This window comes from Adiantum capillus-veneris, chromosome 6 (assembly GCF_014529385.1).
Source record: "Adiantum capillus-veneris isolate H3 chromosome 6, ASM1452938v2, whole genome shotgun sequence".
NCBI classification, from domain to species: domain Eukaryota; kingdom Viridiplantae; phylum Streptophyta; class Polypodiopsida; order Polypodiales; family Pteridaceae; genus Adiantum; species Adiantum capillus-veneris.
In genome coordinates this window covers 142242622-142530979 of record NC_140936.1, presented here as the reverse complement: position 1 = coordinate 142530979, position 288358 = coordinate 142242622, and the positions used below count along the sequence as shown (strand labels likewise).

The 288358-nt window shown below is 43.1% G+C and overlaps 1 protein-coding gene, 1 long non-coding RNA gene and 1 pseudogene across 2 annotated transcripts; all 3 read left to right on the top strand.

Moving 5' to 3' along the window:
- Nucleotides 1-9238: 9238 nt before the first annotated feature.
- Nucleotides 9239-10611, top strand: LOC147456397 (uncharacterized). Its single transcript, XR_015188512.1, has 3 exons — nt 9239-9479; nt 9589-9700; nt 10285-10611. It is a non-coding gene; the product is annotated as an uncharacterized LOC147456397 (long non-coding RNA).
- Nucleotides 10612-80231: 69620 nt separating this feature from the next.
- On the top strand, nt 80232-189818 carry LOC147456396 (MICOS complex subunit MIC10-like). Its single transcript, XM_086514889.1, has 3 exons — nt 80232-80389; nt 189231-189409; nt 189488-189818. The coding sequence occupies exons 1-3, from the start codon at nt 80269-80271 to the stop codon at nt 189491-189493; spliced, it is 306 nt and encodes a 101-aa protein (XP_086371015.1). The 5' UTR covers nt 80232-80268; the 3' UTR covers nt 189494-189818.
- A 17488-nt stretch (nt 189819-207306) lies between these two features.
- LOC147456395 (RNA-binding protein Y14 pseudogene) lies at nt 207307-207765 on the top strand (annotated as a pseudogene).
- The last annotated feature ends 80593 nt before the right edge of the window (nt 207766-288358 follow it).

The following is a 288358-nucleotide window of genomic DNA, read 5'->3' as shown; positions in this document are numbered from 1 at the left end:
ATGTAACCATGGACATGTGTACAGCTTTTGACACTTTTGTTTGTAATTTTATTAGTATGGTCCTACGATCTTTGGAAAGTGATGAATTAGTGGGAATCCACACCAAACTTTGTAAGGGTTGTTAAGACGTCAATTGACACGAGGAAGACGCGTGTGCACATGTGTGTGTGTGTGTGTGTGTGTGTGTGTGTGTGTGTGTGTGTGTGTGTGTGTGTGTGTGTGTGTGTGTGTGTGTGTGTGTGTGTGTGTGTGTGTGTGTGTTGGGGGGGGGGGGGGGGGGGGGGGGGGGGGGGGGGAGGGGGGTCGACTTGTAGGCCTGCCCGTGTTTGTATACATGAGGGGTCACGAGGGCTTGCAGAGTTTCAAGCGAAGAAGGGATACAGTGGCCAGGCTCCTGCGTGAAACACCCAGGATGAACATGTTTATTTTTTCAACGAAATCTTTGATCAATGGACAACAAGTTCTTGATGGTGGGATGGTCGGGATGCATTCACTTTCTTGGTCCCATGAGAGTTCAATTCCCACTCGTTGGGAGTGCAACTTTTTTTTTTTTTGTGGTAAATTGCATGTGAGACGATGCCACCAGGAAGAATCTGGAAAGATTCGAGCTAATAAGATTACAAAGATATTAGAGGATCTCATTAGTCCTTGAAAGAGGGTGTACTTTTATTGGGGGTTTTACACTATACAATTTCTCATCATACACCCTAAACTATGACCTAAAACAATCTCATGAGGCATGAGATTTTGTGAAAGGTATCTAGGTAAGTCTTGTTGGGGCAACGGATGACCATGGGGATGGGGGGGCGTGTGGTCCCTTTCCCTCCACTTTCAAATGATGCAATGCCTCCAAAGTGGAAGCTCATGAGTCCACGTTACTTACATAAAAGAATTCTAAAATCTTTTGCAAATTTATCCTGTTTTTTGTTTTGATTCTTTTGCTCTTGTAGTTTGCAATCTTTGACTTTTAAGCTAAAACTCAAGTACCAAGTGGAATCCACAAATTGTGGGTGGAACTTGAAGCCTCAATCTCTAGTTCGAGCCTTGCCGGAAGAGTGTACAAGAGAAGTGCTACGAAAGTTTTTAGATCAAAACATTCATTTTAATCCTTGTCATTTCTTTGAAAAAAAAATTGTGAGAGAGGAACCACATACCTAACTAGGTGCTATTGGGGTAGTTAACCTTGGAGCAGATGGGGAGTCAATGGCCCCTTGATCTCCAATGCAAATAGCTAGTATATGGTTTCTCCCAAAAAGCTCCTATTGTTGAGCACTATATGGAAAAATGTGATAAAAAGTACCCTCTTTCCTACAACAGTTCGCTATCTCTTGTCAATTTGTACATGAAACTTGTTTTTGGGATTTGGGTTGTTTGCTCCTGTAATGAGTGTTCTAGCTAGCTCCAATTTCAACATTTCTGTTTGACTACAACTCAAGTTTTAGCATTTATGCTTGTAGAATAATTATTCCATGGGATCTAAAAATAAAGAAAAATCCCATACTCTTTCGTTGTCAAACATAAAATAGCAATGATTTCTCTATCACATAGTAATACATTCCAAACTTTGAAAGAAGTGGCATGGAACATGGCAAACATGGCAATCCCCACACTTAACCATCTAAGTCCCTCCAAGTTTCTTCAAATTCTACTTCTACATCTAGAACAAGGCAAAGCTACCTTCACTTTACAAGTCAAACATAAACCTTTTTCATTTCTTTGGATACGCTTGATCCCCATCTAAACATCAAGATTTTCCAAGTTCTCTACGTAATCTTAATTCCCAACACAATGCAACTTACGTGAATTAGTAGAACTGGACACCCAACTAGTGATTATGATGCAACCTAGAAAAGTTGACACCAAAGATTGAAAATAATGTAACCTTGCACTTGAAAATTCTCTTCTAGAACTTGATAGCAATGGTTGACAACACCACAACATAGCAAAATGCAACCACCACTCAAAAACTTAGTTCACAAATATTCGTCCCAAAATTATGCATTTTTCCAAAATTCCTAAATATGTGTTCTCTCTACTATTGTCAGCCATTCTAAGTTTTAGGTGTAAATTTTTACTTGTACTTTGGCACTTCAAGCCCTAGTTGCTACTCCTCTTTACTTTCAAAGATAAGCACCCAAGCTCCTATACCCGCGGCTCCAATATCATTAATTGCAAGGAATAGAAGAGAGGGTTCCTATCATTGACATGCGAATTCATTGTTGGATGGAGCAATTAATCCATCTGCAAGAAGATGATCAATTTCCTCATGACATAACTTAGTGTCTTCCAGAGACATACCAGGATGTGTAGCTTTAAGCCCTGTTGGCTTAGGGTCACTAGGCAAAGAGATCCAATATTCTTCTCTGTCCCAAAAGGCCAATGGGTTGTCACTTGTTTGTTGTGCCAGCTGAGAGGCAATCTGCTCAAGTTGGTTAGAGTATTTGATCCTTTCATCAGCAAGCCATTGCAAAAACTGTGCATCTTTGTGAGGATTTGGTAGCATAGGAGCTACTTCCCCCAGTAAAAAATATATGCGTGGTTTAGTGAGGACAATATAGGGAACATCCAGAGAAAAGTGAATAGAAACATCAGGTTGAATAGTAAATGAAGTAAGCTGGGAAATTAGATCAGCACCAATGGTGAGGTATGTATTAGGATGAGGATGTAAATACAAATACATTTGTATTTTAGCAGTTCCTAATGCCATCTTACAAAGAACTATTCTATTGATGTGCCCCTTTGAATTATCAGCATATGAAACAGTGATTCCATAAGACAGACTTTGGACAAGATGTGTTGGAACCAAGGCTTGGTTAATATAGGAAATAACAGATCCAGAATCTCAAAGAGCATCCAATTGAAAGGACTATTCTTGGGGGAATTTAATCCATACCTCAGAATAGTATGCTCTGTTGTAGGCAGGATTGAACTGAAGGATATGACATCCATTGATAGTTCATTCGGGAATCCAATTGGTTGTGGGTTCATTACCAATTTGTGCCAATGCAGCAAGTTCAGAAAAATTTTGGGTCATTCCGTAGATTAGATCTATCTTGGCTTCGGTAGCTGCAAGTTGGGATTGTACAGAAAACAACTGAAGATGGAGTTGTTCACATTTAGTGCTTACCTGTCGGATGGCTTCCAAGATAGCTTTGTCATTCTTACTACAGATTTGTATGTACTCATCTCCTTCACTGATCGGATGTAAAGCAGATGTAGATGCTTCTGGATTGATTGTCGAAGTAGGAATTTGACTGCGAGGATAACTTCGACCTTTGTAGTTATGCATGACTTCTTGCCTTTGATTTCTTGTGGTAGGTCTAAGTCCTGGATGCATAAATTCTTTCCATTCTTCTTGTTGAGCAATGGTATTCGCTTGCTCAACCATATTTCTAAACAGGGGCAGCGGAGTATACTTTTGTTTCTCCTTGCAAGATAGATTAAGCTTTAAAGGACGTTGCTCTTGTTGCCAGGATGTTGTTTCATCAAAAGAGTAATGACTAGAGCTTGATGTAGATGATTGAACATACCTTTTTTTCTGTGGGAATGAAAAAGGTTTTTTCACCATATTGGTTAACCTTGGCTCACTATCGTCAGAGAACTCTAGCATTTCAATATCATGTGATGAAGTCAATGTTGAATCATCTTCAGATTGCTCTTTATCTGACTCATACTCTGCATATTCAGCAATTGGAATGTCGTTATGCTGTAGAGTATTGTAGTAAATTAGTTCATACTCATATTGTCTTTCAACACTGCATTTCCAAATTTTCTTTTCCTTTGAGGACATTCTGGAGCGATATGTCCCTGCTTGTTGCAAATGTAGCACTTGACTTGCTTTCTTTCTTCTTTGCTTAGCTTGCGTTTGCGGCGTGCTACCTTGAATCTTTTCCCATATTTGTTTGGTCTGGGCTTAACCGTGCAGTTGCGTTTACTTTTATCTCTTGCAGCCAAAGGAGTCTTAACCTTTGTTTCCTTATCGCAGAAGTGTGAACTGACTTGCTTGATATCCTTCTTCATCCTGATTCTGGCAAATTAGTGACTTCATCAATGAAAGCGTTTATCTGAGCTATGGAAATATTTTCGTCCAAATGTAACCCAGCTGCTTTTATTCTTTCCTTTACTAAATTTGCAAATGATTCTGGAACAGAATTCAGATCATACTGCTTGTATTTTGATTTGAAGTATCCGCCAGGGAACTGATACATCAGATGAGCCATATGCTGCAGATATTTTTTATCTGAGTTAAGTCGCATAGCTTGCTTCTGAAGAAGGCTTCTTTGTTCCTTTCTTGAATCTTGTTGGTTGATCCAAGGAACTGCATGACTAAAGCTACAAAGAACAATGAAATAACATTGTCAAAGTTTTCATGACCATCAGGACCTCCTTGCATAATGTAGGCTTTGATATCTGCACTTAAATTATCCCACCATGCTCTGAGCATGCCTTGGAATCCTGCTATGATCATAGATACTGATTGTCTTTGTGTCAAGTCTTTGTAGTGAATTCCGTAGTGTGAAAAATTGTAGATGAATTCAAAGACTTTCCATACCTGATCCTGATTTAATCCATCAATGTCAAGAATGGTCATATCTCCAATCTTAGAAACTCCTTTCAAAGTCATAGAAGAAGATGAGGAAGGGGTTTCAATCTTGGCATCCTCTGTCTGCATTTTGACTGGATTCAAAATTCGAATTTCATCTTCAGAGATGATGTCTGAAGAATTATCAGAAGATTCTTTTGGAGTTGGGAATATGTGAGGAATGACTATATCTAGTTCATGCAATTCCTCCTCTTCATATTCTACGCAATTGTCATCCTGAAAAACTATCCATTGCTTGTCTTTAGGTAGAATAGTTCTGACTACTTCACCCATAGCCTGCCTTTGCTGCCATGGTTGTATTTCAGCATTTCTTCCCCAACGGTGATATGGATTAAATCCATCTTCAATGTCTTCTGTCATAAAAGGTGACATATCTGGAGGGAAGCTAGAGACAGAAGTAATCATAGGTTCTTTTAACACTGTGGAAACCATGCGAGGAAAATCTTTATGTTGCGAGCCACTACCAAAATTAATGGCTTGTTGCAAAGTTGTCTGCTGCATATCACTTGTTGGTGCTTTGCCTTTGTCGAAAGGAGATGTAGATACCCCCCGGGGAAAAAAGATGGGGGAAGTGATAAGAGAAATCGAGTACCTGATATTGCACAAGTGCGATCTCTTCCACAGCATTGGTATGCCAATTAGAAGTGGACTCTAAAGGTTGCAGTTGAGTATTCGGAGACGGGACAATATAAGGAAGACTATGAGTAAGATCCTTGTCTTCAACTGCTACCTTTGTAAGGAGATCAATACCATTAGCGACAAATTCAAAGGCCATGATGTGATTACAGAGTTTGCATCGAAACAAACCTTCATAATCTTTATAGGTTTCTGGATGAATACATGCTAATGCTGGAGGAGAATGGAGCCGATGAGAAGTTGAAGAAGAGGCTTGACTGGTTGGATATTCAGAGGATCCAAAGGACCTCTGGTATACCGGTTTCTGAATGAAAAAAGCTCTCTTTTTTAGATTTGGGTCTTCCTAAGAGTTTGTATTGTGCAGTAGATCCAAGCTATTGAATGTTTAAAGCGATTGGCTGTTGTACTTCATTGAGCAGAGTTTTAGAGATATCCAATTTCCATTCTGCACGAAATTCAACTTCCTGCCAATTGACCATTTCAGGCAGACTGCCCAAAGTTGTTTCATCCACCTTTGTAACAATATTCTGACCACGGATTTGGGAATCATTATCTCGTATATACCCAGAGTATGTATATATATATATGTGTGTGTGTGTGTGTGTGTGTGTGTGTGTGTGTGTGTGTGTGTGTGTGTGTGTGTGTGTAGGTATATATATGTGTGTGTGTGTATATATATATATATATATATACACACATACACATATAATTACACACATACACATATATATACACACATACACATATAATTTATATATATATATATATATATATATATATATATATATATATATATATATATATATATATATATATATATATATATATATATATATATATAGAGAGAGAGAGAGAGAGAGGGTGAAATTTGTTAATTGCTCATGTAGGTTAACATGGGTCATGATGAATATGCTTATTTATTTGAAAGTTAAAGATCGATGCACTTGTCAAAAAAATTGTGCATGGTGTTGGTGGCATCATTGGGTATATTCGTATGCAGATGGGTCATACAAAAATTGTGGATGCTTAAGCATTTCACTTTGTAAAGTGCCGCAAATCTTCAATGAGATAGAAATGATAAGAGCTCTACAAGGACTATATATGGTTGATATTTATTATGTCAATGTTTGTGGTTGTGATATCCCTTTCGATAGATATATCACAATTATGAATCTTTTATTTTAGATGAAGAGTTTGAAGTTTTAAAATTAATTGTATGAATGAGATATATTGAAGTGATCCTCAACCATCCAACTCTAGAGTAGAAAATGAGTTATTGTAAACATAAACATTGAGCTGATTGTAAAGATTGACCTAATGGAGCTCTTTATACTTTTTAGCATTTCAACTTTATTATAATTTTTAATCTTGTATGACTATGAGTAATTGAAGTGTAGTATTGTGCATATATTTTACTTTTTTAAGTATTTAAGTGAAATTTTTGCAAGTGGCCATGCTCATCATATCTCTCTCTCTCTCTCTCTCTCTCTCTCTCTCTCTCTCACCCCCCATTTTAAGCTTTGAATACTAATGTTGTCCTCTTTTCTAGCAACCAAAAAAATGGCTCACTCTTATCATTGATGCCTTTAAAGAAAGTTTGTTACCTGCTGAGTGGGGATGGCAATGGGCATGGGAAGTGATTGAACAAACTTGCATTATATGGGGGTTACATGTAGATGAAGAGTTGGATTTACATCAGGTTGCTCGATCCTTATTTCTTTCCCAATCTTAGGGTCATGCTCTTAAAGCAAGACCTTGGGCTAATTCATCATCACAACATTTACTTGAGTTGGGGTAAAAAATAAATCTAAGAGAAGTGTGTCGAGCTCCAACTGAATACCTTGATCCGATTGAAATAGCATGACTAAGAATGTTATGTAAATTCCATAGTCTTTATGGCAATAATGTAACTTTTGAAATTTTTAGACTGTAGAACAAAGTCTTTTTTTGTTTAAAATTTCTCTCCTTAGTGATGCACTTTTGTGTAATCTCTCTCTCTCTCTCTCTCTCTCTCTCTCTCTCTCTCTCTCTCTCTAAATTAGTCTCTATCTATAACTGAAAGCAAAGGGGGAAAGGAGAAGAAAAAGAAGCAAAGAAGGTTAATGTAGCAAGAGTAATCTCTCTCTCTCTCTCTCTCTCCGAAGACGGAGTGGAACAAACCGGCATTTGAGCATAGGTAAACATTTATTAGTAGGTTAATGGTGATTGTGACCATCGCATGTGTGTCTTGGGGACATGTATAAAGAATAGACACATACACACATACCGGCGGTAAGAGCGAGTGAGACTCACCGGTAGGCATGTCGTACGAGCTAGTGCCTTTGATGGAAACCTTTTTTTTTTGTAGCCTTCCCTATGGAAGGCCAATTTTCATGCTTGGGTTTCTTTTGCAACCTAGTATTTTTTGGGAACTTCGCATGCAATTTTGGAGGGCCAAGAAGGCCAAAGGAGCCTTTTATTTTCATGCTAATGACAATCCTGTAGTAACACCACTTTTTCTTCGCTTTCCCACTTCGCATCGTCCCCAAATCTAAGCAATCAAGGCTACTTCCCAGTAGCCTCTGTGTGGGAAGAGTTCGATGCAAGTTACTTGAGTCCATGGTTTCAAAAAAAATCAAATTCACTGGCCGCACATGCTCCACCCCTTAGGTGCATGTCCCCACATCGTGCTCTTGGCTTGCGATGACTAGCTCCTCTTGATTCTCTATGTGGTCGTTTGTACGATTTCAACTCCTCCATGGCTCCCTACCATTTCGCTTTTTCTTCTCTTTTCCAGAGGTAGCTTGCAAAATACCCTCTAATGAACCACCATATTAGACAAAATCTTTTGTAGATTCCAAAAATTAGAACATTCCCGCTCTTGCCCATCTCATTCCGAGAGCTGCCTCCTCCTTCAACGGCTGCCCTGTATTGACATGCATCATCACCCCCCTCCCCTCCCTGCGCGACTCGTCTCCATCAATCCCCCCTCTGTCGACTAGCCCCCCCATACAACTTATTGCTTTCTTGCATGCCGCATGTCACGCAAGATAGCAACACATTGAAATCAAGTGCAAGGTCACTTGTAGGAAGATTGTGCAACAGAGTAGGAGAAAAATCACAAGAAAGTGAGAGAGTGATCCGCAGGGCAGCATGGCAAGAAAGAAAGATCTTTTCGGCATATAAACCTCACTATACATGCCCGAAAGAGAGAGAATGATCCGCAAGGTAGCATGTGAGAAAGAGAGATCTTTTCGGCATATGAACCTCACTATACATCCCCACCCTTTTGTTGTCTCCTCCATCGTCCCCTTGGCCCTCTCCAGTACTAGATGATAGCCTGCCACAGTCACAACTAGCTTTCCCCCTTCCCCTGTTCTTGGTGGCTTCCACCTCTGTTGCCTCTGTATGGCCTTCCCACAGCTTTGAGAACTTCCCTTCGGTTCTGCCCCCTCGGCTCCAACACCAAAGCCCCCGCTGTCTACTTTGCACCTGTCAGCAATGCCTTATGTTAAAAACAAAAATGATGCTTGTCTTACTTTAGCATACGGGGCAACATCGCCGTGGCCCCCGCAACTGCCCCAAAATAACAATGTTTGTCCTTGAAAAGAAAACCCTAGCACATGCGGTTGGCATGGCCCTACTGCACGCACCTCGCCCTACTCAATGTTGGCCCTTGCCGTCGGACATACGCTGGCAATCTTTGCACATGGCTACTTGGGTTCCCACCATGTGGCTAGAAGCATTCCTTTTCTTTTGCTTTGCTATCCCTTTCAGAGGGGGCACCTTCTTCGATATGCACGCATGGAAAGAGCAAGATAAGCATAAATTATTTTTCTCTTAATCTTTATATTGTGCTTGAAAGAAAGGGATCTGGTGAGATTCCCCTTCAAAAAAAAAAAAGGGCGGGATTCCCTTCCTCCCTTGCCTAGTTTCAAGTGATTCAAAGACGTCTCCCTTTTGGCACCCATATAGTGAGCGTGCGCGCGTGTCGCATGTGGAGTGTGAGAGCAAGGCAAAGCGACACGCTGATGTTGAGAAGCTGACCAATACGCAAGGTGATTTCAAAATTTGTCATAGTCAGGAAGAGCAGGCAGCAGCCACACGTGAAGAAGAAGAAGAAGAAGAAGCAAAAGATCAAGAAGAACATAAGGAGAAGAAGACGCAGTGAGAATGGAGCGGGAGAAGCTGCACAGAGGCCTTTATGGCAACGGCGGGGGCGGCTATCCGCCCCAACAGCCGTACGGCTATCCTCCACCAGGTTTCTACCTGCCATGGCCTCATCATCTTCTCATGCGACAATTAATTCTTGTACTATGCTTGTTGTGATGCTGTTGCTGCTTGCGTCTTCTCTTGGATGTGTTTTTTAGGTTATCCGGGGAGCGCTTATCAGCAGCATGGAGCCCCGCCCGTGATGCCCCCTCCTCAGTATTATCCCCCTCAAGCCCCTCCCAAGAGGAGTCCTGGCTGCCTCGAATGCTGGTTCTCTCTCTCTCTCTCTCTCTCTCTCTACGCACATGGCACACCCGTGCACACACACACACACACTACATATAGATGCAACAATTCTTGTATGCATGCACGCAATCTGTGAAGTTTTTCGAAGCTCTGTGTGTGTGTGTGTGTGTGTGTGTGTGTGTGTGTGTGTGTGTGTGTGTGTGTGTGTGTGTGTGTTGCGGGGGGGGGGGGGGGGGGGGGGGGCCTCCTGTGCATGCATGTGTGTGTATTTTGTATGGAGTGAGAGAAGAGGAGGAGGAGAAGAAGAGAAGTTTTGACTTTTAGGAACAATCCTCATTCCCAAGAGGCCTAAAAGCATATCTATCCTTCAAGTATTGAACTCTAAGACCTGTTATGTAAATGGGAAATGGGAATTAATAGAGACGATCCATGTGTGTAAAGCTCGTGCATGTGTGCGCCGCGCATCGTATTATTCTGTGCACCTACTGTTGTTTACAATTTCAGCATTGTTTTTGTTTCGATAGCTAGTTCTGATTTACAATTTCAGCAATGTTTTCGTTTTGATAGCTTTCGTTGAGTAGAGTTGTTGTTGTTGATGTATTGAGCAGCTTGGCCACATTGTGCTGTTGTTGCCTCTTGGACGAATGCTGTTGCGATCCAACCATTTTCATCGGCTAGCTAGCTGTAAAGGACCTCTCTGTTGTGCAAATATTGACCATGATATCTCTGATGTACAATTCTTTCTTTTGTAGCATGCATCTCACGAAGGCTCATGAATAATCTAGACTCTTCATTTTTAAGACATGTTCATGTTCAACTTGTCATTAGAATAGCCGAGGCCGATATTGGACTTCATATCTGCTTTTGTGCTTAGAAAGTGAGGAAGTCCTAAGCATTTTGTTGCTAAATTTTGTGAGCTGACCCATTAATTAAGACCTGAGTCACCTCAATTGCCATGGAGCTTTCAACAACATTGGGTAGCTTTCTTTTGTTGTGAAATCGTCAGAATTGAATAAATTAAAAGGAAAAGGAAACCTTGGAGGCTCAGAGGTAGAGACTCGGAGAGGGGGGATCAGGCACAGATACATTTCTGAATAGAGTACATCATGTCAAAGCATACAGGGTGACTAGTATAGTTGAAAATCGGAATTTCAAAGCCCATTTTGATTGTGGGAATGGTTGGGCATTTTGGCTCCTAGCGGCTCTTTGACAAATAAATCCCTTGAAATTCTCTTAAGATCCCCTATGGCACCATACTAGGCGTCCGAACGTTGACATTTAAGTCTCCATTAAATCAACAACAGTTAGGGACTTGGATGGTGGCTTTGAGACGCTATGGTGCATTACACTTGTGGGGCTAGGCCTCTCATATATCTAATTACTATAGGTATAAGGGGATGGGATCTAGGCTCCCTTTCAAAAGTGGGCGCCGACAATAATCTCATGCCTGTCGGCGAGCAATGCCTTAATCTCATTGCCCCATTAGTACCATCATTCAAACCACATTGCTACTAGAATATGCATTCATTTTGCTAGAGGTCATATGGATGGATTACACGAGAGTGTAATTTATCAAAGAGGAGCAGCATCTCTCAAAGCAACCATATCTAGCGGTGCTGCTTGCTCATTAAACAAGGCGCATCCATCCTGAAATTTGAACAACCCCTTTTCTGCCACCTCATCTTGTTGCTGCAGGTGGCCACCTGCCAAAGGATGATGCAGTGTTAGTGCTCTTCTCGGGTCTACGTAGCTTGTGCGGTAGCTCATGTAGTCCATCGGTTGCATGGCTTGCTCATTCACTTGCAATGGCCACTTTGTCGCAATGCTTTTAGGTCCTTTTACTTGTTTTTCAACAAAAAGAGTTGGGACATACAGTTATGAGATCTTGTCCCTCTCACCACGTTCTTAAGTTGATATATATACAGTTCGATTGTAATGTCAAGTGAAATATTAGAGCTAGCTGAATGTGGGCTTGAGAGAGCACAGAGCCGCCGCCGAGTAAGTCTCTGCATTGCTTGAAATACACTTCTATAACTCGAATAACCTAACGTGCAAAATTTTGATGTAGAGTGGCTATATTGAAGCCCTTGTTGTAAAAGCTAGATCTCTCAAGCAATCACCTAGAAGCAATGCTCTGAAGAGAATCACTTTCTGGCTTTTTATTTTTAGGCAAATCCCCCAATGTTCCCAACCAAATTATAATCGAGAATTTTCATTTTTAGCTTGGAAATTTAAGGTAGTTTATGTATTTGTCGACTTTTCCAAAACTGTACACTCCCACTATATGTACATGTTTTCTATGTGAGCATAAGTATGAAGAGATTCAGCATTGAACATGATCAAGTGAAGAGTTATAGAGAAACCATCAAACAAGTCTCTTGGCTATACATGTTAATTTATGCTACATCTATACTATATATTAAGGAGACTGGTTTTCCAGTGCCACGTGTCGCAATTTGCTTTATCCGGCTACAGTGAGGACAATGCGCACGCACGGGGGGAGAGAGAGAGAGAGAGAGAGAGAGAGAGAGAGAGAGAAAGAGAGAGAGGCGGCCGAAGGTCGCCGGCCACACTAGTCTGTTATAATTGATGCTCATCCTTTTGTGGCTTTAAAGTGATGCATGCACATAATCAAAAATGTGTTATTTTCAGTTTAGTTACTAAGAGTAGATGTTACTGCCTTACATTTTGCTATCTTCACTTTATCTAGTGTTGATTCTATGCTTAGCATGAAAGATTAAGGCTTTCAACATCATTTTATAGGGGTTTTTACATTTTCCTTATGCCATCAGACTTTCAAACGCAATAAGTGTGCAAGAAAATTAGCACATTGCCATGTCTACTTGATAGATTACGTGTGTATCTACTCGACAATGTATGCGATTGTGTACACTTATTCCATTCTTATTTACTTCATCGAGTGGTAATGTGTAAGAACATTCATTTCAATGGCTAGGGAAGTTTAAAATTATCATTTGTCAAACTTGGCTTGTGTGCTTTTGTGTACCATGCCATATCTTAGTTCCTTGAGTTCATGAATCAAATCTCAATTGTGTTATCACTTGAGCTTAGGAAGCATGAGACTATACCCTTGAAATGCACGGCTTGTGAAATGCTATACCCCACAATATTTGCCCTTGAAATGCACGGCTTGTGATGACTATACCCCACAATATTTCATAAACTTTATAGCGAAATGCATTGAAGCAAGTGCCTAATATCAATGAGAGCATACTCAAGCACCATTGTCTATACGTGACATGGGTAACTTGTCAAGGGATCAACGGTTGGGGCGGGATCTTTCAATGGGATCGGATCTGGGGCGTTGAATCGCCGAACCGAAAAGAGAGGTAGGACTTTTGAATTTTTGCAGATGCAATACTCTCAAGAACTCTCGCTCGGGGAGATGGTTAGGGTATTTGCATGGGAAAGGGTAGGGCGGAGAATTGACCCCTTCACCGTCAAGGTTGGGTGTAAGGGGGTTTGCATATCTCAGTCCTCCATTTACTGTCGATTCTATGCCGGGCTATCATTTTTCACCAACTCAGCACTCCGAACATGTCTTGCCGTCGACAACATTGTGCCACATTAGCACATGGAATCTGTGTTGTGCTGCAGACGACTTGCAATCGGACTCGGTTCGCTTTCCTGTTGTAGTGCTATAGTGCAGACTCGGGTTGTTGCCCACTGCAATGCTACAGTGCCCATTGTACCGCTTCCCTACTAATGTGCTGCAGCGCTCCTCGACCCACTGTAACGATGTTGGCCCCCTCCAACCCCCCACCATGGCTCCTAGCGATCTTGCAGGTTTCCATGTGGTCGTAAGTGACATGGATAGTTTGAGGGATTGATTGCACAGAACAGATCCGCATTCATGATTGAGAACCAAAAGGGCAGCTAATTACTGGGTTTTGAACCTCGGTTACAAGCGACAATGGGGGTTGACCATTGCCGATAAGTGACATGGGCAACTCATCAAGGGATTGATAGTAAAAGGGCAAAATCTATAGATGAAATCTAGGATGTCGAATCGCCGCAATGGGGGGGGTAGGACTTTCAAATATTTGTAGACACAATATTCTGAAGAAATCATGCTAGGGGAGATGGTTAGAATATTTACGATGGAAAGGGCAAGGCAGAGGGTAAAGCCCCCTCGACCACATTAAGTGACACGGACAGCCCGAAGGATTCATAGCAAAGAACAGATTCACATGGCGTCCGTGATTGAGAACCAAAGGGGTAGCTACATGTTGCATGACAGGGGTTGACCCTCGCCTATAAGTGGCAGGAAAAGCTTTAAATGGGATGAGATCTGAGATGTTGAATCGTTGCAAGCGGGTCATGACTTTTTAATGTCTGCAGGCACAATACCCTCTAAAACTCACGCTAGGGGAGACACTTAGGGTGCTTGCCTTGGACAGGGTAGGGTGGAGGGTCGACCCCCCTCAACCACAAATGACATGGGCAGTTTCAGGAATCGATAGCAAAGAACAAGTCACACTTAGGGTGTTTGCCTTGGAAAGGGCAGGGTGGAGGGTCGACCCCCCTCGACCATAGGTGACATGGGCATCTTGAGGAATCAACAACAAAGAACAAGTCTACATGGCATCCATGATTGAGAACCAAACGACTAGCTACTTGTTGCACAACGAGGGTTGACACTCACCTATAAGTGGCATGGGCAATTGGTCAAGTGATCATGTTAGACGCAAGATTTGCGCTAGGGGAGATGGTTAGGGTATTTGCCTTCGAAAGGGCAAGGCAAAGGGTTGGCCCCTATCGTGTAGTGGGGGGCTACCCTTTTCGTTCTCAATCACAGAAGATGTACCCCGAATAGTTGCAATACTCTCAGAAACTCGCGCTAGGGGAGAGGGTTAGGGTATTTGCCTTGGAAAGGGCAAGTTGGAGGGTTGTCCACTGTCGTGTAGTGGGGAGCTACCCTTATCACGAATGTCACATGGATTTGTTCTTTGCCATCGATCCCTCGAGTTGCTCAAGTTAATTATAGTTTGAGAGGTGATGGATGAAAAATCATACTTCAAAGTTCACCTTGTCTTAAAGGTAGAGACACTAGATATATACGTATATAAAGCAAAGGAAAAGAAACTACAAGATTTTTGACAATTGTTTCTAGATGTAGCATGTAACAAAGGATTCAAAGAGAGAAAAGAATCTCGAGGAGGTGTCGATGCAGATGTTGAGAGAGCTTCAACATGCCTCATTCTCTCCTTAGTGTTCTCTACGGTAGTGAGCAAGCAATGATGGTTGTTAGCGTGAGGAGGTGTGGAGTTGTTGGTACACTCAAACGTATGATGTTTTCCCAGTTTTCCTCACAGCAAGCTCAAAATGGTGAAAATTGGTTTCTAAACACCGACTCACAGATTGGTTTAACACATTTGTTGGGGCCATTATTCAGGATCTAGAATCTAGGCTATTAATATATGAGAAGTCACTCCAGTTGTTGATCTGTTACAAGCTTTGACACTCCACGCCAGAAATCAATAGCAACACACGAACAAAATCTGCAAATATCTGAACTCGGGGGGGGAGAGAGAGAGAGAGAGAGAGAGAGAGAGAGAGAGAGAGAGAGAGAGAGAGAGAGGGAGGGAGAGAGAGAGAGTTAGTTAGAGTTAGAGTTAACATGGAACGACAAAGTTTTGTCCAAATGTCTGACGTCCCTTCTGATATTTCTTTATTATTGCTTCACAAAAATACAACCCTCCAAGGGTCAAGATCTCTCCAAGATGTCAAAGTCGACAATGCGAAAGCGTAGAGACCAAGGGGGAGAGAGAGAGAGAGAGAGAGAGAGAGAGAGAGAGAGAGAGAGGGTCACCTGAACCAATCGACCTTGGCAATGAATAACTAATATAATGTACAATGGGGGCAAGGGGTCACATATATACCCACCTCAGTAAATTACGCTAACCAAACTTTGACAAATAAGTAAAATAAATACCTAAAAGCAAAATAATTAATGGGATCACTTTGGGAAGTTCACTTGAGATGTAAAAGCTCTTAACATCCTCTTTGCAGCTCATAGTGGACATAAATAGTGAGACCAAGTTGATGAAGAAGCTATTATGCACCCCAACAGTTGTACACTCCACTGGATACACCTCGGATTTGTTACCCTCAACTTTGTACCTTGGAAGAATGCCATCTTGAGCATCGATGGCCTAGAAAATTGAATTGTAGACCACACTACGTTCCATTTGTGAAGTATGAATGTCCAAAATACTTCATGATAATGAACTTTGAAGCACATCTTGTCCATAATGTGGCCAACAACAATGGATTGGCACGCACACCATAGTGGTTTAGATATGTCTATTTGATTCCGTGCCAGATGCATGTGCCTTGAACTCCGACCCACAGGTTCAAACACTAATAACGGGTACCCCAATACAAGGGTCCAAATTAATTATAAGGAGTGTTGTTTGCCCCTCTCTGCCACTCACAAGCCTCTCTCTAACTGAAGCTACTAGCGACAACTGCCATTTGATTAGAAATCTAGTGTCGTGGCCATTGTGGTCGCCACCACGTGTGCCATGCCAATCTCCTTTGTTAAATCTTTATTATTATTATCTCTGTCCAGCCTGCCTTTGTCTTTGTCTTCATGTAAGTTCCTGCTTTTGTCTTTGGCTTCAAACTCCCGAGCCAAACCAAGTGTCGTGTCACATTTATAACATATGTTGTCAGACCTCGTGGATATCAAGGCAGCTAACTGAGTACTAGTATCATCGTCCTTGTCAAGCTTTCCTTTTCCTTTTTCCTCTACCGAACTCGTTCATTTGCTTTTGGCTTCACAATCTTGAGCCAAACAATTTGCGGGTTTCCTTGAGAATTGTGTCGGTGCATAGGCTGCTAGCTGGATGGTGGTTGATCTGTTGTCCATAGCCAATAGTTGCGGGTTCCCTTGAGAATTGCATTGATGCATAGGCTGCTAGCTGGATGGTGGTTGATCTGTTGTCCATAGCCAATAGTTGCGGGTTTCCTTGAGAATTGTTTCGATGCATAGCTGTTAGCTGTTGGATGGTGGTTGATCTGTTGTCCATAGCCAATAGTTGGTTTTGGTCGATGTCACTGGCACTCGAGCAAGGGTGGGCCATGATGCTCGTACAAGATCTGGAAATCTGGCTTCCTACTACTTGTACTCCACTGGGTGGCCACACAATCCAAGGCCAAAATAAGGAGATTCCAAAGATTGGCCTCCAAAGGCCGCTCCTTCCAAGCCACACAAGGGGAAAACTCCTCCAATGCTTTGTCTTGGGCTAGGCATCCTCTAGCCATGCCGAAGCACGAGATTCTTGAGGTCCTTTACTTGATTGGGCACCAATGTCCTCTACTTCAAAGCTGCTCTTCAAAAGTCTCCCAAGCCAACTCAATAAACCCACTTTTGATGCCCTTTCTTGGTCTCCAAATGACCAAGGTAAAGCTGCCCACAACGTTTCAAAACACGGGCAACAACCAAGACAACACAAAGAGGGGAAGTGGAGGGGGGCATTTCAAAACGTCGTTGGCAAGGGAGCTAGTGAAGTCATAAAGTATCAAAATGCTGCTTGCAAAAGGAGGTCGTGGTTGCTTCCACTTTATGAGTGTGCCCAGTGGCCTTTTAAAATGCTAACGCTAGGGCTTATTGTTGCTCTGTCTTCTTCCGTCGTTGACGTCTCATAACGCCATAAATTGAGAAAAGACTTGTGTTTTAAAGACCGAAGTGGGAGAGAGATAACCGCCAATGGAATGCAAGGTATGGCACCGTCGACAAAGGTGAGAGGGGATCTCCTTGGTTTCTCAATGAGTCGCCTTGGTCCACCAAGGCTCTGATACCATGTCAATGTCGACGATGCGGAAGTGTGGAGACCAAGTGGAGAGAGCACGAGAGAGAGAGAGAGAGAGAGAGAGAGAGAGAGAGAGAGAGAGAGAGAGAGAGAGAGAGAGAGAGAGAGAGACTTCTGGACCAATCAACTCTGGCAATGAATCATTGATACAATGTACAATAGGGGCAAGGAGTCACATATATACCCACCTCACAAAATTGCCCTACCCAGACTTTGACAAATAAGTAAAATAAATACCTAAAAGAGAAAATAAATAATGGGATCACTTTGGCCAGTTCACTTAGATGCCAAAACTCTAACACAAGACTCTATGTCTACCTCTCCAAGACTCTACGTCCAGATGCTCTCCAAAGACTGACCCAGGGGTCCTTGTAAAGGTAGAAGGGATACCCAAAAGTAGAGCCCCAAAGCCACTTTCTCTAAAAGCTCTTATCTCCATCGTCCACAAGCATTTGGACCAAAAAGCATTTGTGATCATCCTTGCCTTGCAACCGGTGTAAAATGCAAAAATGCGTATAGCAATGCCATGTGGCAGCCATCGCAATTTACTGAAATCTAACACAGCTTTAGCTCTCTTAACTTTTTGGGTTTTTAGGTCCCTCAATCGATGCTCCATAAGTTCTTTAAGTTGGTGGGGTAGGTTTTTAAAATCCTAATCCCCTTTTTAGGCCCCTCAGCCACAACTTTTGCAGTTCTTATGGGTTAGAGTTTCTAACTCTAATACCTTGTGCTCATGGGTTGGGCACGCCACATTACCAACTTGTGACATATCCCCCCCGAAAGAATTGTGATCTCCCTCGATTATTCTTGCAAAAAAACCAAAGGGCAGAAGGGTTGAAGCATGGTAGGGTGATACAAATACTTGTGTCCAAGGACACCAACTATTGAGCTATCCTGTCATATAGCTAGATTATAGGAGTGCCAAAAATTAAAGTACATTGGCATGTAATTGAAGCAAGAAAATGGACCCATAGAGCGTGCACGACTCTCTCTCTCTCTCTCTCTCTCTCTCTCTCTCTCTCTCTCTCTCTCTCTCTCTTTCTCTCTCTCTTGTTCCACACAGGAGAGGTAGCTTCCCTCTAAGCTCAATGATAGTCATAGAATCAGCTTCATCGACACACCTCAACTAGCTTATGTGTGTGTGTGTGTGTGTGTGTGTGTGTGTGTGTGTGTGTGCGCGCGCGCGCGCGCGTGCGTGCGTGCACATGTGTCTAAAATTATATACATGCTATCGGTTTTGTTATCTACAACCTTCAAGTGTAATTTTACTACTCACGATCCTTTTGGGAAGTCCTCAACCTAACGCATTTGTGCACAAGGGGCCGTACCCAACACACGGATATCCGACCGATAATAAGTCTAACTTCATGGATATTCAATATATCTATGATTATCATATTGGTTCACAACCACTATAATACTTATGGGTTATGGATGCCTACTAAGGTTCATGGATACTTGCTATGTATGGTAAGCCATAAACCTCCCGTGGAGGGTCTCATTGCGAGATGGCATAAAGTGGATATTTTGAAAATTTGTTCCATTACAAACAAGATGCTGCCCGATTTCTGTCAAGCGGTCGGTACTATTTTTTTACTTCACCTTCTGCGATCTTTCTCTCTCTATTTCAAGCTAGTTATCGAACAATAAATTATATCATCTAACCTCAATTGGTAGGTAATTTTTAATGATTGTTGTATCCATGCACAACCACTATGATACTTGTGGATTAGTTAATACCGGGTTTGTGATGGTTATTGATTCTCATTTAGGTTTTTTTGTGGTATAAGCCACTTTACAAGAAAAGTGTTACCCAAATTGTAAGGAACATATGGTTGGTTCATTTGTAAATGATATCTACCACTATATAGATAGACTGAAGACTTCTAGTGATTCTTGTTTTCAAATATTTAAAGAAAATTCGTGTATGTTTATTGAGATTGACATACATCAATATTACATACAGGCTACAACAAGTTTGAATACTTTGTAGGTTACATACAATTCCTTTAAACAAATTATTACATTTTGGAAGATATTTTTTCTTTCTGAAATTCAAATGCAACATTGACAAAGTTTCAGCAATATGGTTATAGGAGCTAGTACAATGTGACATACTGCTAGTTTTGGATACATAAAATACTTGGTACCTTTTGTTAGATAACGCCGCAAATCTCCGTAGAGGGTTTAAGTGAGAGATGGAAAAAACTAATTTTTTGAAAAATCAATCATATTAGAAATAAGATGTTGCTCGATTTTTTGATTTGTTTATATTGGAATTTAACCCAAGCATGGTCTTACACTCAAAGTTAATCTTCTTTTTAAAAATCAATTAATTGTCAATCCTCAGGGTAAGCTGTAAGCTAGATCTAGAGGTTCTAACCGAATGTTTTTGTATGGATGCAAGTAACAACTAGATCCTTCTCCTTGTAGGTATAGTGAAGGCTTATCCCAATGGATGGACGCATATAGATGCAACAACAAAATGCTAATTTATAGTGGTCAAAGGTCCGAGATGCCTATATTGATGATCAAATGTAGAGGGTTGTATTTGATTAAACTAGAGCAATGTTTTGTACATGAAATGTTTATTCACTTTAATGAGGTCTTGTTTAAGGTATTATTATTTAATGTATTATTTGATGCAATTGTCTAAGTATGGTTCAATTATGAGGGGATTTTCATATGTAAATACGCGCACACACACACACACACACACACACACTTGGTCATGGCATTTGACCGTGATAGCTACTTTTAGCTACACTCACACTACAACAAAAAAACGTGTTATCGACGCAGATATCGCTATCCGCGTCGCTGTGAAACCAATCGCTATTAGCGACGCGTATAGCGATGCAGATAGCGACGCGCATAGCGACGCACATAACAACGACCATAGCAGGAAAAAAAATTCTTGGGCAAAGGACAGGTAGCCTGGCCTGTGCCCAGTTAAAAGATGGACATAGCCATAGCCAAACTTTCTTCCCTTTGTCCAAGAAAGCGAGCAGCACCAAAATATCAACCATGCTCTCGCACGCAAAAATTTCGGCAGAGGGCGAGATAGTCTGGCAAGGGTAAGCCTCTAGTCATTCGACTTCGCCTAAAATCCTGTCACTCTAGATTGCGTCTCTCTTTCTCTTCTTCGTACCTTTCAAGCCATTTTTGCATCGGCGCTGAATTTAGTATACAGAACTTCATGATCTTTTCACGCATGGCCAGGTTCATTTTCATCGGCACCCCTTGCCCTTGCGGCTCCTCTCCCACCAGTCTTGCATCCTCCTCATCGCTCCATAGTCGAGGAATTTCTGGGTCAGAAACGGATAGAAATTCAGCCGTCAATACAAGAGACTCTTGCACCAGCCATCCTTCTGCCATGCTCCCCTCTGGACGCGCTTTTTGGCGAACAAAACCCTTAAGTGTTTTCATGAACCGCTCTAGAAAGAACATCCAACGGCTGTGGACTGTACCTGCCACTGCAACCTCATCTACTACATGGACAAGCAAGTGCATTTGGATAGTTAGGCAGCTCGTGGGTAGATACTTCTCAATCATGCAAACTGCCTCAATGGAGTTAGCCCTTGCGACTGCAATAGATTCCTCCCGTATCTCCTTGGAAGAGATCCACTGCACTAGCTCTGAAATCTTGTATATGCAGGTCCGCACTTCCTCCGTTAAACACCCCTTGATCGCAATTGGAAGAATGAATTGCAAGAACTTATGCCAGTCGTGTGATTTCAACCCTGACAGTTGATCGTCACGGATGAATGTTGTCTTGAGACATCGCATATATCCTGTTGGCGTCCTGAACTCTGAAATCACCCTTTTCACTTGTCGCTCTTCGTTTTTTAGCAATACCCATGGCGCTCTTGGAAGTTTTGTTTGACCAGCTGCATTGGTGAAAGGCCACAGCTCTGGCATCTTTCCAACCGACTGCAAATCATCTCGTGAAGCTCTATTGTCTTTCATTCCCATGATTGTCTTCCAGAGGAGCTCTCCCACATTCTTGAATATATGCATTGGATCCAGCAAATGGTTAATTAGTAGATCACCCCAGTACGGCAACATATGGAGAATGGACAAACGTTTCATTCCTGGAACAGGTTGCCCCTCATGTTGCTCCCATCGACGACGCCACTCTTGTACATGCATAGGACGACATTCGACGCGACCAAGCTGGCCTTCGTGCAACTGATAGCCATCTGGAAGATAACGGTGGTGGCCTTGATAAATTGTCTTTTGAAGAGAGGTAGAATAGCGCACATCCAAAGACTGCCCGCAAATTGGACATGCATTGTATCCCGAAGTTGTTAGTCCTGCATATATCAAAGGATGAATCAGGCCAAGGCAAAGGGCTTGCGAATAGCGAGAATTTTGTAAATCAATAACCATTACCAAAAGCTTCTCCGTATCCTGGCCAATCATGCATCTCTCTCTCTCTCTCTCTCTCTCTCTCTCTCTCTCTCTCTCTCTCTCTCTCTCTCTCTTTGATTACCTACACACACACACACACATTTCTCTCTCTCTCTCTTTCCTACACACACACACATTTCTCTCTCTCTCTCTCTCTCTCTCTCTCTCTCTCTCTCTCTCTCTCTCTTTCCTACACACACACACCGCTCTCTCTCTCTCTCTATTTCCTACACACACCTCTCTCTCTCTCTCTTTCCTACACACACACACACCGCTCTCTCTCTCTCTCTCTCTCTTTCCTACACACACACACACACCGTTCTCTCTCTCTCTCTCTCTCTCTCTCTCTCTCTCTCTCTCTCTCTCTCTCTCTGTGTGTGTGTTTCCTACACACACACACACACACGATGTAGAGGTAGAGAGAGAGAGAGAGAGAGAGAGAGCAAGAGAGAGGGGTTGGGGAGGGTGGAGATGGACATAATACCTGCGCAGCAGGTTTCGGCCAAGACCCGAGCAGGCGAAAATGGCCCCTACGCGCGGGTTTCTCTTTTTTCCCCCAATTTTTTTGGCGTCGATATACGCGTCGCTATACGCGTGGTAAATAAAGCCTTTCCACGCGTATATCGACGCACATTGCAACGCGTATAGCGACGCCCGCTAATGTCGTCAATATACGCGTGGAAAGGCATAGCCGTCGATATAGGCGCGTCGATATCTTCATTTAATGTTGTAGTGTCACAACTATGCTTAATGTACCAGTGTTCCTACTTCAACTATTGATGCAACTAATGCTTCACCCAACTTAACACACACATATACACTTCTGGCAGTTGACTAACGCTTTTGCAGCATGATTACTTCAAATTATGAGTGGATTATTTTGAGCATGAGGGTGTCCACCTTGAGATTGAAATTACCTCATAGGGTAATTGTGATTAGATCCTTGATATTGGCTTACACTGCTATCTTGGTAAGAATGGTTTAGTGTGAACCACTAAAAAGCTAAGCTCAATGGGAGCAATCTCTAAAGGATTTAACCCATAAAGGATAAATGAAAGGTCTCCTTCCCATTATGTTTCCTCCCAGCATAAATCGGTTGCACTCTCCAATGCGGGGTTGATGCACTCAACATCTGTCGCCATAGGTCCCTTCCCCCTTTCACTGAAGGGGATTCATCATGAACGCTTCTGTTTCTGATGACTTGGATTGATGGTGGGCGGCTTGGCACGGCATTTGGCCCATTCTTTTCTTAACATGATAACTCCTCTTCTTTCCCTCCTGTAGAGAAGGGCCTGTACACTATTCTGATGGGATTTCTCGCCGTGGTGAGCATGCCATGTGTGGCCATACCTATCAAGTTTAAGTGTTCCGACAGTAGGTGACGTGCTTTGTGCTGCTTCATACCAATTCACTACCCCTATATAAAGGTGAGGGGCTCTTCTCCCCTCACTTAGACTTGTGTTCTTTCTGTCTTCTGCCTTTTTGCAAACAGAGAAGGTAATTATGGTTTAGTATTTGGGCATTGGGTTTGGCTGTGTTGTCCCTTGCAAAATTAAAACAACTAGATGTGGCCGACTTTCTCTATCATCAGATACCATCTAAGGTGAGGGTTAAATCTAACCTTTGGTTAGGCTTATGCATACATGATCTACAAGGTCACTGTCATGCATTGTTTAAAGATATTGGTCTCTAAGCATGGTTTATGCTTGATAGGCTTTGGAAGGGTACCTGCCTCGTATTAGTAACTTGTTGTGCAATTTTGGTTCCACAAAGCTGATTGAAAAAACTGTTATAAAAGCTGATGTGTTGGGCAATTTTCATAGTTCACTCCAAGCATATTATTTGACTCATTTGACTTTTTATTTGGACATGTGGTTTGCACATCAGACCACTAATAATGGCTGTGTTTATTACTAAACTGCATGGTAGTGTTGTATTAACATTTCATATTGATGGCATTCAATTATTTGCAGTACTTGGGGGGTTGTGGTTTTTCCAGAAACTGTCTGATATAATCTCTTTACTGTTATGTTGGAAATGTTGGAAACCAGTCTAAAAGGGAGGGGAGCTATGCTCACCTGATCTCTAATGTTTAGCATGATTAACATATTGGTTAACTATGGATTTACAGCTTGTTAGGCCCTCTAAGGTGTTGACCTTCACCTTTGTCTTTCCTCAGTTTGATATGAAGGGACTTGTGATCTAAGACTGCTTGAGAGGTTATCAGTTTCATATCCAACATCGAGGGAATCTAGTTTGCATGGTGCGAGGAGTAGCACATATCAAGTCAAGAGACTGTCCGAGCATACTATAAGATGGTATTATAAATCTTGTGATGTTGTTCTAGGGGCCAGTGTCCCACATGTTCATAAATCCCACTTCTCACAAAGGCTTATCCTTTTTTTTCCTGATCTAGTAAGCATGCTAGAAGATTTTGTTATATCCTTCCTCTTAATTTATATTGGTTTCTTAATTTATATCTTCACTCACTATAGTTTGGCCAAAAAAAAAAAACTTAAAACACAAACCTAATTTAACTAAATTCTACAATGTAAACCAAAACATTAACTTAACTTATTAGGACTCTAAAACGCTAAGCTCTAAACTTAAATTAGCCATAGGTGGTAAAGTTTCAAAATGTTAAACCCTAAAACCTATATTGAACCTTACTTTAATTAAACTAGCCCTACTCAACCAAAGTAAACTGTGAAACCTAAATCCTATCATAATTTAGTTTTGCATTTTAAATTATAATAGGATTAGGTTTAACAGTTTGCTTCATTTGAAGTAGAGTTAGTTTAACAATGTTTTTTTGGCGAAACTCACATAGTCCTAGAGCCAAAGAGGAAGACTCTTGAGTGTCACCCAAACAAAGCCAAAATTCATGAACTTTTCATTCGGATAGGCGTCCATGGCATCATGTAGCCAAAATAGGAAGTCCCCCCAAATACCTCCTCGGATCACCAAATCATGTACATTGTTCTTGGAAAGACACTTTGCCACATCCTTTGCCAACCACTGTGAAATGGCAAATTGCATTCCTATTATTTGTCGTCTTTGCTACCCAATCCCATAAGCCCTAGCGGACATTTATTGGCCCAAAACGTATATGACCACCAAATGTGCTCAACAGGTCTCTAAGCTTTGAAGCGCTAGCTGATGATTGAAGTGGGCATGCACTATGTATCCGTCATTAGCCTTGTGGTGACTGGAGATGATTTCATCTCGTGCAAAATTTCCAATGTCCGGGTAGGAACTCCAAAAGAAGACAATTTCAAGATCTTCTTAGGACTGTAGGAATTTCCATAGGCTTCATTCGCTCTTTCCTTACCCTCTGTTGCCCCAGCAAGAAGCTCATGGTGACTACAGTGCCCCTGCTATGAGGGTCAGGCTCCTCCCCTCAAAGGGGCACCTTCACCACCGACATTCATCTAGTGAGAATCCTCCCCTAATCAAGGGGCTGCCTGGAATCAGTGCTAGAAAAAAACCTAGGTTTAGTGTAATCCCACCTGCAAATTTTGAAATTTACCTCTAAATTTTATTTTTGAAGGTGAGAAAACCTACAAAATTTTGAAAAAATTAGTGTAATTTGGTGTAAAAACCTTCAAATTTTGTCAATTTACCTCTGTTGTTTCACATACGTGGGTTTGCCAAGTTTTTGGTTGGGGGGGGGGGGGGGGGGGGGGGGGGGGGGGGGGGGGGGGGGGGAACTTCGAGCATTGCCTGGAATACACTAAAATATAAAGTCAATGAAGAGCGTGATTATTAAGCCAGCCAGCAGCATGATTACTAGGCTCACAAGATGAGTGCGATGATTATGCTCACAAAATGAGTGTGATCACTAATTGGCAAGCAAGTAGCATGCTAAACATTTATACTAGGCGCTCATCTGATAATGTCTTCGCTTCAAGTAGTGACTACTCCAAGCACCCCACTTGCACTCTAGGCTTTGAGTGCACCCCACCCAGTTGGTCTGCAAACAACCATAGGCAACCCATCCCAGTAACCCGCTTCCAAAAGCACCCCAACTCAGGATCCCGCTTACAAATCACGAAGCCTGCCTCAGCTACTCCATCACTCAACAAGTAGACAAAACTTTTTCCATTACTATCCCTCCTAAACCTCCAACCTAGAGTTAGTTTAACTTTTTTTTTTTTTGCAAAACATACACACTGTAAATGATTAAATTGAATCCAAAAAATAATACAGCCATAGTCCTCCTGAAACCGAGCTAGAGCATCACAAACCAAAAAATTAGTTCACCGCTAACAGGGGAGCCACCCCAATACACCCATCATCAAGTTCAAGGCTTTTACGGGGAGCCTTTACCCAGTACAATAAAACAAAACCATTCCGAGAAATGCATGCATCGCAATAGGACAGGGCCCTAGTACCCATCACCTATGTGAGCACCGAGCTGCCACCACGAGATCACCCTTGTCATGACCGGGTCATCCCATGCCCCAAGCCACCCACATAATAATGTCTCACTACATCACCAGACAAGACAAATAAGAAGCAACCAATAGGCAAGGGAGAAGGATTGGTATCACTCACCACAAGAAATCTTGAACACCATAGAGTTGTTGGAAATAGGGTTGTAGGGAAACACACACAGCTTGGAGAAGACAAAGGAAGCTCAAGGCACACAACATAGAGTAGTATTCCTTAGTGTTAAATGAAAAGATAAGATAGCCCTAGAGTGATGGGCGTCTATACAATGCAGGGGGAAAAACCTCCTAGTGAGGGAAAAAATGCCCCGACGGTCCTAAGTGTGTTCACACACATCACTACCACATGTATATGGTAACAAATCCCCTTGCGAGTGATGCGGTGAACATGAGCTGTATAAAGTATAAGGAAGTTCCATGCCTTCAGGATATGATCAATCCACAAAGGGGAGTAAGCCAAAAGCTTTGCGAAAAGCTTCGAACTTCTCACGAGACAATGCCCTTTTGAAAAGATATGTGAGGTTGTTCTCTATTGGAAGCCAAGCTGATCTTGCCTGCTAAGAGTCTCTCCATCACATAGTGGTAATTCACCTCAATGTGCTATGTGCAAGCATGAAAAATTGGGTTCCCCACAACTGCCAATGCGCCCTGACTGTCAATATAGATGATGTTGGTAGTGTCATGTCCAACACCCAAACGAGCCATAAGGTGTCTGAGCCATACACACTCTACCATAGCTATGAAGACATCCCTCTAGTCAGCCTCACAACTAGAAGTGGCCATAGTAGTTTGCTTCTTTCTCAACCATGATATGCATGAGCTACCGAGCATGAAATAAAAAACACTCATGGACACTTGCGTGTCAAAACAACCAACCCAATCTGAGTCCGAAAAAGCGTGTAAGTCTCGCGGCAATGATCCCCCCTTGGGATAAAACAACCCAAGATGTAAAGTGCCACTCAAGTAGCAAAAGATCTATTTGACAACCTGCCAATGCTTAGACCCTGGGCTATGCATAAATCTGCTGACGTATGAGAGTGCAAACTGAATATCCATAAATAAGGCATCCAATAGCAGTTTGGTAAAGAGTGACATTGGCAGGATCACCAGCATCATCAAGACTCAATTTCAAACCTGTTTCCATAGGAGTGCCAATAGGTTTACAAACTTACATAGCAATGTCTCTATGTAACTTGCCTAACACAAGGCAATACCACCATCACACTACTTAAAGTGTATGCCCAAGTAATGATGCAACATCCCCAAATCTTTCATCTTGAAAGTAGCATTCAAATCAACCTTAAATTCAGCAATATGTGTCTCATTTGGACCAGTGATCAGAAAATCATCCACATATAGAACAACGATGAGAAGAACATCACCCTCACACTTTACATACAAAGTACTTTCTATTGGACTATTACGAAAGCCTTGTTTGACCAAATGATTGTCAGCTTTCTCATGCCAAGGACGAGGAGATTGCTTCAACCCATACAAAGCTTTCTTACATTTGCACACTTTATCCTCTTTTCTTTTCTTGACAAAACTGTGAGGCTACACTACATAAACTTCTTCAAAGATGTCACCATTTAAGAAAGTAGTAATAACGATCTCTAATTGATGTACATCCCAACCAAAATAAGATGTCAATGCACATAGAAAATGCACAGTAGTCATATGACAAGTGGGAGAAAAAGTCTCTTCATAACCTATGCCTTTTTGCTGTGCATAGCCTTTTGCAACAAGTCAAGCCCTATAGCGATCAATCTCACTATTTGGCTTATGCTTCAACTTGTAAACCCACTTTGTACGAATGGCATTTTTGCCAGGAGGCAAATCACATAAAGTCCATGTGTCATTTTCTATAAATGCATCATAATCTGATTGCATGGCAACCATCCAATATTTTGAATTTTGTGCTTCATCAAAAGATAGAGATTCCTCAGCATCACATAAACTGGAAACAGCCAAAGCATAGCAATCTAACACATAAGATGCATGGCGAGAACCTGAACGAGTATGACTAGACAAAGGTGCATCCCATTTACTGTCACACAAAGTATGCACTTGTCACCAATATGGTTGCTTCATCTCCAAATAAGCACATAATTATGTTCATCACTTGCCATAGGACATATCAGTAATACCTTTACAGTCCCAGCCAATAATCTAAGGGTTAGCATACCTACCTGGCTTGTAATATGACTAGGAATGATTTAACCTCTATTTGTTACCTTTTATAACTTTTTTTGCACTAAAGATGTCATATGGCTACAGCCGGTTAATACTTCCTTTTGGAACTTTTGTATTACTCATGGTATTTGGAGGCACTATAGGCATAAAAATGCTTGGAATGACCAAACTAATCGTGTAATGGATGAATGGAATAAAATGCCCCTGATTGTGGTTTATGAAAAACAACATAGTATCTCTATTTGGTAATAAGAGGAAACTGGTTGTTGTAACTTCTACTAGGCCACATTTTTCATAGCTATAAACTTATCCTATCAGAAAGTCAACACTATCCACTCATGTAATTTTCACTAATACTATTAGAGCACTCTCATTGCATAAGATTGGTGAACCATTTTTTTGGTAAAGTAGCCGAATATTTTTTTGGAGCTTCATGAACAGTCAATATTATCTTTTAAATTTTACCAAGAAAAGATTAATTTGTTGATTTCCTCAGGACTTGGAAGTGATTTTTTTCTGACTAAAGATATGTTCAAACAATAAAAGTGATTATACTTTGACCTTGGATTCTAGCAAGTACTTTTAAAATCTGAAAAGATTTACAAAACAAGTTTCATGGGGGGTAAAACACTTGGATTAGAAGGGGTGATGGCCTTCTGATCAGAATTTAATCTTAATATGTATAATTTTTATTTTTTCAAGGGAGGTTACTACCTATTTCTACACACTATTATAGTGATTCTACTTGAAATAGAAGGGGTGATAGCCTTCTAATCTCAACTCTAAAAAAGAAAAAGAAAAACAAACAATAAAACACAAACACATTTTACATTTGTTAAGCGGGGGTAATGGCCTCTTGATTACACTATGAAAATCTCTCAACTTAGTAAGAAAGGATACTTATTGAAATTCACTCTTCATGGATGGTAGGTGTAAGTTAAAAAGGTTTTAAGTAGGACATGGATAACAACTGATAGGTTTGTTGGCACCTATAATATGTATTCAAAGATAACAAATCTGTTTTCTTGTTTATATGGATGCAAGTGAGGACTCGATCTTTACTTAGGTTCTTTTTGGCTTAGTTGTTGTCGGACATTGATATACCTGACCTTTTCACTCTAGAATCAGTTTAATGTGTAAAAATGAATCAAATAGTTTGTCGTTTTTGTACTACTCCTTGTCCCTTATCTAAAACCAGTTGTCTTTTGAACTGCTATGTTATTTTGTGTATAAGTATAAGTTTAAAAACAACAACACACATGTCCTAAACACAAGGTTCTTCGAGATTTCTTGAAGACCAGGATGCGCTATGGGGCTTTGGTGGACCCACTATCTATAATTCCTGATTAGGTTGACTGGTGTTAGGTGATCCACCTTAGGCTATAGTTCTGGATTCTTTCTCGTGACTATAATGGTCTTTTGACTTTTTCAGTTTTAGGTTTGCAGGTTAATCTATCTTTACTTACCTTGGTTTTGAATCATGTTTCAGGTACACATTAAGCACAAGATGACTGCTCACATGAGAGTCATCCATGACTCACTAAAACACGCAAGGATAATGGAACAAACTACACAATACTTAAAAGGTCACCCCCCTAAAAAATCCCAACTCCCTAGAACTAGATCTTATCTTGCTAGAAAAGCAAAAGAAAAGTGATCTCTTATCCAAAATAAACACTTTCTAATCTTTCAAAATTTTGTTATAGGCATTATCCCTCTCCCAAGGTCTTGAGTTGGCTTCAAAACCTCTCTCTATGGCTAGCTCCCTTGTCCTTTGATGTATACGCAACTTGAATGCATCACAACTTATCTATGATTTTGTCCTAGCAACAGACAAAAAAGTCATATATCCTACATATGATTTCCTTCAATGATTGGGTTAAAATTTTGGCTACTCTAGAAAAAGATACTACTGATGGGGTAGCTATGATTTCTCAATATATCTCCCAACTACCTATATTGGACCTACAACACAATCAAGATCTTGCTCAATTTTCTTCCTCTAGTGCTGAACTTGCTAATTTCCTTGAGAAATTATGTGGCCTGAATCCTGCTTTCATTAGTACGCCTATTGTCCCACAAACTGGTGGCCTCTTTTATAGAGATAGTGCTACTCCGGAAGCTGTTAAAGAATTCCAAAATAATTTGTGCACCCTCAGTGACTCTACCCTTTTAGAGATGGTTCCAGAAGTCTCTAAAGTTTTCTCTTTTCTACCGGTCAGGCAAATTGAAATAGAATCTTTTGGAGTGGACCATCAGCCGTGGATTCTTCCCAACAAGGCTTTTTTAGCAACCATATTCAATGAAACTTGGGTCTATCTTGCCAACCTACCTACATCTATAGTTGAAGATTGTGGACTCAAAATAATAAAAGCCGGATAATTTTTTGACAAAGGGGAGTTCATTAAGGCACCTTTTAACCTCCATATCATTGATCAGGCTAAATGTGTTTCTAATACGGGCCTATACATCCGCACTAAAGGAAATATGGAGTTTTCCAGCAGCAATCTTGACTTCTAAACCAATCTGGTATGTCTTTTGACCTTACTTGAAATGTGCCTGCAAAGTCCTCGATCCAAAGGCTTCTTGTGATTCTAGCATTATGTGGTTTGATCATGTTGTTTGGTACATTCTGGATCAATTGGAACAACTTTTTCCTGAAAAAATTGTATACTTCCATCTATCTCTTATTTGCTCATGGCTTGGTGGGCAAGCTAAATCCCTTGTAGTGGCTCAGATTTCTTTCAATGCCTTTCAAATCTTGATGCTTGGCATTCTCAAAGAACTTAAATCTGATGAACTTGGCACGTAACTCACCACCTATGCCAACTATAAAGGTGTCAAAATTGCTATTGGATCACTCAAACCCTACATTAAGGATGATGACTCTCCATATCTCAAGAGTTCTAACTCACTAGCCACCCCCAATAGTTATTTTACATCCTTCTTAACCCCTAGCACTTCTACTAGCTTTAATAGAGGAAAGTCTTGTAGTTTCAAGTCTAGAGGTAGAGGAAGGAACACCCCTATTCGACACCTCCTTGACATGTAACTCATTTTGATATGCAAGGAGTTCTTGGCCCTTGCTTGAGAAAGAGTATTTTTAGAAAATCTTTAGTGGTAAATTGTATCTATGTACACTTTCTATACCACAATGAACTCCTCAATTGGTTTTCACCCAAATATATCTTTTGTGAATGTTTTGATAGATTTTTTGGTAGCCATAACCTTTCAAAAAAAAGTATGATCACTCTCACTCACTCATAATAGGTGAGATCACCTTGGCATGCCCTTTGTTTCAATCTGACCCTTGCCCTCTCTAAACCTCTTCTCTCACAATATCACCATGAAGATGCTCTTTTGTTGGATGGCAGAAAATCGTTACATTATTCACTCTCATCCCACATATGAACTCCTCGTATCCTCTCCACTCAACTCACACATGGATCATACAAGAATAGAGGTGAACGTACACATTCTCACAAATAATCCCTAGGGATTTTCTTGCATTATAGATGGAGTTCCCATCATATATCACACATGCAATTTCAAGGTGATCCTAGCTTGTTCTATTGTTTTCTATTTATAACAGTACTACATAAAGGATTGACCTTCTCTCTCTCTCTCTCTCTCTCTCTCTCTCTCTCTCTCTCTCTCTCTCTCTCTCTCTCTCTCTCTCTCTCTCTCTCTCTCTCTCTCTCTCTCTCTCTCTCTCTCTCTCTCTCTCTCTCTCTCTCTCTCTCTCTCACACACACACACACACACACACACACACACACACACAGTAGGCTTGAAGTTTTTTCCACTTATGTAGGTACACACAAGAGATGTTTTATGGTCTTAATATCAGGATTTTGAGAAGATGTTTACTATACATGTCATCGAATTTGGAATAGATAGATTTGGATTTGGTATACTTATGGAAAATGTACCTAGTGCCGATGATCTTCATGATGAAGGGCAATACGGAGCACTTCTTAGGTAGGTGCATCTGTACCTACTTAGAAACTTTTGTGTCTTTACAAATACATGTGGCAAGTTAATCTAGCATGATAAAATATAATGATCATTGTGATATGATTGTAATTGATTATAATCCCTAGATGATAAAGTTACGATATGGCATGCATGAATAGTTACGATCTTGTAAGCCATAAACCTCTTGTGGAGGGTCTCATTGCAGAAGGCATAGACTAGAACTTTTAGAAATTTGCACAAATTACAAGAAGATTCTATTATATTTTGATCGGGGAGTTAGTATTAACTTTTTACCTTACCTACTAAAATCTTGCTCTCTCTAATTCAAGCTGCTAATCAAATGGTGAATCCTATCAAGAAAGCATAAAGTTAGCCTTGGTTGGTAGATACTTTTTGGATGATTTCTTGATTTTGACTTGGTAGCTAGTATTAACTTTTTATCTTACCTACCAAAATCTTGCTCTCTATGATTCAAGTTGGTAAGCAAATGGTGATTCCTATTAAGAAATTATATATTTAGCCTTCATTGGTAGATACTTTCTTGAGGTTTGCTATATGCATGCACAAATTTGACAATAGTGGCTAAGGACAAGGAAAAAGTAGATTATTTTCCTTTGTGTTGATTGATAGAATAAATGTTGTTATGCTTTAATGGCATTGCTAAAACTCAATAGAGTATACATGGTTGTGATAACTCTTGCTTTCAAACATCAAAAAGGAAAACTGGGTATGCATATTGTCTATTGCAGGTTCAAGCATATATACACGGAGGGGGAAGTTCATGAGATTGGTAAGTTGTAAACTTCTTATGGAGTGTCTCATTGTTGAGAGATAGCATAAGCTAGATTATATGAAAAATGGTTCAAAGTACAAATGAGATGTTGCCTTATTTTCATAAGGCAGCTCACATTGGTCTTTTACCATAAAATAGAGAATAAATAATAAACATTATATTTAGTAGGAAAAACAAACTTCTCTTCTTGGGGAAATTCTAGATATACACGATTGTATAAACATATTTTATCTACTTATAGTTCAACTTTTATTGCTTAAAGTTCAAATAATTGTCAATCCTTAAGATAAGTTGTAAACTAGGACTACATGTTTGACATGAATGAAAACTGGGTCCAGTGTCGATACCTACAATACTCACAACTGGGTCCAATGTCGACACCTACAGAATGCACAAGCATAGCCAGCTCTAACTAATTGTTTTTGTATGGATGCAGGAAACATCTAGATCACTTCTCCTTGTAGGACTAATGGAGGCTTATCCCAAGGGATGGACATATATAGAAGCTTCTATTTTGTAATGGTCATTGATCAAAGTTTGAATCTACGTATCTATATTGGCTAGTAGATGCATATGTTGTATCTGACAAAGGTCAAAGTGGTGAAGCAAGAGGAGATTCCCAAGCTTAAGACAAAAGAAGAGATTGAGCCGAGTGACACTAGCTCTATGGATGCTGACATGAGTTGGGAGACACACTCGTCTCAATCCAAGTATGGTGAGTATGATCTCTTGCATGTGAGTGGAGAGGCAGTGAATGCGTGCGAGGAGCAGGATGAAGTGCAAGCCAAGATGCCTAATGAAGATCAAATGGAGCAATCCAAGCCTACAAGTGATGATATGCAGGTAAAGGTGATATGTGGTGCCATGCTAATGGCCATGTTGGTGAAGATAACTGTGGAATGTGCTTTCGTGGTGTAACAGGCGCAGAGTCTTGCCGAAAGGGATGGAGCAACCTTGCCTATGGAAACAGAGCATGATGCAACGATAGAAGAGGCGCTTGAAGAGCAAGTGATTGAAGCCGACAAGTAGGTGGTGCTAATTAACCTTGAAGGGCCAATAGACGAGGAAGAACTCGATGATGCTGGAATTGAGTGCATGGCAGGTGAGAAGGGTAGTATGGAGCCAAAGGTAGAGGATTTGCCCTATTTGGTGTTCTTGGTGATGTTGTGTTTGAAGTGGGCAGTTTTCCAATCAGTGATGGTGGCAATTTGGGTGTGTGGGCAATTATGTGCCTTGGTGTGGCACTATGTAAGGGTGTTACCGTTGGATGGAAGAGACCAGTGCAAGGTGTTTGACACAGGTGGATGATGACAGGTAATGCAAGGGGCTGGGCAACCCGCATGAACAAAGGTGACGGGTAGCAGGTGCCAGGTTTTGTACATATGCTAGTGGTTTTGTGGTGTACAAAGTGTTTGTTTGGTATGGCAGTTTTTTAGTTCAATAAACATGTGTGTGGTTGAACATAGATGTTTACCTAGGGGGTGGACAATGATGGTGCATCCAAACTTAATATGTGCAAGGAAGTGTTCTATGCTAAGCAAATGGTGCTAACAAGAGCATGGCAAAGTGCAGAAGCCAATGTGGAAGACATGGGCAAGCAGGTGCTAGGGAAAGTGTATGCCTAATGCATCTTTTTAAGTCAAAAGGCTCAAAATCATTCCAGTTGGGATGATAGGTAAATGTGCTCGAAGTGTTAAGTCAGTGCTCTAGAATGTAGAGTTCCATATGTTGTCCAGACGGCTCATCAATCAGAGCCCCAATGTGGAAGATGTTGCAATTTGAAGTTAGAAGGTTTTGCAGATTCTCGACGGACAGGGTAGCTGGGGACATGTGGCAAGGGAAGATATGAGTAGATAGGGTTGAAGTGCTCGTGTTTTGTACCGTGCATGTCTTTTTGGATTGGGGATCAGAGCTTTGGATTGCAAGTTATGGCCACGAAAAGATTTCTCGAGGGTCAGTTATGTGCCCGCCTGACTGCATTGGTAATCGGGCCATTTGGCATCATTTTGGGCTTGACCATGTTCAAGAAGATAGAGCATACCATGTGGAGTTAGCAAGAAGTCACGACTTGTCGATCGGATTCCCGGTTGCCAAGTTACGGACTGGTAAAGTTGGCAGTGAGGAGGTTACAAATGGGTTTTTTCTTTTTTTTAAGCCTTGAATGGCAGTCACAGTGGAGTCGGAATGCGACAAGGACTAGACAGGTCTGAGTCGGCACAATGAAGTTGCAGCTAGGCCTTGCAACTTGGAAATCAAGCTTGTGAGCAAGAATTGGGGGCAACTGCAGTTGGGGTAAAAAATGAAGTTTTTTTTGGAAATTTTAGAGAAATTTGGGTTGGTTTTTTTGGAGGCCAAGGGGGTGGAGCACCGTAGGCCTGCCACCTGGTGACAAGAGATCCCACATGCAAGACGATTGGGCAGAAGGAGAGGCTATATGGGCCGGGGAAAACGGCCCTCTTGAAGCATAAGGATAAAGAGGGGGAGCTCCTCTCCTGGTGCGTGGCTATGGTGCTGGTGTTTGCAGCTATGCACGGTGGCATAATCGGGAGGTTCTAGTAGCACTGGGTGCATCTGGCGACTCTGAGCGGCGGCTCAATGTGCATAATTGACCGACCGACGCCTCGCGTGCACAGTGATGTTGGGAATTCTAGTGGGGAGGGCTCCCGCGGCCGCCCAAGCTCCCTTTTTCTTGGAGGTAAAATCAAATCTCCCCCCCCCCCCCAACTAGCGAGCTCGCTAGTGCTCGGGGCAAGGGATGAGTCATATGCAGTTGAGAGAGAGAGAGAGAGAGAGAGAGAGAGAGAGAGAGAGAGAGAGAGAGAGAGAGAGAGAGAGAGAGAGAGAGAGAGAGAGAGAGAGAGAGAGAGAGCGAGAGAGAGAGAGAGAGAGAGAGAGAGAGAGACCAAAGGGGATCCAAATTGGGCGGTCAACGCCAGCCACAAGTGGGGAATCCAAGAGCGGACCGTATGGAAAGAAAGAGGAAGTCCAAGATGGCAAAGCCACGCTGACCAAAGTGGACAAACGGAGATAATGTCCGAATAATCAATGGGAAGGCAAGTTCAAGGGTGAAAAGAGGAGGAAAATTGAAGTAAAAAATCAAAATAAAAAATTTTTAGGGGCACCGCGACATCACTAGTGCAACCCCTTCAAAGAGAACAAGAGACAGCAGATGAAAGAAGAGTAGCCGCCTCCCAAAGTTACCAAATTGAGATGCAAGGTGGACCAATGAGAGGCTGGATTTCAAAATTGAAGAGGACACCCCTATAAAAGTCAAAATTGTATCATTTTTCATGCTTTTTGCCACAGAGGCCTTTTGCCCAGGCCCTTGAGCCAGTGAGCCTGCAGAGAGCCAAGAGAGTGAGAGTGTGTGTGTTCTTGGGTGGGCTTTTTTGTGTAGAGGTGTGTGCCTCCAAAGCCCAGAGTGTGTTTTTTCTTGCTCAGCGACCATGTGGGTGCATCGTTTGTTGTTGTCAAGCTGTATATTTTTGTTTTTGAGCAGTGGTGAAGCTTCCATTTTGTTTCTCTCACGTCGTTTCCCCTAGTCCCCCCTTCTCTATTTCTTTTGCTTGTGTGTGCGGTGCCGGTGCAGATGTGTGTGCCCCCCAGGCCCCCTTCTTGGTGTGCAGAATGGAAGTGAGAGTGAGGTTACGTGGGTGACAACAGTGTGTGGCTTGAAACGTGCAGTGAAATGTGTGGGTAGCTATGGTGTGCACGTTTGTGCCTCAGTGTGAGTGCAGGCGGTGGCTTGCCAGTGTGTGTTGAGAGTTTTGAAGGTGAACTCTAGTGGATTGGGGTGTTTTGTATGCCCTGGGCTATAGAGAGACAGTCTTTTTGTGTGCCGGGTGTATTCCCCCATTCCCCCTCTCCAACGTTTTTTTTGAAAATTTAATATGTTTCTGTAAGTCTAAGATTCTCACTGTTCAATTTTCAGCTGAAACCTTTGATGTGGTACATAGATCGGGATCCATGTTCCACCTCCTTTTGACATGAAACTTGGTCAAGTTGTGGTCCCTCATATTTAGAAGGTATTCCCAAAATATTTCTAGATTTGGAACACAAAAAGTTGAAAATCCCCAAATTCTAGTCAATTGGACTAGCTTTTACATTATTTCTTGGCAATTTTTATGTTTTATGATTTTGGTTTCAATTTGACTTCAAAGGTTATGCTTATGAAAATCAACCATAAGGAGAAGCCATGCATTGTGTACACCAATGAGACACTTGAAGTTGTTGAGAGCTTTAAGTACCTTTGAGGTTTCGGCCAATCACAAGTGGCATGAATGTGCTATGCATCGTTTGTGAAGGGGATCGGGGAGCACCACAGACGGAGAGTGAGAGAGAGAGAAGGAGACACACAACACAGAGATATGGGTGGGGAGACTCAATCAGTGAGCAGTCCCCTATACACTTATGCTATGTATAAGGTATACAAGTCAGTGGGCGCCCAGACTCTGGGCGGTCGGGCAAGGCACAGGCGCCTATACCCCAACAATTGAAGGGGATCGGGGAGCACCACAGACGGAGAGTGAGAGAGAGAGAAGGAGACACACGGCACACAGATATGGGTGGGGAGACTCAATCAATGAGCAGCTTCCTATACGTTTATGCTATGTATAAGGTATACAAGTCAGTGGGCGCCCAGACTCTGGGCGGCCAGGCAAGGCACAGGCGCCTATACCCCAACAACCTCCCACTTAAAGGCGACTGTGCCTTTAAGCAAGGGAACCTAGTCTAAAGACTACAAAAGGTGAGAGAAAATCGTTCTCAACCGATGCCCACTGGCTGGCTGTGATCGTGTGCATCCGGCTGTCCTGCTCTCGTGTAAGTCCATACACCACCAGACGTACCGCACACGTACTGCAAGTATGTACGCAATACCTGCATATCTCCCTCGTGCACTATGCCATCATCACTCAACAAACGACTGAACACCCCAACTGCAAATGCTCCCACTGTAGCTGCGATATCCAGTCTCAAGATTAGCATCTCATACATGAGACCATCGAATGCTCATCCAATGCTAGCGGGCCCTGCTAGCTCTACGGAGCATGCATCAACATATATATCCCTGGCAATAGGCATCTCTGACTGACAAGGTGTGTCAGCCACATGCATCTCCTGACTGTCCGCAAAAGACGCATCAACCTGTCGTGCAACCTCAGAGCAAACCAGCAGCTCTAGGTGTCTACTAGAAGACATATCCTGCACAACTATATCCCCATGCTCACTGTCGAGCATACAAAGGAATGGCTGCATAATCGCTGGCATCTCAGCCTCCTCTACAATCATCCACTGTAAACATGACCATTCAATCTGTTGTGACTCACTAGAGCTCTCATGCTTTAACTCCGTATCCATAGACTCTTGCACAACGTCCTCCTGTCGTGACTCACTAGAGCAAGACCGCTCTACCTGTCTATCCTACATAGAAGTATCTCGCACAACTGACTCTCTGCTTTGCTCAGTCACTAGCAAAGCATGCATGTCTGACTCTGTCACCTCTCTGTGTGACTGCTCAAGTCGTGCCCCAACTGTGTGCACAACAAGCTCACTACTCTGCACTCCATGCAAAGCACCCTGCAACCCATGAGCAAAAGAGACTGTCCGGGTCTTTCGCTCTCTGCATGGCTGTAACAAGATTGAGACTCGACCATCTCGCACCAGTACTACGTGCAATGGGTACCATGTGCCAACTCTAGCGCCTCTCGCAATCACTAGCGAACCCAAATGCAACGCAAAAGATCCCTCAAGCAGCGATACCCGACATCCACTATCCCTGAGCTGACTAACGGAGATCAAACTCATCGTCAAATCTGGCACATGACGCACATCTCTGAACACGTACAATGCATAGCTTGGTAATTACAGTCTCACATCTCCTAAACCAGCAATCGCATGCAGTGACCCATCTGCCAATCACACACTACCATGCACTCTGCTAGAATAGCTACTGAACCAGTCACGATACGGAGTGACATGAAAAATAGCGTCCCTGTCTAGCACCCACTGCAAAAGAAGTGCACTATCCTCAGACGTCAAAAAATCAGGAGTAATACAGGAAGCAAATGTGACCTCACTGTCACTAGGGTACTCAAACACTGTATCTGATCCTGCAACTGTCAAGTCAACGGAGCCTATAGCATCTACTGCATCCTTGAGACTAGCCTGTCTCTTGTGCTATCCCATACGACGAAAGCATCACCGTCTAATATGCCCTGTGTGACCACAATGCCAACATCTCAAGTGTCGACACGAACGAGAACGTCGTCTCTCATGAGTCATTATCCTAGACTCGAAAGTTTCACACATATTGACTACTATAAGTGAATGTCAAAAATAACCAAGAGTTGTAACTCTACTCTAGGTATGGTAGCAATGAAATGCACTCAACTAATCCAAAAGAAGCAACCTGCAACGAGAAAATGCTCTCGAAAAAAAGAGCTCACCTGCACCTACAATGCTCATGCAAATCCACACATAAAATCTCTCACAGTAGTGTAACCACACTGTGTTCCACAAATGGCAATGATGCAAATCCCAAATGCCAAGTGTACGAGGCTCCTATAGAGTAAACCAAGCTCCTGTATGGCAATAAAATTTGGCTGCAAATCAGTCCCAAAACAGCCCCAAAATTCAGCTCTTAAACAGCTGCATAAACAAGTCACAAGCGTGCCCCAGATCAGCCTACAACTGAGCCATACATGGACACCTGCAAAGAGGAAACAATGGCTGAAAATTCAGCGCCCAAATAAGTCCTCAAACCTACCTGTAAACTTGTAAACCTGTAGCTGAAACCTGCTGAAAAACCTCAAGCCATTAGTGCTCAAATCCGGCTACCTAGCTCGTAGCCACACAAGCATACATCACAATATTCACTCTTGTGAGTGTGCCAAGATAACTGTACGCCTGTCAAACCGTGAGCTAATCACCAAGCCCACACTATGCAGTATCGATGCATACACACGCACAAATCTCCCACCTGCAGAGAACACCGCATGCAAACTTTGAGTGTAACCAACACTCTCAAAGCCAAAACTGAGTGCCAATCGCAATCACAACCTGGATTGCATCAACTTATGCGCATAAAACTCCTGGGAAAATTTCACCAGAGTTTCGACGCACAATGGCTATCAACACAAAATAAGTCCTGCAAGCTCAATACAATGAGCAATCAATGCGCATCAAACTACACTCAACATACATGCATAAGCTCTGCAAACCTGTGTCCAACAAATTCTCACAAAGAGTACCACAGGTGACCATACATATCATCCACAACCAACCTTGATTTCTGGAGTCTACTTGATATGCTTGACCCTGTGGTATACTCAATTGTGCAAAATTTCTCAATTCTGGAGCAGATGTAAATAATCGCGATTATTTACTTCTGGGATTTTTTTTTTACTTTTTGTCAAAATGTTGATACAAATTGGTTAAGCAACTCAACTTAAGCTCCCTAGCCAAGTTTCACCAAGTTTGGATAATCCTTGCTCAATTTGTCAACAATTTTGAGTTTGCAAACTACTTTACAAATCTGGGCACAATTTTCACTTTATAGATCCAAATCTTACCAAATTTGATATGAGTGCTCAATATAACATGATAAAACTTGTGGTATGCTTGGTTGATCAAAAAAGTTGAAAAATAGGACAAAAGTAAATAATCGTAATTATTTACTTCTGGTAAATTTTTGCATCTTTTTGGTCAAGTAACCAATATACACATGTTTAACACTTCAATCTAAGCCCCTGAGCTAAGTTTCACTAAGTTTAAGCAAGATTTACCAAGCAACACTTAAGTTCTTGACAATCAGTACATATTTTAGTTTTTGTCAATTTTTTGGTCTATTTTGTGATCCAAACTCTATGAGCCTTCACAAAAGATGTTTGCAATCCTGCATAGAGTCTCCGGTATCAACCTTGATCCATTTTGAGCTGAAAGTAAATAATCACGATTATTTACTTTTGACCTAAAATAAACATTTTTCTCCAACTTTTTCAGTGGATAGTCTTTTTATGATCTATTTTAAGCCTCTGAGTCAAGTCAAAACTCAATTTGGCCTAAAATATCAAGAAAATATAAATAATCTGAGTTTTTGCGAACTCTTGAAAATTTATCTCAAATGCCTCCTTAAGCTTACCCACTGGTTCATACAACTTTTAAAACATAATCTCCAGCCGGATTCAGTGGTTGACAGTATTTTGGTGTTGTTTCAAGCAATAGACCTGAAATTCTGCAACTTCACATAAACAACTCATAATTGATTCTTCTGGAGAGAGCAATGTTCTGAGATCCACCTCGAATTCTACTTACCCTACTCCGAGGTTCTACTGCAATGGGGTTGTGGAAAGTGTCCACAAACACTCGTTTTCTTGTTTTTTATGGTTTTCTCAACCTTGATCTTAAGACTTGTCTCGTCTCTCAATCATTCTCAAAATCCTAATATAATCCTACAATCCTAAAAGGTACTTATCAACTACAATCTACTCCCAAGCTACCTCTACACAGCAAAAGACGACACTCTTAAGCTATGCAGTTTTTAAGAGAAAGTTTAACTCTAGGTGAACCTAGAGAAAGTTAATAGACAACTACACAAGATGCTCTTGTTTTCCCTAGTTTAGGTCTATTCGTCCCCAGTAGCGGCACCAAATATGGGATGGGTTTCTAACCTCACTCCTATGTTATTGCAGACATAGCAAGAACCACGAACATAATTGTCAATCCATGGAACGAAGCTGACTCGACTAGTGCATAGAGGCTACAAGAGGGTGTGAATATCTTGGAAAATAATAGACAACTTGTATCTAACACAAGCTACACTCAAATGACCAACGTCAACAAAAACTAATCGCTAATCGATAAACAAATCATAATCGTTACAGCATCAAACAACATCCGAATGTTACAAAACTTCTAGGACATGTATATAAGACCTAAGCACACATGCTTATGGTTTCAAATCTCACTTTAGGTCAAGTGCAAAAATCACGATTATTAACAGCAGTGAGTTTTTGACCTAGTCGTTTTTGACCCCGAATGCAACTAAATGCTTAGCATTGATGCCCCAATACCTTGTCTACGCTTAATTTGTGATTTCCTAGCTTAAATTCCTACTTATGATGAAATTAGGCCGTGGGTCGACGACGCCAAAAGCTACAGAATAACATGAAATGTTTACATTAATGCGTGGAGCTCTTACCTGCGGTTGCAATGCAACAGACGGCATTGCAATGTGACAATTGGGAAGGGAGTAGGAAGCGCGAGAAGGAGAGAAGTAAGCACCGTTAGCTGACAATGTGTTTCTATTATCCAAAACTTAATAAAATCTTTACAAAGTTGGCTTTTATACCTTAGCCAAGGTCTAAAATGTATAATGTCCAGTGCCCAAGACCTTTGAGGCTCCACAACTTATTGTATCTGCAACCTAGGTACACTAGCTGACCTATTCTTTACATCTTTGAACTCTTATTGAGCCCGTAACATGTTACAATTATCACACTGGCTAAATAAATCAAGAAATTACAATACATGGCCATTTTGGAAAAATGTGAAAAGTGTGTAACTCCAATCTTCACTGCTTCTTCATATTCATCTTTGATGTGCATTCATAAGGCTTCGATATTTAGCAGCTCCTGTTAGCATACGTCAGCTCAGTTAACAGTGAAGAAGAAGGAGAAGACGGTGACCTCTTTCTTGCCCTTTTCTTCATTTGTTTCCCCTGTTCCCTTTTGAAGTGACGAGTAGAAGGACTGTGGGTTCAACATTTCCTCTTGGAAGGAGATGGCGATCATCTAGACCGCCAACTTGTTGGAGCCACATCTTTATAGGTACTAATAGTTTTATTACTCTCTTGCTCTTTGGATTCCTCCTCTCATATGGGGGAGAGTCTTCTTTTGGGGGTCTCTTCAAAAGGACTCCTAAGCTCTCTCTCCTCTTGGAGAGGAAAAGAAATCCCATAAGCGCGAAGTTGTTGAGTAACTTTGGCTTGCAAAGCAGGGTTGTCCATAGCTTGTTGCAACCTAGTAGCAAGATAATTGACAAACATGGGGGCATCATCATTAACACCTTCATGTGCAAAATCAAAGTTATCAATGTTCATTCTATTCTCTTGGTTATTATCAGCCATGTCAACAAAATTTGTGTCCTTACTTAGTGTATGCTTTGGCTATTCAAAACCTTAGTTGCCACTCTTTTTAGCCTTTGAAAATCGGCACTTAAGTATCTACAACCACGGCTCGAAGTGGTTAACTATAGAGAGTAGTGGAGTGGGTCTTTATTATGGCTCAATAATGGTAAAGCCATAGGCAAGTCTAAAAAGACCCCATTATTAAGTCCAAAGCTCCCGAGGTGTGAGCCATATCCCAATTAGTGTGCTCAATAAAACCGATAATAGATCCCAATCTCACTTACCCTAATATAATTAACAAAATCAACCAATTATAGGCTACTTAAAGACCTCTCTTCTTAAGCAATAAAAGAGAAACCAAATGCTCTGATACCAATGAAATGGAAATGGCCTATGAACTTTGAGAGTAACAGAAATTAGAGATAGCACTTTTGTGGAATTATTTTGTAAGCATAGAGTGTGAACTTTAATGGTAGCAGCATAAACATAGCATTTAGTTAACTTGGCATGAACTATATTTTTGCAAGAGAGAGATTTTAGAGAATATGACAACAATTGAGGACCGGATTTATGTGGAGCGGGTCCCCCCTCAAATAGGCATTTGTATTATAATTTCTCCCATCAAGAGAGACTTGGTACAATACAATCTTTGTGTTCCTTGTGACCTAGGTGATGCAATGAAGATGGAAAGCTTCATGCATCATGAGCATAACATAAACTTTGTGAAAAGCATTAACTATCCCAAGCCTCAGTCCCAATGCCTCAAACACCTTTGAAGGTGGAGAGAGATAGCGGGGAATGAGGGTAGGAAAGAGGAAGAAGAAACATTTCACAGGAGAAAGAATTAGTTCCTCACTTACCATCACTTTTCTTGATAGCATACATAATAGCATAGTAATGAAGATGGAGAAGATGGCTATGGCCAACTTACAAGAATTGCATAATCCTGTTTTTTGGCCAAAATGAGCACTTTTATGATTTTTTTAGTGGATTTCTTGATATCCAAATGCAGTTTTGATTGTGTAAGTGGCATGCATAACATAAATCTAACCTTCCTTGAGTTTTGGGGGACCTAATATGCTATATAGCATAGTATATGATGATGGTTGAGTTTTTTGATTGCTGAAGAATATGAGACATTTTATTGTATCAAGTATAGCTTTCTCAATATTGCTAGTTTCTTAGACCAATTGTGCGTATTTTGTAGGTAGTAAACATATCTAATCATAAAATACAAATTTGGCTAGATATTGAGTAGTTTTCTATGGGATTCTAGAGGTCATAATGTTAAACCCAGTTTTGTCATGTTTGATGTATTTAGCACTTCATCATTGTCCCCAAGGTTCCACTTAGTAAGAGATCCATTATTATTTTGACATGCTTTATTTATCCTTTTGAATCCAAAGACCCAAAGGGAACTAAGAAAACATGTATATAGTATCAATATTGAGCATCACTATAGAAACTTTGATGATAGATACGTAGAATGGCAAAAATGCAACTTTTTTGTACCTATTGTTTTTGCCCAAAAAAATACTGAGGCAAAAGCAACCATATGTTTTGATCACCAACCCATTGAAATTAACAGGGCATTTTATCTCATGTCCTACAAAAATCCCCACTCTTATTTATATGCAATCAACCGTAAGAAATGGTTGTTTTGGACAACATGCAATGGTCCATCAACTTTGGAGGCTTGTTGTGACCAAGAGATGAGAAATTTTACAAGTTTCTCATTTTTTCCATATGTAGAAGTCCTTGAACTATAAGCTAATAAAACGGTTTTTCAAAATGAGTGGATCTACTATGGTTTTGGAATTTTTTTTTCAAAACCTTAAAAGGACACTTTTATGTCTTTTAAGGTTACCAGACTAGTGTTAAGCACTTTTCATGCTCTATGAAGCGCACCACATTTGGCATACATGTCGACCAAAGCACTGCGAAGTATGATGTTTTCTTTTAGCAATCCCTGACTAAAAATATCATCGTAAATTATTTAAAGGGTCATTGACCTAGGGATTTGCTGGATCGGGGGTGTTGCCTACGTCTTCTTCTTTTTGTTAGGCTCATCTACACGGTTAGTGCGTCGGGGATTGAATGACCTACATGGCTAACGTGTCGGGGATTTTGCCTTGGCTTTGCCTAAACACCCGGTGTTGGGCATTGAAGAGGCGTGGCGTCTAAACTGGTATGGTTGGTGTTGATACCCCACCATCTACTGGTACTTGGGATCCTTTCAGAGCTCGGGTTCATGGAGGGAGGCAAAGCGGCCTCAGCCTATCTCTCACTTAGGTAGGTTGGAGGTGTTCTGGCTCGCTCTCAGCGAAGTGAAATTCTCTCTGTCCGTAGTAGAGCGGAAGCATTGAAGCATGGCTCTTGGTTGGATTTGCATTCCATAGCCAAGAGTGTTGGTGTAGGCTCTCAAGTTCTCTATTAGCTTGGAGAAGGAGGTGGAGCTCATGCACTTTGCATTTCACACAATGAGAGTGTGTGTGAGTGTGTGTGGGAGAGTATCCCCCTAAAGCATGCCCCCTACTTGCTTTGGTCGACCCCCTCTTCTAGCACGAGCTTGAAGCTCATTGGACCTCTGCAAACCTAACCAATCACATGCATGATGCATATCAAGCAAGCATGCTAGCCTTGGGACAAGTGTCCCCCTTTCCCCTTTGAGAGAGAGGACTTGATAAATGCAAAAACAATTAGTTAAATCTACTTAATTATCATTGGATCCCTTGGGAGGCCAACCAATAGGCTTTGGACACTCCTTGGGATTAACCTAGCTAGGGGCTTGACATGTGTCCTACTTGCCTCTTGAGCAAGGGGTGCCCTTTGGGAGAGAGAGTGGTCAAGCAACCACCCCCCCTACTTGCATGGCTCGCCCCCTCCTTGTAGGGATATGCATTAACTTTCATGACTCCTCAAGCCCTTCAACCTTGGGCCCAGTTCTCACCACAAGCTCGGCCCTTAAGCCCGTCAAGCTTGGGCCGGGTTCCCACCTCAAGTACAACCCTAGCATCTCAAGCATGACAAGCATCTCAATCATCAAGCACTTCAGGCATCTCAGTCATCAGGCACGATAAGCACCTCAAGATTGGGCCGGGTTCCCACCTCAAGCACATCCCTAGCTTACATAAGGTCAAAGGACTTTTAACACTAACCTTTGGAGGTCTTCAATGAAGCTAGCCCTAAGGTCTTTTGAGCTCCATTGGTTAGCCTTGCTCTTTGACACACCATCTCTCATTTGGACCCCTTTACCATTGGCCTTGTGTTGAGATAGATCTATAATCACATGTTTATATTCTAACCCTTCTTCCCATTTATTCTCCACATTAAATGATCAATTTAATGTGAGAAAATCATTTGGGTTGGTTAGGTATTAGATTTAATGACATTCAGAGTTTGATTCATCGTGTTGAAAAATGATTAGGCCATCTTGGGCTACTTTGATCTTGTGATAACTCTTAGATGGTTATACACATCATGGTTTGTTATAAATTCATGTTATTGGAGAAAGTTGATGATCTTTTACTTGCAAACAAAGGAGCGAATGAAAGAAGGAGACTTTGTTTTAACTTTGTCTTAGGAAACTAAAAAATCTGAGTCTTCTTCATTGGATAAAACTTGGGCCCTGAAAATGTGGTAAAGTGGTTTACACAACAGTCTGATTTGAAGGGTCAAAAGGCTAGGTGGGCTGAGATTCTTCAGCAGTATAATGCAAAGCTCCGATATCATAAAGGTTGATACAATGTGGTAGCTGATGCTCTTAGTCGAATGTCGAGATCAACTCTATTCTCTTCATGGAACTTAGAAGTGACTTTGTGGAATCTTTGAAGGGTACATATGAGCATGATGATGCATACTCCAAGGTGTGGACCCATGTCAAAAAGAGGGATGCTTCTCACTCCATTGCTAATAGTGTGTCCATTTCCTGCACAGTCGGTTCTCCTCTTTCGAGTGATGAGCTGCATAGATGGAATTTTGTTTTTTGTAGATGATGGGTACCTTCTCCACAGGGGGCAAGTTTGTGTATCGAGACGAACGCATGCATTTGCCGCTAAATTCTTTATGAATGTCATGACAGTCTCCCTATGCAGGGCACCCAGTCATAAAGAAAACTTATGCACTCATACAACGATAATTTTATGGGTTAGGTTTACATGGGTCTATTCAAAACTATGTCTTGTATTGCCAAAAATGTCAAGTTAAGCAGAGCACTTGAAGGCAGGAGGTCTCTTACACCCTTTGGTGATTCCCAATGGTAAATATGAGAGTATCTTGATGGATTTCATAGTGGGACTACCAACCATCATACACATACATGACGCGGTATGGGTGATTGTAGATCGGTTGACTAAACTAAGTAAGTTTATTCTAACCAGTTTACTATTAAAACTCCATAGCTAGCCAAGCTCTTTGTGGAAAATTTTATATGGATTGCCCACCAACATTGTGAGAGATTGTGATCCCAAGTTTAACAATCACTTTTAGAGGGTGGTTGTCTTTAAACGCCTTGGAACACAACTCAATATCAGTATTGTAGAACATCCAAAAACCGATGGGCAGATTGAATGAGTTAACCAAGTTCTAGAGGATATGCTACGAGCATACATTACCAAGAAGTAGTCCAATTGACAAGATTACCTCCCTGTTTTGGAGGTTGCTTATAATAGTGCTAAGCATGTCACAACACGCTTTAGTCCTTTCATGCTTATGTACATTTTTCAACCTAAATCACCACTTACGATGGTGTAAGACCTAGGGGACGCACACGTAGGATCCTCCTCCCTACCGCCCTTTATATAGGCCTAGCTAGCTCTTGCCCTAAGTGGATCCCTAGTCCACACTGGTCTAATCCAGACCCTTGGTCTAGGTCCCTGACCCCCTAGGTTGGGCCTTGCCCCGTAGGACCCTTGTCCTGACATTACTCCCCCCTTAAGAAGAGTTTTCGTCCTCAAAAACAAAAGTGGAGAACTTCTTCTTAAGAACACTAATGTTTTCCCAAGTGGCATCCTTCATGGATCTAGCTGTTTGGTTGCCCGAAACACGGTTCCGCGGGAGGTTCAATGAAACCAAGAGTAATATCTTGATTTTCCACATTGTTGTCCATTTGCAACCATCTAGTGTATAGACTCCATTTAGAACGCACATGAGCATGCTAAACGAGTTATCACGACAAAGATGTACCTGAAGAGTACCGCTTTTCACTTTCTCTGAAAGTAACTTGCTAACCTAACTCATCATCCAAGGGTAAGTCCTTGACTTGTTCTCAAATTTCATTAGTAAACAACCCCACCCTAACGAGTGTCAAGGTTGAGAACCTGACTTATACATGAAGAGACTACCGAGTCGCAACATGCATTAACTGATAGTAAGTAAACTCCAAGAAGAGAAATAAATGCTTACTAATTGGATCGCTTGGTGCTAACGTATGCACTTTGCTTATCCTTCAACACAAGATTACTCTTTGTAATCTACTTATCTCCTTGGATAACTGACAGTACTGAGGTGTGTTTTCCTCACGGTTTACAGACAATCATCCCAGATGACTGGTAAACGGGGAATCACAGTAGTGTATAACATTGGTGAGGAATCAACAATGTCCAAAATAACCATTGTGGTTAACTTGAAAAAATCCACAAACGCCCAAACCGAGCCATGACCTCTATTGGTGATTAGTAGACCCAAAAGTAATCTCCTAGAGATATTGCACTTAGAGTGCAAAATGCTTCATAAGCAACAACTTAAGGAATATGCATGCCGTTCCAAATCAGCCTTTGCTAAACACTAGGGCCCATAACACCTAGTGTGCATGTATTTAGCAAAAAAAAACCCGAACCTGTATATCCATAATGATCCTTGCCAATACTTATGGAAAATGTGATGCGCCTAGCACGCATTAAAAGGAATGTAAATAGTTCTGAAAAGAAACTAAATAATTTTAGTTGCAATATTTTGCAAGTCTTGCTGAAACGTCTGAAGCACAATAGAAGGTTAAACATTGATCACTTCTAGGTACAGACAATGAAACTTTTTTCATTAACAACTTATAGCCTTGCTATATGTATAAACAACCATCTGTAATGTTGTTTAGCAATACTTGTAGCTGAACAAGTCATTGTAAGTATCCGACAATTTTTGGCCACTAAAATTGCTCCTGATACGTCGTGTTGAAAATGGTCTAGAAAATAGATTTGACCGGCACTTAGGGACTTTGTCCTGACACATATTTGAAATAGGGGGCGTCAGTGTCAGTCCCAGAGACTCATATTCGCCACATGTGGAATATGTCTCAACTAAGGATGTCTAAAAAAGAACATCCTACAAGTACAAGATGTACTTGTGTGTGGAGGTAGCTCTAAACACTTTACGACAAGAGTGAGAGGGACCCTCATTCATTGCTCCACACTGGCTAAACCGAACTCCTTGAGTCCCTAGACCATGTTGTATCCCATGTGACAACATGTGCCAAATCCAATCCTACAAGTGGATTCATAACGACATAATGTACTTTGGACACTACGGCCCAAAATACTTGTTCTGACCTGCCCTTGGCATGGCCCTGAATATTCAAGCGTATTTAAACGACTTGAAAAAAAACAAGCAATGTATACTAAAAACTGGAATAACACCAAAGCAAAAGATGCGTACCTGAAGATTGAACTGAATGTTCACTTACCCGTATTCAAATACAGAGGAACATGTCGTCCACGTGTGAAAAAACAAGCAACATTGCACTAGAACCCCTGGGTGTTGCCTTCGCAATCCAAACCCGTTGGGTAGAAGCTACGTAGTCAAACGCCTTGGTAAGACCCTTTGTAGAACTGAGCAACTAGCAGGTAACGAGAACCAACCTAGTTAACCGTGTATAGAATGATGAGAAGAGACTTAAAAGTTGAATGATCCTCAATGCGTATGGGGTGATTTAGTAAGCACTCGTTGGGTCGTACCCCAAAACTGTGATGCCATAGACACTCGTAGTGCTATAGAGAGAGCAAGAAATCCACACAAGTGAGATGCCTAGCTCGTATCAACAGCCATGTTGTCTCAAGTATTTGCTGCCTCTAGACTCCATGGTATAGCTAAGCTGATGTAAGTGCAAGAGTATCAAAAACGCAACTTAAGCGTCGCGCGAGAAACATATAGTGCAAAAATGACACCCTAATCCTCCGAAATGCCAAGACTCTTGCTCGTCCATTAACGTCAAGATGGTCGATGTGTACTCCACTGGGCAAATCTGTTCGATCCTAAGAACAATCACCCAAGGAATGGCAATAGTTGGGTCTTACCCAAGATCTGACAATGGCTCTTAGCCAGTGTTAACCCTCACAGCTCATGGCCACCCCATCACCTACGATGGACGTGTATTATGTATTTGGTAGAGTCAGGTACCGGGCTTGTCAGACCAATAGGAAAAGGGTAAGAGTGATCGCCGATGAGAGGCGCACTCTAACTGGGACATTCAAGGGATTAGTTGGCTAAGCATGGGCGCCCAAGTATGAATGGGGTGAGCTCATATAAAAGCCAACTAAACCAAAAATTCATTCATTCTCTCATTTGTGCAATAGAAGAGTGCTCTTGCTCCATCTCCATCTCCATCTTCTTCTTCTTCACCTCCTTGTGTGTGTGTGTATGTGAGAGAGAGAGAGAGAGAGAGGGAGAGTGTGTGTGCGATCGAGCATTACGAAGGCACGACGGCAACGAAGCGGCTGAGCGCGGCACGACTGCAGCTTCTTCTTCATCGCGGCGAGGAATCCACCACGAAGGCGAGCGTAGAGCGGTGAGTGACACACCCTTTGCTCTCTTGAGCTTGCTAGTTTAGGCTTGTTGTGTGCTTAGAGCCATTTGTGGCTCGCACACGGTGTATCGGAAAGTCCCTTGCTTCGACAGTGCGGCAAGGAGCGCACGTTTTTGGCGCCGTTGTCGGGGAAATGCCCTACACTAAGCTCGGTTAAGCACTTTACGCTTTCTTGTGATGCAATTTCAATTGAAGGATTTGTGAAGAAGGAAGGTGTGTGGTTGTGTGGAGAAGATTTTTGTTACACGGTACTGTCTTTTTTGTTTTTTGTAAAGAGGGAGTTACAATTTTTTTGCAATGTACTGTTAGAATTAAGGTATTAGCTATGGAATGTTAGTTCTGTAAGGTTCAATGTTAGTTCTGTAAGGTTAGTTTTGTAGATCTGTTAGCTACTATAGTACTGTGTAAACAGTGTTAGAGTGTGTGTGACAGTATCTCTATTAGCTGTAAGTAGATAAGTTAGGTGTAGGTTAAGTGTGTGTGTGCGCGCGTGCACGGCACGGCCGCGGTGACTTTTTTTTTTTTAATCTTTTTATAAAAAATAAAATAAAAAGAAGGATCGGGCTGGGGATCATTCCCCAAGCCCAAGCTCAAACCCAGACCTCAGTCCTCAGTTTTAAAATATAGTTTATACACCTTTTTATATTTAAAAACTATTTTTAGGATTTCGAGGACTATAAAGACTATTTTTAGGATTTCGAGGGCTTTACGTAGCCGAATAGGGAGCTGTAAAGCACGGCATGTTCCTTTAGCCAAAACGCTCGTCTTGAGCTATTACACGCCATATTTTGTGGCTTGGTTACAAAAAATAACCAAGAATAACGAAAAACTTGGGTTATAAACACCTTTTAAAAAAAAAAACTAAGTGAGCGGCCTTCACGGGCACTCACCAACGCGCTTAGAGTGTGGAGGTCACATGTACCTACGCTCTGGACGAGTGTTAGAGCATGAGCATATTGGTAGTGCCTCCATTTACGCGGACACCCATTATTCCTCCACCCTAGGTTCTGGACATTCGGCCGGGACTCAAGGTAGCGCGAACCAAGATCCTCATATCGCGTCTAGTGATTCTTCCTCTAACTACGAAGTCATGGAGGGGTATCCTACACCAAACCCTGATAGTTCAAGTCAAGACATGCATGCCATGGGCCCACGGCCCGGGTCCAGCGTGTTTAGCCGCTTAAAAGAGACCCTTAGTAGAGCTTCTCGCTCCCAACATGCGGTTAATGAAATAAATGAAGGAAGTGGGGAAGTAAATTCGTCATTCATGCCTAAAATAGACCCTATGCTTCTTGAGAGTGTGCATGTGAATGTTCCATCCACTGCACCTCCTGATCCTTTAGGACTATCTCCCTCTGAGGTTTTACTACCCGATGGTAGGAGTCTTGCCGAAGTACAAGAGATCGAATGCTATATGCAAGCAACAAGGGAGAGGGAAATTGAGAACCTACGAAGGCTAGAACAAAGTCGAGCCCTGAAAGCAAAGGCTCCTATGACAACAATCATGCCGGCCGAGCAACCGAGTGCTCCCAAGGTAGCAGTCACGGAGGGGCAAGCGATGGGGAGCAATAATGCTTCCACCTTGAGGGAAACCTCCAGCACGCGAGGCCTAGATGGGATATTCCTAAACAAAAATTGGGAGTATGACCTACAAGCGGAAGCTTTAACTGATCGGTACACAGGACACACCTATCATGTGGGTTGGTTAGATGTTCTACAATCCACATCGGGTGCTACTAGCATAGATGAGCAACAACAGAAAGTCTGTGATGTCCTCCATAGGATTGTCGAGTTAGAAAGACAGAACATAGGGATCAACATGCCTTCAACATGCCTAATGAGATTCTTGGATACGGGAAAGGCCAACCAACCAACCCTATCACAAATGGAGACTCCCTCAGTGAGCCCCATTGATCCTCCATATGTTGTTTCGCCAGGAGCCTCAGTACAATCTGAGCCCACAAGTGGCAGCTTTACCTTCCCAGATCTAGCTCTTCTTTCTCTTAATGACACTACGATTACCATGCATATCCCAGTGGTGAGCGTGACAAGAAGTACACCATGGAGTTCATTTGTTAATACTGCGCCGATGCCTAGTAGCACAGTGCCCCCAACTATACCTACATGTATGTATCAATCATGTGCACCTGTCGTACCTCAGCCTCATGTAGCTCCTACACCTCCGATTATTCCAAGAGCTTACAATCCACAATGGCATTATCCAAGATCTTATACAAGTGGAGCCATGCCATTTAATAATAACATGCCATATCAGGCACCCCCTATGCCTAGGGCCACGCCTGTAAACTTTGGACCACCATCTGGTACACCACCATACGAAATATGGGACCCAAGAGCCGCGCGTATGCCAAGGCCAAGGCCAACTCCCATCTCACATGTGGTTCCAGGAGCACATACACCCATTATACCTGCTCAAATAGGAGATTTGGCAGCATTTGCTCAAACTATCGGTCGCTCTATTGCGGAAAACATGCGTAGTGCACCTGATAGAGAGCCTAGGAGCAAGGCAGTTCAAGTAGCTAAGCTCACACAGAAATTCAATGGAGACGGAGATGCTAGAAAGCATATGGAAGTCTTTGAACATGTGTGCAATTATTTGGAAGAGCACAATGAGCTACATAAGTGTAAGGCTTTGAATTTTACCCTAAGCGGAAAGGCTGGAGATTGGTATAGAACCTTAAGAGTAGAAGAGAAAATGATCTACTCTACTCTTAGGAGACTGTTCTTAAAAGAATACATACGAGAGGGAGTACTTTGGGGTGTAGCCTCTCAGCTCCAGAAAGCCCAACGAGAAGAAGGTGAATCCGTGAGAGACTTCATTAGTCGCTTAAAGAATTTGAATTCTCGATGCAATCCAAACGAGCGATTCAACAACAACCAATTGCTCGATAGATTCATTAGGGGACTACGACATGAAAGTATCTATAATGGCCTAGTCATTAGAGGTATCACTACTTGGGAAGCAGTCACCATGAATGCAATCCAATTGGAGGATAATTTACTGATTGCAGGAGAAAGAATGTCTGCCGAGCCGAAGTCTAGTAGCTCGCAAGCGTCAGGGCATGAGCCAATGAAGATAAAGCCAATCGTGAAAGAGAAAACGATATCTGAGATGACTTTGGCAGATCTCACCAAGGCCATCCAAGAAAGCCTTAGGGATAATCGTGCTCCACAAAACACTCATATGTATCCAAGAAGGGAGCAACAATGGTGCTCAATTTGCTTGGGCCCACATACTGCGAGTGAATGCCCTACTTTCAGAGTAAAGTTTAACGGGACTTGTAACGCGTGTGGTAGGTATGGCCATCAAGCGAAGGATTGCCTAATGCTTAAACGCATCATGGAAAATAGACCGCCTATAGCTTGGGCAGACTCACCTCGAGTTCCTGCATTGATGCCTACCCCACCCATGGAGCAACAGTTGCCATTACAGCACATGGTCCCTAGAACCCAAAATGTGGTCCAAACCACACCGTTGCCACCTCCAGTGCTAGGACCGCAACCCCCTCATCCAAGAGTTACACCTATGAACCAAATAGGTTGCGAGTCATCTAGTACTTATGTAGATTGCGAAGAGGACATAGACTCTAGTATCACCTATGGAGTCGACATGCTTGAGGAGTGTCCCATGTACTATATGGAAGACAATTGGGGACAAATCAAACCGGTATATCAAGCTACTGCACTAGCAGCAAGAGGCCAAAACATTAATAGTTTTGCCCGGAGACCACCTCTTCAGTGCTACGAATGTGGTGGACCACATCGAGTAGCTGAGTGCCCCATTAGAATGCAAAAGAATGCCGCACTAATGCAAACAAGTCAAGGGAGTGCATTGGCAATGCCAATACTCACTTGTAATCGTTGTGGCATAGATCATTTGATCACACAGTGTCCTAACAATCCAAACGCACCGAAAATCACACCACTGAACATAATAGAGATTGTTGATGGGACACCACCAACTATAAACATAGCACCAGTGAATGCACTCACACGGTCGATGCTCCAAAAGAAAAATTACATCCTCGAAGAGAGAGATGCTGCGTCCATTGGCCGAGCGAGAAAGAAGAAAACACGAAGAAAGAAATCCCTTAATGCTTCTAGCTCAAAACCTAGTTCAAAGACTAACATAGGGACAGGAGAGGATCCCGTGTATATGAATGACCCTGAGGATGACTCAGATTCGATAGAGACCACGGAGACCAAAACTGTTACTACAAAGGAAAAAGCCAGTGAGGAGGATCACGAGAGGGAATTACGACGAACACCAAAAGAGTATTCAAAGTTAAACCACCCAGTTGCGAACCCCCAAGATAAGCCACGAGAGACAAAAAATGAAGATTGCAAGAGAAAGATTGGAACCTATCCAAACCCAACAGTGGAAATTGAACGAGTCCAACAACTGAGGGGTTTGGTAGAAGAAACTCAACGAACATTAGAACCGGAACCCAAACATATCCAGATGTCGGACACAGTGTTTCCCACACAAGTTCAACCTCACAAGAACTACAGGCCGTTAGCTATACCCAGTATCATTCGGGAAGAGAGTGAGGGTAGGACATCTGAAAGTGGACACACACCTTTCCTACCAGAGAGAATGTTTGGTGAGGGAATGCCCGACCCCCTTGAGGAAGTGGAGATTCCATCTTCACCATTCTCTTGTCAGGGTCCTACGTCCCACAAGATGCCATTAAATGTTGTCAAATTGATGGATTTCATGTCTTCAGAAGTTAGAACCACCATCATGTCCAAACTATATAAAGACCCCGAGCTAGTCTCAGATCTTTGAGCCTTCCTCAATGGAGAATTACAGGCCGGATTACCACAGTTTGCACATATGAACAAACCAGACTCGATAATGAATGATGAGGAACATTTAGCACCACCATCTGACCTAGCGGGACATGAATCTGTAATAGAGTACCCGTTAACAAGTTGGGGCAATACTTTGAAGGTGATGAATCTAATGCTACTCTACCAATCACTACTAAAGGATTAACTGTAAAGGGGGTCCTTGACGGTGGTGCGGGAGTCAGCATGGTGACAAAGAGTTGTTGGGAGTCTATGGGGTGACCTCACCTTGAAGCCACAAGCGTAGTGGTAAAAATGGCTAATGGATCTATTGTTACGCCTATTGGAATGCTAAAGGATCTCAGGATCAAGGTCTTGGGACACAAGGTAAGGGAGACTTTCATTGTTATGGATTTTTCCAAGCATCCTATGTCATTTGAGATGATCTTAGGGCGTCCATTCATGAGGGAAGCAAAAGTGACTGATCCAAAAACCACGTCTACTTACAGTTCCAAGACTCTGTCATTCAAGTTGATCTTTTAAGTGGTCGAACGCATCCTCTAGGAAATAAATTCATCATTGATAATCGATCAGACACAACAATTCACTCAGCTCCATTAAAGTATTGTTACACGTGTAACGACGACACGGATATTGGGGAGAACTCTCCTTATATGGATATCCTACCCGGAATGGCTGAGTCAGACAATGTCGATTGGGTACACCTAGCGGCAACTATAGATACATGGGGAGCTAGAGGAACAACCTTGGTAACACCAGATGGGGAAGAGATACCACACATTGCACCAGTAAACATGTTAGGTGTAGCGCATGTAACATCCAATGATAAGAAAGAGGCACACCTATCTGAGAGTGAAACCGGTGATTCCTCAAAGGCTTCAGGACAATACACATCAGAAACGGAATCTCAGGGAGAAATGGATTCAGAACCTGAGGAGACATCGAGTGAACCAAGTATAGAAACTGAACACTCAAGGCCTAGTACGACCATCTATGGTAATTTATATGAGAGTGAAGAAGATACAAGCGAAGACCTATCAGGCGAGTCGAGTTCAAACATTTACCAAAATCAAAACCTTAACAAGAAACAAAGGTCATATAAGAGACGACGATAGCGAGCAAATGTGAGAGCTAGGATAAACAAGGAAAGATCTACTGCAGAATGGCTTAGCTATCTAGGGGCATGTGATGCACATCGAAAGCTAGTAGACAATTGGGGTGAACATCTCCAGAGTGTCATGTGGTGCAGCCCGCGACCCATTGACCTCGCTCAATTGGAGGTTACAGAGCCGAAATTGAGTCGAACTATAAGAAGACGTCAAAACCGAGAGTTAGCTCAACAACAAAAGGAGGCAGAACTAAAAGAAAGGTCTCTGTCAGGACAAGAGCCTGCTGACTTACATACAGCTCCTGAACATTTTAAATCTTATACCTCGGGAGAGCGAAAGGTTGTGTATGCCAAAGCCCAACGAATACCTACCAATGGAAGCAGTGGAGTCTATGATGGTCCAGCGGTAGTTAAAGAGATAGAATTAGCAGAACCAGGTGAGAAGTCTAAACCAGTCTTTATTGCTCAAAACCTTACCAAAACTGAAGAGGCTGTACTTAAGGAGCTCCTCAAGGAATACAAGGATATCTTTGCTTGGACATATCATGACATGAAGGGCGTTCCACCTTCTGTGGTGCAACATACAATTCCCATGATCAACACTGCTAAACCCGTCTAGCAACGACCCTATCCAATGAATCCTAAGTACGCCAAAATTGTACAAGAGGAGATTGAAAAACTTATCCAATGTGGATTCCTATACCATATTGAGCACTCAGAATGGGTTTCTCCAATAGTCATGGTGCCAAAAAATAATGGGAAACTAAGAGTGTGCGTGGACCTCAAGAAAGTTAATGCAACCACTAGGAGAGATCATTATCCCTTGCCATATTCAGAACATGTGCTTGAAAGAGTTGCGGGCAAGGAAGCTTATAGCTTTTTAGATGGGTACTCTGGTTACAATCAAATCACAATTGCATTAGAGGACCAAGCTAAAACTGCTTTTATCACAGAGTTTGGAGTGTTTGCATTTCGTGTTATGGCTTTGGCTTAACAAATGCCCCTGCTACATTCCAACGATCAATAAACACTGCGTTTAAAGAATTTCTAAGGGAGTTTTGTGAAGCTTTCCTAGACGACCTTTGTGTTTATTCTTCTTGGGAGAAGCATTTGTTATATCTACGAAAAATATTTGAAAGGTGCAGATTTTATCGCATCTCATTGAACCCTTTCAAATGCCAATTTTGGGTTCAGCATGGAGTCATTCTAGGGCATATAGTGTCCAAGAACGGGATATCCACAGATGAGAGTAAGATTAAATCCATTGCCGATTTTCCACCACCTACGAACTATAAATAAGTTCAAAGATTTATGGGCCATGTTGGTTATTATCGAAGGTTTATTTTAAACTTTGCCGAGATAGCGCGTCCATTGTACAAGCTTCTTATCGAGTTTCATTGGACGGAAGAATGTCATCGATTTTATGAGTTATTAAAGAAGGCCCTAACAAGTGCTCCAATCCTGCGAACACCTGATTGGAATGTACCTTTTCATGTGCATATTGATGCATCAAATTTTGCTATTGGGTGTGTTCTAACTCAACCAGGAGAACATAAATTGGACTACCCTATTAGCTTTGCAAGTCGCCAATTAAATGATGCCGAGATGAACTACACTACTACTGAGCGCGAAGGTCTAGCTATGATTTATGCAGTAAAGAAATTTCGCTATTACCTTCTTGCTACCAAGTTTGTGTTTTATGTTGATCATCAAGCATTGCTATATTTGGTAAACAAGCCGTGTTTCACAGGTCGAATTACACGATGGTTGTTAATTCTTCTTGAGTTTGACTTCACCGTTGTTGTGAGGCCTGGGAGAAAACATGTCATGGCGGATCATTTATCTCGTATCCCTAATGGCGAAGCTCCTACGGGGGTTGATGATGAATTGCCTGATACTCCTTTGTTCATTGTTGAGACAATGCCTGAATGGAGTGAACAAATTGTTAACTTCTTAGTTAATGGTTTTCCACCCAAAGAGCTGCGAAAAGATATAGCTCGAAAATTAATCAAGGAATGCGAACCCTATTGCTTACTGGCTGGAACTCTCTATAAGAGAGGAAAAGATGATGTTCTTAGACGTTGTGCCCGCGAGGATGAGTATTTATATATTCTACAAGAGGCACACATGGGCGTAGCTGGTGGTCACTTTTCAGGAAAGTTGACTGCCCGAAAGATCTTATAGTCAGGCTATTGGTGGCCCACTCTGTTTAAGGATGCATCTCTTTTTACAAAGGGATGTGATGAATGCCAACGCTTCAACAAGCCACAAAGAAGGGATAGGATGCCTCTACATCCCATCAAGGTAACCCAACCATTTGAAAAGTGGGGCTTAGACTTTGTAGGACCGATTAGTCCGGCTGCACGTAACACGCAATCACGATATATCATTGTGGCTACCGACTATGTAACCAAATGGGCTGAAGCAAAAGCAACACGAAAGGCGGATGCAAAAACAACAGCTAAGTTCCTCTTTGAGAACATTATCACACGTTTTGGATCCCCCTTTGAACTTGTGAGTGACAATGGAACTCATTTTATAAATGAAGTAATAAAAGAACTCACATCAAACTTCATGATATCTCACCACAAGTCTACACCCTATTATCCCCAAGCAAATGGCCAAGCTAAGAGTACCAACAAAACTCTCATCTCCATTTTGACAAAGACAGTTGAGGCTAATCGCACTGATTGGGACCTAAAGCTTACATCAACTTTATGGGCTTATCGTACTGCGTATAAAGTTGCTATTAATTGCAGACCGTTTAAGATGGTGTATGGCCAAGAAGCAGTTATGCCATGGGAGTTTGTCATTCCTAGTCTTCGAGTAGCTTCTCAAGAAGGTTGGGATGGTAACCCCTTAGTGGAGCGATTATATATCCTGGAAAGGCTAGATGAAGAAAGGCAATTGGCTGTGCGAAATGCTCTAGTGGAGAAGGATAGGAGAAAGAAGTGGTTTGATAGCCATTTAAAGGATAAAGACATCAAGGTTGGTGATAAATTTCTTATGTACGGGGTACGTAATGAAAAGAAGAAATTGAAATACGCTGGTAAGGGACCATATCGAGTGTGTGAAATTACCCCGCAAGGTACCATTCGTGTGGAGACTCTAGATGGAGTTGAAACCATTGGATTCCTTAATGGGAGTAAATTCAAAAGATATTATGATCCTCTAAGCCAGGAAGAGTTCCAAGCTATCCATCAAAAGAAGGCTGCCAAGGAACAAGTAGAGCTTAGAAAAATCCAAGCAAGAGTTGAGGCTCGAGAATGACAACAACGTCTTAGAAGCCAACGAGAGGCTAATCTGGGAATCACGCAAGCATTTTTCGAGGACACAGATGACAACTCATTAGAATCTGAGCCACGGCTACGATACCCAATTGAGCTAAATAGCCCCTATGGGAAAGTACTATACAATGTCTTATTAGATACGGGAGCTAAACACAATTTGTTATCCTATGGAGTTTGGTGTCAATTAGGGCAACCAACCCTATCCCCGAGTACGATGCAAGTCAAGGGCATTAATAAAAAGAAAACTGCTATTCTTGGAGTCCTTCAGACCTCTATTGTCTATGACAATGGAAGCATAGTGCAGAGGTTTCTAGTCATGCCCGCGGGAGCTATGGAAGGCAACGTAAACCTGGGACGCACGTGGATGTTGGCAACCAAATGCACTATTGATTGGGATACAGGTAGTGTCACGACGTGACCACCGACTCTTACCCCTATCATTCAAGCAAATTCACCTACGTTGCAAACTCTAGCAAAGTTCAAGGATAGCCAACATTCATAAGCCAAGATGGTTAACTCGTCTTTGCCAGCTACCCATGAACCTAGCACTTCAACACTTGTAGTTGCAGCAAGCAGTAATATTGCAAGTACTCAACCTGCACGACCTAAGAGTACATATCAATGGGTCCCCAAGGCCTTACTTCCAACTACCTCAACCCTCCCATCCATTTCAAGAAAAAATTTCCCTGGAGAACCAAGAGCGCGCTCTAGGAGAGTCAAGACCAAATCACAATGGATTCCAAAACGACTATTAGAAGCCCAAGGCTACTATGATGGAAATGAGAAAATTTGGGTACCTAAACGTAAAATGTGTCCTTCCCTATCGACAACAAACCCATATGAGTCAAACAGTGTAACGCTAAAGCCAATGGCAGACCATGGGAAGGGAAAGATCACAGAATGCTACAGAGCTAGTTTGGGCTCCAAGGCAAAACCAATTTATTCCACCTAGCTCAGGAAGGGGGGAGTTCCATGAAGCTTCTAGCTCCTCATGTAATACATCAATAGAGGTAAAAGCTTCTACACAGCCTCCATCTATAGTAGTGGACCTCCATGAAGCTACAAAAGAATCCACACCTCCCAGTGTTCAAGAATCACCTGATGAACCACTTCAAGTTCGATCCTGGGAGAGTACCTTACCACCCTTGCAACTTGACAAGGCACCTAGGGTAATAGAAAACTACTGGCAAAAATCCTCACCTATTACCAACTGGAACAATTGGTTTCAAAGGGTGACGAGCTCATTTCAAACGGTATGATCTACCCAAGGAAGGGGGGAGTGTTTGCTGACAATCATCACTCACTCACATTCCTCTCAACCTTTCCCCCTGACCCCTTAATCTCCAATCTTAGGGAATGTATATATAAAGCCTTATACTCACAAAAACAAGATAAAAAAGTAAAAGAGCAAGAGACATAACACAAAATCATAAAAACAAATTATACACAAGAACACGACCCTTGTAATATTTGCACTCTAACCATCATCTATTTGCGTGTACAGATATGGCTAGTACGCTAGAGTCATCCACTCCTGCCTTGGGTGAGAGGTACCCTCGTTACTTTTCACAAATATTTCACATGGTCATTCCAGTGCTTGCATGTGAATGGGATTTGATAGGTACGCTAGCATGTGAGAGGAATTTTGAGGAGTTAGAATGGCTGGTACGTCTCTTGACCACGTCTGATCCATACTTAGTAGAGAGAGTTTCTCCCATTGCACAAGCCTACCCTTTTGACCAAGATGACTATAGGCGTCTAGTGACCTTCTTAGTAAACATGGGCACCTATGATGAAGAAGAAAATTTACAAGACTACACGGATGGCACATATGGTCTCATGGATGATGACTTTGTTTATCTCGACGACGAGGATAGGGGTTTATCCTTAGGGTTTCCCCCCAACCTCTACAATATCCTATTCCCTTGACTCTCTAGGGGAGTGCAAATAATTAGGTTAGGGTTCCTTATGTTTTTTGTTGTGTTCAATAAGTGTTGGTACCTTTTCCCACTAATGTGCCTCCTGGAGGTATTCCTTTTGTTTCCTAGTGTGTATAGGAGCGTGTTGCTATTGATAGGATTTGGACCTTCATGGAATCTTTATCTCGACTCACTCTTCAAATCAAGCGCGACCATCGACACAAACAGGTGTTTCTTGTCCATTAGCATTGCCCCTTATCTTTTTTGCATCTATGATTGTCTGCTTTAATTGTGATTGGTAGCCTAATATTCACCGCGTTTGCTTAGTATCAAACATTTAATTCAATGTAATTTTTTGTCATAATCACTTGTCTAGGTTTAAAACTCAAGTAGTCCGACTAAGCTAGTTTGACCAAGTTAGGTGTTAGAGATCTTCTCTTAATACCATGGGGAATGCCTTCCTAATAATTAATGGTTACTTAGGTTCTTAATCCGATTTAGGCAGCATTGTGTGAAATGTACTAGGGCTTTCTAGTGGGCTTGACCCTATTGACTTTTAGCTTAAGTATTATAAAGAGAGTTTACTAGTGTGATGAGCTTGGGGAGGTGTATCAGTGTTATATGACCCCCCAAAGTTACAAAATTAAAATGATGAAAATGAACAAACAAAAAATCAAAGTGCCACATTGTAAAATCTTAAGCTAGAAGAGAAATCTCAGCTTGATTGGGTACTTCACTCACATGTATCGCCTATGGTACTAGAGCCCTAGAGGTTCCCAATATGGGCGCTTTTTCTTGAAAAGCAAAAAACCCAAGGCATACAAAATAAGCACACACATCAAAATTGAATCACTAAGAAAAGAATTTGGGGGGTCAAAGAAAAAGTAATCAGTCAGGCGATGATTTCATGAGAAATTCCTTTTATGGTAGCTTAACTACAAGGTCTTCTCTTTATAGCCTCTAGTCAGCCCTCGAACATGAATACTTGGCTCTCGCGATTAAACAACTTAATTGACCACAGAAAATTAAGAAGCTTACCCATGGTATTAATATTCGATCTTTAGTGCCTTTCGACCGTCAAATTAGCGACCCCAGACTTGTTTAATTTTTTACCTTTACATCTATTTATGCAGTTGATTACATTGCAATTTAATGTTCATTACTGACAAATTGTTTGAAATTCTTTTACCAATCAATTTGTCTACCTAAAACTGCATATGCTTTTTAATCACTTCTGAGAATGCAATTACTTTGCCAATGTTGTTTGATTTTGCAGTGACTGAAGAAGGCTAAGGACATTCATCTCAAGTAACCCCAATCCTGTATCATTTTGAGTTGACGCAGAATGGTCGTCCCAAAATAATATCAAAGTTGTTCGTTTTTCCGAAATCCACCACAGCAAAGGTGTGCTCATAGTTAATTCGACACGAAGTTACAATTATTTGGTCCAGGATCCCCAACGGCCTCTCTACATACCCATCTGCGAGTTGCAATTTCATCCTAGTTTTCCTGAGAGCTGGACGGCCCCACTTCTCCCAGATTTGCTTTGTAGCAATCGCCACTCCAACTTCACTGTCTAGGATAGCTATTGTTGTTATATCCTGATACTCAACAGGTAATGTTGTGTTACCCTCCTCTCCTCCGCAGTAATCTCCGAGCTTGTTTATGGCACTGGTCGGGCTTTGGGTTGACTTCCCCGTTTGTTTTCTTCTCCCGGAGGGTTTGTCGGAAGAGGAATCTTTATTCCCTTGTGCTCCATATGTTTTGCCATGTCTTCCCACAAATGTGGTTTGACTCTCAAGAGTTCAGACAGCGTGATGGTGCATGTATAGGTGTCGACAGCATCTCTTGAAGACTTTTTGAGTCAACCATACGTGGGATAGTTCTTATCTGGGATGGAACTAACCTTATCTCCGATTGTGCCTCATGTTCACCTATAAATGAAGGCAGGGTTTTCAAGGTTTGGGCTTTGCTTTCTACCAAAATTTCCGTTCCCGCATCCCCATACAACGATTGTATAACGGCTGAAAAAAATCCGTTATCCATGTTAATTTCAGTAATTGGAGCAGATTGTAACGTCGCGCTTCCATTCTTTCTGTTTCTAATGGTTTCCCATAAGTGTTGTGCCCATTGTTCTTCCACCTCTGGAATTGGCATCATCGTCATTGATTTAGCGTCATCAGTCGTGTTTGGCACAACTCGATGATCCAGTGGCAATACTGTTTCTGGCTTGGGTTCGTTTAATCGTTTTGGTTCATCGATTTTTAGTTTTCTCGCTCTTTGTGAATCAATACTTCTTGTTCTCGGGTTCTAGTTATTTCAGGTTCCATCAACGCCTGGGCTGTCTCAATGAGGTGTTTACACATTTCCAAACGCTTCGTTTCCACTTCTGGTTGAGGATAAGTCAACCATCTTTGATCTAAGGTTTGGTTTGTTTTTAGCCTTGCTTCGTATGCTTGTAATAGAGCATCTAACGGCTCTAGCAATTTGTCAACCAAGACTGATCCTCCTGAGGACGCTTTCCTCGGTTCGTTGATGACCTCAGTTGTCTTACTCTCTCTCTCTTGTTTGAGTTGTTCCCTCGTTTCATGCAACTCATTTTGCATGGCAATTTGCGTTTTCAACCTTCTCGCTTTTATCCTGTCTCGTTTTGCCTTCTAGGATTTTCGCTGGGTTCTAACGGATAAACTCTCATTTTCTATTGGTACGGGCAACTCGACCTTTTCCTCCAAAGTTTCGTTTTTTCCTAAGTCCTTAGTTTGGGCTCTGGTTATCGCGTTGATTCGGATCATGGGATCGGTTTCTGATCCGCTACTAGCGCTTGGTATCACCCCCACAATATTCATAGTCGCTTTTCCCTTGTTGTCCGGATTCTTCGGACAATCTGGTAATATGTGATCCACGCCACATTCGTCGCAAAACCCAAAAATTTTCACTCTTTCGTCCTTGAAAGACAGTTACGCTCCCAATGATCCGTACTTCCACAGCTATAGCACTATCCAATTATTGGTTGATTTTGAGGAGGTGGTCCCATAGGTTGTCCTGCTCTATTAGGATATCCTCTTGGTTTGTAATTCTGGTTCGCAATGAACATTAACGTTCTCTCGTCTACCAAATATTGATCTCTCGAAGGTTGTGCTATATACGTTGGTGGTGCCATACCCTCACTATTTCTCCACGGTTGATATGCTTCGCCTGCGTATATTCGTGATTCGGGTTCAGTTGCATAAGGCTCATTTGGTTCCTCGTAATAAGACACTTGAAGTGTACTATTCGTTCCTGGTGATGCTTCACAAGGTTGAGCGTATCTAATCATGGCCCTATTTTCCTGTGGTAATGGAGGTTGTTGACCCAACACAGGTTGAGGTCTGTCTGCTCCCGCTACCAAATTCATATTTGGTCCAACTTGATACCTTGGAGGAGGTGGTTGGGATGGTCCTGCTGGAGGTCCATACGGTCTTTCCCTCACAAAATTTTTGTTATAAAAACACTCTTCAGTGCTATGATTAGTCCATTTCTTCTCTATGCCACACCATTTCAGTACTCGTCCACTCGTAACTGGAGCTTTAGGTTGTTGTGTGCACCATGGCGTCCGATGATCCCCCCCACATGCGTCACACTTCCTCGTCTGAGACTGTCTCATCATCGGATTTGATCTCACATGTTGTTGCATTCTCTTTGTTACTTCCTCTATCAATTGATCAGTTGTCGGCATCAAGGACGCCTGAGCATCTTTCTTGGTAGAGCGTTCGCTCTTAATCGATGAAGAGCCACTGGCTATTGAATTAGTGTCCTCGGACACTTCCCCATATGCTTTGCAGTTGTCGACAAGGTATAATGCTTCCCTCGTAACCTGCTGAAATGTGCTACATGCCTTCAAGTGAAGGTCCTTTTTCAAGGTTTCATTCCTAAGTCCTTCAACGAAGAGCACAGACAGTCTCTCGTCCTGCGGTAATTCTCTTCTCGGGCATCTCTCAATGTATTGCTTGAATCTCAAGGTCGCTTCCTTCACTTTTTCATTCTCCCTTTGTTTAAAAGCATATATCTGTGATACAGTATTATGCTTTATACCCCGTTTTGAGAATTCTTCTGCGAACTCGCGTAATACATGTTCAATATTCGAAAAAATTTCAGGGTTTAAAGGTTGAAACCATGTTAAGGCCGTCCCTTCCAAGGTCAACGCGAATCCCTCGTATTGAGTATGGAAATCAGTGACTTGTTTCGCTCTTAAGACTTGCTTGAAAAGCGATACATGGGCATATGGATCCCCTAAGCCGCTATACTTCTTTGGCATGCACTTCGCTACTTGGGACGGTCTGATCCGCCTATGGTCTGCGGTCACTCTCATTGCTTCCATGTCCCGACTTAATCGTTCTCGTACATCAGGGAGGTCGCACCCGCCCCAAATCTACTACTAGGAGGCAAATGTGATGGGATGGCTGCGAATGTCGGACCTACAGCCGTATGTGTAGAGATAGGAACCGTACTACCTCGATTCGTAGCCATCGATTCTCTGGAATGTAACGCTCCCATGGGGCTTGGCATCGAATAATGAGGTCGACTGAAAGAATCAGCTACATGAGTCCTCCCTCCACCTGTGGTTAACGGTTCTGGCACAAGAGTTGTAGGTGCTGTTCTAAAAGGGCTTGGAGTGACATAGTAATGGTGAAGTGGTCCCCCAAAGTACGTATAACCCTCAAAAAAAAAAATTGTCGATTGCTGCATATCGTCTTCCATACTTGTCATATGCGGCAATTTTCATTTCCGCTCCCTCGGTGTAGGTGAAGACATAAAGTTTTTTTCGCTCAGTCATCTCCCCAACGTAGGGTTCCTCACATCTATAATAGAGATCTTGCTCTCCATTATTATACTTGTATAGCCCCAGGTAGACATTATCCGTGTTGATTCGCATCGTTTCGTTTTCTCGCCTTAATTTCACATTCGGTAAGCTCATTGTTGGAGCCCTTTCCTCATGTTCCTCGTCTATTTTGGCTTTTGTGCCCATCAATCCCCACTTGTCTACAATGTTAGGATTTAGGACTACTAAATACATGATACCCTCGTCATCTAGGTACGTGTCTCCGCTATAGCTTACAGGCACCAAGTCCCTGAACTCGCTTGGTCTATCTTCTATTTTCACACAGTAGCGGTCCATACCGTCTTTGTATATCTTGGCACCTTGCTTGTTGTCATATTGATACTTGATTAACAATAGCTTTAGCGTGGCCGAGGGGTCTGATGGTCCTGCGGCCATGTTTTCTCTCTCGTTTAGTTTTATTTGCCCCAAGTGTTCTGCGAAACTCTCTGAAGATCTCTCTGAAGAAGTATCGGAAATGACTTCTTCAAGGATCGGTTCCAATTGGCGTACTATCCCTTGGTTTGCACTCTCCTCCGTTGACGCTACGCTGGGTCCAAATCAAATGAAACTTCACCAGCTTGTTCACTAAGCTATTTTAAGACTACCTGCCAGACACTTTTGTATTTGGACTCAAAAAAGTCAAGTTTTTATCATTTCTTGGTTGGAAGTGCCTGTTTCTCCCATATTTATCAGTTTGATTGGATTTTGATGTTTGATTTGAGATTTGAAGGATACCAGGGGTTGCTCTGTGTACAGGCTATTCCTCTGTATGGTTCCTTCCCAGTTTGGATGTGTTTTGGTCAACTGAAAGTCAATTTCTAATCCAGTTTAGCAATTTTTGACTTGGATCTGTATTCAGGTGGTTTGATAGGCATCTTGAGGTTTCTGGTTCTAGGTCCTTTAGACTTTTATGTTTGTAGACACCTGGGGATTCCACAGATGAAATCTGGTCAAAATCTAGTACTGAGGTACACTGATCGCGATCGTACTTCTGAGTCCAAATCAAACCAAATTTGGCATGCTTGTAGACACTGATGTTTTAAGGCTATCCCCAAAGTCTTTTTGCAATTGGATCACCAAAAGTCAAGATTTTGCAGTTTTTGAGTCTATCAGGCTAGTTTTACCCAAGTGGCCTGGTTCCCTTGATTTTTGATGTTTTTTGGGTGTGGTTGCTTTAGACAAACTTGTTTAGGATCTTATCAGAAAGGCACATGTCAAATCTTGTTTACTTCTAAGACTGAGGTACACCGATCACGATCGTAGTACCAGAGCCAAATCTGATGAAATTTTGTCTGCTCCCTCTGACAAGTGTGTCCTAGTGTTTTGTGCTACCACTCTGTTATTTGAATCAATGTTAGCCCTGTTTGGTCAAATTTTCAGAATTTCAGAGTCTTATGGCTTTTTTGGCCAAGGTTATGGTTTTCTGGTTTTTCGACTCTAACTTTTGCCCCAAATCTGATTGGAATGTGAATTGCTTATCCTACTCCTACGTACAGAACTGAAAAAACATAAGAATTTGAATCAAACACAACAAACACGACGGATTTCGGGTGAGATTTCAGTACTCAATCGAATTAGAGAAATTGAAGAGCAAAAATGCTTAAACACGTTCACTCACAGCTCCCTAAATCTCCTAAGAGAGCATCTGGCCGATCCACTGGCTCTAGATTCCCCTAGGCCCTAAACTCTTGTCTAGCAGCCTAACTGAGGTGTAAAATGGATTTGTGGATTGATCTTTTTTTTTTTTTAAAGGAGTCTAACTGCGCACTCGGTCACTCATCACCAAAGGTGCATTCCCCAGCAGCGGCGCCAATGTTTGCGGATCGCCGCGACGGACGTCCACAGCATAGCTCTCAAGCATCAACATATTTATCAATACAGGGGAAGCGACTCGGATGAGGCATGGAAACTCACTAGGTTGTCACGCCTAATGAAGTGAACTCGATGAGATGCATCTACTAATTCTACAAGTAAATCAAACGCGTCATTGCCAAGTAATCTGACTATGTCCTTCTACTCAGCTCTATAGTCGTCATGCCCATTTACCATGCAAATCTATTCGGAATCGCACGAAACTTGAAGGGAAGCTTCAGGGGACTATTAGGATCATATCCTATCACTGTCACAGCATTCTAGAGAGGTACCAGGATCACGATCGTTCGTTCCAAAGTCAACAAAAACAGCAAACAGTTGATCCTAATGGGTCGTTTTAGGGTCCCTAAAGCCCCTCCTAGGGTCGAAACGACATAAAATACGCATACAAACACTCAAAACAGCGATTTAAAGCCTCAAACACATAGTCGAAAACCTTCACCGAATCTTGAGTGATTATACTTGAAGGAAAGAGCAAAAGGAGAGGAACACAATGCAATAATCAAAACTGAATTTGGATTACCGTAGCCGCAATGGCGAAGATTACAAGTTTGAACAAGAAGGAGCTCTCATTCGTACGCTGTTTTCTCCGTTTCTTCTTCAAAAGATCATCCAAAACTTACAAAAAATGACCTTTATAGATTAGGTCTTGCAAAAAATGGCTTGTTTGGCCATAAGCTCCTAATCTTAAAACTGGCTCTCTAATATACAATTGCTCCCAAAAGAATAATTATACATCCTTGACAATTTTCCGGCTTAGAGATGCTTCTCTACAAAAGAATTTTACAATGGTTTCTCAGGAAATTATGGTCCTTCTGGCCATGGCCGCCTGTTGCTTCTTCCGCCAAACACTTCCCAAAGAAGTACACATCGACGTTAATGGACAAGCAAGAGCCTGGTCATTACGGATGTTTAGGATGTCATTTTTGCACTACATGTTTTCAGTGCGACACTCAAGTTGAGTTTTTGATAATCTTCAACTCACAGGAGCTGATCTCTACAAGAAAGTATAGATGCAGCAATCAGTTGCGATAGCATGGCTGTCCATAAGATCTTGACAGTTCCCTTGTGTGGGTCTCCTGCTCTCTCTATAGCACTACGGAGTGTCTATGAACATACTATTTTGGGGTAAAACCCGGCGGGTAATTGATACATCACCCCATAGGCATTAAGGATCACAGTTTGATATGCATTGAGGATCACATTTGATCTCTCCTAGTTATACTTTCAAGGAAAGAATTTCGCAATCTACCACACGTGGTAGCAGATGGAGGCACTTTTCAAGATTGATTCCAATCATTCTGTACACGGTTGACTATGTTGGTTATCGTTATCTGCTACTTGAGCAGTTTCTACAAAGAGTCTTACCAAGGGGTTTGCCAACGTAGATTATGATCCAAGGGCTTGGATTGCAAAGGCAACACCCACGGTTCCCAGTGCAATGCTGTTTGTTTTTTAGGTAGGGGACGTGCTCCTCTCCATTTGAGTACAGGTAAGTGTACATTACGTTCAAATCTCCAGGTACGCATCTATTGATTTGGTGTTATTCCATTTTTAATATGCTTTGCTTGGTTTTTCAAGACGTCTAAGTACGCTTGAATGTTACAGGGCCATGCCAAGGGAATGTCAGCACAAAGTATTTTGGGCTAAGTGTCCAATCTATCTTTTTGTCTTATGCTGTTACGAACCTACTTGTAGGGTTCAATTTGGCACATGTTGTCACCTGGGATACAACATGGTCTAGGAACTCAAGGAGTTTGGTTTAGCCAGTGTGGAGCAAGCTAATGAGGGTCCCTCTCACTCTTGTCGTAGAGTGTTTTGTAGTTCCTCCACACACAAGTACATCTTGTACTTGATGGATGTCGCTTTTTCGGCCATCCTTCTTTGAGACATATTCCACATGTGGTGAATATGAGTCTCTGGGACTGACACTGGCGCCTAATTCTTAATGATGTGTCGTGACGAAGTCCCTACGTGCTGGTTGCATCCGTTTATTAGACCATTTGGAGCACACCGTATCGCGAACAATTTCAGTGGCCAGAAATTGTCGGGTACTCAGTACAGATTTGTTGCGATGACAACTGCTGTGAAACCACCGTAACGGAGGGTCGTTTCTACATATAGCCAAGTATGCTAAGTTACTGAGAATGTCTCATGGTTGGTACCTAGGTGTGACTGATCTTTCACATTCTATTATGGTCCGACTCTTGTTGAAAGGCTTTTACTTACGTACCGTGGAAAGTCTCGTCATGGAATTGCGGTTTGGATAAATTTGTGTTAAATGCATGCACACTAGGTGTTATGGGCCCTATTGTTTAATACTGATTTATTTGGAGTGGCATGCCAATTCATGGACTTTTATTCTCTCTGCACCTTTTTGCACTGCATGTGCAATCTCTCCTACAGATTTATTATGAGTTTACACCCTGCCATACAAGGCACTGGCTTAGGATGGGTGTCTATGGTTGGATGGTCTAAACTCTAGGAGCTTACTCCAATCCACCCGCTTTCAACCTAGTTGGTTGTCTTCACTCCATATAAAATATATGGCTGGATACTCAATGATTGAGTCCTAGTTTATCAACAGTCAGGGAAGACTGTCTGTAAGTGGTTGGGGAACAACACCTCACTCTTACTGTTGCTATTCATCTCGGGTTGGATGGGCAACTTACCAATATTTCTTTTGCTAAAGGATTTTCTAAGAGCATACGTTAGCACAACGCATTTCTGAATAGATGATTTTCTCCCTATTCTAGAGTTTGCTTAAGCACGGTTTTCAACTTTGAACACCTGTTGTGGTGGGGTTGGAGATTGTTTCAATAGTTTCATACATCAAGGACTTACCAGGTGTGCTGACAAAGTATGTTGGCAAGTAACCTTCATTAGGGATGAACATGTAGTTCTTTGTGTTCCAAACTATTCAGAATTCTAACAAGAGGACACTCCCTATCTATGAACTTTTCAAGATACTCACACGAGTAGGCAATCTGACTCACAACTGCATGGAAAGTTACGCCAATGTTTCCTTGCATTTTTCCAGTACGTTCAGAAGATCTGAAAATTGGTTATGCCTTTGGACAATTCTCAGTTATGGTTACTCCTTTACAGTACTCAAGTGAGTTATAAATGGAGTTACCATTTAGACCCAAGTGGTTGCAAAAGGACAACAATGTTGAAAATCAAGATGTTGCTCTTGGTTTCATTGAACCTCCTCACTGCACCAATTATCGGTCATACAGCCAATTGGTTCACGTATGGGATGTCAATAAAGAAAACATCAGTATCCTTAAGAATATATTACTACTTGTGTTTTCGAGGACGAAAACTCTTCCTTAAGGGGGGAGTAATGTCAGGACAAGGGTCCTACGGGGCAAGGCCCAACCTAGGGGGTCAGGGACCTAGGCCAAGGGCATGGACTGGACCAGTGTGGATTGGGGATCCGCTTAGGGCAAGAGCTAGGAGCTAGGCCTATATAAAGGGCGGTAGGGAGGAGGATCCTACGTCTCAATTCCCCCCTTAAGGAAGAGTTTTCATCCTTGAAAACACAAGTAGTAATATCTTCTTAAGGATACTGATGTTTTCTTTATTGACGTCTCATACGTGAGCCATTTGTCTGTATGGCCGATAATTGGTGCAGTGAGGAGGTTCAATGAAACCAAGAGCAACATCTTGATTTTCAACATTGTTGTCCTTTTGCAACCACTTGGGTCTAAATGGTAACTCTATTTAAAACTCACTTGAGTACTGTAAAGGAGTAACCACAACTAAGAGTTGTCCAAAGGCATTGTCCAAAGGCATAACCAGTTTTTAGATCTTTTGAAGGTACTGGAATAATGCAAGGAAACCTTGGCATAACTATCCATGTAGTTGTGAGCCAGATTTCCTACTCGCGTGAGTATCTTGAAAAGTTCATAGATAGGGAGTGTCCTCTTGTTAGAATTCTGAATAGTTTGGAACACAAAGAACTACATGTTCATCCCTAATGAAGGTTACTTGCCAACATACTTTGTCAGCACACCTGGTAAGTCCTTGACGTATGAAACTATTGAAACAATCTCCAACCCCACCACAATAGGTGTTCAAAGTTGAAAACCGTACTTAAGCAAATTCTAGAATAGGTTGAAAATCATCTATTCAGAAATGCGTTGTGCTAATGTATGCTCTTAGCAGATCCTTTAGCAAAAGAAATATTTGTAAGTTGCCCATCCAACACGAGATGAATAGCAGCAGTAAGAGTGAGGTGTTGTTCCCCAACCACTTACAGATAGTCTTCCCTGACTTTCGATAAACTAGGACTCAATCATTGAGTATCCAGCCATATATTTTATATGGAGTGAAGACAACCAACTAGGTTGAAAGCAGGTAGACTGGAGTAAGCTCCTAGAGTTTAGACCATCCAACCCATAGACACCCATCCTGAGCCAGTGCCTTGTATGGTAGGGTGTAAACTCATAATAAATCTATAGGAGAGATTGCACATGCAGTGCAAAAAGGTGCAGAGAGAATAAAAGTCCATGAATTGGCATGCCGCTCCAAATAAATCAGTATTAAACACTAGGGCCCATAACACCTAGTGTGCATGCATTTAACACAAATTTATCCAAACCGCAATTCCATGACGAGACTTTCCACGGTACGTAAGTGAAACCTTTCAACAAGAGTCGGACCATAACAGAATGTGAAAAATTGGTCACACCTAGGTACCAATCATGAGACATTCTCAGTAACTTAGCATACTTGGCTGTATGTAGAAACGACCCTCCGTTAAGGTCGTTTCACATCACTTGTCATCTCAACAAATCTGTACTGAGTACCCGACAATTTCTGGCCACTGAAATTGTTCCTGATGTGGTGTGCTCCAAATGGTCTAATAAACGGATGCGACCAGAACGTAGGGACTGCGTCACGACACATAATTAAGAATTAGGCGCCAGTGTCAGTCCCAGAGACTCATATTCACCACATGTGGAATATGTCTCAAAGAAGGATGGCCGAAAAAGCGACATCCACCAAGTACAAGATGTACTTGTGTGTGGAGGAACTACAAAACACTCTGCGACAAGAGTGAGAGGGACCCTCATTATCTCGCTCCACACTGGCTAAATTGAACTCCTTGAGTTCCTAGACCATGTTGTATCCCAGGTGACAACATGTGCCAAATTGAACCCTACAAGTAGGTTCGTAACAGCATAAGACAGAAAGATAGATTGGACACTTGGCCCAAAATACTTTGTGCCGACAGGCCCTTGGCATGGCTCTGTAATATTCAAGCGTACTTAGACGTCTTGAAAAACCAAGCAAAGCATACTAAAAATGGAATAACACCAAATCAATCGATGCGTACCTCGAGATTTGAACGTAATGTACACTTACCTGTATTCAAATGGAGAGGAGCACGTCCCCTACCTGAAAAAACAAACAGCATTGCACTGGGAACCCTGGGTGTTGCCTTTGCAATCCAAGCCCTTGGATTAGAATCTACGTAGTCAAACCCCTTGGTAAGACTCTTTGTAGAACCTGGGTAGATCTGGTTGATCTTGAAAAGAATTATCCGAAGAATGCCAATAGTTAGGTCTTACCCTTGTCCTAACAATGGCTCTTAGCCGGTGTGGCTCATAGCCATTATGCAAATTAGTGTTGAACGGACGAACCGATGAAGACTAATTTGAGTAGCATCTTAGCCACGTGTTAGTTGAGAGTTAGAGCACCTTGGCTCAGGCTGACTTACGGGCAAAACATGTATCAAAAGATGCTGAAAAAGTTTTCATTTTTCTTGAGAGAAATAAGAAAAAGAAAGTGAAGAAGAGCATGCTGGGCCGAGGAACTTTCCTTAAATTTCTAGAGTGTGTGCCCAGAATGTGTGCTCTTAGGCATCTTATGCCTGATTTGCAGCTTATCCTATAAGCATGCCACAATTTGACTGTATGATGCTCGCATCGCGAGAGGTAACACAAGTCACATCTTGACCATCTACCGTGTATGGGTTGTGACTGTATGGGGATGACTTGAATAGGGCACCTTGCCAGTGAATCCAGTAGAAATTTTAGGTTCTTTTTAGTGGTGTGTGCCTTGATAGCAACCATAAATAAATTTATGGGAACAATTCATAACTAATATTGTCCTTGACAGAGTGATTGTGTGAGAGCGTACTTTATACCACCTGGGTAGCATGCCTTGCATACAAAAATGGAAGCCCGTGGCTACCATGACAATCGTAAAAGTCAACACCATAAGTGCCTTGCCCCGTCTAGACTGGTAGGGATTCGATGAGATGATATCCTGATTAATGTAGGTGCCCCAAACTTGGTTGCCAACTGCTCTTAACACCGAGTTAATCGGAGTACGAATTAGAAGCCTTGTTTCATGTGAAATGGGCCAAGCATTTGGCTTTGCACAACAAACAATACTGTCTAAAGTAAATGCAAAACGTAAAATTGTAGGACACGTGTATCATATACAACCTAATTCAATGATCTTGCATGCATCTCATAATGTTTTCGACGGATCGTATAAGCCGAGATGATGTGATTGGTCGTACCAAAAATGACTATAGCAGAAAAGCAATTGGGGCATAACAGTACCCAATTCCAAAAGCTTACAATACGCTAAAAATCCATATGCAAGTATGAGAAAATTGCTAAGCATAACATGTTGAAAAGCCATATAACTAGTGTGCCGTGCACCAAAACTAGAGTTTATGTCAAATCACGAACTCATGCATCATGCTTAAGTTGTCGGACATGTGGACACTGCTTTTTTTTATGCATTCCTAAGCAATAAAAGCATAATTTTTGACGCTTTTCCTATTGAAAGTCTGATTGTGAGCGTCGCTTCCTGACCACGTTGGTCACGATCAAATCTGTATCGACAACCAATTTCTCTTGTACCTGCTGGACCTCTTTGGTCATAACTGTTGGGCAGACAACCCGTTGGGTTGCTGGCAAGTGAGAAGCTGATTCTGGTAACATATTGTAAATTAATCGTGTGAGGTTGTCCACTTGCGTAGCCAATATTTGGACCCGTACATCGAGCTTGCGAAATCATGTCTCAAAAGTTTGCCAGTCCTGTCGAGTGACGAATTCCCTGGCATCCGGCAAATTACTATCATCCTCCAGAATATCAAACACGCTCTAAGGAGGAGGTGTAGAAACTCGCGGAGAGAAAGATAGACTGCCTGGGTATGCATTGTCCATCCCGGTTTCCACGTGGGTACCCTTCGTGAGAGTATCCGGCCACACGACATCCACAAGTGAAGCAGACCCCAAGGATTCGAAGTCAAACATGTGTTGATCATCAATTTCCGCACTCATGGCGAATCCGTGTTGTGCGAATAAAAGAGAAAACGGTACCTTGGAGTGCAAAAAAAACTCGTCGCTGTACAAACACAGAGGCCGGTGATGAGCCGTACTAACTTCGCCTGCGGTCGTAAAGAAGGTGAATTTCAAGCCACGGGAGAAGTCGTGAAGAGTTGAAATCGCCGAGGAATTTCAAATTGCCGATGACATTGAAGGTGTCGAGAAAGTCGAGCTTCCCAATAAACTCCTTGGCATCGAATGCAGTCCCGCAAATTGCAAGTCACCGTATGTGGACTTGATGAAGGATCTTGCAAATGTCGGTTGCCAAAGTTTGGTCCACAATTTCTGGTCTTCAGGACCTGCGGAACTCCAAAAAATAGTAGAAGAACAATCCTCCAAATGCACCATAGACGACTCTGCAATTTTGGAAACTCTGCCGAAAATCGAGGGTCTCGACGAAAATCTCGGACCCTTGTCGACGAGGTTACCACCGTTTGCTCACCGTCAAGGAGAGTGGAGGGTTACCACGGGTGGGCACGAGCCCTAAGGAGAGGGGACCTTCCTGTTTTTTTTTTTAATGGTTGCCCTAAGGCCAAGGGCCTTTGGGCGCCTTAGTTTGAAATCCCACCTCAAAGCAGACGGCGATGGCGTTGCAGGCAGCCGAGCGCAAGAAACTCACACCATGCTCGGAAAGTTGCTCCACGGCGTGAGCGCATGTGACGAACTTTGCTGCTCATGGCCTCGCGGATCCATCAAGCCCACCCCCGCGGCGTTTCACATTGGTCAGAAACTCGGCTTCCCTCGCCTCAAGAGGCTCTGCACACGTCTCCTTGACTTCGTCCCCGCCTTGCCAAGGGAGCAGCTCCACGGCCTTGCATGCACATGCCACATGCAAAAAAGACCACGCCCTCCCCTAAACTTAGCTCTGATACCGATGTAAGACCTAGGGTAACTGAACATAGGATCCTCCTCCCTACCGCCCTTTATATAGGCCTAGCTCCTAGCTCTTGCCCTAAGCGGATCCCCAGTCCAGGCCCTTGGCCTAGGTCGTTGACCCCCTAGGTTGGGCCTTGCCCCGTAGGACCCTTGTCCTGACATTACTCCCTCCTTAATCAGGACAAGGGTCCTACGGGGCAAGGACCAACTTAGGGGGTCAGGGACCTAGGCCAAGGGCCTGGACTGGACCAGTGTGGACTCGGGATCCGCTTAGGGCAAGAGCTAGGAGCTAGGCCTATATAAGGGGCGGTAGGGAGGAGGATCCCAGGTCTTAGTTTTCTAGGTCTTACATTGGTATTAGAGCTCAGGGAGGGAGCAACCATGGAGGAGGGGGTGAAGGATGGCCTTATCTTCCGTTCTCTCTCTCTCTCTCTCTCTCTCTCTCTCTCTCTCTCTCTCTCTCTCTCTCTCTCTCTCTCTCTCTCTCGGTCGTTCATGGCTATATTTAGCAGGCCAAGGGTCTATATAGGGCATGGCTGGGTGGAGATTAGCATGTTTAGTCCCTAGTCATAACCGTGGATTCCAACAGGCAATGAAACCCCTTGGTCGATGCACATAAATCTATGCAAGCCGTGCTTGCCATAAATGTTGTACAAGCGGAAAAAGAACATTGCATCTGTGCATGTGGAACCGCAAATTTGCCAAGCTCATTAAGTATTTCTGTCGAATGCCCTGCTTTTCATTTGCATGCATTATTGGCACCTCGACAATTGTAATTCTTTGGAATTGGAGCAAAGGGCCGTGAATGACATGCAAGGTACCGCAGCAGAGATCTGCAAAAGAAAGTGGTCATCGAGGATGTGCTCGCGGACTGTTGTGAGGCACCTGCATCAAATGAGGGGGGGGGGGGGGGGGGGGGGGGGGGGTGCCCGGGGTGGGTACGCTCCCTTAACTGCTTTTTTTTGCGTTGGGATAAATGGCCCTCCCCGTGGGCGGTCGCTTGTGAACAAAAAAAAATAAGGGATTAAAAAAAAATAAAAAAATGAGCAACAGCGATGGCGGGTGACGCCGACGACGACCAGGGAGATGTCCCAGCTACTGCGTGCCGACTCTGGCCTGGCTGGTGTGACGAAAACTCCTCTAGGGCCTGGGGCGCATCCGACAAGCCCCATCTTGGCGATTTTCAGGCACGTCGACCTGCATCCGTTTTGCATGCTAGCGGCCGATCGCGCGGCTGCTTGTCGCATCCTATCGGCCTCAAGCAAGCCCGCGGCTTGAAGGGATCGGGATTGGGAAAAACATGCATCCCATGCAAGGCATGCAAAACGGCCTGATCCGTCGTGGCTGTAGGCCCTTCCAAACTCGCCATGCTTCACGAGAGAGAGAGAGAGAGAGAGAGAGAGAGAGAGAGAGAGAGAGAGAGAGAGAGAGAGAGAGAGAGAGAGAGAGAGAGAGAGAGAGAGAGAGATCCATGGCAAGAAGTGCTTGCCCTGCCTCCTTCTTCTTCCTCCCCCTTCCCCCTAAGCTCTGATACCAATGTAAGACCTAGGGGACTCAGACGTAGGATCGTCCTCCCTACCGCCGTTTATATAGGCCTAGCTCCTAGCTCTTGCCCTAAGCGGATCCCTAGTCCACACTGGTCCAATCTAGACCCTTGGCCTAGGTCCCTGACCCCCTAGGTTGGGCCTTGCCCCGTAGGACCCTTGTCCTGATAGATGGGGTTGGCTACTGAGAATATTCAACAAGTTAAGGACTTTATCCAAGATCATATGGATATGCTGAAAATTGCTTGTCAAAATACTCGACAACCACAAAATCGAAACAAGAAGTATGCTGATGAAAAACATTGGCAAGTCAACTTCATGGAAGGCGAAGAGGTATTCTTTTTTTGTTCCAAAGCATTCGGAAAGTCTGAAAACTGGCCCAACACCTAAGTTATCTCCTAGATATTATGGGTTGTTTAAAATACTTAAGGGAGTTGGTGATATGGCCTACAAACTTTCTTTACCTGCGTACTCTTGTATTCATTCGGTTTTTCACGTAAGTTGTTTACGGAACGCTTACATACGAATGACAATGTAATCAATCATTAGATTTTGGTCGATTTTATTATACCGCCAACCCAATCGCATGAACCCGAGAAAGCGCATTCTCGACTACCATAATTTACGAACTCGTTCATCATGTGCATCATGAAGCATTTGTTAAGTGGAAAGCTTGACTTGAAGAAGGCGCCACTTGAGAAAACATAAGTGTTCTTACAAAGAAATGCCCCACTTTTGTTTTCGAGGATGAAAACACTTCTCCAAGAGGGGAGTAACTTGTAAAGCTAAGGGTAGCCGAGCTGACGAGGGTCCTGGTGGGAATTGAGCACATGGGCTCGACTACCCTATAAAGGGGGTCAAGGCAGGTTGGGTGGAGAGTGGAGTTCTCAAAGACTCTTGGACTTATATTTCATTTGTGGTGGAATGAAATGAGACACCATCTATACTATATATTAAGGAGACTGGTTTTCCAGTGCCACGTGTCAAAGTTTGCTGCATCCGGTGAGTTCCGGTTTATATGGGTGAGAGAGAGAGGGGGAGAGAGAGAGGCGCCGAAGACGGCCGGCCGTACTAGTTGTATGTAAAGTTCTCGAAGATCTCTCTCTGTCTCTCTTTGTCTCCCCCATGACGTTGAAACCACTTTAAAGAAACGTTGCAAGTGTGCGCGCGCACACACACACACACACACACACACAGAGAGAGAGAGGTCTGGAGTTCAAGACGTTTAAAATTCTCTCCTCGTCTGCATCTTCGGGGAGTTGAACCCTCCTCACCAACGTTTTAAACTCTTTGAAGCTTGGGGTCGCTTGTCTTTGTAAATTCTCTTTTGCAACAAAGAGAGAGAGAGAGATGGCGGGCAACGAGCCCAAGCTGGACCTGGACGCCAAGTGGGATGCCTGCTATGATCTTACGCTGCGACGCTTCTTCTACTCCTCCCTTGCTGGAGCAGCCTCAGCCCTACTCCTCTTCAGTAAGTGCATCTCAGAGTGGTTCCCCCACCCAACACACACACAAACAAAAAAAGCAACCCCCCCCCCCCCCCCCCCCCCCCCCAAAAAAAAAATAAAAATAAAAATTCCACCCAACATGTGTGTGTTCATGCTAAGCATAATTTCTGCTTTCAAGCTAAGCTTGGAAGCAAAAGCTAGAATTGTGTTTCTGGTAAGGGACTATCTTAGTCATGACTATCTGTCCTTCCTTTCATGATTGAAAATAACATGCAGAGGTCGGTCTTTTACTTTTGAGTTGCCCATTTGTGGATAGCCATTTGTGTGAATTGGGTGAATTCAAGCCTGAAATATAGCCTGAAAAACATACTTTAATCATCTTGATTGGCAAACAACTTGAAATATAAGCAATGAGGTTTTCACACCTAACCTAAGTTTGCAAACTGGATCTTGGATTTATATATTTTTGCATGTATGCTGGCATTGATGTTTAGAAAAGTCCGGTTTTTCTTGTTTTTTTTTGTGGTCTTTGTAGTTTTCCATGTGTCACTCTGCACCCATTCAAGATTGTGTGGTCCCCACCATAAGTCATTGCAAGAGCCTTGCTTTAATTGCTCCAAAGTTGTTATTTTGGTTTGGATGCCATTGTTGGTTTTGATGTTCTCATAAGGCACAATAAAGTCTCTTAGCGTGCTGGTTACTTGCACAAAATTAAGATACACATGAATGAGGCGCAAGACGGGAGAAGTTTGATCCCCCCGCTTCAAGAAATATTGTCATACATCAGAGAACCCTGCTGATTATTTTTGCATGGCATTGACGGTTTAGAGAAGTCTGGTTTTTCTTATTTTCTTTGTGGCCTTTGTGGTTTACTATGTTTCACTCTGCACTCATTTAGGATTGTGTCTCCCTACCATAAGTCATTGCAAGAGCCTTCCCTTAATTGCTATCATTGCAAGAGCCTTCCCTTAATTGCTCCAAAGTTGTTATCATCGGTTTGGATGCTATTGTTAGTTTTGATATTCTCAGAAGGCACATTAAAGTCTCTTATCGCATCCATGTGCTTCAAGGAATGATCGGAATTTAGAAATACTGTCCTATGTCAGAGAACCCTGTTAATATCTTCACCAAACCTTACCACAGGCGACATTATCCCTTCATGCCAGCTCCTTTCGATTGGTTTCCCATCCAGGACCTGAGATGGGGTGTTAGAGTTACCATCTTTTGTCTGGTGGTGGCTCCACTATCTCCAAAAAGCAATCTAGGGAGTGAGGGCTGTTTTCTGGCTTTGCCTGGCCGTATTTGAGGCAGATGTATCTTCTCAGCTGTTTGGCCGTTGAGGCAAGGGCAATGTAGGAGATTGTCACACACAGCAAAAGGTAACCGCCTGATGTGGGTTGCTGCCAGCAAAAGTTTGATTGATTACGGAGAAATTAAGCTGAGCTGCGAAGAAGGGTTGCTGTGGCGTTTGGAGGTTGCCCTAGCAATCGACAAGGCTAAGCTACGATCATTAAGACGTATCAAATAAGATTAATGTGATTGAGAGCGTTTATGCTAATGAAAGTCAAATAAAATAAAGTGAGCTTGAGATAGGTCGGCATAGAGTCAATGGTGGATTTTGAGTAAATATTGAATGAAATAGGCTTGATTACAGCTTGAATGATGTTTAATCAAAGCAACATGAGTAGAAATGGCTCTGATACCAAATGATGGGATGAACTAGCTCTCAGGGATGCTAATTACATCATAAGGGATTAGCATTTTGTAACGCATAGCGTAACCCTTGTGTGTGTACCACTAAAGGGATGATTAGTGGATAGTGAGAACTGAAAGAGAGAGGCGACTCGCGACACAGAGTGGCGGAATTCCACCCCAGAGAGTATTGGCCTCAAACCTTGGCGCCCCTTTCGGTATTTCTTTATATTGCATCAACACAGTACAAGCCGGTACTCCAGACTTTGCACCTTCTCCAAGAAGCATGCGAGAGAATGAGCCCTAATTTCATATTTAAAGACCCTTGGCCTGAAAAGCAGTTACAGTGAAAAGCCTTCAAAACTCAAAAGCTTCTGGTCCAAAAAGCAAAGCCAAAAGCTGTCAGCGTAATTTATGATTTCCGTACAGCTTGCCACGTCATCATCCAGCGCAAAACGTGGAAATCTGTACAGCATGCCACGTCATCATGCGAGCACAATTTTCGAAAATCCGCCACGTTGTCAGAAGCTACGCAATTTTCAGAAATCTGTTGCTGCTTCTGCTTCTTTTAGGGTTTAGGCCCTTCAGCCGGTAGCTCTGTTCTTCAGTAGGTCAACACGTCAACAATTTGTTACATATTCCACTAACTAAGGGGTATTTCCCACGTGGACATGCACACCTCTTTCCAACATCATATACTCAAACAAACATGGAAATCTGAAAGAGTAAACAATCTATGTTGCAATCATGCATAGAAGTTTGTATGCTGAATACTGTTAGCCATAATATTTGGCCAGAGTATCTATGATTAGTCTAAAAAAGCAACCATAATCTGTGTGGATCTCTTATGGGGAGTGGAGTTGTTCCCCTTATGCAGCAAGCAACGCAGTAGACTCAACGGTACTTGGTAGAGAAGCTCCTCACGCTTTAAGACTCCAAGACAAGATCTCTTTCACTAAGAATATATACCAAGTTGTTCTCCTCCAATTCAACCCCTCATCTCCTCTCAGTAGAAGTCTTAGAAGATCTCTCTTTGGAATCTTTTCGTAAAGTTCTTGCCAACGTCAACTTTTCAAGAGATTGGAATGATTGGAATCTTCTCTTAGTAGAAGTCTAAAAAATCTCTCTTTGGAATCTTTTCGTAAAGTTCTTGCCACCTTCTACTTGCCAATCCTTGTAACCATATCTTATGAGGCACCGAATTTGTTTTTAGATGTCTCTCTGGATTCGTCCAGTTGATCCCAGGGATAGGTGAGGTTGTGGGAGATAGGTGAGGTTGTTTTCTCATGTCGGGTTGTGTTTAGCTATCACAAACTGCATGACCACTCGGGCTAGGACCAGCTGATGACATGGCAGAATTGTATGGACGATCGGAAATTGCGTTGGCATGTTGACGTTGCATCAATACGGATGTCTGCGTTTTGCATTGTGCCATGTGGCAAGCTGTACGGATTTTCGCGATTCACGATGACTGCTTTTGGGCCAAGGAGCTTTTGAGTTTGCAGCTTTTCATGTACTCGCTTTTGATTTTGAAGGCCATGGGTCTATAAATATGAACCCAGGGCCACTCCCAACTCAGTTTGCTGACGAGCACCTCAGCAGAAAGGACCCTTGTACTCTGTAACTTTGCTTAAGCATTAATATAAAAATAAATACCGAAAGGGGCGTTAGATTTTGGGGCCAATACCTCTGGGCACGGCACGAAGCTACGTTGAGTGGTGTCGACTCTATTTTGAAAGTCTGATAAAGTTGTGAAGTATTTTAAGTGATTCTCTCGTGTGTTGTGTCAGATTAACGACTTGTGGTGCCCAAGTCCGTTATAGTGGTATCAGAGCTTCATGCGTGTGCTTTTCTCAAAGCATACCGGTCCTACCAAAGAGCATACAGAGCAAGTTGGCGCTTCCAAAGTGTACATGGAAGTTTATTAAAGAATCGCGTGGCCCGACCCCAGACTTATTAGCCACTCCCACCCTTACTCCATCGCGCATCGGGCGCCCTCCCGTCTTCATCACTCTGTCTTATAGGGCATAAGCCATAAAGAACCCCAGGTTACACATGGATTCAAGTGATGAATCCCGCAAGCATCAGAGAACCCATCCGACAACTCCGAATCGGGTGAAAGCACGAGAAAATTCAAATGGACAACAACCACCTTCGGACGATTCAGAGAGAGAGTACGGGCCACCGTGGCCTACGGAGTATAAACGAATGGAGATGCAACGTCAACAGTAGGTTGATGCTTTGTCACGTGACACATCCAACCCTTTGTGTCCGTGGACAAGCTACACCATAACAGGGTTTCCGTCAAGTCCAGTTGGTTTAGATTAGAAGTGATCTGGCACTTTTGTGAGTCTATCGTAGACCGTGCATGCCCAGTCACTCAGTGTAGATGCATATCCTCTGGTTGCACACCGCATAAGCATAAGCATTTCCATCAGATTCCATCAAAGTCAGTTTGGGGATTTTTCAAGTGACTTTATTCTATTTTTAACATTTTTCACTTATTTATTAAGTGACTTTTGTTGGGAACTCAGCAGGGCAAATTGGGTAAGTTAATATATAAGCAAACCCAAGTTAGCACAATTGGGCAGATGAGCAAGGAGCACAACAGGCTTTCCAAGCAACAGGTGTTCCCTCCCTTTCTCAGCAAGATCCTCCCCAAGCCATCCTTGGTGAGACCTCCACCATCAGCCTCAGCGTTTTAGCATCGCCATCCTCTCTCCTGCCCTTGGCGTTTCTCACCCAACAGCCCATCGCCATCAAGCTCCCCCTTCCTGGCGTTTGTCCCCCCTACAGGCAGCCAATCATTGGCGTTTTTGGATTGCCAACCCATTGCAAGATTCAGCGTTTTACCTCAGTAATTCAGCATTGAAAAACGCAGCTTTGATAGTGTTTTACAGCAGGTAAATCAGCCCTTAGAAACGCAGCTTTGCCTTGAAATCTCCAACGTTTTCAGCCTACGACAGCAACAGGAAAAACGCAGCCAGAGCATTGCTTTAACAGCGTTTTGTATCATCCCTAATCCCCTCGCCAAAACCAGGGATTTTCAGCCCTATGAAGCAGCCCCAAGATCACCCAGATCCTCAGCATTTCCCCCTTGTGGACAACAGATAGAAGAGAACCAAATTCAGCCCTAAAGTCATCTTCGTCGTCATCGACATAGTCCCCGTTTGCATCAGTCCATGCATCATCATTGTACACCTTTGTGCAATCAAAAGTAGACCACTCTCGCCGACGAGAGTGGGGCCTTCGGAGGAGGGTTTTACAACCTCTCGGGTGTCGTATCTCTTTTCTCTCCTTCTCTCAGTCTCATACACTTGCACGCACAATATCCACTCACTTTGTTTGTGATCATAGCACTCTCCATAAGACGGAAGGCTCTCTCCTTCCCCAGGAACTAAAAGGAACCTTGAGCAAATATAGATCACTAATCTTGAGAAAATACAACATTCATTCCGCTGCACCTTACATTGATATCAGAGCTTTGGAAGTGTTCTGTACTACTCAAGGGAAGAACCACAAAGAACCACAAGAATTTTTTTTGCTTGTTGCGGTCGCACGAACCCAAGTTCGTTTGGGCATGTCGATTCCTAATCGTGTTTTGTTGAAGAGTGACAGGAATCCCAAGAAAGAAGGGCTTGTCCAGCCTCCCCTTGTGTCTCTTTTCTCTCATTGAGAGCGGACCGTGCACTTAGCGGCCGGCCAATCGACGTGAGGTGGGAATAAGCAACCTTGGTGTGAGCGCAAGGCGGCCAAGGGGTGCGCCCGCGGAACTCGGGTGAAGAGAAGATCCTTCTCCAACGCGATTTGCAAGCAAAAGAAAACCTCAAGAACCTCAAGAACCTCAAGAACCAAGTTCCTCGTGAACTTAAGAACCAAAGATCCTAGTGCATGGTCGTCACCCGAAGCGGAATGGATACTTCGCATTCAGGTGATGAGCATGAGAGAGGCGACGAAGGATTCTCCCCACCAGGAGATTTTTCCAACCCTTCTCCTTCGCCATCTACGCCACGAGTTGTCCTAACTCCTATGGAGATGATGGTCAAGTCGATGTTGGACATGATGGCACAACAACAAGAAACAAATCGAGTTGCATTGGCACAACTCGCAAGCAAAGCAGAACAACAAGAAGCTAGGGACCATGAGGGCGACGACAGAATTGCAAGAATTGCCGTAGAACAAGCAGCTAAGTACCGTGAACAAGAAGCCAAGGACTGCGAGCGCGATGAAAGAAACGCCAGACTTGCCGCACAACAGGAAGACAAGCGCCTTGCTTTAGAACGTGAACGCGACGCAAGAAAAGAAAGAAAAGAACTAAGAAAGGAGGAAGCGGCAGCACGAAGCGTGGCCTTGGAGGCCGAGCGTGAAGCTCAAAGGGAGCTACGCACTCAAGAATTTATTTCCCAAGTGCTAGCCTCGAAGACCGAACCACCCAAAGATCATGGGAGTTCCTCAAGTGGTGCAAGCCACGATGCGGATTCCAACAATCCAGTCACCGAAAAGTTGACCTTCAGTAAGTATGATGGTAAGATAGATACTACGGTTATTCATTCTTGGTTGCATCAATTTAATGTTTATTTTGCGACAACTAAGATAGCAAAGTTTTGACGGCAGCTATGTATCTTGCCGGTGATGCCATCAATTGGTACCACGCATGGCAAGAGGCACAGCTAGCCGCGCACCTAGAGAAAGCTGACGAATTCACGCCTCTTTTAGTTGGGCTGATTTCCAAGACAAGCTAAAGGCGCGGTTTATGCCACCTCAGTACCTTGCACGATTAAAGGAGGATTGCCTCGCTCTCAAGCAAAATGGTATGCCAGTTATGTCTTTCTCTAATCGTATTTTGCAGCTCCGCACTCAATTACGCAAATCTGATTCGGAGCGCAAGGAGGCATTTCTTTACGGATTGGACGAGTATATCAAGTATGATGTCGAGGTACTAGATCCAATCGATCTCAACAAAGCGGTGGTGATTGCTCTCGCACACGAGATGAAGCACGACAAAGGAAAGCCTACGGAAAACAAGACTTCTCAAGGAACCCCACAGAATTCTCAGAACACACAGAATGGTAAGAATGGTAATTCTTCTAGTCCTTCTTCCTCTAATTCCTCGAAAAAGAACTCTAACAATGAATCTAAGGGTAAAGCTAAAGCACCTTCCAAACCTAAGCTAACCCCTGATGAAAAAGCTTCACAAGGAATTATAGGAGGATCCATTACGGCTGAGGAACAAGTGGTTTATGCTAAAGAAGGTAGATGTTTTCAATGTCAAGTCAAGGGTCACATTAAGAAGGCCTGTCCTAAGACAGCCCCACCTAAAGAACCAAAGGCACCCACAACTACCACAAGCACTGTCACAACACCACTTGCATCTTCTCCTGACTCTGACACACACATTGATGAATCTCTCTTGAAGTGTTATGGTCATGTAAAGGGGCAACGTTTTATCATATTGTTTGATCCAGGCAGTATGCATGATGTGATTAGTTCCCTTCTCGTTGAGAGAGCCCGCCTAGAGGTTAGTCAGAAAGCTCCTCTCAAGGTTTCTGGCTTCGCTCCTGGTATGGACTCTCTCATCACGAAGGAGTGCCTTGATGTGATGTTTACTGTTCAACAAGCTTCTTTTTGTAGGAAATTTCTTGTATCTCCTCTCTCAGGATGTGATATGATTTTGGGCATTAAATGGTTTCGTGAACTTGACGCTCACATTAAATTTGGTGCTAACACGATCACTTTACATTCCGACACTGGTTCCCCCCTCATCATTCGTGTTGAGGAGGGCTTGCATTCTTTGCGTCTCATCTCGCATGTACAGGTAAAGCGTGAATTACGACGAGGAGCACAAGCGGCATTCATTTATGCTGCTCCAGTTTCCTAGAGCATTCATGCTCCAGGTAAGTATTCTGAGTTGTTTACAAAGTTTAAACATCTCTTTTTGCAGGATGATCTTCCATCTCGCCTCCCACCCGAGTGGCCGGAGGACCATCGCATCGAGCTTATGGAGGGAGCGCAGCCTGTCAATAAGGCTCCTTACTGTTTGAACAAGTCACAGGAAGAAGAGTTGAGCGACAACTCACGGAGTTGGTGGCTAGAGGATTCATACGTCCTAGTGTAAGTCCTTTTGCTGCCCCTATTTTGTTTGTTCGCAAGAAGGATGGTTCGTCTCGTTTGTGTGTTGATTACAGGGCATTAAACAAGATGACCGTCAAGAACAAGTTTCCGATGCCTCGCATTGAGTATATCCTCGATAAGCTCAATGGGGCAAAGGTTTTCAGCAAGGTCGATCTCAAAAGTGGATACCATCATGTACGGGTATTCAAAGGCGACATTTTCAAGACCGCCTTTCGCACCGAGCGAGGGCAATGGGAGTATATATTGTTATGACTTTTGGATTGACAGGAGCCGTGGGTACGTTCAATCGTTTCATGGTAGGTCGTTTCGGCGATATGGTAGGTGTATGTATGTTCATCTTTTTAGATGACATTCTCATTTTTTCTGCATCGTGGGAGCAACATGAAAGAGATGTTGAAAGGGTACTAACTCGTTTGGATGAGTGTCAGTTGTACATTGCAGCTAAGAAGTCTGAATTTTTTCTTACTGAAGTCACTTATCTGGGTTATATCATTTTTGCAGAAGGCGTCAAGCTAGACCCCGCGAAGGTGGAACAGATTCGTTATTGGGATTTGCCCAAAACTGCATATGATGTGCGTTCTTTCCTTGGTTTATGTCAAGCATATAGTTCGCACATAGAGAATTTTGCACGCATTGTTGCACCTATGACTGATGTCTTGAAAGGGGTAAAGACTCGCCGTCAGCGCGTAGACTTGTCCGAGGCAACCATTGAGACCTTCGTAGCTCTCAAGGTTGCGGTGACAGAAGCACCGTGTCTTATCCTTGCCTCTTGGGATGATCCCTTTGAGGTATGGACGGATTCGAGCAATGTCGCCATAGGTGTTGTGCTCCAGCAGCATGGTCGCAGTAGCTTTCCTTAGCCAGAAGCTCAATAGTGCGGAAAAGAATTATTGAGTTTATGATAAAGAACTTTTGTCTGTCATTCACTCTCTTAAGCATTGGAAGCATTTTCTGTATGGTAGAGAGTTTACAGTGCGCACAGATCATGAAGCCCTCAAGTGGCTCCAGTCTATGCCTAGTGCACATTGGAGTGATCGCCAAGCGCGGTGGTCACAATTTTTTGAGCAATTTGGAAGTTTGATTGAGTATGTGCCTGGAAAAGCTAACCCTGTTGCAGATGCGTTGAGTTGCAAAGGATAGATTTTGGCTCTTGAGTCAAGAACCACATTTTCTATACAGGGTGAGTCTTTTGACAGCATGAAGAATCAGTATGCAGATTCGGAGTTTGGTAAGTATTGGTTGCCAGCTCTTGCTTCCCAAGGACCCAACAACTATCTCATTCGTGATGGATTGTTATTTTTTCGTTAGCGTCTATGTGTGTTGCCCTCTCTTAGGCCAACCATATTGCATGATGAACATGATTCTCTCACGGGTGGGCACGGGGGAATGAACACCACATTGGAAAAGATTGAACGATTTTTTTATTGGCCTAAAATGCGGAAAGATGTGTTTCGTTATGTCACACAGTGCACTATATATCAAAAAGTGAAAGCTCCTCGGGGTAAGCAGCAAGGCCTCTTGCTTCCGCTGCCTATTCCCAAGGGACCTTTTCAAGATATCTCTATGGATTTTGTGACTAACTTACCACCAAGTCTGCATTCAAGGAACACGCAATGTTTAACAATTGTTGATCGTTTCAGCAAATTTTGCATGTTGATTCCTTGTAAAGCCACAGTTACTGCACAAGATGTGACATGATTGTTCATTAAGCATTGGTACCCCCTCTGTGGTTTGCCAAAGTCCATTGTTTCAGATAGGGATGTTAAGTTCACGTCCAACTTTTGGCGTGCACTCTTTGAAAATTTTGGCACAAAGTTGAATTTTTCATCCGCTTTTCGTCCACAGTGAGATGGTCAAACCGAAATTTATAATGAGTTGGCTTTTGTTGTGTTAAAATCTTATGTTCATGATCAGTAGTCTCAATGGGAGCTCTATCTCCCATTGGTTCAGGCTATTCTAAATGATTCCTTTTCTTCTGCTATTGGTCGAACTCCGTATGAGGCAGCTTTTGGCCATCCGTTCCAGTCACTTTTGACTAGATCGGTCAGTCAAATGCCTGATGCCAATGCTGAGAGTCAGTCATTGGATGAGATTTCTGAGAGTGTGAAGCTTCGGCTAAGCAAGGCTCAAGAATCTTATTCTCGACAGGCTAACAAGCATCGTCAGGGGGTCTCGATCAAGGAAGGAGATTGGGTATATCTACGAATCATGAAACGTCTTAAGCAAGTTGGAAAGAAATGTCCTAAGTTGTCTTTTCGTATGTATGGTCCATTTCCAGTCATCAAAAAGATTAATGAGGTTTCAATGAAATTGCAGTTGCCTAACTCATGGTCAATGCACAACGTTTTCCATGTTTCTTGGTTGAAAGTGATCAGCAGTCTCAATGGGAGCTCTATCTCCCATTGGTTCAGGCTATTCTAAATGATTCCTTTTGTAACAGACTTGGACATTCCAAGTCAAGAATCAACCGCGACAGCACCAAATAACCACTTCAAAACAATTCAGAGATCACAATAGATTTGCACTGGCCCGGCGGAGTTCCGTGCCTAGAGATATTGGCCCCAAAGACTGGCGTCCCTTTCGGTATTTCTTTTTATATTAATCAATCATCAAAGTACAAGAGAGCGGTTAGGGTTTCACTCTCAGACTCTGCGTCCAGATGCCCTGAGAAGTGAGGCCCTCACCACTAATTTAAAGGTTACAAGGGATGCCCAAAAGCAGAGCCCCAAAAGCTTCAAATCAAAAGCAATTGCTCTCTCTCTCTCTCACAGAGAGTCAAAACATGAAAGCAAAAGCATTCTCTCTCTCTTTCTCATTTAAGTAGAGAAAAAGCGAAATTTGCGTCGCTCATCATTTTCCATTTTTTTTTTTTAATAATAATAATCCGCCTCCGCGATTTTCGGAAATTAGGGTTTCTGGCAAAAATTAGGGTTTGCAGGAATTTTAGGGTTTCTGGCAGAAATTAGGGTTTTTGCTGTCCGCCACGTCATCACTTTGTGACATACCGCCCTCTTGAAAGCATTGTAATCGACCGCGATTAGGCCTGCAAAACCGACAAAAGCCATAAACCGTCTTAGCAGACACTGACTATTAGTACCTACGTACTAGGAACACACATCTAGCACATGTACAAAATCGACAGTCACATCACACGACATCACAGGACATCACCAGACATCACAGGACATCACATGATATTCAACATTCATTCGGATCTTAGACCATGATTTATCGGCAATGTAGCTAGCAATCACATCTAGGTCCAATCGGGACCTCATTGATGTCTGATTGACTAACCCCTATTGCAACCATGTCTATTCGAGATCAATCAGACCAAAATGCTTCAGTCATTTCGTCTATCAGTTCCTGCACTCACAAGAAGTCAAGAACAAATCAGTATCATAATCAGGAATTCCATTCCATAAAGTCATCCAGCAGAATACTGTCAGCTCTCAGTATCCATGAAGCTCAAAGAGACATCAGTGACTTTAGTATCAAAATCGAGGCATCTGTTGACAAGGGAGCGGAGTGACTCCCCTCTTGTGCATCCCACTGCACCAGATCTCCGGCCAAGGTGAATTCTGGGTTCCGTTTGGAGTAGACTATGCTAAACCAAAACATCGAGGTAAAGTTTCACAATCCGAGGAGTATCTGCTAGGTCCTCCTCCTCCATCCACTTCGCATCAAATGCAGGAAAGTTCTTGAACTTAACCAAGAACCGCCTTCGGACTTTACCTTTCTTCGTATCATTATGTGCCAAAATCTGTTCAGGAACAAGGATCTCCTCGTTTTCTTCCACTTTGGGTTGCTCATCAGGCTCCCCATCATCAGGCACATCACCCTTAACAGGTTTCAAGAGACTCACATGAAATGCATTGTGAATCCTCCAAGTATCTGGCAGTTTCAGTCAGAAGGAGACTTCATTTATCTTTTCAGTAATCTGGAAAGGTCCGTAGTATCACATACTAAGCTTTGGAAAAAGCCTCTCCTTTCCCTTTTTCTTTCTTAGACGTGCCTTCTCAAAAGTAAGAGCACCCAATCATCCTCCTTCAGTTTCCAGTCACGACGATGGCGATCCGCTGCCTTTTTCTGTCGTTCTTGAGACTCCTGCAAAGTCTCGCGAACCTTGGCAAAAGCCGTATCCAAATCTCGCGAATATTCATTCGCTTCAAATTTCTAATCTTTCGTGCTCAGGAAGGATGGAACCTTCGCAGCACTTTCAACAATCTCACATGGCGTCTTCCCCGTCGAAGAGTGTATTGTGTTATTGTAGGCAAATTCCACCAGAGGTAAGTTCTTTTCCCATTGAGTCTTCTGATGCAAGATACAAGACTTCAATAAATCTAAAATCACTGAATTGGCAATCTCAGATTGCCTGCCAGTCTGCAAGTGGAACGATGACGAGAACTGCAACCGCGTGCCAATGTTCTCCCAAATTGCCTTCCAAAACAAACTCATAAATCTGGGGACTCTGTCGGAGACAATCGTCTTAAGCGTGCCATGTAATCGGAAAATCATCGTGATCATTCTGTATTCTCGGGAGATAAAAAAAAATGAAATCCATTTCAATATTTTCCTAGGGGCGGGTGGGTATGGGTAAAGGCTGTAACAATCCCTGTGCCTTATGCCTGTCAAACTTGACCTTCTGGCATACCAAGCAACTGCGCACAAACTCTTCCACATCCTTCTTCAGTCTCCGCCAAAAGAAATCTCTCTACCCCTTTCATGGTGGTAGCAATGCCGCGGTGACCCGTAAAAGGTGGACAGTGGCAATCAGTCATAACCTTTTCCCTCAACGGCTGTGTAACGCACAACATAGTCTTTTTCATCAAGTAGCCTTCCCGAAGGGAGTATCCAGCTATTGTCTCCCCATCCCGTATCCGTGTGAAAATATCTGCAAAATCAATACCTGTGGCATACTGATCGACCATATCCTCGAAGCTCCTATGATGTATCGCGGAAACAGCGAGAACCAACGGTTTCCGAGACAAAGCATCTGCCGCCACATTCTTCTGTCCTTGCACATGGACAATCTGGAAGTGGAACTGTGACAAATGTTCACCCACCGCATCTGCTTTTCTGAAAGCTGCTTCTGTGACAAGAAGTAGCGCAAACTCTGATGGTCTGTAAAGACAGTAAAATCCGCTCCGAGTAGGTAATGCTGCCACTGAGTAAGAGCGTGGATAACCGCCAAAAGCTCTTTCCCATAGATCTGTGTTGTCATCTCCGGCCTAGAGAACAAACAGCTCTCGTAAGCTATGACATGGCCTTCTTGCATCAAGACCGTACCCAGACTACGACCACAAGCATCACAAAATACTTCAAATGACTTCTGCAAGTCCGGCAAAGTCAAATCTGATCTTGTAGTGAATTTCTCTTTCAATGTCTGAAAGGCAGTCACCTCTGTGTGTCCCCACGAAAAAGGTACTCCTTTCTGTGTCAAGGTATGCAAAGGGGAAGCAACCTCTGCAAACTTTCGTATGAACCGCCTGTAGTACGAACACAGTCCCAAGAAGCTTCTAACTTCATGGACATTCCTCAAATCGGGCCAATCACGGATAGTCTCTATCTTGGCCGGGTTCATTTGCACTCCTGCTGTTGACACAATGTGTCCCAAAAAATGTATCTCTGGTAGGAAAAATTCACTTTTCTTAGCATTAATCACTAATGTGTGATCTCGTAATGCCTGAAAGACTTGAAGCAGATGATCTCTGTGTTCTGCCTCATTCTTGGAGAAAACAATGATGTCGAAGAAAGTGCCAACAAATAGCCTGTACTCTCGAAAAATCCTATCCATCATCCGGTTAAATGTCGCAGGAGCATTGGTTAAGCCAAAAGGCATCACCAAAAACTCAAATAACCCAAAAGTCGTCCGAAAAGCTATCTTGTAGACATCTCCTGGCGCTATCTTGATCTGATGATATACACTCTTCAAGTCAATCTTGCTAAAGCACGAGGATCCCTGTAACCTGTCGAGTATATCATTGATCCTAGGAATCGGAAATCTGTTCTTGATGGTGATTTCGTTGAGAGTGCTATAATCGATGTACATTCTCCAAGATCCGTCTTTCTTCAAAACCAACAACACTGGAGAGCAATACGGTGAAGTACTAGGCTGGACAAGACCCTTTTCCAAGAGGTCTTTCACCGAGTTCATAATCTTTTCATTCTGTACTCGGCTCACACGATAAGGTGGCCGATTCGGTGGCGTGCTTCCAGATATCAGATCAATGGTATGATCTTCAGGCCCTCTCAAAAGCAATCGGCATGAGCGTGGAGAAAAAAATCTTGGCGTTCTTTTCTTCAGGTCAAAACATATTCAACCTTTATCCATCGTTCAGTTCTCCCAAAAGAATGAGTAAGAAAACTGAAGTTCATCAAGTACAATCTCTAAGCCCTTCATTTATCAAAGTTGCTTTCTCGGCCCGGTAGTCAACCACGGCGTAGTTCTTGTGGTACCAAGGGATCCCGAGTAGAACGTCACTCGTGTGTCTTGAACACCCCTGTCATTGCAAACGAAGTTTTCCAATGCTCGGTGTAATGGCAACATCCCATCCGGGTGCCAGTTGAACTACCTCCGCCTGTGGCGTCAGTCTGTCGGGCGTAATTCCAAATCGAGGCGCCAATTCCAAGTGAAAAGAAGTTGGCCTTTGCTCCTTCAAAAGAGCTTCCTGATCCTTCACTTTGTCCCAAAAGCGGCAAAGTTTGTACTTTCATTCATTAGATTCGGTACAGGTCCCACGCCATGTGGTACCAGTTCTGCTTTTCTATCTTCCTTTTCTGCCACATTCCTCAGCTGCTTTCTAACTCTCAGACCTGTCGTCATCTTTATCATTCTGTTCTTTCTGTGCCGTATCAGGGCACTTCGCGGAAATATGTTCATGTTCCCCGCATCCAAAGCACTTCCCCTCTCTGATGAAGCGAGCTCTCTCCTCAGGAGTAAGCTTGGGTTGTGCATCCTTTTTCTCTGGGTTGCTCTTTTTCTTTCTACGTTCATTCCCAGAAGTCTGTTCGGCTTGTTGTGTCATGGCCTTATCTGTGGGGTAGGTCAAACTGCCAGAGTGAATGGCAAAGCCCCGCTTCGCATGACTCATCAACTCCTGAATAGAAGCTGACTTCTATTCCAAGCAGTGATCTCGGATCTCTGTAGGTAGACCCAAGGTAAACCGCTCAATCTGTTCTCTGAACGAGATCTTCTTGAATGAAGAGGCGGGTAGAAAAGAGCTCCAGAATCTTTCACAATAAGAATTCACTGCATCACTCTTGGTCATCCGGAGATGGTTCCAAGCAGCTCGTATATCTCGCTCAAACTCTTGAGTCAACCAAGAAGAAATAAAAAGCCTCTTGAATTTCAGCCATGTAACTGGCACAGTCTTGCTTAATAGAAGCGTGGACCACCAAGTACGAGCATTCCCCTTAAAGTAAGAGGCAGCTCTCCGAATCTTGGAGTGCTCTGAATAGTGTCCTCCCGCGAAAGCGATGTCAAACTGCTGTATAAAAGACAAAGCCTTCGAAGCATCTGAGTATCCTGACAAGTATCAAACTTGATCGAGTGGCCACCTTCCTTAAACTCTCGGACTTTCTTGCTTTTATCTTCGAGAAAGTCATACTGGTTGGCTTTGTAAAAATTCTTCTTGTTCGCATAAAACTTTCCGTCATCGGAATCTGAGCTGTCTGTAGACGAGTCCTCAGTAGAACTGTCAGTCTCTGGGCGAGATGTAGCCTTCTTCTTGACCTTTCCGAAGCTTTGTTTCTTGCTTCGCTTTTTACCTTTTCTGTCTTCTTCGCTCGAATCCGAGGAGCTAGAAGAACTGTCAGAAGAAGAAGAAGAAGAACTGGGTAGGTCTTCAAACTTGACGCGCTTCTTCAATTTCTTTGCCTTGTCAAATGTCGACTGACGACCCAAATATCCCGAGAAGTCAGTGCCTTTCTTTTGCTTTTTGCCGTGCTTTTTGGCTTTCTTTTGCGTGTCAAAAAGCTGAGCAATCCGTGCATCAACCACGTTCTCCAGTTCCTTCTCCGTATATTTCTTGGAGGCAGAAGGTTTCTTGAGAGCGGGTTTCGGGAGTGGTGTTGTGGCTCTCTGCCACTCCATCTGTACCTCTTCCAAAGAGGTCTGGTTCATATATTTTGCCATCTTCGGATCCTTGGCAAAATTGAGCATCATCTTTGTTGCATCGCCCATCAACTGGCTACGCTCTATCTCTCGCCGCTCCGCCTAAGTAGGCCAAGGCGGGCCATACTCTCTGCCTGAATCTTCGTTGTGATCCCAGCCCGCATCTCCAGATGCAGAGGGAGTCGACTGATCATTGCCTGAAGCCATAGGTGCCGCGGAAAAAAAATTCGGGGATCGGATTTCCTGTAGAAGAGAAATCGGTCGTGCTCTGATACCACTGTAACAGACTTGGACACTCCCAAGTCAAGAATCAACCGCGACAGCACCAAATAACCACTTCAAAACAATTCACAGATCACAATAGATTTGCACTGGCCCGGCGGAGTTCCGTGCCTAGAGATATTGGCCCCAAAGACTGGCGCCCTTTTCGGTATTTCTTTTTATATTAATCAATCATCAAAGTACAAGAGAGCGGTTAGGGTTTCACTCTCAGACTCTGCGTCCAGATGCCCTGAGAAGTGAGGCCCTCACCACTAATTTAAAGGTTACAAGGGATGCCCAAAAGCAGAGCCCCAAAAGCTTCAAATCAAAAGCAATTGCTCTCTCTCTCTCTCACAGAGAGTCAAAACATGAAAGCAAAAGCATTCTCTCTCTCTTTCTCATTGAAGTAGAGAAAAAGAGAAATTTACGTCGCTCATCATTTTCCATTAAAAAAAAAATAAAAAAATAAAAAAAATCCGCCTCCGCGATTTCCGAAAATTAGGGTTTGCAGGAATTTTAGGGTTTTTGGCAGAAATTAGGGTTTCTGCTGTCCGCCACGTCATCACTTTGTGACACCTTTTCTTCTGCTATTGGTCGAACTCCGTATGAGGCAGCTTTTGGCCATCCGTTCCAGTCACTTTTGACTATATCGGTCAGTCAAATGCCTGATGCCAATGCTGAGAGTCAGTCATTGGATTAGATTTCTGAGAGTGTGAAGCTTCGGCTAAGCAAGGCTCAAGAATCTTATTCTCGACAGGCTAACAAGCATCGTCAGGGGGTCTCGATCAAGGAAGGAGATTGGGTATATCTACGAATCATGAAACGTCTTAAGCAAGTTGGAAAGAAATGTCCTAAGTTGTCTTTTCGTATGTATGGTCCATTTCCAGTCATCAAAAAGATTAATGAGGTTTCAATGAAATTGCAGTTGCCTAACTCATGGTCAATGCACAACGTTTTCCATGTTTCTTGGTTGAAAGTGTTTCAGGGAACACCTCCAAAGGACGTTTCGGAAGAAGAACCGGAGATCATCGATGAAGCAGAAGTCATGGAGCCGGAGCAAGTCTTGTTGCATCGGTTTCGCCATGGTTGGAAGAAACAAATACGACAATATTTTTTGAAGTTCAAAGATCGAGGAACCCATGAAGCGGTGTGGGTCGACGAAGAGTTCTTCAAGGATTATCCAGAGTTGTTGGCAGACTACAAGGAAGCCATGCAGCTCGGTACCAGTACCTCACTTTAAAAAGGAGGGGATGTCACGGGACACATCCAACCCTATGTGTCCGTGGACAAGCTACACCATAACAGGGTTGTCGTCAAGTCCAGTTGGTTTAGATTAGAAGTGATCTGGCACTTTTGTGAGTCTATCGTAGACCGTGCATGCCCAGTCACTCAGTGTAGATGCACATCCTCTGGTTGCACACCGCATAAGCATAAGCATTTCCATCAGATTCCATCAGAGTCAGTTTGGGGATTTTTCAAGTGACTTTATTCTATTTTTAACATTTTTCACTTATTTATTAAGTGACTTTTGTTGGGAACTCAGTAGGGCAAATTGGATAAGTTAATATATAAGCAAACCCAAGTTAGCACAATTGGGCAGATGAGCAAGGAGCACAACAGGCTTTCCAAGCAACATGTGTTCCCTCCCTTTCTCAGCAAGATCCTCCCCAAGCCATCCTTGGTGAGACCTCCACCATCAGCCTCAGCGTTTTAGCATCGCCATCCTCTCTCCCGCCCTTGGCGTTTCTCACCCAACAGCCCATTGCCATCAAGCTCCCCCTTCCTGGCGTTTGTCCCCCCTACAGACAGCCAATCATTGGCGTTTTTGGATCGCCAACCCAGTGCAAGATTCAGCGTTTTACCTCAGTAATTCAGCATTGAAAAACGCAGCTTTGACAGTGTTTTACAGCAGGTAAATCAGCCCCTAAAAACGCAGCTTTGCCTTGAAATCTCCAGCGTTTTCAGCCTACGAAAGCAGCAGGAAAAACACAGCCAGAGCATTGCTTTAACAGCGTTTTGTATCAGCCCTAATCCCCTCGCCAAAACCAGGGATTTCCAGCCCTATGAAGCAGCCCCAAGATCACCCAAATCCTCAGCATTTCCCCCTTGTGGACAACAGATAGAAGAGAACCAAATTCAGCCCTAAAGTCATCTTCCTTGTCATCGACATAGTCCCCGTTTGCATCAGTCCATGCATCATCATTGTACACCTTTGTGCAATCAAAAGTAGACCACTCTCGCCGAAGAGAGTGGGGCCTTCGGAGGAGGGTTTTACAACCTCTCGGGTGTCGTATCTCTTTTCTCTCCTTCTCTCAGTCTCATACACTTGCACGCACAATATCCACTCACTTTGTTTGTGATCATAGCACTCTCCATAAGACGGAAGGCTCTCTCCTTCCCTAAGAACTAAAAGGAACCTTGAGCAAATATAGATCACTAATCTTGAGAAAATACAACATTCATTCCGCTGCACCTTACATGCTTGTGCTAAGCAGATACTCCAATATTTGAAGGAAGATACTTTGGATCTTTATTGTGAGAGATTTTGGGATGTTTTTCTACCTGCCTCTTCTTTTAAAAAGATCTCCTTTAAGCAGCAAATTGAGCGATTCTATTGTGGAATCCCCAAAGAGGTACGAGATCAATGCTTATTACAGAAGTCCGAGTCCATACAACAATTGATGGGACATGTTAAGCAAGGGTTTGCTATGCATTGGGTAATTTGACTTATCCAACTGATCAACCTTTGACACCAAGGACCGAACAAGATTCGACTGAGGATGATAGAAGAAGAAGAAGGAAAGATGCACGACCCAGAATGATAGAAGAACAGAAAGCTGAGCACCTGAAAGCGGGGAAGTGCTTTGATTGTGGCCTTCTCAAAGTCGAGAAGGAGTATCGCCAAATTCTCTCCTCGGAGACGCGCAAGGGCCGACGCCTCCCAAAAAGTGAAGATGTTGTGAAGGATACTACGCTTCTTAACAAAACCTGTTTGAGTCCCATGTATAATGCTCTCTAGAAGTGGTTGGATCCTCAAATTCAGAGTCTTTGCAAGAATTTTTTAGGATGAGTTGAGGATGGTAATGGGTCGTCATTGTCGAATCTCATCCAAGGAACCACCCTCCTTGGGGATTACGTAGATCAAACCCTCACTTATGCTGTCGGGCATCACGCCAGTGTGCAAAACGTACTAAATGCGCTGCAAAGATCTGAACCAAGCAAGTCCTAGTACTCCAAGAAAAACAGGGGGTCAAACCATCCTCCCCTGGACAACTACCACGGGGGAGTGCTCTGAGGGCCTTACGGAGCTTCTCTAGCTGGAGAAGAAGGTCAAGTCTTTGTCGCATCTCCTCGGTAACAAGGCAAGGCATCTGTGACCAAACCTGCTTAAACCGGCCCGTAGGGCTGTGGACTTATGCTTTCACCTGATAACTTTACTTTAACTCTACGACACAAAGGAACTGGAATTCAACATTTCAGCTAGAGCGCTACCAAGCGGACAATGACACCCTGTTGGCCCCAGAGATTGGCGCCCCTTTCGGTATTTCTTTATTCCTTTAGAGGGTAAAGTTACAAAACTAGAGTCTGGGGATCTTCACCTGTATCCAACTAGATTACACATGTTCTGGCAAAATTTCGGCACCATAATGACCCCAAAACTCGCCGCGAACAAATCCCCCTACTGGAACCTACTTCCAAGGACTCAAACCCTCTGTTTTCAGCCCAAAAACAGCAATTACAGCTCACTGTATTTACTGGTTTTTACCCCTGTTTTCAGCCCTAAACAGTCCCGGAACTGTCCTCTAAGAGTGGGGCACTGTTCCCAATGCTTCTGGCATCCATATGGCTGCAAAACAGTCCAAAAACAGTGCATAACCAGCACTAAAAATGCACCTCTAAGGTGAGGTTATCACCCTCACCGGTGCATGCTTTTGCAGTAGCAGTTAGCTACTCCTCTTCATGCTCAAAGAGGCTCTTGCCTCGGCACAAAAGCATAAGACCACACAACTGTACACAGGTCAAATGAAGAGCCTTCTTGTGGGGCATCACGTTACTGCACGTAGGGGAGAGAGAGAGAGAGAGCAATGTAGAGTGTGCAGGACATCACTTCTTGCGCTACATTGCACATGAGAGGGAAAGCTTGCACACAATAGCTCTTAACCTGTGAAGACAGGTTCTTAATGAAGCATCCCCCCAGCATAAATCGAGCGCCCCCTCTTCTATGCTTGACTTGTAATGCACCTGTGAACAACTAGATGCAAAAAGGGAAGAGTTCCATGGCTGTCAAAACCTGCGCATCGCTGAAAACGCAGCAAAACAACCTTGTAAACACGCATCTGATGCCTTCCAATGCTGAAAATGAGCTCCTTGGTCCTAGGTAAAATCATGGGAAGCTCTTAAATGCTGAGAAATGTTTGAAAATCAGAGTTATCAGTCTCCAAAACTGCACCAAAAAGTCAGTTACGAGTTCTGTTCTCCCAGACTTGCTAAATTGGCCAAAAAGTGCCACTTGGCAGTCATGCATGCAATTTTCCCGCATTGGGCTTCCCGCTTAAAAGTCTCTCAACTGGTGCATCAGTTGACTTTGCAGCAGAGTAGTAAAATGTTCCCCTTGTCATTCTGAAGCTAATGACGCGAACACATTTCGTGGCCCAAAATAGCAGTTTTCTAAATTTTAGGAAATGCTTCCATTGGACTCTCACTGATCATCTGACCATCCTTCACCACTGGGACCACGTCCAAAAATGCAATGTAGCCCAGTTCTCAGGTGATTTTCTTTGGGTGACCCCCCCTTGGCATTGTGTCTCGATTGAGTTAATTTCTTAGTATCCACCAACTTATTAAGTGCGGCGGGGGGACCTAAATGACTTTGAATTGAGCCTAGACACCCTTTTACTACCGGAATTCCAGTGCCGACCAACTTCCCATCTGTGGGTGAAACTATTGTTTCACACTGGCCATACAATGTCCGACCGTTTGCAACTTCAAAAAGAGGGTCCCAAAAATCAAACAAAAATCATCGGAAAGAAACCAATAACTCGAGTTAGCAATGGCTTTCGTCCTCGTGACATACTGCCCTCTTAAACTCGCAAACGTCCTAGATTGCGTGCCATATATACATCCCATAGATGATTTAGTGTGGTAAGCACCCTTTTATCATCGCACGTATCCGCAAGAAAGACTGTCAAAACATGTGTACAAAGGACTTAATGAGACCTTCATACTTTTGTCAAACAATGTACACTGCTATTGCACTGAATCCATGACTACATTTGATGTGCTAGTTCTACTATTACCCCTCCTTTGCAGACGTTGGGTTGGGGCATACGTAGGCTGTAACCCAAAGGCCTCAAGGTAAAGCTGCAATACATTTCGTGACTCTGACAGTTCATGCTCTTCCATCCACTTTGCATCCATAGGTGGATAGTTCTTGAACTTCACCAAATAGCATCTTGCAACCTGTCCCTTAACTTTTTACCTGTGCAAGAGGCTCTTCCCTCTGCAAACGAGCATAATTCCACAACACTGTAGCATACTTACTACCCACGACCAAGTAAGCTCAAATTTCAAGATAATTTACCAATGCGTCAAAGAATCGAAGCAATCGCCTCAGAGAATCGGCGAGCAACGTGCCACCTGGCAGACCCACATCACTCCCGCAAGAGATCTAGTGGCCAGTCTACCACCGTGAGACCTCTCCCTATCTCATCTTGGTTCATACTTGCAAACCCTAAAAACACAGCAAAAAATCAGCTCTAATTTGACTACTTTTTGGCATGGCGAACGCTGAAAAGGTTATGTAGGAACATGTAGAATGTCCTGTCTGTCCTGTGAAGAGGAACCCTCTTCCCTGGTGTCATCTGTCTTGTCAGCCATAGTGTAATTCCAAGTTCCTATACTCTGTGTCTTCACCAAACCAACCGAGGCTCACTTCTTGAGGAAAAAGTGATTCTGTCCCAGCAACAGAACCATGAAACCAGCCCGTAGGGCGGTGGACTTAGGCTTTCACCTGATAAATTTAACTCTATGACACAAAGGACTTCCCGCTTAAAAATCTCTCAATTGGTGCATCGGTTGACTTTGCAGCAGAGTAATAATATTCTCCCCTTGTCATTCTGAAGCTAATGACGCGAACACATTTTGTGACCTAAAATAGCAGTTCCCTAAATTTTAGGAATTGCTTCCATTGGACTCTCACTGGTCATCTGACCATCCTTCACCACTGGGACCACTCCAAAAATGCAATGTCGCCCAGTTCTCGGGTGATTTTCTCTGGGTGACCCGCCCTTGGCACTGTGCCTCGATTGAGTTAATTTCCTAGTATCCACCAACTTATTAAGTGTGGCAAGGGGACCTAAATGACTTTGAACTAAGCCTAGACACCCTTTTACTACTGGAATTCCAATGCCGACCAACTTCTCATCTGTGGGTGAAACTATTGTTTCACACTGCAATACAATGTGCGACCATTTGCAACTTCAAAAAGAGTGTCCCAAAAATTAAACAAAAATCATCGAAAAGAAACCAATAACTCAAGTTAGCAATTGCCACGTCCTTGTGACACCTGCTCCTTGCATGCATCCTGGCGCTCTGACCGAGTCTCAACTGACAACAGATCGCGGTAGAAGTCAGTAGCAACTGCATGCATATCCTCAGGCTCTGAAGCAACCGATCCGTCAGGTCTCCTTAACTCACTAACATTGGTGTGTGCATGGTGTGGCCCCACTGTCTCAAAAAACTCCTGAGTAACTCGGTCACCCAACCTGGGTCCACTGAGATGTCTGCGGATGGAAGGTGGACTCGTGGCGCCGCTCCTCAATGCTAGTCTACTCCTGCTTGGCCTGCTGCATCTGCTTCTTCACCCATGGACTGTCTGGATGTTGCTCCTGCATCCTTTGTAAGGAAGCAATGCCCCGTCGAAGACGTTTTTCATTCTCCCTCATTGTAGCCTTACGAGTTGCAAACTCCTAAAGGAAGAATTGACTAAGCTCTACCAGTCCAGAGGCCACTCTACCAGCAGGGGAGTCTTGCGTGTCGAGACTCTTGGTCCAAAGTGCCTCCACTCGCTCTCTAAGCGCTGGATCCAACAAGATCTGCTCGGGGATGCAAAGCATCGCACCCCCCCTCCTTTGTCTATCTGTCATTGTGAGAATCACTGGCGCATGGTTTGAAAAAGTAGTTCATAAGGATGCAAACGGTCCCTCCATGTCACGAATGTGGTCACTAGCGTAGAAGCGATATATCCTATATAGATTCATTCCTCCTACCCTGTGATGAGAGCGAGAGAAAGACAAGCTGTCTGGGGGTCTCACAACATCAGAAACCCTCATAGTGATACATAGCCACTCCCAAGCTGCTAGCTCAGCCCCGTGCACCGTAGCATGGCCACCTTCGATCCTGTTAGAGGGGTCCTCCAACGTGTTGAAGTCCCCCCAACACACTACTGCTCTGCATGCGGCAAAGACTCAACAACATGAGACCAAAACTCTGCTTGTGCACTTGCCACATTGGGCGCATATATGTTTAGGAAACCCATGAGGCAACCCTGGATGCCTCTAGGTCCAAATGCAGTTGACCAAAACGTCTCATAGCGACCACGTAAAATGTGACCACATTGTCTAATGCGGCTGTTACACAGATGATGCTCCTGTTGCATAAGAATATCAATCTCACCACCCACAAGGCATCGCTGAAGCTCCCGACGCTGCCGACCACTCTGACGCTGAAACTGGGGCCCTTCTAATCCTTGCACATTCAATGAGACGATCCTCATGGAGTCCTGTTTGGATGGGGAGTAATCCGCATCCGAGCGACCTCTAGACAAACGCGTCTGAAGTGACTGCCCCACCCAGGCCCAGGCCGACTGTGCAACCTGTAGGACTACATCCTCTGTCCAAGAATCCTCATGTACAAATACATAGCAAGGGGGGCTCTGAGTGTCAGCAAACAAATGCACCACAATGTGCCTGCAACCTACTGCATCCAGCGGCGTCACACTGAACTTGGCCAAAGGCCAAAGCGTCTGCACCATATCTGTCACCCCTAGGTCCCCTGTGTGGTGCGAGAACTCAGTGGCGTGGACGTGGAGCCAGTCAAGAACTGTGTGCAGGGTCCACTCTGTAGGATCCCTGCCGCACAACGAAAAGGAGAAACCTACCGCTATGTCCAGAGCCTCAGTGCCTCGAGCTGCTAGAAAAAGGACGTGGACTCAGAAGCAAGCCTCCTCCAAGTCGGGAGAAGGATCTCCTAGGAATCATGTGAAGCTGTAGTCGAAGAAGTCCCATCGTCTACGAATGTCGAAACTGGTCAAACCTCGAGGGACTGTTGCAAACGGAGAAGTTTGAACCAGAAGAGGCAGCCTTAGATGGGGCTGTCCCTCACGGGCCATATGACTCGTAGCGAAAGCACCACCGAGAGAGCACCTCGCGGCAGATGTGTGCCCAATCTCCTTCTCTTGAGGGGGTGTGGGATGGGGCGGGAGATGAGGCCGAGGGCCTTAGTGGAGAGAGAGGAGGAGCGGGGGGTGGGGATGAGGATGGAGGAGGGGGAGGCGAAATGGAGGCGTCTGAGAGAGGAGGGGGGGGAGACGGAGGAGGCTGTGGGGGCGGCTGAGCTGAAGTGGAGGGAGCCTCCTCAGAGGAGTCCTGCCGAAGGGGCCAAAACGGTTCCCTACCAAAACCCAATGTTGCTGAGCTGCAAGAGGTCGGCCACCAGGGGGAGCAGTGTAGTGAGCCTGTCCTTGTTGGTGGCGGCCAGGCACCCGATGCCAATCATTAGCTGGCTGATCGCCTGCCTCTGTTGAAGTACTAGCCTGTGTGTCCTGGGTATTTGATTGCTGGGCCTGCTCAACCTTGGGAGGTTGTGCATGCGCTGTGGGTTGAGATCTCCTGCGGAGACATGCCTTCGTTAAGTGGCCCATCCGTTTGCAAATGAAACACTGGTTCGGGAGACCCGAATACTCCACGCTCTGTCTGATCCAACCTCCACTCACTCGAGGCAACAATATCACCTTCGGGAGGGAGTGCGCCGCCAACAAGAACCCGCACAATGGACAAACCTGCGGCCTTGGCCACAATGAAAGCTGCAGTGCACGGTGACTCTAGAATAATCTCGAGCATGGAACCAATTCTTGGAAGTAGACCGAAATAGGCAAGTCGGCCTCCTCCTCAAGCAGATCTGTAGTAGGGTCGAAATCATGATGCCATCGTCTGAAGTAAGCTCGAGCTACTCGGATGCTGAGCAGGCTCATCGTTATCACCTTGGCCGTCATCTCTGGAGACTCGAACTCTATTTGGTAATACCCTCTCCCGAGAATCTGGACATCGGTGATCTTGCTCACATCGGCAAGAAGTCGGCCTGAAGTAAATTCTGAACCTCGCCTGATTGGGTCGAGTACTAATGATCTTGTAGATAATCGAGGTTGCTTGCAAGCGTTCCACCTCGGCTATCAAGCTCGCTTGCTCTTCTAGCAAAAGAGAAAGTCGAAGGGTCGGCTCCGCGGTGTTTGTCACTAAAGAATGGAGCCAACCTTCAGATCTCGGCCGAGGGGCCTAAACCCTAAGAAGCAGAAGCAGTAGAAGAAGAAGTGGAAAACTGATGACGTGACACGTGTTGTACTGAATTCTGGATTTTACGTTGGCCTTCTGACGTGGCAGAACTGTACGGATTTCCGCGTTGTGTTGATTGTTGACGTGGCAATTCTACGGATTCTCGTAAATCATGCTGGCAATTTTTGTAGCTTTTTGGACCAATTGCTGCTGAGTTTAAAGCTTTTTATGTAAACTGCTTTTAATGGCCAAGGGTCTTTAAATATGAGGCTAGGGCACATTCTCTGTGCCACAAACTACTCACGTGTCAAAGCCTTGAAGAAGGGAGCCAACTTGTAGATGTCGGCCGAGGGGTCTAAACCCTAAGAAGAACAAGTAACAGAAGAAGAAGTCCTACCAACGTATGGGGACCCTGTCCGGGCCCCGGGTGACATAAAGGATTTAAATAAAGCTGGACTCTCAAGACTTGCGTAAACTGAGGACGTGGCTAATTTTCGAAAATTACGCTGACATGATGATGTGGCAGGCTGTACGGATTTTCGTAAATTGCGATGGTAGCTTTTTGGCTTTGCTTTTGGACCAGATGCTTTTGAGTTTGAAGGCTTTTTACTTTAAACTGCTTTTGGGGCCTAGGGCCTTTAAATATGAGGTTAAGGCTCATTCTCTGGCATGCTTCCTGGAGAAGGTGTAGAGTCTAGAGTATCGGCTTGTACTGAGTTGATGCAATATAAAGAAATACCGAAAGGGGCGCCAAGGTTTGGGGCCAATACTCTCTGGGGTGGAATGCCGCCACTTTGTGTCGCGTGTCGTCTCTCTCTCTCTCTCAGTTCAATTGTTAATGAAGTGCTAAAAGTTTGTTCAGTGTGTTCTTTTATGTTGGCACGTGGTGGCCGTCTTGTGACAGTTGTATCAGAGCATCAGGCGTGTGCTTTTCTGAAAGCATACCAGTCCTACAAAAGAGCAGACAGAGCTATTGGAATTTTATCTGAGGTATCTTCGCCCTCCAACCCGGACTTATTAGCCACTCCCACCCTTACTTCATTGCTCATCGGACGCGCTCCCGTCTTCATCGCTCATGTCTTACAGGGCATAAGCCATAAAAATCACTTGCAAGAGAAGGATCCAAGATTTGTTTTGAGGAGTTGTTTTTCTGAGAGACAGTACCATGCAGACGTCTATAGCTACCAAGCCGCACACTTCCAAGGACTTGGCAAGCTTTTAAGAATTTCTTTTTTGCCCGAAGTTATATGGTTTCTGACATCTTCCTTCGCAATGCAACTTCTGGCAGAGAGGGGTATCCTGAAATGCTTGCCATGGAAACCCTAGCAGATTATAACTTGAAATTTCTCGACATCTCTCAATAGATGTCTCTTCATGAGCAGATGACCTTGGAGGTCCAGTGCGATTGCTATCTTGGGACTACCATCGCTGCCAACGAAACACTGTTTTTCCAAGAGCTGATGGACCATGCTGTGCTCGGCTACGACCTTATGAAATGAACCTAACTCTAATTTTGGTGCAGGTTTAAGGATGGAGAGTCTGTCGACTTTTCGAGCTTGACTGATGTCGAGATTGCTTTTTAAGTTTGAGTTCTGTTTGATCTTGTTTGGAATCTTGTTTGAAATGGATGGTATCTGTTTGAACCTGTTTTGGTGCCGATTTGAAATGTTTGACTCTGGTTTTAATACTGGTTTCAATGATTGGTGATTTTACTCTCGGGTGGAGTAGTGAGATTATGTTTGAGAATGCTTGTTCATACTCATGGCCCGGACCCTTGTGGTTATTTGAGGGGGGAGTATTGAATGATTGAAAAGTGTTGTTTTAACTCATGTCCCAGACCTGTGTGGTTATTTACGGGGGGAGTATTAAGAAGTTTGAGTAGTGGTTACTCTCAACACCTCCAAACGACGCAGGCCGCACTCATATGTGAGCATTTGTGTTGCATCGTGATGTGCCAATTACTGAATATTCCTAATTGGATGAGATTGCCTGTGTATGTAATTTTAGTGCATCAAGACACCCGTGGAAGATCAGTACGGTCTGGGTGTGATGGCTAATTTTACTACGCCGGAATGTCAAGAGTTTCGATTTGGACGAAAGGAGAAGCTAACTCCTTGATCAAAAGAGCCGAAAGGAGAAGCTAACTCCTTAACAAGAAGAGCAAACTGATTGTCCCTCGGAATGACCCTCAGAAATTTTGAGCTAACTTGAGTTGTTTTGCAGATATGTTGTAATTGCGGACGATTACTCTCTTTCAAGAAGGGGAGATGTCACAAATTGCTGATGTGTCAAAGCCCTGAAGAAGGGAGCCAACTTGCAGATGTCGGCCGAGGGGCCTAAACCCTAAGAAGAACAAGTAACAGAAGAAGTCCTACCAACGTATGGGGACCCCGTCTGATGGGGCCCCGGGTGACATAAAGGATTTAAATAAAGCTGGACTCTCAAGACTTGCGCAAACTGATGACGTGGCAGATTTTCGAAAATTACGTTGGCATGATGACGTGGCAGGTTGTACGGAATTCCGTAAATTGCACTGGCAGCTTTTTGGCTTTGCTTTTGGACCAGATGCTTTTGAGTTTGAAGGCTTTTCACTGTAAACTGCTTTTGGGGCCTAGGGCCTTTAAATATGAGGTTAGGGCTCATTCTCTGGCATGCTTCCTGGAGAAGGTGTAGAGTCTGGAGTACCGGCTTGTATTGAGTTGATGCAATATAAAGAAATACCGAAAGGGGCGCCAAGGTTTGGGGCCAATACTCTCTGGGGTGCAATTCCGCCACTCCGTGTCGCGTGTCTCTCTCTCTCTCTCTCAGTTCAATTGTTAATGAAGTGCTAAAAGTCTGTTTAGTCTGTTCTTTTATGTTGGCACGTGGTGCCCACATTGTGACACTCTGGCACTCTTCTGGGAGAAGGTGCAGAGCGTGGAGTACCGACTTGTATTGTGTTGATGCAATATAAAGAAATACTGAAGGGGCGCCAAGGTTTGGGGCCAATACTCTCCGGGGTGGAATTCTATCACTCCGTGTCGCTTGCTCTCTCTCTCTCTCTCTCTCTCTCTCTCTCTCTCTCTTTCACTTCAGTTATTGAAGTGCTAAAAGTCCGTTCAGTCTGTTCTTTTCTATTGGCACATGGTGCGCGTTTTGTGACAGTGGTATCAGAGCATCAGGCGTGTGCTTTTCTGAAAGCATACCGGTCTTAGAAAAGAGTAGACAAAGCAAACCAAAGACTATTGGAATTTTATTTGAAGTATCTTCGGGTCTCGACCAAGACTTATTAGCCACTCCCACCCTTACTTCATCGCGCATCGTGCGTGCTCCCGTCTTCACCGCTCGGTCTTACAGGGCATAAGCCATAAAGATCACTTGCAAGAGAAGGATCCAAGATTTTTTTTCAAGCTGTTGTTTTTCTCAGAGGCAGTGCGATGTAGTGGTGGAAGTCTATAGCTACCAAGCCGCACACTCCAAGGACTTGGCAAGCGTTCAAGAAAATTTTTGCCCAAAGTTATATGGGTTCTGACATCTTCCTTCGAAGTGCAACTTCTGGCAGAGTGGGGTATCTTGAAATGCTTGCCATGGAAACCCTAGTAGATTATAACTTGAAATTTCTTGACATCTCTCAGTAGGTGTCTCTTTTCGAGCTAAAAACCTTGGAAGTTCAGTGTGATTGCCAGGTCTTGGGACTACCATCACCGCCACAGGAACATTGCTTGTCGAGGCTTGTTTTGACTATTCAAGAGTTTGTGGATCATGCTGCAGGCGGCTATGATCTTATGGAAGGAACTTAACCCTACTTTTTGGTATAGAATTCAGGATGGAAAGTCAGTCGACTTTTCGAGCTCGACTGATGTCGAGATTGCTTTTTAAGTTTGAAATCTATTTGAGAACTTGTTTGGTGATTCTATTTGGAATTTGTTTGAAATAGATGGTGTAACAAACTTGGACACTCCAAGTCGAGAATCTACCGCGACACCACAATAAATCACTTCAAAATAGTTCACAGTTCACAATTGATTCGACACTGGCCCGCCGACGGAGTTCCGTGCCTAGAGATGTTGGCCTCAAAGACTGGCGCCACTTTCGGTATTTCTTTTTGTATTAATTTGTTGCAAAAGTACAAGTGAGTGGGAGGCTCTCACTCTCAGACTCTGTGTCCAGATGCTCTGAGAAGTGGGAAGCTTGCCCACGTATTTAAAGAGTTCACAAGGGATGCCAAAAGCAGAGCCCAAAAGCTTCAAAATCAAAAGCTCTACAAAAAAAAAGAAGCAAAAGAGCTTCTCTCTCTCTCATTTGCGTAGAATTAAAGCAAAAGCTGGCCCTGCGTTCCTGCTGCCGCAAAATCCGCCGCAAAATGCGGGCGTCCGTACAGCGTGCTATGTGTCAGCCCGTAGAAGGCGCCACATTTTCCGGGTCAAGCCTGCCACATCATTGCTGCATTCCGAGAGTTCCATCGGGGAGGGTGTGCGTGTAAGTATACTGGTTGCCACGTCACCAATTTGTGACATACCCCCCTCTTGAAAGCATTGTAATCGCCCTCGATTACGCCTGCAAAACAGAAGCCATATATTGTCTTAGTAGACATTGAGTATTAGTACCGACGCATTAGGAACACACATCTAGCGCATGTACCAATCGACAGTCACATCACAGGACATCACTTGACATCACATGACAAATCACATTCAACATTTATTCGGATCTCAGACCATGATTTATCGGCAACGCAATTAGCAATCACATCTAGATCTAGTCAAGACCTCATAGATGCCCGATTGACTAATTCCTATTGCAACCATGTCTATCGAGATCATTCAGACCAAAATGTTGCAGTCATTTCGTCTATTAGTTCCTGCACTCAAACAAGTCAAGAACATATCAGTTTCATATTATCGGAATTCCATTTCATAAAGTCGTAGAGCAGAATACTGTTAGCTCTCAGTATCCCTGAAGCTCAAAGAGACATTAGTGACTCTAGTATCAAAAATCGAGGCATCTATTGACAAAGGAGCGGAGTAACTCCCCTCTTGTGCATACCCACTGCACCAGATATCCGACCAAGATATCCGACCAAGCTGAATTCGGGTTGATTTGGAATAGACTATGCTAAACCAAAAGCTTCAAGGTAAAGTTTCACAATCTGAGGAGTATCTGCTAGGTCCTCCTCCTTCGTCCACTTCGCATCCAATGCATGATAGTTCTTGAATTTAACCAAGAACCGCCTTCTCACTTTACCTTTAATCTTTCTGTTCTTATGTGCCAATATTTGTTCTAGAACAAGGATCTCCTCGTTTTCTTCCACTTGGGGTTGCTCATTAGGCTCCCCATCTTCAGGCACATCACCTTTAAAAGGCTTCTGGAGACTCACATGAAAAGCATTGTGAATCCTTCAAGTTTTGGGCAGTTTCAATCGGAAGGAGACATCATTTATCTTTTTGGAGTTCTGGAAAGGTCCGTAGTATCGCATACTAAGCTTTGAAAAAAGCCTCTCCTTTCCCTTTTTCTTTCTCACGCGTGCCCTCTCAAAACGTAAGAGCACCTTTACTTCAATTTCAAATCGCGACGATGGCAATCTGCAGTCTTTTTCTATCTTTCTTGAGATTTCTGCAAAGCCTCGTGGACCTTGGCAAAAGCCGTGTCCAAGTCTCGCGTGTACTCATCGGCTTCAAAAATCTTATCTTTCATGCTTAGGAAGGGTGGAACCTTCGGAGCATGTAACAAACTGCTGACGTGTCAAAGGCTAAAGCATGGAGCCAACTTACAGATGCAAGCCGAGGGGCCTAAACCCTAAGAAGAACAAGTAACAGAAGAAGTCCTACCAACTTATGGGGACCCTGTTCGATGGGGCCCCAAGTGACATAAGGAAGAAAATAAAGCAGGATCTAGACATACGCCAAAAATTGATGACGTGGTAGATTTCCAAAAATTGCGCTGGCATGATGACGTGGCAGGCTGTACTGATTTTTGTAAATTACGTTGGTAGCTTTTGGCATTGCTTTTTGGACCAGAAGCTTTTGAGTTTTAAAGGCTTTTTACTATAACTGCTTTTTAGGCCAAGGGTCTTTAAATATGAGGCTAGGGCTCATTCTTTGGCATGCTTCCAGGAGAAGGTGCAGAGTCTGGAGTACCGGCTTGTACTGTGTTGATGCAATATAAAGAAATACGAAAGGGGCGCCAAGGTTTGGGGCCAATACTCTATGGGGTGGAATTCCGCCACTCCGTGTCACGTGTCGTCTCTCTCTTTGAGTTCAGTTGTTATTGAAGTGCTACAAGTCTGTTCTTTTCTATTGGCACGTGGTGCCCGCCTTGTGGAAGTGGTATCAGAGCATCATGTGTGTGCTTTTCTGAAAGCATACCGGTCCTACAAAAGAGCAGACAGATTTTATTCGAGGTATCTTCGTCCTCCAACCCGGACTTATTAGCCACTCCCACCCTTACTTCATTGCGCATCGGGCGCGCTCCCGTCTTCATCGCTCATGTCTTACAGGGCATAAGCCATAAAGATCACTTGTAAGAGAAGGATCCAAGATTTGTTTCGAGCTGCTGTTTTTCTCAGAGGTAGTGCCATGCAGACGTTGATGGCTACCAAGCAGCATACTCCAAGTACTTGACAAGCTTTCAAGAAAAAAAATTTGCCCGAAGTTATATGGTTTCTAACATCTTCCATCGGAGTGCAACTTCTGGCAGAGTGGGGTATCCTGAAATGCTTGCCATGGAAACCCTAGCAGATTATAACTTGAAGTTTCTTGACATCTCCCCGTAGATGTCTCTTCACGATCAGATGACCTTGGAGGTCCAGTGTGATTGCTATCTTGGGACTACTATCGCCGCCAAAGAAACATTGTTTGTCCAGGAGCTGATGGACCATGCTGTGCTCGGCTACGACCTTATGGAATAAACCTAACCCTAATTTTTGGTGCAAGTTTCAGGATGGAAAGTGAGTCGACTTTTCGAGCTCGATTGATGTCGAGATTGCTTGAGTTCTGTTTGAATTTGTTTGGTGATCCTGTTTGGAATTCGTTTGAAATGGATGATATCTGTTTTGAACCTGTTTTGGTGCCAATTTGAATTGTTTGACTCTGGTTTGATACTGGTTTCAATGATTGGTGATTTTACTCTCGGGTGGAGAAGTGAGAAATATTGTTTTGGTTTGAACCTCGGAACGACGTAGGCCGATGCGTGGGGAGCGTTTCGTTGTATGTTTGAAAACCTCCGAACGACGCAGGCCGATGCCTGGGGAGCGTTTGGTTGTATGCTTGTAAAATAATTGTTGTTGTGACTCCCGGCCCGTACCTGGATGGTTATGCGGGAGGAGTATTAAGAATTCTGAGCAGTGGTTACTCTCAGCACCTCCAAACAACGCAGACTGCGGTCTGGGGGCGTTTGGTTGTAAAAGGCCTCTATATCTCCCGACCCGAACCTTTTTAGGTTATGCGGGAGGAGTGATGAGGGAGTCGTTGAATATCTCCCGGCCCGGACCTTGTTAGGTTATGCGGGAGGAGTGTTCATCGGCCGCTTTATGTTTCTATGTCTTGTCACATGCATATGTGAGCATTTGTGTTGCATTGTGATGTGCCAACCACTAAATATTCCTAATTAGATGAGATTGCCTGGGTATGTAATTTTTTAGTGCATCAAGACACCCGTGGAAGATCAGTATGGTCTGGGTGTGATGGCTAATTTTACTACGCCGGAATATCAAGAGTTCTGATGTGGACGAAAGGAGAAGCTAACTCCTTGATAAAAAGAGCAGAAAGGAGAAGTTGACTCCTTGATCAAAACAACCGAAAGGAGAAGCTAACTCCTTGATCAAAAGAGCAGAAAGGAGAAGCTAACTCCTTAATAAAAAGAGCAAACTGATTGTCCCTCGGAAATTTTTGAGCTAACTTGAGTTGTTTTGCAGATATGATGTAATCGCGGACGATTACTCTCTTTCAAGAAGGGGAGATGTAACAAACTGCTGATGTGTCAAAGCTTAAAGAATGGAGCCAACTTATAGATGCAGGCCGAGGGCCCTAAACCCTAAGAAGAATAAGTTACAAAAGAAGCCCTACCAACTTATGGGGACCCGTTCGATGGGGCCCCAAGTGACATAAAGGAAGAAAATAAAGCAGGATCCCGACACACGCCAAAAACTGATGACGTGGCAGATTTTCAAAAATTGCGCTGGCATGATGATGTGACAGGTTGTACGGATTTCTGCGTTTTGTGCTGGCTGATGACGTGGCAGGCTGTACGGATTTCCATAAATTACGCTGGCAGCTTTTGGCATTGCTTTTTGGACCAGAAGCTTTTGAGTTTTAAAGGCTTTTTACTGTAACTGCTTTTGAGGCCAAGGGCCTTTAAATATGAGGCTAGGGCTCATTCTCTGGCATGCTTCCAAGGGAAGGTGCAGAGTCTGGAGTACTGGCTTGTACTGTGTTGATGCAATATAAAGATATACCGAAAGGGGCGCCAAGGTTTGGGGCCAATACTCTTTGGGGTGGAATTCCGCCACTCCGTGTCTCGTGTCGTCTCTCTTTCAGTTCAGTTGTTATTGAAGTGCTAAAAGTCTGTTCTTTTTTATTGGCACGTAGTGCCCACCTTGTGACAGAGCACCTTCAATAATCTCAAATGGCGCCTTCCCTGTTGAAGAGTGTACCGTGTTGTTGTAGGCAAATTCCACCAAAGGTAAGTACTTTTCCCATTGAGTCTTCTGATCCGAGATGTAAGACTTCAATAAATCTAGTACCACTGAGTTGGCAATCTCAGATTGCCCGTCAGTCTGCGGGTGGAAAGATGACGAGAACTGCATCCGCGTGCCAATGTTCTCCCAAATAGCCTTCCAAAACAAACTCGTGAATCTGGGGTCCCTATCGGAGATGATCTTTTCGGCCATGCCATGTAATCTGAAGATCTGGGCCACAAACAGTCTCGCTAAGTGATCTGGCTTGACTGTCTTCTTCATTGGAATGAAATGAGCTTGCTTGCTAAATCTGTCAATAATAGTTCAAATACCATCGTGACCACTCTGTGTTCTCTGGAGATAAAAAATGAAACTCATTGCAATACTTTCCCAGGGGCGGATGGGTATGGGCAAAGGCTGTAACAATCCCTGTGCTTTATGCCTGTCAAACTTGACCTTCTGGCATACCAAGCAACTGCGCACAAACTCGTCCACATCCTTCTTGAGTTTCAGCCAAAAGAAGTATTTCTCTACCCCTTTCAAGGTGGTAGCAATGCCACGGTGACCCGTAAAAGGCGGACATTGGCATTCGGTCATAACCTTTTCCCTCAACGGCTGTGTAATGGACAACATGGTTTTCCTCATCAAGTAGCCATCTCGAATGGAATATCCCGCTACTGTCTCCCCATCCCGTATCCGTGTGAAAATGTCTGCAAAATTTGTATCCATGGCATACTGATCGACCATATACTTGAAGCTCCTATGATGTATCGCGTAAATAGCCAGAACCAATGGCTTTCGAGACATGCACATGGACAATCTGGAAGTGAAACTGTGACAAGATGTTCGCCCACCGCATCTGCTTTTTTGAAGTTGCTTCTGTGGCGAGAAGTAGCGTAAACTCTGATGGTCTGTAAAGATAGTAAAATCTGCTCTGAGTAGGTAATGCCGCCACTGAGTAAGAGCATGGATAACCGCCAAAAGCTCTTTCTGTGCTGTCAATTTTGGCCTTGACAACAATCGGCTCTCGTAAGCAATGACATGGCCTTCTTGCATTAAGACCGCACCCGGATACGACCACAAGCATCACAATATACTTCAAATGACTTCTGCAAGTCCGGCAAAGTCAAAACTGGTCCTGTAGTCAATTTCTCTTTCAATGAACGGCAGTCATCTCTGTAGGTCCCCACGAGAAAGGGACTCCTTTTTGTGTCAAGATATGCGAGAAGCAACCTCTGCAAACTTTCTAATAAACCGCCTGTAGTACGAACATAATCCCAAGAAGCTTCTAACTTCATGGACATTTTTCAAATCGGGCCAATCACAGATAGTCTCTATCTTGGCTGGGTCCATCTGCACTCCCACTGCTGCGACAATGTGTCCCAAAAAGTGTATCTCTGGTAAGAAAAATTCACTTTTCTTCGCATTAATCACCAACTTGTGATCTCGTAATGCCTGAAAGACCTGAAGCAGATGTTCTCTATGTTCTGCCGCATCTTTGGAGAAAACTATGATGTCGTCAAAGAAAGTGTCAACAAATAGTCTGTACTCTCGAAAAATCCTGTCCATCATCCGGTTAAATGTCGCACGAGATTGGTTAGGCTAAAAGGCACACCAAAAACTCAAATAACCCAAAGGTCGTCCGAAAGGCTGTCTTGTAGACATCTCCCGGCGCGATTCGGATTTGATGATCCACTTTTCAAGTCGATCCTGTCAAAGCACAAGGATCTATGAAGTCGGTCAAGTATATTATCGATTCTAGGAATCAGAAATCTGTTCTTGATGGTGATTTTGTTGAGAGCTCTATAATCGATGCACATTCTCCAAGATCCGTCTTTCTCCAAAACCAACAACATTGGAGAGCAGTATGGTGAAGTACTAGGCTGGACAAGACCCTTTTCCAAGACGTCTTTCTGTAACAAACTGCTGACGTGTCGACCTACTGAAGAACGGAGCTACCGGCCGAGGGGCCTAAACCCTAAGAAGAACAAGTAACAGAAGAAGTGTCACAAAGTGATGATGTGGTTGCCCGAAAGCAGAAACCCTAACCCTAATTTTTGCCAAAAACCCTAACTGTTGAAACCCTAACCCTAATTTTGGAAACCCTAAACCTAAAACCTGCAAACCCTAATTCTAGAAACCCTAAGAAGAACAAGTAACAGAAGAAGAAGTCCTACCAACTTATGGGGACCCCGTCCGATGGGGCTTCAAGTGACATAAAGGCTTCAAAAATAAAGCAGAGCACGCTCAAAAGACTTTGCACATCAAAATATGATGATGTGGCACATGTACGGACGTTCCGGAATTCGCGGCGGATTTTTAGGGAAATACCGAAATTTTAGGAAAGTGATTTTTTAGGGTCAGCTTTTCATATTTGATGCTTTTAGGCTTTGGGCCTTTAAATATGAGCCTTGGGGGCCTTCTCTAGCACTTTTTAGCGCGCAGATTGCAGAGCAGGTGCTACCCGGCTGTTGTACTTTGCGAATCAGCAGTAATATAAAGAAATACTGAAAGGGGCGCCAAGGTTTGGGGCCAATACTCTCTGGGGTGGAATTCCGCCACTCTGTGTCGCGTGTCGTCTCTCTCTCTCTCTCTCTCTCTCTCTCTCTCAGTTCCGTTGTTATTGAAGTGCTAAAAGTTTGTTCAGTTTGTTCTTTTCTATTGGCACGTGGTGCTCACCTTATGACACTTTCACTTCGTTCATAATTTCTTCGTTCTGGGCTCGGCTCACACGGTAAGGTGGCCGGTTCGGTGGTGTGCTTCCAGGTATTAAATCAATGGTGTGATCTTCAAGACGAGCAGGTGGTAACTCGCCAAGCAGGCCCTCTGCAAAGCAATCGGCATGAGTGTGGAGAAAATCTTTGCGTTCTTTATTAAGTTCAAACACATTTGTCCTATTCTCATCATTCATCTCTCTCAAAAAGATCGAGTAAACAAACAAATCGGATTTCATTAATTTTGAAATGGCCGAAGCCGATACAATAGGGACAAACTCGCCCTTAATTTTTACATCCAGAGCAATGGTTCTGCCCTTATCTATGGTCAAAGTTGCTTTCCTCGCCTGATAGTCTACCATGGCGTTGTTCTTGTGGTACCAGTGAATTCCCAAGAGAACATCACAACCTTCCAAAGGCATTATGTAGAAGTCCTCATGCCCCAAATACCCCTGACAATGCAATCGAAGTTTGCCAATGACAGTTGTAATGGCTACGTCCTTGCCGGGTGCCGCTAGAACTGCCTCTGCTACTGGTCCCATCCGATCGGGTGTGATCTCGAGCCGTGCGGCCAATTCAGATGAAATGAAGTTGGCCTTGGCTCCTCCATCAAAGAAGATCAGGGCTTCTTGGTCTTTCACTTTGCCCCAAGCTCGACAAAGTTCTGTACTCTCGTCCATCGTGCTGGGATCAGTACCTACGCAATCTGGAACCAGTCCTGTTTTCATCTTGCCTTTTCTTCCATGTTTCTCGGCTGCTCTCGAACTCTCGGTCCTTTCTTTGTCCTTGTCGTTCTGTTCTTTCTGTGCCTTTTTAGGGCACTTCGCGGAGATATGCCCAGTTTCCCCGCATCCAAAGCACTTCCCCTCCTTGATGTAGAGAGCTCTCTCTCGAGGAGTGAGTTTGGGTCGTGCATCCTTTTCTTTCTTTTTTGGATTGCTCTTCCTCTTTCTACTTCCATTTGTCAAAGTTTGTTCGGCCCTTTGCATCATGATTTCATGTATGGGGTAGGTCAAACTGCCTGAGTGAATGGCAAGACCCTGTTTCGCATGGCTCATCAACTCTTGAATGGAAGCTGACTTTTATTCTAAGCAGTGATCTCGGATCTCTGTAGGAAGACCCAAGGTAAACCGCTCAATCTGTTCTTTGAACGAGTTCTTCTTAAATGATCCAGAATCTCTCTCAATAAGCATCCACTGTATCCTTCTTGGTCATCCGAAGATGGCTCCAAGCAGTTTGTATGTCGCGTTCATACTCTCGAGTCAGCCATGAAGAAATAAAAAGCCTTTTGAATTTCAGCCATTTAACTGGCGCTGTCTTGTTTAATAGAAGCGTGGATCACCAAGTTCGAGCATTCCCCTTGAAGTAAGAGGCAGCTCTCCGAATTTTGGAGTGCTTTGAATGACGCCCTCCAGAGAAAGCTATGTCAAACTGCTGTATAAAAGACAAAGCCTTCGAAGCATCTCTATAACCAAAAAAAGTGTCAACTTTTATTGACTGTCCACCTTCCTTAAACTCTCGGACTTTCTTGCTTTTATCTTCCAGAAAGTCATACTGATTGCCTTTATAAAAATTCTTCTTCTTTGCGTAAAAGCTGCTATCGCCTGAAGACGAGTCCTCTGTAGAACTGTCAACCACGAGGTGAGATTTAGGCTTCTTTGCCTTTTTCTTGCCCTTTCTGAAGCTCTTTTGCTTTATTTTTTGCCTTTTTAGTCTTCTTTGCTCGAGTTAGAGGAGCTAGATGATCAGAAGAAGAAGAAGAAGAAGAAGAGTTGGGTACTCCTTCAAATTGAACACGTTTCTTCTGCTTTCTTGCTGATTCAAATGTAGACGCTCCATCTCTTCGATCTCCGCCTGAGTAGGCTGAGGCGGGCTATACTCGCGTGAATCTTCGTTATGATCTCTTCCCGCATCTCCGGATGCAAAGGAAGTCGACTGATCTTTGTCTGAAGCCATAAGTGCCGCATAAAAAGGATCGGGATTTCCCGTAGAAGAGAAATCGGCTGTGCTCTGATACCACTGTAACAGACTTGGACACCAATTCGAGAATCTACTGCGACACCACAATAAATCACTTCAAAACAGTTCACAGTTCACAATTGATTCGACACTGGCACGGCGGAGTTTTGTGTCTAGAGATGTTGGCCCCAAGGACTGGCGCCCCTTTCGGTATTTCTTTTTGTGTTAATCTGTTGCAAAAGTACAAGTGAGTGGGAGGCTCTCACTCTCAGACTCTGTGTCCAAATGCTCTGAGAAGTGGGAAGCCTGACTACGTATTTAAAGAGTTCATAAGGGATGCCAAAACCAGAGCCCAAAAGCTTCAAAATCAAAAGCTTTTAAAAAAGATAAAGCAAAAGAGCTTCTCTCTCTCTCATTTGCGTAGAATTAAAGCAAAAGCTGTCCCTGCGTTTCTGCCGCCGCAAAATCCGCCGCAAAACGCGGGCGTCCGTACAGCGTGCCACGTGTCAGCCCGCAGAAGGCGCTGCAATTTCCGGGTCAGGCCTGCCACGTCACTGCTAGATTTCCGAGAGTTCCATCGGGGAGGGTGTGTGTGTAAGTGTACCGACTGCCACGTCACCAATTTGTGACAAATGGTCTTTGTTTTGAACCTATCTTGGTGCCGATTTGAAATGTTCGACTCTGGTTTTAATACTGGTTTCAATGATTGGTGATTTTACTCGTGGGTGTAGTAGTGAGAAATGATGTATTGGTATTGTTTGACTCTCGGAACGACGCAGACGGGATTTCTGTGGAGCGTTTGATTGTATGCTTGAAAAATATTGTTGTTACTCCCAACCCGGACCTGGATGGTTATGCGGGAGGAGTATTAAGAAGTCTGTGCAGTGGTTACTCTCAACACCTCCACACGATGCAAGCTGCAGTCTGGGGGGCGTTTGGTTGCGAAAGGCCTCTATATCTCCTGACCCGGACTTTTTTAGGTTATGCGGGAGGAGTGATGAGGGAGTCGTTGAATATCTCTCGGCCCGGACCTGGACAGGTTATGCGGGAGGAGTGTTCATCTGCGACTTTATGTTTATTATGTCTTGTAAGTTGTAACATGCATATGTGAGCATTTGTGCTGCATTGTGATGTGCCAACCATTGAATATTCCTAATTGGATGAGATTGCTTGGGTATGTAATTCTAGTGTATCAAGACACCCGTGGAAGATCAGTGCGGTCTGGGTGTGATGGCTAATTTTTCTACGCCGGAATATCAAGAGTTTCGATCTGGACGAGAGGACAAGCCAACTCCTCAACAAAAGAGCCGAAAGAAGCCAATTCCTTAACAAAAAGTGCAAACTGATTGTTCCTCAGATTGTCTCTCGGAAATGTTTGAGCTAACTTGAGTTGTTTTGCAGATATGTTGTAATCGCGGACGATTACTTTCTTTCAAGAAGTGGGGATGTCACAAATTGCTGACGCGTCAAGTCACTAAAGAATGGAGCCAACCTTCAGATCCCACTCGAGGGGCCTACACCCTAAGAACCAGAAGCAGTAACAAAAAAGAAGTGGAAAACTGATGATGTGGCACCTGCTGTATGGAATTCCGGATTTTACGTTGACCGATGACATATCACTTGTACGGAATTTCGGATTTTACGTTGGCTTGCTGACGTGGCAGAACTGTACGGATTTCCGTGTTTTGCGATGATTGCTGACGTGGCAGTTGTACAGATTTCCATTAATCACGTTTGTCATGTGACACATCCAACCCTATGTGTCCGTGGACAAGCTACAGCATGACCAGGGTTCAATGACCAGGGTTCAATTCAGTCAAGTTAGTCTAGAATAGGGAAGTGTTTTGGCACTTTTGTGAGTTTGTTCGCAGACCGTGCATGACCAGACACTTAGATTAGATGCATATCCTCTGGTTGCACACAACATGACCATCAGATCCCAGTCAGATCCCATCAGTAGCATTTTTACAGTGCATAGACCTATTTTTCCTATTTTTAACATTTTTCACTTATTATTTTTAAGTGACTTTTGTTGGAAAGTAGGTAGGGAAATTTTGTTAAGTTAGTATATAAGCAAACCTAGCACTAGCACTTTCTAGCAGAAGAGGCAGCAGGAGCACCTTGCTCAACAGGCAACTTCTCAGCAGAACCCCACAGAGGCCTAGCGTTTTGCAAGAGACTGCAACACCTAGCGTTTTGGACCAGATCAGCCAGCGTTTTTGGATCTTGCAGATTCCTGGCGATAGCAAGAAGCAGAAGCCCTTGCGTTAGCAGATTCACCCTAGCAAGACCATTTTTAGCCTAGCGTTTTTGCCTCAACCTGAAGCCATCAGCGTTTTTGCAAACCTTCGCGACAGAACCTCCATTAAACTCAGCGTTTTCAGTTTTCAGCAATCGGTTCCCGCAGAAGAACCCCCGAACCTCGCAGATCTCACTTTCCTGCAACAGATCCTCGCCGCACGGTCAGATCCAGCGTAGTTTGCAGATTCAGCCCGGGAAACGCAGATTTAAGCATCTGCGTTTTCAGCACGTCGTCGTTGCATCGTCATCATCGCCGTCGTCACCGACATAGAGTCAAAATTCAGCAGATAAACATTTGCAGATTTCAACCCTCAGCATTTTCAGATTTTAACCCGTCTCGTTGTCGTCCTCATCGTCGTTGACGTCGTCGGCAAGTCCAAGCATTGTAGAGATTTGTGCAATCAATAGTAGACCGCTCTCGCCATAGAGAGTGGGGCCTTTGGAGGAGGGTTTGACAACATTCTGGTGTCGTATTCTTCTCTCTTTATCTCTCAGTCTCATGCACTTTTACACAGTGTCCATTCACTTTGTTGGTGTCCGTTGCACTCTCTCACTAAAGGAACAGAAGGCTCTCCCTTCCGTAAGTAAAAGGAACCCTTGAGCACAGTTCGAAGCACTCATCTTGAGCAAAGTTCAACATTCGATTCCGCTGCACCTTACATTGGTATCAAAGCTTTGGCAGTGTTCTGTATCACTCAAGGAAAGAACCACAATAACCACAAGAACCACATAATTTTTTTTGCTTGTTGAGGTCGCACGAACCCAAGTTCACCTGGGCATGTCGATTCCAAATCGTGTTTTTGAAGAGTGATAGGAAACCCAAGAAAGAAGGGCTTGTCCAGCCTCCCCTTGTGCCTCTTTTTACTCATTGAGAGCGGACCGTGCACTTAGCGGCCGGCCAATCGACATGAGGTGGGAAAAAGAAACCTTGGTGTGAGTGCAAGGCCGCCAAGGGGTGCGCCTGCGGAAAAGAGCAGAACTCGGGTGAAGAGAAGATCCTTCTCTAACACAGATTGCAAGCGAAAGAACTTGAAGACCCGCAAGAACCTCAAGAACTCAAGATCCTCAAGAACCTCAAGAACCTCAAGAACCAAGACCCTCACGAACCCAAGAACCAAGACCCACAAGAACCCAAGTTCCTCGTGAACTTAAGAACCCAAGACTTCAATGGATGGTCATCACTCGAAGCGGAATGGATACTTCGCTAGGAGGTGGTGAGCATGGGAGTGGCGAAGAAGAGTTTGCCCCACCAGGAGGTTTTTCCGACCCTTCCCCATCTACACCAAAGATTGCACCAGATCCTATGGCAGCTTTCAAAAAGATGATGATGGACATGAAGTTAGAACGGGAAGCAAGAAAAGCAGAAAGAATGGTAGAAATTGATCGTAAGTACCAAGACAGAATGGCAGCCATAGCGCGTGAGCGCGACGAAAGAGAAGCAAAATTTGATCGCGAGAACAAAGCAAGAAAAGCAATGAATGACCGACACATGGAAGAGATGTCGCGACTCTTTTCTCAAGTGCAGGCACAGATGCAAGAGATTTGGGAAAAGGAGACTCTCTCCGTCTCTTCTTCTCCCAAGCATGACACATAGGATTTGCATGATGATAAGCATGATGAATTGCATGATAATGATAAGCATGATGAGTTGCATGGTCAAGATGTGATTTCTCACAAGCATGATAATTTGCATGAAGATGATGTGATTGTTCACAAGGATGATGTGTTAGTTGATACTTTTTCTAGTGAAGCTAACCTCATTGCAGATTCGATCGATCACAAAGAATCGATCTTGGCTTTCGAGTCGAGGTCCACAGAACCCCCACAGGAAGGTTCGATCAAACACGAAGAACCGATTTTGGCTCTCGAGCCTAGGTCCAAAGAACCCTTACAGGAAGTACTATGTGTTCGAATGAATTGTCAGCACGCATTGTACAAGTGTTTCATTCGTGATCGTTTCCTGTATTTTAGTCAGCCTCTTTATGTGATCTCTTTTCCTAAGCATGAGATATTGTACGTTGAGCACGTTTTCACTCATGAATGAGCACGATTGCGGATTGTTCATGAAAAGCTGAAAAGTATGCATTCAAGGAAGTCACATTTTATGTCTCTTCCTTGGCATGACACAGTTGTAGAAAGAGCACATGAAAGTATGAGCACCAAGCATGGGTATTTCCGTTGTGAATTGCCACAGTTGATTGCTTTAGATCATAAGAGAACGATTCGATCTCACTGTTTGCGTGTGTGTGGTGAACGGTTTGGCACTCTGTCTCTTTGTTCATCTACATTGCATGCACAGTCTTTGAGGAAGATACGATTTTTTCCAGTCCTTTACATGGATTAGGTATGTTCATGTTTTTGTGTTGGAAGTGGTTTTAGGAATTTTCAGCCATGGAGATTCTTGAAGAAGAACACAGCACTCTAGACGAAGTTGAAGCATTGAAGGAGCCACAAAAGACTTTGTGTCGCTTTCGGCGCAGCCCAAAGAAACAAGCTTTGCAGACCTTTATGAAGTTCAAGTATCGTACGACGCACACCTCAGAGTGGGCCGGCGAAGAGTCCTTTCGAGGATTCCGGATGTTGTTGGTGATCTCCCTCGACGCCATACAGTTCGGTACCAGTACCTCACTTTGAAAAGGAGGGGATGTCACGTGACACATCCAACCCTATGTGTCAGTGGACAAGCTACAATATGACCAGGGTTCAGTTCAGTCAAGTCAGTCTAGAATAGGAAGTGTTCTGGCACTTTTGTGAGTCTGTTCGCAAACCGTGCATGACCAGACACTTAGATTAGATGCATATCCTCTGGTTGCACACAACATGACCATCATATTCCAGCCATATCCTATCAGTAGCATTTTTACAGTGCATAGACCTATTTCTTCCTGTTTTTGATATTTTTCACTTATTTTAAGTGACTTTTGTTGGAAAGTAGGTAGGGCAATTTTGCTAAGTTTGTATATAAGCAAACCTAGCGCTAGCACTTTCTGCCAGAAGAGGCAGCAGGAGCACCTTGCTCAACAGGCAACTTCTCAGCAGAACCCCACAGAGTGTTTTGGACCAGATCAGGTAGCGTTTTTGGATCTTGCAGATTCCTGGCGATAGCAAGAAGCAGAAGCCTTAGCATTAGTAGATTCACCGCAGTAGGACCATTTTCAGCCTATCGTTTTTGCCTCAACCTGAAGCCATCAGCGTTTTTGCAAACCTTCGCGAGAGAACCTCCATTAAACTCAGTGTTTTCAGTTTTCAGCAATCAGTACCCGCAGAAGATGTCATAGAGTGATGACGTGGCTACGGACAACAAAAACCCTAAAATTCCTGCAAACCCTAATTTCTGCCAGAAACCCTAATTTTCGGAAATCGCGGAGGTGAAATTATTATTATTATTATTTTTTTGGTGAAAATTTTGAGCGACGCAAATCTCTGCTTTTTGCTATGATTTGGGAGAAAGAGAGAAAAAGAGAACCTTCTTTTTACTGGCTCTCATTGAGAGAGCGAGAATCTGCTTTTGCTTTCAAGCTTTTGGGGCTCTGCTTTTGGGCACTCCTTGTAACCTTTAAATAAGTGGTGAGGGTCTCACTTCTCAGAGCATCTGGACGCAGAGTCTAAGAGTGAAACCCTAACCGCTCTCTTGTACTTTGATGATTGATGAATACAAAAAGAAATACCGAAAGGGGCGCCAGTCTTTGGGGCCAATATCTCTAGGCACGGAACTCCGCCGGGCAAGTGCAAAATCTATTGTGATCTGTGAATTGTTTGAAGTGGTTATTTGGTGCTGTCGTGATTGATTCTTGACTTGGAGCACGGCCAATTTCTCTTTTATGGGAAATTTGATCCCCAATTTTTTTTCCGCGGCACCTATGGCTTCATGCAAGGATCAGTCGACTCTCTCTGCATCTGGAGATGCGGGCTGGGATCACAACTGAGCATTGGCAAACTTCATTTGCAATGACAGGGGTGTTCAGGGCACGCGAGTGACGTTCTACTCAGGATCCCTTGGTACCACAAGAACTACGCCGTGGTTGACTTCCGGGCCGAGAAAGCGACTTTGATAAATGAAGGGCTTAGAGATTGTACTTGATGAACTTCAATTTCTTACTCATTCTTTTGTGAGAGAACTGAACGATGGATAAAGATTGAATGTGTTTTGACCTGATCAAAAGAACGCCAAGTATTTTCTCCACACTCATGCCGATTGCTTTTCAGAGGGCCTGAAGATCAAACCATTGATCTGATACCTGGAAGCACGCCACCGAACCGGCCACCTTACCGTGTGAGCCGAGTACAGAATGAAAAGATTATGAACCCGGTGAAAGACCTCTTGGAAAAGGGTCTTGTTCAGCATAGTACTTCACCATAATGCTGTCCACTGTTGTTGGATTTGAAGATAGACGGATCTTGGAGAATGTGCATCGATTATAGAACTCTCAACAAAATCACCATCGAGAACAGATTTCCGATTCCTAGGATCAATGATATACTTGACAGGTTACAGGGATCCTCGTGCTTTAGCAGGATTGACTTGAAGAGTGGATATCATCAGATTCGAATCGCGCTGGGAGACGTCTACAAGACAGCCTTTCGGACGACTTTTGGGTTATTTGAGTTTTTGGTGATGCCTTTTGGCCTAACCAATGCTCCTGCGACATTTAACCGAATGATGGACAGGATTTTTTTTCGAGAGTACAGGCTATTTGTTGGCACTTTCTTTGATGATATCATTGTTTTCTCCAAGAATGAAGCAGACCACAAAGATCATATGCTTTAGAGATACATTTTTTTGGGGACACTGTCTCGACAACAGGAGTGCAAATGGATCCGGCCAAGATAGACACTATCTGTGATTGGCCCGATTTGAAGAATGTCCATGAAGTTGAAAGCTTCTTGGGACTGTGTTCGTACTACAGACAGTTCATTCGAAAGTTTGCAGAGGTTGCTTCCCCTTTGCATATCTTGATACAGAAAGGAGTCCCTTTCTTGTGGGGATCCACAGAGGTGACTGCCTTTCAGACATTGAAAGAGAAATTGACTACAGGACCAGATTTGACTTTGTCGGACTTGCAGAAGTCATTTGAAGTATTTTGTGATGCTTATGGTCGTAGTCTGGGTGCGGTCTTGATGCAAGAAGGCCATGTCATTGCTTACGAGAGCCGATTGTTCTCTAGGCCGGAGATGACAGCACAGATTTATGAGAAAGAACTTTTGGTGGTTATCCATGCTCTTACTCAGTGGCGGCATTACCTACTCGGAGCGGATTTTACTGTCTTTACAGACTATCAGAGTTTGCGCTACTTGTCACAGAAGCAGTTTTCGGAAAAGCAGATTCGGTGGGCGAACATCTTGTCATAGTTTCACTTCCAGATTGTCCATATGCAGGGACAGAAGAATGTGGTGGCATATGCTTTGTCTCGGAAGCCGTTGGTTCTGGCTATTTCCGCGATACATCATAGGAGCTTCGAGGATATGATCGATCGGTATGCCACAGATACAGATTTTGCAGATATTCTTCACACGGATACGGGATGGGGAGACAGTATCCCTTCGGGAAGGCTACTTGATGAGAAAGACTATGTTGTGCGTTACACAGCCGTTGAGGGAAAAGGTTATAAGTGAATGCCACTGTCCACCTTTTATGGGTCACCGCGACATTGCTACCACCATGAAGGGGGTAGAGAGAGACTTCTTTTGGCCAAGACTCAAAAAGGATGTGGAAGAGTTGTGTGCAGTATGCCAGAAGGTCACGTTTGACAGGCATAAGGCACAAGGATTGTTACAGCCTTTACCCATATCCACCCGCACCTGGGAAAATATTGAAATGGATTTCATTTTTGATCTCCCGAGAACAAAGAATGATCACGATGATTTTCCGATTACATGGCACGCCTGAGACGATTGTCTCCGACAGAGACCCCAGATTTATGAGTTTGTTTTGGAAGGCAATTTGGGAGAATATTGGCACGCGGTTGCAGTTCTCGTCATCGTTCCACTTGCAGACTGGCAGGCAATCTGAGATTGCGAATTCAGTGATTTTAGATTTATTGAAGTTTTGTATCTCGGATCAAAAGATCAATGGGAAAAGAACTTACCTTTGGTGGAATTTGCCTACAATAACACGATACACTCTTCGACGGGAAAGACGCCATGTGAGATTGTTGAAAGTGTTGCGAAGGTTCCATCCTTCCTGAGCACGAAAGATTAGATATTTGAAGCGGATGAATATTCGCGAGATTTGGATACGGCTTTTGCCAAGGTTTGCGAGACTTTGCAGGAGTCTCAAGAACGACAGAAAAAGGCAGCGGATCGCCATCGTCGCGACTTGAAATTGAAGGAGGATGATTGGGTGCTCTGACGTTTTGAGAAGGCACGCCTACGAAACAAAAAGGGAAAGGAGAGGCTTTTTCCAAAGCTTAGTATGCGATACTACGGACCTTTCCAGATCACTGAAAAGATAAATGATGTCTCCTTCCGATTGAAACTGCCAGATACTTGGAGGATTCATAATGCATTGCATGTGAGTCTCTTGAAACCTGTGAAGGGTGATGTACCTGATGATGGGGAGCCTTATGAGCAACCTGAAGTGGAAGAAAACGAGGAGATCCTTGTTCTTGAACAGATTTTGGCACATAACAATACGAAGAAAGGTAAAGTCCGAAGGCGGTTCTTGGTTAAGTTCAAGAACTTTCCTGCATTTGATGCGAAGTGTATGGAGGAGGAGGACCTAGCAGATACTCCTCGGATTGAAACTTTACCTCGATGCTTTGGTTGAGCACAGTCTACTCCAAACGGAACCCAGAATTCAGCTTGGCCGGAGATCTGGTGCAGTGGGATGCACAAGAGGGGAGTCACTCCACTCCTTTGTCAACAAATGCCTTGATTTTGATACTAAAGTCATTGATGTCTCTTTGAGCTTCAGGGATATTGAGAGCTGACAGTATTCTGCTGGATGACTTTATGAAATGGAATTCCTGATAATGATACTGATTTGTTTCTTCACTTCTTTTGAGTGCAAGAACTGATAGCCGAAATGATTGCAGCATTTTGGTGTGATTGATCTCGAATAGACATGGTTGCAATAGGGGTTAGTCAATCGGACATCGATGAGGTCCCGATTGGACCTAGATGTGATTGCTAGCTACATTGCCGATAAATCATGGTCTAAGATCCGAATGAATGTTGAATGTCATGTGATGTTTTGTGATGTCTGGTGATGTCCTGTGATGTCGTGTGATGTGATCGTCGGTTTTGTACATGTGCTAGATGTGTGTTCCTAGTACGTAGGTACTAACAGTCAGTGTCTGCTAAGACGGTTTATCGCTTTTGTCGGTTTTGCAGGCGTAATCGCGGTTGATTACAATGCTTTCAAGAGGGGGGTATGTCACAAAGTGATGATGTGGCTATGGATAGCAGAAATTCTAATTTCTGCCAGAAACCCTAAAATTCCTGCAAACCCTAATTTTTGCCAAAAACCCTAATTTTTGGAAATCGCGGAGGTGATTTTTTTTTTTTGTTTTGGGTGGAAATTTTGAGCGATGCAAATCTCTGCTTTTTGCTATGATTTGGGAGAAAGAGAGAGAAAAAGAGAACTTGCTTTTTACTGGCTCTCATTGAGAGAGAGAGAATTTGCTTTTGCTTTGAAGCTTTTGGGGCTCTGCTTTTGGGCATCCCTTGTAACCTTTAAATAAGTGGTGAGGGTCTCACTTCTCAAAGCATCTGGACGCAGAGTCTAAGAGTGAAACCCTAACCGCTCTCTTGTACTTTGCTGATTGATTAATACAAAAAGAAATACCGAAAGGGGCGCCAGTCTTTGGGGCCAATATCTCTAGGCACGGAACTTCGCCGGGCCAGTGCAAAATCTATTGTGATCTGTGAATTGTTTGAAGTGGTTATTTGGTGCTGTCGTGATTGATTCTTGACTTGGAGTGTCCAAGTCTGTTACAGAAGAATCCCCGAACCTCGCAGATCTCGCCTTCCCGCAGCAGATCCTCGCCGCACGGTCAGATCCAGCATAGTTTGTAGATTCACCCCGGGAAACGCAGATTTCAGCATCTGCGTTTTCAACACGTTATCGTTGCATCGCCATCATCGCCGTCGTCACGGACATAGTCAGAATTCAGCAGATTTCAGCCCTTAGCATTTTCAGATTTCAGCCCGTCTCGTCGTTGTCCTCATCGTCGTCGACATCGTCGGTAAGTCCAAGCATTGTAGAGATTTGTGCAATCAATAGTAGACCGCTCTCGCCATAGAGAGTGGGGCCTTCGGAGGAGGGTTTGACAACATTCTGGTGTCGTATTTTTCTCTCTCTATCTCTCAGTCTCATGCACTTTCACGCACAGTGTCCATTCACTTTGTTAGTGTCCATTCACTTTGTTGGTGTCCATTGCACTCTCTCACTAAAGGAACGGAAGGAACCCTTCCGTAAGTAAAAGGAACCCTTGAGCACAGTTCGGAGCACTTATCTTGAGCAAAGTTCAACATTCACTTCCGTTGCACCTAACAACGTTGGCAATCTTTCTAGCTTTTTGGACCAATTGCTTTTGAGTTTAAAGCTTTTCATGTAAATTGCCAAGGGCCTTTAAATATGAGGCTAGGGCTCATTCTCTGGCACTCTTCTGGGAGAAGGTGCAAAGCGTGGAGTACCGGCTGTTTGGGGCCAATACTCTCTAGGGTGGAATTCCGCCACTGTGTCGCGTGTGCTCTCTCTCTCTCTCTCTCTCTCTCTCTCTCTCTCTCTCTCTCTCTCTCTCTTTCAGTTCAATTATTATTGAAGTGCTAAAAGTCTGTTCAATTTGTTCTTTTCTATTGGCACGTGGTGCTCGTCTTGTGCCAGGCAGCAGCACGCTCAGTTCAGCAAGGATAGAGTTTTCCTAGCGTTTTTGCCTTGAGCCAGTCAATGTTTCAGTTCTCAGCCCTTGGACAACAGCGTTTTTGCCTTGGACAGTCAGCGTTTTCCGCTCTCAGTCCCTGGACAGTAGCGCTCTCAGCCTTGGACAGCAGCACCTCCGATCAGATATTGCACTGGCAGATCCTCGTCGGGGTTTTTCCATAGCAACAGGTTTATTAGTGATCAATTTTTAGCCCATCTTGGCATCGGCGTTTTCCAATTTCCAGCCATCAGATCACCTTGCATTTGCAGTCTCCGACCTCATCGTCATCGACCTCTGCATAGCCGCCCCAATACCGCCACATTAGCAAATCCACGTCGGTAGAACCATCATTGCTTTGTGAATCTAAAGCAAATACCTCTCTAGCAATAGAGGGGGGGGGGGGGGGGGCCCTTGGAGAGGGGTTTGGGACCCCATCTGGTGTCGTCTCTCTAGCACTCTCTTGCACTCTCACTCACAGTTTGCATTCCACTCTCTTGTTTTGGTCATTGCACAATTTCTCACTAAAGCACGAAAGTGTCACAAACGGGAGCGCATAGCAATATAGAATATACTCGGATAAATAGAATTAATCACTTAATACTGAAGCCAGAGGATGTAGAGAGAAATAGAGAGAGAGAGAGAGAGAGAGAGAGAGAGAGAGAGAGAGAGAGAGAGAGAGAGAGAGAGATCGACACAGTACTAGGGACCAGAAAATGGGCTGGTCCCCCCCCCGTAATAGTATCTTTATTACTGAGGAGAAGTCTATACAAGCACTTGAACCGAACGTATTACCACGTTCGTTCTAGAATAAGACTCGATGGTTCTCGGAAGCCTCGGCTTCCTATTCCAAGGGCAAAACCCTATTCCAAGGAACGTCCGTTCCTTATTCCAAATCCTCGAGAATCAAGGTTCTCGCCTCTGGATCTCACCTTCCAGAATCAGGGCATGGCATCCTTGCAACTCTTTTCTGACTCTGTTTCCAGAGTCCTCTTCCTGCAGAATAACTCCGCTTTCTTGGACACGAAGTCCTTACCTTGGGAATTTCAACTTCCGGATTACATCTCAAGAGTCTACCTCTCTTCGATCCATTGATCTGCTTCCCAAACTTGGGTACGAAACCCTTGGGCTGATTTGGCTCTAGTTCCTTAGAGCGCTTTCTCTTGCAGAGGCTCATACCTTCCTTTGCTCCTACTCCCTCACTAAGAGGAAGTACACCTGCAAACAAATACTTAGAGATCATAACATGAAAATCATTACCTTCGAAGTCTCGACGGTCGAAACGCAACTTGATTCTCGAAAAGAAATTCCTCGGAAGAGATCTCTACATAGAAAATCTGTCACAAACGGCTGACATGTCAAAGCCCTGAAGAAGGGAGCCAACTTGCAGATGTCGGTCGAAGGGCCTAAATCCTAAGAAGAACAAGTAACAGAAGAAGAAGTTCTATCAACTTATGGGGACCCCATCTGATGGGGCCCCAAGTGACATAAAGGATTAAAATAAAGCAAAACTCTCTCTCACACACACACACACACACACACACACACACACACACACACACACACACACACACACACAAAAGAGACTTGCGGCAAATTTTCGAAAATTGCGCTGGCATGATGACGTGGCAGGCTGTACGGATTTCCACATTTGCGGTGACTGTTGTACTGAGTTTCGTGATTTACGTTGGCAGTTTTTTGGCTTTGCTTTTGAACCAGCTGCTTTTGAGTTTGAAGGCTTTTTACTGTAAACTGCTTTTGGGGCCTAGGGCCTTTAAATATGAGGTTAGGGCTCATTCTCTGGCATGCTTCCTAGAGAAGGCTTGTACTGTGTTGATACAATATAAAAAAATACCGAAAGGGGCGCCAAGGTTTGGGGCCAATACTCTCTGGGGTGGAATTCCGCCACTCCGTGTCGCGTGTCATCTCTCTTTCTCAGTTCTGTTTTTATTGAAGTGCTAAAAGTTTGTTCAGTGTGTTCTTTTCTATTGGCATGTGGTGCCCGTCTTGTGACAAAATCCTCTCTTCCAATCCTACACAAAAAAGAGGTGTTTTCTCGGGTTGCTTCTTGTAAATCAATACGTTGAAACTCAGTACATTGAACTTTGTGTTGATGTATGCTCATGTGTGTGTGCGTGTCGTGTGTGTTGTGTTGGGGAGCATAAGTTAGTACCTAGTTCTACACCCACTATTGGGCACTGACGATGTTAGTGGGGATGTCGTGGTATTTAGTCAATACTATGCATGATGGAGCTGATGGTTACATTGTCTTGTGGGTGACTACCATGGGTCCATACCTTGCACTTTCCTTTAAGGGTGAATCTGGGCTTATCTTGGATTCATCTAGGTATATCCTTCTCGTAAATCAGCCCCGTCTATGACGTTTATGGGATGAAAACAGAGAAAAACAGTAACTTGTCGCGATGGAAACGCGCTCCGTAGGCACTTCTTCGCGAGGGAACTCGCGCATTGGGTCTTGGCGACATCTGGTACACTTGGGGCAGCCATGGGCATCACCGGCAACGTCTTCTTTGCGGATGAAATCTGCAGCAACATCTTCTTCTTGCAAGCAAGAACTGATCTCCTCCTCTGAGTGAGGGCATGTGATGTTTTTATAGCTCTTGGCCATGACACGAATAGCTGAGCGCAGGCTGCTTGCATAGAGATCGCGGCCGTTATTTATTTATTTATTTATTTTTTTAATTTGCGCTGCTCTGCCAGAAAAAGAGAGAAAAATCGCTGCTTTATTTAATCATAGGCTGCCCACTTATTAAGTGGGCGGCCGGTCACCTTTAAAAATGGTCTGAATTTGTTCAAAAACTCAATAAATCCTTATAAGTAAAAAACAATGCTTTTATAGCACTTTCCAGGCGTCCCTGGATGCAATCACATGCACAGTTGCAATGCAGACATAGACTTCCTTGCGGGAAAGCATCTGCTTTCTCGAAAAGCAATTCCGCTTCCTTCGAAAGCATCTGCTTTTCCTTGTGCACAATTCCAACAGAGTTCGGAATTTCCTCATGACTATGGATATTCCCTTTTCGATGCACCCGTCACCCACCTTGTGATGCGTCAAGAATACCCATCACCTAGTCCTTTCCTACTGAACTTACGGTACAATCTCCTTCGCGATGCTTTATGTCACCCATCCTATGACGCATCAGAGACCGTTCCCGGATGGTCGGATACTTCTTTCTGATGCTCCCTATCACCCATCCATCAGAAGTACCCGTTCCTAATGGCCTTATAGATATCCCCGTTCTCAGTGCTCCCGTCATTACTTTGAATGACGCACTAGGAATACTCTGTACTCGGGTGTCTCCAGTGAGAAAAACCCTCTCACTTAAAATTCCAATAATTCATTTAGAATTATTTTTCTTGGTGTTCCAAGCGAGAAAACCTTCTCACTTATAAATCCAATAATTCACTGAGAATTATTTTCTTGTCAGGTAAAGCCAATTTAGCGACAGGAAGGCTCTCCCTTCCGTTAAGAAAAAGGAACCTTGAGCACTACTGAAGGCTCACCTTGAGCCATACACCATCATTCACTTCTGTTGCATATTATATTGGTATCCGAGCTCTTCGGAAGTGTTCGTTATCATCAGTCAAGGAAAGAATCACAAGAAAGTTTTTTGCTTGTTGAGGTCGCACGTAACCCAAGAACACTTGGGCGTGTCGATCCCTAATCCTTGTTTTTGAAGAGTGGCAAGTAACCCAAGAAAGAAGGGCTTGTCCAGCCTCCCCTCGTTCCTCTTTACCACTCTGTGAGAGCGGACCTTGCACTTAGCGGTAGGTCAATCGACATGGGAACAACATGAACAGGATGTGGAAAGGGTTTTAGCGCGTTTAGATGAGTGTCAACTGTACATTGCAGCTAAGAAGTCATAATTTTCTCTCACTGAAGTTAGTTACTTGGGCTATATCATTTCTGCGGACGGTGTCACGTTGGACCCCGCAAAGGTGGAATAGGTTCGTAATTGGAATTTGCCCAAAACTGCATATGATGTGCGTTCTTTTTTAGGTCTGTCAGGCATATAATTCGCATATCAAGGATTTTGCACGCATTACCGCACTCACGACAGATGTTTTGAAAGGGATGAAAACTCGCCGTCAGCGCGTTGGTTTGCCCGAGGCAGCCATTGAGGCTTTTGAAGCTCTCAAGGTTGCGGTGATTGAGGCTCCGTGTCTCATCCTTGCCTCTTGGGATGACCCCTTTGAGGTATGGACGGATGTGATTAATGTCGCCATAGGAGTTGTGCTCCAATAACATGGCCGTCCAGTTGCATTTCTGAGTAGGAAGTTGAATAGTGCTAAAAAAGAATTATTTTGTGTATGATAAGGAACTTCTCTCTGTCATTTATTCTCTCAAGCATTTGAAGCATATTTTTGTATGGTAGAGAGTTTACTGTGTGTATTGATCATCAAGCCCTCAAATGGCTTCAGTTTAGGCCTAGTGCACATTGGAGTGACCGCCAAGCATGGTGGTCACAGTTTTTTGAGCAATTTGGAGGTTTGATTGAGTATGTTTTAGGTAAAGCTAACTCTGTTGCAGATGCGCCAAGTCGCAAAGGACAGATTATGGCTCTAGAGACAAGTTCATCCGTCACGAGGACGTGGCAACTGCTAACTTAGTTGTTGGTTTCTTTCCAATGATTTTTCTTTTATTTTTGAGAGTCGCTTTTTGAAGTTGCAAATGGTCGGACATTGTATGACCAATGTGAACGGTAGTTTCACTCGCAGATGGGAAGTTGGTCGGCATTGGAATTCATAGAGTAAGAGGATAAGTCCCCCCATCGCACTTAGCAAGTTGGTGGATACTAGGAAGTGAACTCAATAAAGGCCTAAAGTCAAGGTGGGATCACCAACAGAAAGTATCCGATAGTTGGGTCACATTGCACTTTTGGATGCGGCCCCAATGAGGATAGATGGTCAGAACACTAGTGAGAGCCCAACTGAAGCATCTCCTAAAAATTAGGGAATTGCTATTTTAGGCTGTGAAATGTGTTCACGTCATTACCGTCGGAATGACAAGGGGAACATTTTACAACTCTGCGGCGAAGTCAACTGGGCAATCAGTCGGGAGATTTTTAGGCGGTAACCCCGAAACGGGAAAAAGCTTGTAATCGCGCCAAGTGGCACAATTCTGTGCACTTGCCTCATACAGAAAAATGGGCGCTTATTTTTAAGCTGGGAGAGGCTTCATTTTGCAATTGGTCACAAGTTAAGAGCTATGGAGTGCTTGCGTTCCACTCTATGTACAGTGTGGTGCTAGTAGTGATGCCCTGCACACTACACACTGCTCTTCTCTCTCTCTCTCTCTCTCTCTCTCTCTCTCTCTCACACTCTTCACATGGGAGAGCACTTGAGGGTTCAGCTTACTCTCGAGGAGGAGCGATTGCGCCAGATGAGGAAATACAATGTTAGGATCACTGGCCTTAGAGAGGGACCTTCAGCAGAGGAGGATGCACGAGAGCTTTGTAGCCAACTAGGCTACAAAGAGACTATGCCTTTTACAAAGGCATGGCGAGCTGGCCGTGACACCACTCGAGCTCGCCCGTTGATCATGCAGTTACGAGGAGATGAGGACCGCACCACCTTTTTTCGCAAAAGGGTGCTCTTACGAGGCCTCCAGGGCGGCCATATCTTTATGGACGAGGACCTCACTAGGATGCAGATCGAGCACAGGAAATCATGCATGCCCAGGGTCCTTCAGGCACGGAAAGAAGGTAAAAAGGCCTTCTTTCGAGATGGTAGAATCTTCATCGACGGCCGCCCAATCTCATAGGGATTCGGGACCTATGAGACACATACACTAGCACAGGAGACACCACTTAGAGGGGCAGTCTGGAACTGCAATGGTTCTATATGGACACATCCGAAGCGCCTAGAGGAGATCATCAGTGAGCATGTTTACGGAGACACATGAGAGCCCAGAGAGAGGACTACTTGTAGTCACAGGATTCCAGTGGGAGTCGACTTACAGGACCATCACCAGACAGAGTACAGCTCGGGGGTCAGGAGGGGTGGCCATACTATTCAAACAGAGCTTACACAACCGGATACAGGTGATGAGTAGAGACGAGGAGGCATGCTATATGTGGGTACGGCTAGAGCTCACTCACGAGAGAGGGCTATACATTGCCATATGCTACTTTTCACCACATGGATCACGATATGCTATCCAGGACCCCTACTCTCGACTGTCGGAGGACATTTCTCACTACACATCACTCGGGGAAGTCCTCCTCATGGGGGACTTCAACGGGAGGACACAGAGCCGACAGTGTGAGATCTATGATATGGAGTAGCCGGAGATCATGAGGGCACTTGATGCAGAGGACATGGGGGTGAGGAGAGTGTCTGCAGATGGGGGACAGGACAACACTGGATATGGCAGACACCTTCTTGAGCTTGGCAGCAGGCACCATCTCGTTATTTATAACGGGATGGCGAGGTGGCCAGACTCTGGGGGATTCACTTGCTTCCCACACAGTGGCGGCGAGAGCACAGTAGACTATTTGTTGGGCTCTACCCAGACAGCAGAGCTTATACACTCCTTCAGCGTTGCACGCACACCGATAGGGGCGGATCATACTTATCTCACATTCTCCCTTTTTGCTACACAGCTTGCTGACCCCCCCGCCTCCCCCCCTCACACTTACACTACCATTTCTTTCACTCATGAGCTCACTCCTGTTTATATACATCACCTGCATGAGCACCTTATACACTTAGACCCCACAGCACCTCTGGACACACTCACCACACACATTACATCCATCTTACACGAGTCAGCCACTCAAAGTTTCCCACATCGCATACACACACCCTCCACGCACTGGCACTATGCCACAAAACAGGTGGTACGACGACGAATGTCGAGATCTACACAGACACCTACATATATTCGAGATCAGAGGGGAGATTACACATCGCCAGGCTCAGCGCAAGATGCAGACACTTACCCGTCGTAAAAGACGGGAGTGGGAGGAGCACCAGTATTGGGACATCTATCATTTACTCATGAGCAAGAATAGTGCTGAGGCATGGCGTCGGATCAGACCTCCCAGGCCATCCACTCCTATTCAGGACCCAGCGACATGACACAGATATGCCGAGAGCTTATACGAGATCCCAGGACAGCCACCCATACCTACGCCATCGGCTACCCGACCCACATCATCTACTTTCTTCACCACCCACATGGTGAAGAAAGCTATATCCCACCTACAGCATGGGAGGGCTAGAGATCAGGCAGGCCTACAGGCAGAGCATCTTATATATGGCTGTGATGCATTGGCACCACTCATTGCCCACCTCTTCAACCGCGCGCTTTCAGAGGGATTCCCAGAGTCGTGGACAGCGCACACCATCGTGCCTATCCACAAATCTGGGGATGCCATGGATCCTAGCACATATCGCACTATCATGATTGGTCCTATACTGGCCAAACTATATGGCGCGGTTTTAGAGGAGGAGCTCAGTTCTCTAGCAGAGGGAGAGGGCATGAGGACACCAGGACAGGCAGGCTTCTGCCGAGCTTTCTCTACTATTGATCATATCTTCACCCTTCGTTGTCTGATCGACCAGACACGGGTGAGGAAGAGGAGATTATATTGCTGCTTCGTTGACTTCCGCAAAGCATTTGACACAGTACCTAGAGAGAGACTTTTCCGACGTCTGGCTGCGCTTGGGATTGGAGAGGAGATGGCATGGGGGATCTATGCATTGTATGAGCATGTATTTGGCAGAGTGAGATGCTCGGGTGGATTATCTGACACCCTTGTGAGCACCATTGGTGTGAAACAAGGTTGCCCCCTATCACCTACACTCTTTGGTCTATACATTGACGAGATTGTAGACTTCATCTTGCACAGGGGTGGAGAGGGAGTGGATATTGCAGGGACTACTGTACACATACTCTTATATGCAGATGATATTGTCCTGATGTCAGAGATGGCAGAGGGACTACAACTACATTTGCAGGCCCTGGATGATTTTAGCTCACAAAGAGGACTCACGGTGAACCTTGGCAAGACCAAGGTTCTCATATTTCATACATTGGCTCAGATTCGCCGACAGAGTAGATTTACAGTAGCTGGAGGGGATATAGAGGTGAGAGGCTCATATGTATATTTGGGGGTTACATTCACCGCAGCATCAGGGACCTTCTCCATGACACAGGCAGCCAGAGATAGACTTACCAGAGGATACGCATCACTAGCTCTGATGGAGAGACAGTGCCACCAGGCCCACTTCCAGGAGCCCCGGACGAAGGGGTGGCTCTTTGACACACTGGTCACACTTGCACTCATGTATGCCTCGGCCATTTGGGGACCGGGACTGGCAGACTCAGTATGGACACAGATAGAGAGGCCACATATTATTATGATCTCCAGGATGATTCGTAGCAAGCCATCAGTTTCACACGACATTATGAGAGCTGAGCTGGCTGCACCACCGATGTTGGTAGAGGCACTCTTTCAGACTGTTTGCCTTCTTCGCAGATTCAAAGATATGGATCCAGATAGGATCTCTCATAGAGCCTTCATTGCATCTAGAGAGATGGCACAGGCAGGGGACACTAGCTCATGGTATGCCCAGACAAGAGATTGGCTAGCTCAGCACGGTTTTGATATCGATAGACTACCACCACTCCAGTATGACACCCAGGCCCCGACCTATACCCTCTCACGCTCTGAGCGGAATAGGGTCATCAGACAGGAGATATGGCATACATATATTCAGAGGACATGGCGCAGGCCCACAGACACCCTACCTCCTAAAATGCTATATTACTATGAGCATTTTCTGAGGTTCTCAGAGCAGGGATTCATTGAGATTCCATTATACATGCAAGAGTACATGCCACACCGACTTCGGGTCAACATTGGCCAGCTACGAGTGTCATCACATCAGCTAGAGATTGAGAGTGGCAGAGCCAGAGGCATACCACGAGAGGAGCGTACATGCCGGATTTACCAGACGGAGGTGGAGAGTGAGGAGCATTTTGTCATGAGATGCCCAGCATATACAGAGCTGAGAGAGAGATATGGCATTGGAGACTCATTACAGCAGCATATGATAGGCCGAGAGCAGAGGAGGTTTGGCCAGTTCCTGGTTGCGGCTTTAGAGGTTCGAGAGCAGTTGTTACAGCCACGCCAAAGTCAGGATAGCAGGACACAGACTACCATCACACAGTTTTTCCGACGAGCAGGGCCAAACCCCCCCACACTACCTACACAGAGTAGAGGGCTTACCCTTCTACAGGCAGAGTCTCAGAGGGCACGTCGGAGACCGAGGCTCCCAGGATACAGGACACATGGGTGTCACCAGAGGGAGATCTCGAGGATACTAACCTTACACCATCAGTATCTAGAGCAGGGTCATGTACCAGCACCAGGGGATCCAGCATTCCAGAGATACCTGAGCAGGCCACCACCGATGTACCACATTCTCTTCCCTACATATGTTGCTTGTTTTTAGATACCCTCCCTATCATCTCATGGTGGTATCACCTTGCAGCCCCTAGTTGAGCCTGATGATGCGTGAGCACACCTCGACACGAGGACCCACACTATACATTGTACACCACATGCACCACCCTACCACACCCTTTTGCATAGTATAGGCTCATTTCAGTTTGTACCCTTTTTTATTTTCCGATGCCTAGAGCATCAACACATGTATATGATATTGTCTCATAGGTCGAGTTCGGCCTTTCGAAGACGTTAATAAAGCTTTCTTTCTTTCTTTCTTTCTTTCTTTCTCTCTCTCCCCTACGTGCAGTTATGTGATGCCCCACAAGAGGGCTCCTCATTTGATTGATGTACAGTTGTGTGGTTTCATGCTTTTATGTTGAGGCAAGAGCCTCCTTGAGCAGGAATAGGGGTAGCTAATTGCTACTCCAAAGCAGGCACCGGTGAGGGTCATAACCTCACCGTACAGGTGGGAATAGTGCCCCACTGATAGAGAACAGTTCGGGGACTGTTTAGGGCTGAAAATAGGGTAAAGACCAGTAAATACAGCACATTGGGCAGGAATCAGAGGGTTTATGCCAGTGGAAGTGAGTTCCAGCAGGGGTAGCCAATTGCTACTCCAAAGTAGGCACCGGTGAGGGTCATAACCTCACCGTACAAGTGGGAACAGTGCCCCGCTGACAGAGAACAAGTTGGGGACTGTTTAGGGCTGAAAACAGGGCAAAAACCAGTAAATACAGCGTGCTGAATTTACTGTTTTTGGGCAGGAATTAGAGGGTTTATGCCAGTGGTAGTGAGTTCCAGCAGGGGAATTATGGAAGGGCATTATGGAAGAGGGTTCCTCTTCGAAGGACAGACAGGAAGTTCCTATGGTGTTTGAGATTGACGAGAGCTCACGGCCATGTCAGACTGTACCTCTTGTTGATGTGAATGTCCCCCCAGTAGTACAGGGCTTTATGACTGGGCAACTTAAGGATGATGCGTTCAGGACTTAGTTAGTTGTCGCGGTGAATGTCTTCTCGCAACTGGTGCAAAGGAAAGGGCATTATGGAAGAGGGTTCCTCTTCGAAGGACAGACAGGAAGTTCCTATTGTGTTTGAGATTGACGAGAGCTCGCGGCCACGTCAGACTGTACCTCCTGTTGATGTGAATGCCCCCCCAGTAGTACAAGGCTTTATGACTCGGCAACTTGAGGATGATGCGTTCAGGACTCCGTTAGTTGTCGCGGTGAATGTCTTTTCGCAACTGTTGCAAAGTCCAAGGTTTATGGAGTTCTTGCAAGCGCCACCAGTGCAACAACAGAATAGGCAACCTACACCGCGTACAGAGCTTGTTGAGGCTCAAGCCCAAGTACTTCATGCGCCTTAGCAAGATAGGGAACACTCGCATGTTGCTGAGTCAAGGGCTCCAAAACAGTTTCCTCCCGTCCTTGAACAGGTGGTTAGGACGCCTATTCTACTGGCTTTGCCAGTTCAGCCCGCCACCTTTCAGAGCCCGCATGCTGTCTTGAATGGACAGGGAACTGGTTACCAGGCAATGTATCCAGTTTTTCCACCACCCACGGTACATCCTCGGTATTTCGGGGGTGGATCAGTGTTCCAAAGTATGGCTGGTTATGCGCCTGGAAGTCAGCCGTACGTGCCAAGAACAGTGTTTGGGGGTATGCAAGGCATGATGTCAAACCCCATGTATGGTAGTATCGGCATGCAACAAGGTTTTTAGTGCAACCAGGGCCAGTTTGGGGTGCCACAGGGTCATTTTGGCATGGCTGGTTTTTCTGGACAGCAGCCAGATATCGCACCTCTGACAATGTTAATGGCCAAGGTGTGCCGATCATGCCTACTACAGTGTCCATGTTGCAGACTATTCCCTATGACAATTTGGGGGCACTGGAAAAGCCGAAAGCTTACAAAGAAGGTGGTGCAGCTGTGAAGTTCAACACTTTTAGTGGCTTCGAGGATAAAGCAAAGGCTCTCACTTTCCTCCAGCAGTTTGATACAGCTTATGCAGGAGAGAATTTTACAGAGGCCTCTAAAGTAAGAAAAGCTGCCACTTTCTTAAAGGTCAATGCGCTTACATGGTGGAAGACACTGTTAATGCAAGGACAGACACCCTCCACTTGGGTTTACTTCAAGAAAATGTTTGCATCTGCTTGGTTGTCAAATAAATTTGAAGCCGACGTCATGACAGATTGGCACCAGCTTACTTCGGCTACATGCAAGAGCTTGTTGGAGTACAATCGGAGGTTTTGTGAAGCGTTACTCTCAGTGACCTCCTAGAGATTTATGCCATTGACAGAGAAGATAGAGAAGTACTGTTGTGGGCTGTCTAAAGGGCTTCGTGATTACTGTACCAAGAACAAAGTGGCTACCCTCACTCAGCTTATGGAAGTTGCTAACAATGTTCTTGCCTTGTTGAAAGGAGAGGACAGTGGGTTTCCGAGCAACGAGAAAGGAGGGTAGCAAAAGAAAAGTTCAGCGAAGAAGCCCTTTGTGAAAACGGCTCCTGAAGCATCACAGGGGTTGGAAAAGGCCACCAAAGACAAGGATTCAGCCGGGACTTCTGGAGCGCAGGCAAAGAAACAGAAAAGGAAGCCTTTTGTGCGAAGGTCCTAATGGCTGAAAACAAATGCTTTATATGCGAGCAGGCTGGTCACTTTGCTACAAATTGTCCACAAAAGAAAAGACTAGCTGACTCAGATGATAAAGAGGACCAGAAAGGCAAGAAGCCTAAACCTACGGCAAGTTTGGTGCCATATATGGTGGGTGATAGGCCCAATACAGATGCCAGTGAGTTATGCAGGACATGGGATAAAGTTAGGGATCAGATGGCACTCATCTTCTTTGATCCAGGTGCCAAAGCAAACTTTATCTCACTTGAGTTAGCTATGAAGCTGGGCATCAGAGCTGAAGAGATGGGGTACATAGCACATGCACGGTTGGCATGTACTGGCCACTCAGAGTGTGTTACTCCCATTATTGGAAAGTTGCGTCTGCATATTCAATCATATGTAGACATAGAAGAATTTTATGTCATGCCATTGGAAGGGTGCGACGCGTTACTTGGAATTCCGTGGATGTTCAGAGTACATGGTGTACTGAATGCCTTCAGCAAGATGATCACCCTTCAGCATAGGGGCAAAACTCATGTTTTGGATGTAAAGCTCAAAGGGGAGTCTGTCCCTATTGTATCTGCTTCCGCTATCACTTCTGTAATAAAGAATCATCTTTCTGTGTACTTGATTTTTGCACGTGATGTCTCAGATAATGATCATTGAAGTTTATCTGTGCTAGATAAAGAAAGGTCAGTATTTTTGCAAAAGTTTAGTGACTGTTTTTTTGATTCATTACCCTTGCAATTGCCGCCAGAGAGACCTAAGGATCATCGGATAGATTTGGTGCCAGGGTGTAGCCCACCAAATAGACCTCCCTACAGGGTTAGCGTGGCGCAGCAGAAAGAGATTATGGGCCAGGTTGAGGAGTTATTAGAGAAGGGGCTGATTCAACCTAGTTCTTCATCCTTTTGCTCCCCAGTGCTCCTAGTGCAGAAGAAGGATGGCTCATGGCACATGTGTATTGATTACCGTGTGTTCAGTGTTGCCAAGAAACACATTTCTTCACTCATGAAACCTACGAAACGTTTCAGAAACGTTTCTGTATGAGTTTGGACGTTTCAAAGGTAAAGTCAAGGCTTGTAAGTTTTCGCACGTCAAGCTGAAGCGTTGATTTTTTTATGTCATGAAATCCTCAATGTCATGAATGTAGCTTCTGTCTTGCTTCTAATGATGAAAGTTAGTCATGTCTAAGATCTTAGCTTATACCACTTAAACTTACGTACATTTCTTTAGTTTGCACGAAACTTCTGTTTTGGCGTTTCTTTCTCGAACGAAACCGTTTCGAAACTTTTGAAACTCGTTTCAAACAAAACGTTTCAAAACTCCGTGGCAACGATGCGTGTGTTGAATAAGAATACCATCGAGAATAGGTTTCCTATTCCTAGAATTGATGATATTCTCGATCGTTTAGAGGGTGTTGCAATTTTCAGCAGGATAGACCTTAAGAGTGGGTACCATCAGATTCGTATTAAGGCCAGAGGATGTGCACAAGACTGCGTTTAGAACGACATTTGGTCTTTATGAGTTTCTAGTGATGCCGTTTGGCTAACAAATGCTCCTGCCACGTTCAACAGAATGATGAACCGGATTTTCCGCTTTCATCAATAGTTTGTTGGGACGTTCTTCGATGACATGATAGTCTATTTGAAGAATGAAGAGGAGCATAGGCGTCACTTGACCATTGTGTTCGAAGAGCTGCGCAGTCACAGACTACTTGTCAATCCTAACAAAAGTGAATTCTTCCTGGAAGAGATCCACTTTCTTGGCCACATAGTCTCAAAGGATGGTGTTAAAATGGATCCCGCAAAGGTCGCAGCTATTAAGACATGGCCAGACTTGAAGACTGTGCACGATGTCAGAAGCTTCTTGGGATTGTGTTCCTACTATGGAAGGTTTATCAGGAATTTTACAGAGATAGCATCACCTCGTCACGCTTTGCAGAAGAAAGAGGTCACTTTGAGATGGACCCAAAAAGAGATTTCAGCTTTTAGTCTCTTAAAGGAAAAGTTGACTTCAGATCCAGTAATTGTTTTGCTAGATCTCAGGAAGTCATTTGTGGTCCAGTGTGACGCGTGTGGCAGTAGCATGAGAAAGAGCTCTTGGCCGTAATTCATGCGCTTTCTAGCTGGAAGCACTACCTCTTAGGTGTTGGTTTTGTTGTCCAGACAGACCATCAGACCTTGCGATACTTCTTGACAAAGTCAAAGTTATCCGAAAAGCATATGCGATGGGCAAACATTCTTTCTATGTTCCACTTCTAGATTATGCATGTGGAAGGCAAGAAGAATATTGTGGCTGATGCGTTATCAAGGAAGCCACAAATTTCACCTGTGTCAATTCCTTATCATCATGAGCTAGATGACATGAAGGAACAATATGCTACTGATGAAGATTTTGCAAGGATCTTTGAACAGTTGCAAGAGGGGAAACATCATGAGCACTACCTCCTTAGAGATTGTTTTATGATGATGCATGGCAGACTTTGTGTCACTAGGCCATTGCGACATAAGGTCATGGAAGAGGGTCATGTCCCACCGTATGCAGGGCATCGTGGTATTGATGCGACAGTTAAAGCGGTAGAGACATTCTTCTATTGGCCTACCTTGAGGAGAGATGTGGATGCCTTTGTGCGAGCATGCCTGATTTGCCAAAAGGTCAAGTTTAAAGACAGGCAAAAGGCGCTCGGGTTGTTACAACCACTGCCGATTCCGGATAAGCCATGGGAAAGTTTTGCTATGGACTTTATCTTTTATCTTCCAAGAACGCCAACAGGGAATGATGGTATATGGACCATTATCTGCAGGTTCAGCAAGCAGGCCCATTTTATCCCTGTCAGAAAGAAGATAAAATCTGATCAGATGGCACGCTTGTTCATGTACAATGTGTTTAAGTACCATGGTATGCCACAATCGATTGTCAGTGATCGTGATCCTCGCATGACCAGTTTGTTGTTGAGAGGATTGTTTGAGAACATGGGCACTACGCTCAAGTTCTCGCCTTCGTTTCATCCACAAACTGATGGACAGTCAGAAGAAGCTAATTCTATTGTTTTAGATCTGTTGAAATGCTATGTGTCAGATAATAAGGGCAAGTGGGAACAATATTTGCCTATGCTTGAGTATGCGTACAATAATACGTTGCATTCATCGATTGGCAAGGCACCTTTTGAGATTGTTGAAGGCGGCAAAATGTTCCTCCCATTTTGCATACAAAGGACAAGATCTTTGGGGCAGATCAATATGTTGAGAACATGGATGAAATGTATAAGAAAATTAAAGTTGCCTTGGAGAAGACTCAGGCAAAGCAAAAAAAGGCTGTTGATCGTCACCGTCATAAATTGCTGTTATCACCTGGTGATTGGGTACTGCTAAGGTTCGAAAAGGCAAGGTTAAAGAAAATGAAGGGCAAGGAACGGTTGTTTCTTAAGCTCAGTATGCGTTACTATGGGCCTTTTCAAGTGCTTGACAAGATCAGCGATGTGGCTTACAAGCTGAAATTGCCTGATGCGTGGAAGATTCATAATGTATTTCACGTGAGTCTTCTAAGACCCTTCGTGGGTGATGTGCCAGAAGATATGCCAGATGAGGATCAACCAGAAGTTGAGGAACTTGATGAGATCCTGGTACCTGAGCAAGTTTTGGCACATAAGGATAGAAAAGTTAAAAGGACAGGTTGCAAGACGCTATTTGGTGAAGTTCAAGAACTATCCGCCTATGGATGCAAAGTGGATGGAAGAGCATGAACTGTCAGAGTCACCAAATGTATTGCAGCTTTACCTTGAAGCCTTTGGGTTACAACCTACTTATGCCCCAACCCAACGTGTGCAAAGGAGGGGTAATGATAGAGGTAGCACATCAAATGTACATATGAATTCAGTGTAAATAGATGGAAATGACAAAAGAATGAAGGTCTCATTAAGTCATTTGTATCTATATGTTACGACCTTTCTTGCGGATACATGCGATGATAAAAGAGTGCTAACAACACAAGATCATCAGTGGCATATATTTATGGTCTGCAATCAAGGACATTTGCGATTTCAAGAGGGGGGTATGTCACGAGGACGTGGCAACTGTTAACTATGTCACGAGGACGTGGCAACTGCTAACTTTAGTTGTTGGTTTCTTTCCAATGATTTTTGTTTTATTTTTGAGACCCTCTTTTTGAAGTTGCAAATGGTCAGACATTGTATGACCAATGTGAACGGTAGTTTCACCATAGTTACCGGGGAACGCCCCCTAGCCCCCGTTCCGGCGTTCCGGGGGGGCAGTTCCCTTCCCGAACGTTCCGAAACGTCCCGAAACGTTTGACGTTCCGGGTGGCTAGTGCAAACCGGAACGGCCGGAACGTTCCGAACGCCCCCAAAACGTTCCGGAATGCCCCTGGAACGGCCAACAGCTACAAACAAATTTGGCAAAAATTGAAAAAATTGAAGTAAATGTTTGGGCTTCTTTTTGAAGCGTGCAAGGCCTCAAGGACTCATAAAATGCACCCCCCTCCCCCTTTCTCTCCACAAGCTAATCCTCAAGGCTCAAGCTCTCTCCCTCTCACACTCTCAAGATCTCTCCCTCTCAAGACTCACTCTCTCAAGGCTCAAGGCTTTAAGCCTTCAAGCTCTCTTCCTCTCCCTCCCACTCTCTCAAATCTCTCCCTCTCCCTCTCACTCTCTCGAGTCTCTCCCTCTCTCTCTCTCTCTCTCTCTCTCTCTCTCTCTCTCACATCATCTAGTCATAGCAAGATTGAATGGTCTTCAAAACGAGTTTTTTGTGAGTATTACAGTCAAAGCACTCTAATACTCCTTGTATTTAAACACAAGAAGCTAAAAAATGCACTATTTGGGTGTTTTTTATACCTCCCGTTCCGCGCCGTTCCCGTTCCGAACCCCTAGCCGTTCCCCCGTTCCGCGGGGATCCCGTCGCCGTTCCCGTTCCGCGTTCCGGGTAACTATGAGTTTCACCCGCAGACGGGAAGTTGGTGGATACTAGAATTCGTATAGTAAGAGGATGTCTAGGCTCAGTGCAAGATCATGTAGGTCCCCCATCGCACTTAGCAAGTTGGTCGGCACTGGAAGTCATGGTAAGAGGATGTCTAGGCTCAGTGCTAGGTCCCCCTGTCGCAATTAGCAAGTTGGTGGATACTAGGAAGTGAACTCAATAAAGGCATAAAGTCAAGGTGGGATCACCAACAAAAAGTATCCAACAGTTGGGCCACATTGCACTTTTTGATGCGGCCCCAATGAGGATAGATGGTCAGAACACTAGTGAGAGCCCAACGGAAGCATCTCCTAAAAATTAGGGAACTGCTATTTCAGGCCGTGAAATGTGTTCACGTCATTACCGTCGGAATGACAAGGGGAACATTTTACAACTCTGCGGCGAAGTCAACTGGGCAACCAGTCGGGAGATTTTTAGGCGGTAACCCCGAAACGGGAAAAAGCTTGTAATTGTGCCAAGTGGCACAATTCTGTGCACTTGCCTCATACAGAAAAATGGGCGCTGATTTTTAAGCTGGGAGAGGCCTCATTTTGCAATTGGTCACAGGTTAAGAGCTATGGAGTGCTTCCTTTCCACTCTATGTACAGTGTGGTGCTAGGAGTGATGCCGTGCACACTACACACTGCTCTCTCTCTCTCTCCTCTACGTGCAGTTATGTGATGCCCCATAAGAGGGCTCCTCTTTGATTGATGTACAACTGTGTGGTTTCATGATTTTGTGTTGAGGCAAGAGCCTCCTTGAGCAGGAACAGGGGTAGCTAATTGCTACTCCGAAGCAAGCACCGGTGAGGGTCATAACCTCACCGTACAAGTGCGTTTTCAATGCCGTGTGTGCGCTGTAATTTGACTGTTTTTCAGCCATATGGACGCCATAACCATTGGGAACAGTGTCCCACTGACAGAGGACAGTTCGGGGACTGTTTAGGGCTGAAAACAGGGCAAAAACTAGTAAATACAGCGTGCTGAATTTATGGTTTTTGGGTAGGAATCAGAGGTTGATGCCAGTGGAAGTGAGTTCCAGCAAGGGAATTGGTTTCGCGCAAGTTTTGGGGTTGTTATGTTGCCGAAATTTGGCTAAAATAGGTGGTATCTAGCTTGATACAGGTAAGGGATTCCCTGGACTCTACTTTGTAATTTACCCTCTCCAAGTATAAAGAAATACCGAAAGGAGCGCCAATTTTGGGGCCTACAGGTTGTCGGCGTCTGCTCGGAGCATTTTAACTTCCGAGCTGTGTGTGTGCATAAGCGTCAATTCCCGTCGCAGGTTCCCTTTGCAAAGTGCTCTGTGTGTGTGTCTAAAGTAAAGAATTTTGTATGAAAGCCAAAGCCTACCGCTCTACGGGCCGGTTTCATCATCCCTCTCTATTCAAGGAGTCTCTTTCGACACCATAAAGAACAAGTATGCAGATTCCAAGTTTGGTAAGCAATGGTTGGAGGCTCTTCCTTCCCAAGGGCCTAGCAACTATCTCATTCATGAGGGTCTTGTATTTTCGCCGGCGTCTGTGTGTTGCCTCCTCTTAGGCAAGCCATATTGCACGATGCACATGATGTACTCACGTGTGGTAAGGTGCAGCAGAATGTATGTTGTACTTTTCTCAAGATGAGTGCTCCGTAATGTGGTCAAGGTTCCTTTTGTTCTTAGGGAAGGGAGAGCCTTCCGTTCTTAATGAGAGAGTGCAATGATCACTAACAAAGTGAATGGACACTGTGCATGAGAGTGTGTGAGACTGAGAGATAGAGAGAGAAGAGAATACGACACCAGAGACGTTGTAAAACCCTCCTTCGAAGGCCCCACTCTCGTTGGCGAGAGTGGTCTACTATTGATTGCACAAACTGGTACAAAGTGGATGCATGTGACTGATGCAAGTCTAGGCTAGGTCGATGTCGACGACGGGGATGACGAGACCAATTCAAGGGCTGAAACCGGATGCACTTGTTCTGTTGTCCTAAAACGCCAGGGGCTGAAATCTGCTGCTGCTGAAAACGCTGTTTTGCTGCTCATAAAAACGCTGATTTGCAGCCGTGAAAGTACTCCAAAAAAACGCTGGTTTGGCTGATCCGAAATGGCTGAATTCTTGATGCTTTAGTCGCTGATTTGCTGCTGCTGTGCACTGCTGAAATTGCTAGGTAAAGAGGCGGTAACTGCCTGCTGAAAAACGCCAGCAAAGGAGGGAAACCGTGACGATGATGCTATGGATGGTAAACGCCAGGGGGTAGGAGTCTTGGCGATGATGCTTGCTGAAAATGCTAGGTGCTGTGGTCTCCTGGCCATGAAGACTTGCTGATGAAAACGCTAGAAGATGGGAGATCGCTTGCTTGGAGGAAATCACACAAGGGTGGAAATCTTGCTGAGAGAGAGGGGGAACCTGTTGCCTGTGGCCTGTGTTCTCCTTGCTCTTCTGCGAATTAGTGCTAGCGTAGGTTTGCTTATATACAGACTTACTCAATTTGCCCTACCTACTTTCCAACAAAAGTCACTTAAAATAATAAGCGAAAAATGTCAAAAATAGGGAAAATAGGTCAAATACACTGGAAAATTCCCCTGAAGGATTCTGATGGGAATGCTTATGATCATGCTGTGTGCAACCAGAGGATATGCATCTATACTAAGTGCCTGGGCATACACGGTCTGCGAACAGACTCACAAAAGTGCCAGAACACTTGCTAACCTAGACTAACTGGACTGACAAGAGCCCTTGTTATGAAGTAGCTTGTCCACGGACACATAGGGTTGGATGTGCCACGTGACATCCCCTCCTTTTTAAAGTGAGGTACTGGTACCGTGCTGCATGGCTTCCTTGTAGTCTGCTAACAACTCTGGATATTCCTTGAAAAACTCTTCGTCGTAGCACACCGCTTCGTGGGTTCCTCGATCCTTGAACTTCAAGAAATATTGTCTCACTTGCTTCTTCGAGCCATGTTGAAACCGATGCAAGAACACTTGCTCGGGCTCCATGACTTCAGCTTCATCAATGGTCTCCGGTTCTTGTTCTTCCGAAATGTCCTTTGGAGGTGTTCCCTGAAACATTTTCAACCAAGAAACATGGAAAACGTTGTGCATTGACCATGAGTTAGGCAACTGCACTTTCATTGAAACCTCATTGATATTTTAATGATTGGAAATGGACCTGTTAGGTGCAGCGGAAAGAATGTTTGAACTTTGCTCAAGATGAGTGCTCCGAACTGTGCTTAAGGTTCCTTTTTACTTACGGAAGGGAGAGCCTTCAGTTCCTTTAGTGAGAGAGTGCAATGGATACAAACAAAGTGAATGGACACTGCGAATGGAAGTGCATGAGACTGAGAGATAGAGAAGAGAATACGACACCAGAGACGTTGTAAAACCCTCCTCCGAAGGCCCCACTCTCGTCGGCGAGAGTGGTCTACTGTTGATTGCACAAAGCGGTACAAACTGAATGCATGTGACTGATGCAAATCTAGGCTAGGTCGATGTCGACGACGGGGATGACGAGACCGATCTAAGGGCTGAATTCTGCTGCTTTGGTACCGCTGTCCAAAAACGCTAATGGCTGAAATCTATCGCTGATTCGCTGCTGTCCCAAAAACGCTGATGGCTGAAATGTTCTGGCACCAAAAACGTTGAAATGGGCTGGTTCTTAATGGCTGAAAACCGCTGGTCTTTATGGTGGTCAAGGCTGAAATCTGCTGTTGCTTATCTGCTGAAAATCGCCATCCAAAAAGGGGCAACTTGTGGCGATGATGCTGGGAAAAGAAAACGCTAGGCTCAGGTCTTCTGGATGAAAAACGCTAGCGGACTGGGGATGTCCTGGCGATGAAACTTCTTGCTGGAAAACGCCAAGGGCTTGGGACGCTATGGTGATGCTTACTTGATGATGAAAAACGCTAGGAAATGGGGGATCTTGCTTGGATGGGAAACGCCACCAAGGGAGGTTCTTGTTGAGAAGTTGCCTGTTGAGCACTGGTGCTCCTGCTGCCTCTTCTGCCAATTAGTGCTAGTTTAGGTTTGCTTATATACAAACTTACTCAATTTGCCCTACCTACTTTCCAACAAGAGTCACTTAAAAATAATAAGTGAAAAATGTCAAAAATAGGCTAAATGCACTGAAAAATTCCCCTGAAGGATTCTGATGGGAATGCTTATGATCATGTTGTGTGCAACCAGAGGAAATGCATCTGCACTAAGTGCCTGAGCATGCACGGTCTGCGAACAGACTCACAAAAGTGCTAGAACACTTCTAATCTAGACTGACTGGACCGTTGTCGTGCTTTAGCTTGTCCACGGACACGTAGGGTTGGATGTGTCAGGTGACATCCCCTCCTTTTCAAAGTGAGGTACTGGTACTGAACTGTATGGCGTTGAGGGAGATCGCAAGTAGCATCCGGAATCCTGGAAGGGATTCTTTGCCGGCCCACTCTCATGTGTGGGTCGTGCGGTACTTGAACTTCATAAAGGTCTGCAACGCTTGCTTCTTTGGGCCACGCCGAAAGCGACACAAAGTCTTCTGTGGCTCTTCGATGCTTCAACTTTGTCGAGAGTCGTGCTTCTTTCTTCTTCAAGAATCTCCATGGCTGAAAATTCCTGAAACCATTTCCAACACAAAAACATGAACATACCCATTCCATGTAAAGTGACTGGAAAAAATTGTTGGGGTATAAAGCCCAATGTGGTTGCCCAGGTAAGTGGGCTGGCCGCCAGGTATATACACATATTCTTTTGTAAAAACCTAATAAGAACTCACTATGCTCTACACATTACAATAGAGCGAGTTCACCATATCGTCGTGCTCTTCTTCTCGCACTCTCTCTTGCGTCACACTTCCGCTCGTACTCCTTTAACTGGTATCAGAGCTCAGATCGAGGCTCGGGAAGCACTGCAGGAGGCTAGAGTCACCAGCTCAGATTGGAGTGAAATTCGACAGGCAAAGACACGGCCACCGTCATCTCGACAGTGAAATTCTGAGGTCATCTCGGCCACCGTTCGGCTTCGACAAAGTTGTGCGCAGGCCATTTTCGACTACGTGGTCTCGGCGGGTGCAGATCCGACTCTGCAAATTTGGGGTTTCGGCCTACGACTGCAGGTGCTGAGGATATCACTCCCAGAGTGCTGATTTGTGGCTGTCTACACATCGAAGGACGGCTCACAGTTCTTGGAGGCGTGTCACATACGACACGGGCGCATCTACACACAGACTGTAGACGACATCCACTAGTTCATCAGGTAGCTTGTGTTTGCTGCTTGATATTCCAGATTTCATCCTGACATTGCAGGTACTTCCACATGGGATGTATTGTCAGAGATGATGTATGTCTGTTGAGGGTTTGCTGGCTGTGAGTCACGCAGCAAACAACTGCCGCAGCGGTTACAGCATATAGTGGGAAATTTGTGGATGTATGATTTTGTGGGAAGTCTATGTACTGTCAGATTTACTGCAGCCTTTGTTGAAGGTCGAGTGAGGTTTTATTGAGCTGGGGGATTCTCGAATGTTGAGATCCTTTCGGTGATACAGGTCTTGGAGCGATCCCTCGAGCACCCTTAGATAGGTAGCTAGGATGTATTGACTGTGAGTTAGACAGTTGGGATTGCATCTTTGCTTTACTGCCGTTGAGGCATTGTCGCAGTCTATGCTTACAGGATAGTGACAGGACAGTGAGAGACCGTAGAGGTGCAGGACAAGTTTACCCACAACTTACAGTGTTAGAGAGACAATGGTTGTTTTTTGAGCTGTTTTTTGGTCTGTTTTTTGAGTACACCAGAGCCATTTTACAAAGGAGACTCTACCGAAATTTATGCAGAATCTGAAGCTTTCTTGGTTCATTTGACAGGTTGATATTGGTTCAGAGGTCAGTTTACAGGGGAAACTTTGCCGAATTTTTCCCAGGAAAGTAAACTACTGTGAAGCGTAGCTATGGCTGGATCACAGGACACTGCTCTTTACAATATCAAGAAGCTGGATGGAACCAATATCCCATTGTGGAAGAAGCAGATTTGGCACGTGTTGGTACAAAAGAAGCAGATAAAACCTATAAAGCTCAAGGGGATAAAACCAGAAGATATGGACGTAGATGAATGGAGCGAAATGGATGAATTGGCACTTTCTACCATTATGCTGACTTTGACAGAAAGCGTTAACTTCAATGTAGGAGACGAGATGTCGGCTTATCAAGCATGGACAAAGCTGAGTGATCTTATGAGAAGCAGAGTGCAGCTTCACAGGTATACTGGCTTAAGAAGCTTGTTGACTTGAAGATGAAAGAAGGGACCCCTATGTCCAATCATCTGAATGAATTCAACACCATCTACAGTCAGTTGTCATCTCAAGGTGTCAAGTTTGATAAACCTGTTAGAGCTATGTTCCTGTTGATCACATTGCCGGAAAGTTGGGACACTTTTCGCATAGCTTTGAGTAATTTTGCACCTCCAGATGGGTTGACCATAGTAGGTGTAGAAGGCAGTCTGCTTACTGAAGAAACCAACAGAAAGACAATGGACAAAGGCAAAGGAACAGCCTTACTTGTCAGGGGAAGGACCAAAGAAAAGTACAAAGGTGGAAAGAGGGATCAGTCTTGTAGCAAGTCCCGCAGTGCTAAAGGCAAGAGTGACATAGAATGCTACCATTGTGGCAAGAAGGGTCACATGAAAAGAGACTGCAAAGAATGGAAAGCAGAAAAAGGCAAAGAGAAAGCTGAAGACCATGGTGAGAAGAACAAGTCCTCAGTGAAGATTCAAGAAATAAATGTGACAAACACTGTTGCAGAGGATGACAGTCTAGTGTCAGGAGACATCTACTTCTTGAAGAATACAATGGACTCAGCTTTTCTTACAGCATCTAATGGAAATGCATTGAGTGACTGGATTATAGACTCAGGGGCATCACTTCATGTGTCTCCAAACAAGGAGTGGTTTACCTCTTATGTGACCACTAAAGATCATGTTCGGCTAGGCAATGGGCAGACATGTGAGATCTTAGGTGTTGGAGATGTTCAATTGAAGTTTCAGAATGGCTCTTCTTTCACGTTGAAGAATGTGAAACATGTTCCCGCAATTACAAAGAGCTTGATCAGCACAGGTTTACTTGATTGATGCTGGCTACGTCACCACTTTTGGACAGAACATGTGGAAGATATCCAAGGGTTCTATGACAGTAGCACATGGAGTAAAGTCCTCCTAAAGTCTGGAGGACTTTACATGATTTATGTATCAAATGTCTCTAAAAATGTAATCAATGTAACCGAGCAGCCGAACGTTTCTTTGTGGCATAGCCGGTTAGGACATATGTCCAAGAAGGGAATGGAAATCTTGTCTCGTTCTGGTTATTTGCCTGGCTTTTCATTTAATGATTTTGAATTTTGTGAACATTGTCTGTATGGTAAGCAAACACAGCAGCCACATAAGCATAGAAGCAATAGAAGAGATACACAGTTGGCACTTGTTCATAGTGATTTGTGTGGACCTATGCCTAACCTATCTCTAGGGGGAGCTTCTTACTTTATGACATTTATAGATGATTACTCGAGGAAAGTATGGGTTTACTTTCTCAAGCACAAGGATGAAGCGTTTAGTGTTTTCAAAACGTTTGTGACACTTGTGGAGAATGAGAGTGGCAAGAAGCTTAAATGCTTACGCACTGACAATGGTGGAGAGTATGTTTCAAAGGCCTTTCAGGACTTTTGTGAGTCAAAAGGTATAAAACGTGAACTTACTGCTCCTTACAATCCTCCTCAAAATGGTGTTGCTGTCACAAATGCGGGCACCACGTGCCAATAGAAAAGAACAGACTGAACAGACTTTTAGCACTTCAATAACAACTGAACTGAGAGAGAGAGAGAGACGACACGCGACACGGAGTGGCGGAATTCCACCCCAGAGAGTATTGGCCCCAAACCTTGGCGTCCCTTTCGGTATTTCTTTATATTGCATCATCAAAGTACAAGCCGGTACTCAGACTCTGCACCTTCTCCAGGAAGTATGCCAGAGAATGAGCCCTAGCCTCATATTTAAAGGCCCTTGGCCTGAAAAGCAGTTATAGTAAAAAAGCCTTTAAAACTCAAAAGCTTCTGGTTCAAAAGCAAAGCCAAAAAGCTGCTAGCGCAATTTACGGAAATCCGTACAGCCTGCCACGTCATCATGTCAACGCAATTTTCGGAATTTGTCTGCTGTCTTAGGGTTAGGGTTAGGGTTTCTGGCAGAAATTAGGGTTTACAGGTTTTAGGGTTAGGGCTTTCAGAATTAGGGTTTCTGGCAGAAATTAGGGTTTGCAGGTTTTAGGGTTAGGGTTTCCAGAATTAGGGTTTCAGCAATTAGGGTTTTTGGCAGAAATTAGGGTTTTAGGCCCCTGTAAGTTGACTCCATTCTTTAGGCTTTGACACGTCAGCAGTTTGTTACAGTTGCTGAGAGGATGAATAGGACCATACAAGAGAAGGTCAGAAGTATGTTGTCTAATGCACAGCTGCCATATGGGTTTTGGGCTGAAGCTGTATCAACAGCTGTTCATCTTGTAAATAGATCTCCTACAAGGTTTTGCAGAAGGACTCAGTGCCAGAGATGGTATGGTCAGGCAAAATGCCCTCATACAAGCATCTCAGAGTCTTTGGCTGTGAGGCATGTACTCACGTTCCAAAGGAATTTAGGAACAAACTTGAGCCAAAGAGTAGAAAGTGCATCTTTCTAGGCTATGGTAATTCTGGTGAGATGGGGTACAGACTTTGGGATCCCGAATCCAGAAAGGTTATCCGTAGCAATGATGTTCACTTTAATGAATCCAAATATCATTCTAAACCAGAGAGGGTTGAGGAGATTAGAAGAGTTGTCTTCCAAGAAGATGGACCTGCACGTGCAAGACAAAATGTCAGGGCTCAAGAGGAGCAAGGACATGATAGATTGGAACCACAGGTTGTGGCTGAGCTTGAGCCACCTATTGTGCGTAGATCTGGACGTATCACGCGACCTCCTGATAGGTTTGTTCCATCTATGAACTATGTCATGTTGACTGATTGCAATGAGCCTTCATGTTACAAGGAAGCAGTGCAAATGAAGGACTCTGGGAATTGGCAATTGGCCATGCAGTCAGAGATAACAGCTCTGCATAAAAACCAGACATGGAAGCTAGTTAAATTACCACAAGGCAAAAAGGCTCTACCTTGTAAATGGGTTTACAGGTATAAGATCACCGCTCATGATAGTCAGCCAAAGTACAAAGCAAGGCTTGTTGCCAAGGGCTTTAAGCAAGAACAAGGCATTGACTTTGATGAAGTCTTCTCTCCGGTGGTCAAGATGACTACATTGAGATGCTTTCTTGCATTGTTTGCCATATTAGATTTGATGTCGCACCAAATGGATGTCAAGACAGCGTTCTTGCATGGTGATTTAGATGTGGAAATTTACATGCAGCAGCCAGAAGGGTTTGTTGAGAAAGGCAAGGAAGATTTGGTATGCCAGTTGTTAAAGAGTCTTTATGGCTTAAAACAATCACCAAGGGCATGGTACCATAAGTTCCACAAGGTTATGCTTTCTCAAGGCTACAAACGTAGTGAGTTCGATCACTGTCTATATACAAAGAAGGCTAAGGATGGCAGTTGGCTGATCCTTATTTTGTATGTGGATGACATGTTGATTGTTGGCAAGCACTTGGAAGAAATTTCAGCTTTGAAGTCAAAGATGGCAAAATCGTTTGACATGAAAGACATGGGTGAGGCAAGTCATATACTTGGTATGGGCATTGAGAGAGACAGAGCAAAGAAGTTGATTTGGTTATCTCAAACAGAGTATATTGACAAGGTTTTGGAACATTTCAATATGGAGAAGGGAAAGGCATTGAGTGTTCCATTGCCACCATATGTGAAACTTAGCAAACAAGATTGTCCTGTGTCTGAGGAAGAACAGGCTGAAATGGATAAGATTCCATATGCGTCTGCAGTGGGTAGTTTAATGTATGCAATGATTGCTACTCGCCCAAACATTGCATTTGCAGTGGAAGTAGTAAGTCGATACATGTCAAACCCAGGCAAGAAACATTGGGAGGCAGTGAAAGGAATATTGAGATACCTGAAAGCTACAAAGAGTATGCGTATATGCTATGGGAGTCAGGAGCTAAGTGTAAAGGGTTTTACAGACTCAGATTATGCAGGTGACTTAGACAACCCAAGGTCTTCGTCAGGGTATGTCTTTACATTGGCTGGTGGAGCAGTATCATGGCGTTCTAGATTACAAGATTGTGTTACTCAGTCTACTACAGAGGCTGAATATGTTGCAGCATCAGAGGCATGCAAAGAATCAATTTGGCTTAATCGACTAGTAACAGATTTGGGAATCAAAGAAGAGATGCCTGTGTTATATTGTGATAGTCAAAGTGCTATACAATTGGCTCGCAATCCAGTTTATCACTCAAAGACAAAGCATGTGGATGTGAAGTATCATTTCATCAGGGAAATGCTCGAGGATAAGCAACTTCAGCTTGTCAAAGTTCACACCACAGAAAATCTTGCTGATCTACTTACAAAAGGACTTTCCTCAGAGAGCTTTGCGCATTTTCGCAAGCAGTTAGGTGTAGGGTAGTACATCACTTCTCTACATCTCTTGTATATTAGCTTGTATAGTAGCTTCTCTCACACTTAAAGTACCACATTGGACTTTAAGTGGGAGGTTGTTGGGGTATAAAGCCCAATGTGGTCGCCTAGGTAAGTGGGCGGGCCGCCAAGTATGTACACATATTCTTTTGTAAAAACCTAATAAGAACTCACTATGCTCTACACATTACAGTAGAGCGAGTTCACCATATCGTCGTGCTCTTCTTCTCGCACTCTCTCTCGCGTCACACTTCCGCTCGTACTCCTTTAAAAATATCGTCCTCCTAAAAGACTGTGCATGCAATGTAGATGAACAAATAGACGGATTGCCAAACAGTTCACCACACACACGCAAACGATGAGATCGAATCTTGTCTTGGTGATCTAAATGAATCAACGGTGGCAATTCACAACGGAAATGCCCATGCTTGGTGCTCATACTTTCTTGTGCTCTTTCTACAAATGGGTCGTGCCAAGGAAGAGACATGGAATGTGATTCCTTGAATGCATACTTTTCAGCTTTTCATGAATAATCCGCATACATCCGTGCTCATTCATGAGTGAAACGTGCTCAACGTACAATATGTCATGTCACAAAGTGATGACGTGGCTACCAACAGCAGAAACCCTAAAATTTCTGCAAACCCTAATTTCAGCCAGAAACCCTAATTTCTGAAACCCTAACCCTAACTGCTGGCTGAAACCCTAAGTGGCTCGAAACCCTAAAAGCAGGCACTAATGCCACGTGGCAGTAGTGTACGGATTTCCGGATTTTACGGAAGTGAAAAGCAGCCCCATGGGCGACGCAAATTGGCCAAGAAAGAGAGAGAAATTGCTTTATTTTACTCTCTTGAGAGATAGAGAGAGAGAGAATTTTCATTGCTTTTATTTTGAAAGCTTTTGGGGCTCTGCTTTTGGGCATCCCTTGTAATCTTTATATACGCGGTGAGGGCCTCACTTCTCAGAGCATCTGGACGCAGAGTCTGAGAGTGAAACCCTAACCGCTCTTTGTACTTTGACATTGATTTAATACATAAAGAAATACGGAAAGGGGCGCCAGTTTTTGGGGCCAATATCTCTAGGCACGGAACTCCGCCGGGCCGGTGCAAATCTATTGTGATCTGTGAATTGTTTTAAAGTGGTTATTTGGTGCTGTCGCGATTGATTCTTCACTTGGAGTGTCCAAGTTTGTTACAATGGTATCAGAGCACGGCCGATTTCTCTTCTACGAGAAATCTGATCCCCAAATTTTTTTCCGCGGCACCTATGGCTTCACGCCAAGGATCAGTCGACTCCCTCTGCATCTGGAGATGCGAGTAGGGATCACAACGAAGATTCCGGCAGAGAGTATGGCCCGCCTCGGCCGACTCAGGCGGAGCAAAGAGAGATGAAGCGTCGTCAATTGATCGACGATGCAACAAAGAGGATGCTCAGTTTTGCGAAGGATCCGAAATTGGCAAAATATATGAGGGAGACTTCTTTTCAGAGGTGCATGCACAGTGGCAGAAAACCACTACACCACCCCTGAAACCCGCTCTCAAGAAACCTTCTGATCACAAACATTATACAGAGAAGGAACTAGAAGAGGTGGTTGATGCACGGATTGCTCAGCTTTTTGACGTGCAAAAGAACGCCAAAAAGCATGGCAAAAAGCAGAAGAAAGGCATTGACTTCCCGGGATATTTGGGTCGTCAGTCGACATTTGACAAGGCAAAGAAACAGAAGAAGCGTGTTCGATTTGAAGGAGTACCCGGTTCTTCTTCTTCTTACAGTTCTTCTAGCTCTTCAGATTTGAGCGAAGAAGACAGAAAAGGTAAAAAGCGAAGCAAGAAACAAAGCTTCGGAAAGGGCAAGAAAAAGGAAAAGAAGGCTAAATTTCGCCGAAAGACTGACAGTTCTACTGAGGACTCGTCTATAGACAACTCAGATTCTGATGACGGAAACTTTTATGGGAACAAGAAGAATTTTTACAAAGCCAACCAGTACGACTTTCTTGAAGATAAAAGCAAGAAAGTCCAAGAGTTTAAGGAAGGTGGCCACTCGATCAAGTTTGATATTTTTTCAGGATACTCAGATGCTTCGAAGGCTTTGTCTTTTATACAGCAGTTTGACATCGCTTTCGCTGGAGGACGCTATTCAGAGCACTCCAAGATTCGGAGAGCTGCCTCTTACTTTAAGAGGAATGCTCGCACTTGGTGGTCCACGCTTCCTTTAAACAAGACTGCGCCAGTTAAATGACTGAAATTTAAGAAGCTTTTTATTTCTTCCTGGTTGACACGAGTTTTTGGTGATCCTTTTGGCCTAACCAATGCTCCTGCGACATTTAACCGAATGATGGACATGATTTTTTTTCGAGAGTATAGGCTATTTGTTGGCACTTTCTTTGATGATATCATTGTTTTCTCCAAGAATGAAGCAGACCACAGAGATCATATGCTTCAGAGATACATTTTTTTGGGGACACTTTGTCTCGACAACAGGAGTGTAAATGGATCCGTCCAAGATAGACACTATCTGTGATTGGCCCGATTTGAAGAATGTCCATGAAGTTGAAAGCTTCTTGGGACTGTGTTCGTACTACAGACAGTTCATTCAAAAGTTTGCAGAGGTTGCTTCCACTTTGCATATCTTGATACAGAAAGGAGTCCCTTTCTCGTGGGGATCCACAAAGGAGACTGCCTTTCAGACATTGAAAGAGAAATTGACTACGGGACCAGTTTTGACTTTGCCGGATTTGCAGACGTCATTTGAAGTATATTGTGATGCTTGTGGTTGTAGTTTGGGTGCGGTCTTAATGCAAGAAGGCCATGTCATTGCTTACGAGAGCCGATTGTTCTCTAGGCCGGAGATGACAACACAAATTTATGAGAAAGAGCTTTTGGCTGTTATCCATGCTCTTACTCAGTGGTGGCATTACCTACTCGGAGTGGATTTTACTGTCTTTACAGACTATCAGAGTTTGCGCTACTTCTTGTCACAGAAGCAGCTTTCGGAAAAGTAGATGTGGTGGGCGAACATCTTGTCACAGTTTCACTTCCAGATTATCCATGTGTAGGGACAGAAGAATGTGGTGGCAGATGCTTTGTCTCAGAAGCCGTTGGTTCTGGCTATTTCCGCGATACATCATAGGAGCTTCGAGAATATGGTCGATCAGTATGCCATAGATATAGATTTTGCAGATATTTTCACATGGATGCGGGATGGGGAGACAGTAGTAGGATACTCCATTCGGGAAGGCTACTTGATGAGAAAAACCATGTTGTGCGTTACACAGTCGTTGAGGGAAAAGGTTATGACTGAATGCCACTGTCCACCTTTTACGAGTCATCGCGGCATTGCTACCACCATGAAGGGGGTAGAGAGATACTTCTTTTGGCCGAGACTCAAAACGGATGTGGAAGAGTTTGTGCGCAGTTGCTTAGTATGCCAGAAGGTCAAGTTTGATAGGCATAAGGCACAAGGATTGTTACAGCCTTTACCCATACCCACCCGCCCCTGGGAAAGGATTGCAATGGATTTCATTTTTGATCTCCTGAGAACACAGAATGATCACGATTATTTTCCGATTACATGGCATGTTTGAGACGATTGTTTCCGACAGAGACCCCAGATTTATGAGTTTGTTTTGGAAGGAAATTTGGAAGAACATTGGCACGCAATTGCAATTCTCGTCATCGTTCCACTCGCAGACTGACGGGCAATTTGAGATTGCCAATTTAGTGGTTTTAGATTTATTGAATTCTTGTATCTCGAATCAGAAGACTCAATGGGAAAAGTACTTACCTTTGGTGGAATTTGCCTACAATAACACGATACACTCTTCGACGGGAAAGACGCCATTTGAGATTGTTGAAAGTGCTGCGAAGGTTCCACCCTTCATGAGCACAAAAGATAAGATTTTTTTTTGAAGTGGATGAATATACGCGAGACTTGGATATGGCTTTTGCCAAGGCTCGCGAGACTTTGCAGAAGTCTCAAGAACGACAGAAAAAGGCAGCGGATCGCCATCGTCGCGACTTGAAATTGAAGGAGGATGATTGGGTGCTCTTAGGTTTTGAGAAGGCATCCCTCAGAAAGAAAAAGGGAAAGGAGAGTCTTTTTCCAAAGCTTAGTATGCGATACTACGGACCTTTCCAGATCACTGAAAAGATAAATGATGTCTCCTTCCGATTGAAACTGCCAGATACTTGGAGGATTCACAATGCATTCCATGTGAGCCTCTTGAAACCTTTTAAGGGTGATGTGCCTGATGATGGGGAGCCTGATGAGCAATTGAAGTGGAAGAAAACGAGGAGATCCTTGTTCCTGAACATATTTTGGCACATAAGGATACGAAGAATAAAAGTTAAAGTCCGAAGGCGGTTCTTGGTTAAGTTCAAGAACTATTCTGCATTGGATGCGAAGTGGATGGAGGAGGAGGACCTAGCAGAGACTGCTCAGATTGTGAAACTTTACCTCGATGCTTTTGGTTTAGCATAGTCTACTCCAAACGGAACCGAGAATTCAGCTTGGCCGGAGATCTGGTGCAGTGGGATGCACAAGAGGGGAGTCACTCCGCTCCTTTGTCAACAGATGCCTCGATTTTGATACTAAAGTCACTGATGTCTCTTTGAGCTTCAGGGATATTGAGAGCTGACAATATTCTGCTGGACGACTTTATGAAATGGAATTCCTGATTATGATAATGGTTTGTTCTTGACTTCTCTAAAGTGCAGGAACTGATAGACGAAATGACTGCAACATTTTGGTATGATTGATCTCGAATAGACATGGTTGCAATAGGGGTTTGTCAATCGGACATCGATGAGGTCCCGATTGGACCTAGATGTGATTGCTAGCTACATTGCCGATAAATCATGGTCTAAGATCCGAATGAATGTTGAATGTCATGTGATGTTTTGTGATGTCTGGTGATGTCCTGTGATGTCGTGTGATGTGACTATCGATTTTGTACATGTGCTAGATGTGTGTTCCTAGTATGTAGGTACTAACAGTCAGTGTCTGCTAAGACGGTTTATGGCTTTTGTCGGTTTTGCAGGCATAATCGCGGTCGATTACAATGCTTTTAAGAGGGGGGTATGTCACAAAGTGATGACGTGGCTACTGATAACAGAAACGCTAATTTCTGCCAGAAACCCTAAAATTCCTGCAAACCCTAATTTTTGCCAAAAACCCTAATTTTGCAGAAGCCCTAATTTTTGAAACCCTAACCCTAACTGCTGTCTGAAACCCTAAGTGGCTGGAAACCATAAAAGCAGGCGCTAATGCCACGTGGCTTCAGTGTACGGATATCCAGATTTTACGGAAGTGAAAAGCAGCCCCATGGGCGACGCAAATTGGCCAAGAAAGAGAGAGAAATTGCTTTATTTTACTCTCTTGAGAGATATAGAGAGAGAATTTTCATTTCTTTTATTTTGAAAGCTTTTGGGGCTCTGCTTTTGGGCATTCCTTGTAATCTTTATATACGCGGTGAGGGCCTCACTTCTCAGAGCATCTGGACGCAGAGTCTGAGAGTGAAACCCTAACCGCTCTTTGTACTTTGACATTGATTTAATACATAAAGAAATACCGAAAGGGGCGCTAGTCTTTGGGGCCAATATCTGTAGGCACGGAACTCTGTCGGGCCAGTGCAAATCTATTGTGATCTGTGAATTGTTTTGAAGTGGTTAATTGGTGCTGTCGCGATTGATTCTTGACTTGGAGTGTCCAAGTCTGTTACATGTCATGCCTAGGAAAAGGGATCACATAAAGACGTTGACTAAAATACAGGAAACGATCACGAATGAAACACTCGTACAATGCGTGCTGATTAATCATTCGAACACATAGTACTTCCTGTGGGGGTTCTTTGGAGCTAGGCTCGAGAGCCAAGATCGGTTCTTCGTGATTGATCGAATCTGCAATGAGGTTAGCTTCATAGAGAAAGTATCAATTGACACATCATCCTTGTGAACAATCACATCGTCTTCATGCAAATCATCATGCTTGTGAGAAATCACATCTTGATCATCATGCAAATCATCACGCTTGTCATTGTCATCCAAATCATCATGCTCATCATTATCATTCAAATCATCATGCTTATCATCATGCAAATCTTGTAGGTCTTGCTGTGGAGAAGAAGAGATTGAGATAGTCTCCTTTTCCCGAATCTCTTGCATCTGTGCCTGCACTTGAGAAAAGAGTCGCAACATCTCTTGCATTCTTGCTTTGTTCTCGCGATCAAATTCTGCTAGTCTTTCTTTGTTCTCGCGATCAAATTTTGCTTCTCTTGCTTTGGCTTCCAAGCGTGCTTGGTCGCGCTCACGCTCCATGGCTGCCATTCTTGCTTCATGCTACGTTGTCATCATGTCCATCATCGTCTTGCACCAAGCCTCCAGAGGATCTAGTACAATCCTTGGCGTAGATGGGGAAGGTAAAAAAAACCTCCTGGTGGGGACAATTCTTCTTCGCTACTCCCATGCTCACCACCTCCAATTGAAGTATCCATTCCGCTTTGAGTGATGACCATCTACTGAAGTCGTGGGGTCTTGTGGGTTCTTGTGGTCTTGGGTTCTTAAGTTCACGAGGAACTTGGGTTCTTGGGGGTCTTGAGGGTCTTGAGGTTCTTGAGGTCTTGCGGTTCTTGAGGTCTTGCGGTTCTTGAGGTTCTTGTGGTTCTTCTTTCGCTTGCAATCTGTGTTAGAGAAAGATCTTCTCTTCACCCGAGTTCTTCTCTTTTCCGCGGGCGCACCCCTTGGCGGCCTTGCGCTCACACCAAGGTTGCTTTTTCTTACCTCACGTTGATTGGCCGGCCGCTAAGTGCACGGTCCGCTCTCAATGAGTGAAAAGAGGCACAAGGAGAGGCTGGACAAGCCCTTCTTTCTTGGGATTCCTGTCACTCTTCAAAAACACGATTATGAATCGACACGCCCAAGGCATCTTGGGTTACAAGCGACCGCTACAAGCAAAAAAAATTCTTGTGATTCTTGTGGTTCTTTTCTTGAGTGATACAGAACACTGCCAAAGCTCTGATACCAATGTAAGGTGCAACAGAAAGAATGTTTGAACTTTGCTCAAGATGAGTGCTCCGAACTGTGCTCAAGGTTCCTTTTACTTACGGAAGGGAGAGCCTTCCGTTCCTTTAGTGAGAGAGTGCAATGGATACAAACAAAGTGAATGGACACTGTGAATGGAAGTGCATGAGACTGAGAGATAGAGAAGAGAATACGACACCAGAGACGTTGTAAAACCCTCCTCCAAAGGCCCCACTCTCGTCGGCGAGAGTGGTCTACTATTGATTGCACAAACCGGTACAAACTGAATGCATGTGACTGATGCAAATCTAGGCTAGGTCGATGTCGACGACGGGGATGATGAGACTGATTCAAGGGCTGAATTCTGCTGCTTTGGTACTGCTGTCCAAAAACGTTGATGGCTGAAATGTTCTGGCACCAAAATCGCTAAAATGGGATGGTTCTTAATGGTTGAAAACTGCTGGTCTTTATGGTGGTCAAGGCTGAAATCTGCTGTTGCTTATCTGCTGAAAATCGCCATCCAAAAGGGGGCAACTTGTGGCGATGATGCTGGGAAAAGGAAAACGCTAGGCTGAGGTCTTCTGGATGAAAAACGCTAGCAGACTGGGGATGTCCTGGCGATGAAACTTCTTGCTGGAAAACGCCAAGGGCTTGGGAGGCTATGGCGATGCTTACTTGATGATGAAAAACTCTAGGAAATGGGGGATCTTGCTTGGAGGGAAAACGCCACCCAGGAAGGTTCTTGCTGAGAAGTTGCTTGTTAAGCACTGGTGCTCCTGCTGCCTCTTCTGCCAATTAGTGCTAGTCTAGTCTTGCTTATATACAAACTTACTCAATTTGCCCTACCTACTTTTCAACAAAAATCACTTAAAAATAATAATTGAAAAATGTCAAAAATAGGGAAAATAGGCTAAATGCACTGGAAAATTTCCCTGAAGGATTCTGATGGGAATGCTTATGATCATGCTGTGTGCAACCAGAGGATATGCATCTACACTAAGTGCCTGGGCATGCATGGTCTGCGAACGGACTCACAAAAGTGCCATAACACTTCTAATCTAAACTGATTGGACCCTTGTCGTGCTGTAGGTTGTCCACGGACACATAGGGTTGGATGTGTCACGTGACAGGACCATACATACAAAAAGACAACTTTGAACACTTCTTGCCAACTTGCTTAAGACGTTGCTTCATGATTCTTAAATACACCCAATCTCCTTCCTTGATCGAAACTTCTGACGATGCTTATTAGCTTGTCGTGAATAAGATTCCTAAGCCTTGCTTAGCCGAAGCTTCACACTCTGAGGAATCTCATCCAATGGCTGACTTTCAGCATTGGCATCGGGCATTTGACTGACCGAGCGAGTCAAAATTGATTGGAACGGACGGCCAAAAGCTGCCTCATACGCAGCTCGACCAATGGCAAAAGAAAAGGAGACATTCAAAATAGCGTGAACCAATGGGAGATAGAGCTCCCACTGAGACTGCTGATCATGCACATATGACTTTAAAACATCAAAAGCCAATTGATTGTAAATCTTTGTCTGATCATCTAACTGTGGATGAAAAGCCGATGAAAAATTTAACTTAGTGCCAAATTTTCAAAGAGTGCGCGCCAAAAATTGGACGTGAACTTAACATCCCTATCTAAAACAATTGATTTTGGCAAACCACAGAGGGGGTACCAATGCTTAATGAACAACAGTGCTACATCTTGTGCAGTAACTGTGGCTTTACAAGGAATCAACATGCAAAACTTGCTGAAACGACCGACAATTGTCAAACATTGAGTGTTCCTTGAATTCTAACTTGGTAAAAGGTTAGTCACAAAATCCATAGAAATATCTTGAAAAGGTCCATCGGGAATAGGCAGCGGAAACAAGAGGCCTTACTGCTTACCCCGAGGAGCTTTTACCTTTTGACATATAGTGCACTGTGTGACATAACGAAACACATGCTTTCGCATATTAGGCAAATAAAAGAATCTTTCTATTTTTTTTCCAAAGTGGTGTTCATTCCCCTATGCCCACCCGTGAGAGAATCATGTGCATCATGAAATATGGTTGGCTTGAGAGAGGACAACAAACCATCACGAATGAGATAGTTGCTTGGCCCTTGGGAAGCAAGAGCCTGTAACCAATACTTACTAAACTCGGAATCCGCTTACTGATTCTTCATGCTGTTGAAAGACACACCCTGAATAGAAAAAGTAGATCTTGACTCAAGAGCCAAAATCTGTCTTTTGCAACTCAATGCATCTACAACAAGGTTAGCTTTTCTAGGCACATACTCAATCAAACCATAGTTATCCGGAACGGGAACGGGGAACGGGAACAGGAGGGTCCGGAACGGGACGGGAACGGGGAGGAGGAGGGGGTCCTGGAACGGGAACGGGGCCGGAACGGTTGACTAAAGTAAGGCTTGAATGACCTCCGTTCAGCTTAGTCTCAAATCAACTCCTAAACAATCCAAAACTGCTCCCAAGTCTGCCTCGAAACCTGTCCTCAAACTGCCCCAAATATGTCCCCCAAACAACCCCAAATCTGTCCCCAAATGCCTACTTTTGTCCGTTTTGCCCTGCGTTCTGCCATTCCGCTTCACGTTCCGCCCTGTTCCTCCCGTGTTCCGGAACGGTGTTCCGTTCTTGACTCCGTTTTGGGAACGGGACTTGTCCGGAACGCCGTTTCGGAACGTTTGGGCTGTGTTCCGTCCGTTCCCTGTTACACTGAATCAAACCTCCAAATTGCTCAAAAAATTGTGACCACCGTGCCTGGCGATCACTCCAGTGTGCACTAGGCATAGGCTGGAGCCACTTGAGGGCTTGATGATCTGTGCGAATTGTAAACTCTCTACCATAAAGAAAATGCTTCCAATGCTTAAGAGACTAAATGAGAGACAAAAGTTCTTTATCATAAATTGAATAATTTTTTTCCGCACTATTGAGCTTCCGGCCAAGGAAAGCTACCGGATGACCATGCTGCTGAAGCACAGCGTCTATGGCGACATTGCTCCATCCGTCCATACCTCAAAGGGATGATCCCAAGAGGCAAGGATAAGACACGGTGCTTCTGTCACCGCAACGTTGAGAGCTGCGAAAGCCTCAATGACTGCTTCGGGCAAGTCTACGCGCTGACGGTGAGTCTTTACCCCTTTCAAAACATCAGTCATAGGTGCAGCAATGCGTGCAAAATTCTCTATGTGCGAACTAAATGCTTGACATACACCAAGAAAAGAACGCACATTATACGCAGTTTTGGGCAAATCCCAATTACGAACCTGTTCCACCTTCACGGGAGCTAGCTTGACGCCTTCTGCAGAAATAATATAACCCAGATAAGTGACTTCTGTAAAAAAAAATTCAGACTTCTTAGCTGCAATGTACAACTGACACTCATCCAAACGGGTTAGTACCCTTTCGACATCCCTTTCATGTTGTTCCCACGATGCAGAGAAAATGAGAATATCATCCAAAAAGATAAACACACATACACCAATCATATCGCCGAAACGACCTACCATGAAACGATTAAATGTATCCACGGTACCTGTCAATCCAAAAGGCATAACAATATACTCCCATTGCCCTCGCTCGGTGCGAAAAGCGGTCTTGAAGATGTCGCCTTTGAATACCCGTACCTGATGGTATCCACTCTTGAGATCGACCTTGCTGAAAACCTTTGCCCCATTGAGCCTATCGAGGATATACTCAATGCGAGGCATCGGAAACTTGTTCTTGACGGTCATCTTGTTCAATGCCTTGTAATCAACACACAAACGAGACGAACCATCCTTCTTGCGAACAAACAAAATACGAGCAGCAAAAGGACTTACACTAAGACGTATGAATCCTCTAGCCACCAACTCCGTGAGTCGTCGCTCTAACTCTTCCTCTTGTGTCTTGTTCAAACGATAGGGAGCCTTACAGACAGGCTGTGCCTCCTCCATAAGCTCGATGCGATGGTCCTCCGGCCGCTCGGGTGGGAGACGGGGTGGAAGATCACCTTGCAAAAAGAGATGCTTAAACTTGGTAAACAAATCTGAATACTTAGCTGGAGCATGAATGCTCTGGGAAACTGGTGCAGCATAAATGAATGCCGCTTGTGCTCCTCGTCGTAATTCACGCTTTACCTGCACATGAGAGATGAGAGGCAAAGAATGCAAGCCCTCCTCAACACGAATGATGAGGGGGGAGTCAGTTTTGGCATTTAATGTGAGAGTCTTAGCCTCCCAATCAATGAGAGGGTTATGCTCACGAAACCATCTTATGCCCAAAAGCATATCACATCTTGAGAGAGGAGATACAAGAAATTTTCTACGGAAAGCAGCTTGTTGAATGGTACACATCACATCAAGGCACTCTTTCGTGATGAGAGAGTCCATACCAGGAGCGAAGCCACAAACCTTGAGAGGAGATTCCTGAGTAACCTCTAGGCGGGCTCTCTTAACAAGAGAGGCACTAATCACATCATGCATACTGCCTGGATCAAACAATACGATAAAACGCTGACCCTTTACATGACCATAACACTTCATGAGAGACTCATCAATGTGTGTTTCAGAGACATGAGAAGATTCAGCTTGGTTCATTAAAGTGCTTGTGGTTGCTGTTGGTGCCTTTGGTTCCTTAGGTGGGGCTGTCTTAGGACAAGCCTTCTTAATGTGACCCTTGACGTGACATTGATAACATCTACCTTCCTTAGCATAAATCACTTGTTCTTCAGCCGTAATGTATCCTCCTATAATTCCTTGTGCAGTTTTTTCATCTGGGACTAGCTTAGGTTTGCAGGTGCTTTAGCTTTACCCTTAGATACATTGTTAGAGTTCTTTTCCGAAGAATTAGAGGAAGATGGGCTAGAAGAGTTACCATTTTTACCATTCTTACCGTTCTTACCATTCTGCGTGTTCTGAGAATTCTGAGGGGTTCCTTGAGAAGTCTTGTTTCCTTAGGTTTTCCCTTGTTGTGCTTCATCTCCTGTGCGAGAGCAATCGCTACCGCCTTGTTGAGATCGATTGGATCAAGTATCTCCACATCATACTTGATATACTCGTCCAATCCATAAAGGAATGCCTCCTTGCGCTTCGCATCCGATTTGCGTAATTGAGTGCCAAGCTACAAAACACGATTAGAGAAAGACATAACCGGCATACCATTTTGCTTGAGAGCGCGCCAATTGTCCTTCAATCGTGCGAGGTACTGAGGTGGCATAAACCGCGCCTTGAGCTTGTCTTGAAAATCAGCCCAATTGAAGGAAAGGGGCATGAATTCGTCGGCTTCCTCTAGGTGCGCGGCTAACTGTGCCTCTGTTGCCATGCGTGGTACCAATTGACGGCATCACCGGCAAGGTACATAGCTGCGGTCAAAACCTTGCTATTCCCTGTCTTCTTAGTTGTCGCAAAATAAGCATTAAATTGATGCAACCAAGAATGAATAACCGTAGCATCCATCTTACCATCATACTTACTGAAAGTCAACTTCTCTGTGACTGGGTTGTTGGAGTCCGCATCTTGGCTTGCGCCACTTGATGAACTCCCAACATCTTTGGCTGGTTCGGACTTCGAGGCAAGAACCTGTCAAACCAATTCTTGAGTGCGGAGGTCCCTTTGAACCTCTCGATCGGCCTCGAAGGCCGCTCGTCTTGCTTCGGCTTCAAAGCGCATTTGCTCACGCTCCCGCTCCATAGCCGCTTTTTTGTTTGCTTTTCTTTCTTTGCGTTCATCGCGCTCGTGTTCCCTGTCAATGCGAGTCACTTCTTGTCGTGCCATCATGTGCAACATCGACTTGACCATCGCCTCCATAGGATTTGGTACAACTTGTGGCGTAGATGGGGAAGAGGCAGGGTCGGAAAAACCTCTTGGTGGGAAAAATTCTTCGTCGCCTCTCTCATGCTCATCACCTGTATGCGAAGTATCCATTCCGCTTCGGGTGATGACCATGCACTATGATCTTTGGTTCTTAAGTTCACGAGGAGCTAAGGTTTTTGCGGGTCTTGGGTTCTTGGGTTCTTGAGGGTCTTGAGGTCTTGAGGTTCTTGAGGTTCTTCTTTTGCTTGCAATCTGTGTTAGAGAAGGATCTTCTCTTCACCCGAGTTCTGCTCTTTTCCGCGGGCGCACCCCTTGGCGGCCTTGCGCTCACACCAAGGTTGCTTTTTCCCACCTCACGTCGATTGCGCGGCCGCTAAGTGCACAGTCCGCTCTCAATGAGTGAAAAGAGGCACAAGGGGAGGTTGGAGAAGCCCTTTTTTCCTTGGATTTGTGTCACTCTTCAAAAACACGATTAGGAATCGACACGCCCAAGCGAACTTGGGTTCGTGGGACCTCAACAAGCAAAAAAAAAATATCTTGTGATTCTTGTGGTTCTTTCCTTGAGTGATACAGAACACTTCCAAAGCTCTGATACCAATGTAAGGTGCAGCGGAATGAATGTTGTACTTTTCTCAAGAGGAGTGCTCCGTAATGTGCTCAAGGTTCCTTTTGTTCTTAGGGAAGGGAGAGCCTTCCATTCTTAATGAGAGAATGCAATGATCACTAACAAAGTGAATGGACACTGTGCATGAGAGTGTGTGAGACTGAGAGATAGAGAGAGAAGGGAATACGACACCAGAGACGTTGTTAAACCCTCCTCCGAAGGTCTCACTCTCGATGGCGAGAGTGGTCTACTATTGATTGCACAAACTGGCTGAAAACGGATGCACTGGTTCTGCTATCCAAAAATGCCAGGGGCTGAAATTTGCTGCTGCTGAAAACGCTGTTTTGCTGCTGATAAAAATGCTGATTTGCAGCCGTGAAAGTACTCCAAAAAAACGCTGGTTTGGCTGATCCGGAATGGCTGAATTCTTGATGCTTTAGTCGCTGATTTGCTGCTGCTGTGCACTGCTGAAATTGCTTGGTAAAGAGGCGGTAACTGCCTGCTGAAAAACGCCAGCAAAGGGAGGAAACTGTGGCGATGATGCTATGGATGGAAAACGCCAGGGGGTAGGAGTCTTGGCGATGATGCTTGCTGAAAATGCTAGGTGCTGTGGTCTCCTTGTGGCGAAGACCTGTTGATGAAAACGCTAGAAGACGGGAGATCGCTTGCTTGGAGGAAATTGCCCAAGGGTGGAAATCTTGCTGAGAGACAGGGGGAACCTGTTGCCTGTGGCCTGTGTTCTCCTTGCTCTTCTGCCAATTAGTGCTAGCGTAGGTTTGCTTATATACAGACTTACTCAATTTGCCCTACCTAATTTCCAACAAAAGTCACTTAAAATAATAAGTGAAAAATGTCAAAAATAAGGAAAATAAGTCAAATATACTGGAAAATTCTCCTGAAGGATTCTGATGGGAATGCTTATGATCATGCTGTGTGCAACCAGAGGATATGCATCTATACTAAGTGCTTGGGCATGCACGGTCTATGAACAGACTCACAAAAGTGTCAAAACACTTGCTAATCTAGACTGACTGGACTGACGGAACCCTTGTTATGAAGTAGCTTGTCCACGGACACATAGTGTTGGATGTGCCACGTGACACATGTGGACACAGAGGCATGAATACCACTTTCGAAAGGTAGAAAGATTCTTTTTTTGGCCTAAAATGCGAAAATATGTGTTTACTATGTCACACAGTGTTTCATTTGTCAAAAAGTCAAAGCTCCTCGGGGTAAGCAGCAAGGTCTCTTGCTACCGGTGCCTATTCTCGAAAAGCCATTTCAGGACATTTCCATGAATTTTGTGACTAATCTTCCACCTAGTTTGGATTCAAGGAACACTCAATGTCTAACCATCGTTGATCGTTTCAGCAAGTTTTGCATGTTGATTACTTGCAAGGCCAGAGTGACAACACAAGATGTAGCACGTCTGTTTATTAAGCATTGGTATCCCCTTTGTAGTTTGCCAAAGTCGATTGTATCAGATAAGGATGGAAAGTTCACATTGAATTTTTGGAAAGCACTTTTTAAATTTTTTGGCTCCAAGTTGAATTTCTATCCCCATTTCACCCATAGTCCGATGGTCAAAAACTGAGTTCTACAATCAATTGGCTTTCAATGTTTTGAAGTCTTATGTGCATGATCAACAGTCTCATTGGGAGCAGTATCTCTCTTTAGTGCATTCCTGCCATTGGTAGAACTCCGTATGAGGCAACATTTGGCCGTCAGTATTAGTCATTGTTGACTCGATCGGTCAATCAGGTGCCTGATGCCAATGCTGTGAGTCAATCTTTGGATGAGATTACTGAGACGGTGAAGCTTCGGCTAAGCAAGGCTCAGGAGTCTTATTCTCGTTAAGCTAACAAGTATCGTCTGGATGTTACTATCAAGGAAGGGGATTGGGTCTATCTTAGGATCATGAAGCAACATCTCAAGCAAGTAGGAAAGAAGTATTCAAAGTTGTCTTTTTGTATGTATGGTTCTTTCCAGTCATAATAAAGATCAATTAGGTTTCTATGAAATTGCAGTTGTCTAACTCATGATCAATGCACAACATTTTCCATGTTTCTTCGTTGAAGTTGTTTCAAGGAGACCCACCAAAGGACATTTTTGAAGAAGAAGAACCCGAGATCATTGATGAAGCAGAAGTCATGGAACTGGACCAAGTTTTGCTGCATCGGTTTCGCCATAGATCCAAGAAGCAAGCACGACAATACTTGTTGAAGTTCAAAGATCGAGGAACCCATGAGGCAGTGTGGGTTGATGAAGCATTTTTCACGGAGTACCTTGAGTTGTTGGCCGACTACCAAGAAGCCATGCAGCTCGGTATCGGTACCCCAACGGAGAGGATGCCACGTGCACATCTAACCCTATGTGTACGTGGCCCTATGTGCACGTGCTGTTCCTACTTCTAGGGTTTATGAAGCATAGGAAGTGTTTTGGTAACCTTGTGAGCCTCTACACGGGCTGTGCATGTCCAAGCACTTAGAGTAGTTGCATACCCTCTGATTGCACACCTAGCATGAGCATTTTCTGCCATTGCATAAACCCAAAGTTGCATTGCATATGAACCTCCTCTTAATAAATCACTTATTATTATTAAGTGACTTATCAAGGGATTTTTGAATGAATAAATCGTGGGGGCTGACTAATGATTGCTCGATCCAATTTGTGGGGAATACAAAAGAAGCCTTGATGCGCATGGGAAAGCCAGAAGATAGAAGAGAGCACAAGCCTCAGTTGCACATTGCCTCCAGCGTTTTCTCAGTAGCACCATCACCGTTTTCAGCAAGGACAGAGTTTGCCTGGCGTTTTTGCCTTGAACCAGTCAGCGTTTCAGTTCTCAGCCCTTGGACAGTCAGCGTTTTCCGCTCTCAGCCCCTGGACAGCAGTGCTTTCAGCCTTGGACAGCAGCGCCACCAATCAGACATTGCACTCGCAGATCCTCGCCGGGGTTGTTTAATCACAACAGGTTTATTAGCGATCAGTTTTCAGCCCATCTCGGCATCGGCGTTTCCAATTTCCAGCCATCAGATCCCCTTGTGTTTGCAGTCTCCGACCTCACCGTCATCGACCTCTGCATAGCCGCCCCAGTACCACCCGAGTAGCAAATCCACGGTGGTAGAATTATCATTCCAGATCTCAGCCTTTAGTCTCGTCGTCCGCATCACCGTCGTCGTCGTTGTCTTCGCCGTCGACATAGCCATCATCAAGTACCACAACATCTAGAAACATTGTACCAGACCTCTGTGCAATCTAAAGCAAATACCTCTCTAGCAATAGAAGGGCGGGCCCTTGGAGGGGGGTTGGGACCCCATTTGGTGTCGTCTCTCTCTCTCTCTCTCTCTCTCTCAGTTTGCATTCCACTCTCTTGTTTTGGTTATTGCACAAATTCTCACTAAAGCACGGAAGGCTCTCCCTTCCGCTAAGAAAAAGGAACCTTGAGCACCACTGAATACTCATCTTGAGCCATACACAATCATTCACTTCGGCTGCACATTACAGTTCTGGTGCTGGGAGAGAACCACTTTTTCCTTAAGAAGTGAGCCTTGGTTGGATTTCGGTGAAGACACAGAGCACAAGAACTTGGAATTACACTATGGCTGATAGGACGAATGACACCAGAGAAGAGGGTTCCTCTTCACAGGACAAACAGGAAGTTCCTCCAGTTTTTGAGGTTGGCGAGAGTTCAAGGCCACCCCTGTCTGTACCTTTTGTTGACGTGAATGCTCCACAAGGTGAAGGCCAAAATCAGGTCGGAAACCTGCAATTTCAGCCCTTGACAGGTTTGGAGAGCTTGGTGAGAGTGTGATCCAAGTGTTCGGATCGTCTATTCTCAATTGAATAAAGAAATATCGAAAGGGGTGCCAATCTTTTGGGCCTATAGGGTGTTGGTGTTCGTGTGTGCAGTGACAATCTAGCTGTTGGACGCATCTATGTTCTCTTTTCTTCTCAGTGCTCTATGTAAAGTTAAGAGGTAATTGAATTAGTACAACCCTCTATTGTGTACAGGCAGGTTATAGGGTACATGCCTAGGTAGATTAGCATAGGAAGCATATCTTATTATGAGTTATTAACATTTTAATAATTGCCAACATGCTATGGGGTTTATTTTGGCACTACTTGACCAAGACTGGCTTTGCCTATATAAGTGACCCTTGGGGACTCCTTGGAGCGGCAGATTCAGTACTCCACCAGGAGCATGGGCAGCAAGCGCCCAACACAAGCAGCATCTCTTGGCATTTTTGCTTGGACTCGATATCCCTAGTGTTTTCCCTCAGGACTAACATTCCACCGACTATTGGACGGGAAGCGACTCACACACCCATGAAGTGCATGCAAACACTACCTAGATCAACATAATGTCAATCGAGGACACAGATGACACGATAGGCACACGGAGGAAATCTCTTTAGCTTGTCAGGCTGAGATCATCCTACACATACAACACTCTAGAAGGCCAACTAAACCACAATCAAGAACCTCACTGCTCTCAACTACACCACCTAGCCACATACACACATGCGTAAGGTAACTCACCTAATCATGCCAGATTCGTAGGAAACTTAAGGAACACCATCCCCTCACTAGGATACACTTGTCCCTAAGCTTCTACACTCAAAACCCTCACTCTAAACCCATCTGCAGAAAACGCGTAGGATGACAGAGCCGAATTTCGAAAGTGCCCGAAACTGAAATTTATGAGTACCTATGCGTAGCTTATGTCGCCACGATTCTATAGACTACTAGCACGCAGAAAACAGACATCGTTTGATACACTTACGGCCACAAATAGCTCGTAGATGCGTCGGCGTGTGCGCTTCGTCTCGCGTGGAATGCTTGGCGTCGTCGCATAGCTCTCCTCGAGCCTACCGCAATGGTGCAGTCGGATCTCCAATGTGTTGAGCGAGCCGGGCGTAGCGGGAGGATGAAGCTCACACTCACTCTCTTTCTCTCTCACACACAGTAGACGGCAGTGCTAAGTTTGATTATGATAAAAGTCCTCTTTACAAAATGACTTAGGTACCTTATATACTAAGGCTACCTTAGGTTTAACCAAAAATGGGGTTGAAAGGGTCAAATGGCTTTGTATTTACAATCTGGAAGTGCCATTGCACCCCGGCTTCTGAAACTAGAATAACTACTCATTACAAATGACATTTATAGCCATAATCCGTAGCATTTCATAACTCGCAAAAGATAAGACTTTGGTACGAAACTTGAGTTATGTTGTGTTGTTGACCCAGCAGTCAACATTCCCCCCTTCCGCGTTCATGTCGTCCCCGACATGACCTGATTGTCGATGGCGATGTGGTCTTTGCTGTCGTTTTGTTGTTGGAAAGAAAGTATAGACTATAGCCTTTGCAGTAGCTTGTCTTGTTCGTCCAATCCGATGTACATAGTCTTCTCATGATTCAGGAAAATCATAATTGATGACGAACTTTATGTCTTTCACAACCACGCTCCGAGCTGCAACATCTGTTTCTGTCATTATAGGTCTACTGCCAGATCTACATTCAAAAAGAACCCAATGTCATTTAACTTGACTCTTATCATCATGGATAGAGAAAGCTCCATCCATCATTTGCTCCAGCAAACCTGTGAATTCCGAGTATTTGTGATTCTCAGAAACAACTTCTACAATCTGTAGAATTGAGTGATTGGCTTTCTGATCTTGTGAGCCAATGACAACTTTGTAAGGATTCTGTTGTGTTGTTGACCCAGCGGTCAACACTTTGTTGTTGTTTTGGCTTCATCTCTAGCACTGCTTGTATCTTTGTCGAACCACAACAAGAACTATGATCCATTAGAGCGGACATCTATCATCATAACCATTCATCTTTTCAGATCCTCTGATTACTTTTATGTCTGCTCTTCTTCATTGGTGACTTCTTTGTTCTTGTGCAATCATGTTGTTAGTGTTGTCTGCAGCTTTGTCATTGTAGGCCATTCTTCGACTCGCCATTGAGGAGAAGTACGCTATGATCTGAAATTGGTGCTCTAATTCATTTGTCAATTGATTTGAGTAGCATTTCCTTATTGTTGATGTAGAAGGAATATGTACAAGAGGACGGTGATATGTGTCTTTAGATTAGGGTCTAAAACCTGGATGACCAAAGGGAAAAACCCGGTGGGAAAAGAATGCCTTTGGTATACGCTCTTATTGGAGTTGAGCAGTTGAACGTGAAGTACATGTTCATGAAGGGTGAGTGCTTGGGTGAAACACGGAAAGAGTACCTGATGCAAGTGCCAATTATGGGACACTCTATATGCATACGAGAAATTTGTCAACAAAAGCATGCAATGTGAAAGAAGGAGATGATGGGTGCTTCGAGGAATAAATGTAGCACATGTGATATCAAAAGATGTCTCAATAGCTTCCACCATTCCAAGAAGGGTTTTCGATGTAGAAGTTTCTCCACTCGTATCTCACTGTGCTCAGTACGTGAGTGCCTTCTCCTTCACTTCACCAGACTTAAGTACTTAGACTTCGACTCTTTTGCTCACCTATACCAGCATGAGCGACACAACGTAAATATGCTAACTCTTCCAGCTTGAGCAGTACCTAGAATAGCTAAGACGCTTAGACCACAGATAATATTACTTGAAGCTTTGGGACTAACACCTCACTCATTTTGTGGCTTAGCTACTCGACTCTGACTTGTATGACTTGTCGGTTGCATGTTGACACTGCTTTGTGACAAGTTCTTTGGCTGTTGTAGTAGCTGCTGAGACATACTTCATGAAGTTTCATCGTTTTCCTGTACCTTCTTCTCTTTGTAGTGCTCAGGCCTCTCGTCAGTCTTTTCTTCATGTGGATTATGGATTTTTAAATTTTTTTTTTTAATAATAAACAAAGAAACTCTAAAACTTAACAAAAGAAAAATCATTCAAATAGAAATCTAAATGCTATGTACACTATACACATGTCCCTAGGGGCTCATATATGGATTTTGTCCCCATACTCTCTGTAACACTACTATGAGGACATATACTCTAAATTTCGTAAAAAAAAATTATCACAATAAAACGCAAAAATTCAATGCATCTCACAAAACATTGCCCTCTAATAGTCATAATGTTAGGTCCGCATTCAGAATGCCTCTCCCCTTCCTATTTGGAGTCATCCTTTACGACAGGGTATCGCAAAGGGTATGTGTTGTGCTTGGGCAATCAAAAGTTGTGCCTATGCAGGCCTTGTAATGTAGCCCTATTATGCATACACAGTCAATGCATGGAAAAGATTTATGTTGTGCAAGATGTGGGTATAAGAAATTTGCTTATTGGCATTTGTTGGCGAGGCTTCCTATTCTAAGCAATGTAATGGTCTTTGAAGCTCCTGTATCGTTGCTTGATTGAAGCACTTGCTCTCTTCTAACTGTACTGCAATCGTAGAAAGAATTGTAAGAATTCAAGCGGCGATGCACTGACATCAGTTTTGTTGTTCTTCTTTGGGACCCATTTCTTTGCGATTATTGGCTGTTTTGTTGCTGGCTCTCGTTTGGGAACCTATACTTTCCCGTGCTTCGTTTGTGTTTGAAGAGACTTCTTTGGGATCCACCTTTTTGTTGTGTGAGTCGACAGTGGTCTTTGCTTCAGCCCTTGTACGCTTGGTTGGGGACGGGATTTAGGCTTTGAAAGTTGATATTGTGGTCGTTTTGGAATCCGAATGAATTCCTGACTTTTTTGTGCTTGAATCAACTTCTTTGGAGCCCAAACCTGAGTTGTGAAAGCTTGCGACTTTGTGGTATTCTTACCCGTTCGTGCACGCTTTCCTTGTTTTTGTTTTGGTGTTGGATCTTGTGATTTGTCATTAGAGATCTTTGTCTTCTTGATCCATATCTGTTTTTGGCCGATCTGGCTTTTTGGTATCCAGATTTGTCGAGCTTTCTGGCTTTGACTTGTTGTCCTGTTCTTTGGACCTGTCATGGTTGTTGCTGAAGGGGTTGGTGATAGTGATGGCCTGAGTTGATGATAGGGGATGTTGTAAGATTCATCACTATCGCTACTATCCTCAGCAAGGTTGACTTCTTGTACTTTCCCTTGATTTTTTGGCTGGTAGTGGAAAGTTATTGTCTGTTTGCTCGTGGGTGGTAGTTTCTTGGAGGACTTTTCTAGCCCATTGATTAGAGCATTGTTAGCTCGTTGCTCTGGTCGTATTCCTCCTAGCTGAGTCTTTGCATCCTTATTAGGAGCCATGCATGAGAATGCTTGTGGTGGCTGTGTCTTCACCGAGGACTTTGGAATCCACTTTTGATGCACTTTATTCGTGTAGCGATGACATTGATTCTTGGGTCGTTGATCTTCTTGAAGCTCGAAGTGTTCTATAGAGTCATAGAACTCGTCGTCTTCTTCATCTTTTGATTCTCCACATTTCTTTGTTTGATCCTTATTTCGAGAGCTTGTTGATGTTTGGTTCTCTTCGTTTTCTTGGATTACACTCACTGCAAAATAAGGAACGACATCATAGCCATTTTCATCACAAAATTTTGTTGTGGGAGCATCCTCCACGGCGTACACGTCCAGAGTAGCCAAGATGTGTTCCCTTCCAAAAGGCTCTAACTCTTCTTCAGGAAATGGTTCTGGGATATAGTCCTTATCCTCTATAACCCGCTTTAGGATACATTCCTCACGTTTCAAGCTACCACATTGTGAAGCTCCACACATCCACAATTCTTTAGGCTTACCTAACCAAGCTGGAAGTTTTGATCCTGCTACTGTGGCGTAATCAAACTCCTCAACCGGTGTTCTCGTCACATTCCTATAACTATGGTCCCTCAAGTTTACCTTTGTTATGGTTTCCATATGTCTCAGGTATATATGGTCATAACCCCAATCTTGGACCATTTTCAATTGTCGCATGAATGGTCTTCCCAGAATGATGTCATAGTTGTTCTTCTTGCCAAAGTCAACAACAGCAAAAGTGTGTTCATATTCAATGCCACAAGAAGTAACAAGTACTTTTTCTAGCAGTCCTATGGGCTTTTCCTTGTGTCCGTCTGCAAGCTGCAAGGTCATTCGTGAGGATATCAAGGCATGTTGTCCCCATTTTTTCCAAACCTCTTTGGTTGCAATGGCCACACGTGCTCCACTGTCAAGGATTGCCATGGTTTTTACACCATTGAATTCCAAAGGAAGGGTGGTGTTTCCGTCTTCTCCCTCGTAATACTCGCCTACCTTGTTTAATGGCATTGGCCTAGTATTTAGTTGAGGCATTTCAAGCTCTTTGATACCTTCCTCGATTTGAGTCATTGGGGTTTTTACACCAAATTTCTCTAGACATTTACCCACATTAGCCCACATGTTTGGTCTTATTCTGAGCAACTCGGCTAACATTATTGTACAGGTGACTGGGGTAGATAGAATATCTACTAGCCCCTTTGAATCGATGGCCTTGTTGGGGACAGTCTCTTTGATGGGACTGCAACCACATCTGACCTGGTCTCGTACTCTCCCATGTAGGACGGTAGTGTTCTTAGCGAATGGGGTTGACTATCCATAGATTGTACAGATTCTTTGTCGCCCCAACACGATTGCACGTCTAGATTCATTTGAGATCCAGTCTCAAATTCCTCTATTGGTGGTAGAAACACTCCTCGTTCATCACCAGTCTTGTCTACTCGTCTTCTTAGGTCATCGGCTTCATTGGCCTCTGACTTGTTTCCACAATCCGTGGATGGTTCTTCTAGAGGTTTAACCATCTGTGTAAGAGAAGGTGCCTCCTTTGCCTCATGTTGTTTTATCTTCTCCTTAGCTTCGGTAAGCTTCTCAACTAGGGATTTTTGCTCTCGTTCCCTGCGTGCTTTCATCCTAGTCTTTCTAGCTTTCCAACTATTTTGTTTGCTCTTGGTTTTCTGACTAGGTGCGTCTGTCTTTGGTCCATCATCTGTCTTTGGACTCGTGTCACTTTCCGTGTTCTTTGTCTCTGGATTCTCATCAGCTTTCTTTTGGGCTTGTGCTCTCGTAACCACTTGAACTGGTACGACATTTTCATTTTCTGAGCTACTAGGGAGCTGAACAATCCCTGATACATTTGTCGTGATTTTCCTGATTTGGTTTGGTTATTTGGGGCAATCGGGGATCAAGTGAGTGATGCCACACTCAAGACAATAGGCATTTACTTCAGTGATCTCCGTATGAGGACATTGTTTGACCAAGTGGTTGTCACGACTTTTGTGACAATCTGTCTCTGGTTGAGGAGATTCTTTTAGCATTTCCTCTTGGCTATAAGCAAGCTTTGACCTAGATAAGCGGCTATTTGCAATGAATCGCAATGTCCTTTCGTCCATTTCATACCTTCTTTCTTTTGACTGAAACCCAGGAGGTGGAGGTTGTACAGGTTTCACCACTCCATGTGTTTCTCTCACATTTTGTTGCTCCGAAGGGTAGTACTCACGTTGGTTGCTATACCACATTGTAGCTGGTACTGGCGTTGGTTTATTTGATGCTTCCATCATTGGCATGTATCTCATGTCTACCTGCATTTTAGCACCTGGCAGCGGAGGTTGTTGTCCTAAGACAAGCTGTGGCCTTCAAACTCCTACTGGTCTTGGCGCATTCCCCGTAATGTATCTAGGTGGAGTAGGTGCTTCTGGAACAGGTTGAACATACCTCTCCCTAGCATTTTCCATGCTATAATAGCACTCTTCCCTCGTATGGTTCGTCCATTTTCTCTCAATTTCACACCATTTCGGCTCTCCCGAATCAGACCTTACAAGAGGAATCAACTCCTTGACCAAGTCGTCGATAAGATTTTCTTGATCAATAGGTGCCGTTGGCTTGGCAATGGAGTCACTTATCTGTGAAACACTGTGCTGAGAGGATGTGTCATCTCCTTGACTCTTTAAGTCCTTTTCTTTGTATGCCTCACAGTTATCCACTAGATAAAGAGCTTCTTTGATCAACTCGTTTAGCGTCATCCTCCTTATCATATGCAGATCCTTGTGAAGGCCCTCATCTCTCATTCCCTGGATAAAGATCAGCATCAGTCGTGCTTGCGTAAGTAATTCCGCTCTCGGACAGAGCTTAACATATCTCTTGAGCCGTAATGACGCTTTGCGTACTGATTCATCCTCTTTCTGTTTGAATTTATGGATTTGCGAGACCGTGTTGTGAGCAATGCCTTTTGGCGAGAATTCTTCAATAAACTCCTCAAACAGCTCATCTAGGGTCTCAAAATCCCATTTTTCCACCGAGTCGAACCATGTAGCTGCATCATCTTCTAGAGTCAATCCAAATCCCGCAAACTGTGTTGCAAAATCTGAAACTTCCTCTGCTCTAATCACTCGTCTAAAAGCCGCTACGTGATCTCTCGGATCTTTATCTCCGGAGTATTTTTTGTTTACCCATTTTTGGACTTGGAATGGTCTAACTCGTCGATTGTCTACAAGTCTAACCAGAGACTCTCCCAATCCTTCTCTCGTTATCGCTCTTGAAGGGAATCCTGGTGGCTCTCTTCTTGGAATTCCTATAGGAATTCTCGTGTTTGGTGGAGGCATTTGTGGTCCTTCATTGACCAAATATCCACCTCTTTCTAGTACAGTCTGTGGATTTGTGCTTTCTATAACTCTGTATTCGCATCCATACTTGTCGACAACTATAGATCTCCATTGACAGTCGACTCCGTATGTGTAGACATATAAGAGCTTGTAATCCGTTATCTCCTCTAGGTATGGATCTGAGCATCTATAAAAATTGACCTCATTGTCGTCAATGTATCTATATAGTCCTTCACTCTCATGACCAATCATCCAAACTCTCTCAACAAGATAGGTCTTTATCAATTGCAAGTTTGGAAGATCCATTGTGGGAGGATATTCCTCTATCGTCGGGATCTCCAAGCTTGTGTAAGCTGCGTTTGAATCTAGGGTAGACATGATTTCTGGTCTTCAAAGCTTTGGCTTGGTTCAAGTAGACTTAGTCCACTGTGTTCAAGTGCTTTGGTTAGGATGTCTTTTTGCTCTGTTTCAGCTCAAACTTGCACTGTAGCTTCCCCTTGATGTGCTAAGCTCACAGCTATTTTTACTTTTTGATTCTGACACCTATAGGTTGGTCAAATGATCAAGAATCTGTTCTAAAAGCCTGATGTCTGTCTGATGAATTCCTAAGTCAAATCAACTCCAAATTGGACGAAATTTGACTAGGAGGCTTGCCTAAGGCTATACAACACCCTGCTATGTCCACAGTTTGAATTTGGTCTCTAAATCATGCCTTAGACATCGTACGCGTAGGATGTCTAACTGCTCAAAATTGCCCCAAATTTGAACCACAGACTTTCCTTAAGGTGCTGATCACTGTGGTATGCTCAAAATTAAGTTTAGAGTGCAAAATCACACATATGACATCCTACGCGTAGGATGTCTTTTTGGCCTGTTTGACCCGCGTAGGATGTCTTTTTGGCCTGTTTGACCCGAGACTTGACCCAAAGCTTCCCCTTGATGTCAGCAATCCAGTGGTATGCTCGGATTTTAGTTTGGATTTCAAAAGTCTCAAATTTTAGCTGTTCTTACCTTTTTTCAGTCAAAAGTGCTAAAGTCCGCTTAATCTTCCCTTTCACTGACCCAAATGAGATTAAATTTATCACATGCACTCAATACAACATTTAGAACATGCCTTTGAAGTCACCCTATGGTTTGGGCACAATTTGGGTAAGATGTTTGACAATTTTCGTCTTTTGGTCTCGATCTGTCAAAATTTGGTCAAATTTCCACTTTCCAGGCGAAAATAGGGTAAAACCTACCTTCTAAACACACTGGTAACCTCAGATTTTCAAAATTTCCACCAGATCACCCTGTAGACATCCTACGCGTAGGATGTCTACTACTGATTTTTTCAGATTGAAGTGTCCCTGATGCTTCCTTATGCTCTCAGCAAGTGCAAGCATGCTTCACAATTGCAAAAACATGCAACAATCACTCAATTTAAGCCTTTTTTGAATTTTTACGTTTTCTGACTCCGCCTTTTGGCTTTTGGTCAACAAAATTAGGGAAAAACACCCAAGTCAATATGTTACTAGGGTAAAACCTACCCTCTGAACCCACTGGTGCAGTCAGAATTTTCAAATTTGGTCTCCAGAACCCCCTTGAGACATGCTACGCGTAGGATGTCCATGTTTACAGAATTGCAGGTTTTCTTCACAGAACCCTTGCAAATGCTCTTTTATATGCACAGCATCAGTCAGTCATACAAAAATGTCCACAAAAGCTTGTTTAATGCATTTTTACCCTCAAAAGCACACTTTTCCATGATTTCAAATGCAATCAAGCACTTTAGCAAATAATTCAGTGTTGAATAGCTCTAGATCATAATCGGATCACTTACCTAAAGCTACTCCTACAAATCATATGGGGTTTTGCATCTATGAGTAGAAAAACGCTTCACTGCCACACACGGACTAGTAAACGCTTTTATCACCTCACAAATCACTCGACCACCACCAACTACTCTAATCCACAGATCCTAACTAAACCTATCTAGTCGCAGACCCTCGGCAAGACACACGCTTCCTGGCTATCCACTTGATCACGGAATATCCTCTTCGGGATCCACTTAAGAAAAATGCTTTCTTTAGCCGAAACTAAATCAAGCAACCATCACACGAGTGTTAGTAGGAAACCTACTTAGGTCCTTGCGTCCCCGGCAACGGCGTCAATGTTGGACGGGAAGCGACTCACACACCCATGAAGTGCATGCAAACACTACCTAGATCAACATAATGTCAATCGAGGACACAGATGACACGATAGGCACACAGAGGAAATCTCTTTAGCTTGTCAGGCTGAGATCATCCTACACATACAACACTCTAGAAGGCCAACTAAACCACAATCAAGAACCTCACTGCTCTCAACTACACCACCTAGCCACATACACACATGCGTAAGGTAACTCACCTAATCATGCCAGATTCGTAGGAAACTTAAGGAACACCATCCCCTCACTAGGATACACTTGTCCCTAAGCTTCTACACTCAAAACCCTCACTCTAAATCCATCTGCAGAAAACGCGTAGGATGACAGAGCCGAATTTCGAAAGTGCCCGAAACTGAAATTTATGAGTACCTATGCGTAGCTTATGTCGCCACGATTCTATAGACTACTAGCACGTAGAAAACAGACATCGTTTGATACACTTACGGCCACAAATAGCTCGTAGATGCGTCGGCGTGTGCGCTTCGTCTCGCGTGGAATGCTTGGCGTCGTCGCATAGCTCTCCTCGAGCCTACCGCAATGGTGCAGTCGGATCTCCAATGTGTTGAGCGAGCCGGGCGTAGCGGGAGGATGAAGCTCACACTCACTCTCTTTCTCTCTCACACACAGTAGACGGCAGCGCTAAGTTTGATTATGATAAAAGTCCTCTTTACAAAATGACCTAGGTACCTTATATACTAAGGCTACCTTAGGTTCAACCAAAAATGGGGTTGAAAGGGTCAAATGGCTTTGTATTTACAATCTGGAAGTGCCATTGCACCCCGGCTTCTGAAACTAGAATAACTACTCATTACAAATGACGTTTATAGCCATAATCCGTAGCATTTCATAACTCGCAAAAGATAAGACTTTGGTACGAAACTTGAGTTATGTTGTGTTGTTGACCCAGCGGTCAACACCGACGTTTTCAGTTCAGCCCATCATCAACCCCCATTATCAGCGTTTTCCATCAAGTACCCAACAGTTGCAGATTTCAGCTCTAGCATTAGCAGTTTCCAGCCCTCAAGAATCAATTTCAGGATGCGTTTTCAAAGATCAGCCCAAGTTTGCAGATCAGCCAGCTTTTTCAGATTTCAGCCCATATCCGTCATCATCATCAGCACCCTTGACATCGTCCATAGCAGATCAGCCCACAACCTTGTCAGTTTGCAGATCCAGTCTCACATTCACTAGTGTTTTGCATTCTGAGCCCTTAGCCTCGCAGATCCAAGCATCTACCGCAAGGTCCCATCAACATCTCAGCATCTAGGACCATTGTATCAACATAAAGCAAATACCTCTCTAGCAATAGAGAGGGGGGACCCTTGGAGGGGGGTTTGGGACCCCATCCGGTGTTAAGTCTTCTTTCTCTCTCTATCACTCACAGAATCTTCACTCGTAGTATCTCTCTTTTCTCTCTCTCTAGAAATTGCACATCTCTAATTAAGCAAAAGGAACCTTATGTACGTACTGAGCACTCATCTTGAGTTATCACCTTAAATCACTTCGGTTGCAACTTGCACATTATAACCTTCTTTACTGATAGTCAGAGCGCTTCGGCTGTTGTGAGGAACCGAGTATTCCATGCTCGCACAAAGCACATAAAGGTGCATTGTCATTATGTCGCATTATCATTATGTCATGGAGAGACTATATGTAGGAGATGTTAGCTTGGCTTTTGTGGCTAGGCAGGACAACCCTGTTAATCTTTTCACTTTCCTATACATGAGTGCTAGCTCGTGTTCACTACATCACTCTTAGGAGGGATTTGTTGTCACATAACGGTAGTAATGTGTGGACACACTTGGGACCGTCAGGGCACTTTGTTTTCTTTTTAGGAGGTTTTTTCCCTTGTCATGTATATATGCCCATCACTGTAGGGTAAGCCTTATCTTTGTATTGACTCACTTAGTAATACTAGTCCTGTGTTGTGTGCTCTTGAGCTTTTCCTTCATATTCTCCATCTTTGCGTGTATTGTTGTAGCCGTACTTCCAACAAAAGTCTTCTGTCTCAGCAATCTCCTTGTTCACATATTGCTAAGCTGTTTTCTCTTCTCCTCTTGAAGATGAGAAGATGTTGCTTCCACATTCGATTTCTGCAGTTTTGGATCAGATTGCTCTAAGAAAAACAATCACATGTGCTTTGATGCCACTGTAACTGACGAGTCACCTTTACAAGGTGGTAGAAACACCGCAACAACACTGAACTGAACCAAACCTGCAAACACTTGAAACTTGAAAAGAGAGAGAATACAGTAAACAAGAGACAGAGTGGCAGAGTTCACTCTCAGAAGCTTTGGCCCCTCAGGTAGGCGTCCCTTGCGCTATTTCTTTATCCCATAAGAACGAGGTCGAAGTTTAGAGCTCGGAGAGCCATGCTTTTCCTGTGAGCCATCCACAGAGTCACACTTCACTTGGTCGATCTTCTTTATTGGCACCCGTGGGCTCTCTTTTGTATGCATGGGTCCAAAAGCAACCCCCAAAACATTTAAAAATCACAACTATTTTTCGTAAGGGCATAGAAGCACTGCTATCAAAATTGGTCGCCCAAAAAGTTTAGACAGTCCAACGCTCTTAGTTTCCGGCCGAAAAGCTCCCCCATCTGCTATGTTAGAAGTGTTTGTATGGGTTGGCACTTGAGCAAGTGAAAATGGGCGGCAGGTGCTGTCGGGATTCTTGTTCGAATTTCGCTGCACCGCTTGACTCAGATCTATCTTGCTCTCCTCTTCCTGTGCGGTGCCAACATGCCGCACCATCACTTTGGGACAAATGTTAACTCCAGAGTAGAAAATTAAACATTTTCTTGGGCTAGCTTGTGCTTTTGTTAAGTCTTACCTTGTGCAGATGATTCTTTCGACAAGAGAGTAGTGCTCAAGTAAGCAGGTCTCCATGAGCAGTACCTGTTTAAGTACATCTCCTTAAGGATTCAAATCGATGGTTCACAATTAATGGAACGAGATTCCCTTGTGTAGGGGTTTTGTACCCCTCAATTCTCAAGATGAAGTCAAAATGAAAGAATCTAGATGTTGTCAAAGCATCGTAAAAAATTAAGCGCAAAGCAAGGAGTGTTGATGTCCTCAAAATCACACTTTCGCGAAGGGTCAACTAAGTGTACACACCACACCACCTCCCTTTTATGCACTTGTGGCCATTTTTCTATTGCTTCATCTTGATATTTGCAAATTCATCCTCACAATGGAAGACTATTTGTTAACACAGGATTATAGAAAATTGATGAGCAAAGCGAGTGTTGATCTCCCAAATCCACTCTTTTTCAAATGGTCAACATCTATTTTTTCTAATAACAGAAGCAAAACAGGATCTCCCTGGTTTTTAGTGTTAACTTGGGATACTCTCCATACGCTCTTGCTATCCGATAAATGTGGACACGACAATGGAAAGATGCCAGTGTGCTTGTACCGGCTTCCACATTTATGAAAGTGTCATGTGCTCACTGTTCCATGTGGACATGCTTCTATGACCTAGAGCCAACTTGTAGACTAGGTAAGCCTTGGTGATCTGCTATCGGCATCTTTGTGACCCTATTTGCAGGATTTATGTCTGGACAGGTTCATCAGATTGGTTAACACCTTTGCATAACCCACGTACAACTGATTGTACATGGCATAAAGTGATGGCTCTGTTTTTTGCCGGCATCCCATGGTGTTAGACCAGTAGGATACGTGGTTGCGGTCACAAACAAGCCGGAGTCATGGAGCATGATGTATGTGAGCATGTGCATGTTTAACATAGCATGTTTTTGAAGTTATCTAATATTCAAATGATGGTGATTCAGAACAATTATCATAAGATTTTTAAATTAAGATTGGAAGATGCATTTTTTAAAACCATCTTATGCACAGATAGATGTTGTATGAAAATTTTCAGGAAGTCCTGTGACAAGGTGGGGAGCTGTTGCTTTTGGTGCTGGCGTCGGCCTTGGATCTGCCTATACAGAATGTTCGCATATCATGGGTGGTGCGTTTCCCAAGTGGCCAACGCCTTCCCGTGGTGTGCAATCGGCTTCCCCTCCGCAATCAGATCCAAAGCCCCACTCAACACCAAAGGTGCAGAAACATATTATGATGCTTTTGTACTAATTAGCATCGCAAGAGGCAAGCACTAATTGTTTCTTGTTGTGCTAGGAATAATTATGTCTACTATGAGGGTATGTATTCTTATCACTTGGAACTGGAGTTACTCTGGAGAGTTCGGCAAAACCTGGCTTCTTCGTTTGAAAGATTGCTCGCAGCTCTCTGACCGTCAGAGCAGTGAGCTGAATTTTCTTTTTGACATTTACTTACTGACCAGCTTTTTGAAACTTGCTGAGCTGGACTTAATCATGTTTAATAAAGCCTGAAGTTCGGCAGTTATTTTGGACATTTTATGTGCCCCTGTACTCAGGCTTACTCTTCAAATTGTCATCACTTTAACCTGTTTCCCTTTGATCAAAATGCTGTTAACGTTGAAGGGTTACTTGGCCATGTATGCGGTGACTGTGCACGTGCGCTGCACGCGTGTGTGTGGGGGTGGTTTTATGAAAAAAGAAAGAGCGTTTGGATGTGTGCAAAAGGCTTTTGGAAGTTGCCATGTGCCACAATTGCTCTGTAAGGTCGATCTTGCCGCTATGATGTCTTGCATGTAATGAAAAATCAAATATTCTTACGACGTTTTGTGTTGTCCCACTACATGCAGTCGAGATTGGTTTGCATGTGTTAGGAGAGGATTGTATCTAATCAGGGTGGGTCCAGACGTGGATTCTTTTTTTTTTTTTTTTTTTTTTGGGGGGGGGGGGGGGGGGGGGGGGGGCGGTTTCTTTATTAGTACATGTATTCTCACTAAAGAACAGAGGAAAAGATAAGTATTTAATTTTTTCAAACTGATGCGAAAATTTAATGTGCAGCTCAACTAGAAATGAGACTTTAACTTTTATTTTTCATTGGTTAGATGTTTGGGATGTACATTATACTAAGGAATTTAATGCAACCATGGGATTGTTTGACACTGTTTGATTCAAGAGTAATTGATGCCCCACATTTAACAGATGATACAGGCCATTGATTTCATTCTAATGAATGTAAACAAAAAGAGACTGATACCACCACACCAAGGACCAACTCTTGATTTCCACTTAGGAAGGTGCTTGTGTACCTTACATTAGCACCATGTGTTTCTTGTGGGCGGTATGTGAATGTATGCTAAAACATAGCATTTGACAGCATAAAAATGTAGTGTCCATGTGGCTTTAATGCAGTTCACTTTGAAATGCCTTCACTATGTGATCACATTGAGACAACTTTGACTTCACTCCAAGCTCAAACGAGTTCACTTTGAGCACATCCGATCTTACATTCATTGCTTCCTTGGACCATTGATCCTGCATAATAAGAAGGGTGTCAAATATTCATAAGGTAAAGTATTAGTTATGTCTCTTGGGTGCCAAAAAACTCACTTTGGACCCTTTGTGAGCCGATTGGGTCTTGATCGACTCTTGTTGATTAGTTTTGATCTTAATCTAATTCTCATTATACTTGGTCTCGTCTCTCTTATGTCTTATTGAGTCATGTAGTATATTTAGACTTTCATTATTCTAGATTTGGGGGAATTAATCACTTCTTGCCTTGATTTTCATTCTTATCTTGTCATGAGTATTTCAATTAGTGTTAAGAAACTCTAATTAGCTTGATTATTGAAGTGTGTGGTGCATTGTTGGTCTTGTGTGTGAGTAGGTTTATGGATCTAAACTTGTTTTGAGCACTATTCCACCTTTGTGTGTGATTATGATTGGAGTACCTAATTGACATGTGATGGTTGGAGAGGTCAACATCAATTTAGTTAGTGTATACTTGCCATAAATCTCCCATGTGATGTGTGTGCTTTTGAGACTTGTGATGACTCGAGGAGATTGGCAAATCGGAATCTATTGGTATAGTGTGTGTAAGTGGTTCTTGATTATATTTACATTTTTGTAGCATTCTCATGACTCCTATTATTCAAAGAATCCAATGATTGTAAACGGCTTGCAAATTCTCACTGGCTATTCCATGATATGGGTAGCTCTAGCCTCTTTTGCTTTGGTTCAACAAGGAAGTTGTGGCTTTTGAATGACTATATTCCTTATTTTTTGGGAAGCAATAGCTAGTAGCTACTATTGGTAGCTTGCCAGACTATTTAGTTCATGAAAGGCTTGCATGGGGCAAATTATTGTTGTATGTGATTGCCTTGCTCTATGCTTAAATAGTGGAGTGATGCACCTATGGTCAATCGTCTCTCTCTCTCTCTCTCTCTCTCTCTCTCTCTCTCTCTCTCTCTCTCTCTCTCTCTCACTCTCATATATATATATATATCTGTATACATATATATATATCTGTGTGTGTGTGGATACAAGATGAATTCGTGGTTATTCGATCACCATGTTGAGTGGCCCCATTGCATTTGGTGTTGGAGGATAGGTTTATTGCATCCTAATTGCAAGCAAATCTATGTGGTGCCCTGTGTTTCCTAAGTAAAAGGTGTTCGTCTTAGACCCATAAGACAGAGATGGCAAAGCGGTGATGTGGAGAGGCCACACTACCCCCGATGGCTCTAGCTTTCCCTGCTTCACTCCTAATGAAGCTCTAGGACAACCCTCATTAAAGGAACTCCTGCAAACATTATGAATCTATGTTATCAACTCAATTGAGGACTCGCTTCACCTACTTAAATCAAGGATGAAGAAAGGGTAGAAGCTCCTAAAGCGGTCATTGAGTTGCTGCTGTTGCACTATCATCATTATCCAAAAAGTAAATACCTTGCTAATTTGACTTGCTTCTTTTTTTACTAATACTACTCATAGGCAAGTTTTGATGAAAAGAAGATCTAGAGTTTGTATTACTACTATCAACGACCAAACTCCATCAACCAGTGCTCACAAAAGTGAAGAGCAAGCAACAACCTTCTCATTTTATGTTTACACCAACACTTTCACATTGGTGGGTTCCATATAGACCCAACCTTCTTTGAGGTCATCTCTAAACCAAATCCACCCTGCACACCTACAGAATGGGCAATCCTTTGCAACTTGAAGAAGCTTGTGCGAGCTAATGGACCTATTCTTGTCATACAAGAAGGATCAATGGGACACATCATCAGACACCTCCATATCAAAGGAGTGCAAGAGTGAAAAGGGTAAATTTCATCAACTTTATTTATGCTCCTCCTCTTCTTATGAACCAATAATTAACCATAGTAGCATGGGTTGTACGATGCCTTTTGAGTGAATTGGTAGAGGTCATTATTGACAAGGCCTTTGAGACCAACCTAGCTCGATAGGAGGAAAAAACTCTTCACCTTATGGGGTGTTGTTATTGAGCCAAGGCTATGGCAATGACATTGTGGCAAGTTACATAGACATCCAGCAAGGCTTACTACCTATATAATCAGATTTATTCATGAACTGAGTGGGACCTTTTCTTGTTATTGGGGAGTAATTCTGCTGAAAGGAAGGGATTTCAAGCTATTTCAAGAGCTTGCTAGGGGAGCAAAATTTGAGGTAGAAATAAGTGACAAGCTACTCTTGTGGCTATATCAAATCAAACTCAACTATCAATATGTCTATGCCCACAACTATGATCTACCATTGCAGTGGTGAAATTTGCATAATATTATAATGGATCACATTAACTCGCCTTTTGTAGGGGGGAAGTCTCATTCATCATAATGGACTTAGGATGTAAGGGTGGTCTTCTATCGGAAAATGTTTTTCCGACAGATCCTCACTACCGTGTTTACTAGAGAGAGACTGCACAAAATCAACAACTCTCATGAACCTTTATCCTCCCTTTGGCCCACCATGATCTATCCTTTGATGTATTGATCTATATATCCTTGTATGAGTATTAGGTTTTGTTGTCCTATTTCCTTGTCAAAATTAAAAAAGGTTTGGAAAGCAAAGCTCAATATGCATAATAGTCAATATGGCATTCCCTACTTTCTTTAGCGAGGATGAGACTTTTTGGATAACCAAGAGATAGCGTGCTTTATCTTGAGGAGAAATGATGAGGCCTCTGTTTGAAATCATGGTTTGGTGGTACACAAAGGAATGTTCTTGACACCACCTTGGATTGGGGGAGGGAAAAAGCTACAAGCTTCATTAATCAGCCTTTGTATTAAACCACCCAAATTAACCATTGATGCTGCACAAGCTCAAGCCCTATTCATTGTAAAATCCACCGCACTTACCTTCAATATCAAGTGGATTGCACACAAGCATTTATCCTAGCACACACACTCCTTATCAATAACCTCCAATCCTACCTAGATGGCTATCATGCAATTGTAAAGGAACGGATCAAAATTCATCAAGAGACTCCTTAGAGTTTCCATCTCCTTGGTCTCCAAGAACGCAGTTGCTAGTTTGCACCTAGCCTCTACCAAGGAAGAAGAAGAAAAACTTGCCCGCAAGAAAATCATCAACAACATTGAGAAGAAGTCCTCTCCCTCCCAAGGAAAACCATTAAAGAACTTGTGGAGAAAATTGTGGCGGAACAATTCAAGACAAAGCACTTCAAGCCTCAAGTTTTCCCACCCTTTCCCCCCACTAAGCCTTTCATACCTCCCCTTAAGAAATCTCCCTATCCTCCTCCCAAAAAACCCTTTCTATCTCCTAGATCCTTCTCCTTACTTCCCCTAACCACCACCAATGCTTCCCCCCTTCACTACCCCCACATGTGTTGACAAGAAAAAGGCCTCTTGAATCCTCCTTAAATCCTCCATTGATAAACCTCCCCCTTACTTGAGAAATCCAAAGCTTACCCTCTCATCCAACACCTCCATCAATCCACTATATCCTCTTAAAACCCTTAATCCCACACCCACTGTCCTTCACTCCCCCAAAGAAACACATAAAACCTATGCCTACCCACACTCCTATCCTCACAAGAAGGATATTACCCCAAATGAAAGCCCTTACTGCACTGCCAACCATTTGGGAAAAGGAAAAGGAAAAGGGAGGAGGGATTAGGGCTAGACCATCCTTGCACTTGGGTGCATCTTTACTTCTCCAATTCCCCTCCTCTCATATTTATGGACCACAAACTCCACGACATCTTCACCCCTTTGCAAAGTCTCCCTCGAGATCCCAACTCACAAAAGAAGGATAAGGAGAAAGTTTTGGATCCCGGTTACAAAGGCTACAAGCTCCTACTTTTTGGTAAGCGGTAAGTTTTCTCTTTGGAGTGTGATATCTCTAATTTTATGGTACAAAACCTTGTGCCCAGGGCTCTCTCTCTCTCTCTCTCTCTCTCTCTCTCTCTCTCTCTCTCTCTCTCTCTCTCTCTCTTTTTCAATGACACTGTGCATCAGTGGGACACTGCTCTAATCAAGTTTGCTTGAAAGAAAAACTCAAAAATTACATCAAAATAGACTGATAGGGAAAAAACTGTAAAACAGGCATTGTAGACACAAAATTTAGGATTTTTTAACTTTTTGGGATCCAAATTCAAAAAGGGGCAAGGTTTGGCTTCTACAAGGAATAGAGAACCAGCAGAACAAAATTCATGAAAAAATGCTTCCAAACATGGATCGCGATCCATGTACCTTATGACATTTGGGACTGATATTAGACCAGTACATCCCTGATAACTAGTGGAACAACTTTTCTAAAAGGGACCATAGCAAAAAATTGCAAAAAGTTGATGGAAACACCAAAATTTTGCCAGAGAGCCAAAAACCGCAAGGCAGACATAAATTTTTTCTTTTGGTTGGGCAAAAGTGATTCAAACTCAAAAAGATTTGGGGAAGAGTATCACCACAACATGGACTATAAGATGACCATGTTTCATGTCAAAATGAGGTCAAACATGGATCGTGATCCATGTATTCATCATGATCTTTGGCTAGAAATTGACCACTACATCGCTAATACCATTTGGAACGACTTTCCCAAAAGGACCATTGCCAAAAAAGTTGTAAAAAGTGGTCAAAAGAGCCAAAAATAAAACATGGTCAAAACTGTCACAACAGACTATAGAATTCACTTTTGGTTGGGCAAAACTGATCCAAACCCAAAAATTCTTTGTGGAGCAAGTTACAAACATCACAAGCTATCAATACATCAAAGATCAAGTCCAAAAGTGATGGAACATGGATCGCAATCCACGTACCCCTGAGAAATTTTTGGACAGAAACTTTTCTAGCCTGTAGAAGAGACCAATGTGAACAAAAGTCTCCAAAGGAGTTTTGTAAAAAAAAGTCCAAAAAACTTATCAAAAGTGCCAAAAACAGTTCAAGTTGAAAACTTTAAAATAGACCTAGGGATTGACATTTGCTTGACCTAAACAAGTCCAAATCACACAAAAACCATATAGCTGTGTGCGAAGTTTCATTACCATATGACACATAGGTACATGGATCGCGATCTATGTTCTTGTTTCACATACTGATACCAAACTTGCATCATAGCTAGAGGAGATCGCAAGGAGTCTAGTGATCTTTTTAAAAGTGAATTTGGATATAAAAAACCAAGCCAAAAGCCCATAACTGCCAAGTACTCTGACAAAGTACAAGAATTGACCTAATTTTCAATCCAAAGGTCCAATTTTTAAAATTTTGATACCATAGGACCTACTAGTCATGCTGACTCTAATGGTACCAAGAAAGGTCAATTTGGGCTCCAAATATGGATCGCGATCCATGTACCCATAATGATAGACCTTGACCTAAAATTTTCCAGATCAGTAGTGCATACAGAAGGAAACATATCTCCAAGTTTTATTTTGGAAAACAACCAAAAAATTTGGATTAAAAGGGAGCAAAATAGGTGACAGACTGAAAACCGTAGTGCAGACCATGTACTAGATATCTGACCTATCAAACCAAGTCCAAATCCAAAAATATTTGAGATTTAGCTTGTGAACATAAGCAGGAACAAACTCCTAAGAGATAAAGTCCAAATGTGATTGAATATGGATCGCGATCCATGTACCTCAACCTCAAAATCTGATGAAAATTGGCACAAAGCTTGCACATGACTTTGTCTACATACTATCAAAATTTGGAGAAAAAGATTGAGAGCGGAACATGGATCGTGATCCATGTACCTCAGCATAGTGGGATTTTTGACTTGATGATCTTATAGACATACTTGAGTACTTCTCAAATCTCAAGTTTGAGCTAAAAATACCTTCTGGAGACCAAGACACAAGCCAAAGTTCCTGTGTACTTGTCCTGAGACTGTCTTGAGTCCTGTTTCAAGTGCGATTCACTAAAATTGCTCTAAATTTTGATTGACAAATCCAAATTGACTCAAGTATAACCAAGAAGAAAGCTTGCAATAGGATTGAATTTTCCTAGGTTTCCCAAATCCAAAATTTTAGGGTGCCCAAAACTAGTTTTAGAAACCAAAAGAGTCACATATTCCTGACTTCTGAGAGACCTGATCAGGGGTAAAAAGGGATAAGTTACACTAAGCCAAAGTGGGCTTGTAAGAGACTGTCTTGAGATTGTTGAGTGAGCCTTGACCTTGAAAAATCATCCACCACCAAGGTTTTCTGCTGCACTCAAAGACATGAAAAATGCAAGAAACACTGTGATGCCTTCGAGAGTGAGAATCGGTGAATACCTAGAGGAAAGGCATCCTCTAATCGACAAACCAAATGTGAGATTCATCAAAATAAACAAATCCATGAGAGTTCTAACGGATTATGCTCGTGATGGCTTACATAGGTTCACAAACGGGGAGCCATATACCTCCTATCAATGTGTAGAACTCAATGCTACGGAGTTGACCATCCATAAGAACACATGTGCAACACTTTCATGTAATATTGTGAAGACAACCGATACATCCCAGAGCTTATCTCTTAGCCAGATTATATGCAACAACCACTTCGTTACAATGAAAATCTCCCAACATTGATCATGATGATGCTGATGATTATGATGACGAACAATTCAATGATGATATTGCTGCTATGTACAAGAATGGGTATGACGACAAGGAATAGATGCCTAAATCTCAATGCAAGAACCACGATGTCTAGTATCATATGGATACACACGTCTCCAATTGCCGTTGAGGGCGAGCTTTTTGAAATGGGGCCTCTAAACCCAAACCAATGGGCCTACCCTCACAAAATGTTCGTAAAGAGGTACGCACACTACTTGGGGCACCACCTTCTTTTGGGAGTGGAGAAGGAAACCAATCAAAATAACACTTGCACTCACCCACTCAAGCAACACACTTTGAAAACCCCCTTACTCTATATACACTTTGGACACTTGAACACCATCAACGATTATGCAACCCAATGACGTGCATCAAAATGAAATATGAAATTTGTGGAATAGCATTCACCTTCTCCCCATAAGAATACCCATAATACATCCAAGCTCTTCCTCTCTCAAGCACTCATCAAAAAATCATGCGCACAAGACTTGCCTCTCAAACACACAAGAGAATCACTTCCATCAACCTAACACACTTTGCACAGAGAGCTCATCTCCATGTATGCAATGCCGTGACACAAATAAAATCACCATGAGAGGTAGCCACATGCATATGTAATGAAGCAAAAGAGAGTTGGAGTGAGAAATTTCTTTAGACCAATTGAATAAGTGTGGAGAAACAAACCAATGGTAAATTGAGAATAGAACACTTACTTGATTTCTCGCACACCTTTTAAGGGGAGGACAGACGCTTGCTAACCATCACGAATTGCGACACTTGAAAGTTTTGAAGATGATTTCATGATCATTAACATAACCATGAGAGAGATCATGATGTATTTACAAGTTATTGAGGTGCTACAAATGATTTATTGGGTTGATGAAGTAAGAGATTGTAGAATGGAAAGAGTGGAGAATAGAGTTGCACTTCCTCCAAAGAGGAGGGTTAGGAGGGAGGATGTGAAAGAGGGAGAGTTGGGGTTTTCTCTACTATTGATCAAGAAACAACATGAAGTTGAAAATATAGGTGTGTGTCCTTGAGTCTCTCCAAGGGGGGCTATTTATAGTTGTGTAGGAGTGGGATTATGCTACACTTAATCAGAGTAAGTGATTAGACCTAATTAAGTGTCCTTTGACCACTCATTGAATATTGGACATAAAAGGGACTATTTATTCACAAAAAATATCATTTTAGACCGTGAAGGCTCCATAGGGGTGCATAATGTAGGTGGGCCCCACCATGAGGCCCTACGGGTGGCTCCTGCGGGGTATCTCAACTTGTCTGTCTTGGCATCTAGAAAGCATCTTTAGGTTGGTCCCATCACATGCAAGTGACCTTGAACACTCATTGCTCTTCTAAAAGATGAGTAGGGGAAAAATAAGATCTCACCCTCTTGATTTACTTGATTTACAGTTCCCTTTTGCTGCGAATCTGACAGATTTACACTATTTTGACCATAACTTTTTACCTGTAGCTCGGAATGACATGCTTCAAAAGGCAAAATTGACCTTCTCAACATGTTTGATATGAATTTGTACTATTCTTCACGCCCATGCACCAAGGAATTCGGTTTGGAAGGTCCACACTAGGCTAGGGAACCTTTTGCTTCCAAGTCTTCTTGTATGGGCCCTTTGCTTGTATGCATCCAAGGGGAATCATGCTTTTTCAAAAGGCTATGATGCTTAAACAAATAGAGGAGGGCCCAATATTATTTGCTTGTGAAAAGAATATACAATTGGAGTCTTTTTGAAAGGAGAGAAACTATATGTATATTCTTAAGAGATATTGGGCCACCTATGTAGGGGGCATAGAAGACTTGTAGAGAGGGACCATAATCTTTGGTAAAGACAAGTGGAGAGTTGATTTCCATGGGAATTTATCTATATGGGGTGGAAGATGGATATATTATTTTTCTACTACTAATTCACAAGAGGTAAGAAAGTTTGGGGGTATATAGTTGGTTATTGTATGCTTATTCTATTTACAAAGCAAAAAAGAAAAGGGTGGTAATATAAATATATGACTAAGGTGACATTTTTGGGAAGAGTATAATGTATGTGTCGCCACAAAGGTTAAACGAAGAGGGGGAATTTACTCTAGATAACTTAATAGCGTAGAAAAATATATACACATATGAGGAAGAGGACGTTGAGTAGGCTGACAAATGTTGCGAAAAGATGGTTACCATTTTATGTCACTCATATTAGCCCTCCCCCAAGCCTAGAGATATTCATATCTTTAGGAGGACGGTGTTGCTTCTTTTCCTTCTTTTTTTTCTCTTTTTTTTTGACAATTTTTCTTTACCACTTTTTTTTTTTTTTTTCAATAGGAGGAGTGTCATGCACTCTTTTACTCCATTAGACCTGCTTTTCATCACCTCAATCCCATAAATCGGAGATGGGAGGGTTGCCTTGGGTCTTGAGTTTTGTAAACTGAAGGTCTTGAGTTCGTTCCTCAGTGGGGACACCACTTTATGAGGGCGAGCTTTTTGAAATGGGGCCTCTAAACCCAAACCAATGGGCCTACCCTCACAAAATGTTCGTAAAGATGTACGCACACTACTTGGGGCACCACCTTCTTTTGGGAGTGGAGAAGGAAACCAATCAAAATAACACTTGCACTCACCCACTCAAGCAACACACTTTGAAAACCCCCTTACTCTATATACACTTTGGACACTTGAACACCATCAACGATTATGCAACCCAATGACGTGCATCAAAATGAAATATGCAATTTGTGGAATAGCATTCACCTTCTCCCCATAAGAATACCCATAATACATCCAAACTCTTCCTCTCTCAAGCACTCATCAAAAAATCATGCGCACAAGACTTGCCTCTCAAACACACAAGAGAATCACTTACATCAAACTAACACACTTTGCATAGAGAACTCATCTCCATCTTGCAATGCCGTGACACAAATAAAATCACCATGAGAGGTAGCCACATGCATATGTAATGAAGCAAAAGAGAGTTGGAGTGAGAAATTTCTTTAGACCAATTGAATAAGTGTGGAGAAACAAACCAATGGTAAATTGAGAATAGAACACTTACTTGATTTCTCGCACACCTTTTAAGGGGAGGACAGACGCTTGCTAACCATCACGAATTGCGACACTTGAAAGTTTTGAAGATGATTTCGTGATCATTAACATAACCATGAGAGAGATCATGATGTATTTACAAGTTATTGAGGTGCTACAAATGATTTATTGGGTGATGGAGTAAGAGATTGTAGAATGGAAAGAGTGGAGAATAGAGTTGCACTTCCTCCAAAGAGGAGGGTTAGGAGGGAGGATGTGAAAGAGGGAGAGTTGGGGTTTTCTCTACTATTGATCAAGAAACAACATGAAGTTGAAAATATAGGTGTGTGTCCTTGAGTCTCTCCAAGGGGGGCTATTTATAGTTGTGTAGGAGTGGGATTATGCTACACTTAATTAGAGTAAGTGATTAGACCTAATTAAGTGTCCTTTGACCACTCATTGAATATTGGACATAAAAGGGACTATTTATCCACCAAAAATATCATTTTAGACCGTGAAGGCTCCATAGGGGTGCATAATGTAGGTGGGCCCCACCATGAGGCCCTACGGGTGGCTCTTGCGAGGTATCTCAACTTGTCTGTCTTGGCATCTAGAAAGCATCTTTAGGTTGGTCCCATCACATGCAAGTGACCTTGAACACTCATTGCTCTTCTAAAAGATGAGTAGGGGAAAAATAAGATCTCACCCTCTTGATTTACTTGATTTACAGTTCCCTTTTGCTGCGAATCTGACAGATTTACATTATTTTGACCATAACTTTTTACCTATAGCTCGGAATGACATGCTTCAAAAGGCAAAATTGACCTTCTCAACATGATTGATATGAATTTGGACTATTCTTCACGCCCATGCACCAAGGAATTCGGTTTGGAAGGTCCACACTAGGCTAGGGAACCTTTTGCTTCCAAGGCTTCTTGTATGGGCCCTTTGCTTGTATGCATCCAAGGGGAATCATGCTTTTTCAAAAGGCTATGATGCTTAAACAAATAGAGGAGGGCCCAATATTATTTGCTTGTGAAAAGAATATACAATTGGAGTCTTTTTGAAAGGAGAGAAACTATATGTATATTCTTAAGAGATATTGGGCCACCTATGTAGGGGGCATAGAAGACTTGTAGAGAGGGACCATAATCTTTGGTAAAGACAAGTGGAGAGTTGATTTCCATGGGAATTTATCTATATGGGGTGGAAGATGGATATATTATTTTTCTACTACTAATTCACAAGAGGTAAGAAAGTTTGGGGGTATATAGTTGGTTATTGTATGCTTATTCTATTTACAAAGCAAAAAAGAAAAGGGTGGTAATATAAATATATGACTAAGGTGACATTTTTGGGAAGAGTATAATGTATGTGTCGCCACAAAGGTTAAACGAAGAGGGGGAATTTACTCTAGATAACTTAATAGCGTAGAAAAATATATACACATATGAGGAAGAGGACGTTGAGTAGGCTGACAAATGTTGCGAAAAGATGGTTACCATTTTATGTCACTCATATTAGCCCTCCCCCAAGCCTAGAGATATTCATATCTTTAGGAGGACGGTGTTGCTTCTTTTCCTTCTTTTTTTTCTCTTTTTTTTTGACAATTTTTCTTTACCACTTTTTTTTTTTTTTTCAATAGGAGGAGTGTCATGCACTCTTTTACTCCATTAGACCTGCTTTTCATCACCTCAATCCCATAAATCGGAGATGGGAGGGTTGCCTTGGGTCTTGAGTTTTGTAAACTGAAGGTCTTGAGTTCGTTCCTCAGTGGGGACACCACTTTATGAGGGCGAGCTTTTTGAAATGGGGCCTCTAAACCCAAACCAATGGGCCTACCCTCACAAAATGTTCGTAAAGATGTACGCACACTACTTGGGGCACCACCTTCTTTTGGGAGTGGAGAAGGAAACCAATCAAAATAACACTTGCACTCACCCACTCAAGCAACACACTTTGAAAACCCCCTTACTCTATATACACTTTGGACACTTGAACACCATCAACGATTATGCAACCCAATGACGTGCATCAAAATGAAATATGCAATTTGTGGAATAGCATTCACCTTCTCCCCATAAGAATACCCATAATACATCCAAACTCTTCCTCTCTCAAGCACTCATCAAAAAATCATGCGCACAAGACTTGCCTCTCAAACACACAAGAGAATCACTTACATCAAACTAACACACTTTGCATAGAGAGCTCATCTCCATCTTGCAATGCCGTGACACAAATAAAATCACCATGAGAGGTAGCCACATGCATATGTAATGAAGCAAAAGAGAGTTGGAGTGAGAAATTTCTTTAGACCAATTGAATAAGTGTGGAGAAACAAACCAATGGTAAATTGAGAATAGAACACTTACTTGATTTCTCGCACACCTTTTAAGGGGAGGACAGACGCTTGCTAACCATCACGAATTGCGACACTTGAAAGTTTTGAAGATGATTTCGTGATCATTAACATAACCATGAGAGAGATCATGATGTATTTACAAGTTATTGAGGTGCTACAAATGATTTATTAGGTGATGGAGTAAGAGATTGTAGAATGGAAAGAGTGGAGAATAGAGTTGCACTTCCTCCAAAGAGGAGGGTTAGGAGGGAGGATGTGAAAGAGGGAGAGTTGGGGTTTTCTCTACTATTGATCAAGAAACAACATGAAGTTGAAAATATAGGTGTGTGTCCTTGAGTCTCTCCAAGGGGGGCTATTTATAGTTGTGTAGGAGTGGGATTATGCTACACTTAATTAGAGTAAGTGATTAGACCTAATTAAGTGTCCTTTGACCACTCATTGAATATTGGACATAAAAGGGACTATTTATCCACCAAAAATATCATTTTAGACCGTGAAGGCTCCATAGGGGTGCATAATGTAGGTGGGCCCCACCATGAGGCCCTACGGGTGGCTCTTGCGAGGTATCTCAACTTGTCTGTCTTGGCATCTAGAAAGCATCTTTAGGTTGGTCCCATCACATGCAAGTGACCTTGAACACTCATTGCTCTTCTAAAAGATGAGTAGGGGAAAAATAAGATCTCACCCTCTTGATTTACTTGATTTACAGTTCCCTTTTGCTGCGAATCTGACAGATTTACATTATTTTGACCATAACTTTTTACCTATAGCTCGGAATGACATGCTTCAAAAGGCAAAATTGACCTTCTCAACATGATTGATATGAATTTGGACTATTCTTCACGCCCATGCACCAAGGAATTCGGTTTGGAAGGTCCACACTAGGCTAGGGAACCTTTTGCTTCCAAGGCTTCTTGTATGGGCCCTTTGCTTGTATGCATCCAAGGGGAATCATGCTTTTTCAAAAGGCTATGATGCTTAAACAAATAGAGGAGGGCCCAATATTATTTTCTTGTGAAAAGAATATACAATTGGAGTCTTTTTGAAAGGAGAGAAACTATATGTATATTCTTAAGAGATATTGGGCCACCTATGTAGGGGGCATAGAAGACTTGTAGAGAGGGACCATAATCTTTGGTAAAGACAAGTGGAGAGTTGATTTCCATGGGAATTTATCTATATGGGGTGGAAGATGGATATATTATTTTTCTACTACTAATTCACAAGAGGTAAGAAAGTTTGGGGGTATATAGTTGGTTATTGTATGCTTATTCTATTTACAAAGCAAAAAAGAAAAGGGTGGTAATATAAATATATGACTAAGGTGACATTTTTGGGAAGAGTATAATGTATGTGTCGCCACAAAGGTTAAACGAAGAGGGGGAATTTACTCTAGATAACTTAATAGCGTAGAAAAATATATACACATATGAGGAAGAGGACGTTGAGTAGGCTGACAAATGTTGCGAAAAGATGGTTACCATTTTATGTCACTCATATTAGCCCTCCCCCAAGCCTAGAGATATTCATATCTTTAGGAGGACGGTGTTGCTTCTTTTCCTTCTTTTTTTTCTCTTTTTTTTCGACAATTTTTCTTTACCACTTTTTTTTTTTTTTTTCAATAGGAGGAGTGTCATGCACTCTTTTACTCCATTAGACCTGCTTTTCATCACCTCAATCCCATAAATCGGAGATGGGAGGGTTGCCTTGGGTCTTGAGTTTTGTAAACTGAAGGTCTTGAGTTCGTTCCTCAGTGGGGACACCACTTTATGAGGGCGAGCTTTTTGAAATGGGGCCTCTAAACCCAAACCAATGGGCCTACCCTCACAAAATGTTCGTAAAGATGTACGCACACTACTTGGGGCACCACCTTCTTTTGGGAGTGGAGAAGGAAACCAATCAAAATAACACTTGCACTCACCCACTCAAGCAACACACTTTGAAAACCCCCTTACTCTATATACACTTTGGACACTTGAACACCATCAACGATTATGCAACCCAATGACGTGCATCAAAATGAAATATGCAATTTGTGGAATAGCATTCACCTTCTCCCCATAAGAATACCCATAATACATCCAAACTCTTCCTCTCTCAAGCACTCATCAAAAAATCATGCGCACAAGACTTGCCTCTCAAACACACAAGAGAATCACTTACATCAAACTAACACACTTTGCATAGAGAGCTCATCTCCATCTTGCAATGCCGTGACACAAATAAAATCACCATGAGAGGTAGCCACATGCATATGTAATGAAGCAAAAGAGAGTTGGAGTGAGAAATTTCTTTAGACCAATTGAATAAGTGTGGAGAAACAAACCAATGGTAAATTGAGAATAGAACACTTACTTGATTTCTCGCACACCTTTTAAGGGGAGGACAGACGCTTGCTAACCATCACGAATTGCGACACTTGAAAGTTTTGAAGATGATTTCGTGATCATTAACATAACCATGAGAGAGATCATGATGTATTTACAAGTTATTGAGGTGCTACAAATGATTTATTGGGTGATGGAGTAAAAGATTGTAGAATGGAAAGAGTGGAGAATAGAGTTGCACTTCCTCCAAAGAGGAGGGTTAGGAGGGAGGATGTGAAAGAGGGAGAGTTGGGGTTTTCTCTACTATTGATCAAGAAACAACATGAAGTTGAAAATATAGGTGTGTGTCCTTGAGTCTCTCCAAGGGGGGCTATTTATAGTTGTGTAGGAGTGGGATTATGCTACACTTAATTAGAGTAAGTGATTAGACCTAATTAAGTGTCCTTTGACCACTCATTGAATATTGGACATAAAAGGGACTATTTATCCACCAAAAATATCATTTTAGACCGTGAAGGCTCCATAGGGGTGCATAATGTAGGTGGGCCCCACCATGAGGCCCTACGGGTGGCTCTTGCGAGGTATCTCAACTTGTCTGTCTTGGCATCTAGAAAGCATCTTTAGGTTGGTCCCATCACATGCAAGTGACCTTGAACACTCATTGCTCTTCTAAAAGATGAGTAGGGGAAAAATAAGATCTCACCCTCTTGATTTACTTGATTTACAGTTCCCTTTTGCTGCGAATCTGACAGATTTACATTATTTTGACCATAACTTTTTACCTATAGCTCGGAATGACATGCTTCAAAAGGCAAAATTGACCTTCTCAACATGATTGATATGAATTTGGACTATTCTTCACGCCCATGCACCAAGGAATTCGGTTTGGAAGGTCCACACTAGGCTAGGGAACCTTTTGCTTCCAAGGCTTCTTGTATGGGCCCTTTGCTTGTATGCATCCAAGGGGAATCATGCTTTTTCAAAAGGCTATGATGCTTAAACAAATAGAGGAGGGCCCAATATTATTTTCTTGTGAAAAGAATATACAATTGGAGTCTTTTTGAAAGGAGAGAAACTGTATGTATATTCTTAAGAGATATTGGGCCACCTATGTAGGGGGCATAGAAGACTTGTAGAGAGGGACCATAATCTTTGGTAAAGACAAGTGGAGAGTTGATTTCCATGGGAATTTATCTATATGGGGTGGAAGATGGATATATTATTTTTCTACTACTAATTCACAAGAGGTAAGAAAGTTTGGGGGTATATAGTTGGTTATTGTATGCTTATTCTATTTACAAAGCAAAAAAGAAAAGGGTGGTAATATAAATATATGACTAAGGTGACATTTTTTGGGAAGAGTATAATGTATGTGTCGCCACAAAGGTTAAACGAAGAGGGGGAATTTACTCTATATAACTTAATAGCGTAGAAAAATATATACACATATGAGGAAGAGGACGTTGAGTAGGCTGACAAATGTTGCGAAAAGATGGTTACCATTTTATGCCACTCACCGTGTTTTTCATGACAACATGTCTACATCGGATATTGATAATGCAAAGAGCCATGATGATTATCTTTACCAATTTTTGGCTAACAATGATTATGATGATGATCACATAAGAATGTGAGTAATGATGGCTACTTCAATTCCGTGACTTATGTCAGTAAGAAAAGAAAATCTCACAAAAGCAAACAAAGAGGTAACTGGAGGAGGTGCATCTTACTATGCATTATAATTTGATGTCCTGCAAGAACAAAAAACCCAGCGTGTCTCATTGGAAAGAGCATAGAATCAACCTTTGGGTTAGTTCAATATTCCAACATGAGAATGTAGTTGTAATCAGTTGTTCAAGGAACGAAATGAGTCAACAAAGTCATTTGCAATGCCAACAACCATTGAAGGGTCTCAGAGCCTCAACGCTTCATTACTACCACCACATCCTAGTTCTCCTCCAATTTTTACTTGGTGAGCCAAAGGCTCTTTTGCCTCTGTCTGGTTGCAGAATCCACCACGTGGCAAACTTCAAAGCTTCAAATATAAATTAAATTTAATAAAAAAAGGCCACAAAAAGCGATGCTAGTTGTCAAGCAAACAAAAGCATGTTTGCAAGCAAACAAAAACAGGTTCACAGAGGCACCAATTTGGAGCATCACAAGGTAGAAACTTGCAGGTTTGCAGACGTGCAACAGTTTGAAGACAAAGCTTTGCAAAGCCACCAATTCAATATTCTTTAGATAAGTCTCTGGCCATTCTTTGAGAGAGAGAGAGAGAGAGAGAGAGAGAGAGAGAGAGAGAGAGATAGCTGCATGGAATGGCAGGGTAGGATATGGACGTTGTGGATTTTGAGCTAGATGTGGAAGACGATCTCCTGGATGAGGACACAACAATGGAGAAAGGAGAGGTAGTGCCGGACTCAACAACCCCAAAACTCAAGTCCACGATCACCTCTTGCTCTGCTGGTACTTTGTAGGATGCGTTCGATGCCTTCAAGAAGACCAAGGGTCGAGGGTTTCATGACAGAGCTGATGCAGAACGCTCCAACAGTTTCTTTGGCAAGGAGTTTGAATCCCTTTATTCTGATGGTGGCCCTGGGCCTCAGAAATCTATTGAGGGCTGGATAATTTTGGTCACGGGTTTACATGAGGAGGCCAAGGAGGATGATTTGTATGAAGTTTTTAGTGAATTTGGGGAGATAAAGAACTTGTATCTTAATTTAGATTGTCAAACATGATATGTGAAGGGTTATGCTTTGATAGAGTATGAGAAGTAGCAGGTAGCACAAGGTGCAATCGACCATATGAATGGGACAAATCTTCTAACACAGACTGTTGCCATGGAGTGGGCATTTAGCAGTGGATCTCTTCAACATTGCAATGTAAGAAAAGGTCTCCTCAAGGGCATCTCTCTCCCGAAGCCCATCTAAATGATGCTATTAAATGGGCAGTGCACTGAGCAACATGCAAGTTTTTATGTTGCAATGGATGGGAACCCCTAGGAATTTATTTGAATGGTTACTTGGTGAGCCAAAAGGAGGTTTTCTTGTTTCTTGAATGTAGAACTGGCCACTTGGTTCCTGAATACTAAAGATGGTTTGGAGGAGGATTAGGACCCGGTTGCGTGGAGTGTTATCTTGCTATGTAGCAGGTAACCAGCCGATAACTTAGAGAGAGAAGGTTTCCATCATTGCGATTCGTGTCACCTAGCGAGGCAAATTTTTTTGGCAGCATTCTTTAAAAAATGGCGGGATTTGATTAGATCTTTGGTTATCATGGGCGAGAACGCGCAACCGCCCTGCCCATAGAGCTCTCGGATTTCAGAACCTCTCCCAAAATAGTTTGACCAGTTATTTCACTACAATGATAGTGTGATGGGGTGACTTACAAACCGGACAGGAGAGCTGCAACGTAGCTGCAGGTGACTAGGCTCTTAGCTGTGTTGTCTATTTAAAGGGCACAATGGCGTTTGATGAGTTATTGACGTACTTGAAGCCACCTGGCTTTTGGTTTTAGGAAGAACTTTTCCTGTTACTTTTAGCCTGTGTACACCTAGTGATGGGGCTTTTTTGTTCATTTTCTTCTTTATAATGGAAATGAATATACAATAACTTGCTAATGATAAACACTTACCATAATGTAATTTTGTCTATCTTGTGTGCACAAAGAGATAGATAGATAGATAGATAGAGATAGATACACAGAGAGAGAGAGAGAGAGAGAGAGAGAGAGAGAGAGAGAGAGAGAGAGAGAGAGAGAGAGAGAGAGAGAGAGAGAGAGAGAGAGAGAGAGAGAGAGAGACCGTTCTTGTCGATTAGCAAAGAGCAGGGGTGTAGGTGATGAAAGGGCACTAGGCTTTCTCTGAAAATGCCATTGCCATGCTAACTCGCTTCTGGTTATATAGTTCAAAATCTGGCTCTGGAGACTCTGCACGTGGGGAGGAGAGCATATCACGAGCCCTTGTTTGCTGCCTTGCCTCTCATGCGTCTCTCGCTCTCTCGATATTTTTAGATGTATGTATGTATGTATGTGTGTGTGTGTGTGTGTGTGTGTGTGCGCTCATGATTAGTGTTGGGTATTCATGGTTGATTGCTTGGCTATTCATGGTTGATTGGCCAACACCTTGATAGGCTAGCTGCCAAGCCTCCTTGGCCTGATGCTAGGCCTTGCCTGACCTCCGAGGCTCGAGTAGATGAGAGAGTTCGTGAGAGCATTCAATCCATGATGTAGATTCCGATACTCTAAGAGCCATTCTTCAGGAGGCAGACTCCTAGAGTCCTTTCACTTCTAAGCCTCAATGCCTTGGATAAATCCTCCACACAAACTCATCGTAAGCCTCCTATCACACACATTGCATCCTTGCCATCAACTCTTACACACCCTTTTGTTCTAACTAGTCTTTCTTGGTGGGCGTTGCTATAGAACATCTATAAAATATAATAGGACATATGCAGATTGAAATCAAGCATCTAGCACTGAAGTAAACATGTACAAAGTTTTCCAGATCCACATTTCCAATAGTGATGAGCGGACTAAATATGGTTTCTTCCTCTATAGGGACACCGAACTCAACAAGGCCATTATCATGTGACCTTGCATAGGGAAAGCAACATGTGAACACATTGTTTGGCCGATGCAAGTTTGCAACATGAAGTTCTCTTTCCAAGGTCAGATTCAAGCATCGACTGCGGTCCCATGAACAGAACCCTGCGATTGGAAAGACTCCTAGAATTCTTGAGGACAGACCCTACATATGATAGCATGCTACTGCATAGCCGACGAGTTGCATAATTGAGGAGAATCCTTGTTTGGTCTACAAAGTAAGGGCACACTGCAAATAGAAAACTGGATACTACATAAGGTAGGAGAAAGTTGATGGCCGAGCAGAGAGAGATAGTGCAATTTTAACAAGGAAAAATCTATTGAAAAGCACCCATAACTCTTTATGTGGCCAACCTTCGACTTAAAATATAAAATTAGATTTTGCTTCTCTTTAACTTATTCAATATGCCACATCTCTTGTATATTTGTCTTAATGCATGTTTTGTGTCTGGCAGGGACCAACTTTGGTTGCACCATCATTGCCCACCCCCTAGTTGAATATTTATGTTCAAAACCACACATGTTTATTGCACCTAAAAAAAGTGCAACACCAAACTGGCACTCCGTACACCACAAAACACGCTATCGTGTGTACAAAACTTGTCTCCTGCCACCTGCACATGTTGCTCAAGGGGGTTGCCTAACCCTTTGCGTTACCTGTCATCATTGTTCTGGATCAAACACCTGGAATTGATTCCGTCCATCCACCTACAACAACCACTCATAGTGTTACATCTCAATGCACAACCAATCGTCCACCTAGCCTGCCCTTGGCACACTTCCACTACTCCCAGCATCCATTGGCACAGTGTCCACTTCTGAAAAAACACCACCAAATGCATCACCACTCTTCGATTGCACATCATCATTCACATTGAACATACCATGCCCTGTCTCCCAACCATGTAAAGCGAGATCCTCCTCAAGCAAATCCTGTAACTGCTCGACAACCCACTGCACAACTGCACTTACCAGCATCCCCTTCAACCACCACTCACAAACCTCCTCCAAAATCTTGGACACCACCTTGGAATCCGCATAACCTATCATAGATCACACTTGGTGCACTGGAAGCACTTCTACCTTTGGCTCCATGCTTACCTTCTCACTTGCAAAGCGCTTAATTCCAGCACCATCGAGCTCATCTTTGTCAATTGGCCCTTCAAGGTCTACCAACACCACTTGCCTGTCAGCTTCAATCACCTTCCCTTTAAGCATCTCTTCTACGGCTGCATCATGCTCCATTGAGGAAGAGAGAAACTTGTTCTCTATTGCATTATCCTCGTCTTCTTCCATAGGCAAGGTTTGTCCATCCCTCCTAGAAAAGCTTTGCATCTGTTGTACCGCTATGGCACACTCCACTGCAGCCTTAACCAACATGGCCATTAGCATGGACCGCACATCACCCTTACTTGCATATCATCACTTGTAGGGTCGGGCTCCTCCACTTGGTCTCCACCAAACATAACAATTTGCACTGCTCCTTGCTCCTCTCACACATTCACTGCATCTCCTCCCACTTGCAAGGGATCAAACTCAACAAACCTTGACTGAGACGACTCGGTCTCCCAACTCGTGTCAGTGTCCATAGAGCTACTATCACTCGGCCTAGCTTCTTCCTCTCTTTCAAACTTGTCAATCTCCCCTAGCTTCATCGCTTCAATCTCATCTGCAAACCACACTCTTCAACCTCTACCACACTTCAATGGAGCTTGAACCACCATACCTTGACTTGGAAGCACATCCTTTGTCCGATATGGAACTACCTATACATCCTCCAAAATTGGAGCCACCCTAATTGACATTCTCGGCATAGGAACCACCCTGTCTCTTTGTAGCCACATAACCCTTGGTGTTTCTTGCCCATGCACTTCCCTTTGCACCAATATTGGCTCTGCTACCATAGCATTAGCTCATTTTGGCACCACAGCACGTGGTAAAGCTTGCCTGGATTTGCGCTTCTTGAGAATCTTCCTGGTTCACCCTTTTGCCAGAGCCACCGCCTCTTTGTATGACATCGGGCCATCTACCTCCACTTTGTCCCGCACTTCTTTATGCAGGAAACCCATGAACTTGCTCAATTTTAAAAACCCAACATTCTCAGTAGTAGTTACCTTTATCAGCTTCCCCCAAAGAAATTCGAACTCCCATAAAAATGCTTGAAAGTCCCCCTCCAAGCTCTGTTTTAACCTATCCAGCTTTCGCTTCACCTCGTCTAGCTACACATCCGTTACAAATTTGCTTTGAAAATCCACTTCTAATTCTTCATGATAGGTCTTCACCTCTTCGCACAGACCATCGTACCACCTCCTCGCTTTTCCACAAACCAGGAGCGGGAACACATGCACCGTGCCTTCTTCCCTCAATACACTGCTCCCCAGCATAAACAAACCGTAGTCCTAGAGCCAAATTTTTGCATCTTCAACACCTGTAAAAATTGGAAATCCTTTCAACGCCATCTCTAGTAGTAACTGTTCTTCAAAGGCCACACCTTTGGCATCGCCAAATCCATCACGTCGACTTCAACTACAAACATCAACACGCTTCTCAGTGGGGCCACCAAAAGATGGAGAGGGGGAATGGAGAACACACCTGACACACACACAACTGTCCTATAAAGCTTAGGGTATTCACAGCACCCCTGTCCTCTCCAAAACACCTTCCACCAGCACAATGCACACTAGCAGGGCCTTGCCTGCACTTCACCCAATTTCTAAACAACGATCACACCGATCTGGCCCACCGCTTCCAGTTCTTCCACAACTCAACACCTCTCTCTCTTTCTCTCTCACACACATAGGGGGACCCAAGGGGCTCACACACACCAGCACCACACACCTTGGAGATGAGGAAAGCAAAAAGGGGGGAAGGGAGGAGAGATGATGCCAAAACCGCTGATGATAGCTTCTCCTTCAAAGAAAAACATAAGGTACAAGATCCATATGCTCTACTTTAGGGTGCACCATGGCCATCACCGTTTCATACAGAGAGGCGCACAACTCCTTTGCAACCTGAGTTCGTCGACACACACCTCGATGATAAATCCACCGCTAGGTTCACTCGTGTAGTAGCTCATCCTTGTGGTCGCCCTCGTTGGTCCTTCTTCTACAAAGCCCTCGCCTTTCTGAGCCGCTCCACGTCAACATCCCGTGCCCACTTCAACCGCCGAGCGCACGAATCTTCCCCTTTTTTTTCCTTCTCAAATTCCCTTTCTTGCAAAAAGAAAAGCCCCTTTCCTTTTCAAAACCGCTACCTTTCTTTTTTTCCTTCTGCATGCTTTACTTTCTAAAAAAGGCCCCTTTGAGAAATAGCACCGCCCGGTGCTAGTGCTCTGTTTTAACTTCACCAGACTCCTCTTTTTTAACTCTCCTTAAGTATTGAGCCTTTGCTTCCTTTTTTCAATCTCTAACCACCATTCCTTTTCCATTTATAGCCAAAGGGTTTTTTTAGCCTATGCTTCTCATGCTGTCGGTGTTTGCACTTGCTCGGACTCACAAATACTCGCAGTGCCATTCCACATTGGAGCTTCACTTTGTCGCCTCCAAACCCCAAGAACTTCGTTACATCAAGACTGCCCCATGGCCTCAAATAATGAGTCATAAAAGCTAAAAAAACCCCATTCCCCTCTGTTGTGATTGCTTGCCAGCTTAAACTAGGCGTATCTTGATGCCCATCACTCTGATCAGTGAGCCGCAAATTTTGATTGATTTCCCACATCACAAGCACTTTTCAAGAACTTTAGCAATCTCAAAATAACTCATGTCGGTGCGCCTACCAATGCGGCCAGGTGAACACATACTCAACCCCCAGCAAATATTTCACAGCCCATAACTTGCTCGTTTAAGGCCCGATTGACAATCCAAAAAGACTAGCATGTTGCACAGCTGGAGCACTTCACGTCTATCCACTCGTATTAGCTCAAACCACGTGTCCCCATTTGCCTTGCCCGTTGGGGATCTGCAAAGGCTTCTAAATTGGAACTTTGATATCTTTGACATCGGGGCTCCGCTTGACAAGCTTTTTGGACGAGTTTCTAGAGAATCTCAAGTGCTGCATTCTAGGACAAGTTCCCTGCACTTTAGACACTTTGACCTACCATTCCACTTGGATCTTTTTGGAGCCTCTTTGACCTAAAAAATTGCATAAGACATATATTTCTACCACGACCTGCTTGCCCAAAGCCGTCATTCCTGCTTGAGCCCTTTGCCATGCACATGCTAGCACCCATTGCTTTGCATAGAGCACTTCCCTGCACACACCAACTTTGGTTGCACAAATGCATAAAAAAGAACACGATAGATATCAAGAACTCAAGGAAGGGGGGAGCATCATGAACAACTAGCACAACAACTCGACAAGCAAATCAATCACTCAATGATCAAGGAAATCTACCTATGTCCTTTCTCACCACTCTAGGTCATCATGCCATTTTGACACTCGAACAGACTCAAAATGCAATGAAACTTTAGAAGGAGGTTTAGGACACCTAGGTGCACTATCCTACCAAGTCTCGGATCGCAATCCAACAAGGTACCAAAATCACAATCCATCATGAAAAAGGTCCTAAAAATTGCAAGAGATCAGTCCAGAAAGGTCGCCCTATGGTCTAAGGACACTCTACTATGGTCAAAACGACTAAAAATAGTGATATAAGCACTCAAACCTGCAATTAAGGCTCATAGATACTGTTAGCATGCAAACAAGAAGGAAAACAAGAACCTCTATAGCCTTGCACACACCACACCGTCGGAAGGAAACACCATAAAGCTGCGGAAAACATCTATGTCGAACACCTATAAAGTTGGGCGGGAAACAACCCTAACCCGAACCATGATTAAAATTGATGAAAGCCAATATCATAAAGATGAAGCTCGTGTTGTGTAGACCTCCATAGACTATCCATATGCTTGATTCCAACAATAGACGAGAGAGTTGCAAGCTTTCGAAGTTGGGGTATCTCTCAAAAGCTCCAAAAAAACTAGTCTTTGTTAGGAAAAAGGGTGTGCACGGAATTGCAGCTATTAAAAGGGGATTTTTTTGGCTCTTATCCCAAGGGATTTCCTCTCTCCTCTTAGCCGACATCATTTCCCCCTTTGAGCACCTTTTAATTGGTCCATTTTAAGCCTTTTTTGGGTGAAAAATGAGTTGTCGGTCACTTTTTGACCAAGGCAAGTGGGGAAGGGAGATGTTTAGTGGACCAAAAAGGTGGCCAGGTGCCTGGACAGTAGTGGGAACTGAAAAAGGGCAGCCCCTCTCTCCCCCAACACCCACGAGTCCTCATTAGCAAGGCAAGGAGGCTTCATTTGCTCCTTTGATACACCCTTAGGGGGTACCCACTCCCCCCCCTTATACCCTCCAATTTCCACTTGCTCCCCCTATGTGGGATTACTCCATTGCCACTTGGCACCATCCTCCCACCTTCCCACTTAAGCTAATAAATTGTCTGTTTTTGCTCCCCACACCGAGCAATCTTGGCGGAGGTGTGGCGAGTGACTCCGAGCACCGAATGCGACGCTGTAAAGCCTGGCTAGGAGCTTATCACTTCGGCTATTTCCAAAAATCCTCAGCCACACCTTTTCTAATTAAATCCATCAAGTCATCCCACTTGCCTTTCCTTGCATGCATCCGCACCCACTTTCTAAGTAAGAAACCGCCCACTTCCAATGCATGTAACTTATGATGTATGAGTCCGATTCACCGGCTATCAAGCATGATTGAAAGTACTCATTGAAGATCACCTTTTAAGAGTTTGAACAACCCAAAACTCTTGCAAAGGACTAAGCAGAACCAAGCCTTTATACATAAATTTTACAAGAGCACTCTGAAATCTCAAAGCATTATGTACATCTATGTACTCGAGGCTAGTGAGCAAGCGTTTTAGCATGGATTAAGGACTTTATCTTCATACAAAAAATGCCTAACATAGCTTGCCAACCCCCCCTAGCCTGCTTGATCATTCATGACAAGCAGAGGTGTCTAGGGTGAACAAATGCTGTATCTCATCCCTAGAAACCTCATCCACATTTTCATATGTTTCCGCATTGTCTCCTTCTGTTGATAGAATTTCATCAGTCACAATTTTCATAAAAAACGCGAGATAATTCTTCAATCTATACCCATTTACATGATATTTATGTTGTGCACTGCCCAAATCAACCATTTGATATGTGCTATTATCAAATTTATTCACAACAGTAAAAGGACCCTCCCATTTGACTTGAAACTTCTTTTGAAAGGTATTGTCCAACTTACTATTGTATGGCAACATCAAATCACCCTTTTCATTTTTTTTTATCCTCCATGCACTCATTGGCTTTTAGCTGAACCTTCCTTGACACTTCTTCATAGTAACTCACAGCTAAAACTCTATCCAATTGCAAGCATTGTAAATCCAACAACCTTTTCTGCCATGAGTTTGTTTGCTCTTCATCTTCCAATGACAACAACTTAAGAGCATGAATTTCCACTTCAATTGGCAATAAAGCTCCTTGCCATAAACCAAGTGGTAATGGAAAAATCCTGCGCTCATTTTGATAGCAGTTCTATAGGCCCATAACGCACAAGACAACTCTGAATCCCAAGTCTTCCCATGTGTCTGAGTCATCTTTGTCAATATCTTTACCAACTCTCCATTGAACCTTTCATTAAGACCATTGCATTGTGGATAATAGGGAGAACTGTACCTATGCTGTATATTGAGCTTTTCGCATAAGAAATCAAACACTCTCCTCTAAATCCTAGTCCTCTATCCAAAAGTAGCTCTAGTGGCACACCAAATTTGCAACATATGTACTCATAAACAAAATTTCCCATCTCCTTACTAGTAATCTGTTTGACAGCTTTGTCTTCTGCCCATCGTGACAAATAATCCACTGCATTCATGATGTAAGCATTGCTTTTACTAGACATAGGTAAGGATCCCATAGCATCGAGACCCCATTTCTCAAACACATCAAAAGCTAGAATTGTTTTTTGCAATTCAGGCTTCAAAATTCTCTTTCCCATCCTTTGACAAGGCAAACACGACTTTCACCAATGATTAACATCCCGTTGAATACTCGGCCATATGTAACCTTCTTGCAAGACCTTATGCAACATGATCTTCATAGCAAAATGGCCTCCACAAGACCCCTCATGATTTTCTTCCAGAATTTTGTAAATTTTCTCTTTCCAAGGTACACGACACAAAACCAAATCACCTCCTTTCATGTAAAGCACATCATCAAGCATTTTGTATTTCCTGGCTTTTCTTATGTACGCATACTTTTTAGAAGACGGTAAACCTTTAGGTAGAGCACCAGTCAATAGAAAATCCACTTCCTTTGATAAGGTTTCCCTCCCATGATATAGAGGGGAATTTGCGTGTATTACAAACACACAAGTGATCATCTCTTGGGCAGAATCATGAGCTTCTTTATTTAGAGACCTCTCAATATGCTGCAAACTCCATGCTTTCCAGCTTTTTGAGCAATGCTTTCACTTTGAAGCATACATTTTTCAGTTTAGGGTTCTTATTTTTCCATACTCCTAACACTTGCTTCACAACCAACAAAGCATCTCCTTTGATTTGCAAGCATCTGATTCCCAATTGTAAGCAAATATGCAAACCACCTTCAAGAGCCATGTATTCTGCTTCATTGCTACTTTTGGCATCAAGTTTCAGTCCTTGCTGCCTCATGAGCTTTCCTTGTGTATCATAAATAACAATGCCTCCTGAAGCAGAATCATGACTTCTTCGATAAGAACCATCGAAGTATAAAGTGAAGCATTAGGGATGGCAAGAGTCTCAACTTCCTTCGTTCGCACTACGTCTTCTTTAACCAAAATCGGAGTATCCTTACAAGTGAGAAGGTCTCCCAGGGTAGCCCGAGTACTTTTCTCTACCAAAAAGGTGAACTGAAACTCCTGAAGCTCAATAACCCATTTCATCACTGTTTTTGATATATTTGAATTATTGAATAGTTGCGGAAGCAATGAATAACTGGTGAGGAATGTGAATGACTTTTGCAACAAGTAGTGTCTAAATCTTCTGCAAGCATAAACCATACTGGTCATCTCCAATTCAATTTATGAAAAATCTCTTTCATGACGAGTCTTTACTCTACTAGCATAATGAGCAGGCTTCATATACTGAGATTCCTTCCCCCTTTGCAATAACATAGCTCCGATAGCATCATCTCCCACTGATGGGTTAACATAGAACTCCTCATGAGCCTGCATAATGGGGAGCGTACTCAAAACCTCTTTAACTCTGTCAAAAACCTCATCACAGTCATGAGACCATTCCAAAGGATCATTCTTGACTGTTTGATGCAATGGATATAATAGCTGTGATGCCAAGGGTACGAAGCGAGACAGATATTTAACTTTTTGTATGAAAGTTAATATCTTTTGGAGATGAGAGTAACAACAAATCCTCCACTTTCTCTAGATCTGCTTCAATCCCATCTTCTGAAATAACATGCCCAAGAAGCTTCACCCGTGGCTGTGCCAAATGACATTTTTAAGGGTTTAGCTGACCCCCACATTCATCATACCTTGCAAAAGTCATTGCAAGCTTTTGAACATGCTCTTTTCTTGAGTTGTATACACATAAATCATCTATGCATCCTTTGACAAACTTCCCAAGGAACGGGGTAAGGACCAAATCCACTTTTCTTTCAAAAGCTCCAGGCCCATTTGTCAACCCAAAAGGAAGGCAGCAAAAGCAGAAACAACCCCATGGCGTGATAAAAATAGTTTTTTTCCTGTCTTCAAGAGCAAGGATAAGCTGAAAGTATCATGAATATTCATCACAGACACTGTAGTTCTCAAAACCAGCCACTGCATGTAACAATTGATCAATAAAAGGCAAAGGGTAAGGATCTTTCTTGGTCACCACATTTAGTGGCTTGTAATTAACACAAACTCTCTGACACCCATCTTTCTTTGGGGTGACTACTACAGAACTCACCCATTCAACATTATCCACAACCCTGCATCCAAAAGCTTATCCACTTCTTCCTTTAAAGCATTCATCTGTTCCTTACCCATCCTTCTTAATTTCTGTCGTATTGGCTTTGCCCCTTCAACTTGCTCGATCTTCACAGGATCCCCAACAAAATCCCTTATTTCCTGATATGAGGTAATGAAAAGATTTGGAAACTTGTCTGTTAACCCTCACGGCTCACGGACACCCCATCACCTACGACGGACGTGTATTATGTATTTGGTAGAGTCAGGTACCGGGCTTGTCGGACCAATAGGAAAAGGGTAAGAGTGATCGTCGATGAGAGGCGCACTCTAACTGGGACATTCAAGGGATTAGTTGGCTAAGCATGGGCGCCCAAGTGTGAATGGGGTGAGCTCATATAAAAGCCAACTAAACCTAAAATTCACTCATTCTCTCATTTGTGCAATAGAAGAGTGCTCTTGCTCCATCTCCATCTCCATCTTCTTCTTCTTCACCTCCTTGTGTGTGTGTGTATGTGAGAGAGAGAGAGAGAGAGGGAGAGTGTGTGTGCGATCGAGCATTACGAAGGCATGACGGCGGCGAAGTGGTTGAGCGCGGCACGACTGCAGCTTCTTCTTCATCGCGGCGAGGAATCCACCACGAAGGAGAGCGTAGAGCGGTGAGTGACACACCCTTTGCTCTCTTGAGCTTGCTAGTTTAGGCTTGTTGTGTGCTTGGAGCCATTTGTGGCTCGCACACGGTGTATCGGCAAGTCCTTTGCTTCGACAGTGCGGCAAGGAGCGCACATTTTGGCGCCGCTGCCGGGGAAATGCCCTACACTAAGCTCGGTTAAGCACTTTACGCTTTCTTGTGGTGCAATTTCTATCATAGGAAAGGCAGGGAATGAGTGTGTGTAGTTGTGTGGAGATTTCTGTTTTTTGCGTTTTCTGCGTTTTCTGGTTTGCACTGCACAGTTAGCATTTCTTGCGTTTCTACGTTTTCTGCATTTTCTGGTTTGCACTGCACAGTTCTGTCAAGTTTTAATTTTCGGCATTTTCTGTGTTTTCTGGTTTGTGCACAGTTAGACGCACAGTTAGTTAATTAAGCAGGCTAGTAATTAGGTGAGACAGAAAGTAGGTAGGTGAGGTCAACGCGCACCAAAACGCGTACCAAAAAAAATAAAAAAAATAAGTTAAATTTTTTGAAAAGAAAAAAAAATAATTTTGAAAAAAAAATTAAATTTTTTTCTGAAAAATAAAAACGTGAGTGAGGGGGAGGTTAAATTTTCAAAAATAAAAAACATGAGTTTTAAAACGGATGGGTTGGTATGTATAAAAGTTAGATCGGAATCATTTTCCCAAGCCCAAGCCCAAGCCTAGGCCCAGGCCTCAGTCCTCAGTCTTATGATATATACTAGACTCACTCTTATATATATACCCTACTCCCTCAAGAGGGAATGAGAGCATGTGGGACAAGTCCTCCACTCTCCTCCCTTCTCTTTCCACTTGCACCCTTAGACTTGCTATTTGGAGCCTAGTTCCCCAGTTAAGAAAAGACTGTTTCGGGCTTTTCTGGAGCAAAATAGAACCAAACGGTGGGCTGTAAAGCACAGCGCGTCCCTCCTAGCGATACGATCGTTTCGAGCTATCACACGGCCCATTCCACGACACGCTCTAAAAAATCTAGCAAAGAAACAAACAAAAAACACGCAAAAAACTAGTCACAAGGCCTCCTAGAGCAACTTTTTGACACCTTAGGGTATCAAAAGCACATGCACTTACGCTCTGGGCGGGTGCTAGAACACGAGCATATTGAGGGTGCCTCTGTTCATACGGACACCCATTACCCATCCACGATAGGCTCTAGACCCTCAGCGGGGACACAAGGTAGCACCACCCAAGACCCTAAAATAGCCGCTAGTGATTCCTCCTCCGACTCAGAAATCATGGAAGCATACCCTACCCAAAACACTGAGAGAGAAGGCCATGCACCTCCCGAAGCTCCACAGCCTAGTACTAGTATGTTTAGCCGTTTTATGGAAACATTAGGTAGAGCTACTCGCTCGGAACCTGATGCAAATGAAGCACAAGAAGGGGGTGGGGAAGTGGACTCTTCTTTCACATCGCACGTGGACCCCACACCCCCAAAGAGTGTCCATGTGGATATCCTGCCAACTTCTTACCAAGAAGGCCCTATTGAGCTGCCTCCCTCAGAAGTTCCCTCTAGAGTACCGTTGGTGACAAGTAAAACCATGGGGAGCAACATTGCTTCTACCTCACAAGAAACCGTTAACACGTCGACTCTAGAAGGATTGTTCATTAATGATCATTGGACATACGACCTCCACACTGAGGTGTTGACGGATCTACACTCTGGCCACGCCTACCATGTAGGATGGATAGAGATTGTACAATCCACCTCTAGTGCCACGAGCATCGAAGATCAACAGAAAATGATCTGTAATGTTATCCATGGCATTATTCAATCGGAAAGGCAAAACCGAGGGGTAAATATACTCTCAACTGGCCCCATGAGATTTCTGGATACGAGCAAGGCTCAACAGCCCACTCTATCACAAATGGAGACTCCTCTAATGAGTCCCATGGACCCATCTTATGTCATTTCACCTGGGGTCTCTATGCAATCTGAGCCTCTGAGCGACAACTTTAGCTTCCCTAACTTGGCTCAACCCTCTATTAAGGAAAACACAGTGCTCATTCCAGGGATAATCCTGACAGAGAATGTACCGATGACATCTACGGTTAGCGCAGTGCCACTACCTAGTGTCGTAGTACCTAATATGGAGCCTCGACCATATGTGCCTCTAGCTCCTTATGCACACATGGCCCCCACACCTCCAATTGTACCACTTGTTTATGCTCCTCGAGTGCCGCTCCCTAGCCCTTATCCGAGTGGACCTATGCCCGGTTATGTTCCATATCCTGCATCATCCACACATATGCCAAGACCGGTACCCGTCCCTCTCCCACATATGATTCCAAGAGTACCTCCACCGGCCCTGCCTCCTCACATAGGTGACTTGGCAGCGTTTGCTCAAACCATAGGTCGATCTATCAAGGAAAATATGCGTCATGCATCTGATAGAGAGCCTAGAAGTAATGCAGTACAAATTGCCAAACTCACGCAAAAATTCAATGGGGACGAAGATGCTAGAAAACACATTGAAGTGTTTGAACAAGTATGTGATTCCTTAGGGGAACGCAACGAACTATATAAGTGCAATGCCTTAAGCTTGACATTAAGTGGGAAGGCTGGAGATTGGTATAGAACCCTAAGGGTGGACGAGAAAACAATCTACCCTACCCTTCAAAGGTTGTTTCTAAAGGAGTACATACGAGAAGGTGTGCTTTGGGGTGTAGCATCTCAGCTACAGAAGGCCGAACGTAAGGAAGGAGAGTCAGTAAGGGACTTCATTAGCCGTCTAAAGCACTTAAACTCTCGCTGCCCTGTAAATGAGCGCTTCAACAATAACCAACTGCTTGATCGATTCATTCGAGGGTTGAGGAATGAAGGAATCTATAATGGACTAGTGATTAGAGGTATCACAACCTGGGAAGATGTCAATGCCAATGCAATCCAATTAGAGGACAACTTGATGATAGCAGGCATGAGGGTGTCTACTGACACGAGATCCACTAGCTCACAAGCCATTGAGTATGAACCCATGACTGCAAAGCCCATTGCCAATGAGCCAAAGGTATTTGAGACATTCTTGACAGACCTCACCAAGGCAATCCAAGAGTCTCTTAAGGATAATCGACCCCCTCAAAATAGTCACATGTATCCAAGAAGGGAGCTACAATGGTGTTCCATTTGCTTAGGTCCACATAGCACTAGTGAGTGCCCTACGTTTAGAGTAAAATTTAATGGAACTTGCAACGCATGTGGTAGGTATGGTCACCAAGCTAAGGATTGTTTAATGATCAAACGTATGATGGCAAATAGACCACCTGTAGCCTGGACGGATGCGCCTCGAGCTCCTGTATTGATGCCTGCTCCACCTGTTGAGCAACTACTGCAACACATGGTCCCTAGATCTCAAAATGTTGTACAAGCTACACCGCTACCACCTCCTGTGCTAGGACCGCAGCCCCCGCATCCAAGAGTCGCCCCTATGAACCAAGTGGGTTGCGAGCCATCTAATGCTTATGCAGATGGCTGTGAGGAGGAAATAGACACTAGTATTGCCTACGGACTTGATACATTGGAAGAGTGTCCTATATACTAAATGGAAGATTGTTGGGGGCAAGTCAAGCCGGTTTATCAAGCTGCTGCTCTCGCATCAAGAGGTCAAAATATCAACACCCAAGCTAGGAGGCCACCTCTTCAATGCTACGAGTGTGGTGGACCACATCGAGCAGCGGAGTGCCCTATTAGGCTGCAAAAGAATGCTGCACAGATGCAAATGAATCAAGGGAGCACGTCTGCAATGCCAATACTCACATGTAATTGTTGTGGCATAGATCACTTGATTGCCCAATGCCCCTATAACCCAAATGCGCCTAAAATCACACCCCTAAATTTGGTCAAAATTGCTAGTGTGACGTCGCCAATACCTCCCGTCGTACCCACTTATGCGATTACACGGTCCATGCTTCAAGGGCCAAGCCATATCCTCGAAGAGAGAGATACGCGTCAGTTATCCAAGCAAAGAAAAATAAGACATGAAGGAAGAGGTCGCAGAATACGGGAAATTCAAAGCCAAGTTCCAAAACAAACATAGGAACAAGAGATGACCCCGTGTATATGAATGACCTCGAGGATGATTCAGATTCAATCGAGACAATGGAGACTAGAACCAATACCACAAAGGGAAAGACCGACAAAGAAAACTGTAACATGGAACCAAATGAAAACCGAATAAGAGAAAACCATAAAGAGCCTCTGAAAACATCACAAGTGTTTCCAAATCCAATCCAAGACCCCCAAGATAAACCGCAGTGGCAAAAAGGGAAGAATCGAAAGAAGAAGATTGGGACGTACCCAAACCCAGTAGACGAGATTGAGCAGGTGAAACATCTAAGAGGTTTAGTGGAGGAGACTCAAAGGAAACTAGAACCAAAACCCATGCATGTCAAAATTCATGACACAGTGTTTCCCACGCAAGTTCATCCACCCCACATGAACCATAGACCGTTAGCCATATCTAGTATCATCCAAGAAGGGAGTGAGGACGGGACATCAGAAAGTGAGCATACACCCTTCTTGTTGGAAAGGATGTTTAACGAAGGAATACCTGATCCCATTGAGGAATATGAGATTCCATCCTCACCAGTTCCTAGTCAAGGACCTACACCCTGCAAAATGCCAATGAATGTTGCCAAACTAGTGGACTTCATGTCTTCTGAGGTCCGAACCACGATCATAGCAAAGCTGTATGGAGATCCTGAGTTATTCCTTGCACTTCGAGCATTCCTTAACGGAGAGCTACGAACGGGATTACCGCAGTTTGCGCAACCAAATAGGCCTGACTCGATTATGATTGATGAGGAAAATCATGTGCAATCACTTGACTTAGATGGACACGAGTCCGTGATCGAGGTACCCATTAACGAATTAGGGCAGTATTTTGAAGGCGACGAGTCTAATGCGACCCTACCCATCACTACCAAGGGATTAACTATAAAGGGAATTCTTGATGGTGGTGCAGGAGTTAGCATCGTTACAAAAGATTGTTGGGAATCCATGGGAAAACCCCGCCTCAGTGTTACTAACATTGTGGTAAAGATGGCAAATGGTACCATAGCCAAACCTATGGGGATGCTCAAGGATCTTAAGATCAAAGTTCTAGGACACAAGGTACGACATACGTTCATTATAATGGATTTCTCTAAACACCTTATGTCATATGAATTGATTTAGGACGACCATTCATGAGGGAAGCACAAATGGTTCATGATTGGTCTAAAAATCATGTCTATTTGCAATTCCAAGACTCTGTCCTTAGAGTGGATTTGGTGACTGGTAAGGTAAACCCCTTAGGGAGTAAAACCATTATTGATCATCGCTCTGACACCGCAGTTCACTCGGCCCCACTACAATATTGTTACACTTGTAAGAAGGATACAGACATTGGCCAAGATTCTCCTTATATGGATATCCTACCTGGGATGACTGAGTCGGACAATGTGGATTGGGTCCACCTAGCAGCAACCATAGACACTTGGGGAAATAGGGGGACAACCTGGGTAACACCTGAGGGGGATGAAATGCCTATACCCTTAAATATGCTACAAGCAATGCATATTGCTTCCGACAAGACTCATCCTAATGTAACGAAGAAAACATACAAGTGGGTCCCTAAAGCTTCTTTAGTGACCATAGCTAGTGCTAAAAAACAGAAGCCTTGTAAGAAACGTACCACTCGCTCCAAGAAAAGTAAGAAAATGTTGCGATGGATCCCTAAACGACTATTGGAAGCCCAAGGCTATCAAGGAAATGATCAAATTTGGGTGCCAAAACGTAGATTGTGCTCTTACCTATCACCTGACCCAAGTGAGCCCAATCCCGTAGCTCCAAAACGAATCAATGATCGTGGAAAGAAAAAAATCACAGAATGCTACACACCCGCTCCCGAGCTAGTTTGGGTACCAAAGAAAGAACGATTTGTTCCACCTAGCTCAGGAAGGGGGGAGTCCCATGAAGCTTCTAGCTCCTCATGTAATACATCCATAGAGGTAAAAGCTTCTACACAGCCTCCATCTATAGTAGTGGACCTCCATGAAGCTACAAAAGAATCCACACCTCCCAGTGTTCAAGAATCACCTGATGAACCACTTCAAGTTCGATCCTGGGAGAGTACCTTACCACCCTTGCAACTCGACGAGGCGCCTAGGGTAATAGAAAACTACTGGCAAAAATCCTCACCTATTACCAACTGGAACAATTGGTTTCAAAGGGTGACAAGCTCATTTCAAACGGTATGATCTACCCAAGGAAGGGGGGAGTGTTTGTGGACATCCATTATTCACTTGCTTCCCTCTCAACCTTTCTCCCTGACCTCTTAATCTCCGATCTTAGGGAATGTACATATAAAGCTTTATACTCACAAAAATAAAAATAAAAATAAATAAAGAGCAAGAGCAATTAGCAAACGAGTATGCACATTAAAAGTCAAAACATTGACTCAGACCTACACATGTCACATCTGGTACAGTGAAACAGAAACCTATGCCATAAAACACCTTTGATCCTCATCACTTGAGTGATGGAGGGTAGGTAAGATTGGAACGATAGGAGTGTTTCTGTTTTAGAGTTGAGAGATTAGCGAAGTTCTCTTTTCCCACTAATGTGCCTCCTGGAGGTATTCCTTTTGTTTCCTAGTGTGTACAGGAGCGTGTTGCTATTGATAGGATTTGGACCTTCATGGAACCTTTCTCTCATTCACACTTCAAATCAAGCGCGACCATCAACACAAACAGGTGTTTTATGTCCATTAGCATTGCCCTTATCTTTTTGCATCCATGTTTGTCTGCTTTGATTATGATTGGTAGCATAATATTCAGCGCATTGGCTTAGTATCAAACATTTAATTCAATGTAATGTTTTGTCATAATCACTTGTCTAGGTTTAAAAATCAAGCAGTCGGACTAAGCTAGTTTGACCAAGCTAGGTATTAGAAATCTTCTCTTAATACCATGGGGAATGCCTTCCTAATAAGCAATGGTTACTTAGGTTCTTAATCCGATTTAGGCAGCATTGTATGAAATGTACTAGGGCTTTCTAGTGGGCTTAACCCTATTGACCTTTAGCTTAAGTATTATAAAGGGAGTTTACTAATGTGATGAGCCTGGGGAGGGTAACAGTGTTATATGACCCCCCAAAGTTACAAAATTAAAATGCTAAAAATGAACAAACAAAAAATCAAAGTGCCACAATGTAAAATTTTAAGCTGGAAGAGAAATCCCTGCTTAAATTGGTACTTCACTCACATGTATCGCCTATGGTACTAGAGCCCTAGAGGTTCCCAGTGTGGGCGCTTTTCCTTGAAAAGCAAAAAACCCAAGGCATACAAAATAAGCACACGCATCATAATTGAATCATTGTGAAAAGACTTTGGGGGGTCAAAGAAAAAGTAATCAGTCAGGCGATGATTTCATGAGAAATTCCTTTTATGGTAGCTTAACTACAAGGTCTTCTAGATATAGCCTCTAGTCAGCCCTCGAACATGAATACTTGGCTCTCGCGATTAAACAACTTAATTGACCACAGATAATTAAGAAGCTTACCCATGGTATTAATATTCGATCTCTAGTGCCTTTCGACCGTCAAATTAGCGACCCCAGACTTGTTTAATTTTCTACCTTTACATCTGTTTATGCATTTGATTACATTGCAATTTAATGTTCATTGCTAACAAATTGTTTGAAATTCTTTTACCAATCAATTTGTCTACCTAAAACTGCATATGCTTTTTAAGAGAATGCAATTACTGTGCCAATGTTGTTTGATTTTGCAGTGACTGAAGAAGGCTAAGGAAATTCATCTCAAATGCTCTTCCACCTCGACGAACCAGCTTCAACTCAATAGCTTCCGAGGATGGAATCTACATCAGGAAGGGGGGCATGTTAACCCTCACGGCTCACGGACACCCCATCACCTACGACGGACGTGTATTATGTATTTGGTAGAGTCAGGTACCGGGCTTGTCAGACCAATAGGAAAAGGGTAAGAGTGATCGTCGATGAGAGGCGCACTCTAACTGGGACATTCAAGGGATTAGTTGGCTAAGCATGGGCGCCCAAGTGTGAATGGGGTGAGCTCATATAAAAGCCAACTAAACCTAAAATTCACTCATTCTCTCATTTGTGCAATAGAAGAGTGCTCTTGCTCCATCTCCATCTCCATCTTCTTCTTCTTCACCTCCTTGTGTGTGTGTGTATGTGAGAGAGAGAGAGAGAGGGAGAGTGTGTGTGCGATCGAGCATTACGAAGGCATGACGACGGCGAAGTGGTTGAGCGCGGCACGACTGCAGCTTCTTCTTCATCGCGGCGAGGAATCCACCACGAAGGAGAGCGTAGAGCGGTGAGTGACACAACCTTTGCTCTCTTGAGCTTGCTAGTTTAAGCTTGTTGTGTGCTTGGAGCCATTTGTGGCTCGCACACGGTGTATCGGCAAGTCCTTTGCTTCGACAGTGCGGCAAGGAGCGCACATTGTCCAACATTGCTAAGTACTCCTTTCTTTCTCCTTGTGTCAAATCAGTACTCAACATATTTTGAATCAACTCTTTCTTCACTGACAGTTCTTGTTTAGGTTGCATTAACTCTTCAAGTTTCTCTAAACGGCTTGATGCATTTATATTCCTTGATATTTGCAACACTTCACTAATTTCTTTCTGTTCCTCATCCAACAACAAGAATGACACCTCACCCTCATCACTGGAAATCGAAGCAGTGCTACTTTCTGAGTCATCAGAACTATCATCACTGGTAGTTTCGGACTCCTCATTCTCACTCACATCTTCAAGTGCCATAGGTTGTTTGGTAGTCATATCAAACACTTTCTTTTCACCCTTCTTGTCATGCACCCCAATTGTGCCCTTGTGCCAATCTTGCATGGCACCAAGAGATATCAACCAAGGTCATCCCAAAATGAGAGGAAAGGCTCCCAGACTAGCTCGCATAACATGAAAGTTTACCGTAACCTTCATGTTAAAGACTTCAACTTCCAAATTTTTGATCATTCCCAAATATTTCACTTTGGCATGGTTTGATAGTCAAATCCAAAACCCAGAGCTTCCGCATGTAATGAGACCCAGTCTCTCGACACATGACTGTGTGATCACACAAACTTGAGCACCTCCATCAATGTAGGCTTCTTCCATGCCCACACCTTTGTGCCAAGTGTTCACCACATGACAAATGTCGGGTAACTCTCCCACAGACAACACTCTGACTTGTCCATGCAATGGATCTTTCTCTAGATTCACTAACGCCTTCGACTACCTTTTAAGTTTGGGCACCATATTCATCAACTGTCCGAAAGTACAATCTACTTTCCTCCCAATCAGGTCTCCTTTTAAGCTGTAAGCTGTTTGGCCTTCTCCCAACGATAAATCCACCACTTCAAATCATCTACAAGGCTTTCTCTTCCTCTTGGCTTTCGCATCTGCACCCTCTTTCGCATCTGCACCCTCTTTCTCCTTCCCTTTCTTTCTGCTAGGCCTTGGTGCTGCATAGCCTTCCCTCTCTCTTTTGCCTACTGGTAGCACATCTGCTTATTTCTTTTTGACTTGCCCAACACCCACATGACCACAAGATGTTGAGGCTTGATTTTCTTATCCAATACCTTGATCTCCTTGTATATCTAATGCATAATTATTAGCTCTATTAGGAATCTATTGAGGAAGTGGAAACATATCCCCTCCCATCCTTGTTGGACTTGGACAATAAGTGCTAATGTGACCGAGCTCACCACAATTATAACAAGTAGGAATGAACCTCCTATGCGGATCAAAACCACCTTGTCCAAGACTTGCATTAGCATTAGGATGAGCTTCACATGCCTCAACCATCCCTCTACCACATCCACGACCATGACCACATCCACGACCATGACCACCTCCACCACCAAGAACACTAAGTCGTAATTCTTGCATCATGGTCATCATGTCTTGCATATTTTGTTGTAATTGTTCAGTACTAGCAGCCCTTTGAACAGGTTGGCCTCCAGATTCTGCTTGATTCTCCTCCTTTTGGCTACCATTATTTTTCTCTAGGACCGCTTTCTCGTATTCATTAAGCCTTTGAGCTGAAGGAGTACGAGCGGAAGTGCAACGCGAGAGAGAGTGCGAGAAGAAGAGCACGACGATATGGTGAACTCGCTCTACTGTAATGTGTAGAGCATAGTGAGTTCTTATTAGGTTTTAACAAAAGAATATGTGTACATACCTGGCGGCCCGCCCACTTACCTGGGCGACCACATTGGGATTTATACCCCAACAACCTCCCACTTAAAGTCCAATGTGGTACTTTAAGTGTGAGAGAAGCTACTATACAAGCTAATATACAAGAGATGTAGAGAAGTGATGTACTACCCTACACCTAACTGCTTGCGAAAATGCGCAAAGCTCTGTGAGGGAAGTCCTTTTGTAAGTAGATCAGCAGGATTTTCTGTGGTGTGAACTTTGACAAGCTGAAGTTGCTTATCCTCGAGCATTTCCCTGATGAAATGATATTTCACATCCACATGCTTTGTCTTTGAGTGATAAACTGGATTGCGAGCCAATTGTATAGCACTTTGACTATCACAATATAACACATGCATCTCTTCTTTGATTCCCAAATCTGTTACTAGTCGATTAAGCCAAATTGATTCTTTGCATGCCTCTGATGCTGCAAAATATTCAGCCTCTGTAGTAGACTGAGTAACACAATCTTGTAATCTAGAACGCCATGATACTGCTCCACCAGCCAATGTAAAGACATACCCTGACGTAGACCTTGGGTTGTCTAAGTCACCTGCATAATCTGAGTCTGTAAAACCCTTTACACTTAGCTCCTGACTCCCATAGCATATACGCATACTCTTTGTAGCTTTCAGGTATCTCAATATTCCTTTCACTGCCTCCCAATGTTTCTTGCCTGGGTTTGACATGTATCGACTTACTACTCCCACTGCAAATGCAATGTCTGGGCGAGTAGCAATCATTGCATACATCAAACTACCCACTGCAGACGCATATGGAATCTTATCCATTTCAGCCTGTTCTTCCTCAGACACAGGACAATCTTGTTTGCTAAGTTTCACATATGGTGGCAATGGAACACTCAATGCCTTTCCCTTCTCCATATTGAAACATTGCAAAACCTTGTCAATATACTCTGTTTGAGATAACCAAATCAACTTCTTTGATTTGTCTCTCTCAATGCGCATACCAAGTATATGACTTGCCTCACCCATGTCTTTCATGTCAAACGATTTTTCCATCTTTGACTTCAAAGCTGAAATTTCTTCCAAGTGCTTGCCAGCAATCAACATGTCATCCACATACAAAATAAGGATTAGCCAGCTGCCATCTATAGCCTTCTTTGTATATAGACAGTGATCAGACTCACTACGTTTGTAGCCTTGAGAAAGCATAAACTTGTGGAATTTATGGTACCATGCCCTTGGTGATTATTTTAAGCCATAAAGACTCTTTAACAACTGGCATACCCAATCTTCCTTGCCTTTCTCAACAAACCCTTCTGGCTGCTGCATGTAAATTTCCACATCTAAATCACCATGCAAGAACGCTGTCTTGACATCCATTTGGTGCAACACCAAATCTAATATGGCAACCAATGCAAGAAAGCATCTCAATGTAGTCATCTTGACCACCGGAGAGAAGACTTCATCAAAGTCAATGCCTTGTTCTTGCTTAAAGCCCTTGGCAACAAGCCTTGCTTTGTACTTTGGCTGACTATCATGAGCGGTGATCTTATACCTGTAAACCCATTTACAAGGTAGAGCCTTTTTGCCTTGTGGTAATTTAACTAGCTTCCATGTCTGGTTTTTATGTAGAGCTGTAATCTTTGACTGCATGGCCAATTGCCAATTCCCGGAGTCCTTCATTTGCACTGCTTCCTTGTAACATGAAGGCTCATTGCAATCAGTCAACATGACATAGTTCATAGATGGAACAAACCTATCAGGAGGTCGTGTGACACGTCCAGATCTACACACAATAGAAGGCTTAGGCTCAGCCACAACCTGTGGTTCCGCTCTATCTTGTCCTTGCTCCTCTTGAGCCCCGACATTTTGTCTTGCATGTGCAGGTCCATCTTCTTGGAAGACAACTCTTCTAATCTCTTCAACCGTCTCTGGTTTAGAATGATATTTGGATTCATTAAAGTGAACATCATTGCTGCGGACAACCTTTCTGGGTTCAGGATCCCAAAGTCTGTACCCCATCTCACCATAATTACCATAGACTAGAAAGATGCACTTTCTACTCTTTGGCTCAAGTTTGTTCCTAAATTCCTTTGGAACGTGAGTATATGCCTCACAGCCAAAGACTCTGAGATGCTTGTATGAGGGCATTTTGCGTGACCATACCATCTCTAGCACTGAATCCTTCTGCAATACCTTGCTAGGAGATCTATTTACAAGATGAACAACTGTTGATACAGCTTCAGCCCAAAACCCATTTGGCAACTGTGCATTAGACAACATACTTCTGACCTTCTCTAGTATGGTCCTATTCATCCTCTCATCAACACCATTTTGAGGAGGATTGTAAGGAGCAGTAAGTTCACGCTTTATACCTTTTGACTCACAAAAGTCCTAATAGGCTTTTGAAACATACTCTCCACCATTGTCAGTTCGTAAGCATTTAAGCTTCTTGCCACTTTGATTCTCCACAAGTGTCACAAACGTTTTGAAAACACTAAACGCTTCATCCTTGTGCTTGAGAAAGTAAACCCATACTTTCCTCGAGTAATCATCTATAAATTTCATAAAGTAAGAAGCTCCCCCTAGAGATAGGTTGGGCATAGGTCCACACAAATCACTATGAAAAAGTGCCAACTGTGTATCTCTTCTACTGCTTCTATGCTTATGTGGATGCTGTGTTTGCTTACCATACAGACAATGTTCACAGAATTCAAAATCATTAAATGAAAATCCAGGCAAATAACCAGAACGAGACAAGATTTCCATTCCCTTCTTGGACATATGTCCTAACCGGCTATGCCACAAAGAAACGTTCGGATTCTCGGTTACATTGATTACATTTTTAGAGACATTTGATACATAAATCATGTAAAGTCCTCCAGACTTTACTCCATGTGCTACTGTCATAGAACCCTTGGATATCTTCCACATGTTCTGTCCAAAAGTGGTGACGTAGCCAACATCATCAAGTAAACCTGTGCTGATCAAGCTCTTTGTAATTGCGGGAACATGTCTCACATTCTTCAGCGTGAAAGAAGAGCCATTCTGAAACTTCAATTGAACATCTCCAACACCTAAAATCTCACATGTCTGCCCATTGCCTAGCCGAACATGATCTTTAGTGGTCACATAAGAAGTAAACCACTCCTTGTTTGGAGACACATGAAGTGATGCCCCTGAGTCTATAATCCAGTCACTCAGTGCATTTCCATCAGATGCTGTAAGAAGAGCTGAGTCCATTGTATTCTTCAAGAAGTAGATGTCTCCTGACACTAGACTTTCATCCTCTGCAACAGTGTTTGCCACATTTATTTCTTGAATCTTCACTGAGGACTTGTTCTTCTCACCATGGTCTTCAGCTTTCTCTTTGCCTTTTTCTGCTTTCCATTCTCTGCAGTCTCTTTTCATGTGACCCTTCTTGCCACAATGGTAGCATTCTATGTCACTCTTGCCTTTAGCACTGCGGGACTTGCTACGAGACTGATTCCTCTTTCCACCTTTGTACTTTTCTTTGGTCCTTCCCCTGACAACTAAGGCTATTCCTTTGCCTTTGTCCATTGTCTTTCTATTGGTTTCTTCAGTAAGCAGACTTCCTTCTACACCTGCTATGTTCAAACCATCTGGAGGTGCATAATTACTCAAAGCTGTGCGAAAAGTGTCCCAACTTTCCGTCAATGTGATCAACAGGAACATAGCTCTAACAGGTTCATCAAACTTGACACCTTGAGCTGACAACTGACTATAGATTGTGTTGAATTCATTCAGATGATTGGACATAGGTGTCCCTTCTTTCATCTTCAAGTCAACAAGCTTCTTAAGCCAGTATACTTGTGAAGCTGCACTCTGCTTCTCATAAAGATCACTCAGCTTTAACCATGCTTGATAAGCCGACATCTCGTCTGCTACATTGAAGTAAACGCTTTCTGCCAAAGTCAGCATAATGGTAGAAAGTGCCAATACATCCATTTCGCTCCATTCATCTTCGTCCATATCTTCTGGTTTTATCCCCTTGAGCTTTATAGGTTTTATCTGCTTCTTTTGTACCAACACGTGCCAAATCTGCTTCTTCCACAATGGGAAATTGGTTCCATCCAGCTTCTTGATATTGTAAAGAGCAGTGTCCTGTGATCCAACCATAGCTACCCTTCACAATAGTTTACTTTTCTGGGAAAAATTCGGCAGAGTTTCCCCTGTAAACTGACCTCTGAACCAATATCAACATGTCAAATGAACCAAGAAAGCTTCAGATTCTGCATAAATTTTGGCAGAGTCTCCTTTTTAAAATGGCTATGGTGTACTAAAAACAGACCAAAAACAGCTCAAAAAAAACTGTCTCTCTGACACTGTAAGCTGCGGGTAAACCTGTCCTGCACTTGTACTGTCTCTTACTATCCTGTCACTGTCCTATAAGCATAGACTGCGACAATTCCTCAACGGCAGTAAAGCAAAGATGCAATCCCAACTGTCTAACTCACAGTCAATACATCCTAGCTGCCTATCTAAGGGTGCTCGAGGGATCGCTCCAAGACCTGTATCACCAAAAGGATCTCAACATTCGAGAATCCCCCAGCTCAATAAAACCTCACTCAACCCTCAACAAAGACTGCAGTAAATCTGACAGTACATAGACTTCCCACAAAGTCATACATCCACAAATTTCCCACTGTATGCTGTAACCGTTGCGGCGGTTGTTTGCTGCGTGACTCACTGCCAGCAAACCCTCAACAGACATACATCATCTCTGACAATACATCCCATGTGGAAGTACCTGCAATGTCAGGATGAAATCTGGAATATCAAGCAGCAAACACAAGCTACCTGATGAACTAGTGGATGTCGCCTACAGTCTGTGTGTAGATGCGCCCGTGTCGTATGTGACACGCCTCCAAGAACTGTGAGCCGTCCTTCGATGTGTAGACAACCACAAACAACACTCTGGGAGTGTTGATATCCTCAGAATTTGCAGTCGTAGGCCGAAAACCCAAATTTGTAGAGTCTGAGCTGCACCCGTCGAGACCACGTAGTCGAAAATGGCCTGCGCAGACCTTTGTCGAAGCCGAACGGTGGCCGAGATGACCTCACAATGATATTCTGACAACACCGAGCCCTTCGGGCTCGCCCACGAGATTTGGGGCCGTGTCTTCACCTGTCGAATTTCACTCTGATCTGAGTTGGTGACTCTAGCCTCCTACAGTGCTGCCCCGAGCCTCGATCTGAGCTTTGATACCAGTTGAAGGAGTACGAGCAAAAGTGCGACGCGAGAGAGAGTGCGAGAAGAAGAGCACGACGATATGGTGAACTCGCTCTACTGTAATGTGTAGAGCATAGTGAGTTCTTATTAGGTTTTTACAAAAGAATATGTGTACATACCTGGCGGCCCGCTCACTTACCTGGGCGACCACATTGGGCTTTATACCCCAACATGAGGTTTCCACTCTTTCTCTCTGGAAATGGCGACTGCCTCCTCGAAGGTGACAGGTCTTTTTAGCTCAACTTTGAACTTCAGACTTTCTTTTAGGTTTGCCACAAAGCGGTCCTTCTTTAACATGGATGGGGGAATCTCGTTTCCCAAAACCCGGGCCCATTTATCCCATAAACGGGTGAACTGCATGACAAAATCATCAACACTTTGATTAGCCCTCTGAGTGTACCCCAGAATTCATGCCAAACTTCATCAGGTAGTTCGATGGATCGGTATTGTGCCAAGAAAGCTTGATTCACACGATTCTAGTCCAAAACTGCCCCTAGATTTTGTGTCTGCATGAACTCCTCAAAATTGTGTAACCAAACCTTTGGCTCATCATGTAAACTATATTGCAGCAGCCGCAACAATATAGCTTGGTCTAGTATATTGCGTAGTAAGCAATTGACTTCCAAATTTTCAATAAACGTCTTTGAATTTTCATTAGGCAATCCATGAAACTGTGGGAACTCGTTTGCCGTGTTTGATTGCCACAAAAACACTTACGTGTGACGTTGAAAACTCAAGGGATGTCAATGGATCTCTCTAGTACCTAATCCAACTCACACTGGGTAACCTGGCCCCCAGTGCTCGGCTTCACAAAACCTACGACCCTCCAAAGGATGCAACCCAATTATATGACCGCCTCAAGTGCTGTCCACAATTTGCACATACATAGGCGGTGGAGAAGGAGAATAGGGAACACACCTAGCACACCAAATGTGTGCCTCTCTATAGCCTAGGGATTCCACAGCACCCCTAACCGCTCAAATAACACCTTTAAATTGTATAATTTGCACTAACAACTCCACTTTAGCACACAGAATAACTATCTCATACCTTGCAAAAACACCTTGCAGCACAAATGCACACACCCTGCTCAACTCACCCTTTTCGACTCACAAAACACCCTGATTTTGCCCTCTTGGTAACACCCTTCAAGCTGCAGGCAAACCCTCTACAAGCATTGGCCAATACACAAAGAGCGAGAGAAAAGGAGGGGAAGTGGGAGAAGCAACATAAGAAATAGGGACAAATATTTGGTATTATTGCGTAGGGGAATAGTACAATCAAGCATGCAGCTTCAATGGCAAGCTTTGCACTACACAGGCTTACGACTTTCAATCACACCCTCGGGCAAAAATTCCACATTGGTCAAGGACCCCAAAAAAGGAATGTATACCTCCTTTTATAAGGGTGTGTCTAGGAGACTTAAAAAAGAAATAAGGGGTAAGCTTTCATCTCGTGCACTTCACTTGTAGCTTCATTTAGAATTTCCTTGCATTGCTACCACTTGGCACATTTGATCCTTTTGGTATCTGCATGGTGCAAACCATCTTGACTCCTTTAGCCTCTCAATTTGGCCGTCCGACTTGCCTTGCAGGCTTTACTTTACTGCCCCCGGACCCGATTTCCAAGCAGTAAAAACTCACTGAAACTCCACCTTCCCGGCTCCAACTACACTTTCCATCTCTGCATTTCGATCCCTCGGCACCCTCGAACCAAGGCCTTCAAAACGAAAAAAAACATTTGTAGTTGCCCTTCTATTATCTATAGTCAACTTTGATCGATCATTACTCCGCGCTCCGACCTCAGATTCATATGCCGTTGACTCCGACTAGCTCCACATAGTGCATACTACCTTCAAAAACCTTGGTGAGACCAAAAAGATACCAGATGGCACATTCTCCAATGAGAGCAAGTGGGTTCAGACCTGGCCCTCGAAAAAATTTCAACTGACCATATCTTGCTATCCAGAGCTCCGATTCGCAATCCGCGAAGACAGGCATGCTCCATAACTTGAGCACTACACATGTATATACTGACATCAGACCGGGACACCTGTCCCCAGCTACCCTCCCCTCGGGGATTCCCTACACACTCCAGCTTTAAACTTCAGTATCTTGAGCATCGGGGCTCCGTTTGACGAGCCGTCTGGACCGGCTTCTACAACACTTCAAGCTCTACCTTGCCCGTTGGGGATCTGCTACACACTCCAACTTTAAACTTTATTATCTTGAGCATCGGGGCCCCGTTTGATGAGCCGTCTAGACCGGCTTCTACAACAGTTTAAGCTCTATGTTCCTAGACCCAAAAGCTTCACTTTGCATCTCCTTCAGCTGCTACCCAAATTAGCTCCTCATGGAGCCTTCCTTGGCCAATAAGTTGCATCAGGCATACAACTCCGTTGCTACCTGTCATCCCATGATCTTCCTAGATACTCCAGCCCTTTGCCATACTTCTGCTTGCCTGCATATATCTGCCCATGTCACTTTCTAGAGTCAACACACTTTGGCTGCACCAGTGGTTGTCCATAAGGACCCACATCCATTTTACATTCATTGCCTACAGAATAAACATATTTCATAGGAATTGGAGCATAGGAGCACTTGCTCCTCACTGGGGGCACCAAAATGATGTTGGTGTGCAAATAAGAAGGAAAACAAGAGCCTCTATAGCCTTGCACACACCACACCGTCGAAAGGAAACACCATAAAGCTGCGGAAAACACTTACGTCGAACATCTATAAAGTCAGGCAGAAAACAGCCCTAACCCAAACCATGATTAAAATTGATGAAAATCAAGACCATAAAGATGAAGCTCGTGTCATATAGACCTCTGTAGAGTATCCATATGCTTGATTCTGACAATAGACGAGAGAGTTAGACGAATAGTTAGACGAGTGGGGAGTGCTCAGGCTCTCTCTCTCTCTCTCTCTCTCTCTCTCTCTCTCTCTCTCTCTCTCTCTCTCTCTCTCTCGGAGCAATGATATAGGATTGTCGACTGTCACTTCAGGATTTATCTGGGATTGTACTTGCTACAATCCTTGGCCTTCCATGATTATCTCTTGGCCTTCACTTACTTCTCTCATTCTCCTTCTCCTACCCTTTGTATGACCCTCCCCAACGCTCCAACATTCTTGTGGACTAATGATCTGTAGATGACTTTCATTAGATGCATATTCCTCAACAGCATCACCAAAATAAGGCTGCTCAACAAAAGGTCTATGGCTATGACGAGACTCTGCTGCCCCTGGGGGGAGCGATTCTGCATCGATGCACACGAGGGCATGTGGCATAATAATAATAAAAAGAAGCAAGTGCTACTGTAGGGAAGATAACACTACTAGAGTGTATGGGGGATTGATGAAGGGTGGGTGCTATGTCTCTAGGATAGAGAGAACACTGCAACTACGGGTCGCATGATGAGCTCGAGGGGAGAAAGAAAGTGTACAACAGAGTACTCCATCTAGAGGGCGAGCAAACCAGGAGGCTGCATAACAAGGACAGAGGTTGCTAGTTTGCCCCAGAAGGAAAGGAGGTGCCATTGATTGCATGAAAAAGATGGAGTTGGTAGGGGTTATTCAGGCCAAAAAGTAGAGAAGAGGGGCTTCTTGGGTTGTGCAAAGCCACTAGAGTGATGGCAGTGGGTAAGATAGAGGAGTTCGAGTAGAGGGTGCCACCCTTTGGGGCTCTAGGAAGGCCATGCAGGGCTACAAAATGTGAAGGGCCGAGACCGAGAGGTAGAGAGAAAGTAGCTTTGAAATTTGCATGTGGAAGGGGGTGCAATTTCCTAGCGAAAGTAGAGAAAGGTGCTATGTGGAGATTGGAGATGGAGGACAAGCTTGGAAATTGCAATAGAGAGGAGGTGATGCTACTCATCTATATCTATTCTACTCTATAATGGACGCCAAAATTCATGCAGGACACATGGCTGGGGGGGAATGTGAGAATGTGAGTGCCGAGACCCAAGAGCTTGGAGGGTTGATGGGAGGCGAACAACAACCGGAGGCTTGATGGAAGAGGAAGAAAGAGAGAGAGAGAGAGAGAGAGAGAGAGAGAGAGAGAGAGAGAGAGAGAGAGAGAGAGAGAGAGAGAGAGAGAGAGAGAGGTTATGTATAGTTACTTTAGGAGTGTACGTGAAAGCATAGATGCAGAAAGCCAACATTTTGATTTAGGATATGTAATTGATGTATTGCAGGTTGCAGGAGCTGGGTTTAGAAAAGGAATGGGGAGATACTGTAGACCACGTGCTGGAGATGATGCATCTCCTTCTTGATCTTTTGCAAGCTACTGATCCTGACATCTTAGAGAGATTTTTGGGGAGGTTGCCCGTGGTTTTTAATGTCTCTATAATGTCTGCGCATGGATATTTTGGCCAAGCTAATGTCTTAGGATTGACTGACCCAGGTGGCCAGGTAGACTAATGATACTACTATTGAAATTTAACCTGTGGCTGTGGTGAACCCTCTTACAACAATGCTGATGTTAGCTGAGTCAACGTCAGTTAACACAAGCTGCTATAGACCAAATACATACGAATGCACATCGTGGATCAATAGGAAGAATAAGTAAAGATTGGAGTTACACATTTTTCACATTTTTCCAAAATGGTCATGTATTGTAAATTCCCAATTTATTTCAAGCCATTGTAGTATTTTAATGTGTTACGTGCTCAATGGGAGTTTCAAGCTGTAAAGAATAGGTAAGTTGCAGATTTAGTAAGTGGTGGAGCCCTAAAGGCCTTGGATGCCCGGACATTGCATATTTTTACCCTAGGTATATAAGGCACTGTGTAAAAGAAATTAGGGTTCTCAAGCTCATTTTTTGAGAGCACTCTTTGGTGAGAGCTCTTGAGGTGTGTGGCTATGGAGTCCTTGAGCTTCTCCTTGATCACGTGACTTGGGGTTAACACTAATCAATGCTTAATTCTCTTTCACTATACCTCTCTCATGCTTCTCATGATTGCCTATGATGCTTGATTAGCTAGATCTTAACTTAATAGTGGTTAATCCCTCTCTAATCTTGTGTGATTGACCTCTCTTGCTTGTGTGTGCATGTAGGTTTGATTGGAGTGTGGTGCTCGATAGATCTATGTGCGTGTGCTTGTGATTAGTGTGTTGCATGATAGGATCAGTGTTGTGTGTGTCTTGCAATCATTAGTGTGTGTGATTGGGTTGATTAAAGGTGAAGAGAAGTGGATGTGGAGATTTCCCTTCATAGTGGCTTAGCTGCTCCATAGGCCAAGAAGCTCACCTCGTAGAGTTAGAATGGTTGCCACGATTAGCTCACTAATTGTGTGAGTGTTTCCATGCCCTAGCCGGGTAGCTCATCCCTCCGGATTGATAATTTTGTTGGTTATTGGAGCTATGAATCGATGGGACCCCCAATATTTGGCGCCGTTGCTGGGGATGATGGCCTACGCTAGTGTAATTGTGGCATAATCGGATGTGTTTCCTCACTAATTTCACTAATAATTTCCCTTGTGTTAATGATTTTGTGGATTTTGGATGTGTGTGCATGAAGCATGCATTCATTTTTTCCTAATTTATCACCGTTTCTTGCCAATTATGTGTTTACACACTCTAATTTCACACTAACCCCTTGCTAATTTCACTAATTTTGCTAACCTACACACTAATTTGCTTCTACAGATTGGAGCTTTCAACCATTCAATTGATCTTCAATGGAAAGGTAATCAAGGTGGTATTCTCAACCTCCCTAGAATCTAAAGATGTGTAGAGTTGTATAGAGACTCCACCATGAGGCAATGTAATGTTGATGCAATGCAATGTTGATCCTATGATGCTATGAAATTTTTGGATTGTTTGTTTTCATGCCGTCGTAATACCTAAATTTTCAAGATTTGGTTGCGTATGAAATTGACAAGTTCAATTGCTAATTGGTGAATGTGTGTTGCTAATTGTGTGCCTAATTGATCTAATTGCATACTTGAATGGTCAATTGCAAGTGTGTGTGTACTATTTTGCCCTTGATTGTGCACCTAAAAATCAATGTGTGCTTAATGATTTTTCAATTGTGATGATTGATTTGTGTTGTGCTCATGACCAACTAAAGATTTGTGAAGTCACATTGCAATTTCGACAAGGTTAACCCTTTTGTGTGCGCACCTAAAGATTGGTAAAAACTGCCAATTATTAGTGTGTATGTGTGCCTAAAAAGTGTTTAATGTGCATGATTGATTCATTTTTTGACTTGCTGCATTTTTGAGCTTAAAACAGGGATTTACACACTCCAATTGTGTCAAATTTTGACATAATTTTGTCGGTTTAATTGGCTAGTTTTGATTTTATTGATGAAATTGTTTGGCAATTGAATTGATGTGCTTTTTTGTGATTTTATTTGGGTACACTAATCCCCAATGTGTGTAGAATTTTCAAAATTGTTTTTGGAATTTTTTGAATAATCTTTATATTTTTTGGCATTATTTTGCTATTTTTTGCATTAATTTTTGCTTAATTCCATAAAAATATGATGTTTTGGATCCTTACGAGTTGTTTTGAATGTGTTTTTATGGCTTCATTTCGAGCACATTTGGGCTTTCGTTTGCCAAATTTTGAGCGTTTACTATTGTCGGGGATCAGGTCGATGATTTTGTTGAATCTGAGGTTTTGGTAAAAACTGCTATTTTTGGTGTGCTTCTGTGTGTTGGAAGTGCTTGATTGTGATTGCCGATGATTTTTAGAATTTTCTAGAGATTTTTTGGATTTTTTTTCAATTTTTGGGATTTTCGAATGAATTTTAGCGTTTTCGGGCTTATTTTTGGCATTTTTGGATGATTGAAAATCAAAAAATAGGAAATATAATCTTCGAGCCTGACGCCATGCCTTTCAGGGCATAAAATTCTCCGCGTCGGATAGATCTTTACGATCACTTGGGATAGTTTCCTAAATAATCCTCGTTTTCTTTTGTTGCCGCCGTGTTCTTTGACTCGCTCCGGGTGAACCCACCCCATACACTGCCTCTCTCTCTTCTCTTACTCTCTCTCCTTCCCTTGCCAAAAGTGCGCGCATCAACACTCTCTCTCTTCCCCTCACTCTGTCACTAAAAGCGCAATCATTTGCATTCTCTCACCTCCCCCTCTCACTCCCTCTCCAACTCTCACTCTCTCTCCCTGCTGTCGCACCTTCCCTCCCTCCCCTCTTTGTCGGTTTTCACACACTCACACACACACACACACACACACACACACACACACACACACACACACACACACACACACACACACACACACACACACACACACACACACACACACACACACACACACACGATGACTCCCCCGCTTTTTGCCTACTCTCTCTCCTCGTGTTGCGCTGCCAACCCTCTGTTGCCCGCCTGTCTCTCTCGTCTCATCCTGCATGCGCACACTCTCTCTCTCTCTCTCTCTCTCTCTCTCTCTCTCTCTCTCTCTCTCTCTCTCTCTCTCTCTCTCTCTCTGGCCACCGCAGGTCAAACCTACCACGTCAGCGCCCTGTCGCACTCTCTCTCTCTCTCTCCCCGCTGTCCTCTCTCTCTCTCTCACACTCGTTGCACGCGCTGCCACGTCATTCTGGTCCACTATCGACACGGAGTCCCCATTGCCAGCCCACGCGAGTGCGCACACACACACACACACACACCCACTCGCTCTGCCGCCTCATGCTGTGCGCCGCTGACAAGCCCCGCAATCAACGTTCCTGCCTTCGTCGAAATCAACGTCGCCAAGGCCAGGTAAGCAAAGGTCTTTCAAAATAATAATAATATATATAAATTTATATTAAAAAAGAAAAATAAAAAAATTCAATAGAAAATTAAAAAAAGGGATTAGAAAAATTACAAAAAATAGAAAAACGTAAACAATTCAAAAAAAAAAAAAAACCTTACAGGAAACCCTTAAAAAAAAATCACAAACAAATAAAAAAATCTGTAAAAAATTCATAAAAACTCAAAACAAATCCATAAAAAATCAAAAAGTAACCGAAAAAATAAAATAAATCACAAAATTCATAAAATATTCAAAAAATTTTGAAAAATTTACAAAATTCACAAAAAATCATTTAAAATTAAAACTTTCCCTAAAAAATCATAAAAATACTTAATTTTTTAGAAAATTCAAAATTTTATAAAAAAATTATGAAAAATAAAAAGGAAGTCATCAAGAGTGCCAGATAGAGCCAAAAAAAGCCAAAAAGAAGTAGAAAAGCAAAAAACACACACACCATCGAAAAAAATCACACACGAGCAAATCAAAAGTCAAAAAGCAAATCCGAGAAGTGCACCGCAAAAGCTAACTAGAGATCAGTCGGAAAAAGTGAGCAAAAAGATTGACTCAAAGACGTGAGCGGCAGAAAGGTTTTAAAGTTGGCAAAATCAAGTGTATAAATTAGCTTCCAGATGGACGAACAGGGCCACTTACATGTGATTGCAGATTAGGCTAATACGACCAGCATAAATTTTGCTAATTGATACCAAAATCTGCTAGGAGATAGTTTTTACAGAACCAACCAACATGGACTCAAATCAAGCCAAGAAGTCAAGTACAATAGAGCAAGCTAGTAGTAGTGGCAACACATGCACAACTGCAACATACAAGATTTTACAGCTATATGGCTACAATGGAGATAAAGTCTTATATGCAGATTCAACAGGCAATAGATACTTGATGAGCAGCAAAAGCAACATAGGAGCCAAGATCCTATTGATCAGAGTAAAGCCAGATTTAGAGAACTCCCAGATGTTCACAGACTTTCGTGGAGGTAGGTATTGCACGCTCAAAGATGAAGTGCATATAGAAGTTCAAAAAATCAACCCAAGTGATTATCTAGAAACTTGCACAAGCGAGCAAAACATACAGTTGGTGCATATGCAATCAGGGTCATTGTACATGGATTATAGTGGTCAGATCTATAGTCGAGAACCAAAAATGAAAGATCCAACAAATCAACCAATAGAAGCAGTCTAATTGGAGAACCGAGCCAAAGACGGTACAAAGGTCAAGATGGAGCAATCTACAACTTGATGCGTAGTGTTCTAAAAGAAGATGCCGACAACTTGGCTAGCACATAAGCTGAAACTTCTCAGCTAGAGCTTGACATGACAGAGCCAGATGAAATACCACCAGTCATGGCATATTGCTCAGATTGTGGACGAAAAGGTGGACATTTTTCTGAAGATTGTCCAAGAAGTCCAGACAACAAGGACATATCAATTGCCAAGCAAGGCATAGAGCAAATTGAAAATACGAATCTCGATGTAAGTGCCTTTAACTCGTCACTTTTACTGCAATTAGATGATTCTGTACTACCATTAGAAGCACCACTAAAAGCATTGCAAGTTCAAAATCACCATAAAGATGCACAGGCACCTGAAAAGCTTAAAATTGATTCTTTGAACAACAAATTCTTGCATGAATTTGGTCAAGGTATAGAGATATCACCGAATGGTGAAAAGACTGTTAGGTTTGCAAATAATTCAACATCCAATGTCACAAGTGTGTAATCATTCACGAATCTAAGGGACACATCAAACAAAATGATGTTAACTTTATATGGCACCCATGATTCATATGCACACTATGTAGACCAAAAAGGGAAACTATACAAAAAGGATCAACCTGTGTTTGAATGGCCCACATACCATCTCATAGAAGTGCATCCACTGATAGATAAAAAAGGATGGTTCATTTAAGAGGAAAGAATCTATCATAGCCCATTCTCTCTAGAGCTGAAAGATATCACCCGAGTGAACCCATAAATTTGGTTCAGAGCCAAACTCTCCTCCATCGAAAATCAAGCTTTGATGTTGTAACCCAACGAGCATATACTTTGATCAAAACAGTTGTAGATAAAGACGAGAGTCTAGCATCTATGAGGCCTTGGGTCTTGAAACCACATAAGCTCATATGAGACCCATGGGATAAACAATATCAGGGAAAAGATAATGCTTTCTACAGCTTGACTTGGGGAATAATTTATCATGTTTCAAGGATATACATAGGAAACTATGCCGAAGGTTTACAAATTCCAAATATCAACCGTGCTACCCAAAATGTTCCTTCACAGTCCCAAAAGGTGATACTAAACCAAAGCTAAACACTTTTGAACTCTTACAATGAAGCAGGCTATAGTGATCACCCTAGGAAGGGGGGAGATGTACATCCATCAAGCTCAGCTTATGTACCAGGAAACGCTACACCAATTAGAAGCCCTTGGGCTTCTAGCCAACATACCTCTTCAAAGCAAAAACCATTGAAAGATCATATGGTTGTGGAAGTTTCCAATTGACCCAGATACCATCAAAGTCTATAGATAAATGCCTCTATGAAGATCATCAAGGCCAAACGTTTCAACTGATCTTCACAAGTCAAATTCAAAAGCCGACAAGTACAATAGTGTTCAAACAATTACATGTGACCAAGCTCACATATGCATATCAAGATGCACACAGTAACGAATATCAGTAAGATCATGACCTTGTACAAACCCCTATGGATGGTAAGACTGAAGTCATAGAATATCTAAAGATGATGCAAAGCCTCAAGCTGCTAGAACAGGTGACAAAAAAGTCAAAGTCAATGGAATCTAAAGTCCAGAAAGCTACACAAAGGTCACTACCAAAATCTCCTCTGAAGAGACAGATTCTATAGAAAGTACAGTGGATCTATTAAGGTCAAAGGTTACTCAGATGCAAGTGGACAATGCTCAAAATTGCAAAAAGGTGCAATATTACTGCCAATGGAGTCGACATCAACAGGAGCAGGTGATCAAAGCAAAGAAAATGTAGATAAAGCTCAACCAAAGGACGTTGCCACAACAAAAGAAGTCAATTCCGACACAAATCCTAAGACGATCAAGTGAAACATTGTTGGTGAAAATGAAGAAAATCTGTCAAGTGAAGTTAAGCTAGATTTTCGGTTAGACAAGAACCTCATATCTTTTCGCACTTGGAAAAGATGTCGACAACCACAGTTGGAAGATGCTCCTGAATTTGTGAGCATATCAGAAAACAAATGAGCAGAATGCTAGGGAATCATCTCCACCACCATACAAGTAAGTTCACAGATCATCATAGATCAATTCCATGTGATCACAACAAAGGATATGCCAGACAACATCATAATGGGAATGCCAATGGCCCAGAAGATGTTAGAGATACAAAATTCAATGAAGATGCAGTCTTCAGAGACAACAAAGAATGAAGACCGCAACTGGTCACCCGCTGACGACAGTACAAAGTCCTCAAGCACAATTCAAATGGAAGATCATTTTAAGATGATTCATCTCCATCAATTAAAACTTCAGAAGAGCTTAAAGAAAATCAGGAAACTGCGAGTGCAGATCAAACAGAACGAAGAGCAACCACAAAAGCTATTGAGCCAAGAATGCCACCAAAGCCAGAAGTAAAGAAGAACAAGGTTGCAAAAAGTCAGGAAGCAATAGGAAGTCCAAAGATCTATCACTCGCCGATGCAAGTCAGATTGGAAGACGGTGTCTCATGCCACCCTCCATAGAGACATAGTTAGATCAAGATGAGACCCTGGCAAAAGTTGTACAAAGATCTTCAATAGAACCAATAGTGAGAATAGCTATAGTTCTCAGCAGTACAAAAGGAGAAAGTGGTAGATGAAATTCTATACTGGATAAAGATGCAAAGTGCAATATGGTTGCAGAAAACATTCAAAGAATTCTAGAGATTACTCCATGCAAACATCATAGCGGAACAATGCTAAGTATGCATACATGTCAAGAAGAATTGGTTGCTACCTTTAGCATCCAACAACATGAAGAGCAAGTAAACTTTCAGGTAAAGTCTTCAAAAGACATGCATGTAGATGTCATCATTGGACATCAGTGGTTAGACCAACACAAGGCCTACAAAGAAGATAAAATGTTGAAACTCTCTTTTCCAAGAGATAGCAAGCAGCAGATACAAGTACCATTAATGCTGGAATCAAATTTACAAAAGTCATGGGAATCAAAGACAAATCTTGCAGACAAAGGTAAAGCTAAAGTGGACCTTCCACCTATTAGCAAAGAAGGTGTGACAGCATATGCCTCTACATCAAAGAACCCTCATAAATCAGCTTCTTCAAGCAGGCCAGGCTTTCAAAACTTCAAGTCAATTGTTGACCCAAGTGAAACCTCTAAGGAGACACCCAACAAATCAAAGGTCTATCAGCCAAAGTACTCAAGAGAGAAAAGGAAAGTGAAGCAAGTTTTTTTTACGAGTAGTTTAATCAAATTCAATGATCCAGTTTGGATTAAAGACAGGAAATCAACACAGAAAGATAAGCACATGGGATGGATAGCATCACAATGGAGCTTAAAGGAACATGAATATTATAGAGGTAACATATAGATATGGGTACCAAAATCACAGGTTAGAGAATATGAAGTAACGTCAAGTCCTTCCCAAGAAAGAGGGCTCACAAGGTATCAACCTCGACAATATCCTAGGATACCTAAGAAGCAGGTATACAATAGAACAACATCAAAATATGCTAAAGTCAACCACAACTCTCAAGAAGGATACAAAAAAAAGATGGATATTAAAGAACCTTCCTCTTAGACAAGGATTCTATACAGGTTATACAAAGATTGGCTACCAGTCAGCCACAAGCCAACTTCAATTACACCAGACCTACATGAAGATCTAAAAAACTCAACAAGACCTAGAGCTCAACAAAGTCAAGAATGGAGATACAAAGGTCATCAAGATATTTGGATTCCTAAATCTTCCAATGCTCCTAGCAAAAATCCAGATGCCGACAGTGAACAAAGGCCTACAACAACATCAAAGACTCCGAATCAAACAGATAATGGAATCTTCACAGTCAAGAAGGACAACTCAACCAACGAGAATGCATATTCAAAAATGATAAGACAGGTTTGGCAAAAGAAACCTTCAATGCCAACTTGGTTCTTCAATCATCCTCTTTTTGAGGATTCAAGCTTACTTTTACCTAAAGAAATGTTTGTAGTAAGCACAAGAATGTAAAAAGTCAAGTCGCCAGGGTGAAAAAAACACTCTTTGGCATAGTCAGAGTCGGGCTGCTGAGCCATAAAATAAGCAAAGCATTAGTCCCAAAGCTTCAAGTCATATTAAACTCTGTGCTAAGAGTCATAGTTATTAGGCTTACGCTCAAGCTGGAAGAGTTGAGCACATCTAAATCGTGTCGCTCATGCTGCATGTGATGAGCATAAGAGTCAAAGTCTATTAACTTACAATTGGTGGAGTGTCGTAGAGTCCAACACTCATGGACAATGCATAGTAATATGAGAGCACATATCCTCGTCAACGAAAACTATTCTTAAAGGGGTGCCAACTTGCAAAGCCATGTCATATTCTTTTATAGCTACACCATATTTCTGAAGAACCCCCTTAAAATACTTCTTGCACAACATATTGTTTGCCATGCATTTTTGTGTATGCATAAATAGGATGTCCCATCATTGGACATATGCATTAGACACTGTTTTTTGCTTCCACCTATGCACCTTGAGTGGAATAAAATAGGTAAACCAATGTTGCATCATGCTACTCTTTCATATTTGCTACTTTTTAATTCCATATCTATCAGCAAATAATCCCTTGAGTACTTTTTTTATATTTCCCATGCTAATAAGTACTCCAATAATGTGCGTATCCCAAAGGCACTTTTTTCCCACTCGGTTTTTTCCCTTTGGTCATCCAGGTATTAGACCCTAATTTAGAACCTCATCATTCTACTTTCCCTTGTACATACTTTTCATAAATAAACAATAGTCTTGTCATTATGCTATTACAATGGACAAATGCAACATCATCTCTCACATAAGACATGTTTGGACCAATGAACATGCTGCAGAAAATTGGACCTCATCAACAAATTCAACGACAAATGAAGAAGATCAGCCCATCAACAACCAATCAAAAACCTTCCCTTGCCTCCATGGACACTTTTCAACAGTGCCCAAGGACTGGCACTAAAATTGGAAGGGGAAAATGTTAACTGAGCCAACATCAGTTAACAAAAGCTGCTAAAGACCAAAGACGCAGGAATGCACATTGAGGATCAATAGGAAGAAGCAATAAATATTGGAGTTACACATTTTCCATGCTTATCCAAAATGGTCATATATTGTAAAGTCCTGATTTATTTCAAGACATTGTAGTATTTTAATGTGTTACGGGCTCAATGGGAGTTCCAAGCTATAAAGAACAGGTCAGTTAGTGTGCCTAGGTTGCAGGTTTAGTAAGTGATGGAGCCCTAAAGGCCTTGGGCACCTGAACATTGCATATTTTTACCCTAGGTATATAAGGTAGTGTATAAAAGAAATTTGGGTTCTCAAGTTCATTTGTTGAGAGCACTCTTTGGTGAGAGCTCTTGAGGTGTGTGTCTATGGAGTCCTTGAGCTTCTCCTTGCTCATGTGACTTGGTTAACACTAATCAATGATTAATTATCTTTCACCATGCCTTTCTCGTGGTTCTTATGATTGCCTATGATGCTTTGATTAGCTAGATCTTAACTAATTAGTGGTTAATCCCTCTCTAATATTGTGTGATTGCTCTCTCTTGCTTGTGTGTGCATGTAGGTTTGATTGAAGTGTGGTGCTCGATAGATCTATGTGGGTGTGCTTGTGATTAGTGTGTTTCATGATAGGATTAGTGTTGTGTGCATCTTGCAATTGTTAATGTGTGTGATTGGGTTGATTAGAGGTGAAGAGAAGTGGATTTGGAGATTGCCCTTCATTGTGGCTTAGCTCCTCCATAGGCTGAGAAGCTCACCTCGTAGAGTTAACCATTTGTGTTGCCATGATTAAGTCACTAATTGTGTGAGTATCTCCACGCCCTAGCTAGGTAGCTCATCCCTCCGGATTGATAATTTTGTTGGTCATTGGAGCTATGCAACGATGGGACCCCCAACAACTGATGACAATGCAACTTGTTTATATCTTGGACCAAGTGAGAGTACTTGAAAATTTAGGCTAGACATGTAGCTGGTGGAGAACGTGAGCCGAAGACGTCAAGAGGTGTCGAGACCCTAGAGCTTGGAGGGTTGATGGGAGAAATTATCTAGTTTGGTAAGCCCATTAGGATTTTTTCATTTTTTAACAGGCTCGGTTTAGGGTTCACAAAGTTTCCTAGTATGCCACATATCTTAGTGTGGTTTTGGTGGGTTGCCACATCACCACTTATCGACTTTTTTGTGATCACATTAATTGTGATGATGTGAATGTGATTATAAACATTGTGATCACAAGAAATTTCACATGATCACATGAATATTAAATCCGTGCTTGTAGGATTAGAGGTGGTGGTGGAAAATACATCTTTTAATAGAAAGAGAAAATATTTTATGAAGTAAGAACTATGATTTTTTTCTAAAAAGCTGGGATAAAAAGAAATCTTTTCTCTCTCTAGTGGCTGCCAGTTTTCCTCCCTCTCTCTCTCTCTCTCTACTATACTATCTCTATCCTCTCTCCACTCCACCTTGCAAGTTGCATCTCTTCTTCACTCTCACTTTTCCCTCCCAAAAGGCTCTTGCAGCAGAGGTTTGAAACCTCCTTTCCCTCCTCAAGCTTGCTACATTCTCCTCAATGGTAGCCACCACCTATTGAAGCTATCCATTGATATGTGAATCTCACTTCAAACCTTTCCCTAAAGCTGTATATTTGTACCATATTCTCCCTTAGAGCTTCTCTTGGAGTGGTTTTACTATCTCATAAGAAAGAAAAAATGGATTTCAGAAAGCTGGACCAAAGATAGAAGGCAATGATGGGGCAAAAAGAAAACGCCTTTGATTCATGTAAATCATAGACATATGAATAAGTTGTTGCTACAACAACTAAATCTTGCAAACACGTGGATTCAGACCATTACTTGGAGGGTGATTCTTTCCTTTCACGAAAAAGAGTTGGGGTTACAAGGAAACAAAAACAGCTTAGAGAAGATGGAGAAGCTCAAGGTACATAATAGATTGTATGTTTCTTAGTACACAATGGAAAGATAAGAGATCCTTAGAATGTCCTACTGAGGGAAAAAATGCCCCGATGGAGAGTGTTTGCACACATTGCTACCTCATATATGGTAAAAAATCCTCCCTAGGAGTGACGCGATGAATGAAAGTTGGCACATTGTATAGGGAAGTGCCATGCCCTGAGGACATGATCGATCCACAAAGGGGAGTAAGACCAAATATCTACAAAACGCCTCAAGCTTCTCACAAGGGAATGACTTTGTGAACAGATCTAAAAGGTTTTCCTATGTCGGCACATAGGCCAACCAAGCTGATCTCTCTTGTTGAGAGTCTCTCTCTGACATAGTGATAATGCACCACAATGTGCTTTGTGCGAGCATGAAAAACTGGGTTCCTTGCAACTGCTAATGCACTGTGACTGTCACTGTAGATGATGTTGGTAGTGTCCTATCCAACACTCAAATTAGCCCTAAGGTGTTTGATCCATACACACTCAACCGTAGCTGTGGAGACTGCCCTCTACTCAGCTTCACAACTGGAAGTGGCTGCAATAGGTTGCTTCTTGATCAATCACGATATGCATGAACTATCGAGCATGAAACCAAAACCACTTGTGGACACTTGCATGTTATAAAAGCTAGCCTAATCTGAGTCTCAAAAAGCATGCAAATCTGGTGGCAATGACCTCCCTTGGGATAAAACAACCCAAGATATAAAGTGCCACTTAAGTAGCAAAGATCCTCTTCGTAGCCTACCAATGCTTAGACCCTCGGTGATACATAAATTTGCTAACCTGTGAGACTGTAAACTGAATATCTTTCCTTATATGTCATACATAAATAAGGCATCCGGAGCGACATTGGCAAGATCACGAGCATCATGAAGACTCAATATTAAACCTGTTTCCATGGGAGTAGCAATATGCTTGTAGTCCTCAAGGCCAAACTTACATAGTAATGTCTGCATGTAGCTTACTTGACACAAGGCAATACCTCCATCACACTGCTTAAATTGTATGCCCAAGTAATGATGCAAAAGCCCCAAGTCTTTCATCTTGAAAGTAGCATTCAAATCAACCTTAAATTAAGCTTTGTGTGTCTCATTCGGACTAGTAATCATCATTTCATCTACACATAGAATGATGATGATAAATACATCACCCTTACGATTGACAAACAAAGTGCTTTCAGTTGGACTATTACAAAAGCCTCATTTAACCAAATGAGTGTCAAATTTCTCATACAAAGCACAATGAGACTGCTTCAACCCATACAAATCTTTCTTACATTTGCACTCTTTGATCTCTTTTCCTTTCTTGACAAAACCACAAGGCTGTATTACATAAACTTCCTTAAATACAACACCATTCAAGAAGGTGTAATAATGTCTAATTGATGTACATCCCATCCAAAATGAGCTACCAATGCACAGAATTCAAATAAACTAGCCATTTTGCCTATTTGAATTAAAAAGCTATCCTTTGATTACTTTCCTAATACTAAAGGTTTGACTTCCTTAAACTACCAAATAAAGAGGCCCTCCTAGACCCCATTCTCTTCCTAATGATGGGGCATGGCCCTTCTAAAGCATAAATGTTACATCGTGGTACTACCTCGGGTTAACTCGGCCATGAAGGCACAAGGGTAGTCTCTTCATTACACTTTGTAGGCAGCCTCACCATCCCAGCTGAGGATCTCTCCACTCATGGTAATCTGCGCGCTATGCTGTAATGGCAACTTTCCTCCCTCCTCTATTTGACACAACTTTGCCCCTCACTTAGCTTTGTTTGTGATCCTTTTTTGCTTGCATAAAATAGGACTGTCTGTCTATATCTCTACCGCATTGAAGTATGGAGCTGACAACACAAGTAACACAGTTTTCACACAGTATAGTAAGGAACAATGATGTTTTTTGCAAAGCTTTAATCCCATTACTGGGATTCTGGTTGCTATCAATTCCGTGTAATTTTTGTTCTAAAGGATGAGGTTTCTGTATAGGTGGTCTTTTGGTATGGCTTACTGCCTACTATTGCCGCTTTAACTTTGGTTTTTTAAAAAAACTTACCTACTGGCTACTGTTCGGTAAACTATTCACTGGTTTGTTGCAATTTTGCCCGGCTAATGGGTACGACTAGACATATTACAGGTGCTTTCTAATATGCTGGAGGTTGGCTTGATACTGTTGCTTTTTGCATGGGTTATTGTTCTTTGTCTTGATAGGCCTTGTGTTTTTGATAGTGATGGGAGATTGAAAGCGGGTGGTGTTTTCCCACCCTCTGCACACTGGTATTGAATATTTTTATGGATAGTTGGGCCCGGAGGCACAATATTGTGATATCTGGTCATTTATTTATGGATGGGTTAAGGATAATACATTGCAATACCTGCTTGCACACTGGCAGATGTTGGTCCTTTGTTGCTTGGTAATTGATTTGGTATACTGCCTACCATTGCTTAGGTTGGTTATGTGAATATAAAGGGGATGAACTATTGCACACTCATATTGGACATCGTTTTGAATGGTAAGGGAGGTTGTCCTGACTGGTTCTATTCCCAGATTTTGGTTGAAATGCTGCATATCGTTATTTACATGGGCAGTAGCGGTTTTTTATTGGTGAAATAGGGCTTGGCCCTACTGCATACGGCTTGCTGCATATGGGTGGTAGATGGTTTTTTTTGGCCCGACTACTTTCTGCTACTGGTTGTATTTCTTAACCGTCATGATAAAGTATTACAAGGATCTTTTTTCAGTCACATGAGGAATTGGTAACTTAAAAACATAATTCCTTTAAATTTTCATGGTTAGACTCGTGGTGTAGCTTGTTTCAGCAAGGGCGCCTTGCCACCTAGGTTGGCCAGAATGATGTGTAAGGTAAGTAATATACAAACTGGTGGGTTTGGATTCCATGTACCATGATGGGCCTAAACTATACCCGACTTAAAACGAACATTAAACTAGCCTAAGGCTTGATTGGAACTATACAAGGAATTTTAAAAAGAAACTTCTTTCATAAACTTCGTATGATGGTGCTTACATTGATCTAGGAAGATAAACTGAGATAATAAATTGGGGGATTCAGAGACTTGGATTAGAAGGGGTGACGGCCTTCTATCAGAATGATATAGTTTTTTCTGCTTAAAAACTTTGGGTTCTTTCAGAAAAAAGAGAGAAAGAGAAGAAAATTTGTCTACATAAATACTATGGACATAGCTTGTAAAGTTTTAAAAATTTTGTAAGATGGACATGGATAACAACTGGTATAGTCCATTGATACCTGTAAAACACATCCAAGGCTAACATATTTATTGTCTTGTTTGGATGGATGCAGGTAAGGACTCTATCTTATCTTGGAATTTTGTTTTGGCTTTGGCAAGCTGTCCTACACTGGATTACACATTCACTTACTGCTTGGAAAGTTCTTCTATTATTTGTATACTGGAATGAGGTCTCATTCTTACAAACATTGTACAAAACTATTTCTAAGACAGATTTGTTTTTGTACTTATCATTTCCTTTTTTCTAAAGCCAGCTGTCTTTTGAATGTAAAAAGTTCAATTATATCTTATTATTTATGGTAAAACAGCTACACACACATCCTATACATAAGGTTTTTTCTTTCTAGAAAAGCCGAGATGCTGGCTTTGGAAACTTATTCTAAAATTTAGTTCTAGGTTGGACCCACAGTCTATAATCCCTTCACTGGACTGGTGTTAGGTGGTCCTTCATAGACTATTTTTCTTGTCTTCTGCTCACGGCTATTATAGTCTTTGACTTTGCCAATTTAAGGTTTGCACACCCAATCTAAATTAACTGATCATAGTCATGTTTATGTATTTCCTTTCAAGACCACAAAAATTTTAGAATGACAGCCTGCATGATTGTAAAACACAGCCTTGAGAATCATACAAAGATTCTTAGCAGATTAAGTTGTACCTTAAAAATTATAAACCAAAAATTTCTTTGGCAGTTAGAACCAGACCGTTCCTTGCTAGAAAGGCCAAGGATTGTATTACTTACTAATGTAAGTAATTGTAACATCACTAAACTTTTTTGATATATTGCAAACTCTTGATCTCTCACAAGGATTGGACCTCTGAGCCCGTCTCTATGGCCACGTCTCTTGTCCTCAGATTTATTAACAGCTTGGATGCTTCTCAACTAATATATGACTCGGCTCTTACCTCAGACAAGAAAATGTCTATCTTGCACATGTTATCTTTTAATGATTGGGTTAAAGTTTTGGCTACCTTAGACAAGGACTCCAAAGAAGGGGTGAATTTGATTGCCCAATACATAGCCCAACTTCCCATACTCTCTTTACAATACCAACAAGAGCTTGCCCTATTCTCTTCCTCTAGGGCTAATCTGTCTAACTTTTTGAGGAAGGTGTGTGGCCTCAATCCATCTTATGTTTGTACCTGACTACCCCTACTATCCCTCAAACTGGTGTAGGGATAGTGTGACTCTTGAAGCTGTCAAAGAATTTCAGAGTAATCTTTGCTCCCTCAATGACTCTAACCTCTTGGAGATGGTGCCAAAATCTCTAAATTTTTTCCTTTCTTACCTGTTAGAAAGATTGAAATCGAGTCTTTTGCGGTGGACCATCAGCTTTGGGTCCTACCCAACAAGGATTTTTTAGCACCCATTTTAAGTGAAACCTGGGTGTACCTTGCCAATCTCCCTGCCTCTACTATTAAAGACTGCAGACTCAAGATCTCAAAAGGTGGACAATTTCTTGACAAAGGGGAGCTCATCAAAGCACCCTTCAACTTCAATCTCATTGACCATTCTAAATGCCCTTCCAATACTGGCCTCTACATCCGTATTAAGGGGAACATGGAGTTTGATAAAAGTAACCCAGACTTGTACACAGAATCCATTTGGAATGTTTTTTGGCCCTATGTTAAATGTGCTTGCAGATTTCTTAACCCTAAAGCCTCTTGCAAATCCAATATCATGTGGTTTGATCATGCCATTTTGTTTATTCTCAACCATCTTGACCTACACTTCCCAGAAAAACCAGTGGATTTTCACCTCTCCCTTATATGCTCTTGGTTGGGTGCCAACTAAATAGATTGTAATTGGTCAGATTGCCTTTAATATCTTTTGTGGATTAATGCTGGATATCTTGAAAGAACTGAAATCTGATGAATTGTGAATCTACCTAACCACTTATGCTAACTATAAAGGTGTAAAGATCATCACTAGCTTACTCAAACCATGTATTGATGAGGATGATTCCCCTGCTCTAAGAAGATCCAATTCTCTTACTACCCCCAACTCCTTTACTTATTTTTTAACTCCTAGCTCTTCCTCCAACCGGGGGAAGGCTCGTAGCTACACTAGGGGAAGAGGCAGAAACTCCCCCATCAAGAATTTTCTTGAATTGTAATCCTTGGTGGAATTGCAAGTTACGACGAGCCCTTGTGGACAAAGGTCTCTCAACAAAGTTGCTCCAAACCAAGGCTATATCTACGTACACTGTCTCTTCCACAATATACTTCTTGATTGAATACAACCTAAAGCTCTTTTTTGTGAGTGCTTTGACCTTCTTTTTGGCAATCACAAATCGCTCAATAATGTACTCATTGGTTGGATATATCAACAACCCATAAAAAACTTGGTTTATAGTAATGATTTTCTTTGGCATGAATCAGTTCCTGAATGTACATGCTATCAATTTACCACATTCTGCAAGAAATTTGATACAAATGGTATGCACGTTTGTACTTGTGATCTTAGCATTATTGAAAACATCAAAATACAAAGAATCTTGGCCAACGGGCTCAATCACATACCTAACTTTCCTAAAAACCCTTACCTCGCTTTATCAACTATACTTAGTTGCCTAAATGGCCTTGTCAATTCTCTCCAATTGGAGAAGACAGTCCTACGGGAATTAACAAAAGTGGTGGAAGAATGCTTCTTTCAAAAAATATCACAAATTCCTAGAAATTGGTTATCCACTGATAACTCCTGGCTAACATCATAGCTTGCTCTTGATTTTCAAAATTTCTAATAAGTGGTTCATAGTTGGGCTTGATAAAAGCTCTAATTGTCCCACTCTTATCTGCAAAAACCTAGCTTGGAATGCTTCCCGCAATCGGGTGTCTAAAAAGAATTTATTAAATTTAACTCTTCACTACAAACAGTTACCAGTAGCATCTCGAGGCACTTAGGGAATTTAGGCTATATTGTACAGGACACTAAACTACGTGTAAGATACATAAGCATAAGTTCCGATGGATATCTGATGCTTCTAATGGTATCTTTGCTGATATCACCAAGGACATCACTCTATGCCTTGACCTAATATTAGCTGAGTTAGAACTTATTTGTGCCTCTAAACAAAAAATTTTCCACGACTTTCTACAAAAATAGTACAACCCCTTCTCGATAACAAAAAAAATATACTGAGGTCTCTCTTAATCTCCCGAAACAAATCTTCCACATCTTTTCAACAAATATTACACAATGCTATGAAAACATCCCCTTGATGGGGATCCTGGCCTTAAGAATGTTCTAGACAAGGTGATTAAAATAGCTTTCTTCAATGCAAGAAAGAAGAGTCTTTTCTACATATCACTTTCCAAAAAACTTAGTTGGTTAAGAAAGACTTACTCCGTACACCCCTTACACTTCAATGAAGAGAAGCTTTGTCTTTACATCTCATGGTTGCTTAGTAATTGTACTATCATTTCTGGTGGACTTTGTTTTAACCAATTCCTTGGCATCCCGATGGGGTTCTCCTGTTCTCCACTTATGTGTAATATTTACTTGGACTTCTTTGAGTACAAATGGTTTCTTAAAGCCATGGAATGTAGGAATGATAAACTTACACTATTCGGACATACTTACAGATATATGGATGACATACTAAGCATCAACAATAAAGCCTTCCTTGAGGAAATCTGCCTGATTTATCCTCACTGCCTAAGGATTAAACCTACTTCTTTACACAAGTTCATAACACCCAATGGTATTTTTTCATTTCGGTACATTTCCTTAACGTTTCTATCTCCCTTCATATTCCTTTTGTTGGAGGATATGGCCTAAGGTATGTGTGGAAAAGAGATCTTCTTAAACTGCCGATGACTGGTAAACGAAAAAAGCTGATTGGTATGTGTTACCTTGTGCTTTCCCAATGATTGTGTATGAAACAAATCACACCAACCCAAAAATCATCACACAAGGATTTGCTACAGCCATTCAATCTGGTTAGAATAGCATCATCAATTCCATAGGCCATATGATAGAAGTTGAGGCATCTACCTCCAGTTCAAAAATGGCAAGGCTCACAAAGGAACTTAGATAGTCCATATTGAGCTGGAATGACTAAGAGAGGAGACTATTGAAGTGTTGAAACTACAAATGCAGCAACAATATCATGAATGGTACCTGGGAGGACTTCAAACAAAGAGTGATAAACTCACAAAAGACAATAGATTCATGAAGGATATGAAAGAAGAAGCTTAGAAGGATGCAGATCATTTTGAAATAATTCTGGAAGCAAAGATATTAGATTACAAGAAACTATACACAAAGCATCATCTCATGAAGGAGGCCATTTTATAGAAATATATCTGGTGCAAATTGTGGACAAAAATGGTGAACTAACTCTCAATGTGAATGATTTGGAGAATTCTATGGAGACTGCTCAGTCTGACCTCTAGGAGAAGGTAAGTTGGTGCACTAATACACTGGCTAACGAAGCACTTATTGAGTACTTGGAAAGCCAAAAAAATTAGGATGAAGATTATGATGAGGACAGGGATGATGACAATGAGGATGATGAAGACAAAGATCATCAAAAATAGCATAAGGATGATGATGATGATGATGATTTGGGGGGACACAATGCAGGCATAGTAGCAAGTGGAACCGCAAACACTCGAAATTCACCTCCAAATCACGTTGACAATAGGCCTACTAAAGATAAAACACCATTGGGAACAACCAACAACCTACACCTAATCAGCAAAGCGACCATCAGAAAGAGCATCATTAGGAAATTTTGGAGGTCATTTGGAGGGCCTTCTAAGAAAAATAGAATTTTGACTTTCTCTCTCTAGAAAATAGGTGTGGTAAAATCAATTGTAAACTTGGAATAACCATTCAAAAAGTGCACTTACAAGTAGATTTTGGCCACAGTGTCATAACGGCAGTGATGATTGAAGAATAAATCATTTTCAGGTGCATTTAATGACCGTCCTATAATTGGAGGGATTTTCATGTACATGGAATGTATGACTAAAGGAAATAGGACGTATCTTTCCAAACCTGCTCTCTCCTTACTCTCTCATTGTTTTTGCGTTGACCTTAAAGAAATCCTCCCTTTCTTGCAATGTTTCATATATGGCTTCTTCTTCCACCCCCACAAATGTCCTCCTTAAAAGACCCTTCTATCATCTACACATTGACATGGATCCCCAATATACGCCAATGTGTAAGCGAGACAAAACTAACATCAAAGTGACACCGATCATGATAGAGAGACTCAGAGCAGAGAGAGCAAAACACTTAGATATTTGGACATGGTTCCTTTTAGAGCCTTTGTAACTTGTTGAGTTTGACTACTAGTAAATTGCTAGGATTAGGTATTGGGATGTTGTCAGATGCTTAGTGTCCCTCCCTTTGTTGCCCTGTGGTAACTAGTGCTTGCTCAACAATGTTCTAGCTTTGAAATCCTTCAATAATTCACTGGTCCCCAGGTCATGTCTCAGCACGGGCTCGTTTCTCTCGAGTTTGCTCTTTTCCCTTGTCCTTATCTTGAGGAGGCTTTATCACACTGTCTTTGATTCCAATTGCACCACTTGTCTCGTATTTGTTATCCTCTGATGGTTCCAGATTAATCGGAGTGACCTTGGACTGGACTCAAATTATCCCTATACAAAAATTGCCATATTGTTTGATTAGTCGTATAGATTGGACTCAAATCAGGCCAATACAGAAATTGCCAGACATATCAAGCCTTGTATAAATTTTTGGATTTGTCTTTGGCAGCCTGTTGCATCACACTGCTATACAAAAATTGGCTAATGTTAATGTTGGCCTCTGGATTCTAAACTTTTGCCAAAAACATAGAAACTAGTTTCTCTGACAAATATGTAGGGTTGATGCTCTTGATAATGAATCTATATACAACAGTGTTTTTGAGTGCCGCTACTGGAATGCCCTAAGCACCATCTTTACGCTTCTTCCTTGCTTGTTCATCCTCTTTCCGAAACTTGTTGACTTTGTCAGTTGTCACTAGCATGATCTCTTGTGAATCTGGAATTTTGAACACTTGTGCTAGCTCTCCTTGCTTCAAATCTAGTCATCTGCCGTTTACCACAGTTGTGCCCTTAACTGCATGATATGAAGTTAACACTTACTATGTGATCTAGGCGTCAAATGGTAGAGCAACAACTTCCACCACAACTTTGAGTCCCCATAGCTTGATTAGCTCTTGCTCTCTCTCTCTCTCTCTCTCTCTCTCTCTCTCTCTCTCTTCAAATACATACTTGGGTTGTATGGTACAACCCCCATGTCTTCTGCTATGAAAGATTTCAAGATATTGACCTTTGCTGTCATGGTGTTGAGGCGGTCCGGGGCGGGCAACAAGAAGAGCAAACTCTACACACCCTTCAAGGCTCCCGTGCTGCTCAATGGGGCTGGGGCACAACACAACACAAACCAAAACAACAAACCCACAGCCAAATCCCAACTACACAAGGGGCACCACCTAGTTTAAGAGCGAACTAGGACGCAAAAGAGGAGAATCGTTAGAGCAACCCACAAACAAGCAAGGAATTTACACTAACCCTAACACCAATGGAACACTCTCACACACTAAAACACGAGAGAGAGAGAGAGAGAGAGAGAGAGAGAGAGAGAGAGAGAGAGAGAGAGAGAGAGAGAGGGAGAGAGATAGTGCTCGGGCTGCTTTGAAACGTATCGGCAATGATCAAGCAAACACAACTATATATTTAAGAAAGAGAGAGAAAGGGGGAGGGGGTGCTTGTTGCATTAATACCTTCTTACAAATCTGTCATGACAAATCAAAGTGAGATTAGTATTTGTTCAACATAGCTTGCATAAATTTCACCATAACACATCACAAAAAAAGCCACCCCAATCACTGTCTTAAAGCCAGGGGAGTCGTCTCCACCCTGTCGCCCTCTTACAGTATGTGGGATTTATGGCTAGATTGATGACAACACCAGAGACAAGCTATCAAGAACTTAACAAAAGACACCAAGACACTTACGCATCATTGTTGTCCATTACTTGACGTTGGAAGGGAGACAAAGTATCCAAGATTAGTCCAAATCCACCCTCCTTGATTCAGCAAATGTTGAGCTTACACTAGTAGGAGAAATGATAGATTTCCTACTCTCAATTGAATGATCACTCTCTCTCTTACAATGGCATAGAGTTCCCTTGCTAATCTCCTATTACAACACATGCACATGCATAAGACAATGAGCTTCCACTCAAGAGCTCCTTCTAGAGAGGTTGAGCTTGGCTTCTCAAGCTATAGCATAGTGCTCTTGCTTATGGATGCCCTTTGTGCTAGCTACACCCTCCTTTTATAGCAATTTTGAAGGCTAGGGTTACTCCTCTAGCCATGGTTGGGTTAGATTTTCAGCAATTTATCTAATTTCTTTTGCTTGGAATTATCAAGAAGTTGGTGGGGAAAGAGAGAGGAGAGAAATGGAGGTGATAGGACTTTTCATAGTGGGTTAGTGTTAGTAGAGTTAGTATTAAATTACAAATGGAATTGGATATTTACAATGGGAGTATCCATGTAGGATACAAATAAGGAAGAAAAACTCTTAAGAGGTAAGAAAAGGTGGATTTCTTACAAGGTTGATGCTCCAAGTGTCTTGAGTAGGGCCAATTTTGACTCTTGTTGACAGTCCACTAGCTTTGACGGTACATTTTTTCTCCACTCTTGACCTTCCTTGAGAGACAAGGTAATTGAAGCTGAGTAATCAACCACCATGATGCTGTCTTTTAAGAGAAGAGGCTGAACTTTGTGGTTTTTTTATAGATATGGGTAATTTGGAAGAGGAAAAATGAGACTAGGTGGTCAATTTTGGAATGGAATTGTGTGTGGGAGGTATGAGTTCACCATGGTTTCTCTTATTCTTCAAGGTTGAGGAGAAGGTGAGTAGGGTGCAGAGAGGAGTGGTGAGAGAGGTGGGGATGATGAGTGGAGAAGTGTGTGTGAAAGAGGAAAATGATAAAGTGGAAGAGAGAGTGTGGCTGCATAGCATGGGAAAACTGGGGTCCACTAATAAAATCATAGCTCACAGCTCGTAGCTCAAAAAAATATGAAAAAATTTGAGGCAAAAGTTCAGCCCACGAGCTACAACGTTTGTTTGTATCACCTTTTCAAATTGGGAGAGCAAGTGAACTTTAAAAATTCAGCAAAACCGACCGTTTTTTTCCACTGCAAAGGTCCTTGTGGGGTCCTTCTTTGGATGATTCTTTTGAATACCTCCAAGAGTGAGCCCTCCATAGTGCATGTATGCATGCCACCTACCCTTGACCTTATTTGGTAGGTCTATAATTGAAGATATTGTTGAGATCATGATATAAGTGAATAGTACAACTAAGAAAATCAAATATTGAGGGGTCTAAAAAATATGTACATGTCAAATATAAATAATATAAGTGGAAAAAATATAAAGGGGTCAAAAGAAATCTCTCTCATTATGAGGCTACCATAAAAAGATAAATATTTTTGGTTTTCTAATTTTTTAGAAAGAAAACAAAATAGATGTAGGAAGGAAAAAATCACAATAGTGAAAAAATATACACATAAATAAAACTAGTTTTTTTGGATTTTTGTTGGGGTGGAGTTACACCAAATATAAGAGAAGCTTACATGAAAATATTTCTATATGGAATAAAGAGTATGAAAAATGGTAAGAAAAATTGTGATAATGGTGAGGCAATGTACAGAGCATAAATAACACACACCTAGGTAGAAATATTTAAATAAATGCCAAAATAATTATGAAAAAAATCTTTTATTTAGGCCCTATATACAAAGAAATATTTACATACGCATGGGCCATAATATACTTATATTTTTTATATTTTATATTTGTTTTGGCTCAACTAGCCCAATGACTAGCTAATTGAGGGTTTTTTAAAGAAGATATGGGAAAAGTCCCGTGACTCACGCACGCCTATGTACAGTGAAATGGTAGGGATAGCCACAGTGTTTGGGTGATTTGATAGGGTGAGGTAGCTTACTATGGCAATTACAAAGAGCCGAAAAACGGCTATCATTAGCCCTCCCTTTGGATGATGGTATATTCATGTACCATCATAGAGCATCTTTTCCAAAGAGAGTGCTTTAGAGTGCTTGACGAGATCTTTATTGTTTGTCCCCTCAGAATTTTGGCTAGAGTTACACTCATGCTTCATGTAACAATACTTACATGAGACAGTGGCCTTTTGACAGATCTTTGGTAGATCCTTTGGTAGAATGCGACTCAAATAGTGCTTCAAGCGAGACCCGTTTACTTTCCTGGAGTGCTCTTTACCATTCAAGTCCATAAGCTGATAGTAACTTGAATTGAAAGCCTTCTTGACTATGTATGGCCCTTGCCATCTTGTTTCAAATTTGGCATCAAAACGATTGTCAAGTCGATTGTCATACCTTAGCACAAGCTCTCCTTCCTTGATGCCTTTGTCCTTCAGTTTCTTGTCGTGCGTTTCTTTCGCTTGTGTGGCTTTCCTCTTGTAGCACTCATATGCTGCTTCTCTTTTCCACTCAAGCTCCACTAACGTAAGAAGTCGATCCATCCATACCTCTTGATCATCTTGTGCTCCTTTTCCATGAAGTCGCATTGTTGGAATGTTGAGCTCGATAGGCTGCAAAGCCTCTTGACCATAGACCAAGTGAAATGGTGTGAACTCCATGGCTTCCCTTGTTTTGCACCATCTTTCTAATGATGCCTGCAATGACACCATTAGCTTTTTCTACCAAACCATTTGATTGGGGATAGTAGGGTGTACTGTGACGATGTAGAATGTGAAGTTCTTCACAGACTTCTGTGAGCAATCCCTTTCTAAACCCTGGACCATTATCAGAAACAATCTCCAAAGGTGTGCCAAATCTACAACAAATGTGAGTGTAGACAAATTTGCTCACTATTTTCTCATTTACCTTTGCCACACTCTGTGCTTCCACCCACCTAGTCATATAGTCTACAGCCACTAGAATGTAGAGTTTACCATTTTTTGTCCTAGGCAGAGGACCCATAGCATCAATGCCCCACTTTTCAAACGGTCCATTTGCAAGTACGATTTGCCTTGGACCATAAACCAATCTTCTATTCCCATTTACCTGACAATTGTGACAACTTTTACACCAATGTTGGACATCCACATGCAGACTTGGCCAAACATACCCTGCAAGCAAAATCTTCTTCACAGTTAATTCTTGGGCAAAATGACCACCACATGCTTCTTCATGCAAACCTTTTAGAATGGTTGGAATTTCCTCAATAGTTGGTACTCTTCTGCATACTTGATCCCTCCCTCTTTGATAGAGGGAGCCTTCTAGGAAGAGATATGCGCTTGCCTTCTTCATGAGTCTCCTCTTCTGAGCCTTCGTGAAGTTTTGTGGAAACTCGCCCTCCAAAATGTAGCTAATAATGGGAGTCAATGACTCCAATCCCTGGTATCTTGGTTGCTTGACAGTTGCTGCCACCATGATGACCTGCACTTCTTTCTCAACACATGTAACTACTTGCTGTGCAAGTAAATCGGCATCTTCATTCTGTTTCCTAGGAATATGATATAGTTGCACTTCTTCAAATTGATTAAACAATCTACGAATGGCATGAACTTTTGTCCGTAAGCTTTCATTCTTGCATGCCCAAATACCTAAAATCTGTTTAACAATGAGAAGTGCATCTCCCTTTACCATGAGGCGTTGTATCCCTTGGCCAATGCACATCTTCAAACCATGAATTAGTGTGTCGTATTCTGCTTCATTGTTGCTAGCTGAACGTGGTAGATTGAACTTCTCTTTCATGACCACCTCTCCACTTGGGTTGAGCAACACTAGCCCTCCCCCTGCTTTTCCTGTGGCTCGACGAAAAGCTCCATCAAAGAACAAGGTAAAAGCATTAGGAATACTTTTTGGTGGTGGTAATGGTAGGGTCTTTACTTCAGGCACCTTAATCTCCTTTTCATGCACCCTATAAGTGAGAATCCTTGCCAATTGTGCACACACACTATCTTCTACCTTGAAAGAGTATTGGAACTCTTGCAACTCCATAATCCACTTTGAGATCCTAGTACTAAGATTCATTTGAGATGACACCCAAGGGAACAAATTTTCTGCAGTGAGAATTACAAAAGGTTTTGGTAGCAGGTAGGATCTAAACTTTCTCACCGCAAACATGAGAGAAAGCATCATGAGTTCTGCTTCTGTGTAGTCTCTCTCCAAAGCATTCATGACCCTACTAGCAAAGTAGATGGGTCGCATCCTTGTACTGTGGGGATCTTGTTGTAGCAACACAGCACCAATTGTTTCTTTCCCAGCACTAGAGCTAACAAAGAATGTGTACTCCCAACAAGGAGGCATGAGTGGTGGTAGCTCTGACAAAATGACTTTAATGTTACAAAAGTACTCTTCAAGATCATCAGACCATGCAAATTCTCTTTGTTGTGTCAACTTTTGCAAAGGGTGAAGTAACTCCGAGGCTAAGTGAATGAAGCGTGACATATACTTCACCTTTTGAATGAATGAGATGACCTCCTTAAGACTCTTGGGTGATGGTAGCTCAGTAAGAGCCTTTGCCTTCGAAGGATCCACTTCAATGCCTTTGTAAGAAACTTTATGACCAAGCAAGATTACTTCATCCTCACCTATATGGCACTTGTCGGGGTTGAGTTGACCTCCCATGTCGTAGAGCTTCTTTAAACCTTCTTCTACCCTTTGTAGATGCAATGATTTTGAGCTATAAATACAGAAATCATCAATGAACACCCTAATTGACTTTCCAAAGAATGCTTGAAACACCATATTCATGAAACGTTGGAATGTTGCAGGAGCATTTGTCAGTCCAAATGGCATGACTCTAAAAGCATAACAACCCCAAGGAGTGATAAAGGTTGTTTTCAATTGATCTTCCAATGCGATACCTATTTGAAAGTAGCCTGAGTAGCCATCACACACAGTGTACTTCTCATGACCAGCTACCTCATTTAGTATCTCATCCTGGAATGGGAGGGGAAAGTGATCTCTCTTTGTTGCCTCATTGAGGGGACGGTAATCCACACACACCCTCCACTTGCCGTTCTTCTTAGGAGTGACAACAATAGGAGAGACCCACTCTGAATTCTCCACTGGATAAATGAACCCTGCTGCTAGAAGCTTTCTTACCTCCTTGAGTAAAGCCTGCTCCTTGATGACTCCTAGCCTTCGTAGCTTCTGAGCCTTAGGTGTGGCCTCTGGCTTCAACTCAATTTTGTGTTGAACAGCATCTACTCCACGCACATCGGTGTAGTCTTTAGCAAAAAGCCTAGGAAACTTCCTTAGCACACATTTGAACTCCTCTCTTTCATCCTTTGTAAGTGTTGTTGATAACATACCTTCTAACATTCCTTCATCTTCCACCTTTTGGTTCTCTTGGGAACCTACCTCTTCCAAACCTTGACAAGAGGTCTCTTGGTTGCTTGGCTTAAACCTTACCCCCATGACTTCAATGGAAGACTCCTCTTCAGTAATGTTGCTGCTACTTTCTTCTTCTGAAGTGCTATCGGTCCAACCTTCTTCCGTCCCACTTTGAGATGATTCTTCATGGATCTCCTCTTGGCATTGCTCCTTCTTGTCAAAGACAACCTTCTTATGATTGTCATTCCTGCAAATTAATTTCCCACTCTCCCAATCCTGCAAAGCTCGCATTTTCATTAGCCATGGTCTTCCTAGGATAAATGGATAACCACTTCCCTTGGTCGACATAACATAAAAATCCACTGCCTTCTTAATGCCAAAGGCCTCCACAAAAACATTTTTACAAATGCCTACGCACCTAGCCTTGCTATTGTTTGCCATTTTCACTTTGATTTCAGGTGTCTCATGGATGTGCATGCCTAGTCTTTGCATGAGCCCTTCTGTCATGATGCAAATTTGTGCACCCCCATCCACTAGACCTTTCCTAACCAATCTTCCTTTGATGTAACAGTCTAGCACCGGTGTAATGTCCTCATTCATTTCAGCATGTGCAATTTTTACAACAGGAAAACTCTCTTTTACCTTTCTCCTAGTGCTAACTGCCTTTGTTAAATCCCTCCTAACTTGTGGGCATAATGCAAGAAACTGAGGCCATGAGATATCAGGACCCTTACCTCGCATGTCTTCCAACAGGTTGTATGGAGCCATACCATGTCTTGGAGATTGATACGACGTCGAGTCCTCTTAGCTTCCTTGGTCTCCTTTGCCTTCTTGCCTTGTCCATGGTCACTCTGTGATGGGACACCCTCTTTCTCTTTACCTTTTCCTCGGCCACGCTTAATGCCATTGGCTTCCATGTCAAATTCATTTGAATTTGTCACCTCTACCACATGCACATTTGGATCTGGCAAAGGTGGAACTCCTTCTACCCCTTGTGGAGGTGGTCTTGGTCCATTTGGCCTTTGTAGAAGCCTTGGTTGTTGACCAGTTCCTTCACCTGCATTCATCATTGGGTAATTCAAGTTAGGTCTCCCTGGCTCCCCACGGGGCCAAGGACAATTTTACATCCCATGTCCAGACTCTCCGCAATTCCAACATTGCAAGACTCTCCTAGGTCGTGGATCTCGCTCTTCAGACTTCTTTGCTTGTCCCTTTGGACCTACAGCTTGTGCAAGGTGAATTGACAGGCTGCTTAAAGATTCGTTTAACTTCTCAATTACTTCCGCCGTTACCTCAGGAAGCTCGCTCGATGTTGATGCTTGTGACTTACCTTTGGGTCTAAGACCTTCTATTGGAACCTCTCCCCTTAAGCACTTGAGTTTCCTATACTTCTCAGCAGCCCTAGTTTCAGCTGCATCAAAAGTAGCAGGTGCACCCGCCTCAACTTTTACCTTAAGGTCAAGAAAGAGTCCGGCTATGAACCTCTCCTTCTTTAAAAATTCTGCACCATCACCAGGGTTAGCAACATTTCGTATCCATAGAGCCCAAAGACGTAGAAACTCTTGCTTGTACAAGTAGTAGTCATCTAAGTCTTTTTGCTTATGAGAAACAATGTCTTGCCATAGTTTTTGAGTGTTTTGGGGATCAAAGAAGTATCTCTTAAAACGATTCAAAACTTCTGTGTAATTCCCCTTAACTTCCTCAGGCAAAGAGTCAAACCAAGTGCTAGCATCTTTCCTAAGGACCACCTCAAACATTTCTACACGTTCTTGATCAGTTATTATCCTCTTGATACGGCAAAACATCTTGAAATTTGATAAAAATAATTCTGCATCCTCTCCAGGCTCTCCAAAGAAAAGAGGATATCCAGACATTTGGCGTTGGCTTTCCATTGAATTGATTTCAAAGTGACACCTGTTTTTGTTTTTCTTTCTTAAAAAGATTTACACAATAATGTATCTAGCTTGCAATCTATTCTACAACAAAATAAAGATATTCACATCAAACGACCTATGATAATCAATAAGAGGTAGGATGACAGGGTTTGGTGATGCGAGAATTTCTCCTACTCTTTGGGCACCAAACATGAACACCATACGTTGTTGAAAATGGATTTTCCTACTAATTGCAATGTTTATTCTAATGTGTGGAGTGAAATGGAAGGGAAAAACCTCTATTCCTGGGCCATTATCCATGGTCTTTGCATGACCTAATGCTTAAAACAAAACAAAAATATAGACGTCCAAACTAAGGTCGTACCTAATGAGAGGCAAAATAAAAGGATTTACTGAAGCGTTTATCTCGGCCAACCTAAGAGGACCTAAAATTCTACGAATGACACGTTGAAATTGCAACTTAGTACTAACAATTATGTGTACCTTTTGCCTTGCAATTGGAATGAAGGGATCATACAAATTTTCGTGATTCATGCAAACTACTTGACTATGCTAAAGGTTGATTCTACACAAAAATACACAAGCCGTCCTCCGTGGGGGCACCAATTTGAGGCGGTCCGGGGCGGGCAACAAGAAGAGCAACCTCTAGACACCCTTCAAGGCTCCCGTGCTGCTCAATGGGGCTGGGGCACAACACAACACAAACCAAAACAACAAACCCACAGCCAAATCCCAACTACACAAGGGGCACCACCTAGTTTAAGAGAGAACTAGGACGCAAAAGAGGAGAATCGTTAGAGCAACCCACAAACAAGCAAGGAATTTACACTAACCCTAACACCAATGGAACACTCTCACACACTAAAACACGAGAGAGAGAGAGAGAGAGAGAGAGAGAGAGAGAGAGAGAGAGAGAGAGAGAGAGAGAGAGAGAGAGAGGGAGAGAGATAGTGCTCGGGCTGCTTTGAAACGTATCGGCAATGATCAAGCAAACACAACTATATATTTAAGAAAGAGAGAGAAAGGGGGAGGGGGTGCTTGTTGCATTAATACCTTCTTACAAATCTGTCATGACAAATCAAAGTGAGATTAGTATTTGTTCAACATAGCTTGCGTAAATTTCACCATAACACATCACAAAAAAAGCCACCCCAATCACTGTCTTAAAGCCAGGGGAGTCCTCTCCACCCTGTCGCCCTCTTACAGTATGTGGGATTTATGGCTAGATTGATGACAACACCAGAGACAAGCTATCAAGAACTTAACAAAAGACACCAAGACACTTACGCATCATTGTTGTCCATTACTTGACGTTGGAAGGGAGACAAAGTATCCAAGATTAGTCCAAATCCACCCTCCTTGATTCAGCAAATGTTGAGCTTACACTAGTAGGAGAAATGATAGATTTCCTACTCTCAATTGAATGATCACTCTCTCTCTTACAATGGCATAGAGTTCCCTTGCTAATCTCCTATTACAACACATGCACATGCATAAGACAATGAGCTTCCACTCAAGAGCTCCTTCTAGAGAGGTTGAGCTTGGCTTCTCAAGCTATAGCATAGTGCTCTTGCTTATGGATGCCCTTTGTGCTAGCTACACCCTCCTTTTATAGCAATTTTGAAGGCTAGGGTTACTCCTCTAACCATGGTTGGGTTAGATTTTCAGCAATTTATCTAATTTCTTTTGCTTGGAATTATCAAGAAGTTGGTGGGGAAAGAGAGAGGAGAGAAATGGAGGTGATAGGACTTTTCATAGTGGGTTAGTGTTAGTAGAGTTAGTATTAAATTACAAATGGAATTGGATATTTACAATGGGAGTATCCATGTAGGATACAAATAAGGAAGAAAAACTCTTAAGAGGTAAGAAAAGGTGGATTTCTTACAAGGTTGATGCTCCAAGTGTCTTGAGTAGGGCCAATTTTGACGCTTGTTGACGGTCCACTAGCTTTGACGGTACATTTTTTCTCCACTCTTGACCTTCCTTGAGAGACAAGGTAATTGAAGCTGAGTAATCAACCACCATGATGCTGTCTTTTAAGAGAAGAGGCTGAACTTTGTGGTTTTTTTATAGATATGGGTAATTTGGAAGAGGAAAAATGAGACTAGGTGGTCAATTTTGGAATGGAATTGTGTGTGGGAGGTATGAGTTCACCATGGTTTCTCTTATTCTTCAAGGTTGAGGAGAAGGTGAGTAGGGTGCAGAGAGGAGTGGTGAGAGAGGTGGGGATGATGAGTGGAGAAGTGTGTGTGAAAGAGGAAAATGATAAAGTGGAAGAGAGAGTGTGGCTGCATAGCATGGGAAAACTGGGGTCCACTAATAAAATCATAGCTCACAGCTCGTAGCTCAAAAAAATATGAAAAAATTTGAGGCAAAAGTTCAGCCCACGAGCTACAACTTTTGTTTGTATCACCTTTTCAAATTGGGAGAGCAAGTGAACTTTAAAAATTCAGCAAAACCGACCGTTTTTTTCCACTGCAAAGGTCCTTGTGGGGTCCTTCTTTGGATGATTCTTTTGAATACCTCCAAGAGTGAGCCCTCCATAGTGCATGTATGCATGCCACCTACCCTTGACCTTATTTGGTAGGTCTATAATTGAAGATATTGTTGAGATCATGATATAAGTGAATAGTACAACTAAGAAAATCAAATATTGAGGGGTCTAAAAAATATGTACATGTCAAATATAAATAATATAAGTGGAAAAAATATAAAGGGGTCAAAAGAAATCTCTCTCATTATGAGGCTACCATAAAAAGATAAATATTTTTGGTGTTCTAATTTTTTAGAAAGAAAACAAAATAGATGTAGGAAGGAAAAAATCACAATAGTGAAAAAATATACACATAAATAAAACTAGTTTTTTTGGATTTTTGTTGGGGTGGAGTTACACCAAATATAAGAGAAGCTTACATGAAAATATTTCTATATGGAATAAAGAGTATGAAAAATGGTAAGAAAAATTGTGATAATGGTGAGGCAATGTACAGAGCATAAATAACACACACCTAGGTAGAAATATTTAAATAAATGCCAAAATAATTATGAAAAAAATCTTTTATTTAGGCCCAAAGAAATATTTACATATGCATGGGCCATAATATAGTTATATTTTTTATATTTTATATTTGTTTTGGCTCAACTAGCCCAATGACTAGCTAATTGAGGGTTTTTTAAAGAAGATATGGGAAAAGTCCCGTGACTCACGCACGCCTATGTACAGTGAAATGGTAGGGATAGCCACAGTGTTTGGGTGATTTGATAGGGTGAGGTAGCTTACTATGGAAATTACAAAGAGCCGAAAAACGGCTATCAGTGTTTATAGTGTCTTGCATTTGTTCTAAGACCTCCTTCTTGCCCATGCGTGATTTTGATGACTCTTGTGTTGGGCAAGGAAGACTTACTTGTCATTAAGGTGTTGTATAAGGAGTAGCAGGGCATCTCGGGTAGAGAAACAATCGAGGAAAGAGGTGTGGCCAAGGATGGGGCTATCTCTTGTAAAGCCGAAGCGATCTCTGTAGGTTGCGAGGCAAGTTGTACGAGAGGTTGCGAGTAAAGAGAAAATGGGTGCACTCTTTGCATAGTTATACGATCTCTCACCATGAATGCTCCTCTCTTTGCCCGCCCTTGATATCTGTGTACCATTTATGACGTGTCAAACATGCCTTCACTTGTCCGATTCATTATTATTGACGAGATTCATTTTAGGATTTTCTCATTCATTTCGCTTGTGTGATTGCTCTATAAGACTGATTTTTTGGTATCCGTGGCCAAATTTGAACTGGTTGGACTTTAGCATTTTGAACTATATATTGCTTTTGAGTGCTAAGTTGTTGATCTAGTACTAGTACTGAAGGTGGCCTGATGTAGAATAAATCCAGTAGGTCTTCCTCTACTTTTGGTACCGTCTCTACTGGAACCTCCTCTGTTCTGGAATAATATAGTTTGATCTTGGTCCCATTGTATACTCTAGGCACACAATAAGCCCGTCAAGTCTCTAAGTCTTATTGTCCCATTAGACAATACCCAATCTACCTACTAGGGTCCTAACCAAGCTATTTTCAAATTCGGCTTCTTTGGCACTAGCTTTGACTAATATAATAATACCAAGTCACCCCTCTGAAACTCTCTAACCTTAATTCTACTTCGGTGGGAGTGTTTTCTTCTTTGTTGCACCACTTCTTGCTCCAGTATTGCTCTTTGTTCCAATTGTAGCAGCTCATCCAACCGTTGTTTTAGATTTTGATTGAAGTCTATTCCATGGTCAATTGCCAGAAATAGATTGAGAATGACAAATTCCATTGGTACTACTACTTCAATTCGATACACTAACTGGAACGGTGTCATTCCAATGGTTACTTTATGAGCAATGACGTATGCCCAGAGTGATGTTTGTAGTTTAGTGTCCCATTGATGTGGCTCCTTTTGAACAACTTTAGTGAGGATCGTCTTGATTGTCTTGTTGCACCTTTCAGCTTTCCCATTGCACCAGTGATAATATGGCATTGATTTTTTGTGCTTGACTGAAAACATGTCCATCTGAATCTCTATTGCGTCATTAATGAAATGAGTGCCTTGGTCTGACACTATTTCAATAGGACACTCATAGCGGCATATGATATTTTCATGTAGAAACACCACAATAGATTGAGCAGTATTATCCAGAAGTTCCTTGGCTTCTGCCCATTTGCTGACATACATGTAGCCATAATAATATACTTGTTCTTTCTGGGCGTTATGTTCTTGAATGGACCCATGAAATCTAGGGCCTATTTCATAAATACTCCCAGTGGTTGTTTTGGAGTTAAAGGTATCATGTATGTCGTTATGGGTCTTCCCATCCTTTGATAAATATCGCAAGTCTTACAAAAGGTTCTGACATCATCCATCATTGATTTCCACCATAATCCGGCTTGTAGGACTTTCTTAGATGTGATGTTAGTTGCGAAATGGTCTCCTACATCTCCTGTATGGGCCTCAATAATAACTTACTTTGTCCCTTCAATGGCACACACAGACAAAGCACATATACCCACCCTATAAAGTGCTCCAATGATGATGGTGATCCCAATTTGGTTGGCAAAGGGCTGTGCTAATCACGTCTTTTAGGCAGTGGAAACTTCGTTCACATTCCTCAGACCAAATGAACTTATTCCCTTTCTTTGTTAATTTAGGGGTAACACCTTAGCTGCAAACATATGCAAAAATCTTTGATAAAAGTTTATTTACCCCATAAATGAACTCAGTGCAGACATAGTAGTAGGTGCTCTGGCTTGTTGAATGCTCTTAATTTTATCCTCGACCATTTCAATATCATTCCTAGACATAGTATGTCCCAATAATTGGCCCTTCCAGACCATAAATACAGACTTGAATGGATTTAAAAAGATCCTCTTTTCGTTGCACCTCTCAAACACCATTTCTAAGAATAGTAGGTGCATTTATTCAGTGGAAAAGACAGTAAAGTCATCCACGAATATGGCCAAAAATCTGTGTAAGAATTCACCGAAGATCTCCAAGATACATCGTTGAAAGGTTGTTGGAGCATTACAAAGCCCAAATGGAATCACTAGATACATACATGCTCCCCATTCAATGATGAATGTAGTTTTGGCATTGTGCTCTAGTGCAATTTTTAACTGATTGTAGCCGCTATAACCATCCATGAAGCTATACATTTCGTGGCCAGCAATTTCATCTAGCATCATATCTGTGAATGGCAAAGGAAAAGGGTCTTTAATGGTTTGTGCACTAAACTTACTATAGTCAACACATACTCTCATCTTACCATTCTTCTTCGGAACCACCACTGTGTGAAATAACCAGTCGCTGCTTGCCACCTCTGTGATGAACCCAACTTTAAGAAGATTATAGATTTCTTCCTTGATGTTCTTTGTGTAATTTGGATTCATTCTATACCTCTGCAGTCGTGCTGGTCTGGCATCTAGCTTAAGTGGTATCCGATGTTGGCACACCTTTGGATCTACTCCTTTCATATCCGTATGTTGCCATGCAAATACGTCTTTGTATTTTTGGAACAGCGCCTTGGCCTTTTCTTTAATCTTTGATTTCATATGCTTATTGATTTTGATCATTCTGGGATTTTTCTCTGAATTGAGATTCCATTCTTCTAGTTTTTGATCGTCTGGTAGCAATCAATTTGGCCTTCCCTCTTTTCTTTTGTCCATAGATTAAGCTTCTTATTAGTCTTGATCCCTACTACGTAATCGTTGAAAGGGTTACCTATCTCTAGAAGACCATCTTGGACATTCGGTTCCAATGCCGTTGGATTCTCCTCATCAAAATTTGTTGTACTAATTTCATTCGGCTGTCTGAAGTTGAATATTTTTTATGTCGGCTCATCGATTGACCTGCCATCAATCTATATCGTTTGTTCCTTAGTCTTTAGTTATGTAAATTGATTTGGGTATTGCTGCTTCCGTCTCTTAGCCTGCTCTTTATCCATGAGTACTACACTTAAAATCAATCTTAGTTAAGGGAAAAAAGTTCATGGAAGCAAGCATGCATTCTATCTTCTTGGTTTCATATTTTTTGCACAATTCTTTGGGTCTCAAGGTCTTCTTCCAGCTTTTGGTGTTGTTTGTCTTTACTTGAATTCTTCTACTAGTACCCTTAATGGTCAAGTTTTCATTGACTACGATAGGCAAGTGCACGTGGGAATCTGTAGAAGATTGTACGTCAAATAAAAAATGTGCAGGTGGACGGTCCCGTTGGAAGAAGAAGAAACTATGGAGAACGAGTCTACCAATGCAATGCAAGTTATAAGTTTGGTCAAGAAGAAAAAACGTACAACATTATAGGTGCTTACAACTACTTCGGTCAAAAACCTATAAAGTAACCCACGGCAGACAAAGTAAGCTAGGACATGCCCCTTCAAAATCGAACGGTCCAGCGTGCACTTGTCGAATGTAGATCCCTCATGGGAAAGACTATATGGCTTTTAGTGACTACAAGAGGCTATTCATATTAGCGACACTCACACAGCGACGCTCAAAAAAAAAATCCCGGCGTCGCTATGAGTGTCGCAAATTTCTTTGTAAATTTGCGACGCTCATAGCGACGCTGACTGGGCTAAAAAAATAACAGAGCGTGCCCAAAAACTCAGATCTCAGATCTGAGTTTTTCGGCGCCCTCAAGCAAGGAGCAGGTAACGCTCTCCCTCTCTCTCTCTCTCTCTCTCTCTCTCTCTCTTTCTTCTCCACACACACACACACACACACACACACACACACACACACACACACACGAGGAGCGAAAGGAGAGCCAGGTATGCTCCTTCCATCTCCTCATTCTCATGTTCGCTTCCCCTCTTTCTCTCTCCCTCTCTCTCTCTCTCACACACACACATACACACACACACATAGTGTTTTTGAGAGAGAGAGAGAGAGAGAGAGAGAGAGAGAGAGAGAGAGAGAGAGAGAGAGAGAGTACAAACATAAACAAAAACGCACACACACATACATAAACAAAGAATGCACACACACATTGAGAGAGGAAAAGAGAGAGAGAGCATGCATAAACAAAAAACGCATGCATTGAGAGAGGAAAAGAGAGAGAGAACATGCATAAACAAAAAACGCACACATTGAGAGAGGAAAAGAGAGAGAAAACATGCATACGATCCAAAAAAACGCACACATTGAGAGAGAAAGAGAGAGAAACTAATTTAACGTCGTAGGAAACTAATTAAAATTAAAAGACCTAAAGATCTAGCCGACGAGGAGTTGAACTCAAGACCTATTATTCAAGAGGGAAATGGCATAATCAATCTATCATACTTGGCATGGGTGATAGAAAGGTTATACCATTTATCTCTTTTTATTGGCACACACATCCACACACACGCACACACACAAGAAGAAGAGAGTTATAACGTCGTAGGAAACTATCCTAAAAGACGTTAAAGATTAGGTTAGATGTAGACTTACGTTAAATTAGATTTAGGTTTATTTAAGTTAAATTAGATTAGATTTAGGTTTATTTTTAATTAGATTTACGTTTATTTACGCTAGATTTAGATTTACGTTATATTAGATTAGATTTAGGTCTCCATAGACTGTGATGCCTGCATGAAGCGGGTGAAGAAAGCCCTCAATGGAATATAGGGTATTGCTGCCTTCACTCATGGTGGGCTCCGTCGATCCAAAAGTACTCGTGAAATGTCTTCAAAAGATAGGGAAGAAGGTGGATCTTCAGGCCGGCAAGAGTCACTACATCCCCGACACAATGACCATCTAGACAACCTCTAGTCATTCAACAGCAACTTCAAAGTTAGTAACAAGAGCAAGAACTGTCTAAAGGGCCAATTGCTGTCGTCAGATGTGGATGGAGATGAGGCAGCGTCACCGCCGGAAGTTAACTCTCACATCTTTAGTGATGAGAATGCCAACTCTTACCGAGTTATGTGAAAAATTATGTGTTAAATCAGTTTTAAGGTTCTTATAATACCTGCTAGTTTAGTTCTTTGTTTTTAATATAACATAATTTACGTTATATTTAGATTTATGTTATATTAGATTAAACTTAGGTTTATTTAGGTTTACCCACACACACACACACACACACACACAAGAAGAAGAGAGTTTTAACGTCGTAGGAAACTATCCCAAAAGATGTTAAAGATTAGGTTAGATGTAGACTTACGTTAAATTAGATTTAGGGTTATTTTTAGTTAGATTTACGTTTATTTAGATTTACGCTTATTTACGTTAGATCGAGTCCATGCAAGAATTACTTACGGTTTAGGGTTTAGAGTTAGACGAACAGTGAAAAGATCTACTGTGAAAAGATGTTAAGATGCTGTGAAGTGCTACAGCTAGAGAAGAGGCAAAGGGGTTTTGTCCACTACATGCAGTATCATGTAGACGTGGGTCTGTAGATTTCTTGTACCCACAAATATAGGTATTGACCAATAAAGACGAGATTATAACCCTGTGGTTCTAATCTCCGTGCACCTCTAGACCGAGGTGTGCGGGGATTAGACATGACTAGAGAATGTGAGGTAGAGAGAGAGAGAGAGAGAGAGAGAGAGAGAGAGAGAGAGAGAGAGAGAGAGAGAGAGATAAGACGAAGAATGCCAATAGAATATTAAATTTGTTGTCCAGGTTATAAGATTTTTATCCTCATTATGAGTAGTGACGAGGATGTGGGACCGTCCAACCGAAACACCTATCTCTCAACGAGGGTCTTATGTCCTTGTAATCAATGCAAGCATGCTGTGCGACGGACAAGACGTGTTTCTTTGCAGCACGTTCGCGAATTTGGCGAGTTCGATCCATCTATTATAGATCGAGTTGTTGCCAATTATAACTCGTCGGACTCTGACGCTGGCCAACAAGCAGCAATCTTGCAACCCAATAGACGTGTTCGCAGGCGCTTTGGTCAAGCAGCATATGTGAGGCCACAAGATGTAGCCTCTGACAGCTGGGGGGATGATCATGCAGAGCACATTCCCAACGAGGCAATGTTTGAGCCCGAGATTGATGAAATGATCGAGACGATCATGGATTCAGAAATGCTTATCTATGATGATATGAAAAGTAAAGCCGATACGCCATTGTATAATGGAGCACGTATGTCTAGATTGAAAGCACTCCTGGTTCTTCTCAACATGCAGGCAAAGTTTGGATGGAGTGACACTAGCGTCACAACGCTTTTCAAGTGATCTATTACAATTAGTTTACTTTAATAAAACTCTAAATGTATAATGATCTGATAGATTTTTACACGACTGCATCGTATTTTTATGTTGTGTAGATTGCTTAAAGAGCACATACTACCAGCTGACAATGTGATGCCAGATTCCCGAGATGAAGCAAGAAAGATTTTGCAAAACTTGGGGATGGATTACAATTCTATCCACGCTTGTCCTAATGACTGCATTCTTTTCAGAGGGGAATACATAGACATGGAGAAGTGTCCAAAATGTGATTCCGAAAGATATCGAGTAGATCTCCAAGGGACAAAAATTCCACAAAAGGTTTTGCGACATTTTCCTCTGCTTCCTTGCATCAAGCATTTCTTCGAATGTAAGTCCATGGCCGCCCTAGCATCATTGCATGAGGAGAATAAATCTTCGGATGGTGTGCTACGAATTCCTGCAGATTGCGCAGCCTGGAAACATATAGATGGAACATGGTCGTATTTTGCCAGGGAAGCTCGAAATTTGCGCTTAGGCCTGGCTATGGTTGGCGTAAATCCATTTGGTCAAAGATCAACATCTTACAGTGTATGGCCCGTTGTCATCGTCAACTACAACATTCCCCTGTGGTTGACTACGAAGAAGGGGCACCTATGGCTAAGCTTGATTGTGCCAGGGCGATATAAAGTGGGGAATATGGATGTGTATCTTCGTCCACTATTGGAAGAGCTACAACAATTGTGGATTGGCATAGAGGTGGTGGATATGAGCCGACACACAGGACGACGGAATACTTTGATCAGAGGCATTCTAATGTGGACCATGCATGACTATCCCGGGCTAACAGAATGCTCAGGTGATCTATTGACACTCCTCACTCAGACACTGTAAATCTTGTTTTTTCCCATAGTTGATCTATTATCATGTGTATACATGCAGGGCTTCAAACAAGCGGATACAGAGCATGTGTCACATGTGGACCTAGACTGAATGCACGTAGGGAACCCTCACTGAAGAAGCAAATCTACGAAGGTCATCAAGCGTATCTTCCAGAGAATCATTTGTTACGCGATGGATTTTTGGGAAGAGAGCCACCAAGGATATCTGCACAAGCATGGTTAGAGCAGAAGGAGATGTGCGATGACGGATTGCCTCCAGGGATGAAGAGACTATCTCTATGGTACGAGTTACCATACTGGCCCGTCTCATGATCAATCACTTGCTCGATTCAATGCACATATTCAAGAATGTGGGTAATCTACTATGGAACCATCTGACCGGCAAGAAAGATACTTTGGGAGCCAGAGTTGACCTTAGAAATGTGGATCGTATGGAGCAATATTGGCCGCAAACAGCGTCTGATGGATCGATAAAACTCGCTAAAGCACCATGGATTTTCACAAGAGCCCAAGAACGCAAAGTAAAAGAGACCATTCGATCTTTGCGGACCCCCACTGACGTAATGCACTCGCTTCGAACGTGTTTTACTAAAGAAGAAAAGCTTACCGGTTTGAAGTCACACGATTGGCATAAAATGTGTCAGGTACGTTCATAGTGGACTTTAATATCATTGCATAAAATGTGGACTTTAATATCATTGCTGCACATACTTTACAGTTTATTTTACCAGTTGCCATTGAGGGATGTTTGTCTCTTGACATCCGTAACACAATCTACAAACTTGCAAAGCTGGTGCAATGGATCTCACAAAAGGAGATCAACGTAGACTCCATACCATTCGCCAAACTAAATGCTGCGGAGCTTGTGTGCATGTTTGAGAAACATTTTCCTACTACCATGCTAACCATTCATGTGCATATTCTTGTTCACATAGTTGATGAGGTGGAAATAGTTGGCACAGTTCATTCCATATGGATGTTCTTCTTAGAACGTTTCATGAAAAAACTTAAGGGATATGTGCATCAAAAGGCACATCTGGAGGGTAGCATGGCAGAAGGTTGGTTGGTATCAGAGTCCCTAGTGTACATTGGAGAGTGGCTAGACGGATTTGATAAAGCCCGGGACACGCTATGGCGAACCATAGATGATGAGCGCATATCTGGGATTGTCATGTGCAATCTCGGTGTTGAGAAGAAGATGACGGAAGATCTAGAGGCTAAAATCAACCGATTTTGCATGCTTCACAATCCAGTGATGCAAAAGTGGATTTCACAATATGAGGATGCAAAGCAAGAGCGACAAAGGGCACGAATCGAGTGGAGACGGGGAAGACGACCACCGATGCACTATCCGACGGTTCTGGAGAGCCTACCAACCTTCATGAGCTAAAGATGGTTGCACAACCAATTGAAAAGCGCACAACAATGCGGTGACGAAGTGACTGAGGAAGAGTGGGAGTACTCTCGGGGTTGCGCGACCAAGGTAAGTTTGCAATGTACGATTAGCAAGTGACTTTATTTATAAACGTTTGAACGGCCACTCATAATCTTTGTTCGTTGTAGTATAAGTCATACACAGCAGCATGGTGTAAAGGTCGACATTTTAGGGTGGAACGAATCGACAAAAAGCGTTTTACTCAAGATTGTGGAATCGTGGCAAAATTTGAATAGTCTAGTCGACGACGTTCCTCTGATGTAGATCCTGTGGTGGCGGAACTCACTTACTTCGGCACGCTGCAAGAGATTTTGAGGATCGATTACAGAGGATTTTTTGTCGACTTGTTCGACGTGCAATGGCTCAAGATAATCATGGAGGGTCGCAACGCTACTGTGCGTAGAGGAGAGTCTGGTTTTCTTGAGGTGGATTCTACTAAGAAATGCACTGACCTAAGAGACACTTTCGTACTACCCGAGCATTGTGAACAAGTAAGTATGTAAATAGTTAACATCCCCCTTTTACAAGTTATGTGCTTGAAAGCTCTCATGTAAGTTATGTGGCTCTGGCAGGTAATATTTCATCCTACAAAGTCTACATCAAACTGGTGGTACGTCATAGAGGTAGTCCCTCGTAGTGCAAGGACGTATGAAGGCTACCATGTGCCAATCACAACGGCATCAATGGAGGAGATCAGAGAAGATGCTCAATCAGAAACCGCTGCGGTGGTGTCAGACGAGCATCAAGATGCTACTACTCTATATGGGGTGCATGCAGAGGAGCTACAAAATGAAAGAGAGGATATGTGTTTAAACGGAGAGCTCTATATAGATATAGGAAGTTATGCTGAGTTATGCGAGGATGAGAGAGAGATCTCTTAAATCCACAAATATTGTATTTGAACAATTTTGCTCCGTGTTGTAAAAGCTCTGGCTCTCTAAGTACCTTCCATGTTGTATAACGCTCTTTTCTACTCGCACTCACATCTTTTGATTGAAAATTCTGAGTTTTCGACTTGCCTTTTCTATCACTCAATTCATTGCGTCATTGTATTTATATGCGTCATTACGTCATTGTATTTAATGGTCTTTGCGTCATTGTCTACTCTATTCATTCAATATTAAGTTTAAATATTCGTGTGTTTAATGCAGGTATGGATGATGAGGAGTTTCTTTCTTCTTTGTCACCGCAGCAGAGACAGTGGTACGTGGAGCGTCATCGTTCTGGTGCATCATCGCGCGTTCCTACTCCATCCGCATCTCCCACTCTTTCGGAGCATTAGGCGCGCTCCGAAGCTTCGGCGTTGACGAGACGAGCTTCACACTCGTCTAGAGACCAGCGCTCTAGTGGTGGCGGTGGCGGTTGTTGTGGGGATTCCGCCATCGATGCCTCCACACCGCCTCGTGTTCGACGAGGCTCTTTACCCTCCCCTTCTTTTTCCGCCCCCACACCAGCCACAACATCGCCATCTACGCCAGGTTTTACACGGCTGACTGCTCCTAGCAGCTACACACCTCTACCTACTCCGCCAGGAGCCACCCCACTCGACACTCCTCGCTTCGCGGCCCAGACGTCGGTGGAGACACCTGACGTCCGTACCCCCATCGACACGCCGCTAGAGACCCCTGCCGGGACACCCAGGTTCACGCGTCACCGGCCAGAGGGCTTGTCTTACTCCGTCGACTTCAACGGCGGCATCATCATGGATGATGACGGCAAGAAGGTGATCCCGCGCATGCGTGGTCTTTGCTCTCAGCTGTTTAGACACTACATACTAAACAAATGGAGTGAAGTACCAAGTGATTTAAAAAACAGAGTCATCGGCATACTTCATGATGAGTTTCCCGTTCCAACACGGGATCAGCGCTTCAATGAAGACCTGATGAAGATTCGAATGCGCGAATACTGCAAACACAAGCGTTCCGAAGTGCAAAAAGCAATCAAAAATGGGTGGAACAGGCCAGATTGGCTGGCCAAAGAAGATTGGAAGAATGCGAAGAAAGCAGCGCGCGAGAATCTCGACAAGTGGAAGCAACAAAAGGATGCAACCAGAGCGCGAGTAGAGGCAGGGAGCTCGCACCACTTGGGGAGCGGTGGATGAGCATCATTTGAGGCCGATTTTGTAAGTGTTTTCGTATTGCTCTTTATGTTCGATATTTTAGGGTTTATGAGTTTTTTAATTCTAACATAATGAAATCTTTGTATGTTTTGACAGTGGTCGATGACAGGACGTGATCCCACACCGTACGAGCACGAGTACGTAAGCAGGAAGGGCTTAAACGCTCTGATGGACATTCTCAGTTCTCGCGGCGACATGGTTAGTATTAGGGTTTACTCTTTTCTATTTTTTGTATTGTTTTATAAATGTCGTTATATGTTTATACTTACTGAAAGCTGTCTTATTGTCTTTTTTTACAGAATCCGACAGATACGCCGCTTGGACGTGATGAGACGTCTGACTAAACGACGTCAGTTTAGCCGTAGCTAGATAGCATTAGTTTAGGGTTTTTCATAGCTTATGTATCATGACACGGATTTTATACGTCTTTTTGAACCATGTATATTATTACATTTGTCACCGCAGTTCCTTTTGCCAATCAATTCTTTATGCCTATGATGTTGTACAATTGTCATTATTACATTTGTCAATCAATTCATTTTGCCTATGATGTGTACAATTGTCAATTTTGCAAACAATGCGTCTTGTGGGTGACTATTTTGGGTCTATTATCTATCCTTGCACTTTTTTTAAAAAGTGAATCAAGTACAATATGGTTGATGGGTGGCAGGGCATTCAATGTCCTGTCACCAAAAAAAATTTATCTCGGGCGTCGCTATAACCGTCGCTATTTATGGCTCTGTAGCGTCGCTATAGTCTTCTGTGTAAACGTCGCTATAACCGTCGCTATGACCGTCGTTATATAAAGACGCTTATAACGATGCATATAGCGATACATATAACGACACTCTTTTAACGACGGTTTTAGCGACGTCGGGAGTTATAAAAACTTAGTCTATTTTCGTCGCTAACAACGTCACAAGAGCACACAACCTCTTGTAGTGAGTGTTGAGACTCAAAGTAGTGTAATAATCATTGTCAAAAAGACTAGCACGAAAGACGGGTGTAGGTCACTTGAACTTATAACACCTATGAGGTGGTTAACAGAAGAAAGAAAAATTCAGAGAAGAAAGAAAAATTCAGAGACTCTGAATAGGAAAAGAGTGCGTTATAGTCTTGGAAAATTCACAAACAAGGGATTTTCATAATAGCCCTCTAACGCAACAGTTATAGTAGCTTCACAACGTCTGTCAAAAAATCTATACACAAGATGGAAGCTTCGTGATGTAGTGAGAGACAATGTCTCCAAATCAATCTCTTCGTTATCATGAGGAGCATCGCAACGTTTCATTCGCCTGAATAGCTTTGTGTGCCACAACACAAGGTAATCGTCGAAGTAGCGGTTGGATACCGCCGCTTTCGCAAGGGCGACTGATCCAGGGTCTTGCAGCGAATGCAGACTCGAGTGGGATAGACCTGATTTTGCTAACAATGGGTGCCCATGCATCAGAAAGAGTGACTCTCTCGCAATTAGATAGAAGCACCAGTTCTCTGTTCACCTTGCTTGGGATAGCACATTGAAACAATCGAATCAGAATCGGTTCGAGATCGGCTTCGGTATTGACCGTTACCAACACTTTGCAGAGCTCTTTGCTAAACTCGATAGTTTCCTTTAGAAGTTCTTCAACATCTCCATAATCTAAGAGTAGAGAAGTTAAGTTAACCATCTTGTGACTGCCTGTCGTCGGACATCCTTATACTTGATAAGCCTGTCAGTGGTTTTAGTCCATCCTTCTTTCACTAGTGACATGCACACACATGCCACTTGCGGAGGTGCCTCAATATCGAATGCGGCCTTGACAAAGTTGCGAGCGGCCGTACTGTTATCGATCAAGCATGCGATCACCTCCCTGTACGCCTTCATATCATCTGCAGAGGTCATGAGCCTTGCGACCAGGTCGCTCGTGGGCTTGAGGCCGATACTCGAGATGGCGCGATAGATGGCCTCTTCTTCTTCATCTGACCAAGGAGCAGCTGCCAGGTAAGCCATGCAGAAATCTGCACATTCCTGATAAAGAAGATGGTCAGCAGTGCGGAGCAAGCAACGGGCGAAAACTACAGGAATATATTGCACGCGGCGCTGTTCACGAGCAAGGAAGAGCATGAGACAATTGCGGTAATCTGAGTATCTCCCGAAGAGCAGGTGATGAGGAGGCGGGGGCATGAGCCAGCTCGTTGTGCAACCATGGATCTCTGAGGCAAGCTTCGAAGTAAGGTATGGTGCGCAAGAGGCGAGAGGGGCATATAGGACGGCCGTCGCAGAAGGAGGGTGCTTTCCCTGCTCATGCAGGGAAGGGAGGAAGCACACCTTCACGTCGCAGGCCTGCTGATCTGCAACCAGCCAGAGGACATCTCCACCCCCTTCCTCCATATTGGTCTGCGTCTGTCTGTCTCTTTCCCTCTTCACTCTTCAGAACTCTTCGTGGCTACGTCCAACCCTTATGATATATTCATCCATGCCTTCTGTACAGAACGTCGATGAAAAGCTGCAGCTTGATGAAAAGCGTGGCAGCGAAAAGCGTGGCCGGGCCATTGCTTCGGTCAAAAACTAAACTGGGACATGCCCCCCTCAAAATCGAACGGTCGAGCGTGCACTTGCCGAATGTAGATCCCATCATGGGGTGGCTTTTAGTGTTGAGGGTTGAGGGTTGAGGCTCAAAGTAGTATAGTAATCATTGTCAAAAACACTAGCCATATCCTCTCTAGGAAAGACGGATGTTGGTCACTCAAACTTAGGCCCTTGTCACAGAAGTCCAGCGGACAAGTGTGAGTTAGCTGCTTGGGGGGGGGGGGGGGGGGTACTTTTTTCACATCTCAAGGCCTTTCCTCTCATTGCAGTAACATAGGGCGGTGCACCGAGTTTACTCAATCACCTGCATTGTTATTCAGGCAGGAGAGGGAAGAGCAGCTTGGGGGGGTCGCCCATCAGTAGAAGGAAGATGCACATGAGCTCATTGCCAGCTCGACACTGCTTCTATGTCCACCAAATGTGTGTGACAAGCAAGGCAAGAAGCGCCAATTGTGACTCTTCCACCTCAGCAGTAAGCTTGTCCATTCGGATACGTCTAACAAAGACCTTATACATATCAGATGGTTAACAAAAGAAAAATTTAAAGAGGTGGCTAACAAAAGAAAATTCAGAGACTTTGAATAGGAAAAGGATGTATTATAGTCTTTGAAAAGGATCTTTTTGCTAAACTTGATAGTTTCCTTTGGAATCTCCATAATCTAAGAGTAGAGCAGTCAATATTTGTGGCATGTGGTGGTACATCCTTGTAGTCTATAAACCCAAGATTGATAAGCTTGCCGGTGGAATTAGTCCAGCCTTCTTTTACTAGTGACATGCACCATCGCACATGCCACTTGTGGAGGACCCTCATCGACTGCGGCCTTGACAAAGTTACGAGCGTCTCTAGTGTTATCGATCAAGCATGAGATCACCTCCCTGTATGCCTTCAAATCATTTGTAAAGGCCACTAGAGGGCCGATATTGGAGATGGCGTGATAGATGGCCTCTTCTTCTTCTTCGAACCAAGGAGCGGGCAATCCGAGGTAAGCCACGCAAAAATCTGCACATTCCTGATAAAGGAGATGGTCAGTAGCGCGGAGCAAGCAAAGGAAGACTGCCACATGCATATATTGCACGCGCCACTGTTGATGAACAAGGAAGAGCATGAGACTAATGCGGTAATATGAGGGTGAGCTTGAATCGGAGCATTCTACGAGTATTTCCCCAGAGTAGGTGATGAGGAGGGGAGGGTATGGGCCAGCTCGTTGTGCAACCATGGATCTCTAAGGAAACCTTGGAAATAATTAGGTATGGTGAAGGAGAGGAGCAGGGAGCACAACGGAAGAGGAAGATGAATACACACACACACCACCATAGCCACACACACAGGTTGGAGGGGGAGAGCCGACACACACCTTGTGCCCCCTTTCTTTCTTCTCTATCTTATGCACTCCGGCACAATACACACTCTACTTTGTGTTAGTAGCTCACACAAGTGTATAGTTGTACAGTTAGGGTTAGTAGCAGTTAGTGATGGGCGATCGATCGGTCACATGGCCATTAAACCTAACATTCTCCCACTTGATGGCCAATGTGGGAGACCATAAGAATGGAAGGGAACCACGCTTCACCCAATGCTCATCAACTCACGACAGTGCTGAAATTGATGGGTGGAGAGACTTTTAGTGAGTGCATCTGCTGTGTTTTTTGACATAGGAATTTTCACTAAATCAAGGCTCTTATCTGCCAGGCATTCATGACTGAAGTGATAATGCACATCAATGTGTTTCGTTCTGGAATGAAACACTGGATTGTTAGCCAAGGCAATAGCACTATGACTGTCACAATGAAGAATTGGTGTACACTGCTTCAATCCAAGATCTTTCACTAGGCGAGCAAGCCAAATAGCTCATTTTCATGCCTCACTCATAGCAACATACTCTGCCTTTGTAGTAGAAATGGATGTACAGGCTTGAAGAACGGATCTTCAAGAAATAGTAGAACCAGCAAATGTGTAAATCCAACCTATTTTTGATTTACGACTCTCAACAAAGCCTGCATATTCACTGTCTACAAATCCCTGAATGGTTGACTCTCCATGACCATAGCATAACTGTCTATCTGCAGTGCCACTCAAGTATCTGAGAATTGACTCGCCAACATCCAAATGATTTTTACCAGGGTTAGACATAAATGTGTTGAACTCCCATTGCATGTGCAATGTCCGGTCTTGTAGCCACCATGGCATACATGAGACTACCACAAGATGAAGCATAAGGAACCTTAGCCATCGCATCTTTTTTCTCAACAGATTTGGGACAATCGCTCTTGCTAAGTTTCAAATATGATGGCAACGGAGTACTCAAAGCCTTTGCCTTTTGCATGTTGAAATGATCAAGAACCTTGTGCATACTTTTTGAGAAAGGTACAAAAACCTCTTCTTACAGTCACGGGTAATGCGCATATCGAAAATGTGATTGGATTCAACCAAATCTTTCATGTCAAATTGACTTTTCAGCTTGGTTTTCAAGTCAGCATTGTCCTTCTTGGAATGACCAGCAGTAAGCATGTCATCTACATAAAGGATAAGCATAATAAGTTGTACATTGGGTTGTCTTTTCACGTAAAGACATGGATCCTCATTACTACGCTTATAGCCTAGGGAATGCATAAATGCATCAAACTTTTGATACCATTGTCTGGATGATTGCTTCAAGACATATAGACTTTTGAGAAGCCTACAGACCAAATGTTCCTTGCCATTTAGCACAAACCCTTTAGGTTACTGCATATAAATCTCTTCCTCAAAATCACCATGTAAGAAAGCTGTAATGACATCCATTTGATCAAGCTCCATATCTTCAGTGGCAACCAAAGTAAGCAACATTCTCAGTGTGGTCATCTTGACCAATGGAGAAAAGATTTTTTGGAAATCGACACCATATTCTTGCTTGAAACATTTGGCCACTAAATATAAACGAGCTTTGTAATTGTCAATATTCTTCTTGTATACCCATTCACAAGGCAATGCTTTCCTATCTTTTGGCAACGAAACAAGTTTCCATGTTTTGTTCTTTTGCAATACTGGACAACTCCCTCTTCATAGCATGCTCCCATTGAACCTTATTATTGGCTAGCATAGCCTCTTTGTAACAAGAAGGCTCACCAATATCTGTCAGCAAAGCAAAATCCACACCTGGAACAAAACATTCTGGAAGATGTGAGATTCTTTGAGATTTCCGTGGTTGATTAGAACTTGTACTAGTCTGTGTAGTAAGTGGCTAGGGAGCTGTCTGGATAGGAGGTGATACATCTAAAAACGTCACGTTTTGGAATTCAACCTCTTTCATTGGTTGTCTATGCATCTTAATCTCATTAAAGACAACATCACTACTACGGATCACTGATCGACTTTTCGGATCCCATAAAAGATAGCCAAATGAACCATCTACACCATAGCCAATGAAGATGCATTTCCTAGACTTAGGATCTAGCTTAGCACGCAACTCCTTGGGTACATGTGCATAAGCTTCGCAACCAAATGTGTGAAGTTTTTCATAAGTCAATTTATGTCCTGACTATAACTCCAA

What these genes read in the sequence shown, in the direction of transcription:
- LOC147456396 (XM_086514889.1), top strand. Translation starts at nt 80,269, where the DNA reads ATGGCGGGCAACGAGCCCAAGCTGGACCTGGACGCCAAGTGGGATGCC. An exon ending in CTCAGCCCTACTCCTCTTCA is followed by an intron (nt 80,390 to 189,230) that starts GTAAGTGCATCT and finishes GAAAATTTTCAG; the next exon opens with GAAGTCCTGTGACAAGGTGG.